The sequence below is a fragment of the Globicephala melas genome, chromosome 11 (assembly GCF_963455315.2).
Source record: "Globicephala melas chromosome 11, mGloMel1.2, whole genome shotgun sequence".
NCBI classification, from domain to species: Eukaryota; Metazoa; Chordata; class Mammalia; order Artiodactyla; family Delphinidae; genus Globicephala; species Globicephala melas.
In genome coordinates, this window is record NC_083324.2 from 46,969,508 (window position 1) to 47,249,341 (window position 279,834).

General features: G+C 42.2%; 5 protein-coding genes and 1 pseudogene across 27 annotated transcripts; 4 read left to right on the forward strand and 2 right to left on the reverse strand.

Annotated features, from left to right (window-relative positions):
* The first annotated feature begins 24,944 nt into the window (after positions 1-24,944).
* Positions 24,945-101,417, forward strand: ZNF197 (zinc finger protein 197). 16 transcript variants are annotated; one of them, XM_030830215.3, is made up of 9 exons: positions 24,945-25,265; positions 26,756-27,296; positions 31,294-31,465; positions 32,838-32,929; positions 33,332-33,461; positions 35,895-37,317; positions 55,446-56,166; positions 74,230-74,246; positions 83,184-88,692. In XM_030830215.3, exons 2-9 carry the CDS (start codon positions 26,874-26,876, stop codon positions 85,102-85,104), a joined length of 4,899 nt encoding a protein of 1,632 aa, XP_030686075.2. In that variant the 5' UTR covers positions 24,945-25,265; positions 26,756-26,873; the 3' UTR covers positions 85,105-88,692. The 16 variants fall into 16 exon arrangements, with proteins under 16 accessions (XP_030686075.2, XP_030686073.1, XP_060163467.1 ...); XM_060308792.1 differs by lacking the exons at positions 24,945-25,265; positions 26,756-27,296; positions 31,294-31,465; ... (3 more) ...; positions 55,446-56,166; positions 74,230-74,246 and adding exons at positions 66,709-66,846; positions 68,819-68,928; positions 72,641-73,119; ... (1 more) ...; positions 75,473-75,564; positions 75,865-75,991 and having other exon boundaries at positions 82,787-88,692; XM_060308788.1 differs by lacking the exons at positions 24,945-25,265; positions 26,756-27,296; positions 31,294-31,465; ... (3 more) ...; positions 55,446-56,166; positions 74,230-74,246 and adding exons at positions 66,709-66,846; positions 68,847-68,928; positions 69,356-73,119; ... (1 more) ...; positions 75,473-75,564; positions 75,865-75,991 and having other exon boundaries at positions 82,787-88,692.
* Positions 101,418-112,870: 11,453 nt separating this feature from the next.
* ZNF502 (zinc finger protein 502) lies at positions 112,871-123,344 on the forward strand. 5 transcript variants are annotated; one of them, XM_060308795.1, is made up of 4 exons: positions 112,946-112,966; positions 118,959-119,072; positions 119,176-119,241; positions 119,918-123,344. In XM_060308795.1, the coding sequence occupies exon 4, from the start codon at positions 120,046-120,048 to the stop codon at positions 121,480-121,482; it is 1,437 nt and encodes a 478-aa protein (XP_060164778.1). In that variant the 5' UTR covers positions 112,946-112,966; positions 118,959-119,072; positions 119,176-119,241; positions 119,918-120,045; the 3' UTR covers positions 121,483-123,344. The 5 variants fall into 5 exon arrangements, with proteins under 5 accessions (XP_069902773.1, XP_030686066.1, XP_060164778.1 ...); XM_060308797.1 differs by lacking the exon at positions 112,946-112,966 and adding an exon at positions 113,646-113,660; XM_030830206.2 differs by lacking the exon at positions 119,176-119,241 and having other exon boundaries at positions 112,883-112,966.
* Positions 112,885-136,022, forward strand: ZNF501 (zinc finger protein 501). Of its 2 annotated transcripts, none has more exons than XM_070046674.1 (2): positions 112,885-112,966; positions 133,282-136,022. In XM_070046674.1, the coding sequence occupies exon 2, from the start codon at positions 133,702-133,704 to the stop codon at positions 134,515-134,517; it is 816 nt and encodes a 271-aa protein (XP_069902775.1). In that variant the 5' UTR covers positions 112,885-112,966; positions 133,282-133,701; the 3' UTR covers positions 134,518-136,022. The 2 variants fall into 2 exon arrangements, with proteins under 2 accessions (XP_069902775.1, XP_069902774.1); XM_070046673.1 differs by lacking the exon at positions 112,885-112,966 and adding an exon at positions 127,344-127,424.
* Positions 127,046-224,006, forward strand: KIF15 (kinesin family member 15). The gene is made up of 35 exons (XM_060308802.1): positions 127,046-127,424; positions 156,238-156,280; positions 156,772-156,955; positions 159,734-159,810; positions 163,772-163,809; positions 173,165-173,262; positions 174,600-174,779; positions 185,393-185,602; positions 186,850-186,975; positions 187,142-187,264; positions 189,226-189,349; positions 189,887-189,963; positions 190,186-190,395; positions 191,516-191,693; positions 193,687-193,828; positions 194,642-194,783; positions 201,358-201,555; positions 202,306-202,413; positions 202,679-202,784; positions 203,683-203,848; positions 206,264-206,414; positions 206,576-206,661; positions 207,637-207,706; positions 208,099-208,185; positions 208,786-208,890; positions 209,708-209,830; positions 211,653-211,799; positions 212,710-212,811; positions 213,107-213,271; positions 214,802-214,911; positions 217,654-217,723; positions 218,753-218,790; positions 222,597-222,762; positions 223,001-223,132; positions 223,462-224,006. Exons 1-35 carry the CDS (start codon positions 127,322-127,324, stop codon positions 223,510-223,512), a joined length of 4,236 nt encoding a protein of 1,411 aa, XP_060164785.1. The 5' UTR covers positions 127,046-127,321; the 3' UTR covers positions 223,513-224,006.
* Positions 141,524-150,012, reverse strand: KIAA1143 (KIAA1143 ortholog). 3 transcript variants are annotated; one of them, XR_009566026.1, is made up of 4 exons: positions 149,599-149,980; positions 146,802-146,946; positions 145,035-145,918; positions 141,524-143,806 (listed from the first exon to the last, which is right to left on the reverse strand). XR_009566026.1 is itself a non-coding variant. In XM_030830210.2 (3 exons), exons 1-3 carry the CDS (start codon positions 149,943-149,945, stop codon positions 145,701-145,703), a joined length of 471 nt encoding a protein of 156 aa, XP_030686070.1. In that variant the 5' UTR covers positions 149,946-150,012; the 3' UTR covers positions 143,852-145,700. The 3 variants fall into 3 exon arrangements, 2 of the variants coding, with proteins under 2 accessions (XP_030686070.1, XP_030686069.1); XM_030830210.2 differs by lacking the exon at positions 141,524-143,806 and having other exon boundaries at positions 143,852-145,918; positions 149,838-150,012; XM_030830209.2 differs by lacking the exon at positions 141,524-143,806 and having other exon boundaries at positions 143,852-145,918.
* On the reverse strand, positions 199,738-200,190 carry LOC115838819 (protein LTO1 homolog pseudogene; annotated as a pseudogene).
* Positions 224,007-279,834: the final 55,828 nt, after the last annotated feature.

Sequence of the window (279,834 nt, forward strand, 5' to 3'; positions counted from 1 at the left end):
CCCCCCACCTCTTCAGAGAAGTTCATCAGAGCTACTGAGAGGCTGTCTCCTGGTCTCTAGTCCTCAGCAAGACCCTGAACAAAACGTAAACTCACAACTCTTATGTTGTGTGTTTTTCTTTAAGTCAACATGACTCAACTGGAAGCTGGTGGAAGAAGGTCAGCTTCTCAGGTCTCAGGACAGCATTGAGAAGGATTGAGAGTGAATATGGGGGAGAACTGGAAAATATCCAACACACCTAAAAAGGAAAGTGGGAACTGCTCGTCTATACAGTTTTCCTTCTGAAATAATGTTCTTAGTAACTTGTCTCCAAGGAGTGGGTGAGTGGGTAAGGGATTGAACATCGCAACCACACACAGGAAAGAGTTTTGAGTTTTGTCTCGTCAACTGAAAGAAAAACACACAACATAAGAGCTGGTAGATTGGGTTTTACTGAGGACTGTAGCCCAGAAGAGAGCTCTCTGTGAAAGAGCTGCTCCACAGAGATAGAGGAGAAGCCAGTACACATATGATTTTGTCTAGGGAATACATGCTGTCAAGCATACATCTCAGTGAAAGGTCACAAGGAACAGATATCTCAGTTAATTATTTTAGTGCTTTTTCTATGTTTGGGAAACGCAAGAATCTAGACTCATTAAAATTTTTCCTGAGATACACATCTGTCTAAGGGACCTGTTTTTCCAAAGCACAGAGTGCCTCATCCTGGTTTTCATCCTGAATTCCTCCTAGGGTGCACTGTCGGTCAGCAGCTGCATTAGCAAATGACTTAATCCTTATGAAACTGGATGGTGAGCAACATTTTTTGTTTCACAGTCTGTTTGAGAGCACAGTGTTCCCACAACAGAGGAGCTCAAGCAGATTCTGTGTTTGGGGTGTGCTTATGCAACAGGACAGCAGCTAACATGGACAGCACCCAGACTTGTGTGTTCAAACAGATCCAGCAGATCGGCCCCTCCAGCGTTTGCACCGCTGCAGAAGCAGTCTCTTTGCTCTGTTTGCTCTGCTCAGAGAGCAGCTCTGTTTTGAATTCCTGCCCAGCTCCCTGAGGCTCAGCCCACCTCGGCCACTACCTGATTTCCCTGAGAGCCACAACACAGAGCCTGTAACAAGGAGATCTCTTCCGTCCTCCGGTTGGGGGCCTATTCTTGGAGCTCTGTTTCCTGAGTGCTTTACCTCCTTCCACATTGGGCCAGTTTGCTTGGCAGGAGCCCTGAGGAGACCTTCTCCAACTTTAATGTGCATAGGAATGCAAATCACTTGAGGTTAAACAGGCTTAGCTGGTTAAACTGCAGATTCTAATTTGGGAGGCGAGGGAGGGGGCAAAGACTATGTCTGACAAACTCACAGGTGTGAGCGTGTTGTGTTCCTGTACCAGGCTTTGAGTAGCAAAGAACTGTGAATGTAAATCACTGGCTCTTAATTCTGCTGCACAGTATAATTCCCTGGGGAGCTCTTAAAGCATTTATATTGCACATCAGCTAAGCGCAAACCTTTGTGGGTGGGGCCCAAGCGTTCCTACTTCTTTAACTCCCCAGGTGATCCCAACATGTAGCCAAAGTTGACAACCCGGGAGTGCAGGATCCTTCCTTTTACCCTGATTCCCTGCAGTGTGCAAAAGCCACAGGCTGAAGGGTTTTGTTCATTTGTGTGTTTTCAAATTTAAAATACATCAGCTTTTGTCTCTAAAAAGAAGGGGAAAAGCTTCCGCTTAATTTTTCCCCTCCTATTTGAAGTTTGGGTATGGGGAGTGGGAATTTGGTCAGGACTGTGGCCAGAGAAAATAGATCAGAATGTAAGCCTGAGAATCAGCTGTGGCCAAGTGACAGAAAGTAAAATGTCCTGCTGGGATTTTCACCCTTTTTCTAGCCACAAATCTGGTCCCTGTCTTTGAAGACATAAGGCACTCAAGTACCTACTATGAAAAGAGCCAGTGGTCTAGTGTGGAAAATTGATAAGCCACTTCACTAATAACTTCACATCAAATATTTACAAATGCTAAGTTAAAAAATGTAGGGAATTCCCTGATGGTCCACTGGTTAGGACTCTGCAATTTCACTGCTGAGGTCGTGGGTTCAATCCTTGTTCGCGGAACTAAGATACTGAAAGCCGAAAAGTGTGGCCAAAAAAACGAAATAAAGTAACAGGGTTATTTGTGTTTTTCTGTTTGTTTTTTTGCGGTACGCGGGCCTCTCACTGTTGTGGCCTCTCCCATTGCAGAGCACAGGCTCCGGACATGCAGGCTCAGCGGCCATGGCTCACGGGCCCAGCCGCTCCGCGGCATGTGGGATCTTCCCGGAACCCGCGCCTCCTGCATCGGCAGGCCGACTCTCAACCACTGCGCCACCAGGGAAGCCCTTGCCTGTATATTTTCTTAATCACCTCACAATTCCTGTAGCTCCTAGCACACTGCCTGCCACAGATTGGTTTGGGTTGCCCTAGGAAGTAGGGTTAGTGGAATAGCCACCCAGGACAAATCCTTCCGTCTTTTCACTACAGCTTTCCATCATATCCTGTTCCATCTCCATCTAGAGGAAGAGCAGGGGATGGCATGGCTCTGACCTGGGATCCCAGAAGCTACAGAAAGGGGTTTGTGGGTAGGGTAGTGAGGAGGGCTAGTTAGGCTCAAGGACAAGTTTCCAATGAAAACTAAAGTCCCTGTCCAAGAATGGGCACCACCCAGAGAAGCAGGGATGATTCAAAATATTGAGGCCAAGAGTATATCAAGAACAACAGGCAAGGATGAAGGTCAAAACTCACATCAGAAGGTCAGAGCAGGCTGGTTCCTAGGCTATAACTGGAAAAGACTGTGGCATTATCAGCTGGAGAAGCAGGTACAAAGCAGTACAAATTTTAGTTTGTACATATGGTTATAGCTATTCTGGTTCCAACCATTTTTTTCTTACCATTTTTGAAAGTTCCCATGTTCCAGTTGGTAAATAGTGGCTGAACTATTTAAACACACGCTGAACCCCACAGGAGCTCCCCGCCAACCAACCCCTCACGGATCACTCATGTGAGACAATTGAAGAGTTAATGCCTATCCCATCAAGGACCCTTCAGATCTGCTTTGATCCATTTAGGCTAGTAAATTGTTAATAATTTAAATATCACCCCTAAGTGAGAAAGAGACCTAAGTAGCACTTTCAGTTCTGTCTGTGGACTGGAGTCTTTGAAGGGACCTAATATCCCTCCCTACCTGGAGCTCCTCCTCACAGGTAGAATGAGTCAACCAAAAAAATAATGTAGGAGGATAAAAAACAAAAAAGTTTATTTGGGATCTTATTGCAATTGCAATAGCTGTAGCTTGGGAGACACAGATTCAGGTAACTCTTGAAAGAGTATTCCCTGATGGGGAAGAGAAACAGGGGCTTATAAAGACAAAAAGCCACGAGGCTGGGACTTCCCTGGTGACACAGCAGTTAAGAGTCCGCCTGCCAATACAGGGGACATGGGTTCGACCCCTGATCCAGGAAGATCCCACATGCCACGGAGCAACGAAGCCCGTGCACCACAACTACTGAGCCTGCACTCTAGAGCCTGTGAGCCACAACTACTGAGCCCACGTGCCACAACTACTGAAGCCCGGGTGCCTAGAGCCCGAGCTCTGCAGCAAGAGAAGCCACCACAATGAGAAGCCTGTGCACTGCAACAAAGAGTAACCCCCACTCGCCACAACTAGAGAAAGACCGCATGCAGCAACGAAGACCCAATGCAGCCATAAATAAATAAATGTGGGTTTTTTTTAATTATTAAAAAAAAAAAAAAACAAAGGCACGAGGCTCTTAAACGTTGCCTGGCGGGGTTTCCCTAGTGGCGCAGTGGTTGAGAGTCCGCCTGCCGATGCAGGGGACACAGGTTCGTGCCCCGGTCCGGGAAGATCCCACATGCCGTGGAGCGGCTGGGCCCGTGAGCCATGGCCGCTGAGCCTGCGCGTCTGGAGCCTGTGCTCCGCAACGGGAGAGGCCGCAACAGTGAGAGGCCCGCGTACCGCAAAAAAACAAACAAAAAAAAGTTGCCTGGCAAGAATTGTGGTTGGCACTGACACGATCGGAAAAGATTTGTCCTCAGGAATCACAAGTTTTTTAAGGGTGTCAATATGCAGATATATTGTTTCTGGCAGATGTTCTGGGTGACTTCATTAGGTCAAAAGGTCAGGTTCCACAGGCTAAGATGTGCATAAGTCACGCTTCCTCAATAGCTTGTTAGCGAGCTCTCTTGGCAATACAGACTCTATTTTTATTTTCCTTCCGCAGAAGAGCATCTCCTAATTAACTCCTTAGTTGCTGGATCATATGGATGATCAGGGTTAGCACGATTGTAGAGCAATGAAAGATGGAGTAGATTAAGAACGTTGGGAGAGAGGACTTCCCTGGTGGTCCAGTGTCTAAGACTCTGCGCTCCCAATGCAGGGGGCCCGTGTTTGATCCCTAGTCAGGGAACTAGATCCCACATGCCACAATTAAGAGTTTGCGTGCCACAACTAAGACCCGGTGCAGCCAAATAAATAAATATTAAAAAAAAAAGAAAAGAAAAAGAAAAGGAAGGTAGGGAGAGCTGGTATCATAGGGCCATGGGGTTAAGGACCTCATCCGTTCTCCACAAGCCTGGATAATTATTCACTGCATGGTGGAAGATGTGGGAGTGCCTGCTAGAAGGAGAGACGGATGTGTTCCATGCTCATGGCCTGGCTCTGGTTACCTTACTTTCCAGACCAGCAGAAGTTATAGATTCCCTTGTGTGACCCAACTGCCGGGGTGTCAGAGGGGTTAGGGGTGTACGGAGCAGGGAGATGTAGAGGCCATAATTGTTCTGTTGGGGATGATGGAGTACAAGTTGGATGCCGTCTTGTAGGTGGCAAGATGAGAGAATCAGGAGAGTTATGAGGAAGATGTTCTTGAGCACACAGTTGACACTTCATGTGTGGTCCTCAGTCTGTAGAAACTGGGCAAGGAATGGGTAAATATAGAGTCAGAATGACTCAACTGTTCCTTCCAAAATCAGGAGACAGACTGGAGACAGTATTCAGAAATTAAGTGGTTAGGGAGTCCTAGGAGCAGGATACAACCTTGATGAACAGGTAGGCCAGGACTGACATGGACAGGGAACTTGGGTGAAGTGTGTCAGTACTATCTACTGCCACCCTGTGAGGGATGTAGGTCAGTGATGAGGTCTGGGGTAACCCATCTGAGGGTTTTGGGGGTCTGGAATAACTGTTACATTCCCTCGAGCCTCCCAGGCTTAGCCATGGCTAAGATGCAGGTTTCATGAATGGCAAAACATGGGTTTTAATTCCTGACATGAGGTATAGTGGGTGCTAAATCTGACACCAAGAACTTCAAAAGAAGAGAGGCTGTAAATTCAGATGGAATAACGGTCTAGTTGGAGCTGTGGAGGTAGTGTCACCTTTATAACCCATGGAGGAATGACAAAGTGTAGTGTTTCTCAAATATGTCCACAATTTTTTTGCTACTCCTACCTTCAAGGGATGGAGCGTAATTCCCCTCCCCTTGAGTGTGGGCTGGATTTAGCGACTTGCTTCTAACAAATAGAATAAGGCAGAAGTGATGGTGTGTCACTTCTAAGACTAGGTTGTAGAAAGGCCTTGAGGCTACCTCTCTGCTCTCTGTCTTTCTGAGATGACTCACATTGAGGTAAGCTAGCTTCCATAACTTGAGAAAATTTGAGCAGCATTATGGAAGGCCTGTGACTTCAACCCTAACCAATATCATGACTTCAGTCTCAGGAGAGACCCTAAACCAGAACAACCCAGCTAAGCTGCTCCTGAATGCAGAAACTGTGAGATAATAAAGTTGTTGTTTAATAATAAGTTTTGGGGTAATTTGTTATGTAGCAATAGATAATGAACACACAATGTTTTTAAGAACTCTCAGATTTCTCACATTGCCCTTGGTCTGCAGTTCCTGACTCCCTCTCTGAAATGGTACTTGGAAATTTTGAGATAGTCCGCTGCACTAGTTAGGACTTTCTTCATCACACATAAGAGACACAGATCAAAATAGTTTGAGCAAAAGGGAACATTACTGAAAAGAACTTAGATAAACACTTGAACAACAGAGGTGCAGCTGGGTCTTAACAGCCACTGGAAAAAGACCAGAAAGTCTGTCAGAACATACCAAATAGCTCTGTTCTCAGTTGCAATTTAAAAACTTAGAGGACTTACCCGGTGGTCCAGTGGTAAAGAATCCACCTTACAATGCAGGGGACGGGGGTTCGATCTCTGGTCAGGGAACTAAAATCCCACATGCTGTGGGGCAACTAAGCCCCCATGCCACAACTACTGAGCTCTCGTGCCTCAACTAGAGAAGAGAAAACCCACACACCACAACTAGAGAGAAGCCAGTGCACCGCAATGAAAGATCCCACATGCCACACCTAAGACCCGATGCAGTGAAAAATAAATAAAATAAATAAAAAATAAATCTTAAAAACAAAAAACTCATGAACATCCAGGTTGAGGCTGCACGTTCATTCCGAGATCAGTCAACAGTGCTGGGACAGGATTTCTGTTTCAAGTAATTTTGCGTATTAGATAACCTGAAAACAAGCCCTCCTGCACAGAAATGTAGAGATTTGAAAATATGAAAGTGATTGAAAATGTGAAAGAGATATTAAGAGACTTAGGGGAAGGAATTAGGTCTCATCTACATCAATTAGGAATTCAGAAAAGAATAAAAAATGTCTGGGTATGTTCAACGATAGAATAGCCGATAATTTTCCAAAATTGTTTAAAGGGCTGAATCTTTAGATTCAGAAATCGCTAGACTTAACATATCCCAAATGGGATAAATAAATACACCTACACACATTGTAATGAAATTGCAGGGCATCAAAGGCTTTAAATAGATCCTATAATCAACCAAAGATAAAAAGGACTTCCTACAAAGAAACTACAATTAAACTGACAAGAGATTTCTCAACAAGACAATAGAAGTCAGAAGATGATGTGGTATCTTCAAAAACCTTGAATATGGGGTCAGCCAACTACAGCCTGTAATAGAGTCTGCTTCATCTTTTTTTACGTTTGACAAGTGACATCTTTTAAGCCTAACTCTCCTCTTCCACTTCTCTCCTACATCTGAGCAAGCTGGTAAGAAGTCCCAGGTGTTTCCTCTGTTTACACCAGTAGGAAATTCAAATCATTCAGGTTCTGCCCCTCTGTGAGAACCCTACCTTGGCCCCAATCCTGAACCACCATAAAAACCTCAGACCAATTTCCTTTCCCTGCTCTCTCAAGCCTTTTTGTTTGTTTGTTTTGTTTTTTTGTTTGGCTGTGTTGGGTCTTTGTTGCTGCTTGCAGGCTTTTGCAGCGAGTGGGAGCTACTCTTCGTTGCCGTGCACGGGCTTCTCATTGCAGTGGCTTCTCTTGTTGCAGAGCATGGGCTGGGCTCTAGGCACGTGGGCTTCAGTAGTTGTGGCACACAGGCTCAGTTGGTGCAGCACGCAGGCTCTAGAGCGCAGGATCAGTAGTTGTGGCGCATGGGCTTAGTTGCTCCGTGGCATATTCCCAGACCAGGGACCAAACCCATGTCCCCTGCGTTGGTAGGCGGATTCTTAACCACTGCTCCACCAGGGAAGTCCCTCAAGCCATTTTGGATCTGTGTAGGAGTCACCATACTCTCCCAGAATTCCTCATTATGTGAGTAATAAACCTTTGATGAATGTGTGGTATCACTAATCTCAACATACATGCCAAATTTGGCAGAGTGGCTGCATGACAGCCCATGGGCCAAATCAAGCCTGCTGCCTGTTTTTATAAGTAAAGTGTTATTGAAATAGTCATGCCCATTGATTTATGTATTATTTGTGGCTGTGTTCCTGCTACAGTGGCAGAGTTGAGTGGTTATGACTGAGACTATATGACCCTCAAAGCTGAAAATATTTACTATCTGGCCCTTTACAGAGAAAGGTTTTTTTTTTTTTTTTTTTTTGTGGTATGCGGGCCTCTCACTGCTGTGGCCTCTCCCGTTGCGGAGCACAGGCTGCGGACTCACAGGCTCAGCGGCCATGGCTCACAGGCCCAGCCGCTCGGTGGCATGTGGGATCTTCCCAGACCGGGGCACGAACCCGTGTCCCCTGCATCGGCAGGCGTACTCTCAACCACTGTGCCACCAGAGAAGCCCTACAGAGAAAGTTTTCTGATTCCTGCATTGGAAGATGGCTACAACCTATAATTCAATACCCAGCTAAGCTATCACTCAAGAATGAGGAAAAATCCCAAGAAAATATTTGCAAAATGTATTTCTGATAAAGGATTTATACCCAGAATATACATAGAACTCTTAAAACTCAACAATAAAAAGGCAAATAATCCAGTTGAAAAAATGGGCAAAGGACCTGAATAGACATTTCTCCAAAGAAGATACATATATACAAATGGCCAATAAGCACATAAAAAGGATGCTCATTACCATTAATCATTAGGGAAATGCAAATGAAAACCATAATTAGATACCACTTCACACCCACTAGGATGACTGTTAGATAATAACAAATGTTGTCAAAAATGTGGAGATATTGGAACCCTCATACACTGCTGGTAGGAATGTAAATGTTGCAGCCACTTCAGAAAACAGTTTGGCAATTCCTTAAAATGTTAAACATAGTGTTACTATAGGAAAATATATATATTGTTCTCTGTCCCTGATCCCTGACACAGGGTTCCTAAAACCCTTGTAATTTCCTAAGTAATAAGAAGAGCACTAGGAGCATCTTCAGTTTTAATGAGGTGACTCCGAATGGGCTCCTGGAGGAGGGCTGGTCGCTGGAAAGTAAAAGCCATGATTAGCAGCTTAGAATTTTCAGCCCTGCCCCCCATCCTCCAGAGAGGGGAGAGGGGCTGGAAATGGAGTTAATAATTGATCATAGCTACGTGAGGAAGCCTCTATAAAATCCCAAGAGTATGGAGTTCAGAGAGTTTCCAAGTTGGTGAATACATCCACATACTGGGAGGGTGATGCACCACAAATCCACAGGAACAGAAGCTCCTGCCCTCTGGACCCTCCCAGGCCTCACCCTATGTTATCTCTTCATCTGACTGTTCATCTGTATCCTTTATCATATCCTTTAATAAACTGGTAAATAAATATAAGTAAGTGTTTTCTGAGTTCTGTGAGTGGCTCTAGCAAATTAATCCAACCAAGGAGGGGGTCATGAGAACCTCTGATTTGTAGACAATGCAGACAGAAGTTGTGGGTAACCTGGGGACCTACTACTTGTGATCGGCATCTGAAGTGCGGTGGGGCAGGCTTGTGGGACTGAGCCCTTAATCTGTGGGATCTGACACTATCTCTGGGTACATAGTGTCAGAATTAAGTTGTAGGACACCCAACTGGTGTTTCAGAGAATTCCTTGGTGTGGGGAGAAACCTCACGCATTTGGTGACCAAAAGTATCAGAAGTTAAGTGTTTTGTGTGAGTAGTAAAGGAGACACACAGGAAAGAAAGACACATTAGGGAAGAAATGGGTTTTTCCCTACTCAGGAGGAGAAAACTGGTGGTTCTCCTAATAGAATACCAAAGAAAAATGGAAACATGTCCACATAGAAATTGTACATGGATGTTTGTGGCAGCATTCATGTGATAGCTCCAAAGTGGAAACAACCCAAATTGGGAATCAACTGGGAATGATTAAACAAAATGTGGTATATCCATACAATGCAACATTATTTGGCAATAAAATGAAGTACTGATAGATGCTCCAACACGGATGAACCTTGAAAATATATACTAAGTGAGAGAAGCCAGTCACAAAAGACCACATATTATATGATTCCACTTATATCAAATGTGCAGAATAGGGCTATGACCCTAGGCTCTGGTATACAGTGAGCAGGGCCAGGGTCAGGACAGGCAGGAGGGCTGTGAAGCCAGTCAGAGAAGGTGGGAAGGGATGTACCAGATGAGAGAGCAGCATGCAAAGGCCCCAAGGTAGTCACGAGCTTGGTGTGTTTACAAACTGAAAGACGGCCAGCATGGTAGGAAACTGCCAGAGAAAAACCAATCCAGACTTAGTAAATAGAGACTTGTATTCAAAAGAATTAATGCAAGAGGGAAAGGGGGACTATTGCAAGACGGAGATCATGACCCTGGGGTCTGCAAGTGTCTCCAATCAAACAGAAGATGTTCTTTCTTTTATAGGGTAAAGAAGAAGCAAAGATAAGCAGAATCTTTGGGGGGAAAGCTGGACGAGCAAGGTGAAATGACTAGTGGGGTCTGACAGAAAAGTATCTCCCTGGGGTCCTACTCCCGATTCCCAGGAGAAGCTGATAAGGGGGCATGTCCCACTTTTCTGTGCTTGCTCAGTCTTGGGGAACAGCAGAGGTCAGGGGCGTGGAGGAAAGAGAAGCCTGACTGAAGTCTGGCTAGCAAGCATTTTGTTCTGATTGATCAGTGGGGACAAGCAGCTCAGCTAATGAGACAAAGAATGGGAATTTGGCCAGTCTGTATCTCGCTCCGTCTTAAGTACCATGGAGGGTGTCTGTGGGTCTTAACTGAGTCGTATATGGGAGGGTGGTTCTGTGCAGTAAGCTGTTTTCTGGAACACAAACGTGTGAGGGGATTTCTTAACCTTCACTGTTTACCAGGATCACAGGGCTCAGGCAAAATTCCACATTGCCCGAACTGAAATCAATCGTGGCTTCTCCGAGGCTAATCCAAGTCCAGGAGCTGTTCATGAGTCAGATCTTTACAGAGGATCTTTCTTGGGCATAAGAGCAGAGAAGTTAGAAAAGCTTGATTTAGTCATAAAAATGCCTTAAATTTTCATACTGAAAGCTACCTTTTTCATATTAAAGATATGTTTAGGGCAAGATTAGAATAATACACATTTATCTTTTTTCTTTTAGATAGTTCTTATGCTTTATTTTATTTATTTTAATTTCTTTATTTTAATTAAATTTTTTTTTTTTTGGCGGCATTGGATCTTCGTTGCTGTGCAAATTGACTGCTTGACCGAAAAGAGTTTTCTCCTGATGCCAGCAAGATAACTCCTTAGGAGAAAACATTCCTTTCTTAATCCTGTAATCAAAGTGAAACAGCACCAGCTTAAACTGGTTTTGCCTCTTTAAATAGGTGGTTGATTAATCAAACCTTGAGTTATTTTACAGAGACAGCACCACACGTGCGTAAGGCAGGGACCCAGGCCTCCACGATGACCCTGGAACCAAGAATCTTCAGTCTTGACACTGAAGCCCTTTAGGAAGCGAGAAGTCCTTTAATTAAAAAGAAAACATCTGGCTTCCAGCAGCACAAGTAGCTTATCTGGACTAATTCAGGACTAGCCAACCAGCTCCCAAGTTTGAAATTCCCCTACCTCTTAAAATTTTGCCCCAAACACTGGATGGGGAAGGCAGATTGAGAGCCTAAAAGCTGGTGCTATAGTACTGGCTTCCAAGCCCATTAGAAAGCAAGCCCTTTGCTCGGTAACATCCCCACAAATGGAGGAACTGATTGCTTCTTTTAGGCAGTTAAGGGGGAGGTAAAGAGCTTTTCCTGAGTCTGCTGGGTCTTGACTGACCTCTAAGCAAAATAATCCTCATGCCAAAGTGGCATCTTTTAGGGGACTTGTTCGGAACCCCTTCAAGAACAGGCACTGGGCTTCCCTGGTGGCGCAGTGGTTGAGAGTCCGCCTGCCGATGCAGGGGACACGGGTTCGTGCCCCGGTCCGGGAACATCCCACATGCCGCGGAGCGGCTGGGCCCGTGAGCCATGGCCGCTGAGCAAGCGCGTATGGAGCCTGTGCTCCGTAACGGGAGAGGCCACAGCACTGAGAGGCCCGTGTACAGCAAAAAAAAAAAAGAACAGGCACTATGACAGCTTTCCAAGGCAGACTCAATCCCCTATGAAGCTTGCTGGCCATGACATTAAATAAATAGGAATACGGATTAAGCCCTTTAAGTTCTTTTTGGAACTTGTAGTTTATTAGAAAGATCCACAAAAGGGACTTTCAGCTTGCATCCTGTGCTGTTTCTTTTGCTTTTATGATGTGGTTCTGAAACATATCTGCCTCACCTGGAGGCCCTGTTTGCTGGGCCCTACTCCAGTGTTTATGATTGAGTAGGTCTAGAGTGGGACCTGAGAATTTGCCTTTGTAGCAAGTTCCTGGGTGATGTTCATGCAGCGGTTTGGGGCACCACATTTGGAAACCCACTATCTTAATGGAAAGCCTCTAAGTTGGCAACTCAACTTTAGTTGCACATTAGAATATCAGGAGAATTTTTTTAAATTCAGCCCTCCACCCCACCTCAAACCAATTCAACCAGAATCCCATGGGCGGGGCCAAGGCATTGGATTTCTACAAAGCTCTAAAAAGGTCCTTCTGTGCATTAGAGTGGAGAAGCACTGCCCTAAATTTGTTTTGCTTCCTGGGGAAAAGTTCCACATGGATTTCTTAAGAAAAAGTGATACGAACCTCCTCTGTTTGTCGAATTGGAGGGTGGGGCTGTATAAAAATCTGCTCCACCTAAGTTGTGTTTGACCCCAAGTGTTTCAAGAGGCCCATGGTTTCAGCCTCCTGCCCTCTGTCCCTAGGTTTTAGAGTCCACAGGTGCCATTGATTAGAAGACCTTAACCTCATATGTACCCTCTGCTTCCCAACCTCTCCTCCTTGGGACTGTTGGGGCTCCTAGAGATGAAGCAGGAATTGTAAACAGAAGGCTCCACCCAGACCAGCGCTTTTCAGACTTGAAGGTACATACAAATCACCTGGGACCTCACTAAAAAGAAGACTGATTCCATGGGACTAGGCTGGGGCCTGAGATTCTGCATTTCTAACAAGCTCCCAGATAATGGGGGCACTGCTATTCCGAGGGCCACACTTAAAGGAGCAAAAGCCAAATCTCTTTTTAAAAATTAATAAACAGAAAACTCAGTTAAATAGAGCTGGGAGACCAGAATAGGGAACTCTCACGCCCTGTGACCATAGCAAAGCCCAAGAGGAAGAAGAAATACTCCTCTTATATCCTGGCAAGTACTCAGCCAATGAAAAGTCATGGGCTCTTTGTTTACCATACCCGCCCTACTTCCTTTTCCTTTATGAAAGTGTTCTCCTTCCCTTGTCGTTCAGGAACTTGCATGTGGTTTGCCATGGTTACAGACCTCAAGTTGAAAATCTCTGCTGATCCTGAATAAACCCACCTTTGCTGGAGAAATATCTGGCAGTCTATTTGTTTCAGGTAAAATTTTGGTAGCCCACACAGGGACCATTGAAGATCCTCCCATGGCTTCCGCGCTGGTGAGCAAACAGGTGTGGTAACCACAATTTAGCCTACTGAGCTTTCTAGCTCATTGCTTTCTTGCTGACCCTGGAGTTTGAAGGCACGTCTTTCTCCTGGATCTGAGCTCATGCCGTCTTTGCGTTTGAAGCTCCACAGAGTTTATTTGGGATCTACTTAAAGGTTTCATCTTTCTGGTTGAAGTCTTGTTTTGTATGTGTTTGGCACTTTGGTCTGATTTTCAAGTCAGACTGTCAACCAAAGCTGCCTGAAAAGGCCTTTGGCTGATTCCTTCAGAAACAGGGGCTGCTTCTCTGAAACTGTGCTGGTTTTTCAGTCTTTGGCCTATTCCTTTGGAAAGGGCCATTCTCTGGAAACTGGCTGAAAAAGCCTTTCCACCTGGCTTCTCCGAGACCAAGCTATCTCCTTAGGACTGGCTGGTATTCAGGCTTGCAAGCTATTCATATTGAGCTGTTTGTGCTGTAAGCTCTTGGAGCTGTTTGAAAATTGTTCTTAACTCTAGAGAAAAACCTCTGAGAAATGGGATCCCAGTTACCTAAATATTTGGAGGGTGCCTACAGGGACTCGGGCCAATTTTATGTTTTTATGTATTATGGCTTCCTCATGTGCATTTTTTAAAAATAATTTTTCTTGAAATATAGTTATTTACAATGCTGTGGGATATTTTTAAAATAAATTTATTTATTTATTTACCTTTTGGCTGTGTTGGGTCTTTCGTTGCTGCACAGGCTTTCTCTAGTTGCGGAGAGCAGGGGCTACTCTTCACTGTTGTGCACGAGCTTCTCATTGCAGTGGCTTCTCTTGTTGCGGGGCACGGAGTCTAGGCCTGCAGGCTTCAGTAGTTGTGGTGCATGGGCTCAGTAGTTGTGGCTCGCGGGCTCTAGAGCGCAGGCTCAGTAGTTGTGTGGCACAGGCTTAGTTGTTCTGTGGCATGTGGGATCTTCCTGGACCAGGGGTCGAACCCGTGTCCCCTGCATTGGCAGACTGATTCTTAACCACTGCGCCACCAGGGAAGTCCCCTCATGTGCATTTTTAACTAAGTGGACTGACCTGACTAAAGGCAACTTGTGATATCAATGGCCATTATGGGGAACTTCTGAAATCCCCAAACTTAATTTCCTTAAAACTGAAATGGACTACAAGAGCTCAAAAATTTCCAGAACTGAGTGGAATGCTTATTTCAATTGATATTTTAAGGCTTTCCAACATTATCAAGAGTCTAAATTGCCTCTCTGCAAAGTAAGATTCTGAGATCAACTGAGGCAAACAAATGATTAAAGAAAGATGAAATAGTTCCCAAAGCCTCAGGCTCTTCTCCCTTGGCCTCTTTGCCTCAGGCTCTGCCTCGGGCACCATCTTGTCTCTCTGCAATCTATGCTGCCTATGCCTCCTCTATACCCTCAGTTCCCCCTTAGTAATTCTCCCACCATACTTCCCCTTTTCTCTGAAACTCTTTCAGCCCCCTTTTCCTCTGAACTTGTCAGAAGCTGTCCCTTTAAAATTAAGCCTTCTAAGGTTCCAGAAGCTAAACCCTTAATTTCTTATAATCTCTGGAGTAAAGCTGAACTGCGAGCCATAGTCAAAGATTTTCCCAAAGTAATTGAAGTTCCTCACAGATTTGATGAGGAATTTCATATAGCCATTCTAACTTGTCAGCCTGGATTCTCTGACTTACATCATCTAGTGCATATGCTTGTTGGTGAAGGCCAGACCCAGCTTTGGATGAAAACCACCAATTAGGAAAGTCCTGAAAGGTCTCTAGAATTACAACTGGTAGACCAGCCACCTAACTTACATGATCAGGCTCCGGCAATCGCTAGGCAACTTCATCAAGCAATTCCTGGGGCCTTTCCAAGGCCTGTTAATTGGAACAAAATTCAGGCTTACACACAAATCTGTCAAACCTGTTCATGATTATTACAATCAACTTCAGACTGTTTTTAAAGGAAATTCTGGTCTTCCTTCAGATATTGATTCCATCCAAGTAGCTTTTAACTGTGTCTGTTAATGGGCTGAACTGAGACTGTTCCCTTCTAGTAAAAAGGACCAGGATGGAATGGGAAACTATGTCCACTCCAGATTTAGTTCATCTGGCAAGCCAGCTCTCTCGTACTCTAGATGAGTCACCTCCAAGGAAGACTGCCAAAATTCTTAATCTTCAACAAATGAAGGCTCAGAAATGAAACCAAAACCCTCCTAGTTTCTTCTATTATTGCAAATAGCCAGGACATTGGAAAAGAGATTGTTACAAATTTAAGCACTTTAGGCACCTTCAGCCCTCCAACCAGCCTTTCCAACATCTTCCCTATTTTCAAAGATGGGATTCCGAGGAACTACAGGGGGCTCTTTCTAATCCTCCCTCTTAATTGGTTGGAGAAACATTTCTCCAGATTGGGGATGAATCTCTTCCAGTCCTAATTGACACCAGAGCCCCACACTTGGTGCTCAACCCCACCACTATGGAACAGCCCCCAGCTTGGAGTACTAAAACAGTTCAAATAGTAGGGATCTCTAAGAGGTTCCCCTATTCCCTTTTGTTTAGGCTCTTTGAGAGATATACACCATTTTCTCCTTAGTTCCTCCAGCCCATCCATTTATTTATTATTAGAGAAGTATTATGATGGAATTTCTCCCCCCAAATTGAAATAATTCTAGAAATTGACAGTAGCCATTAAAGTAACCAACACATGAATTGAATAACTCTTTGACATTTTAATTTTTTCTGTCTCTGACTGTACTAAAGCTGATTCTGGAAATGCTGATCATTAGTTCCTATTGAATCAGCTACCACTTTCCTTTTAGGCAAAACCTCCACTTGATGTTGGCAAAATTCACAGCACACCTTCCATCAAGATTCAAATAGTCCCCTCAAAACCTCCTCCCAGAATTAGTCAATACCCTATAAATAAAAAAGCCCTTCCAGGCATAAAGCCCATAATAGATTACAAGGGTTAAACCTCATTATCCCTTGTACTAGCACCTGTAATACTCCCATTTTTATCAGTGAGAAGACCTAAGGGCCAAGGATGGGGGTTTGTCTCCGACCTCAGAGCGAATAAACAACATTGTTATCCCTCAACACACTGTTGTTCCTAACTCTCATAAGTTATTAACATCCATTCCCACTGGAAGTAAATTGTTTACTGTAACTGATTAATGCATTATTTAGTATTCTAGTTGATGAAGCTAGCCAATACCTTTTGCTTTCACTTGGAAAGAAAAACAATTCACCCGAACAATAATGTCTCAGTTTTATATTGAGAGTCCTTATTTCTCACAAATCCTGAAAGCTGATCTACATGATATAAAGCTCCCTCGAGGTTCTACTTTGTTGCAATATGTGGATGATCTGCTTCTTTGCTTTCCTTCCCGAGCCTCCTCACAGGAATACAGCATACACTTACTAAAGCTTTTTTAAAAAGTACATGAGGTTCCCAAAGAAAAATTTCAGTTTGCTGAAACCCAGGTTCAATATTTAGGGCATCTTGGACTTCCCTGGTGGAGCAGTGGTTAAGAATCCGCCTGCCAGTGCAGGAGACACAGGTTCAAGCCCTGGGCCAGGAAGATCCCACATGCCACACAGCCCATGCACCACAACTACTGAGCCTGCGCTCTACAGCCCGCGAGCCACAACTACTGAAGCCCATGCACCTAGAGCCTGTGCTTTGCAACAAGAGAAGCCACTGCAATGAGAAGCCTACGCACCACAACGAAGAGTAGCCTCCACTCGCTGCAACTAGAGAAAGCCCACACGCAACAACGAAGACCCAACAAGGCCAAAAATACATTAATTAATTAATTAATTAATTAAAAAATATTTAGGGCATCTGATATCAGAACAAGACCTATACCTAGAACCAAATAGACGTCATGGTGTTGTAAGTTTACCCAAACCAAAACCAAATGCTAACTGTGAGGTTTGCGTGGGCTAGTTGGTTATTGATGAAATTGGATTCCAAATTTCTCTTTTATGGCCAAATCTCTGTATGTTTTACTTAACAGTAACGATCCAACCCAACTTAATGGGAAGAATTGGACAATATAGCCTTCAAGGCCTTAAAGGAGAATTCTCATCATACTCAACATTTCTGTCAGCCACCTCACCTCCTACGAAGTCCTTTTGTTAACTGCTCCTCACATAACTCTTTTACCTGGTGTTAACCTTAACCCGGCTACTCTTCTCCCCTTGTCACTAATCAAGTAGCTCACAAGTGCATAACACTGACGGACCACCTCCTGTAATGATCTACAGGAAATTCCACTGGGTAACATTGACTTCTCATGGTTCACCAATGGTTCTTATTTGAAAGGTGACAATGGGGAATTCCCTGATGGTCCAGTGTTTAGGACTCCACACTTCCACTGCAGGGGGCATGGGTTTGATCCCTGGTCAGGGAAGTAAGATCTCACATGCTGTGCAGTGCAGCCAAAAAAAATCAAAAGGTGACAATGGCAAATACTGTGCTGGGTATGCTATTGCAAATCCTTTTGATGTTGTTGAGGTAGCATCTTTACCTATGGCTGCTTCAGCCCAACATACTGAATTATACACTCTTACACGGGCTTGTGCTTTAGCCAAGGACAAAACTGCCAATATTTATACTGATAGTAGATATGCTTTCAGAGTAGCTCATGACTTTGGAATGTTGTGGAAGCAACGTGGCTTCCTTACTTCCAGCAGAAATAAAATTTTAAATGGTCCTATGTTCAGGAATTACTGAATGTAACACTTTACCTGCTGCTTTAGCTATAATTAAGATTCTGGGGAATTCTAAACCTGACTCTCTGGAAGCTAAGGGAAATCACCTCTGATATTTTTGCAAGGAATGCGGCCCTTAAAGGGACGAACAGCAGCCAAACCTCTGTCATGGTCCAAAGTGATTAGTTCACCAAAGGATAATTTAGAAAAACTGGCCAACATTTGGCCTCAAAAAAAGGAAAAACAAGATTGGAAATTCAACAACTGTTGGTTTGTTCAAAAGAGAAAGCTCTGGTTTGTACCAAATAACAATCCAGTCCTACTGGAGGCTCTAAAATTCCCACTCCTCACCACTGTACATGCATTAAACCATTGATCTACTGACAAAATGATAGCCTTCATGAATCAATGTTGCTGGGGAAACATTAACAAATTTGCAAAAAGTGCTTACCTCACTTGTCCCACTTGTCAAAATACAACCCAGGGAAGCCTGTTCATACTGCTCCTGGACATTTTAAACTGCCAAATGGACCATTCGAGGTCTGGCAAATGGATTTCATACAACTTCCTTTGTCTCTTGGATATAAATATGTTTTAGTCACGGTCTGTACTTTTTCACACTGGACTGAAGCCTTCCCTTGCAGACAGCCTACTGCCTCTTATGTGACTAACTTTAAACTTCATAGTAATCAAGTAACCCATTTCACAGGCCAGGTGCTTCAAGAAGTCTGTGCTGGCCTTCCCTGGTGGCGCAGTGGTTGAGAGTCAGCCTGCCGATGCAGGGGACACGGGTTCGTGCCCTGGTCCGGGAAGATCCCACATGCCGCCAAGCGGCTGGGCCCATGAGCCATGGCTACTGAGCCTGCACGTCCAGAGCCTGTGCTCCGCAATGGGAGAGGCCACAACAGTGAGGCCCGCGTACAGAAAAAAAAGAAAGTTTAATAGATATCAAAAAAAAAGACAAATGCGGAAGCCAGCTAAAAGTTCATTTTTCAGACAGTGTTACCAGGAAATTTTAATGGTTAGTATTTGATCTGAGTTTTGAAATTGGAGGACATCACAGCAGAGTGAAACTGGAACAAATGTGTGAGATTAGGATTAACGAAATGAAACAAAATTCTGGCAATAGGGCTAGAAAAGTCCTAAAAGAAAAGATACATTAAAACTCCGGGGAGGGAAGTGCATCTTCCAAAGAAGAGTTGTAGCACTTATCACAGTCCAAGAAGCAAAGAGCAAACACAGCTAAATTCCAATACACAACTGACCTTTTCACATTGTGAAGTTTCCACTAGAGCTTTACTCTCCGAACTTTACTGTGCATCCCTTATCCGTAAACTTGATGCCAGTGACAAGCCCTTTCTACCCTAAATGGTACTTAGAGAGATATCAGACTTTTCTTCACTGTTATCCTCTTTCCAGGCTCCACCAGCTTCTGGGCAATGGAAGGAAGCCAGAAATGACAGGGATTTAGGATGACAAGGCAACAGGTTCAACGTATTTCAGGTGAGCAACCCTTGCAGACAGCCTTGTTCCAGACACTGCTAGGAAAGAGAGAAAGAGAGAACAATACTCCTGTCCACCTCCTGGGAGAACCAACCTGGCCCTCTGGAACACCTTCTCTGAGGAAGTAGGAAACATCCACTCACTTAGCAAGTTCTGCATGCTTACTCTATAGAAACATTAGTGTATGGAACACTGGTGTTATTGGGGCACAGGGTAATCTGCTAGATACTCTTAGAAAAGATTAGGCTTAGTCATGTAAGCCCTCCAAGTGCAGATGGAGACATCCTGGAGGCCTAATATGGGAAGAGAATTTACAATTTCCCTGGAGTATCAGGGCTCAGCTTCTTCTTGGCTTTCTCCCGATTGTTCAACTAGCAATAAGGAATGGAAGTACAATATCACCTGTCCTCTAAAGTGGTGGAAAAACAGGATCATCAGGGGACATTATCGTGGCTTAGGGGGCACATAGATTTTATACATCTAAACTAGAGATCTCATCACCGTTTTTAAATTCCCTACAGCTTATAATACTGGACTGAAATAACGACCCCCCCCCGAAATGTGTATCTCTCAACATTTGATCATATTGTTCCTTCTCCCTCCCAAACCTCCCTAAATCCCGCTTCAAGGCTCAACTCAGTGCTCTTCCCTCTGAGGCTGCTTCTGATCCCTTTCAAAATCAATCCCTTCCTTGGCTCTCTGAACTTCTCTTACGTTGTTATCAGATACTGCCTTTTGTAAGTCACCAGTGTCTGCCTGCCCCTTGCCCTTCATGTTTCCAATGTCCAGTCATTTCTATCTCCCTCCTTGAATCCAAAGTTTCTTGTGTAGGTGTTTTTGTTAATCTTTGAATAGTGCTTAACAAGACATGTCAAGACTCACAATTTACCTCACTCAATCCTCCCAACTCTGAGGGATAAGCAGGCATGGATTGGTTTTTTTCCATTTCACACATGAAGAAACTTAAGACTCAGTAGATATATAACTTGCCCAAATTGCAAATCCCAGATTGTAGGTTGCAAAGTTGAGTTCTGCCATACTCACAGTCTGGAAAGAAATTCCAATCTATGTTTGAGATGCTTCTGGAAGAATTTGGATTTCAAACCTAAGGCCCAACAATACACAGAAACTGAAAGATTACAGCCAATAGTATCAAGTTCATTATTTCCAAGACCAAAACTGTGCTTTAGGAGACTCAAGGTCGCAGACACTGGCTCAGAAAGAGACGAGGTCTCTGGAATGGGAGGCAGAAGGTCTCAGTTCAAATCCCTCCATGGTCCTGTTTCCCCACCCATAACAGGTAGGAAGCTGGTGGCTGGACCAGCGGCTCTAAGGATCCTTTGTGCAATCCACGAGTCCTTGCTAATAACATCCCTGGTGTCTGTGGGAGCTGTGGGTAGGACAGACTGAAAACGCTCCTTCCACTCGGCAAATCTGCAGTTTGGTGGGCCAGAGGATGAGCTGAGGGTCGGGCTGAGGGGTTTCGGGACGGGGATTAAGCTAGAACAAAGAACACGGAATACAGTGCCCCGCTTTTCCGAAGACCTCTGGGGTAAAACCCGGGAAGGAAGCACGGAGAGTCGAGCGGTATGAGGCGGGGAGACAGTCCTGCGTTCCCACCAAACCCCGTCGTGGATGCGCTGGTATCCCCGGAAGTTTCCTGCTGCCCTCTGGGCCTGTCTCATTACGTGTGTCACGGGGTAGGGTCAATACCAGCGCCAACAGCGGGCAGGAACAGCCCGGGACCACGGCTCCCACTCCTGGCAACCTGAGGAAGCTCCACGAGTAACCCGATGACCTCCCCACCACCAGCAGCTTCCAACGATTCCTGAACAAAAGATGCGCCGGAAGCGAATTCCTCTCCGATCTTCGGGCCCTTGGAGCCACTTCCGGTTCTGTCTAGGAAGCTCGGAGGCCTTCTTATCTCGTTGGTCTCCGCGCCAGGGTTTGGCTCCTCGCGGGATCACGAAGGCCAGAAGACCTAGAGAATCTCTGCCTTTCCCGAGTCTACCCCGAGGCCATGTTCTGTGACCATCGTTGACACACCACCAGCAGGAAGAAATCTGAGAGTAATTAAAGAATGAAGAATGAATGAGGGTTAGAGATAGGATCCTAAAACAGAAAAAAAAAGAGGAGGAGGAGGTGGTCTGTAGACCTGAATTCAAAGCCTTCCGTGCCCTTTTCATCCAGTAAAATTGTTACCCAGGAAGCAGGACATTTGCCGAGGCTCAGAATCCTCGACTGTAAACTAATGATTCTGTCTTACAGAGGCACTGGGGTGGCAAAGCAGATAAGCAGATACAATTGATGTCTCAATCTCTTTCCTTCCAAGCCCCTCAGTATAGCTGGCAATCAAAACCCAGACTGAACAGATTCTTTCCCTGCTTAAAAACCTTCCACAGCAGCCTGGATCAAGGACACATTTCTTAGAGGTTAGGCCAGGCTCTGTACTGGACACCAGGGAAATAAAGGTGGACTGACCTTGTCTTCCGGCCAAGACAGATATTCAAACCAGCCAGGCTTAGAGTTTGTGCCTTGGGACCCAACTGTGAACCAGAGAGACGTGGTGGCAGCCCACGTAAGGCTTACTGTGCATGGGGGAAGCTGACAAGTAAAGTGTTAACCTGGTGTGACAAATAAGGGCCGTGACAAGCACATGGCAGGCCACCACGGGAGCACAAAGGAAGGGGCACCTAATCCAGGTGGGGAGATGGGGTCCCGGGACGTCTTCCTGGAGAATGGAGTTTCTCAGCTAATTCTTGAAAGATAAGGAGAAGTTTTCAAGGTGATAGGACAGTCTCTTTGCTCTCTTGGCTGGAGCTTGGACCTCATACATTCCCATTCAAGCATAGTAGCTGGGGTCTCCTGCCCATATTACAACTATCCCCCCACAGGGGACAGTTCTAGGACCCCCATCTTATTTTCAGGGTGTGTAAGAGTGTCCTGGCTGTTGAAAAGGGGACTGTCCACACAGATGATGTCAGAAGGTATGAGCAGTTTGGGGACAAAGAATCTCCAGACCTGACCATGCTCCTCTCTTTGTGGTCTCCTTAAATCCCAAAGGTCCCTAGGAACATCCTTCTCACAGCTGCCCTCACACCAGGCAGGACTTAACACAGGGAAGTGAACAGTGGTGATGATGCAGAGCAGCATAGTAAGTGGTATAGGTATTTTCTATTGTTTTTTGTTGTCATTATTATTGTGATTACATACAAATGGGGCAAAGACTCAGCAATAATCTGGATACAGGGTATAAAGAAGTGTGAGTAAACATGATACTAGAAAACACCTATAATACCTACAATGTGCCAGGCACATTCTAAGTGCCATATATATATATATATATATATATAAAATCTCATCCAATCCTCATATCAACTCTATGATTTAGGTATCATTATTATTATTCTCCTTATTTTACAGATGAGGAAGCTGTAGCACAGAGAGGCTAAGTAGCTCTCCTATGGTCACCCAGCCCATGGTATGACATCCAGGGTTCTAGTTTGGGCTCTTGGATGAATGATAGTGCCCTTTATAGTGATGTGAATGTGAGTGGAGCTTCAGGGTTGAGGGTAGATGGTGAGTTCCACTTCAGGCACATAGAACTGGGTTACTTGTTCTATTAGCTCTCATACCAAAGCTAGTGTGATAGTTTCCCAGAGAGGTCAGGGGTGGTGTTCCCTCAGGTATTCTGGGACTGTCTTTGGCCCAAATATAGGTTTCCCAAGGTGCTATATGAGGGGCATCATGGAGCATGTCTCCTCCACTGGAACCCAATCCAGTCATGGTAGGTTAGATCCACAGTGCTGGCCACAGAGGAACCTATGAAGTGTGGACACACTTCCCAGATGAAGCTGGCTCTCATAGACAATGAAAGCCAACCACCTGGGCATGAAACAGCTCTGAGGAATGAAAAAGCTTAATCTTGTTTTCCAGATCCCTAAGTCTCCTACATACCAGGCAGCCAGGACAACGCATCATCAGGGAAACCTGAAAAAGAGATGATAGCATTTGGCCTGGCCTTAAGAGATTTCCTTCTCGATATCCCTGAGTCTCTGAGGCCTTAATGGGCCAGTGGGCCACACGCAGTGGCAATATCAGGCAGAAGCTAGGACCAGATAGCCAAGACCTCCCTGTGAGGTTTCCAAATGTAGAGAGTGACCTTGATATCAGAAGGCCACTCATCAGGCTCAGTGGGCAAAGACTGCTCTAAGAGACCTCTTTAAAGACTGTAAAAACCCTGCAGTAGGTCTTCTTATGCCTTCGTTTCTGTCCTGGCTTATGCAGAGATGTGATGGACACATGTCAGGTCCAGAGGTAGACCCAGTACATCCTTGGGATATTGCTGATGGCCTGGACAGCACAAGTTACTGTTACTTCGGACCCTGTAAAGGAACTACTTGCTGGGCTACAACAAGATATTGGGTTGGCCAAAAAGTTCATCAAGGTTTTTCCGTAAGATGTTATGGAAAAACCCAAGCGAAACTTTTGGCCAACCCAATGCATAAGATACATAGTTAACTCCATTGGAAATGTGGCTGATGTTATCCTTTGCCCTTTGTTTCTCTTTGGAACTCAAGTTTTTCTTGAATATATTTTTTTCATATGTCCTTTTACTGCCTCAAGTTGCAGAGGCTTTTCGTTAGCCCCATATATCATTCGTTTTTGGAGGTTGTGCCTTCAGAGCCTCCTCAATCCTTTTAGCAGCAGGGACCTGTTCACATGCTTCTGTATGCAAACCATTCTTCCAGGTGAAGTCCACCTGGGTAACACCTGCCTCCCAGATATTAGACTAGACAATTGCATCTAGATTATGTTGTCTCCATAACTTCCCACTTTTTATTGGCTCCTTGGCCCTCCCTAGGGGGCCTCTCCTTGGACACCAGAGTGCTTGTTCTGTTTTAGGAAAGATTAACCACACCTGCGGCCAAAATATCACAATCTCTGGGCTCATTTCTTCTTTAGTAAGACGGAGATACCTGTTGCTCATTTCATTAAGACTCACACTGGGTGAAAATGCCCTGGGCATCACATACAGTATAATAATATCTGACTGCGCGCTCAGGATATGTCAGGTCTTTTGCTGTGTAGTGTCCTTATGTTACCCCTTTCAGTTCTCACAGCCGTGTCAGGCACAGGCTGTGCTCTTCATTTTTCAGATGAAAAAACAGGCTCAGAGGTTAGGTTTTCTTTCCCAAGGCCACCAGGAGGGGAAGGGACAAAGCTGGGGTGAGGCAGGGTCGCCCAGTCCTAGAATGGTCTGAGAGCAGCACTTGTGCAGCCTGAGGCCTCAGTTGAGACCCCCTCCCCGCTGGCGCCCCTGTGCCCCAGCCAGGCCCGGAGGGGGTGGTCTCCGCGCCCAAGGTGTCACCAGCTGTGTGGCTGCGGGGTCGCGGGGTCGCGGGGTCGCGGGCGCCCACTTTCTCAACCGAGACTTCCGGGATCCTGGAGGGGCCGGAAGTGGGGCCTCTCTCGCTTCCGGCCCGGCCATTGTTTTCGCTTACGCCGGCCGCGGCGGAGTCTGGTGTTCGGGAGTCGCGGGCGCGGTGCCCCGGTGAGCGGGCCCGGGGCGGGGGGAGAAGTGTTGCTGGGGCCCGGCGCCGCTAGGCTGGAGCTGCGGCCGCCCACAGCCCAGGTCGGCTACGCCAGCCCGACCCACTCTTCGCCCCCGCGGCTGGCGGCGCGGTCCCCGTGACGCTCAGAAGCCGCCAGATGTAGAGCCGCCTCTTTGTCCCAGTTCCCTGACCAGCCGTGCCTGGCACCGAGCCCAGCACCTGCGGGTACAGCGATGAGCAGGGCAGACGTGGCCAGGTGAGCGGCGCCGCAGAAGCCTGGTCGAACGCGAAATGTAGATAGACGTTTTCCCAGCCTTGCGCTGGAAGACAGTACGAAGCGTCAGAAGTGGGTCAGACCCAGTCAGAATTTCAGACGTGAAGTATAGCTTGGAGAGCCAAAAATCCAGATGAGATGAGGGGCTGAGCATTCGGAGCAGTAAGGGAAGTAGGAAAATGGCCTGAACTTTCTATGTATTTCAGAGCAGACTCACAGATTTTTAAGTCTGTCTTTGTCTTTTTAAAGAAATTGAGCCCTGGAGAGAGTAGCTTATCCAAGGTACCAAGATGCATGGTGAATTGGAAGCATAGCACAGATGCCCTAGTTACCACTAAGGTGCTGATTTTCAGGGTTTTACAGTATGTAAACTGGATAAAAGTCGCCCCCACCCCCAACTTCAGTATCATTCGTTCGCTTCCCACATATGTACCTCTGTATGCCAAGTGCACACACACGTACAAAGATGACTGGGAACCAGCTCTGCCCTTTGAGTCCTCCCATAAAGTGGAGGAGGCAGTCGTCTAAGTCCCAAACACAGTGTGAGAAGTGCTCTAGCAGAGGTTTGAAGAAAAACGTACTGTGGGTTCACTGAGGCAGTAACCACACTTAAGCCTGGAGAGATCAGCAAGGCTTTCTAGGGGAAGTGGGTTGAGTAGAAGAGGGTCTGGCATTTCTTACTCCATTGGGTTCCTTTTCTTTTGTGGCCATCCAGCAGTTTGGAGGGTGTGAGTGTTGAGTTGTGCATAAATTAGTTAAAATACAATGTTACACTGAGAAGTACGGAGAGGGAGGTGACCAGCTCCCCTTCCTGCATGGGGCAATCAGGAATGCCTTCAAGAGAAAAATAAAATTTGTTCTGGGTCTTGACAGGTGAGTAGGTGTTTGTCAAAAGTTTCAGAAGCAGAAAAATCCAGAGAAAGTATGTGTGGCTTCTAGCTGTGTCTTTAGAGCTTTAGTCGCTAACTTTCTTTATTGTGCATCTCTATTACAAAAGAGTAGGGTAGAAGAGTTTTGATCATGCATTTCCAACATAGGTTTATTTGTGAGTTAAAGGTATGTACTGTTGTACAAATTTCAGTGCACATTATAAAACATCCACTAAATAGTTAAATAACAACTTAGTATTTCTTTATCTGCCTTTTGGATTAGCTTGCATATCTCACATTTGGAGATCATTGCAGTCTTTCTAGCCTGGTGGGTACCTGGGGAAAGTGGTAGGGGGTGTGGCTAGAATAGAGGCCTCAGGCCAGGTTGTGGATGCTAGGCATAGACATTTAGGTTTTATCCTGTAGGTGATGGGAGCCACTGAAACTTTAAGGAAGTTACTTGGAGAGATGCTTAGAGAGACTGCCCTGGTTGTGCTCCTTTTTCTTTTTTCTAGAGCTTTGCTTTTTAACTGTGGAGGGTCTGTCATCTGCCTGGGGCTGAGCACTCTGGGGACTCTGATTTCTCTCTTGATCTTTCTGTAGGTGACGTTCCCATCACCCTACATCCTCAACTCTGACAACAGTTTCTGAGGTCTGAATTACAGATCATCATTTTAATCGGACAAACCACAACTGAAACAAGCTTCTCTTTGGTGTCACGATGGCCGCCCAAGGCAGGGGAACTTCAGGCCTCATCCCCAGGGGTGCTGTTCTCCAGCGGCAGGAGGGGCGCTTGACCGTGAAACAGGAGCCAGAGAGCCAGAGCTGGGGACAGGGCTGCAGTCTCCAAAAGAATCACCCTCCTGTCTGTGAAATTTTCCGGCTGCACTTCAGGCAGTTATGTTATCATGAGATGTCTGGGCCGCAGGAGGCGCTGAGCCGGCTCCGGGAGCTCTGCCGCTGGTGGCTGATGCCGGAGGTGCACACCAAGGAGCAGATCCTGGAGCTGCTTGTCCTGGAGCAGTTCCTGAGCATCCTGCCAGGGGAACTGCGGACCTGGGTGCAGCTGCATCACCCTGAGAGTGGTGAGGAGGCTGTGGCTGTGGTGGAGGATTTCCAGAGACACGTTAGTGGACCAGGAGAGGTGAGCGGCCGAGTCTAGAATGGCATTTGGAACCATTCTATACTGCTTGGGGGTAGCCTGAGAATAGACATTCTCCATTCCCTAGGCCCTGAGCTGGTTTGCCTTTGGGATTCCTGAACCAGTGCCATGTATAAAGGGGAAAGAGTTTTGTGCTCCTAGCCTTAAACAAAAATGCAGATCCCAGCCACGCTCTGTGAATTACTTTGTGAAGTGCTGTGTCGTGAACCTAGCTGCAGCCTGGAGCTCCACAGAGTGCTCCTGACAGGCAGAGGATCCGCACACTGGTTAGAATAGGGAAGCATGTCAGGGAGAAGTAGCCCGTAGGGTATGCTGATAACATGGGCCCTCATTTGAGAAGTTCTCATTACTTCCTCGGATTTCTCCAAGTTACTGTGCTGTTTTCCTGCCTTTTAGGTTCCTCATGAGGTGTAACAGTTCTGGGCCTCATCATCATTTTGTTCTTTTCTAGCTTTCCAAACTCAACTGGGATCTTTTTGCATCTTTAATTCTATTTTTGATTTTCCCTACTTTCTGGGGTTCTCTCAAATTTTAAGCCAGGGTAACTCAAAAGGAAAAGTTGGAGAGTTAGCAGTGTCATAACAGTGGGAAATCTGGCTTCTAGGATCACAGAGCTAACTAGTTCAGTGACTATGTGTATTAGTCAGGGTTCAGCCACAGAAGCAAAACCAGTAGGAAATTATATATATATACATACATATATATATTGCTAGAAAGTGACCTGTCATTGGGGGAGTTGACAGGTCAAGTCAGAAATTTGTAAGGTAGGCCGTCAGAAAGTTCAGGCTAGAACTCTCAGGCATAGGCTGAAGCTGCTGTCCACAAAGAGAATTCCTTCTTCATGAAACTTCAGCTCTGATTTTAAGGCCTTGCAACTGATTGAATCAGGCCCATCCAGATTATCTGAGATAACCTCCCTTACTTAAACTGATTATGAATTTTAATCACTTGTACACCATACCATCACAGCAACACCTAGTTTAGAGCTAAACTGACATCAAAAGACCATCATACCATGGATGAGTCAGTTCTTCCTGATGAGTCTCCAGTTGCTCCCTTGTAACTGAGCAGGATGGATTAGGGTCCCCTCTACTTTTCCTCCTTTGTGCTTTACCAGGGAAAACCAGTACCAGTGAAATTTCCTTAGTACCCAGTACATCATTTTTATTCAGTGCTTTTTCAAAACTGATTACATATCTAGGCCTAGGGAATTAATTCCAATTGATTGGAGTTCTAGGGCTAGACTTTTTCCAGAGGTAATAGCCAGTACCCTCTGACAGTATCAGATACATTGTCAATCGTTATTTCCTTGTTTAAACAAGTAAACACAGGGATAAATCAACTATCAGTAGGGTCTAGAGAGCAACTAGGCCCAACCATAGGCAAGGACAAGTGGTTGAAGAAATGTTTAGAGTGCTATTTAGTGAGGAGGGTAGAAGGAAAATTTCCCTATCTCCTGCCTTCTTTTGCTTAAGCAGAAGAGAATATAGCCTCCATTAAAACTGTCTTTTATCCAGGGAGCCTCAGAAGAAAGGTGACTGAGTCACAAACCCAAGAGAGTGACTAACAGTTGACAGTCAGGGCAGCTGAACACTCATGGCTCTAGCCTAGAAGTGGGATCTTTGGAATCTATTTCTTACTCTGCCACTGTCATCAGCTTAAGTTTTCTGACATAAGGACATGAGAACAGGACTATCTCACCTAGCCTGGATTCAGAAAATGTTTTTACGACTAAATGAAAAAACAGGCGTTTTTGTGGGAGTTTGCCAGGAGGAGATTAAGGAATGTCATTCTGATCAGAAGTGAGCATGCACATGTGTGCACATTGGGGCTGGAGAGAGTGGTAGAGGCATCCCTACTGGGCTGCAGAATTTACAGAATGCTTTTATATCTTTTTTAATTTGAGCTCCTAGCAGGCTTACAAGGTATGCAGATAGTAATCATTATCTCCATTTGACAAGCGATGCAAACGTAGAGAAGTTAACTGGCTCATCTAAGGTGACAGAGCTAGTAAGCAGTCCCTTTGTCCATGTGTGTGGGAACCAGGATTTTCCAGCTCCCTGGATTCTAAGCCACTACCTTTTCCCTAATGTCTTGCTGTGGAATGCCATCTTGGAATGAAAATTGGAATGGGGTTTTCATGGCCTGCGAGGAGAGGACACTTACGAGTCCTAGGTAATGAATAGGAACTTTATCAGGATTTAATTGTCAGTGAATTACAAGGTTGTGTTATCACAGTGCAGTTAAGTTCTATCTTCTGCCAGTACCCACAGCTGCTGTATTTAAGAGCTCTAAGTCCCATTTATAAGAACCATCCATGGGAGAGCTGGGGAACCTCAGACTGCAGGGAGCCTCTTGGACCTACCATTCCATTGGAGAGATATACACTAAAGGAGAGAGCCCCCTAACGTCTCAGCAGATGTAACCCAGTAGGGCAAATCCATGTGTTTTGTTGAAGGAGAAGTTATTTTCACCTTATGCTCTGCTATGTACATGCCAGAGTGAATGAGCTTATAAATGTGATTTATTTAAGATAATCAACAAGGACCTACTGTATAGGACAGGGAACTCTGCTCAATATTCTTTAATAACCTATAAGGGAAAAGAATCTGGAAAAGAATGAATATATATGTATGTATAACTGAATTGCTTTGCTGTACCCCTGAAACTAACACAACATTGTAAATCAACTATATTTCAATTTTTAAAAAGTGATTTATTGGGCTTCCCTGGTGGCGCAGTGGTTGAGAGTCCGCCTGCCGATGCAGGGGACACGGGTTCGTGCCCCGGTCCGGGAAGATCCCACATACCGCGGAGCGGCTGGGCCCGTGAGCCATGGCCACTGAACCTGCGCGTCTGGAGCCTGTGCTCCGCAACGGCAGAGGCCACAACAATGAGAGGCCCGCGTACCGCAAAAAAAAAAAAAAAAAAAAAAAAAGTGATTTACTTAGATAATGTTTTAGATTTTCTGCTCCAAATGCTGGTACAAGTAGTAACCATGAGATTGTGAGGAACTGATTTGATGACAACAAGCAAGGGTTAGAAAATAAAAGGTCTGTGCTCTGAGATATTCTCGAGGTCTCTAAAGATTTGGTGTTATGTGATCCTATTTGACTTTTCTTTTTAAATTTTTTTTTTTCTGTTTGACTTTTTGTATAAATTTTTGGGGAGAGGTAGTACATATTGAAAACCAAGTTTGCAGATAACTCTTAGCAAAATATTGAGAGGAAGTCAGTCAGCAAATATTAATTGAATACCACCCTTGGACTAAGCATTGTTCTGGGAACTAGTGACCAAGACAGAGTGCTCACCCTCAAAACGCTTATACTTCATTGGCAGAGAAATAGACAATAAAGGTATAAATAAGATAATTTAAAGACTAATGTATGCTCTAGAAAACATAACCAGGTAATTTGAGAGAGTGTGACTATCCTTGCTTTGTCAGTGTGGTCAGGGATGGCTTCTCTGAAGAGGAGACACTTTTGCTGAGAGAAGTTGGAAAAGCTGAGGTTTGTCAGCTGCTGTTCTGGGGTATTGCTCCAGCTGTCGGCCTCAGTAGCATTATTTGTGCACATACAGGTACATACACCTGTCACTTTTTACTTCCTTGGTGCTTCTGATTGATCTATGCTGTAGGCTGAGGCCCTAGGGAGTGTACTGAATTACTTTCCTAACTCCTTTTTCCAGGGGGTTCTTCATAAGCAAATGTGTGTCTGAAGCACTGACACAGAGTGGAAATGGTTATATAATCTGGTCTTGAAGCTCCTACCGAAAGGGTCAACAGAGGGATAGCAAATAGGATTGTAAGCTGTAGATCCTGCTTTGGCATTTTTGCCCCAGTTGGCTTACTGGTGGGGCTAGAAGGACCCTCTGACTCTTCTCTCCCTGGCTTCCTCTCGTGGGGGTGCTTCTTAGAGGTTTTGGGTTCTGTACCTTCAAGGATGCTCTTTTGGACCCAATTTTATTTCCTTGTCTCTAGGTTTCAGCTCCAGCACAGGAACAGGAAATGCATTTGGAGGAGATGACAGCCTTGGGTGCAACAGAGGAATCTCCTCCTACCTCACTCCTCAGTGAGGGTTCGGCACCCGGAGCCCACCTGGAGCCTCCTGGTGACCCTGGGGCACACCACCACCTCCCCAGTGGGCACTCTGGTACTCACTCCACCCGCTTTGGCCTTAAGTCATTCCTCCTTTCTCTCTTTCGGAGTCTCCTTTCCTTCATCTCCCCATCTCCCACCCCATTGGAGTCCCTTATTGCCCTGCCCTGTGTCTTCCTTCCCTAGTGACTTTGTTCCTTTTGCTTATTCTCCGATCATTCGTGTATTTAGCACATTTTTGTCAAGCACGTTTCATGGCAAAGGCACTGTTGAGGACCAGAGAGATATAGTACGCCGGCACTGCTTCCAAAGAGCTTGTTATCTAGTTGGCAGAGAGTCAGTCCTAAGTGCAAGAAGAGGCAGCCTCATAAGGTACATGTGAGTGATATCTGTCCGCAGGCATTTGATGCCATCACGAATGAGCCATGTGGACATTGTAAACGGTGAGCGAGATCATGGAGGGCTGGAGCAAAGACACTCGCTAAGTGGGAGTTCCTTGGACCCCATTGAGGTCGGGTCAGGAAGGACTTATTTGGGAGCCTGGGGTCTGCTTGTGCAGGGCCTTTGGATGGAGACCAGGAAGAATTTGGGGGCAGGGGATTGAAGCGTTAGAAACAGTATTTCAGAAGGATTACTGTGGCACATGAGCACTGTGGGTTGAGTGTGGAGACCAGTGACCGGGAGCCTCACTAGGAGGCTAGTGTAGAACAGATGTGAGGCACTAATTGCGTGAGTGGGTTTGAGTGGAATGGAAAGTGATAGATGTGACACATATTTGAACGAAGAATCCATGGGACAATGGAGAGGAGGGAGAATTAGCGGGTTTTGGCTGATGTTTGGAATCACTGAGAAAACTTGGGAAGTCAGGAAAGGAAGATGGAAACATGCACTTTAGACACTGAATTTCAGGTGTTGTGGGACACCCAAGTGAAATGTCCAATAGGCAACTGGAGGCTTGTGATATGGGTTTCAGAGAGAACTGAGAGATTAAGAGCAGAGATTGGGAGTCGTGAGATCTCTGAGAGAGGGAAAGGGGAAGCTCTGAGGCCTGAACGCCTGCAGTGTCCGTGATGAGAGGGCAGGTGCAGGAAGAGAAGCCAGGGAATGAGGGGCAGAGAGGTGAGGGGGAGGCCAGGCAGGCTGCTGCTGGGGAAGCCACGGGAGACAGAAGGTGGTCAGAAGTGTAGCTTCCTTCCGAGAGTGGGAGAGAGAGGGCTGGAAGGAACCGCCAGTTCGGTTTGAACAGGGACCTTCTTGCCTTCAGGAAAAGTTCACAGCTCACAAAGGACAATGCCTTTATGGAACAGGGATGAGGGTCCGTGTGTGTGGAGCTACCTGGGTTCTCCTGAATCCACTTGCTGGGATACAGACCTCATTGGAGCCAAGAGCAGGGCTGGTCCCACTCAGAGCTTTCTTTCCTCCCTCAGCTCAGCATGCTTCCCCGGTGCCTGCCCTTCCCCAAGTGGGGAACGTAGGAGACCAAGCAGCGGCAACTGTGCTCCGGATGGTCAGGCCCCAGGTGAGCTTCCTGAGTTCCAAGTCTGTGGCCCAGGAATAGCTAGAGCTCATCTCCGGGCCTCTGGCCCATTCTGAGTCTGCTCCTGTGGCTTCCCCTGGAGCTGGTCCTGTCCTAGATTTGTCCTTTTTTTTTTTTTTGGCTGCACCCCACAGCTTGTGGGATCTTATAATAGTTCCCCAACCAGGGATTGAACCCGGGCCCATGACAGTGAAAGCACTGAGTCTTAACCACTGGACCACCAGGGAATTCCCCCTTTTAATCTGTCTTTCCCAGATTCCCTCCCTCCGCCCCCCCCCCCCACCCATTTTACCACCAGGTTCCCCGACCCTGTCCTCTTGGTGCCCCTAATGACTGCTTTCCAGGCTGGGAATGTCCCTGAGCAATAGAAGCTTGTCATTCCAGGAGGCTGCAGAGTTCGAGTTCCTGTCTGTGGACTATACTCAGAAGAAGTGGAAAGGTCCAGCTCTCAGCCAGAAAGCAGCCCTGTACCGGAACATCGTGCCAGAAAATTGCTGCAGCCTGGCTTCATTGGGTAATGACTCTGTTACCCAGTAACTTAGAGTCAGCCTTCTTTACATATTCTTTGCTATATTCTTTTTCTTTTTTTAACTTTTTATTATGAAAATATAAAGAGACAAAGTGGAGAGAATAGTATAATGAACCCCTCTACATCATCATCCACTTTAACCATTATTAACATTCTTTTTACTTTCTTATTAATTGAACTGGGCTGGTTTAGTTAGCGTTTGTAGTTGGAAGGAATAGAAAGCCACTCAGTTGTAAGCAGTGAGCTAAGTTACTTACAATAAGACTAAAGGAATGGAAACCTAGAACAAACTGACCAGCTAGACCAGACTTCGGGAAACAAAGCTTTGTAGGGACTTGGGAGCCTGGGCGCCACAGCAGCAAAAGTGAAAGGATTTTTACACCAGTGTCGTAAGACAGCTGTGCTCTGTGTATCTGTTTTCTCCTCCCTCTGATACCCATTCTCTTCACTCTGAATCTTTTGTCAGAGCTCCTTTTTAGTCATACTTTCTGTTTCCTCACACATTCTGCTTGCTTTGGCTCCCGATGGCTTGCCTTCTCTCCATGCATCATTTCAGCTTGGGCTTCTACTTGTAATTTCCTTCATCTTGTCCTACCTTCAGTTCAGAATTTATGTAGAGAGGAGCTCCAAGGGTGGTTCAGCCATTAAATAACATCTTTGTTTGAGCAGAACTTTGGTCCTTGCTGCACAGAGGCGGATGATTAATCTACAGATAAGCCACACTTGGGTCTAGTGCTTGGCCCTGTTCCAGTCACCTGTTGTCCATCATGGGCTGAGCTGGGTTGTTTGGCACAAAGCATGGTTGCCTCAGCTTCTCCTTCAGAAAGACTGGGGCAGGGCTGCTTCCTGGAAGGAGCTGTTGTCACGGCAGGTTCTGGGCTTGACCGGTCTAGGACAGTAGCCTACTCTGGGGAGGGTGGGCTTAGAAGTGAGAGATTCAGACATATACCACTTGAACACACTCAATTAGCATGAAGGTTTATAGCCCTGATGTAGATATCATTGAAAGGAACCAACATTTTTAGGTTAAGCTATAACCATAATTGCTCTGCCTTCTCCCAGTTTTTGTACTGAAAAATCCTAGAATTTAAAAGCAAATATTCAACTGCTCACTTTCCTTATGATTCCTGATTATCAAGATACCAAAAACATGTTTGATTTATATTTCAAGTTATTGATGCCATTCTTAGTTTTTTGGGGGTTTTTTTTGATGTGGACCATTTTTGAAGTCTTTATTGAATTTATTACAGTATTGCTTTTGTTTTATGATTTGGTTTTTTGTCCTAGAGGCATGTGGGATCTTAGCTCCCCAACCAGGGATCAAACACGCACCCCCTGCATTGGAAGGCGAAGTCTTAAGCACTGGACTGCCAGGGAAGTCCCCCATTAGTTTTATTTATTTATTTATTTATTTATTTATTTATTTTTGTCTGTGTTGGGTCTTAGTTGCTGCGAGTGGGCTTTCTCTAGTTGCAGCTTGTGGGGGCTACTCTTTGTTGTGGTGCACGGGCTTCTCATTGTGATGACTTCACTTGTTACGGAGCACGGGATCTAGGTGCATGGGCTTCAGTAGTTGTGGCACGTGGGCTTCAGTAGTTGTGGTGCACGGACTTAGCTGCTCCATGGCATGTGGGATCTTCCCGGACCAGGGCTCAAACCCATGTCCCCTGCATTGTCAGGCGGATTCTTAACCACTGCGCCACCAGGGAAGCCCCATTCCTAGTTTTTATAGGAGTGCAGTATTGTACTTACCAGTCAGTGCTCCAGGGACTATGGGGTGCCCAATTTTATAGCTTTGCTTTCCCCTTCAATACTTTTCCCCAGTATTTCTCTACCCATGGGTTCTCCAAATCTTGTCACTGTCCTGTTACACCAGAAGCACTCCTTTATATACACTTTTTCCTAATCATATCCTCATAATATAAATTTCCCTTCTACTCTCAGGTTTGCCCACATTGTTTCTCATATTTGATTTGAGGTATTTGCCACCACTTTCTCTCCCCAACATCTTTGCTGAGAAGTGTGGAACCATACAATGTCATGGTTGGAAAGGACCTTAGGGTTCATCATTTTACTAAGGAGACGTCACATCTAAGTGACTTCTGGAAGATCACACCATGCTTTACAGTCTGGTCTCTTGCCTTTCAACTGGCCTGTTCACCTGGCTGTGCTGGCTCAGCATCCCTCTGTCCTGATAGCTCTTCTTCTGCCTTCCTCCACTGACCAGCTTCCCCTCATTGTTTTTCTGTCCATGAAGAGAAATTTGAGCTGTTTTCTCATTTTCTCTCCTGTTCTCAATGTGTCTCCTCATTCCTGACCCATAATATGAATTTTTTTTTAGGTACATAGGCTCCTGATAGTTCATTTCCTCAGTAGGGTAAGAGTGAGTAACAGTTGTTTTCTTCTTTCTTTTGGCAGCAGGTGAGAACAGGATGGAGAGTTCAGAGTTGCCTCCAAAGCAGGAAATTTCTGAAGAAACGGAGTCATCTGATAGGACCTCAGGAGTACTCTATGGAGTGATTCCAGGAGGACCAGAAGCTGGAGATGCCTGTGAAGAGGCTTTAGAGAAGCTAGAAGTTCAACCCTCAGGCAAACAAGGGAGCAGACTGAAGAGTGATTTCTTGGAAATAACACAGGAGGTTAAAAATAAATGCACAAAAGATGAATGTGATGTATATAAGGAACTTGAGGAACATCCAGATCTGTCCTCAAGTCCTGCAGAACATCAGGAAATTCTGAAGGGACAGAAATTCTATCACTGTGATGAATGTGGCAAAGCTTTTAATCGGAGTTCTCACCTCATTGGGCATCAGAGAATCCACACTGGAGAGAAACCCTACGAGTGCAATGAGTGTGGCAAGACCTTCAGGCAGACCTCTCAGCTCATAGTCCATCTCAGAATCCACACAGGGGAAAAGCCGTATGAATGCAGTGATTGTGGAAAGACCTATCGCCACAGCTCCCATCTCATTCAACACCAGAGACTCCATAATGGGGAGAAATCATATAAATGTAACGAATGTGCAAAAGCTTTCACTCAGAGTTCTCAACTCATTGACCACCAGAGAACCCATACTGGGGAGAAACCCTATGAATGCAATGAGTGTGGGGAGGCCTTCATTCGGAGTAAAAGCCTTGTCCACCATCAGGTACTTCACAGTGGTGAGAAACCTTACAAGTGTAATGAGTGTGGGAAAGCTTTCTGTTCCAACAGAAATCTTATTGACCATCAGAGAATCCACACTGGGGAGAAGCCTTATGAGTGTAATGAATGTGGCAAGGCCTTTAGTCGAAGTAAATGTCTTATTCGACATCAGAGCCTCCACACTGGGGAAAAACCATTCAAATGCAGTGAGTGTGGGAAAGCCTTCAATCAGAACTCTCAACTTGTTGACCATGAGCGAATTCATACTGGAGAAAAACCTTTTGAATGTAATGAGTGTGGTAAGGCATTCAGTCTGAGTAAATGTCTCATTCGACATCAGAGACTTCACACAGGTGAAAAGCCCTATAAATGCAAAGAGTGTGGAAAATCCTTCAATCAAAACTCACATCTTATTATACACCAGAGAATTCACACTGGTGAGAAACCTTATGAATGTAATGAATGTGGGAAGGTCTTCAGTTATAGCTCCAGTCTTATGGTACATCAGAGAACTCATACTGGGGAGAAACCCTATAAGTGCAAAGATTGTGAGAAGGCTTTTAGTGACAGCTCACAGCTCATTGTGCATCAGAGAGTTCACACTGGAGAGAAACCCTATGAATGTATTGAATGTGGGAAAGCCTTCAGTCAGCGTTCTACTTTCAATCACCACCAGCGAACTCACACTGGAGAAAAGCAGTCAGGTCTGGCTCGGTCTGTTTTTTAAGACGTGATTCTCTAAGACAGCAAGGAACTCTGAGTTAAGGTTTCTATAGAAGAAGTATGCTCACTCTGGTCTCCTCTTGGAACCACTAATCAAAGTGGATCATTCCTTAAACGTTCTCTGGTGGTCAGGAAGGTGGGAGAGTGGGAGTAACAGTATGGTCCTTCCCCACTAAGGACTACACATTTCATGTGCTTGTAGATTTCTTTCCTTCTTTCTTTTATTTCATCTGTTTAAAAATCTATCTCATTTCTTACTTAGGTGTCCCAAAATCAGAACGTGTACTTCTCAAGGACAGACGTATTTCCTTATTGTGTTCCACTTCCTCCGTTTTACCATTTACATAAAGTCATTCTCCAAGGTACTAATTCATTCTTTCTTTCTCTTGGCTGTGGCCCTCCTTATTCTACTTTTTGAACTTCTAATATAGTTCCTCATCACTTATGTTCCCTGTCTAGAAAATCTTTTTTCTTTTCTTTTGCTAATATGTGTCCCTCAGAACCTGCCAGATCCAACTCATCTCTGAAAGACTTTCTTCTTCAAATACGTCTTCATTCATCTTAAACTGCTATTCGTTGGACCTCAGTGCTTTGACTTAGCTGGTGCTATGTGTACAACTGTTGTTAAATTGTGTTGTAAATTATTCTGTATTTAATGCATATGTGTTCATACCAACTTATAGGCTCTTTGAGGTTGGGTATAGTATCTATTTCTTTTAGTATATAGATAATAATTTTCATATGGTAGTTGTTTAATAAATACCTTTTGAAAACTCAGCTCTGTAATTGAATCATCCTTAAATTGGACACAATCTCCCCTCCCCCCATCCCCACCAGACTAGAAGCTTCTAAAGATAGAAGTGACATCTCTTCATAGGATATCTCATATAAAGCCCTCATTGATATCTTCTACGTGTACCCCTGGAAGTTTCACTATTGTTACTTCATTGTTGGTTTCTCATAAATATTCTATTGGGTTTAGGAAGTTTCCTTCTTTTCCTATTTTTTTCTTTGTTTGTTTTGGCCATTCTGCACAGCATGCAGCATCTTAGTTCCCTGACCAACGATCAAACTCACATCCCCTGCATCTGAAGTTCGGAGTCTAAACCACTGGACCACCAGGGAAGTCCCTATTCCTATTTTTAGAAGCAGCAATATAATACAGTAGTTAAGAGAATAGATTTTTGTGCCTGGTACTTGAGGTTCAAATCCTGACTCCTTACTTTCTTACATGTGTGATCCTGAGTAAGTCATTTAGTTTCCTTGTGTCTAGCTCTTCCATATATAAAATGGAGCTACCTCAGGGCTGTGAGGGTTAAATTAGTTCATAAGTGTAAGGCACTTAAAACAGTGCTTGGCACATACTATACCCTATAATTATTATTATTGTTTTGTACTTTGAGTTTTTGTTATGGTTTTTAAGTTCTACCATTTTTTTTAAAAAAATCTGTAATTTCATGGATAATGTCCTTTATTTTTGTAACTTTAGGGGGAGCAAGTTTCTAGATAATTGAAATTTCCTTGCATTCCTGGAATAGAATCCATTTGTTAATGTTTTAAGTACAGAACCAAGTTGAATTTACTAATAAGGTTTTGCCTGCCTTGCAAAGTGTATTTGTTTTTCTTTAATTACTCTGGAAGAGCTTGAATAATGTGGGAATTATTCTTTGAACAGTAAAAATAACTGGGCTTGATCCATTTTGGGGGATGAGGGAATTAAGAGGGAAAAGTCTTTTTTTTTTTGTCCTGCCCCACCCCAAGAAGCATAAATCTTTAGCAACATTTTGATTTCTTCAATTACTGCCCTCTTTAAGTTTCTACCTCTTTGTAACTTTTGGTGAGCTCTATCTGGAAATCATCCTTTCTACTGGACTGTCAGAGAGTGGCATAAAGCTGCACCTAGTATTCTGTAAAGTTTTTTTTTTTTTTTTTTTTGGCAGTGCGCAGGCCTCTCACTGTTGTAGCCTCTCCCGTTGCAGAGCACAGGCTCCGGACGCGCAGGCTCAGTGGCCATGGCTCACAGGCCCGGCTGCTCCATGGCACGTGGGATCTTCCTGGATCAGGGCACAAACCCGTGTCCCCTGCATCGGCAGGTGGACTCTCAACCACTGCGCCACCAGGGAAGCCCTGTAAAGTTCTTTTATTCTCTTTTGTATATGTAGTTAGGGGTGTGTTTCATCCATAGTTTTTTTTATATAGATTTTATTTAGTTATTTATTTTTTAGGCTGCACTGGGTCTTCCTTGCTGTGCGCGGGCTTTCTCTAGTTGCGGCAAGCAGAGGCCACTCCTTGCTGCAGTGCACAGGCCTTTCACTGCAGTGGCTTTTCTTGTTGCGGAGCATGGGCTGTAGGCCTGCAGGCTTCAGTAGTTGTGGCTCGCGGGCTCTAGAGTGCAGGCTCAGTAGTGGTGGCGCATGGGCTTAGTTGCTCAGCAGCATGTGGGATCTTCCCAGACCAGGGCTCGAACCTGTGTCCCCTGCACCGGCAGGCGGACTCCCAACTACTGCACCACCAGGGAAGCCCCATCCGTAATGTTTTACATTTTGGTTTCCTTTCAGTTTTCCTTTCATGATTGCCAAGTTTGTGGGGATTTTTTAAGGTTTTTTTTTTTTTTTTTGATGTGGACCATTTTTAAAGTCTTTATTGAATCTGTTACAATATTGCTTCAGTTTTATGATTTTTGCTTTTTGGCTGAGAGGCATGTGGGATCTTAGCTCCCCAACCAGGGATTGAACCCGCACCCCCTGCATTAGAAGACGAAGTCTTAAGCACTGGACCACCAGGGAGGTCCCTTGAATATATTTTTTTCTTATGTCCTTTCACTGCCTCAAGTTGCAGAGACTTTTTATTAGCCTCATATTTCATTTGTCTTTTTCTTCACTAATCAACAATATTTGCCCCAAGATAGGGAAAGTGGGTTTTCCTTGAATTGCTTTATATTCTATTTGCGTGCTGTTAAAATTGTCTGTTTAGACTTGGAGCTAGAAGGTGAGTTATAAATTTATATTACTAATATGCTGTGCAGCAGTAAAGAAGTAAAAGAGCAGCTCGACATTTTGCTAATCTGGTTGCAAATCTTCCACCCAGAGCCCTCTTTTCTTTTTTGCTCAGCCTTCACACTATGGGTACAGTGGAGGCTCCTTCCATGTGCTCTACCTGTTGCGAATAGCTTTGTTTTAAAAGAACTGAATGTGGAAAAACCTTCAGTCACAACTCAGACTTTATTTTACCTCGGCAACTCCAAACTGAGAAAATAAACTATTCCTGAGATAAGTGTGAGAAAACATTCAGTTGTGTGAAACATCCACCAGAGACTTTATGCTTACAAGGAAGTCTACTTATTCGTGTGTGGGAAAGCCTTGGTTATAGTTTATTTCTTGTTTGGCATAACAAAACCCACCTGGGTTATAATCTGTTTTGGATTTTAGAGGGCAAGAAATCATCCAGAGCTTCTATTATTTTGTACACATTTTTGAAAAATATTGTTCCTGGAATAAGTGTAGAAAAGCTTTTAGTTATAGCACATGGCTTCTGCTCCATTCATGAGTCCACAATGCAAGTAAAGAATTACAGTAAGCAGTGTGATAGAGCTCCCAATTTGTTTTTAAAAATCAAAGTTTGGAACTTCCCTGGTGCTCCAGTCGTTAGGACTCCATGCTTCCATTGCAGGGGGCACGGGTTCGATCCCTGATCCAGGAACTAAGATCCTGTATGACGCGCGGCACAGCCAAAAAATTAAAAAAAAAAAAACAGACAAAATTTATACCCAGGAGATAGTTCAGGTGACCAAATATGGTGGTAAACGTGTTAGGAGCTGGACACTTACCCTCTTACCTCTTAAACACAAAGAAAATATTCCACAGCTATATTCTGCATCTCAAACCCTGGTAATTCATCTAAGACCAGTAGGAAAGGTCCAGAGATTTTGGGTGCTGACAAGTTGACGAGTACTGTCCCATGCTGGAAGACATTTCTGTGAAGTTGTTGACCTCTTGGAGTGTTACAAAGGATACTCTAGGTGTTAGGGACAAATTGTGAATACCCACAGGGTGACTTTTGCTCTATAGAAAATTAAAAACAAACCCCCTATCCCCCCTAACATTAGGATGTGTTCTAGCCTGATGGGGCCTTATAAAACTCTTGCCCAAGGGGGATAATGGGAAGGTGTTATGATGTCAGCTGGCTCCAAGTACCTTGTTGTACAGGTATTTGACCCAGGATAGGACATTATAGACTGATTCCTTAGTGAACCACAACAGTCCTCCCACTAATATATGCACAGGACCAACGGCCTGTACTTTGCCCAGGTGGATGCCCTGTAGGATGAGTGCGCTTCCCTTTCAAGACCTGTGAATACCCTGCGTGAAAACACAGTTTGAGAGATATATTCGGTGTTCCACCCCCTTTTCTGATCTGTGACTCTTGGTTAGGAATTTGCAGCTGACTGAAAACATAATGTTTTTCCACCCTAGGTGGCGCAGTCCAATGACTTAAACTTTTCTAGAGATGTATGTACAGTTGGCATTTTATGATATCTAACAGGCTTCTCCCCCAAGTCCCTTCCAGTTGCAATGTCTTGTGTATGGATGATGCATTTACAAGATATTAAGTTTCCCAAGCTGGTGCCATATGGATTGTGGATGGAAAGGGACAGGGCCAACAGTCACCCAAGATTTGAGTACAATTAGATGAAAGGACAGAGTAATCACAGGACAATATATATTCCTCTAAGATTAAATGAGGAGTGGTAACAACGGCTGCATGTTCAGGGTCACGGGGTGCATAGGTACATGCTCATCCACCAGGTTGTATACATTATACTTTGGTTTCCATTTGGATGAGATTGAAAAATGCTATATCCCCTCTCTGAGACTGTCTGTGTTGCTCCCCAGGCAAGGAGGGAAAAGAATGATGCAATTACACCATACCTGTAGGGACCCTGGCAAGTCAGCATGACCTGATTTCAGAAAAAGGCCACTAGTGAAACCTCTAGTCAGGCTGCCTCAACAATGAGCAAAAATCGATGACACTCAGGCTCTCACTGGGGAGCCGCACTACTGGTGCCCTTAGGATTTGAGGTATGTGCAGCCTACTACAGGGGCCATTTATGAGGAAGGTGGTCATGGCAGCTGTTATGGTGCTAAAATTAAAGCCACTGGCAACTGTATTCTCCAGGCTAAGCTGTGCACTTACCACGCTATCCATTGTCAACATCTGTCCTAATGAGCAGCACTGAAATAACAAGATAGTGAATTATTTAAAAGACTTTCAAAAGAGAACCATTAGAAGAAGTCTAGACAATTCACCTCTTCTCAGGGGCTCCCTGAGGTTTCCATTGAGAGTGGATATGTGGGATATTTGAACTGTATAATCAGGAACAGCTGGGCAATTCCCAAAAAATCTGCAAGAACTAAGGAAGTTGCACATCTGGTTGGGGACCTCTGATTTGCCCAGAGCAATATGCTCGAATAAGAGTCAGGAATATCTTTCATTGGGGCAGAGCTAAAGCTGTGCTCTACCTGCTCTCCCCCAAACAAGAAGCTATAATGTCTTTGCCCGTAATTAATATCAAGGGTAAAGCCATCTTCTGACATGCCACCTGCTCTGCATCTCCAGGTTCTGGAACACCCCTTTTCCTCTTCTTGGGGGAATCATGAGTTGGTTGCTTCTCAAGGAACTATGTTGCTTCTCAAGGAAGTTGGGTGTATTAGTCTGTTTGGGCTGCCATAACGAAGTTCCACAGACTGGGTAGCTTAACCAACAGAAATTTATTTTCTCACAGTTTTGGAGCTGAAAGTTTGAGATCAAGGTGTCAGTGAAGTTGATTTCTTCTGAAACCTCTCTCCTAGGCTTGTATATGGGCATCTTCTCCTTCTGTCTTTACATGGTCTTCCCTCTGTTAGTTTATGTCCTAATTTCCTTTTCTTATACAGTGGTATTGAATTAGGATGTACCCTAATGATCTCATTTACCCTTTATTACCACTTTAAAGGCTCTATCCCTAAATATAGTCACATTGTGAGGTCCTGAGATTTAGGACTTCAACATACAAATTTGTGGGGGACACAATGTAGCCCATGGTATCAGTTTAACGGAAGGGCAAGTCTGGATTGACCTGCTAATGTGGGGATTGGCCTTATTCTTAAGTGAACACATTTCCCCCTAGGTTGAACACTGTGGCCGCTGCCTCCTGGGTTGTCTTCCAAATGGCTCCTCAATCTGTATTTTACTCTCTGTTGAAACCTGGACATTTCAGCACTATGGCAGGCACACGAATGGTTCTCTGAGGTGAGTTCATGACTCTTTTTTTAAACGTTTTTATTGAAATATAATTCACATACCATATACTTCATCCTTGTGAAATGTACAGTTCAATGATTTTTGGTATATTCACATGCATGTGCAACCATCCCCACAGGCAGTTTTAGAACATTTTCATCACCTGAAAAAGAGATTCCCTACCTTTTACCTATCCCTCCCCCTAATTCCCCCCTCTGCCAGGCTTAATGTTTTGTTTTTACTTTTTACTATGGAGAAATTTTAATGTACACAAAATACAAAACAGAAGAAAAAGAAAAAGAAATTAAGGATGGCATGTAATACATAAGTTCTAACACCACCAGTGAAGCAAAGATATAACTTGAATCTAATCAGGCCTCTTTTCCTACCTTCCAATTTACAGGAAATATAGGGGGATATGATGAGAAAATAAGTCAGATTCACTGATTTTTAATTTGTACAATGTGAGACACTATATAAGACAATTGACCTAGACTCTTTGAAAAGTCAGTGAAATGAATAAAGTTGGCCAACTGTTCTAGATTAAGAGAGACTCTTCAGAAACACAACCACCAAATGCAGTGCGTGAATTTTGAATTTTTTTAAAAAGCTGTAGCAGATATTTGGGGATCAATGGAGACACTAAATATGGAATGGATGTAATATTTAATAGTAGGCCCATTTATGATAATATACAATTGTTTAGATTTCTTAAATCTGACAGTTATATTTTGCTTCTGTAAAAGAATGTCCTTATTCTTAGGACATGCATGCTGCAGTGTTTAGGGTTGGAGGCTCATGATCTCTTCAACATATTTTCAAATGGCTAACAATAACAACAAATAAAATGTGTATGTGTGTGTAGAGAGAAAAAGCGAATATGGCAAAATAACAGTTGTTGAATCTACCTAGAGGGTATATGCATGTTTGAAAGTTTCAAAATAAAGTTTGAAAAAGGTAAAAAGGGATTATGGACGGCTTGTTATAACTCAACACCTTTTAGAAGAAATGCAATTTATAGTTTGAGGCAGTGTGGCAGTAGACAAAAGAACACAAGATCTACAGTCAGAAAACCCAGTCCAAGTTTCAAATTGTCCACTACTAGCTGTGCAACCATAAGCAAATCATTTGACATATCCAGGCTTTAGTTTCCTTATCTAAAAATAAGGATAGAATTGGAATTCCCTGGCGGTCCAGTGGTTAGGACTCCACACTCTCACTGCTGAGGGCCCAGGTTCAATCCCTGGTCAGGGAACCAAGATTCCACAAGCTGCGTGGCATGGCCAAAAAAACTAAAAGTAAAAATAAATAAAAATAAGGACAGCATTAAGCCATAAAATTACTCTGAGGCTTAAATTATTTAATGCCCATGGAAGCCGTGTGTGTGTGTGTGTGTGTGTGTGTGTGTGTGTGTGTGTGTGTGTGTGTATGGCAGTAATGTCCCATTCATTTTTATACTTTTGAAGTATGCTTTGATCTTTTTTAAAGAACATGTATTTATTTATTTGTTTTATTTTTGGCTGCATCAGGTCTTGGTTGCCACACGTGGGATCTTCCTTGTGGCATGTGGGATCCTCTGCAGTGGTGCACGGGCTTCTCTCTAGTTGTGGCCTGCGAGCTCAGCAGTTGTGGTGCACTGGCTTAGGTGCCCCACAGCAAGCGGGATCTTGGCTCCCTGACCAGGGATTGAACCAGAGTCACCTGCATTGGAAGGCAGATTCTTAACCGCTGGACCACCAGGGAAGTCCCTGATTTTTCTTTCTTTCTTTTTTTAAGTGAATTTATTATTTATTTATTTATGGCTGCATTGGGTCTTCGTTGCTGTGCACAGGCTTCCTCTAGTTGCAGCGAGCAGGGACTACTCTTCATTGCAGTATGCAAACTTCTCATTGTGGTGGCTTCTCTTGTTGCAGAGCATGGGCTCTAGGTGCACGGGCTTCAGCAGTTGTCGCATGCACGCTTAGTAATTGTGGCTCACGGGCTCTAGAGCGCAGGCTCAGTAGTTGTGGCACATGGGCTTAGTTGCTCTGCGGCATGTGGGATCTTCCTGGACCAGGGCTCGAACCTGTGTCGCCTGCATTGGCAGACAGATTCTTAACCAGTGCACCACCAGGAAACTCCCCCCTGATCTTTCTGTAAAGCCAGAGTCATATCCTCAAAGAGACTGTGAATTACCAGAGGGAAGCATTGTGTAATCACCATTTTGACCAATAAAGTAAGACCTGAATAACTGGATATGTATTTCATTTACCCAAAAATGAGTTGTAATTTCTTTGGTTGACAGATGTCATGATAAAGATTGAAACTGCTGAATATTTAGGCAATTATGAACCCCACAAATACTCTGATTCTGAACAGTGACATCATTCTGGACTGAATGAATAGGTTTTGTCAGAAAAAATAAATATCCTTGTGGATAAAGGCAACAAGTTGGATAGGGTGGCCTGGAATTTGTATTTTTAACATGTGTCCTCATTATGCTCTCTAAAATTAGAGACCAGCTGGAGCTGGAATATTAATGAAATATTGTTACCCCCTGGGACCAGAGGTGGAGTTAAGAGTTTTAATCAGAATTAATAACTCCTCCCCCAAATAAAAGAATAGGTGAAAAGCAAGACCAAGTTGATCATTACGGTCATAATGTACATGAATATTCTTCTTAAGTGTTTCCTGATGTAGTGGCAATAGTGTTGTGCTCCTGAGTTCTACTTCCAGCATCAACTGGGGGTATGAACTTGTGCAAGTCTTATTATTTCTCTGAATCTCTGTGCCTCAATCTTCTTTGGAAAATGTTGTGCCACCTATAAGAATTGATGGATAAGAATGCTCCTGGTATGCTTTAAGTATTCAATACACATCTATTGATTAATGAGCTTCAAAGCTCATTGCTCAGATGACTTCTTTACCTACAGTCACTCCCTAGATTGTCCCATCCTGCCCTATATAGCAACACCTAAATTTACATCTCTAGTTGTGATTTCTTCACTGAACTCCTGACTCCTATCCCAATTGCCTGTTTGACATTTACTCTTGGATGTCTAATTAGCATCTCTAACTTAACACATCCATAACAAAACTATTGATCCCTCTCCCTAAACCTGTTCCTCTTTCAGTCTACTCTATTTCCAAAAGACAGTCTTATTTTAGTTGCTCAGATCAATAACCATGGAGTCATCCTTAATCAACATCCAATTAATTAGCAAATCATGCTGGACATGCCTTCAAAATATATGTAGACCATTTCTCATCACCTAAATCACCTCTAAGCTCGTCCAAGCCACCATCATTTCTCATCTGGAATAGTGCAGTAGCTTCTTAATTTCTCTACTTCTACTCTTGCCCACCTTCAGACTGTTCTCAGCAGAGCAGCCAGAGCAAATTTTTAAAATGTTATGTCATGGAGGTTTATGTCAAAATGACTAAGGACTGAAAGCAAGAAATTAGAATTTATAGAAAAACAGGTTTCTTGGCTCCATTAATATCTGATAGCTAATAAACCTTTGAACATGTGGCAGGAAAAAAAAAAAAAAAAAGGTAAGATCATGTCACTTCTCATTCCCAAAACCCTCCAGTGTTATTTGGGACATATCCAAATCCCTCTTGGACCAAAACGTGCGCCCCCTTCCTTCTGGTTTAAGGCCTTTGCTTCCTGATGTTCCATCTATCAGGAATACTCCACCAGCTACCCACATGCTTAAGTTGCTCACTTCCCGTCTCTGCCTTCCCTGTCATCTATAAAATAACCCCACCACTACCTACCCCCTTCTCTCTCTCTCTCTACCTCCCTCTCTTCCTCTCTCCCTCTCTCTCTCCCCTTAGGCACTACTACATTCTAGGTATTTATTTATCCATTGTCTCCCTGACTTGAAGGTAAGCTTCATGGGGCAGTAAGTTCATTGTCTTCACTACTGTATCTGCAGAGCCTAGAACAATGACATAATAGGCACTCGACACGTTATTTTTATATGCTGCCGATAAATGGTAGCCGATCCTGACTTTGAGGCTGAAAGGAGAAGGATGTGTGAAAAGGATGACTTTTCCGCTCAGCAGCCAGAGCTGGGGGTGTGACTTCAGAGAGTTTCAGTTCGAGGAAGGTAGTCTGGCCGCCCAGTTGATTGGTCCCTCTTCCCGCCCTAACCAAGTCCTTTCCCCAGGCTCCACCCCGTCCAGGATCTCTCCGCCTATTGGCTGAACTCTCCACGCCCTTTCGCCCTCTCAGCCAATGGTAGGGTAAAACTGGGAGGGAGGCGGGGCCAGAGCGTCCCCTGACCTGCGGGCTCGCGAAGCGGGCACAGAGATGCAGAAACCTCCCGATGCCTAGAAGGACCGGAGGGTTAGGGTGGGAGTTAGTGGGGAGTCGGTGACGTAGTTCCTTCTTCGCATTGTTCCAAGATGTGGGTCGGGCGCTTTCGGTGCGGGGTATGTGGCAGCTTGGTGTGGGGCTTCGGGCCGGTTCTGGGAGCGGGTGGGGCACATAGGCCGGGGGCCAGGCCTCCTTCACCGCTGCCCGCTGCGGAGACGGGGGCGCGGCAGGTCAAGGGGTCGTCGTGGGCCCCGCTCCCCTTGTTCTGCGCTGCCCCTTTGTCTTGGGTCTCGTCTCCTGCTCCGCGTAGCTGCTCACTCGGACCAGCTGACAGCGGTGACAGAACTGTATCATCCTCGTTGCTAGCCACGGGGCCTCCCTGGTAAAAGCGGTCCACATCCCGCTCAGGCTCTCAAAGGGCTCCGCAACACCTAAGTATATGGCTCAGATCACTAATCCAATCCCTGCTGTGTTCTCAGTGAGGAAGCAGACCCAGAGAGGAGGGCAGAGCCTTGCCGAAGATTACTCATTCATTCATTCAAAAAATACTTAGCACCAACTTGCAGTGTATTAGATCCAGGGATTACAGTTGTGTACAAGGCAGAACTATATTCTGGTAGGGAAGAAATGGAACAAGCTTGAAGGGTTAGACGCGGGGTCTGGGAATCTGAAGGGGGAAACACAAAACCGATTTTGAGGCCTAGTGATCCTGAGAGATGGGTAATCATAAAAAAATTCTCCTTCTAGCATCCCTGTAAAGCCTTATTTCTTCCTGTCTTTAAAGACATTTGACTCAGCAGAGTTTCCCTCATCCCTTTTCTGCAAACTTTTGTTGGAAAGCTGGATTGCAGAGAACTTCTCACTTGGAATGCATTTTTCAGTTAGAGGAGAATGTGGAGACTTAGATATCAATAGAACAGGTGAAAAGGAGCGACCGTGGTGTGATGGAATGAGGATTTCCTTCCGACGCAGAAGGCTTATCTCTTACTACCCATACGACCTTCAGCAAGTCATTCCATCTCTGGGAGCTTCATTTCCTCATCTTTAAAATGGGAATGATTATCCTTATTGCTCTCAGTTCAATAGGAAGGGAAGTGACCCAGGGATGGGACATTGCCCTGAGTGTCCACTTGCAGTTGAGCTGTCAGAGAACTCAAGTCGTTTCTGTGTGTTTACAGTGATCCAAGACCCCACCGGGAACTTTTTCCTGGGCAGATCCTTTGGAGTGAGGCTACTGTGCACAGGTGTGAAAGTGAGCCATTCTCTTCTCTTTGGCAGGTGAGATCTTTATTGTGAAATTAGTCTGGGGACGGGAATCCTGCCTGCTAGAGTATGGGAACCAGGTCTGAAAGGGAGCATTTCTCGAGAGAAACAGAGAAGTGGGAGGAGGACCTCTGGACCCTGAGGAGTAGAGTTTTGGTGAGGAAGGGTGATGTAGTGGAACTCAGTTTTGGGTGTCAGGAGACTTTGGCTTGAGTCCCAGCTCTCCTCTAAGTTCCAGTTTCCCCAGCTCAAAATTTTAATATGAGACGAGGTGGTCTAGGAGTTTCCTTCCAACTCTGACATTCTGAGAATCTCTGAGCAGTTAGACTAGGTCAGTCTCTTAGGGAATTTAAGCCCTTGGATGGCCCTGTTGAGACAGAACTGCCAAGAATGTCAGTATTGTCATGGTGTTTCGACAATATGAAACACCAAAGAGATAAACAGGTGGAGAGGAGGGTTGAGGGTGGTCATGTGTGGAGGGTGCACTTCTCACCATCCCTACACCCAGATAGAATTAGATAGAATCCTGAACTTACTTAACGTTTCAAATCAAACATTTATTGAGCCCTATGTGCCAGGCACTGAGTGGGATCCACATACGAATATCATGGGCCCTTTTCTCTGGGGGCTTAGAGCTTAAAGTATACATGTGAGGAGGGACACAGACATACACAGAAGGAATTATGGTATAAGGCAACTCTATTTTATATTACAGATTTTTAATTTTTTTTTTAAGTGAAGAAATTTTTATATGGTCAAATCTATCAGCTTTTCTGTTATGGTGTCAACTTTTGTTTTATGCTTAAGGCCTAGGCCTTTCCCTGAGATCAAGATAATTTCTAATAGTTCTTTTTTTTGTCCTTTAAATTTTTACACTTTATTCATCTGTTTCTCTGGAATTTATTTTCAGGTATTGCCTCTTATTCATCACTCCACTGCAGCTAAACAGTAACCAAAGACCATGTGACCACTGCCCAGAGGAACCTGAAAGGCTGGTGATGCTGGTGAATTAAAGGAAGACAATGCCTCTAGGTAAAACCTCTGTCTCTCTCTCTCAGAATAGAACTTTGCCCTTTGTGGGTTCCTCACGGCCTGAAATGAATGGTGCTCCTGAGATCAGGACACTCATCCATCACTCTCAGGGATTTGTGGGTCAGAGACCTGTGGGGCCTCATTGGTCCTCTTCCATTTACTGATTGTCTGAGATTGTAATTTTGTGCCCAGTTGCCTGGATACTCCTAGTGACTTGCTATCCTTATAGCCTCATCTATCCCTCCTCCTACTTCTTTAGCTAAGACCCCACCTCCCTACTGCCTGGGAATTCTTCCAGAATTTCTGAGGGAATTTCCCATCCATTTGGGCAGAGGGCAAATAGTTAGGTTTCCTTGGATCAAACTCTCTTCAAACTATCCCTCCCTGCTCTCCTGATAAGTCTTGCTTCCTCCTCAGGTCCCCCAGAACCACCCTGAGCATCCTTACAGCACATCCTTGTGCATTTCTCTTTCTCTCTGCCTGCTCTTTAACCAAAATCTCTATTTCAGTAAGCTTATACATTTTCATGACTTCATCTGTCCCCTATGTCTTATTCTCAAATTAGTATTCCTGACATATTCTTCCTCCTCTTGTCTAAAGTGTTTTCCCACATCCCCATCTTTCTTAGTGATAGTACCATTCTCAATATTTAGACCTGGATCTGATGGCCTAGAATTCTTTCCTTTAGTCATCCTCTATATCCAGTCTGATATATGCATATGCTTTCCTGGAAATAGCTGGACTTGTTTTCTATCCTGTTGTTATTCTGGACTAGGGTCTCACTATCTCATACATTTGTTTATTCATTCAGCAAACATTTATTCAGCACCTAGAAAGTCGCAGGCCCTCTAATGGTCACCCATACTGCATTCCTAAACTTTTCTCCCAACTCATTTCCCTTCCTCCATTCTTTTTTTCAACTCTAATCCATCTGGGCTAATCTTCCGAAAGCATTCTTTTCCTAATTTCACTTTTGGGTAGGGGGATACAAAATTTATTATCCAAACTGGGATGCTTTTGTGAATTAAGGGGGGCACTATTAATAATGATGCTGGAAAAAAAATTTTTAATAAAAAAATAAAGAATAATGATGCTGGAATAGCAGGCATAAACCAGGACTATTCTGGGAAAACCAGGGTATATGATCACTTACTCCTAGGTGACAGCTCTTGGATTCTTTCTTTTTATTTTCCTCAGTTTACTCCTCATGGGATACCCCAGCTGCCTCTTTCCTGTTTTCCACTTCATGAAGCCCAGAGAAACATGAATGTGCTGGGGGTGGAGGGAAGTCTGGGACTAGGGGAAATGAATGGTAATGCTTGAAAAACTTTGTTCTTGACAAGTGAAAATGAGAAGGAAAGTAACAAGAAAAGAGAATAGCAAGGTAGAAAAAAGAATATGGAAAATAGAGGGAATTCCTTCGTGATCCAGTGGTTAGGGCTCCGAGCTTCCACTGCAGGGGGCACAGGTAAGATCCCTGATCAGCGAACTAGGATCCTGCAAGCTGTGCCATGGCGCAGCCAAAAAAAAAAAAAAAAGAATATAGAAAACAGAGAGGAAATTAAGGGTAGATTTCACTCTTCCATTTAGAACTTGTTTCCGTTGACCAGCAGATTATATCCATATTTTTTGCCCCGTGATTTCAGTGTTCTGGCTGGTATCACTTCACGCAATTCGATTGTTTCATTTCCTCATTTGTTCATGAAACAACAAAAAAAATTTTTTTGAGTGCTTGGTATGTGCCTGGAACTTTGCTAGGAATACAATAATGAACAATATGGACAAAAATCCCTGCCTCCATAAAGCTATGTGATAGTGTAGCCTCCCACTTATTTCTGAGTACATCAACCCTGTGCTAACATCCTTTTGAGAAAACAGTTCTTGCTTATCCTCAGGTTCAGCCAAAGTTCTACCTTTTTTTTTTTTTTTTTTAGTTCTACCTTTTTAAAGCACCTTTCCACAAGCGTCTCAAGCCCCAGCACTCACTCCCTCTCCTAGCCCTTCATCCTCTGATTGGGTACTTTGTAAATTTGTAATTTACTTTCTTAGTGTATTGTCATCACTCCATTATAAGTTCCTTAAAAGTAGGTATGATATTTCACGTTTATATTAGTCTCCTTGGGCCTCCATAACAAAATTCCACAGATTGGGTGGCTTAAACAACAGACATTTATTTTCTCACAGTTATGGAGACTAGAAGTCCAAGATCATGATGACTGGCTGATTCAGTTTCTGGTGAGGACTCTATTCCTGGCTTGTAGATAGCCACCTTCTTGCTGTGTGCTCACATGGCTTTCCTCGGTTTGTGTATGTGGTGGGAAGGGGCAGGAGTGCAAGTTGAAAGCTAACTCTCTGGTATGTCTTCCTATATGGACACATTAATCCTACTGGGTCAGGGCCCACCCTTATAACCTCATTTAGCCTTAATTACCCACTTAGAACTCACATCTCCAAATGTAGTCACATTGGGGGCTTGGGGTTCAACATATGAATTTTGGAGGGACACAGTGTGTAACAGAACTTTTTTTTTGCATTCAATAATGGTATTTATTGCTTGTGGAAGACGGAGTCATGTAAATACCTGGTTATTAATGTTTTTCTTGAACACCTCTTTTTGGAAGGCTGCAAGACTGATCTTTCCATAACAGCCTTTAAGGATATAATAGTTACTGCACTAGCTAACTGGGGAGCATTGGATCAGCCATGCCTAGAAATGAGACATCCGGGGGCTGGCTTCAGGACACTGTCTCATTCTGAATCTCTAACATACTTTGTTCTAGTAATTATGGGAATTTGTTCCTCTAAAGTCATTTCCTGAGTTTTCATAAGTAATACTGTAGAAAGAAGAAGAATTAAACAATAACATAAGTTAGCAGAGGACAATTTGCCAGCAAAATGGGAGGCTTTCATAACAGCAAGTCCATAAACTTATCCACCTAGTCATCCATCCATTCATTCATACCACAAATGGTTTCACTTTTCTGCAACAATGCTTTTTGAAAATTTCCCTGCATGAGACCCAGGACAGAGATATGTACAGGGTAGAGTGTTCAATAATTACTAGTTGAAGAAATGTATGAAGAAAAGAAAGTTTCAGAGAAGATTAAAAATGGAGAAGAAACTGAGAAAGAACCATCAACTTTCTCAGAACTCTGGAGGCGGCTTCACTTACTGTCCCACTCTGCTCTGCAGTTCCCCTGGCTTCTCACTGAGTTTCCTCCACCTGCTAACTCCTGTTTGATTAGGAGGGTAACAGCAGCTGGATGTGAGTGTGCTCAGGCTCCTGCCAAGAACCCCTCCTCCCCCACCATTTTCTCTGCCTGCCCTCCATATCTTGGGCATGAGTCTGTGTATATGTGCCTGTGTATCATATGGGTGGCACTCACCCTTCTGAGATGTGAACTCTAACCTCCACAGTTCTCTTCTTGCTGGCCTTGAGCACTCACCATTGAATATGTCCTTCCTTCAGAGATCTTGACTCAGTTTATCAGAATGCTATGGGATAATGAAAACTGGTCAAACTTTTTGAAAAGCAGTAGGTAGTACTACAAAACAACGTCATTCCTTCTGACCCAATCACTCACTTGTGGAACTTTTATCCTAGGAATATATTTCAATGAGAAGAAAACTTTATATGTATAGAGTGATCATGATAGCATTATTAATAGTGGTTAAACCTCAGGGAACAACAGAAATGTCTGACACTAGCAAAATTGTAGGTAAACTGTAAGGAGTTTAATTGGTGGTGAATTATGCAGTCAGAAGATGATCATATGAAGAGTTAATAGCAATATGGAAAAATACTTATAAAAATTAAGTAAAAGAAGTAGGATGCAAAATTATATCTACTGTATATTTACAACTATATAATTATGAATATGGACAAGTCTGAAAAGGAACATAGTAAAAGGAAAATTAGTCATGTGTTAGTATCATGGAGTCATCTTTCAGTTTTCTTTTATGACTCAACCCCCTCTAGATTGAGGTCTGCTAGGGATATCTATATGTTCAGAGCTTTACATCAAACCAGTTGGGAAACTCCTGCTCATCCCTGACATTGGTTTCATGTATTGGCCCCTCTTGGTTGTGCTGCCCACTGCTCTCACCCTATTGCCATCTTTAGATACTTTACCACTGTACCATGCAAGGTCCTATTAGAGTTTCCCCTGCCATGCTTTAATTAACCCTGTTTCCCAGTTCAGCCTCTCAGGTTCACCCAGTAGACTGCTTGGTGAAAAGCAGACAGACTGAACTAGCACATACGGCTGGATCCAGCTACAGACCAGCCGCTACAGAGTAGGCTATGATATGACTATGCTCCAATATTGGAAGAATTGTGTTACCCCTATCACAACAAAGTTTAAGAAGAGGGATGTAGTACCTCGACCAAAGCAAAAGATGAAATCTTAGTCATACCTTAAGACAAAATCCGAGTTATTATTCTATAAAACAATTTTTGAGCACCTATTTTGTTCCAGCCACTGTATCACTGGTACTAGGGGAATAGGTCAGCATGAACTAAATGCCAAACTGATCTGAAGATTAGTCACTTAAGCTACTGAACGAAGGATCTTTCAGTGCATTTTTTCTAGGGATCAGATTAGGAGTTAGATGGCTCCAATTCTGGGAGTAGAGCATGAGACAGGAAGAAACCAGGATGGGTTTTATACTACTCATCGTTCATTCTGATGCTGGACATGTTGGGCTCCTGTCAGCCCCTGGCTTTCCATAAGCCTTTCCATTGGCTTCTATGTCTATCCTCATTTTTCTCATCTTTTTGATCAGGTCCCCCTGCCTTTGAACACTTACTTTTCCATGAGGGACCTTGTGTTCTGCCACATCTTGTTATCCTTGGATAATTCTCCTTCCTCTAGTATAGAGAGCAGGTGACATGTGCAACTTTTCTTTCTTCTGTCAGATGGTGAAACGGGGATTGAGGAAGTATTGATTCAAAAACATCATTCCCGAAAAATCTGAATCTCGTACTTTCAAGAGAACTCCGCAGAGGTGTTGCCAAGGAAGTCAATGTTTAGAAAGCTCCTCTGAAGGGAAAGGGAAGACTCAAGGGGCCACTGGGATGCTTCAAGCAAGAGAAAATGAGGAGAAAGACGAGAAACTTCAAACAGAAGACAGTTAAGGATAATAAAACATTCACAGAAGTGAGTGACCAAGAATCTGAAAAAGATGACCCTACAATAAATGAGAGAAGTCAGGCTGAAAAGAGACAGTATGTGTGTACTGAGTGTGGGAAAGCCTTTAGTCAGAGTGCAAACCTCACAGTACATGAACGAATCCACACAGGAGAGAAACCCTATAAGTGTAAGGAGTGTGGAAAAGCCTTCAGTCATAGCTCCAACCTGGTTGTTCATCGGAGAATCCACACTGGACTGAAGCCCTACACGTGCAGCGAATGTGGGAAATCTTTCAGTGGTAAGTCACACCTCATTCGGCACCAGGGAATCCACAGTGGGGAGAAAACTTATGAATGTAAGGAGTGTGGGAAAGCCTTTAGTCGGAGTTCTGGTCTGATTTCACATCACAGAGTTCACACTGGCGAGAAGCCCTACACTTGTATCGAGTGCGGGAAAGCCTTTAGCCGTAGTTCAAACCTTACTCAACATCAGAGAATGCACAAAGGAAAAAAAGTTTACAAATGTAAGGAGTGTGGGAAAACGTGTGTTTCTAATACAAAGATTATGGACCATCAGAGAATTCACACTGGGGAGAAGCCTTATGAATGTGATGAGTGTGGAAAAGCTTTCATCTTAAAGAAGACCCTTAATGAACATCAGCGACTTCATCGTAGAGAGAAACCTTACAAATGTAATGAGTGTGGGAAAGCTTTTACTTCTAATCGAAATCTTATTGATCATCAGAGAGTGCACACTGGAGAGAAACCCTATAAATGCAATGAGTGTGGAAAAACCTTCAGGCAGACTTCTCAAGTTATTCTACATTTAAGAACCCACACAAAGGAGAAACCCTATAAATGTAGTGAGTGTGGGAAAGCCTATCGTTATAGCTCACAGCTTATTCAACACCAGAGAAAACATAATGAGGAGAAAGAAACGTCATAAATGCCATATATTGTTGGAAGTGGACCTAATTGCTACTTTCTGGAAAAGCAATTTTTCAGTATCATCAACCTTAATTCTCTAAGAATTCATACAGGGAAAGTAATCAGAAGTAGACAAAGATTAACAGAAGGGCTATTCATGCCAGCATCATATATACCTGGAGGAAGAAAACTAGATTTTCAACCGTACAGGGTTTAAGTGAATGATGGTCTAGCCATATGATGGTTTGGCACCCATTGTAAACATTTTTAAAGAATATTTAATGCCATGGGGGAAATGATTTAGATGAAATGGAAGATAAAGAGAAAAACAATGAAATACGATCCAAATTTTTAAAAAACATTTATGCAAAGGAAAGAAATGGGAATGAAATAATACCAAACCAAAATGTTAACAGTGATTATCTCTGGGTAATAGGATTATAGGTAATTTCTATTTTTTTCTCTGTACTTTTCTATGCTTTTTAGATTTTCTACAGTGAGAATGTACTACTTTCATATTTTTCTACAGTGAGAATGTACTACTTTTGTATTTTTTAAATACGAGTACATGTTCATTTTCACTCAACAGGGTTATGAAAGGCTCATAGAACATAGACTCTAAAGTCCTGGGATTGCACCCTAATACTGACACTTAGTAGCAGGGGAACCCTGAGCACGTCACTTCCTTTTAGAGCCTGTTTCCTGTGTATTACATCATAAATACCAGTTGTTGGCTTTTGCAGTTTTGAGATAAATTGACTTTACAGTTGTCAACAGAATATATAATCCATTTTCTTAATCACTGTTAGGTTAAAAGAAAACAGCAAAGCTTTACTACATTCTCCTCTCCCACAGTTTTAGAAGGATCCGCAGATAATAAAGAACCACCTAGGCTCCACCTTTTCGATATATGTCTACAGAAAAAATGCCATCTTATGAAATTGGAACAATTGCAGTTTCAAAGCCTTTAAAGAGACACAGCATAATTCAAACAAGGAGAAGACTCTGCCTTCACATGTTACATGGATTTTCGTAGCTGAAAGTGCAGACTTTTGGGTCAGAGACATATGAGTTCTAATTCCAAATCTGCTGTGCCCTAGCTTGTCAGTTTTGGACAAGTCCCTCAAATGCTCTGAGCCACAGATTTATCTGTAAAATGGGAATAACGACCTACCTCACAGGGTTGTTGTGAGGATTAAATGAGATAATGCATGTAAATGTGTGACAAGCCTTTCTTTTTGTCTAGCCCTCTGACAAGGCCTTAATCTGTTTACAACCAATATTTTAAACTTTTAAGACAGCTCAGAATCCGTCTGGGAACCCTTAGAATCTCCCCATTCTTAACGCAGCCATTCCTCTTTCTTTGTATACAGTGAATGCCCAAACCTAACACCATTTGTCTTATGCACGTAGTGATTTATTGTTTCAGGGATTACTGAGGATTTGATATCCCATCCAATCCTCATAACATTGGTACAAGAAAATTGAGTCTCAGTGAGGTTAGGTGACTGGCTAGTAAGTGGTTGGAGCCAGAATGTGAACTCAGATCTGACTTTCAAGTCCATGCTTTCTTTATTATACCAAAGTGCCTCTGTCCATCATGATGGTTCTATGCGAGGGGGAGACCAGTTGGGATCCCCCTGAGTAGCCACTTCTGTGAAAGGTGGTTGATTATATCTGGACAGTTATTTGATCATGGTTTCATAAGGAAGATGCTGTCAGTCTTCTCTGAGTTAGATTTATGGCCTGTCTCTGCACCTTGTAATTTAGTTTTAAGGATTATATATTTCTTCCTTGCTGTTACTTCTTAGAAAGAATTGGAAGGTGTGAAGGGTATATTTGGGTGAAAAGGGATTGTTTGGTTTCGTCCTATTTTGATAGGATAATGGCTTACATATTATTTTGTGATGTAATAGTCCCTCTTTGCATAGTTATTCAAAGCAAGGTTTGGAGGCTCTGGAACAGATCTGCTGCATTCAGGGGGTAGGACTCTGGTAACATTGGTTACCCTTGGGTAGGCACTTCCCCAAGAGTCTGGGTGGACACGAGAGTAGGGTCACCCACATGTGGCAGTGGCTAAACAGAACTGCAGCAGTAAGGGCACTTCCATCATTTTTCCCTTGTCATGTGTCCTTTTAAAATTCTACAAGGGATTTGTCATTAATATTCATGCCTTTTGTCATGGCAGCCATCCTCACCTGCTGATTACCTATGTGGAAACTCCCAGGACTAATGTCTCCTGGCCCTGCTAAAACTGCTTTAAGAAAATAGGCAAACAGCTTCCTGTGTGCCTGTCAGGTGGTATTTTTTAAGCATTTATTATTGCTAAGCAGAGTTGTTGATGCTTCCTATATTGCTGAGCAAGTGTTCTCTGACCAAAACATTTTCCTACCACTGTGTCATAGCATCTGAAATTTTTTCTTCAAATAGGCTTTCTTTTTCATCTTAAAAGATTGTGATCTTCAAGAGTAAATACCTTCTAGGAGACTGGCCAGAGATCAGAATACGTTCACTTTTCTTGCCCAGGCAAGCTAAGATAGCGGACCCTGGAGGAGGCCTTCACTAGCTTCTAGTCTGAGAGGTTGATGCCTGTCTTAAGCTGCAGGAGTAAATGTTGACAGATGGTCTCTGTACCTTTTCATATAAATATTTTGCAATATAATTTGAACTGACCATCCACCTTCCTCCAGAAGTTTTTCAATACTTCCAGCTGCCTGCTTCAGCCAGAGTTTAATTTTGCAGTTCCTTTCAAGCCCTTTCATGATACACTCTGGAATTCAGGATCTGTCTCCTTGAATGTGTTTTTTCCAACTTCCTGTTCTAATGGAAGCCTGGTTGATCCCTAACAGCAGTGCTTCCTCTGCAGTCCCTCAATTGCTAGTTTTTTCTCCCCCAACCCGTTTACCTCTTTGTACGGCCATTTCTTCTCTATTCCATCAAAACCCCAGCTCTTTTGAAATGTACATCACTAAACTACTGTGTATTGCCCATCCGTGTTCTTGTCATCTGCCAGCTTCCTGTGCACTCACATTTATTCACTTTAGTTTTTAGTACCCTGAATATTCCTGAGGAATATGAAGAGGCAAGTATTTTTTAGTCACAGATACCCTGGTTATTGAGAATTGCTTTGGTGTGGACTAGAAATATACACGTCTCTTTTTAGTTGTGAGAAAAAGTGTGAAATTAAAATCTTATGTAGCCTTGATTAAAGGGAAATATGAAAGACAAAGAATCATGCATAGAGAGGAAAGTGTCTCCCTAGACTTAGAGATATTTTTCATTGATGGTGTGTACTATGTTAGGTCTTATTAGGAACTGAGAAGAAAATTGAAACCAAAAAGAGCTTTAAATAGCTGAGTAATTCCATTGAATATGAATCCCATAAGACTATATTTCATTTCAGCTCTGTATCCTGAGAGACAGACTTGCTTTTTAATGTTTTCCCATTCAATATAAATAAAATAGTATGCTCATATTGTTAGGTTGTGTTTAGAAACTAGACTGTCTACAGTCACCTCTGATGTTATAAAACTGAAGTCATAAAACTGTTTTTGCAGAAGATAGCTATAATTCCTCCAATAAATATCTGTTGTTATTTACTTGTTATAAATATCACTGAATTTTTTTCCCTTTGCTTCCTTCCTTTATTGAGAGTGGGAAGAAAACTGTCCAGTTTGCTCTTCTTTTAAGCAGCGGTTTTTAGAAAGAATGATTCTGTTGTTTGAGATTCAAACACAACATGAAGCTTGTTATTTTCACACTCATAATAGAGTTGTCCCTCGGTAACTGCAGGGGATTGGTTCCAGGAGCCCCACCCCTATACCAAACTCAAAGGATGCTCAAGTCCCTTATATAAGATGGCAAACTATTGCATACAACCTATATACATCCTCCCGTATACTTTTAAATCATCTTTAGATTACTTATAATACCTAATATGATGTAAGTGCTATGTAAATCGTTGTAAATACAATGTAAATGATATGTAAATAGTTGCCAGTGTGGCAAATTCAAGTTTTGCTTTTTGGAACTTTTTGGAATTTTTTTTTGTTTTTAATATTTTTTATCTGTGGTTGGTTAAACACATGGATGCAGAACCCAGAGATACGGAGGGCCAACTCTACATAAACTAGAGCTCTAACCATTAGAAAGTGTCCTTCTGTTATTTCCTTAGAGAACTTGAACAGCCACTTATTGTCCCACCCCCACCCCCCACCCCCGGTCTCATCTGTGTTTCAAACCTATACTATTATGTAGACGTCATTTGGCTGAATAAAACCAGCATGTTCCCTGAAGTCCATTTCTGCTCCAGAAGGCAGTTTGGTGAGGGGTCAAAAAGGATATGGCAGATGCCTTTCTGGACAACATAGATACAGGACTTGACTAGGTCACACTCTTTCCACTGACCATTTCAAATCCACGTGGCATAATTTGACGTACAAGGTTTGTAGACACGAAAAAGCTATAACCAGTCTCTAAGCCCAGTGAAGTCCAAATCTGGGAATCACAAGAAGTAATATAAGTAATTTCCCAGGCCCAGCAAATCAGCATTTCTGGGACAGGGTGTAGGAATCTATATAAAGCAAAACTTTTGCTGTGGGGATTTAAGAAAACTCTCCATTAGGAGCCTTGACTCTTTACATGACTATTTGTGTGATGATTGTCCATTTTCCCTCAGAAAAGTCTATAAGTCACAAAATTATTGAGACATATACCAAAGTTAGTATAATCATAACAAATTAGCAACCAGTTTACTGAGTGAAAGAAAATGCGGTCACATTTGCAGTGTTGGTTTAAAAAGAGTTGAACAGAGATTCATGTTTTAAAAATTTATAATAGAACAATATGGCAAACAAAATAATCATAAAGCCCTTTGGCTATGAAACAACCTAGAAATGCTGGATAAAACTTGAACATCCTTTTACAGGGCTTTCAAGAAAGTGAAATAAATCCTCAAAGCCTAGAATGAAGAGGAAATGGAAGTCAGAAAGATAAGTGGGTGATAAAGCCTTGGGTGCCATGCAGCAGTTTGGAGATCTTGGTCGCCAAGGGACTTAGATTTTATCAGCCACAAGGGCAGGATTTGAGCCCTTGGGCTTACAAAGAGGTGGAAAATTGGAACCTAGATTAACAAGAAACCTAGATCTTTACAGGGCTACATCCTCAGTGAAAGCATACATTAGGAAAAAAAGTGAGTCAGGAGCAGAGGGAAGACATTAAGGAAGTTTGTGGGGCTTGTCCTGGGCTTTAAATGTAAAATAAAAGTCTCCCTAATAATTTATAGCCATGGATCAATCCTCATGGTATTTTAGGGTTCAAATTTGGTAAACACCAGACCAAGAAAGTAATATAAAATTAGGTATTTACATATCCAAGTACACCTGGAACAGTTATTTAAAAATTAACAATTTAAAAAGTTGAGTTATCTGATTGTTTTAAGTTGAACTTTTTGGGAAGTAAATTCTGGGACAGGATAATATGCAGCAAATTTATTGGAGAGCGCTATTGGGATTAACATCTGTAGAGAGAGTGATGAAAGCAGGATTAGCAGTGGGAGAAGATAGCTATGTTGTAGTCACAGAGTTACCTATGTTCCCTTTGCTGGCTTCAGACTCAGACTGGGATGGCCTTTCAAGATTGCCCAAACTTGAAGTGAGAGGTGTGGGCCGTTAGACCCCTTCACTGACACAAGTACTGATTGGCACAATATATGAGGAAACATATATATATAACCAAATCATTGCTGTACACCTGAAACTGACACAACATTTTAAATCAGCTATACTTGAATAAAAAAATTTTTTTAATCAAAGTGAGCAGAAGAAATGAAGTAATAAAGTCGGAGTGGAAAACTAGAAAACAGAAAACAAAAACAATAGAAAAAAATTAATGAAACCAAAAGTGGTTCTTTTAGAAAAATCAATAAAATTGATAAACCTCTAGCAAGACTGATCAGGCTAAAAGAAGAGAAGACACAAAATACCAATGTCAGGAATGAAAGAGAAGACACCAATTAGATGAGATTCTACACTACTTAAAGGGATAATAATTATGATGGTTAATTTTTTTTTTTTTTTTTTGGTACGCGGGCCTCTCACTGCTGTGGCCTCTCCCGTTGCGGAGCACAGGCTCCGGACGCGCAGGCTCAGCGGCCATGGCTCACGGGCCCAGCCGCTCCGTGGCATGCGGGATCCTCCCGGACCGGGGCACGAACCCGTGTCCCCCGCATCAGCAGGCGGACCCTCAACCACTGCGCCACCAGGGAAGCCCTATGATGGTTAATTTTATGTTGAATTTGACTGGGCTAAGGGTTGCCCAGAAAGCTGGCAAAACATTATTTCTGGGTGTGTCTGTGAGGTTGTTTTCAGAAGAGATTAGCATTTGAATCTGCAAATCTGGGAGTTAGAAAGGGCTCTGACAGTTTGGTTGACTGGCTGAAACATGGACCAAAAGATGGCCTGTTGTGAATGAATCAGAAATGCCCGCCCTCCCTTGGTTTAATGTATGGGGCGGGAATTCAAAGGTTTAGGGAGATTGGATTATTAAAGTGGATTTGTCGTTCAAGACCTACTCACCCACACTGGGAGGGCCCAGAAGACAAAACTTTCATCAATACTATGAGAAATAAATTGGCAAAGGGAGAGCTAGCATTCTTGAAGAGCTCCATGATCTCTTCTCCATATGCCTGACTCAGAATTTAGTGTCTAGAAATAATCCCTTCAACCATGTAGTACTAATTCCATTATTTTCCAATACCTGAAAGAGAAGTATTTGCATAATCTCTTGGACTGGGGAGGGCCTCAGTTACATTTTGTTCTGCCCAGACACCTAGCCACTGCTAAGGATGGAAGATTCTAGATTGACTTAAAAGTACGCTTTTGGACCTCTCCGAATTAGAGGTGTAAGAGCATCAATCAACATCATAGATAGGTATTTGAGAAGAGGCTGGAGGGAGAGGACCGATAGTCTAAGATGGGGCTAAGACGTCAGAATACTGGTCAACTAAAACAGAAATCCTAGTCTGAATGTTAAGGTCGTGTTTCTCATCTTTCTATAAAATCCTACTCTACCAGTGTTGTGGGGCTGTTTGTTTGTTTGTTTTTAAATGCAAATTGGTGTGTGACTGACCTATGACAAAGGATCTGGTATAATTCTTCCCTCCCCAAAATGAAGGATCAATTTTCCTTCCTGTTAAGGCAAGACAATGAAATTAAACAGGAGAACCACAAAGATAGGAGAATGTGTTGATCTTGCTTCTCAGAGACAAAGTGGTCCATGAGAAGGTGAGGCAGCCGTGAGTGTACGTCTGGTCCCTCTTATTTTTTTTTATTTTTATTTTTTAGCCATACCACACCACATGTGGGATCTTAGTTCCCTGACCAGGGATCGAACACATGCCTCCTGCATTGGAAACGTGGAGTTGTAACCACTGGACCGCCAGGGAAGTCCGAGGTCCCTCATTTTTTAGTGTACTTTTCTTTCTCACAAAAAGGGGGTTGTACTCACATATGAATCTGGATTTAAAATCAGAGATTTTGGCTCCAGAGTCTGGGCCCTTAAAAACTATGGGAATGGTTGAAGGGATGTTTGGAAACTGCAATATTAAGAATAGAACTCAAGTTTCCAAGCTATTAATTGGCATTAAAGTAGGGGCTTAGTTCAGAAGAATGTTTCAGAGTTGGCATGTTCTATGTTTAAATGATTTCTATGGTATCTGGACAGTTTAGGTGCATGTAACCTGTTGCAAAAGAAAGAGCAGAAAGATCTCGGTTCCATTCTTGCCTATGTCCCTAATTAACTGAATATACTGTATAGCCCTAACAAACTCATTTAATTCTTGTTTGCTTTTGAGGTGCCTGAAGTCCTAATATTAACTTAATGAACAAATATTACATTATGCCAAGTTCTAGATTTTGACCATTACTTCTTTTATCCAACTTTATTGACAACTAAATTGTCTCATAAAGTATTTTCACATGATCCTTTTACTGAATGCTCACAACAACGCTATGAAGTAGGCATTATACCAATATTTGACCGACAGAGAAACTGAGACTTAGAGGCTGACTTAATAACATCACAGAGCTAGTAAGAGAAAGAGCCAGGACCCAAACCTAGGTTTTCTGATTCCAAATCCAGTGTACTTCACCTGTGGGAATTCTATGTGCTAAGAATGTGTGAGTGTACGTAAAACAGAGGCTATGTGTTGTATTCCACCAACATCCCAGCTCTCTGGGCCACTTTAAACAGATTCCATATAGTTCCATCTTCTTCAAAGGTAGGGTGTCCCTTTTCGACTACCATCATCCCACAAGATAACCAAGCCTTTCATCTTGGGGTGAGGATGAGGAGGCTTCAAATTCCTTGACTGTCAGATGGGCACCAGGCTGAATCTCAGGGCACAAACTGAATGATAAAACTGGGGCTCTAGGCTGACCATTGGCAATTAGTGGTCCTCACCAGCAGACAACTCTGGTTACATCCTTCCAGGCCACTGCTTGGTAGGGTGTGGATGATTATAGGCTCACTGGTCAGTCATCCACAGCCCAATTAGTCATTTTGGCTCCTCTCATTCCTTTCTTCTTCCCTAGCAGAAACACTTGTTTGGCAAGCATGTCTTTCCATCTCCCAAAAGTGTCTATTGACCTGACAGTATAGTCTTTGTACCCTTTTTTTCTAGTCTCACAGTGAATAACCTCTGTCTACTTGGGCAGGCAGGGGAGGAGAAAGGGCCTCAGGTCACAAGTAAAATGATTTAGTGTAGGGGGAGCAGGGACCACGTTGATTATTATTTCAAAATCTCCCATTCGTGCTTTGAGACCTATAAAGTACTATCTCCTGGTTCTCCTTCTACTTGGTTGGCTGCTGCTTCTAAGCCTCCTTTGTTGGGTCTTTACCATCTTTCTGCTTAGCATGTATCACTCCCTGACATATTTTGTATTTGTTTTCCTGTCTACCCCCACTAGAAATGTAAGCTCCTAGGGACTTTACCTCTTCATTTATGTCCCTAGTGCCTAAAATAGTGTCTAGCACATGGTTAGTACTCAGTTAATACTTGTTGAATGAATGAAAGAGTAGAGGCTGAAATGTTTAGGCAGGTGTTCATTGAAAGCCAGGAGAGGACATATATACAGAATAATACCTTGCTCATTCAACAAACGTTCATCTAGCACCTAGTATGGCTTTGTGCTAGGTGCCAAGTATACAAGGGATCCAGACAGACATGGCCCTGGCCCTTGACACAGGAGGGAAAGGGGCAGGACACAAACTCTAGATAAATGAATATGGAGCGCAGTTGTTTGGATTCGATAAAGACCAGCTAGAACCTGCTTGGTAACCAAGGTAGCTTTGAGAAAAGTCTGGTCATTGACCTTTAGCTCATTATACCTTCATTGTAATACTAAAAATCATGCCCCTTCAGCCATGACAGTTCCCAGACAGACCAGAAAAGGCCAAAAAGTGGGCAGTGGCCCAATTCCTGGGAAATCCCCACCCTTCCGAGAAATAGCAATATTCCTTCTGGTAACAGCAATATTCCTCCCATTCCTTAGCGTATTAAATTACTTAGCCCATAAAAACTACAGCCCCATGCCCTGGGGCCGCTCTCACTTTCTGAGACAGTCCACATTTGGCCCGTGGAGTGTGTATCGCTCTAAATAAACTTGCTTTCACTTTTCTTTGGTGAGCTCTTGAATTTTTTCCTGCACAACCCAAGGACCCTCACTTGGCCATGGTCCATTCTAAGGGCTCCTGTGGGTCCCAGGACATGACATTTCCCTCTCCTGCAACACCCTCTTGGAGCATCTTTCTGGTCTGTCTTATATAGGGGTTGACGACTCCAGGAGTCCAAACTTAAAATATCTAAGTATCAAAGAGAGAATCAGAGTTCAGTTTCCTTTACACAGACCTAAATTTACCCAGGGTGATGGACAACTGCAACAACTTTCTCATTCCAGAGAGGCAGTGTCTCTCTATTGCAGTTTCAGCTTGATTAATATTTAACACCAGAGCTCCATTATCTCATCATTTGGGCAAGAGATACTCGACAGTAAGCCAGTTCACAAGGGAGTCATTTATAAGCCATGTTATTTACAGTGAGAACTGCTCGAGGTTCAAGAATAGATTGGAAAAGTCACCCACGAAGTCACTCAGACATATGAAGAATTACTCCCCATCAACCTCAGTTGAACTGCAAATTAAAACAAAAAGGTTCCGTTCCTTCAGGAGACAACAAGCGTCCTGAGGGCCTGAACCGTGTGATTCACCGCTGATCCTTGTGTTCCGGAACACAGCTACGCCTACTCTCTGGTTGGGAGGAATGAAGACCTAAGGGTCCAGGAGCTCCGCTTTTCTTCGCCTTCACCGGGAAAAACTAGGAACCATAGAGCTATGGCTTCCTAGAGAGCCGGCACTGGGAGGTGGGGTGAGCGACCGGAAATCGCGGTATCCGCGGGTCAGCCATTATTTGGGGCCTCAGGTGCCGTGGCGTCCAGTTCCCGTGTCATCTCCCGGCGTCCCGGCACCGAAGCGGCGGTCCCCAAGGCCGGAGCCGCTGCGGGAGCCCCCGGTGAGCGGGGTGGGCTCGGGTCAGGTTGGCACGCGGGGAGGGCGGCCCGGGGTGCGGCTTGAGCTCGCCAGGGCAGCGCAGCCTTCGCCGACCCCTCTCCGGCCCTTACCCCCAGGGCGGTCCCTCCGCTCCGTGTTGAGGTGGACGCCTTGGCTGCGGCTTGGGGAAGGTATTGAAGACAGAGCCCCTGAGTCTGAGTGTCTGTGGACCGGCCCTCGAGTTAGTAGAATGTGCTGCCCCTTTGAGAACACCGCCCTCAGTAGTCAGGTTCCCCAGCTCAGGCTTTTCTGCTCTTTTCCCATCTTCTCTGAGACTGATGCTGAGAAACAGCTTGAGACTTCCCTGGAGCAGGGGCTCCCAGACTAATGGGGCCTTTTTTTTTTTTCCCTCGAGGTATGGACCGGTTCTCATCTTTTAATTTTGTAATATAATGGTATTTAAGAAGCAAACTTAGACAAGCCGTACCACCATTGCTTTAGAGAATGTATTTTCACATTAAGCACTAAGATGGTAAACTCAGCGTAAAAGCCGTCTTTTGCAAGAAAGGTCATTGCCAACCTGCGAGTGACTACGTATGGTTGTTTATTTTCGTTTTACCGCTTGCCAGATTAAAGCTTTATAATGAATTGTTGTCATTATTATTCTAAACCATTGCTTTAGAATAGTTGTTTGGGTTTCATAAGTCTTTTCTTAGATGCAGTTATTTTGGACTTTTGGAGTTAGAATCCCTGAGTTCAGAATTTGCTCCCATAACTGAGTGGCCTTGAGTGAATCACTTAGTTCCTTTGAGGCTTCTTTTGTTCTTTTTAACGTGTGGCTCACAGACCTTTTGTGAGAAGCAAACAAAATGTATGTTTAAGGATTTGTTATTTGTATCTATCTGCAAAGTAAGAGTAAATAGAATTCTGATAATTTACCGTAGAAAATTATTTAGAAATCCTTCTCGCCCCGCCCCGGGTTTTATTTACTTACAGACTTTTTTTTTTTTAGAGCAGTTTTACGTTCACAGGAAAATTAAGCAGAAAATACAGAAATTTCCCATATACTCCCTGCCCCCTCTCTTGCATAGCGTCCCCCCATATCAACATCCCCCACCACTGAAGGGATGGAGTGGGAGTTTGGGATTAGCAGATGCAAGCTAGTATTTATAGACTGGATAAACAGCAAGGTCCTCCTGTGTAGCACAGGGAACTATATTCAATATCATGTGCTAAACCATAATGGGAAAGAATATAAAAAGAGTATATTTATGTATAACTGAATCACTTTGCTGTACAGCACAAATTAATACAACATTGTGTAATAACTATACTTCAATCCAAAAAAAAAAAAAATCCCCCACCAGAGTGGTACCTTTTGTTGCAGTTGGTGAACCTGTATCAGACACATTTTAATCACCCAAAGTTACATAAAGGCTCACTCTCTGTGTTTATATATTCTATGGGTTTGGACAGATTTATAATGATTTGTATAATGTATCCACCATTTTAGTATATAGCATGGTTTCACTGCCCTAAAAATCCTCTGTGTTCTGCCTGCTCATCCCTTCCTTCTCCAACCGTTGGCAACCACTGATCATTTTACTGTCTCCATAGTTTTGCCTTTTCCAGAATGTCATATAGTTGGAATTGTACAGCATATTAATTTTCAAATTAGCGTCTTTCACTGGGTAGTCCATATTTAAGCTTCCTTTGTATCTTTTCATGGCGTAATAGCTTGTTTCTTTTTAGCACTGAGTAATATTCCATTGTCTGGATGTACCACAGTTTATTCATTCACCTATTGAAGGACATCTTGGTTGATTCTAGGTGTCGACAGTTACGAATAAAGCTGCTGTAAACATCCATGTGCAGGTTTTCGTGTGGATGTATGTCTTCAGTTTCTTTGGATGAATACCAAGGAACACAATTGCTAGAATTTATGGTAGGATTATGTTTAGTTTTGTAAGATACTGCCAAACTGTCTTCCATAGTGGCTGTACCATTTTGCATTCCCACCAGCAATGAATGAGAGTTCCTGTTGCTCCACATCTTCACCAGCATTTGGTGTTGCCAGTGTTCTGGATTTTGGCCATTCTAATAGGTACGTAAGGTATCTCATTGTTTTAACTTTCATTTCCCTGATGACATATGATGTGGAGCATATTTTTGTGCAGTTATTTGAAATATGTATATCTTCTTTAGTGAGGTATTTGTTTAGGCCTTTGAGTCATTTTATCTTAATTTTTTTTTTTTCCCTTGTCACACAGCTTGTGATATCTTAGTTCCCTGACCAGGGATTGAACCCAGGCCCCTGGCAGTGCAAGCTCTGAGTCCTAACCACTGGATCACCAGGGAATTCCCCCTTGGGCCATATTTTAATTGAGTTGTTTGTTTTCTTATTAAGTTTTAAGAGTTCTTTGTATAAAATATACAAAGGAAGGATAATAGTATGTGTCTTTTGCAAGTATTTGTCTTCTCATTCTTTTTTTTTTTTTTTTTTTTTTTTGCGGTACACGCGGGCCTCTCAGTGCTGTGGCCTCTCCTGTTGCAGGGCTCCGGATGCGCAGGCTCAGTGGCCATGGCTCACGGGTCCGGCCGCTCCACGGCATATGGGATCTTCCCGGACTGGGGCACGAACCCATGTACCCTGCATCGGCAGGCGGACTCTCAACCACTGTGCCACCAGGGAAGCCCTGTCTTCTCATTCTTGACATTACCTTTTGCGGAGCAGAATTTTTTAATTTTGATGAAGTCTAGTTTATTAATTATTTCATTCAAGGATCGTGCCTTTTGTGTGTATCTAAAAAGCTATCACCATACCCAAGATCATCTAGGTTTTCTCCTAGGTTATCTTCCAGGAATTTTATAGTGTTGCATATTACATTTAGATCTTTGATCCATTTTGAGTTAGTTTTTGTGAAAGATGTAAAGTCTGTGTCTAGATTCATTTTTTGCATGTGAATGTCCAGTTGTACCGGCACCATTTGCCAAAAAGACTATATTTGCTCCATTTTATTACGTTGACTCTCTCTCAGAGATCAGTTGACTATTCATGTGGGTCTATTTCTGGACTCTCTATTCTGTCCCATTGATTTGTCTACAATTTTGCCAGTACCATGCTGACTTCATCATGGTAGCTTTTTAGAAAGTTTTGATGTGGGTAGTGTCAGTCTCTCAACTTTGTTCTTCTTCTTCTTCAATATTGTGTTAGTTATCCTGGGTCTTTTGCCTCTCCATGTGAACTTTAGAATCAGTTTGTCAATATCCACAAAATAGCTTACTGAGATTTTGATTGGAGTTGCATTGAATCTATAGATGAAGTTGAGAAGCACTGAAATGTTGACAATATTGAGTCTTCCTATCTGTGAACATGGGATAGAAATCCTTTTTTTAAATTCCTTTCCATCACCCCCAGGTCAGTTACCAAAGAACTGCTCAGTTTTTCTCAATTGTTCTATCCCTACTACTACTTAATTTAGAACTTTAATTATTTGTTTAGACTACAGGTTTCCCCTAATGTCTGAAAGTAGGGTTGTTTTTGTTTTGTTTTGTTAATTTAGGTTGCACCAGGTCTTAGTTGCGGCAGGCAGGCTCCTTAGTTGCGGCCTGTGGGCTCCTTAGTTGTGGCATGCAAACTCTTAGTAGCAGCACGCATGTGGGATCTAGTTCCCTGACCAGGGATCAAACCTGTGCCCCCTGCATTGGGAGCATGGAGTCTTATCCACTGCACCACCAGGGAAGTCCCTGAAAGTAGAGTATTCTTATGAAACCTTTCATAAGCTGAAATGATGTAAAGCAAAGAAGCAGTTCCCTTAGGACACATCTTGCTAACAGATGCACAAAGTAAAAATAGATAAAGCACAGATGCTCACAGACACAGGTTAAATCTACAGTGGCTTGGTGCTGAAATGCTGAGTGTAATTCCTGTGGAAGGAGCTTGACAGTGCCACTCTGGCTACTTGGGATGCCTCTGGCTGCCTCTCAGTAGCCTTTAGAATTGGCTTCTGTTTACCTCTTCACTCTAATTCTACAAAATTACCTCAAAGTTTACTTCCTTCTCTGATTTGCAAAGAATCTTTTTAACAGAGCTATATGTGCTGTCTCTCCCTTGCTTTTGAAATTACAGTTTCTTTATTCCTGGAATGGCTTTCCTAATACTCCAGTGGTCTTTTTTTCTTTACAGCCCAACCCAAAATTACGTTCATGAATTCTTACTGTGCTTATATGTCCTCCTATTAATTGTACTCACACATTATATTGAAATTATGTTTATATTTTGGCCTCCTCTGCTCCATTATAAGCATGAATTTTAAGGGTCCATGTGTTAAATAAAATTAATGAGGCACTCTTATATGTTACTGATAGTAATGTAACTATTACAACCTTAAAAGTTTAAACTATTTGTATCTTTCAGCCAAACAGTTTCTTTTCTGGGAAATTTTCCTGAAGAAGTAAGCAGAAATGTAACCAAAAATTCATTAACAAAGATGGTCATTGCAGCTGAATTTGTCATAGGAAAAAATATAAATCTAAATGTCTAACAACAGAGGACTAAAGTATGAATGGGCTGATATATTCTTTTTTTTAAAAAAAAATTTATTTATTTTTGGCTGCATTGGGTCCTCATTGCTGCACACGGGCTTTCTCTAGCTGCAGCGAGTGGGGGCCACTACTCCCCGCGGTGCGCAGGCCTCTCACTGCGGTGGCCTCCCTTTGTTGTGGAGCACGGGCTCTAGGCACGCAGGCTTCAGTGGTTGTGGCACACGGGCTCAGTAGTTGTGGCACATGGGCTCAGTAGTTGTGGCACACGGGCTTAGCTGCTCCGCGGCATGTGGGATCTTCCTGGACCAGGGCTCAAACCCATGTCCCCTGCATTGGCAGGCGGGTTCTTAACCACTGCACCACCAGGAAAGTCCCATGGGCTGATGTACTCTTGAAAATAATGATGAAGAATATTTGATATTGTGTTTACAACACAATGTGTGTGAAATTATGGAGCAGTACAGTTGGATCCAGTTTTGTGATCCAAATTGCCCGTTGGAGAAAGGACTGGAAGAATGTAGTCCAGAACAACAGCAGTGATTGTTCTTTGGTTTTGTATGTGTTTTCTGGTTTTACAGATTTTCCATTTTGTAATAAGAAAGAGACATATTATTTCTAAAAAACGCACTATTTCTAGAAAGCAGAAGCCTAAGAACATAGGAAAGGGTGCTAGTTGCAGAAAGATAATGATTAACATTTGAATCCATATACCAGGCACTATTCAAAAGCCTGAAATGTATTTCACATCAATTTCTTACAACAAGCCCATAAGATAGGAATTGTTGTTGCCCCTATTTTACAGGTTACCAAACTGAGACTTAGAAGTGAGGTAACTTGTTCAAGGTCACACAGGAGTAGCCAGGATGCCCATTGTTAGAATGGTGGATAAAGGATTTATTGTAATTAGGTGGAAGAGAAACTGTGAATAAAGACCAAAGGAGGGACTTCCCTGGCCGTCCAGTGGTTAAGACTCCATGCTTCTAATGCAGGGAGCACGGCTTGGATCCCTGGTCGGGGAACTAAGATCCCACATGCCACGTGGCCAAAAAAAAAAAGACCAAAGGAATTTCATGTTTTTGATATCAGCAATGGTCTGGGTAACATGCGTATTAGTGTCCCTAGAGCCTTGGGCCCGGGCTTCTCTGTTAGAGGAGGCATGGCCCAGAATCTAGAACTTTGCATTCAGGGAGGTTTCTTCATTAGTGAGAGCTAACTGGGGTCTGGAAAACCTGATTGTTTCTCTGGGTTAACTTTAACAATGATTTCTTGAGGTCTTATAGATGATGTTCTCCAAGCTCTAAGGAAGAAGGCAAGCAAGGATTGAGGGGACCTAGAGAGGAGCCTTTCTTAAATAACAACAATGACAAGAGAAAATTGGGCCCACAGTGCTCTGAGACAAGAGGGCCTTGTTAAAGGGAAGGATGATACCTGGAAGTGGGGAACCAGCTTCCAAGGGAGCAGCTCCTCTGTTTGGGAGACCTCCCACCTGCACTTTAGACAGTTACGTTACCATGAGACATCTGGACCCCAGGAGGCACTGAGCCGGCTCCGGGAGCTCTGTCGCCGGTGGCTGAGGCCAGAAGCACGCACCAAGGCACAGATCCTTGAGCTGCTGGTGTTGGAGCAGTTCCTGAGCATCCTGCCCGGAGAGATACGGACCTGGGTGCAGATCCATCGCCCCGGGAGTGGTGAGGAGGCAGTGGCCCTGGTAGAGGAGCTGCAGAAAGACCTCGATGGACCAGCACTAAAAGTGAGAAAGGGGAAGGGGGAAGAGTTTGAGGTGGAAGGAGGGAGTAGGCCCAGGACAGAGGGGATAGAGGATGATGCTGTGATTTTCATTAACAATAACACAATAGCAACACTAATGCTAATTAAAACAGGTTCATGAGCTGTTCAGACCACAGAATGTATTTTGAGAGAAATGGATTTATGATTGGGGTCTTTGGGCCAATTCAGAATCAACACAAGGCATTGACTCTACTTTGCCTCCTTGGGTGATGCTTGCTAATGCTGAGTTTGGTTCAAGAATCTGAAGAATGTAATATTTGTAAGTGTTCCTCTAAACAGAAACATATGTATTGTTTGTATAAGTATGTTTGGAGTGATGTTGTAAGCCTGAAGTATAAAAGGCAGTGGGAAAGCATGAATGAAGCTTTCTAGATCTGGCAAGACCTCCCCATGTTTTCCCCTACTGGGGATTCTGTGAGCCAAGGGATTGGGTTGAGATATTTGCCTCTGATAAGATTTTATATCCTTGGCTATTAAATTGGGATCTTGATATAGTTTCTAGTATGTGTCAGATCTCTTTCTGTCAATCTGGAGCCCACTAGAAACATTTCTATATAAGAAGTCTGGAATATAACTTGGAAGTGATACCAAGGATGGGCTTATTTGTTTAAATCATAAAAATGAAGAATTGAGAGCTACATATTTCAGTATTAATCACTAATCCATCTTTCTCATTTGAGAGATAAGAAAATGGAGGCAGGAAAAGGTTCACTGCATTGTCTTAGGTGAGACATCTAGTTAGCAAAAAAAGCAAATGTCTAGACTTCTAGTGTTCCTTCTATTGGAGCAGGAAAGGATAAGTAAAGGGGTAAATAAGTAGAAGAGTGTATTGAACCCAGGTGTAATCTAAAACGAGGTCTGAAGCTCTTAATTGCTTGTTACTTCCCATTCCCTCCTTAACCCACACCCAGGTCTGGCTTCTGTTTCCACCGTTGTGTTCAGTCTCCTCTGGGAGAGGTCACCAGTACCATGAGTGGGGCTAGAGGGCAGCTCCATTGTTCTCAAGGCAAAGCTTTACTGCTGTTTTGATGCTCCATATTTGAGGTGGGTCACTCTCATCTCACAGTTCTAGATTACGGGCAGAAAGAGGTCCATGTTAGGTGAGTCCATTTTCTGGAGGTACAAGAAAAGTCAGCTTATTTTGTTCTGCTTGTTCCCAGGTTCCAGTCCTTGTCCAGGATCAGGACAGTCTCCAGGAGGGTCTGAGCACTCCAGGAATAGCACTTCCTCATGCACCCACTGGCAGCCACATATCAGCTGAAATTCGCTCAAATCCTCTTACTGACCCAGTGGTGTTCAACTTGCTCCAAGATCCTCAACATGGTAACTTACTGGCTATGACTTTGGACTTTTCTCAGGACTCTTACTGTGGCTCATCTCCCTACTCCCAGATAGTTGCTTCCTCTCCTGCCCTTATATGAACCCCTTATGGTACCAAGCTCTTTCCTGTTCTCCCTCTTATCCTTTCCTGGGTCCCTCTGACCCTTTATCCATTCTTTTTTTTTTTTTAAATTTATTTATTTCATTTACTTATTTTTGGCTGCGTTGGGTCTTTGTTGCTGTGCGCGGGCTTTCTCTAGTTGTGGCGAGCGGGGCTATTCTTCATTACGGTGCGTGGCCTTCTCATTGTGGTGGCTTCTCTTGTTGCAGAGCACGGGCTCTAGGCACATGGGCTTCAGTAGTAGCAGCACGTGGACTCAGTAGTTGTGGCTCACAGACTCTAGAGCGCAGGCTCAGTAGTTGTGGCACACAAGCTTAGTTGCTCTGCGGCATGTGTGATCTTCTGGGACCAGGGCGCAAACCCGTGTCCCCTGCATTGGCAGGCAGATTCTGAACCACTGCACCACCAGGGAAGCCCTTTCTTTTTTTTTAATTAAAAAAATTTTTTTTAATTTGGTTACGCTGGGTCTTATTTGCGGCTCGCGGGTTCCTTAGTTGTGGCTCGTGGGGCTCCTTAGTTGAGACTCCCCAGCTCCTTAGTTGTGGCATGTGAACTCTTAATTGTGGCATGCATGTGGGATCTAGTTCCCTGACCAGGGATCGAACCCGGGCCCCCTGCATTGGGAACACGGAGTCTTATCCACTGTGCCACCAGGGAAGTCCCCCTTTATCCATTCTTATTGCTATTCTTTGTGCTATTCCAGCCCTGCACGTGGGGGTCAGAAAATATTTGTAGGTCATTTTACAGCCATTGTTGCCTAGTTCTGGGAGCTCTGTGTCTTTTTGAATTCCTTGTTTATAGAAGATAAAGATATTGGACTTGGAGTAGTGGGCAGGAACAACAGTTATCTCATATGCAGCTTTTTCTCCTTCAGATTCTCCTGCCCCTGAAGCTTCTGCCCTTTCCCAGGAAGAGAACCCAAGAAATCAATTAATGGCTCTCATGCTCCTGACAGCCCAGCCCCAGGTAAGATTTGCATCCTCTTTTCTTCCTAAGATCCTATCTGCACTATCTCATTGTGGCTGAAGTATCCTAATTGTGGTTGGAGTATCTCTCATCCTTGTGCTTGGGTGTCCAGTCAGCTCCTATCTCTAAATCAAGGTCGATGCTATTGGAAGGCAGACTTCATGTGGGGTCTCCTATGTCTCCCTGGTATCCCTTGCCCACCTCATGCCCTCACAACCTGTCTTCCTCATAAGTGAAAGGGACCTTTCAGTAGGGGAGCTTCCTGGGCATGGATAATCTCACACATACCTGTTATTTCAGGAATTGGTGATGTTTGAGGAGGTATCAGTATGCTTCACTTCAGAGGAATGGGCATGTCTGGGCCCAATTCAGAGGGCTTTGTACTGGGATGTGATGCTGGAGAATTATGGAAATGTGACTTCCTTAGGTAAGGACACTTTCTTTCCATAATTCTTACCTTTACTTCATCAGCTTTTTTTTTTTTTTAACGTTTTTATTGGAGTATAATTGCTTTACAATGGTGTGTTAGTTTCTGCTTTATAACAAAGTGAATCAGTTATACATATACATATATCCCCATATCTCTTCCCTGTTGCGTCTCCCTCCCCCACAACTTCATCAGCTTTTGTTTGTTTTTCTTTTCTTTTTTTCTTCCCCCTACAGTGGAAGTGCAGATTCTTAACCACTGGACCACCAGGAAAGTCCCAGCTTTTGTTTGTTTTTCTGATTATGAACATAGTATAGCATACTTATTTTAGAAAACACAGAATATTAGGAGAAAAAAAAATTTTTTTAACCCACTATTTGCAAACAGCTACTATCAAAATTTTGATATATTACCTTTCTGGCTTTTTTGTGTGTGTTTGAGGTTTTTTACATTGTTTTGAGAGTGTGTATTTATGAATATATACAGTTTTTTGTTTTTTTTTTTTTTGAATATATACAGTTTTATAGCTTGCCTTCTTTGCAGTCACCTCACTCTCATATTATCACAAATTCTTTGCAACAATTATCTGTATTGGCTGCGTAATTTGTGTCATAATTTAGTTAGCCATTTCTTTATTTTAAATAATTGCCATAATAATCATCTATCTCTATGCCTAAGGTTTTGTGTGTGTGTGTGTGTGGTACGCGGGCCTCTCACTGTTGTGGCCTCTCCCGTTGCGGAGCACAGGCTCCGGATGCGCAGGCTCAGCGGCCATGGCTCACAGGCCCAGCCGCTCCGCGGCATGTGGGATCCTCCCAGACCGGGGCACGAACGCGTATCCCCTGCATCGGCAGGTGGACTCTCAACCGCTGCGCCACCAGAGAAGCCCCTGTTTTTGTTTTTTTAATTTCTCATTATTTTTTAGAAGTAGAATTACTAGGCCTAAGTGTTTGAATTGTTTTAAGGCTCTTGCTTCATACTGCCAAACTGCTTTCCATAGTGATCTCAGTCCTCTCTGCTCTTACCAGCTGTATGTAAGAACCACTCCTTTGGCTCTGCCTTCATTGCTGCTGAGTAGTCCTGTTCTTTTAAATTATTGTTAATATAATTTTTTAAGTTATAATATTTTTATTTAGTGGATTTCTTTGATTAATAACAAGAGTATTTTTTTTAAAACTGTTTGCCATTTATGTTTCCAACAAACATTAAACACCTACCATATAATGGCAACTATGGAAATGACGTGATTCTGCCCTTAAGTAGCATGATTTGGGAGATGAACATAAAAAGAATAAACAAAGCAGAGTAAAATAATTGGTAATAGAGTGACGTAAGCCTCTTGAGATGGAAATGAAGAAGACAAAACAACCAGTACCAGTTTCTGGGGATTAGGAAAGGCCATGAAGGAAGTAGCTTTGTATTTCATTGTCTGAGTATCATGCTTTACATTGACAGCTTTATGATACTGAATTTCTATTCAAGAACATTACATATAGTTCCATTTGTTCATACTGCCTTTGTTTCAGGCCTGTTTTAAAATTGCATTCAGGTGGATCTTACGTATTCTGGTTACATTGATTCTTTGAAATAGGAAACTTTTCTGATGTTTTCTAATTGATCATTGTTTGCATACATAAAAATATTTAATTTTTGTATGTTAATTTTGTACCCAGCAACCTTAGTAAATTTTTTATTGTTCATAGTAATTTATACTATATATTTTTACATATATGAGAATATGTCTTTTAGTATCTCAGCTATGGTGTGGTGGTCAAAAATTTTGTAGATTTTATATTTTGATACATATTCCCAAACTGCTTTCTATCAATGATGTACCAATTTACACTTCTACAAAAAGAGTACAAGAGGGCCCATTTCCCCTGTATGTGCTTATGATTTGGTCACTGTTTTGGGTTTTTGTTTTTTTTTTTTAATTTTGTTTTGGCTGCGTTGGGTCTTTGTTGCTGCACACGGGCTTTCTCTAGTTGCGGCAAGCAGAGGCTACTCTTCATTGAGGTGCGCGGGCCTCTCATTGCAGTGGCCTTTCCCGTTGCAGAGCATGGACTCTAGGCACACGGGCTTCAGTAGCTGTGGCTCACGGGCTTTAGAGCGCAGGCTCAGTTATAGCGCATGGGCCCAGTTGCTCTGCGGCTTGTGGGATCTTCCGAGACCAGGGCTTGAACCCGTGTGCCCTGTATTGGCAGGCGGACTCTTAACCACTGCGCCACCAGGGAAGCCCTGTTCACTGTTTTAAAACTTTGCTAGCTAGGTGAAGGATACTATCTTTTGTTTATTTTTCTTTCATTTCTTTGATTATTAGTGTTATCATGTTTATTGGTCATTTTCTGCTTATTCATATTTTTTCTACTTATTTCTTTTATTTATTAGAACTGCTAACGCTTTGTCACATGTTGCACATTTTCCCATTTGTTTGCCTTTCAGTGGTATTATTATTACCATTATTTTTTAAGTCTTAGAAAATCTTTCATGAAGTCAAACAGCAATATTTTCCTTTGTGGTCTCCTTCTCCATAAAATTATTAGTTTTTAAATCACCTGTATTTTCTTCAGACATTTTCATTGTTTCATTTTTACATTTAAGCTTTAGTCCATCTAAAGTTTATCTTAATATACAGAATGACATAGGAATCCAGTTTGTATGTTTGCTTTTTTTTTTTAACCCAAGTGGCTTTCAGTAGTTCTAATGCTATTTACTCAATAATTCATCTTTTCTTTGAAGAATTTTAAAACATGCTTTATGGGTTAATTGATTAATTTTATGAAAAACACTCACCATGGATCCATACCTCACGCTGTAAGCCAAAATAAATTCCAGATGGGTCTAGGAGTTAAATTTGGAGTTAAATTTAAAAACTAAGAAGAAAATGTAATTCCTTACTTTTCCAACTCTTTAAGGGAAGAGAAGTTTGAATCAACTTTAATAAGTAAGATATGCTCTAACTGCAATGCTGTTAGGGCTTTGGGCAAGCAGATACCAAGGTGTTTATGCTCTTTGACCTAGTAATTCTGACTTGAGGCTACCTTAAGGAAATGGTTCAGAAAGAGGGAAAATAAGTAATGTGTCTAAAGAATCTAGTCCCCGCGAAGGATTTATAATGTTTAAAAGTTGGGCACGACCAAATTCCCCCAGAAAGAGAAAGTACTACACAGCCCATGGTGTTTTGACCTGGGGGTAGACTGTGACACTATCATATTTGACAGTTTTGTGCACTCAGTTTCTGTGCATTGATAAGCTGGTAGAAAAGCAGACTCCCAGATAGCTTGCACATACTTCTTCAATATGTAAAAGACTTGTATATGTTCATTTAAGAGATTGGAATAGGATTTGAAGGTTATTATTCAAGAAATATTAAGTATCTCCCACATCAAACTTAGCCCCTGCCATAAAGTACATTCAAGTTGGAGTAAAAGACATTTACACAAATAATTACAATACAGTGTGACAAATGTTATATAATAAAAGTATGCATGAGTGCAGGAGCACGTAGGAGCTTGGTTAGATGGAAGAACTGGGAGGGTGGGGGGAGGGGTGGATGGTTTAGGAAAGGATTTACAGAGGGTGAAAAAATGAAATCTCACTGCTGTTTCAATTTGGTTTCATGAGCACCCTCATTACTAGTCAGGTTGAGTATCTTTTCATATGTTATGAACTACCTAGTACTGTTCTTTGCCCATTTAACTTTTGGAATATTGGTCTCTTTTTTTTTTGGCTGCACCGTGTGGCTTGCAGGATCTTAGTTCCCAACCAGGGATTGAACCTGGGCCCTGGCAGTGAAAGCGCCAAGTCCTAACTGGACAACCAGGGAATTCCCAGATGCTATTATTTCTTAATTTCCTGTTTTTTGGTTGTTCAGTGCTAATGTACAGAAATACCACTGATTTTTGTATATTGATACTTATCCTACGACCTTGCTGAACGTACTTAGTTCTGATAGTTTTTTGGTAGATTCTTTAGGATTTTCTATATACAAATTTTGTAAATAGAGATAGTTTTATGTCTTCCTTTCCAATCTGGGTGCCTTTTATTTCTTTCTTTTGCCCCATTGACCTGGCTAGAACCTCCAGTACTGTTGCGTAGAAATGGCAGGAGCAGACATCCTTTTCTTGTTCCTGCTCCTAGAGGGAAAGCATTCAATCATTCACCATTAAGTATGATGTTAGCTTTAAATTTTTTGTAGGTGTCCTGTATCAGGTTGAGGAAGTTCCCTTCTATTCCTACTTTGTTGAGTGTTCTTATCATGAAGGAGTTTTGGATTTTGCCAAACACTTTTTCTGTATCTGTGAGATGATTATGTGAGTTTTGTCCCTTATACAGTTGATATGGTATATTACATTAATTGATTATCTGATGTTATATCAGGATTTGCATTCCTGTGAAAAATCCCACTTGGTCATAGTGTATAATTCTTTTTTATATGTTGCTGGATTCAGTTAGCTAATACTTTGTTGGGGATTCTTATGTTTGTATTCGTAAGATATGTTTGTAGTTTTCTCTTTTTTTGTCATATCTTTGCCTGGTTTTTGTATCTAGGTAATACTGGTCTCATAGAATGAGTCGGAAAGTGTTCCCACCTTTCCTATTTATTGGAAGAGTTTGTGAAGAATTGGTATTCTTTTAATGTTTGGTAGAATTCAGCAGTGATACAGTCTGGGCCTGGGGTTTTCTTTGTGGGTAGTTTTTTGGTTACTGATTTAATTTCTTTACTTATTATAGAACTATTCAGATTTTCTGTCTTGAGTCAGTTTTAGTGGTTTGTGTCTTTCTACGATTTTAGCCATTTCATCTTAAGTTGTTCAATTTATTGGCACAGAATCATTCATGGTATTCCTTTATAATCCTTTTTTTATTTCTGTAAGATCAGTGGTAATTCCGGGGGCAGGGGTGACTTTTGTACTTAGTTTTTAAGGCTGTAGGTTTGGGCAGGTAGCAGATTGGGATGAGGAAGAGCAATTTGGGAAGAGAAAGGGGCAAGGGCAGTGATAGAGAAGCAAGCAAAAACATGACATGTTTGGGCATCTCTACGTAGTTTTCCATGCCTAGAGTCTCCAGGCATAAAGGGTACCAGCAAGAAGTGAAGCCAGAAAAATAGGCAGATATAGGGTGAAGGCAACTCTTGGGCTGTCCTAGTCATTTGTGCTTTATCCTATAAGCAGTGAAGGGTTATTTGTTTTGAGCAGGTGAGTGACATGATCAAATATACTTATTGGAAAGATAATTAGCAATGGAGTGGACATGGATTAGAGGAGTGGGCAGTATTGGAGGTAGGGAACCCTGTCTTTTTCTTGCAGGCTTCACCAAAGATTGCAGAAGGTAACCAGCTTCCTCTCTCATTCTCATATTTTTCTCCCAAGTCCCTTAAAGCTCAATAGGCCCATACATAGTCTGATTTCTATACTAAAATTTCAGATCATTTAACCAGCTAATTAGCTACTGTGTATATAAAAGTTGCTCATTTCTTAACGATTTTCCATCTCAGTTTAACCACTTGCAACACTTCTATTCCTTAAAACACTTCTACTTCCTTAAAGAAAGGGAACCTTCCTTTCCACCAGCATCCTGCTTAAATTGTGAAACCAGTCTTGATACAATCACTGTGGACAAGGAAACTGGTATTGGATAGGCCTAGGACACATGCCCATCCCTACTGCCAAGTGAAGCAGTGTAGTGTGATGGGCAGTCCTACCCAAACTCCAGAGAGAGGGACAGTTGAGATGAGATATGACAGCCTGATCTAAGAATGTAGTTCACTTTAACATTTATTGGATGTTTTCCATTTTCATACTCTCATAAACTTAAAGAAGTTCATAATAGAGTAAAATAGTTACACTCCTTTCCCATGTCTTTTCTATTTAGGGAGAAGAATAGTGTTTTTATACTCAAATAGAAGATAATGTTACTATTATTTACATAATTTTACTTATTAGATAATTTGGGGAACTAGTTCATAATTTTTCTCACATTTGGATGGTGAAAATAAGTTTCCAAAACATTTAAAATATGTATAATTTCACATTTTAAAATATTTGAGAATGTTAGAGTAGAAAAGAGGTTAACTAATTTAGCCTCATTATTTTATAGATGTTTTCATGGTTTTTAATGTCTATGTTTTTTCATTTTGTTCTGTATTTCTTCTCTTTTTTATTTAATTAAGTGAGGGAGTCTAACCAAACCTGATATTTTTGTGAAATGAATTTTAAAATTGTTTCTCAATTTTGGAAGGAGAATTCTAAGCATTAAGTTGCTTTTTCATGGATTTTTTTTCCCTGTAGGTTAATTGCTTTCAAGTAATTAAAAAGTGCTTATACACTTGACTTCACAAATTACAGATTGTCTTCCAAGTTTTTAGGTATATTTTCTTTCTTTTAGAGTTCCCATCTTCCTAACAAGAAGAAAATAAAAAGACAGCTCTTTATAAGCCAAATGGTTCTTTTTGTCCCATCCAACTTCTTGAGCCTCAGGTGTGAACCACCTACGAAAGATCCCATGTTCTTTCTCTGGTTCTTCCTTGCATCTGTTTTTTCAGAATCCTGTCTATGTTTACATCTGCTCCCTGAAGGCAAAGAGCTTAGAAGTATCTCAGAATGAATTTTATGTTAATCCATTTACAACATTCTGTCATTAGCATTCTGCTTTATACCCTCATTTAACAAAAATCTTTTCCTTTTTGTATGCATATAAAAGTTTCCTTCTAGCTTGTTTTAAAGTCATTTGAAGATCTTGTTCTCACTAACACAGGGATATGATAATATTTGCATTTTTAATTCCTTTTACCAGAGTGGGAGACCATGACTGAGAATGAGGAGGTGACATCAAAGTCAAGCCTATCTCAAAGAGCAGATTCTCAGAAAGGAGCATCAAAAAGACTTCAAGGAAGTGTTCCCCAGGTTCTTGACTTTGAGGAAGAGTATGAATGGCAAGTTTTAGCAAGTCAGTGGGGAAATGAAACAAGGGAAAGAGATACACTGAAGAAAGTTTCCCTGTGTGAACGAGAAAAGAAGAAAAGGACTCCATCAGAAAAACGAGGCCAAAAATGGAAGGAATTTGGAGAAAGCTTAACTTCAGATTCAGCTTTTTCTGAAAGTTTAATAGGCACTGAAGGAAAGAAGCTTTATAAATGTGATATATGTTGTAAACATTTCAATAAAATCTCTCATCTTATAAACCATCGGAGGATCCACACTGGGGAGAAACCTCATAAATGTAAAGAGTGTGGAAAAGGCTTTATTCAGCGCTCAAGCCTTCTAATGCATTTACGGAACCATTCTGGGGAGAAACCTTATAAATGTAATGAATGTGGGAAAGCCTTCTCTCAAAGTGCTTACCTTCTAAACCATCAGAGAATCCACACTGGGGAGAAACCTTATAAATGTAAGGAGTGTGGAAAGGGCTTCTATAGGCACTCAGGCCTTATTATACATCTAAGGCGCCATTCTGGAGAGAGACCTTATAAATGTAATGAGTGTGGCAAAGTTTTCTCTCAAAATGCTTACCTCATTGATCACCAGAGGCTCCACAAAGGAGAAGAACCTTATAAATGTAACAAGTGTCAGAAAGCTTTCATTCTGAAGAAGAGCCTCATTCTGCACCAGAGAATCCACTCTGGGGAAAAACCCTATAAATGTGACGAATGTGGAAAAACCTTTGCCCAGACCACTTACCTTGTTGATCATCAGCGGCTCCACAGCACAGAGAACCCATATAAATGTAAAGAATGTGGAAAAGTTTTCATTCGAAGCAAAAGCCTCCTCTTACACCAGAGAGTTCACACAGAAAAGAAGACCTTTGGTTGTAAAAAATGTGGGAAGATTTTCACTTCTAAGTCAAGCCTCATTGACCATAAGAGGATGCATAGCAGAGAGAAGCCTTATAAATGTACTGAATGTGGGAAAGCCTTTACTCAGAGTGCTTACCTTTTTGACCATCAGAGACTCCACAATGGGGAGAAGCCCTACGAATGTAATGAATGTGGGAAAGTTTTCATTCTGAAAAAGAGCCTCATTTTACATCAAAGGTTCCACACAGGAGAGAATCTCTATGAATGTAAAGACTGTGGCAAGGTCTTTGGTTCTAACAGAAACCTCATTGACCACGAGAGACTCCACAATGGGGAAAAGCCCTATGAATGTCGAGAATGTGGAAAAACCTTCATTATGAGCAAGAGTTTCATGGTCCATCAGAAGCTCCATACACAGGAGAAAGCCTACAAATGTGAGGATTGTGGGAAGGCTTTCAGTTACAATTCAAGCCTGCTCGTACATCGGAGAATCCACACCGGGGAAAAGCCCTTTGAATGCAGTGAGTGTGGTAGAGCTTTCAGCTCTAACAGAAACCTCATTGAACATAAGAGAATCCACAGTGGTGAGAAACCCTATGAGTGTAATGAGTGTGGCAAATGCTTCATTCTGAAGAAAAGCCTCATTGGCCATCAGAGGATTCACACAAGGGAAAAGTCTTATAAATGTAATGACTGTGGGAAAGTCTTCAGTTACCGCTCAAACCTTATAGCCCATCAGAGAATCCACACTGGTGAGAAGCCCTATGCATGTAATGAGTGTGGGAAGGGCTTTACTTACAACAGAAATCTTATTGAACATCAAAGAATTCACAGTGGGGAAAAAACCTATGAATGTCATATATGTAGAAAAGTCCTTACCTCTAGTAGAAATCTTATGGTACATCAAAGAATCCATACGGGAGAGAAACCTTATAAATGTAATGAGTGTGGAAAAGACTTCAGTCAGAATAAAAACCTTGTTGTACATCAGAGAATGCACACTGGGGAAAAACCATATGAGTGTGAGAAGTGTAGAAAATCTTTTACTTCTAAGAGGAATTTAGTTGGCCACCAGAGAATCCACACAGGGGAGAAACCATATGGGTGTAATGATTGTAGTAAAGTTTTTAGGCAAAGAAAAAACCTTACTGTACATCAGAAAATTCATACAGATGAAAAAAACTGTGAATGTGATGAGTCTGAAAAAGAATTCTCTCAGAGTTCAAACCTTCATCTTCAACAAAAAGTCCATTCTGTGGAGGAATTCCCTTGGCTCCAAAATGCCAATGAGTCCAAGACAGAGATTCAGAAAATCTAGTATCGTGTCAAATGGAATAGAATCCCTGCCTACTTAAGTAACTGTTGGATAAATGGCAGCATATGGTTTTTATAAGGAAAAAAAAATCATGATCACCCCTTTATAGACAAGTATGTTGCATGAGGAAGAAAGTTAATCTAGACTTTCAAGACTACAAAAACATAAGCCAAATTCTAGTTAAATACTCTGTCCCAAACCATTTGTTATGAACCTAGGAAAGGACCTTGGAACGATCAAAGATTCTGAAGAAATTGGGTTATATTTTATAAGATGTAATGGTGTCATTGTAAATGATAGCAAAAATATCTTGGTATTAAAAAGTGTACATTTTTGAAAAGGTATATATACACTGTACATTTTAAAGATAGTATTACTGCTAGAGAAAGTCTCTACAGATGGTATGATTAAGACATATCAAACATGGAGTTGGATGGGCAAGAGTCTGCTGTTTGAGGACAACTTAAGTACACTGGATTTGGAATCAGAAAAGATAGGTTTGGGTCCTGGCTCTTTCTTTTACTAGCTCTGTGATGTTATTAAGTCAGCCTCTAAGTCTCAGTTTCTCTGTCAATCAAATATTGGTATAATGCCTACTTCATAGTGTTGTTGTGAGCATTCAGTAAAAGGATCATGTGAAAGTACTTTATGAAACAATTTAGTTGTCAATAAAGTTGGATAAAAGAACATGATCTAGAACAAAATCTAGAACATGGCATAATGTAATGTTTGTTCATTAAGTTAATATTAGGACTTAATGCACCTCAAAAGATTCATTTTTATAGTAAGAGGAAGTATGGTGGATAGCTAACTTTGGAATTTTGTACTTTAAAAAGACCTTTTTAAAACAGCTTTTTAAATGTCTAAGGGAGATAATAGATAATATATTAGTTTTAATGGAAAAAAATATTGGCTTATTAAATAGTGTGTCCAGCTATTAATATGATGCCAAGAAAAACAATTTATTTTTCAACCTTTGGATTTTAAAAACTAGCGGACGTAGAGTATCAAAATGGAAGGACAGTCCTATGTTGCTTTCCTTGTCGACAGGAAAAAATCCTTAACCCCAGCCCTTGAGCTGATTATCTGTGCTACTGTCATTCTGAATTCTAATCAGCATTTCATCATTATTGACATACAAATAGCTTGTTACTTAAGAAACAACATTCTGTCCCAGCATTCAACTTACTACATAAGTTTTTTTACACAGAGCCAAGCCCTTCAAAGCTCTGATTAAACCAATTCAGAATCCACCTCTGAGTGGTCAGGCCCATTTACTCCCAGTGAACCAATCATTCATTCAGTCTGTACCCTTTTGTACATTTGTAAATTTATTTCTTCCTATATTCTTTATTTGATAATTTTATGTTGTAATTCTCAGAACTCCAGTTCTGTCACTGGAGTATAAATACCTTACTATTAGGATTGTGTTTTCTAATACTAGCAGCATTGAAGTGGTGTGTTGATTATAATAAGTGTTATTAATTCAACCCCAAAGTTCCTTGAGGGCTGGTTCCTCAGACTGAAGGGACCAAGAGTGAAAACTGGAAGGGGTCCAGGTTAAAAGTCTGAAGACCCTATGAGTCAGATTCTGCCACTCTTCCTTGGACAAATGCCTTCATTTCTTGGAGCCTCGATTTCCTTACCTGTTAAACAGAAGGAAGAATATCTACCTCACCAAATTGTTATGAGGTAATGAATATGAAGATGCTTTATGTCCATACAGAAGAATCACCCCGGATTATGTAATAATTACACAGGGAAAGATGTAGTTTAACAATGAAGAGAGTTGGCATTTACCTCTTAATCAGTTTAACAAAATGTAACATTGCTAAGACTGAGACAACTCACATAATGTGCCTCTCCGCATGTAATGCAATAAAGCCAAAAGTATAACCTGAATTTATCAAGCTTCTTAGACCTGATTGCCAGTTTACAGGAAATACAGGAGGCAGAGGAACAAGATAAAACACACCATGAGAAACAAGTTTAAAACATGGGATATTGTGTAAGAAAACTACTGGGAGAATCCCCTGGCGGTCCAGTGGTTAGGACTCCTTGCTTTCACTGCTGAGGGCGCAGGTTTGATCTCTGGTCGGGGAACTAAGATCCCACAAGCCAAGCGGCCCGGCTATAAAAGAAAAACAAAAAGAAAACTGGATTCTTCAAAAAGATACGGTGAAAAAGGGAGGGGTGATAATTGTTGATGCTGGGTGAATATTGAGAGTTCATTGTACTGCTTTTGTATATGTATGAAATTTTCCATAATGAAGGTATAAAAAGTGGAGGAGAAGGTTGTTTTTAAAAGATACTAAAGAGCCATAAGATACTGAGCCAGGAATAGACGCACAGATGCCCAATGGATTTTTGACAGGTGCAAAAGCAATTCAGTAGAGGAGAGATAGCCTTTCAACAAATGCTGCTGCAGCAGTTGGATAGCCATAGGCAAAAAATAAAAATCACAGCAGGAACTAAGACTAAGCAAAGAATTCTTAGACATATCAAAAGCATGCTCCGTAAAAGGAAAAAAATGATAAGTTGAACCTCGTCAAAATAATTTTCTCTCCAAAAGACTCTTTAAAGAGAATGAAAAAGCATTACAGACTGGGAGAAAATATTTGCAAATCATATATGCAACACAGCACTTGTATCTAGACTAAAGAATTCTCAAAACTCAGCAGTAATAAATAGATCCAATTAGAAAATGGGCAAAAGACATGAACAGATATTTATGGCATATGAAAAGACGTTCAACATCATTAGCCATTAGGGAAATGCAAGTTAAAAATCTGCACAGCTATCAGCTTTTTAAAAAAAGTTTTAACACCAAATGCTGGCAAGGATGCAAAGGAACGGAATCTTTTACATTGCCAGGAATGAGAAATGTTACAACCACTCGGGGGAATAATTTGGCAGTTTCCTATAAAACCAAACATGCACTTGCCATATACCCAGTATTTGCACTTCTGAGCATTTATCCCAGAGAAATGAAAACTTGTGTTCACAAAAAAACCTGTACGTGACTGTTAAAAGCAGTTTTATTTGTAATAGTCAAGATCTGACTGGTGGTTAAAACAAATATCCTTCAACAGGTGGTTAAAACAAACTGCAGTATATCTATACCATGTAATACTACTCTGCAATAAAATGGAATGTCCTATTGATACCTGCAGTGACTCAAGTGTATTCCACGAGAATTATGCTGAGTGAAAAAAATCCAATCTGAAATGTATGGCCAGATTTATATAATATTCTAAAATGACAAAAGTATACAGATGAAAGTATACAGATTAGTGGTTGCCAGAGGTTGGGAATAGTGGGAGGGAGCAGGGGAAGAGGGAGGGGTAGCACTTAGGGAGGCCTTGGTGGTGTTGGAACAGTTGTGTATCTTGATTGTGATGGTGGTTACACAAATCTACACGTGATAAAATGACAAAGTGTACACACACATTGTACCAGTATCAATTTCCTGATTTTTTAAAATATTAAACTATGTAAGATGTACCCATTGGGGGAAACTAGTTGAAGGGTATTATCTTTGCAACTTTCTGTGAATCTGTAAATTCAAAATAAAAAGCAAAACTGAAAAGCCGTACCAAATAAAGTGTGTGAAACTGATTTGGAAAAACAAAATTATGAAATATATATTTTAGGACAGTTGGAAATTTGAAAATGGTTATTAGATGGTTTCACGGAATTATTGTTAATTTTCCTACCTGTAATGATGGTATTGTTAGTTTGGAGATTATTCTTATTACTGAAGGATGCATATCGAAGTATTTGGAATGAAGAGTTTTGATGATTACAACTTAAAAAAATGTCTTCAGTATATAGAGAGGTAAGGCAAACATAGCAAAGTGTTAATTGTTGAGTACAGAAGGAGGATACAGGCATTCGTTGTACCATTCTCTGTACTGTTTGATATTTCCAGAACATTTAGGGCAAAATTATCAGGGTCTTCCACATATGGATGCTTTGTAGCTTCAGGCTGTCGGGTGCGCGCCTCGGTTAAGTGGCCTTACCCGACCCAGGGATGCCCCGCGCTCTGAGGCTCAGTTCCCCAATCCACCTGCACTCTTCCTCTAAGCGCTTTTGCCCCCATCACTGGTCGGTAGCGATATTGGACACCCAACGAGAAGACAGCACCTCCGAGATTCCTAGAGAGGCTGGCCTGGCGACTTGGGGAGCCGGAAGCCCATCCCCAGGCACTTCCTGTCCGGTCATTGTTCTCGCGCCGGTAGGCGCAGGGGTCGCGGCTGCTTGCCTTCTGTTCCAGAGCTCGCGAGCTCCGGCCGGGCTGCTTCTCCGCGCATGGTGAGCGGGGTTGGCGTGGCCTGGGCGCGAACGTCGGTGGTGAGGGAGGGGCCATCCCAGGGTCCGCTAGCCCCGTCCTCCCCTCGGGTATACAGCCCTGTCTGTCCGGAGGCGGCTCCGCGCCCCGCCACCTCGGAAACTCGGCTCTCGCCTACTTATGGGGGCCTAGCCCGCGGGAGGTTGGACACGGACCGCCCAAGGGGCCAGGGTCGACCCCACAACAGGGCTGCGTGGGGCCTGGAGAAGGAGGAGATGCGTTGCCACGTTTGGAACTAGGGAAAGGACATTGAAAGGAAACCCTTGTTAGGAGACTTTGCTCTCTAGGGCTGGAGGCCGATTAGAGTTTGATCAGCAGTCTGATGACAATACTCAAAGTAGGCAATCTTGCGTATAGATAGGTGAAACGAGTGTTAAGGGCCTTCCTCCCTGGTAGAATTCAGCTAGTCATGGAAAGAATAATTCTCCAGAATTAAGATGTGTTGCAGGACTGAAAATATTGCATTATTGAAGAGATGCAGTGTATACAATAAGTTGCCAGTACGTTAATGTAGGATAAAGTATGTGATCACTTCAGTAGCAGCAAAAAGGGACTTAATGAAATGTAGCACTTTTTTCCCTAATAAGACATCTAAAGGGGAATAGGAAAATTTCAGTTTCTTCATAATCAACTAAAATGGTAAGGTTATTTTACTCACAAATCAAAAAAAAATCTGTTGGCTTGGCTATGATACAGGGGTACTGTTAAGTTGGTGGTATGATTTGGTGCAGTCCTTTTAGAAAGCAATTTGGGGAACTTCCCTGGTGGTCCAGTGGTTAAAATTCCTCGCTCCCAATGCAGGGGGCCCGGGTTGATCCCTGGTCAGGGAACTAGATCCTGCATGCTGCAACTAAAAGATGTGCATGTTGCAATGAAGACCCGGCGCAGCCAAATAAATAAATATTTTAAAAAATAAAATAGAAAAAAAAAAGCAATTTGGCAATACATGTCACTCATAAAATCCTTCAATCAGTAATCCCACTATTGTAAAGGAATAACTCAGCAGCAGAAAAAAACTATTTGCATGAAAAGAATCTTAACAATTATTAAGAAAATAAACTGGAAACAAAAGTCCTTTTACTAAAGCAGTGGCTAATAAATAGGGGCTGGGGACTTCCCTGGTGGCACAGTGGTTAGGGGGCCCGGGTTTGATCCCTGGTCAGGGAATTAGATTCCACCTGCATGCCGCAACTAAGAGTTTTCATGACACAACTAAGGAATCAGCGAGCCACAACTAAGACCTGGCACAACCAAATAAATAAATACTTTAAAATAAATAAATAGGGGCTGGTTAAGTAAATTATAATGTAGTTGTAACTTAGAGTACCATGGTAGAAGGAGGTGGTGCTGTATGTACTTATATTGAAACATCTACCTAAGACTATTGTGAAACATAGAAATTGAGTTCAAAAAGCAAACAGTTCAGGTTGTAGTCTTTTGTTCATGCTATTGTCCTTGGTGATTAAAAAAAAACAACCAAGCAAACGAAAAACTTTGCATTGTAATGTCCTTCCTTAAAAAGAAACCATAGTTAAGAACTTTAAGTCATAATTGTCAGTATGGTTGGAGGTTTTTTCCTTAAAAGAAATATCTTAAATTCTTTAATAAACAGCGATTATCTCTTTGGAGATGAACCAGGGGTAATTTTTCTTAATCATTTTCTGTATTTTTTAAGTTTTTATAATTAAAATATATTAACTTTATAATCAGAGGGAAAATCAATAAATATTATATAAAGGTGTTTGTAATGTGATTATTATGGGGATAAATTGCTTGTACACATTACAACTCCTTCCATCCTCTTGAGGAGTAGAGCAGACCCTGTAGCGGTAGTGGCTGCTGCCTAGACACTGGTGAAATTGGCTTGTGGGCTTGGTGGCATCCAGGCAAACCTCTGCTCTACTGCTAACAGTGTTTTCTGATTTCTCAGTAGACATTACTCATCCTGGCCCCGGGAAGAAACTCAAGAAGAAGCTTTTGAGACTTAAAGATTAGATGGGGCTTGACTTCTGCTGGGCAGCCCCCAGCTATAGGAGTTCCCCTCCTGAGCAGAGAGGATGACTACAGAATTGAGAGAGGCCATGACCCTGGCCCCTTGGGGCCCAGTGACAGTGAAAAAGGAAGAGGAAGAGGAGGAAACCTTCGTGGGTCAGGCATCCAGCCAACAAGTGCATTCTGAAAACATCAAAGTCTGGGCTCCTGGGGAGTGTCCTCAGACAGGCCTCGATGTATCAGAACAGGAGGAAAAGGTAAACAATGGTCTGGGAGGAGGGAGGAAGGAGACAGCTAAAGATCTCAAGTGATTTCAGAGGGGACCCTATCCCTCTGCTCCCACATCTGTAGTCTTGTTGTCTGGTGAGGGCTCTGGCCTCTAGTCTTTTGCAGTATAATTGAAACATTATATTATTCTATTGATGTGACACTTGGTACTTTCTATAAACCAGTGCTTCTCAAACTGTGCTACAGTTTGCAATTACCTGGGGAGCTTCTTATCAAATCATGATACCCATGCCATACCTTATGTCAGTTAAACCAGTATCTCTGGGGGATGGGACCCAGACCTCTGTATTTAAAAAAAAAACTCCTCAGGTGATTCCAGGCAGGATTTGATAACTCTAACCTGTACTTCTCAAACTTTAATATGCATAGGAATCACCAGGATGTGGGGGAGGGGATCTTGTTAAAATGCAGATTCTGATTCAGGAGGTCTGGGGTGTGGTCTGAGATTCTGCAGGTCTCACAAGCTCCCAGGTGATGGTGATTCTGCTGATCTGCAGACCACGATTTGAGTTTGTGAGGCTGTATGTTTTCAAACACACACCTTTCCGTCACTAGCCAAATGAGGCCTGAGGTTCCCCAAAGCCTCTCTGTAATAATATGATTAGAACCTTGCTTCTTTGATCTTTAGACCTTGGGAAAGTGTACTCTGGAGAATCTCCCCATATGCTCTCTTGTCTTGTGCTCTCACTGGCAAGTTAGGTTTGGGTGCTGAAGTGGACAATGAGATGAAATCAAAATGATCAGGAGGAAGGTAACAGGCTTGCTTCTCTGCCCACCCCACCTTGGGAATTAGGGAAGACTCTGGCTTCCTTTTCCTTTCTTTATCTTTAAATGTTTGGTATTTTTCTTTCTTTTTTAAAATTTTTTATTTTACGGTCTCCAAGAACGGGTGCTTATGTTCTCAATCTCAAAGCTATAATTGTACCATCTCCCAGTGACAGTCTCCTCATAAACCCACCTGTGCCTGCTTGTTTCTAGGGTCAGAACTTGTTCTGGGACATGGCTGTCATCCTGAAACCAACACAGGAGGCGTCTGCTGCATCAACCCCCGGCAGTTCCTCATTACCAGAGACTCTGGCCAAGAGGGAGCTACTGGAGACTCATGGGAGCATGACCTGTCTAGGTGAGGTTCAACCTCAATTCAGAATCTGACCATTGAGGTTTCTCAAAATCTTTTCAGAGACTGGTGGTCTCGTCTCCTAACCTCAGCAACAGAGAGTATTGAGGTGTTGGAAGTGTCAGGGAGAGCTGGACAGAGGAATACTGAAAGATGCCTATGCATTTGTCACAGGAAATGGCTTATTTTGCACACAGTCTCAAGACACCAGACAAACACAGGTGAACTCCAAATTTACCTTTTAATCACATTTATTGTTCAGCAAGTTTCATATTTATTCACCCGTGTAGACACGTGTCCTCTTCAGTATGCTTCGTGTTTATTGTAGCTTGGTGAGCCTGCAAGAGAAGCTGGCTAAGGTAGGAAGGGTCACCTTTTGTGGTGATATTTTGAGGAAATGCCCTGGAGGTGTTCTGTTTTCATAGATCTTTGTGCAGATTCTAGAGGATTTTGAGCACTTGCGTCAGCCATGATGAGGTTTAAAGCTAGGTCTTTATGGAGGCTACTGATGGCTGGCTTATCACCTGGTTCTCTAAGCTGGGACTCAGGATGTGTCTGGCTAGCAGTGGCAGAAGCTTGCCTGTGAAGGAGTGACATGTAACTGTGGGTCAACAGTGTGGTAGCCATGAGTCCTGTGCTGTGGAAGCAATCCCTGGATGACTGCCAAGGCCCCTCTGGTACTCATATGCTATGAGTATAGGCCTGTGCCTGAATATCCTGAGCCTATTCTCCTCCCTAGCCAATTACTCAGGCATTTGCAAACCAAGTCAGTTTCTTAAACCAGTGTTGTAGGGAAGGCTAGGATTGCCACCTTTCATTTTCTTGTCTCTTCTTTAATTCCCCAAACTCTCAGCAGCTTCTGTTTCCCGCTTTCTGCTTTGTGCTCCATTGTCTCTGGAGCGTTCCCCTCTGTATCACTTCTTTTCTGTTTCCTTGCTTTATCAGTCAGTCATTTATAGTCTTAATTCCAGCAGCTGCCCCCATCCACCAGGAATGACCACTGTTTTCTTTCTCTGCTCTTCCTAGCCAGGACTCATCTTTCTGCCAGCCATTTCTGTTGTAATAGGTAATGGCGAAGGACTTCCCTGGTGGTCCAGCAGTTAAGACTCTGAGCTCCCAATGCAGGGGGCCCGGGTTCAAACCCTGGTCAGGGAACTAGATCCCACAGGCCACAACTAAGCACCTGCATACCGCAACTAAAGACCCTGCACGCTGCAACGAAGATCCCATATGCCACAACGAAGACCCAGTGCAGCCAAATGAATAAATATTAAAAACATATATATATATATAGGTAATAGCGAGCTCACTGAGCTCTAGGAATTGAGAGGGAGTCACGAGTGTAGTTGCTGCCCTACCTCTGATAACTCTTTGACCTTGAGCAAATCCTTTCTCTTCTGGACGTCCATTTCCTATTCTATAAAGTGGGGTGCATTGATTCAGTAAATACAGGATTCGTTGGGGGCCTGCTTCCTGGGTGCCGGCAGTGTGACAGGTGCTAGGGATATAGCAGTGAGTAAGAACAGCCTTGCCCTTTTTTAGCTTCCATACAAGTGAAGGAGAACAGTTTCATCTTGATGATAAAATTGTATAATATACATGAAAGTACTTTGGAAATTTTGATGTTAATGTTTGTGAGTTTTATCTACAGTTTGGTATGTATTGATTAATATTGAATTTATTAAAGTTTATACATTTAAAGCCAAGTTTTTAAGCTTTTAAGCATAACTTATTTTTATGTCCTTTATACATCTAGAAAAATTCAGAATATTTCACAAACAAAAAATGTTTTTACATAAAAACCAGGAAAGGAAGGGTGGAGAGGCAGTAGGGGAAAGAGGTAACAGGGAGAAAGTAAGATAAGAAGGAAGAAAAGAAGATGTAATAGCAGTTTTAAACTGCAGGGAGAAAAGTGGAGTAGATTGAGAAATCAGAGCAGTAGTAATAGAAATAACCAGAAAAAGATTAGCCTTTCAGGGTTTTTTGTTGTTGTCGCATTCGGGGCTTTGCTGTATCCAGCGCTCAGGCATTCCCTTTCTCTGACATTGCCCTTCTTTCTGAATGACTGTGATGGCCTTAGCCTGGCAACCAAACTGGGCTGTCCTCCTTGCCCAGTATTGGTTTGTGCCTCACAACATCCCTGTCCCACCCACTCATCTTACTGGCTGGAGAGTTGCCCTGGCCTGTGCCAGTAGGATGTCTTTGGATATTAGATTCCCCTGTGCAGTTGCTGCATGACCTGCAGCTCACAGCTGAAGTCACACGCTTCCTGACCGTTATGACTTTACTATCCTATTCTTTTTCTAGGCCAAAAAAATATGACATTTATTTTTTCTGTCTGCTGTTTCAGGTGCTGAAACCAAGAACCCACAGTTACTCGTTCCAAAAACTGAGATATGTGATGAAGCAGAAAAACCTTTCATAATATCAGGAAGAATCCAGAAAGTTGACCCTCCAGGACCTGAATTAGGAGAAGGCTGTGAAAAAGGGAACATGTTAAAAAGGCAGAGAATAAAGACGGAAAAGAAAGATTTCAGACAAGTGACAGTGAAGGACTGTCACATACCTGAAAACTTCAAAGAAGAGGAAGACCAGAAGTGTCACAAATCTGAGGAGAGATATAGCCTTGGTTCTGGCTCTGTTAAAAATCAGAAAAGCCAGGCTGGGCAGAAACCTTTTACATGTAGCGTGTGTGGGAAAGGTTTTAGTCAGAGCGCAAACCTTGTAGTGCATCAGCGAATCCACACTGGAGAGAAACCCTTCGAATGTCATGAGTGTGGGAAGGCCTTCATTCAGAGCGCAAACCTTGTTGTGCATCAGCGAATCCACACTGGACAGAAACCGTATGTTTGTTCAAAGTGTGGGAAAGCCTTCACTCAGAGTTCAAATCTGACTGTACATCAAAAAATCCACTCCTTAGAGAAAACCTTTAAGTGCAGTGAATGCGAGAAAGCCTTCAGTTACAGCTCACAACTTGCCCGGCACCAGAAAGTCCACATTACAGAAAAATGCTATGAATGTAACGAGTGTGGGAAAACATTTACTCGAAGCTCAAACCTCATTGTCCACCAGAGGATCCACACCGGGGAGAAGCCCTTTGCCTGTAATGACTGCGGCAAAGCCTTCACACAGAGCGCAAATCTTATCGTGCATCAGCGAAGCCATACTGGTGAGAAGCCATACGAGTGCAAAGAGTGTGGAAAAGCCTTTAGTTGTTTTTCACACCTTATCGTGCACCAGCGAATCCACACCGCGGAGAAACCTTACGACTGCAGCGAGTGCGGGAAGGCCTTCAGTCAGCTCTCTTGCCTTATCGTGCACCAGAGGATTCACAGCGGGGACCTTCCGTATGTGTGTAATGAGTGCGGGAAGGCCTTCACCTGCAGCTCGTACCTGCTGATTCATCAGAGGATCCATAATGGGGAGAAGCCGTACACATGCAGCGAGTGTGGCAAGGCCTTCCGGCAGAGGTCGAGCCTCACCGTGCACCAGAGAACCCACACCGGGGAGAAGCCCTACGAGTGTGCCAAGTGCGGTGCGGCTTTCATCTCCAACTCACACCTCATGCGCCACCACAGAACCCATCTCGTTGAGAGCACATAGAGGGACGAGGGAGACCTCCAGGCGCCAGTCAGAACCTCCCGCCCCCGCCCCCCCCAAGTCAGACACCTCTTGGCTGTTTTCTCCTCCTTGGTGAAAACGAGGCCTGCTCTGTCCTTAAAAGTAATAGTTTTCAGGAGTGCAGCGCAAAACACAAGAGAGGCATTTCAGAGGCTAATTTAAAGAAAATGAAAACGAAGGCCTCAAGGCAAGGATTTTGTTTTTCACTTGGTGCCCCAAGTGTCATGGTGTCTGAAGTGGAATGTGGCTTTCTTAGAAATGGATCATACAGAGCTCAGTGATAAAGATCCCTTTGGGGGAAAGGCATTTTTCACTTAACTTTGTTTTTGAAAACTCTGGTAATTTCTTGGGCAACGGGCAGGTTACTGGTGGAGGTCTGCCTGATGGAATTCCGGAGCTTTGAACCTTGTATTCTAATATTTTGGGTTAAGCAGCGACTCATTAAGGAAACCACTTGGGGTAGCAGTTCACCAACAACTCACCTATGAACATTTATAGGTTTTCCATTCCCTAGGTAATTAAAAAAAACAAAAACACCCTACTAACCATCTATTGCTCCTAACATGGATGGAAGTAGGAAACATTCGTTTCCCTCATCATCTGTACCTCATGAACGTTGGTGTGGTAAAGCTCTGGGGACCTCTGACGAGAGTCTCTTCTGACCGTTTCCCAGCCTGCATGGCCAAGCAATTGAGGACTGATGGAGACAGCCACAGACGCTGCTGGGTTGTGTCCCTTTGCTAAGGTCAACAGCTCTTCCCATAACTTAACCCCAGTTGCCATTGCATTCCGTTTGAGTGAGACGCTGCTAGCAGCCCCCTTCCCAGATAGAGGCATCAGAGAATAAAGCTTCCCTGGAGGTATGCCCGCTTTGTCTCTGCTCTCATTCTGCTCAGGCCCAAGCAGGGGGCTCAGTTGGGTGTCATTGTCACTTTCTGGATGGTCTTTAGAAGAAATAATGGAGCCCTTCTAATTCTGAGAGGAGCCAAGAGGGAAATGAAAAGAGAGGGAGGAAGCAGAGTGGGATTCCTAAGGTCTTCATTTGTTTTTTTTAGAAGTTCAAAGGTATTGGAATATGCAAACTTTTAGAAGGATGAAGAAACTGGCTAAGGTAAGATACCTTTGTTACCATTGAGCCTTTACTCCCGAAAAACAATTTCTACAACTATGCAATAGGTAGAGTTATGTAATAATATTGCCTTGTATTTATATAGAACTTGATTCTTTGTCTGTGTACCTTCATGTGTAGAGTCATGATACCCGGCACTTACCTCATACTTTCAGATAGATCATTACCTTAATCCTTGTAACACTGAAAGAGGTGTTTGCCCCCTTTACCTGAGAGAGGTCATTTAACACAAGACCAAGTAACAAGTGACAGCCTGTATTCAGGCCCAGGTCCTAAATCCAGGTTCCCTCTGTTCTTCTATGTTTATCCCATGTCTCACCACCTGTAACCCCACCCAGATCTGTGGGAAAGCCTGAGAAAAGGGTATATAGAAAAGGTATATATATATATATATATATATAGGTGAGGAAGCTGAGGTGACAGATTTGGGGATTTGCCTTAGGCAGTGTGCCCAGCAAGCAGCAAATCTAAGGCTGGAGTTTGAGTCTCCTAATTTCTGGGTCTGTCTCCACTCCCGCTCTCAGCAAGCAAGAGTGTTTATCATAAATGCTATACCTGGTGAAAGCAATTGGGGGCACCTCTCGTGCATAAGTCCACGCATTTATTGTGTCATTTCTACAAGACTAAATATTAGTTAGCATAGCGTTTTGTAGTTTACAGAGCACTTTCACATACAGAAGGCATACACAAGAAAGCTTATTAACTTTTTTCCCCCCTTTAACCACAGTCTTTCATCAAAGCATGTGTGACAACTTCTCCCAGTTTCATTCTAAATCATATAGACACAAATACAAAAACATCAATACAGTTCAAAAGTAAGAATCAAAAATGCTCATGCGGGGCTTCCCTGGTGGTGCAGTGGTTGAGAGTCCGCCTGCTGATGCAGGGGACACGGGTTCGTGCCCTGGTCCAGGAAGATCCCACATGCCGCGGAGCAGCTGGGCCCGTGAGCCATGGCCGCTGAGCCTGCGCGTCCGGAGCCTGTGCTCCGCAACGGGAGAGGCCGCAACAGTGAGAGGCCCATGTACCGCCAAAAAAAAAAAAAAAATGCTCATGCCCTCACAGACCCTGGTAGTGACTCTTTCTGTCCCCTCTCTGGGAGTGGAAAGACCCAAAGATAACACCACATGTCTCCACTGAGATTAGGAACAAGTTAGGTTTTTCCCCCTGCATGATCAGGAGGCTTAGAGAGGGTGAGCAGGTCTGAAGATTTGAGGTAGATCCGTGACCCTGACCCACCAAGAGGCCAAAAGTGTGCTTTCCTGAAAGGTATCAGCTGGGATTTGTGACCATTAAGATGGTTAAACTGTTTGAGCCACATGCTGTATATTTATTCTTGTAAATGAATACTCAGTCATGACTGATTGTGATCTCCTGGCTAGAGATTTCTATTCATAGGGAGCTCAGAAGAGCTGTCCAGGTGATTGTGATATAAAGCCAGGTTTGGGAATCACTGACCCACCGTTTTACAGCAGTGGTTTTTAACCTTGGCTGCATGTTAGAATCATCTAGGACACGTGAAATTTTTTCCATTTTAGGCCTCAGTACTTTTTAAAACTTAGAAGGGGAATGAGCCACTACAGACAAGTAAAACCTGCAGGTCACAAATGTGTGTGATCAAAGGTGGAAGGGAACTCCAATATAAGGATCTGGATGCGCATTGTTCTGTTTCAGCAAAACAGGACAGTAACTACATTGCCTTCCGTGCCTCTGACAACCCTTGGCTGCTGGGACTCTGTGACCTAACTTCCTGTATTTGTATTTTAAGTGCATATACCAAACATTTTATTTATATGAGCAAACCAAGTTCTACCTAACATGCTTTTCTGTTCCTCATTCAACAAAATGACTTTTTACATTTTTGCTTATATTTCATCTCCAGGTCTGGGTTTCCACCAATCTGCACCCAGGTTCAGGACCCCCGATCCTACACAAATCCTGTGAGCCTAGTAGGTTACTAGACAGATCAGTTCCTTCCCCAACTCATAAAAACTTTCCCTCCCAATTAAATTCCAGCCCTCAAAATAAATTACCTCCCACTTTTTTCTACAGGGTTTCTGATAGGAGAGGAGTGACTACCCTTTGTTGTCAGACTTGGCTTAGGTTTTCCTTTTCCTTGGGGTCATCTCCCTTCTTTCTGGGCTGGTCTTGCCAGAAGTAGATGGGAACTCTGAAGCCCCATTTTCTTAAGTTGCCAAGAGCTATCAGTCTTATAGATCTCAGAGTCAGACCTAGTGATGAGCATTAAGGGTAGAGCCAAGAAGTCTGTTTTTACCCTCAAATGAGACCAACAGATGTATGTTACGTGGAGCACAGGGATGAGAAAGTGAAATCACGTATAGGTGCTTTGGAGGCTCGGTGGGGAGAGATTCTTCATCAGCATGCGTACACACACACCCCTCTCAAACATAATTGGCTGTGAATTCCTCCAGGCTCAGGAAGCTAGTCCTTTTTCTATGCTCTGGATCCCCTCCCTCCCCTAGGTGGTCATCCCTCTCCCACTTCTGTCACTTCTCCCATTGTGTGCCTAACTTTTCTGGGGTCACAGCCCCTTTGAGAATCTGATGGAGGTTGTGGACCCTCTTCAGGAGAAACTCGGATTGCACTCTCAGTTCTGTGCTTATTTGTGGAGGCATATAAATTCCCTGAGGCCAATCCGTGGAGCCTCCAGGGCCTCAAGTCACACCTGGGGATGCACTACATAATTGCCCTCACATGCTACAAAGTGGTGGCTTTTTAAAAAATGAGGTCAGATTATGGAATCTCTGAGGATGTTGCCCAGATACATAACCTTTTCAGTCTTACTTCTCCTGGCTTCCCTCCCTCAGCAAATGGCATTATCCAGCACCCAGACTGGAAACCCAGGAGGCATTTCTGGCTTCCGATGTATCATGTGTTGATTACAAAAATATTTATTATGCACTCTCTTTGTGGCAAACATGGTGCTAGGTCCTGGGTTGCCAAAGCAAACAAGGCCTACCATACCCCCTTTTCATGTCTCTCATGGGAAAGATGTCTGGATCCCTCAACATGATTTACTGAGCTCTTCCCAGCCTCATCGCTTCACTTCACACGCACCTTTACTGCAGCCTGGAGGCACGTGCTTGCTCTTCTCGTGCCTTTGCTCACACTGTCCTCGGTGCCTGTGATACCTCACCACCACACCCCACAGCCCCTGTCTGCTTTGCCTAACATTTGGTTTCTTTTAAGATTTGGCTCAGGCCCATCTCTGGGAAACCTCTGACTGCCCTATGGCCAAGAAGTATATTTAGAAGTATTGAAGAGCATGATATTTGTATCCAGAGTTTTACTTTATGCTTTAAAGTGAAAAAAGTCTGGATTCGAAATTGTGTATATAGTACAGTTCTCACATAATGTTATGTACACTGTATACTATGAGAAAGTATATAGATAAACATGAAGGAAATATAAGAAAATGTTATAAATGGTTGACTTGTTCAGAGCCATACAAATGGTAAATTGCAGAGCCTGGGCTCAAACCCAGGTCCTAGGGATAATGGAATTATGGGTGATTAGAAGTTTTTTTAAAAGTAATTTCCATATTTTTTATAAGGAACAAAAATTTTATAATCAGGAAAAATAAATTATTTATTGTAACTACAAATTTAGTTTTATTGTATTAACTGTAAACAGTATCTCAATTCTCCATTTTGTAGAATGGGGGATGCACCCTGCTTCTGTCTCCTCCCCTTGTCCACCTCTCTGCCTCTGACAATGTCAAGTCTGCTAATTCTTGAATTCTGTTCTGAAACCATAGTCTTTTATGCTTTGTTTATTGATTTGTTCTGAAAATTGAAATAAACAGCATGAATGTTATTATTACTGTGTAAATGTTGTTCACTGCAGACCTAAGTAGTTTATTGTGATTATATTTCCTTTTTGGAGCAGCATTTAATTTTACCAAAGTTTCTGGTTGTCTGTCTTTTTCCCTTGTACTGGTTGCTTTTAACATATCCTCAGTTATTTTCAAATTCTCCATCCAATTAGACACTCTTCTGAGTCCCCCTTTCTCCTGTATATATCCCTTCCAGAGACCTCCAGCCTTCTGCTCTAGTCTGTCCTTGATGTTCTTTTTTTTCTTTAACCTTTTTTTTGGCCATGCCCTGCAGCATGTGGGATGTGGAATCTTAGTTCCCCAACCAGGGATCGAACCCACACCCCGTGCAGTGGAAGCACGGAGTCTTAACCACTGGACCGCCGGGAAAGTCCCTGTCCTTCATGTTCTCTCTGCCTACTGTCCAGTTGTTACACTGGGCTCCATTGCATCCTAAAATCCACATTCTTCCTTTCTTCGTTTACATACTCATTTCACTGCAGCACGTCAAGTCAGTTGCCAAGAAAGAGTATGTGGAAGGCAAAATTGTTGGGTGCTTATATATCTAAAACAACTGTCTCTGCCCTCACAGTTGATTGGTAGTTTGGCTCTGGAATTCTAGATTGAAAAATTTCCCCCAAAGTTTGTAGGCATTGCTTCCCTGACTTATAACATCCAATGTTGCTAATGAGATGCCTGATTCCAGTCTGATTCTTATTTCTTTGACAATAAATAGAATTTACATTTTTGTGATCTGTTTCCCCACTCCTTTCAAGCTTTTAAAGTCTCCTGTTTATCCTTGATGTACTCAATTCCCTAACGTACTCTGAGATTTTTCAATCCAGCGACTCAGGTACTTCTACTCTTGGAAATTTTCTCATGTTATTTATGTGACAGTTCTCCGTTTCCATATTTTTTTTTCTATTTTCACTCTTTCTGGAATTCCTGTCAGTCAAATGTTGGACCTTCTGGATTGATCGTCAACTACTTTCTCTAGTATTTCCATTTCCTTGTGCCATTTTCTGGGAGAGTACCTTGATTATTTTTCAACCTTTCTAGTGAATTTTTTTATTTTTGGCAGTAGTTAATTTCTAAGAGTCTTGTTTTCAGTTTGTTCCTTTTTTGTAGCGTACTTTTCTCATTTTAGAGATACCTCTCAAATCTGAGTATTGTAATTAGAAGGATTTTCCGAAAAGTCTCTTCTGTCACACGAATTGTCTCACCATCTTCGTTCGCCTGCTCTGGGTCCTTTTTTCTCTTTATTTTGTTGACTGTCTTTGGAGACTTTCCTCAGATATGTTGTGATTCTTAGTGATACACACACACACAAATATGTGGATGTATCTGTGTGGTGGGAAGGTGGGTAGTGGGATTGGCTCAGTAAAAGGCTTCCCTCTAGAGTGGTTGGTAATGAGCAAGCTGTTTCCCTGGTGACCTCTAAATGCCAGAATGCAGAGATCTTTTGGCTGGGGTGCTTACATTTTCTTAGCAAAAAATCCTCTGATGTTTTTGTCTGGGGTTTGGATGATGTAAGTGCTTCTCTAGAGTGGGAGAGAAGGGGATCAAATGTTATTACATACCTTCAGTTAATGCCTTATTTTTAGCCCCACTTCTCCCTCTCACCCTTCGTTGCACCTGGGGTTTCCAAGTCCCAAGTCACCTGGGGTTTGGCAGGTACTTCAGCTGCATCCTTCCACTATATTGCTCTCAACAAGTGTTTCAAGCCATCACTCACTCCACCCAACTTTCTCAGTTACCATTTCATCCATTTTCCATTTTCTAGAAATTTGTTCCCCTTGTCCCATCATTGTTATTTATATATTTTAAACAATTTTAATACATTATTGTTTTAGGGGAAGCTGAACGATTTAAAAAAGAATGTTGATATCCTTTGATACAGTAGTACCACTTTTAGAAAGCTACCCTAACAATGAATATTTTGACAATGGTATATATACTTATCAATGTCCATATTTTACAAAAATGGAAACAACCCAAGTGACTAATAACAGTGGAATGATTAAATTACAATGTGATGGAATATTATGCAACCACTAAAAATCATAATTTAAAGAGTATTTAGTGATAAAACGTTCACAATAATATTAAATAAAAAAAGCAAAGTATAAAATTCAGTGGTGTGTACAGACAGCCCAGTTTCCTTAAATGTACATGTATAGAAAAGATTGGAAGGAAATAAGTGCATCAGGTATTAACAGCAGTTGAATTTTCCTGCATTGTCCACATTTTCTACAATGAACCTGAATTACTTTTATGATCAGAAGGGAAAAATTAATTAAAAGATCATGGCTTGTTTGGAGTGGTAAGGCATCCTTTTGGGGTATGGAATGGGTCGTGGGGAACAGCAGAATAAGGGTCTGGGGAAATAAGGTGGCCAGTTACCAAGGACCTAATGCCAGGCGAAGGGATTCAGCTGGGGCATATATGTAACCCCAATGATTGTGACATGCAGTTGTGGCTGGAGTGTGGAGCCTGGGCTGGTGAGGGGAGAAAGGATCCGGGAGACCATATAGACAGCTTTTGTCAGAGTCCGAGAGAGACCCTGGGATTCTGACCCAAGCAGCACCAGGGGCCAGAGGAGAAGGGACATAGGGGATGAGCAGGCTGCCTTTGGGGCATGGAAGATCAAGCAGCAAATTCCCAAGCCAGAAATCCAGCCCTCCACACCCTCTACGACATGACCTGTGACAGATGGGGCCTGACCCAGGCCCGAGAGGTCCTGGTTTCTTTGTGGGGCTGCCCTGTGTCGCCATGGGTAGAAGGAGGAAACCCAAGTCCTAGCAGGCTACTTGGCTACCCAGGTCCCCCTGCTGGGCCAATAGCAAGGTTGTAACTGCTCTGTTAGTTGAGGGGTTCCTGTGTGCTAGGCACTGTGCTAAATGGCAAATGTTCCTTATCTCATTCTGACCTCACCTGAGGAGGGAAGTTCTCTCACCTCCATTTTCAAAGTCAGTAGTCAGAGGATTAGAATAACTGAGGCCAAAGCCTGTTCTCCCATTTCCGAAGCTACTTTCTCAGTGCGCCTCCATGAACCCCTCTCCTCATCTAAAAGTGCTTTGTTTAATTGGAAGAACAGGGCTTGCCTGGGGTGAAAAGTTCAGTGGTACAAGAGCAGACAATGAAAAAGTCATCTCCCTCCCAGTCCAGAGTACCCTAGGTAGGAGCACCCCAGAGATAACTGTTGTCAATTTCTTGGGGATCCTTCCAGACATGCATTTAGAGTCTTTTGTATTCTCCCTTAAACACGCACACACACACACACACACACACACACACACACAAGCTTAGGATTCACTAAGCTTAGTGTGTCTTGGAGACGGTTCAGTGTTACCCCGTAAGATCTACCTCATTCTTTTTTTCACTGCCGTGTGATAGTCTGTTGTATGGATGTACCATGATTCATGAGCAAGGGTCCTATTGGTGGCCATGTAGGTTCTTTTCTATGTTTTGCTTTTGCAAACAATGCCATGCTGAATATTCCGGCACACTGTCCTTGGTATGTGCACGACTTTGTCTGCAGGATATATTGATAAAGGGTAGGTACTTTTGACATTTTGATAGAAATTGCAAATGCAGTTCCCAGTACAGTATGTGTAGGAAAATGCTCATTTCCCTGACTCCTCTATAGAACTATTGTTTGTCTTTTCTGATCTGATAAATGAAAAATGCTCTCAGGTTTTCATTTGCATTCAATTATGAGTGAAACTGAATATCATGTCTTGTGTTTAAAAGCCAGGTGTATTTCTTTTTTGTGTGAATTGCTTGTTCATGTTCTTAACAAGTTTTTCTGTTGGTTGTTGATCCTCTTAGGAATTTATTTCTACCAATTCTGTAGTAAAGAAGTTACTCTTTTCATCTGCCAGATGTGTTGCAAACATTTTCCCCAGTTTACAGTTAGTCCTTTTACTTTAGTTTTTGCTGTTCGGATATTTAGGATTTAATGTCAAATCAAAGACTTGCCCTCTTCAAGATTATACATTCTCCCGTGATGTCGCCTAGTCTTTGAGATAGGTCCGTTTGAAATCCATTTTGTAGTAAGGGCCGAGTTGGGTCCTGGCCCCGCAGCCCTCCCCTTTTCCTCGGAGTCCAGCAGGGGGAACTGAGCGGAAGCACCACGAAGAGGGAGGCACCTCCCTGCTTCCTGAAGCTGCGGTGCAGCAGCCGGCAGCCGAGTGCTCCCACCCCGGCCGTTTCCCTGGGCCGTTCTCAGGTCGCCGACGATCTGCGGGCTGGGAGAGACAGGCTCGAGCCCGGATGAGTCGGGATTGGAGGCCCAGGGGAGGGGCAGCTGCCGGAGAAAGAAGGGATAGCCGGAAGCGGCGGGGTGGGCCAGGCTTGCTGGGGATGGAGGAGAGGGCGGGTTCCGCAGTCCTGGGCGAGGGAGAGAGAGGACGCGGTTGCAGTCCGGCGCTGGGGGGTGGGGCGGGGGGTGTATTGTGAAAGCGGAGGAGGGGCTGCAGCCTGAGGTCAGCTTAAGGGGAGGAGGAAGGCTGCCACGGGGGTGGGGAGTGGGGGCAGTGGGCGTGGGGCCGGGGCCCGCACGGGGAGAATATGCGGTGGGGATGGGCAAGAGCAGAGACGTGGAGGAGAGAGTGCCGGGGCGGGGAAAGGGGTCGGACAGGGTGGGAGGGCGAGGGGCAGGGCGTTGGAAGAGGAGGGGCTCATACCAGCTCAAGGGCGGGTTCCTCCGAGACCCTGGGATACCGGTCCTGCTGAGCTTGTTTCGCTGGCCTCGGGCCGGTGGACACGAAGGAGGCGTGCCGCTGCGGACGGGATTATTTTCCCAAACCTCTTGTTGGGGAAGAGAGCATTCTAGACTGGCCCTGCCCCTCACTTACCTCCAACTCAGGACAAATCCCTAACGTCTCCGAATGTAAGTCCTCTCTTCCACTCCAGGTAGGAGGCTGGGATGAAATGAGGAGTTTGAAATGGCTCTGTAACCGTTAAAAAGCTGCCTGGTTGCAGAGACCTGCCATATTCCTGCTGGAGGACAGGGTAGGCATGGATAAAGGAAGCCAAGCTTTACCTGACTGGGAAAACATTTTTACTTTCGCAGTTCAACATGGGGTGCAGTTCCTGCTGACTGCCTCACGCATAGACATCAATGGCAGGAGCCGCTGAGCAGCTGGGGACCGCAAAGGCCTTAGCCAAGCTCAGTCCTGCCCCTGGAGCTGGGCTGGATTCCCCCATCACTGCTGCTGGAAGTTACACCAAATCTACATGAAGCTTGAGACTAAGAAGCAGAAGCCTTGCAGAGGCCTTGGCTGTTGAGAGGACAGGAAACAGGTCAGCGAGGGGAGATGCAAAGTCATAACTCAGGTCCCAAAAGGTAGAATCTGTTTAGACGAGAGTCCAAGGAACCACTGTGCTGAGGAAGGAGCCAGGTGCTTCTGTGACCCCTGAGGCCAGAAGAAGCCATGAGGGGATGTCTCAGGAAGTAAGAGTCTCTGGCAGGGTCTGGACTGAGGCAAGAGCAGGATGGATAAGCCCTGGTCCCAGACAGCTGTGGGTGCTGGAGTGGCTTCCAGTGCCCGGGGTGGCCTGGAGCACCTGTCCTTCCTTCCAGCCTGCTGGGCACCACTGGGCCTTTGGAACAATGGGTGCCCACTGTCGTGAGCTGTGTTCACAGGAGGCCTGGTCCCAAAGCTGGCCCTGCCTCCTTCAAGAGCCAGTGACCCTCCCAGGATGGGCCAGCTCTGTGTTGAACAGTGTTTACTGCCCCTTCAGGTGACACTCCCTGAGCCCGAGGAAGTCACAGTCAGGAACACATCAGGGTTTCTTCTTTGCCATCAGGGAGTTGAGTGAGAATGTGATGCACGCGAGTGAGGACAAGTCCCGTGAGCCTGACAGAGGAGGAGCCCCGGCAGTGGCTCTAGCCTTGGGAACACCACCGGCAGGGCTGAGCGGAGCTCCCATTTGGAGCCTGGTGGACCATCGCTGGCCGTGAGAGGTGGGGAGACAGGCTGGCCCTAGAAGAGGGTGAGAAAAGGACCAGGGGTTGCCGGGGCAGGGGTGGGACTCACCTTCTGGCCTTCTCATAAGCCATTCTTGGTTCCCCCGTGGGTCCTGGACCTTTAGGTGTATTAGCCCAGATGCACTGGACTCATTTCTTTCTTATTAACCCAGTGTCAAAGTGGCCAGCTCGTACTGAGTGCTGAGTGCCAGGCAGCCCTGAGGGTCCTTTGAGGACCTGCTCTTCCTCTAACTTGTTGGGTCATCTCTGGGAAGCCACAGACTCCTCACCAGCCCAGCCAGCTTCCCAGTCAATTTCCTCACCTGCCCAGCCAGCGTCACAGGGTGGTGAGCTTCAAGGAGACGGGGCCAGGACGAGGCTGTGAACTGTCAGTCATGTCGCATTGCTGTGATCATTAGTCAGGCTGAGCTCCCTGTCCAAGAAGAGAAGGTGTGCTCTTTGGGAGGGATGCTTTTGTGACTGTATGGGGCCCACATCCCCTGCTGGAGATGAATCTTCAGCATATGCCTCTTTTTTTTTTTTGGCTGTGCTGGGTCTTCATTGCTGCGCGCGGGCTATCTCTAGTTGCGGCAAGCGGGGTCTACTCTTCGTTACGGGGAGCGAGCTTCTCATTGCGATGGCTTCTCGTTGTGGAGCACGGGCTCTAGGCGCACGGGCTTCAGTAGTTGTGGCATGCAGGCCCAGTAGTTGTGGCTTGCGGGCTGTAGAGCACAGGCTCAGTAGCAGTAGTTGTGGCACACGGGCTTAGTTGCTCTGTGGTATGTGGGATCTTCCCGGACCAGGGCTCAAACCCGTGTCCCCTGCATTGGCAGGTGGATTCTTAACCACTGCGCCACCAGGGAAGTCCCTCCTCTTGGCAGATTTGAGGGCAGGAATTATGCCTAGCCAGCACTGTGTCCTCACGGAGACCTGCACCAATGCGCCAGGTTAGGAAGGCTGTAGGCATCGTAGGATTCAGCTGTGGCCCTGCAAAAACTCATAGCCTCATTGGGAAGATAAAATGGACAGATGGGAAAGAGAAAGCTAATTCACAAAAAAATATGAAGTCATTTGTCAAAGCAGTGGGGATGGATAGCCGAGGTGGTTGAGGAGACAGGAGGGGGGCAGTCACTGGGAGCTTGGGGAGGGGCAGACCAAGACTCCCTGAGGCAGGTGCGACCTGAGCCAGTCCCAGATGATGGATGGCTGGGTGGCTGGGCAGTTGTGGTGAGTAGAAGGACAAGTATTGACTGCTCCAGGCCATGAGGAAGACGAGAGAAAAGAAACAGTCAAGAAATCTTTTTTAGGGAGCATGAATATGACCAGAAAGTTCAGGGAAGCCGAGAAGGGGGTTAGGGAATGGGAGATAAGACCACAGTGAGGGCTCAGGCTGGACTGAGGTAGACCCTGGCCACCTCTACCCTCCAAACTGTTCTTTGCTCTTTGAGAATGTGTTCAAAAACACTTTGACCAGGTATCACTCTTTCCCGGTGTTGGGCTTGAGTCTTCCCTCCCTGGCTCTCCCAGTCCCAAAGGGAGGAAACTGGACTGCTCCGCTAAGGAGCTTCCTTGGCGGGTTTTTTGTTGTTGTTGTTTAAAATAAATTTATTTTATTTATTTATTTTTGGTTGCATTGGGTCTCCGTTGCTACGCAGGGGCTTTCTCTAGTTGTGGTGAGCGGGGGCTACTCTTCATTGTGGTACGCGGGCTTCTCATTGCGGTGGCTTCTCTTGTTGTGGAGCACGGGCTCTAGGCGCGCAGGCTTCAGTAGTTGTGGTGCACGGGCTTCAGTAGTTGTGGTGCATGGGCTTAGTTGCTCTGCGGCACTTGGGATCTTCCCGGACCAGGGCTCAAACCCATGTCGCCTGCATTGGCAGGTGGATTCTTAACCACTGCGCCACCAGGGAAGCCCTTCCTTGGCATTTTGATGCTCCCCTGCTTCTGCAGCCCTCCTGGAAGCAAAGGCCGAGTTCCGTCTCCTGGACCTCCTTGAGTGGGTCTTCTTTCCTTTTCTATTTCCTGTAGATGTGGGGTGAAAAGGGGCAGAGTGTGTCCATCCCCACCGATTTGGAGGGTCGGCCACTCTGTTCTCTCTTCCCACCTAGACTAAGCTTGTAGGCTGTGAGGCTGGGGATCCACACCTCTGTGCACCACCTCCCTGCCCCACTGCCAATCCCAGTGCCTGGCTTTGCCCACAGCAGGCCCTTGACCCTGCCTACCTCGTAGCTCCCTGCTCCCCTGCCCTACCTGATTGCATGGACCCCTCAGTTCCCTCTCAGGAGTTTTCATCCTGCCTCTCTCTCGCTGGCAAGGGGGATGTGCTCAAGCTCCTTGACTCCTAGGACCCCACAGTCCACATCCAAGCCCTTCTCTGACCTTCACTTGCTGCTTTGGCCAGTTCCCAAGACATCCCGTGTGTCCCCTCCTGTTTTGGCAGTCTTTACATCTGCAGGCTTGGTCCTCCCTGGGCACAACATCTCTGGTGACAGAGCCATCTCTGCCTCTTCCCCAGAATGCAAGCTTTCCTTTACTGCCTTTTCTTTCTTTCTTTCTTTCTTTCTTCCTCTGCCCATACTCTGAAACCATGGAGCGTGTATAGAAAAATTATGAATTTAAGTACTCTACTCCCTCACTCCTGATGTTTCAGGAAGCTCACTCGTGTAACACTTGTATCTTCTCTCTGACCCCACACTCACTCTTGCCCTAGGACAAAAAGGGATTGGATTTGATTGATGACTTTGGAAAAGAAGTGGACTGTGTGAAAGCCAGCCCTCCTCCTTCCTACCCTTAGGGTCCAGTTTTTCCACAGAGACCATGTGTCTGCCCTGTTCTTCTTTGCTGCAGGTGTTACAGGGGCAAACCCATGGTTGCCCAGCACTGTGTCCCTGGGTGCTTAGTGCTGTCTAATCCTGGGATTCGGTGTTAGTAACCTCACTTGCCTGCAACTATAAGGCACATTCAACAATATCAGCTTTTCAGTAATAAAGATAATATATTGGTCTTTGCATATCTTATTTGTCAACTGAGCAGAGAATTTTACTAATAGCTAACACTTACCTAGCTAACACTTTATGGACATTAAATTTTTTAATTCTAAAAACATCATGAGGACTTCCCTGGTGGCACAGTGGTTAGGAGTCTGCCTGCGGATGCAGGGGCCACGGGTTCGAGCCCTGGTCCGGGAAGATCCCACATGCCGCGGAGCAACTGAGCCCGTGCGCCACAACTATTGAGCCTGCGCTCTACAGCCCGTGAGCCACAACTACTGAGCCCACATGCCACGACTACTGAAGCCCGCGCACCTAGAGCCCATGCTCCTCAACAAGAGAGGCCACCGCAATGAGAGGCCCGCGCACCGCAACAAGGAGTGGCCCCCGCTGGCCGCAACTAGGGAAAGCCCGTGCACAGCAACCAAGACCCAACACAGCCATAAATAAATAAATTAAAAAAAAAAATCATGAAATAGGTACTAGCATTAACCTATTCTACAGATAGGAAAACTGAGGCACAGAGAGGTCAAGTAACTGCTTGTGACAGAGGCAGGATTTCACCTCAGCAGTCTGGCCCCAGTGCTATGTTGATTCTTTACTTTTATTTATTTATTTATTTTGGCCATGCCCCATGGCTTGCAGGATCTTAGTTCCCCAAACCCAGGCCCTCAACAGTGAAAGCACGGACTCCTAACCACTGGACCACCAGGGAATTCCCCCATGTTGCTTCTTTAAAGAGAGAAGTCATTTATTGGGTTTCCTCAAATCCCAATATAGTCTCTTTTACCTGTCTAGAATATAAAGCTGATTCTCCTTTTCTTTTTGCTATATATTATTTGTTTTTATCTTCTATGCCTTGCTCAGATAGTGAGACCAAAGTTGAAAGGAGGATTTGATTCTAGAGCAAACTGAAAGGAGAATTCTTTGAAAGACTCCAGGGCGAGATTCCAGAGGTCTGTGCATTGGGGAAGCCAGAGAAGAGGGGAGAAGGACAGCAGGGCATTCTGAACAGCCTGCAGACAAGTAAGTGAGGAGAGACTTGTTAATGAACTTTTTTCAATGGTAATTTTTAATTCAAAGGGAATTCAATTCAGGAATATATTGATTTAATGTACGTAGAATCTTTATATGACTGATGCTACAGATACACTTGTGGATAGATGGGTGCCTTTACTCTGCTCTTTTCACCTCTTTTCAAGTACCTCTCTTGTGAATGAGTGTGTGTTTTCATTTTATTCTGAAAAAGTAGAAGGCCCATGAAAGACCAGTTATTGATATATCTTTATCCCAGAGGGAGTGTTATTCTACTTCCTTGCATGGTGCATTTCCAATCTTGTTTCCTTTTTATCAGGGGGTATATGAAAGTTAAAAAAACAAACAAAACACTTCTTGCCCCCAGCAAAAATCTCTCCACGTGTACTGAGTGTGGCAAGCCCTTCAGCCAGAGCTCCACTCTCATGGTCCACCAGAGAATGCACACGGGAGAAGTCGTGTGGGTGCGGGGAGTGTAGGAAGGCCTTCACGTGCAGCTCCCACCTGATCTGCACCAGAGGGTGCACACTGGGGTGAAGCCCTACGTGTGCCCTGAGTGCTGCAAGGCCTTCAGCTGAAGCCCTTGCCTCCTGGTGCACCCGCAGAGCCACACAGGCAAGAAGACCTATTGCCACACCCAGTGCAGGAAGGCCTTGGGCCAGAGCTCCCATCTCGTCTGCCACCAGACCACTCACACCCAGAAGAAGCACCAGGCCGGCCTCCCTGGTCAGAGCCCAGAGTTGAGGTCAAGGTTCATAATCAGGAGCTATTTTTAGCACATGGAATGTACTACTCCCTTGCTGAGATGGACCATTCTTTTTTTTTTTTAAAATAAATTTATTTATTTATTTTATTGGCTGCCTTGGGTCTTTGTTGCTACGCACGGGCTTTTCTCTAGTTGCGGCGAGCGAGGGCTACTCTTCGTTGCGGTGCATGGGCTTCTCATTGGGTGGCTTCTGTTGTTGCAGAGCACAGGCTCTAGGCGCGTGGGCTTCAGTAGTTGTGGCACGTGGTCTCGGGAGTTGTGGCTCATGGGCTCTAGAGCACAGACTCAGTAGTTTTAGCGCACAGGCTTAGTTGCTCCGTGGCATGTGGGATCTTCTCCGACCAGGGCTCGAACCCACGTCCCCTGCATTGGCAGGCGGATTCTTAACCACTGCGCCAACAGGGAAGCCCGAGATGGCCCATTCTGACTCCCACTTAGCACTCTTTCCAACCCTAACGCCCCCATCTACAGTTTTCCCCAGACATGAGGTGGTCACTGTGTTCCGGGTGAAGGCAGTCTTTCATGGGACATCAGGCACGCCACTGGGCTTGGAGGGAAACCAGGCCCCAATCGCCTTCTATGAGGCCCCTATCGAGAGGCTCCTCCCGATTCCTAGAGAGGCAGGCGAGGGCTGCTCTTCGGGGTCGCTGATGACGCACTACCGGCCGCGCTGCTGTTCTTCCGGTCCGGGCGGGTGAGCCTGCGCCTTGGGTTTCCGTGTACCTCCGGGACCGTGGTCGCCGCCCCGCTGGGAGCCGCGGGACATCACGGTGAGCGGGCGGGGCCCAAGGGAGGGGAAGGCAGCGGCTCCGGGTGCGTCTCAGCTGTGGCGGCGGCCCAGGTTTATGTAGCAAGCCCGCCCGGGTCTCGTTCTCCCCGGGTTGCTGCCTGCACGGCGGCTCCGAACTCCCGGCGGCCCGGCCCGGCTTGCAGCTTCAACACTGCACTCACCAGGGCCTGGCACAGAGGACACGCCTAAGAAGATGGTGGAGTGAATAAATGAATGAATGAATGGTGATTGAGTGATGGATAAATGATCAAGACCTAGGACCCGTGTTCGGAAATGAAATCCTGGGGCCAGAGTTCTCGGTCTGGATACCAGCTACTTCCCCCAACCAGTCCTGCAACTCAAACTTTTTTAAGGGACCGACTTAAGAGCAGAAGGCAAATAGTGTAAAGCGCACCAGCAAAGGAGTCTCGAGACCTGGGTTATAATTACCCACGATAGAGCCGGTTTCTTGATCTTTAAAAGTTGGACTGTCACTACCTTCTTTTTTCTGTAAAGCTCAGTTGATAGCATGTACATGATAGCACGTACGGAAATGTTAACGTCTAACAGCAAAAATTTACTATCCATTACTTGCCAAATATTACACAGGGTTTAGAGACGGGGCTACAGGATGAGTGACCTCAGAGCCTGCCAAATGGTAAGACGCTTCCACTGTAGTGCTGGAAGATATATGTGTGAGCAGATTTCTGTGGTAATGTTTTAAAACACATTTATTTGGCACTTAACGTGTACCAGGCACTGTTTTAAGCAGTTGCGCTAATTTATTTAGCTTTCACAGCAACGTATTATCTAGTTTTTAGTGAGGAAATTGAGGTACGAGAGAATAGGTAACTTATCCGAGGACACATTGCTACTGAATGACCCAAGACTGCAGAAGAGATAGATTCAGTGTGCTGCTGCAGCCTAGAAGAATACGTTACTTGGGGCAAACAGGCATATCAAGAAGGGCTTCAGAGAAGAGTACATTTAAGTGTGGTCTTATTGAAGGAATTGTAGTTTCAAATTCTTGGAAAACCCCACCTGGCTTCCCCAGAATCCTTCTAGAGGGATAGGGAAGTGGCAGCAGGGAGAAAGCTTATAAGGCATGAGGAGGAAGCCAGATCCCTCTTAGTTTAGCAAGATGAGGATGGAGATATATATGTCCGTTCACCATAATACCCGTTTTCCCCAAATCTGGATTCAGATAGATCTTTTCAGCATCTTAAAATCACCAACAGATTATTCCACATTATGTATTTGTGGAAGCACCTATACATCCTATTCTGGGCAACTTAGAGGCCAGGGGGACAGCAGACTGTGGCTCATGGGCTAAATTTTGGTCTACCACCTGTTTTTGTTAAAAAAAAATTATTGAAACACAACCAAGATCACTTGTTTACATATTGTCTAGTTCTGTTTTCAAACTACAAAGGCAAGGTTTGCTAACTTTTGGCGTAGACAAACAGCTCAGATGATCCACGACTGGAGGACAGTGGTTGTTACCAACCTGTCCTTCTCAAACATAATAATGCCTAACCCCTGTTGAGTGCCTGATATGTGGCAGATATCTTTATAAATGCTTTACGTGAGTTAATTAACTCATTTAGGGAATTCTCTGGTGGTCCAGTGGTTAGGACTCTGAGCTTTCACTGCTGAGGGCCTGGGTTCGATCCCTGGGGTCAAGGGAACTAAGATCTCACAAGCTGTGCAGCACAGCAAAAAAAAAAAAAATTTAGTTAGGGGTTTCACAGAACGTTGGAGCTGGAAGGACTCGTGGATATTATCTAATTTGTCACCTTTTTCAGATAAATAGCCTGCTCACGTGGGCTGTGGCAGAGCATAGTTTCCTGAGTCCCAGCCCAGTCCACTTTGCCACTTTGATCTTATTTTGAAAGGGAAACAAATACCATATCCATTAGGTGTGGCATTAAAAAGAAAGGCTTTCTTTTGGGGGTGTGCTTAAACCCCTGAGTGAGATCTCTCATTTTTAAATGTTTTAGTGACTATAAAAGTAATTCGTGTTTATTGCAGGAAAAATGAAATATGTAGAAGGATAAAGGACAAAATAAAGTAACCCATTAAATGGCCTAGAGATCAGTTGTTGACATTTTAGTGGGTTTTCCTCTGTCCTTTTTTATGTGTGTGTTTTGTATATATCTGTGTAGCAATAATAGTTTCTGTTTATTGAATGTTTACTTTAGTACTGGTATATATGTGCATGTTTTTTGTTTCAGTGTTTTGTAGTCTCCTGTTTTAACATATTGTATTTTCTCATGAATGTTCTTTGAAAACATGACTCTTAATAGTTTCATAATCTATCATATTGATATGCCATCAATGTTTACTTGCCTGTATTTTTACAGTTATAGTAACAATGTGATCTTTGTACATAAATCTCTGTGCTTATCTCTGATTATATTTTTTTCACTTGTTTTCTGTGATTACAGAGTTATTTACTTATTTCTACAGGAAAACCTTCAAACATTGCAAAAAGAAAGACCTTAAAACAAAAGTTTACCATAATCTTATTCCTCAAGATGATCATGGCTAACAAATTGATAGATATTCTGAGAGATTTAAGTTTTTTAAAAATAAGGCAAAATATAGATAATTGAAGAAATTTGGAAAATAGAAGAGAAAATCATTGATAACTTATATCACCATAGTGGTGATTACCTTTTCTTCTTGATCTTATTCATATGTATATTTAAACATACATATATAACATTAGATTGTATTTGAAATTTTAATATCCTGTGTTTTTTTTCACATTTGCCTATAAGTATTTTTCCACATTGTCACATATTTTCATTTTCAATTATCTGATGTCTGTATAATTTCCACCAAGTGGAAGTACCATACTTTGCTAAATTGCTGAGCCTCAGTGTCCATCAACAGAAAAATTGTGTTTTCCAACAACATTTCAGGGGATTTTTTTTTTTTTTTAACAGGTAACAAAAGAATTCAGCTTGGATTTTTTTCTCCCACTCTGGGAGGTTCCTTCTCTATGAAAAAGTTCTAACAGTAGAATTACTAGGTTAAATAATATAGGCATTTTTATGACATACTGATGACTGAGGATATTCTGAGATCCATTGCAGGTGTTGTATATAGTACAGATTGAGAATTTTGTCCTGACTTTCTGTACCTACAAAATGGTGATCGTGGTGTCCCAACTGCCACTCAGCCTACAACTTTAAGACCTAATACATTGGGTTGGCCAAAAAGTTCATTCGCGTTTTTCTGTAACATCTTACGAACGAACTTTTTGGCCAACCCAGTATATTGCCAGTTAGCTGTAGAAAGATGGTACCAGTTTACATTCCCACCAGTGGTGTGTGAGAAGCTCTCGTTCCCTGTACCTTTGCCTGTTCTGAGTTTTAGCATTAAAGAGAGAGTTTCCAACTTGATATAAAAATTGATTCTTCATTCTTTCAGTTCTCATTTCTTTGATTACCAGTGAGGTGAAACTTTGTTTTGATATGTCTATTGGCCTTTTGTAATTTTTGGTGTATTTGTTGTACTTTGCATTTTTCTATCAGTTCATCTTTTTTCTTTACTCGTTAATAGGAAGTCTTTTATCTATCAGGTCTATCTACTCCTTGATGTATAAATCAAAAATACATTTTTTAACCCTTTACTGGGTTTTGGTTTATTTTGGTATGTTGTGTGAAGTAGGAATCTCACTAAGTGTTTTTTCCAGATACTTAAGCAACAGTCCCAACATAAATTGTGAGTAATCAATTTTTTTCTGATTAGAAATGCCAATTTTTATCATATATTAAATTGGTTTACTTATTTCTCTTAGGGATTAGGAATCTCTAAAATTAAAAACCAGAGTTAAACCTCCTTATAAATGTGTAAACTCCCTGTTGAGGTTTCCTAGCTACACTCTTTTGATGATTTTATCTGTTACCCCCAGAATTTCAGTTACCTTTTTTATGACAAAAACTCTAAATCCAAGTTTTCAGCCCACACCTCTGTCCTCTGTTCCATATATGTATGCCTGATATTTCAAACTGAATGTATCTTTTTCCTCCTCAAACCAGTGTTACCACTCTCACTAAAGGTCACTGTCATCTCTGAAGCCCCAAACCAGCAAATTATCATTAACTTCTTCTCCCTCACATCTCGCTCCAGTAGTCATCCTGTCCTGTTGTTTTTGTCTCTTAGTCATCCAAGTTCCCCTTATTGGATTGCTGAAACAACCTCCCAAGGGGTCCTGCAGCCTTCACCTTGCCTCCTACCTTCCACCCCTTGTACACGCTTTGCTCTATGAGCAAAAGGATAAGTTGTGTGTGTGTGTGTGTGTGTGTGTGTGTGTGTGTGTGTGTGTAATAGAAGATCTAATCATGTCACATATTTTTTTTTATGTCATTAATTATTTTTATTCCATTCTATTTATTTTTCTTACCTTTATTTCAGCATAATTATGAGTTATATTGTTCAGAGAACTTGCTTTTTTTTTTTTAACATCTTTATTGGGGTATAATTGCTTTACAATGGTGTTAGTTTCTGCTTTCATGTCACATATTTTTCAAACCTTTTCCAATACTTCTTATGACTTTTTGCTCACTTTAGGGTAAATTCCTTAAAGTGATTTGCAGGGTTGTATTTGCTTGCCCTGGGCTTCATGTCTTATTTCTAGTGCCTAATACTTTGGCCTTACTAGATCTCTTTCATCCTTCCAAAGTATGAGGCTTGGTTCCTTTTGTATATTCTGTTTCATCTCTCTAGTATCTTCTTTTCCCTCTTCACCTGTCTAATTCTTATTTATCTCTTCTTATCTTATCTATTCTTATTTATCTTCTTATCTCTATCCCAGATTAGATTAGGTCCCCTCTGCTGTGCATTCTACAGGACCCAATATTTCTCCTTTTATAATTCCCTTATTTGTGACTACTGGTGTTAGTGTCTTTGTTGAGCTGTGACATAAGCTCTGGGTAGGCGGGGGCATTTCTGACTTTTTTTCCATTGTCTAGCTCTGATTATAGCCAAACCCCACCCTACTTCATGAGTCTCTGTAGGATTCTGCAGTGGGTCCACTTTATGTCCCTGCTATGGAAGAGGATCAGGAAATCCCAGATAGGATCCTCTTAAACCTCTAAAACTCAACACCGAGGCACAGACCTTGATGAGAAGTCCACTAGGGCCAGCCTTATTATATACTTCACCAGACATCCTATTCTTCCATGCCTTCTGAGCTCTTGATTATGGTAAACCATCTCTCTACCTTCTGCTTTTCTTGAAATAATGCTTCCAGTTCTACTTCTCACTTCACGGTTATACGGAGAGACATTTTTGGATGAACAGTTATGATTTTGACTTTCCCAAACCAGAAACTCTCTATACTATTTTTGCAACTCTTTGTAAGTCAAAAATTATTTCACAGAGTGTTTTTGTTTTTTCAACTGCAGCCTACACTCTTATATTGAGCTATGCCTGAAGAAAAGATTTTGAATTGATAAGACATCTTGAAGAAAGGACAGTCAGCATATCTCTAGGTTGTATCAAATAGAAATCCCTAATTACTATCCAACTCCTTGACATATAGGGGAGGTGGGTGGATCAGACTTAATGCATTAGCCTTGCTATGAGGCCATTTCCCAACACAACATTTGACTATATTAATTGATTTTTCATATAGATTATTGTATAGTGGAAAGAGTGCACTAATTGACATGGATATTCCCATTCACTTCATAGTTATTTTTATCTTTATAAATAACATTCTGATTTATTTCTCAAGTACTTGAGTGTTTGCTAATATGTCAGTCTGTCTGGCTGCCACTTCTTGGACAGCTGACAAATGGAGTTTGTTAACCTAGAAAGCTGGAAGCCACCCCTGACTCTTGGTGATGCAGGCAAGTTGCTGTCCTGACAGGTTTTGTGTGAGTTACCAGATAGTATCCTTAGGCAACAGCTCTATCTCGTTTTTCTGTTTACTGGGACAGTGATATCCCTTCCCCCACCTTCTTTTCCTCTATGAGCAGGGCTCCCAGTTTTTCAACCTTGAAGTCTTTTACAATCAAAGCAAAGTGAAGATTTGTGGATGTTGAATATGCAAGGAGCTGAAAAGAGAGAGATTGAAAGAGAGATTTGTCCAGGTGAGTAAGCAAGGGATCACCAGTGGAAGAAACAGGAGGGCTTTGGAAATTTTACAAGAAAAACTGAATGAAGCTCAGGAGAGCAAATTACCCTCTCTTTTAGGAATGCTGGGGTGAATGTGAGTGAACATCTATTGAGTGAGCATCTCTTGAGGCCAGCTTTTCCCTGGTACTCATTTGATCTCATTTCCACTATTTTGCACTTTTACATTCTCCCATTCTCCACTCTTTGAATACAAACCATGCATGTTTCTTGTCTTGCCCGAATCTTAGTCTGTTATTGTTTGTTTTTTTCCGTTTATCTCCCTGGTCTCTGATTCTGTCACTTCCTTGGTGTCTGCAGCTACTCATTTTTCATTAATGGTGATCACCTTACCCTGATGCAGATCTCTTTCACCAGTTGTAACTCTGAATTACTTGCCCCACTTGCTCTTTTTTTTTTTTTTGGCTGCATTGGGTCTTTGTTGCTGCACGCGGCCTTTCTCTAGTTGCAGCGAGCAGGGACTACTCTTCATTGCAGTGCATGGGCTCTAAGCATGCGGGCTTCAGTAGTTGTGGCACAGGGGCTCAGTAGTTGTGGCTTTCAGGCTCAGTAATTGTGGCACACGGGCTTAGTTGCTGCGCGGCATGTGGGATCTTCCCAGACCAGGGCTTGAACCTGTGTCCCCTGCATTGGCAGGCAGATTCTTAACCACTGTGCCACCGGGGAAGTCCTACCCCCACTTGCTCTTATTGGCCATTATTAATAGGCCATTACTGAGACCTGTCAAAGTTAGGTCCCTATAAGTTCAGGGGCTTGCACTCTGCCTTGTACAAGAGATACTCACTGTGGTGGTTTTTTTCAGGTTGGGTGAACAAGCCTGCTCCAGAACAGGATGGCTCTGAAATTGATTTGCCAGGGATAGCATCAAAGAGATCCCAAGAGGATGAATACCAGGATTCTACATTTGAAGAAAAATATGTATGTGAGAGCATGAAGGAAAACCCTCCCAGAGAGGTTTCTGGACCATGCCTTTTCCAAGAAGGTTTTGGGGGAATAGCTTTCATCCACAAGGACGCACCTCCAGAAATGATGAGACAAGAATATAATTTTGAGAGAAGCCTGCTTTTGACCTCAAGCCTTGTTACACATCTCAGGGTTTCTACAGAAGAGAGCCTACATCAGTGGGAGACAAGTAGCATATACACCAATGAGATTTCAGACCAAAGTAAATGTCCGATCTTCTCTACACAGAAAAAATCTTGGAAATGTAGTGAATGTGGAAAAACTTTTAATCAGAGCTCATCCTTTACCCAGCATCAGAGAACTCATACGAGACCCTACACATGTGAGGAATGTGGGAAAACTTTTAGTCGTAGCTCATTCCTTGTTCGACATCAAAGAATTCACACCGGAGTGAAACCATATGGATGTGAGCAGTGTGGGAAAACATTTCGATGTCGATCATTTCTTACTCAGCATCAGAGAATCCACACTGGAGAGAAACCGTATAAATGTAATGACTGTGGGAATTCCTTCCGCAATCATTCACATCTCACTGAACACCAAAGAATTCACACTGGAGAGAAACCTTATAAATGTAATAGATGTGGGAAGGCATTCAGTCAGAACACACACCTCATTCATCATCAGAGAATTCACACTGGTGAGAAACCTTATTTATGCAATGAATGTGGCTCTTCGTTTCGCAAACACTCAAATCTTACACAACATCAGAGAATTCACACTGGGGAAAAGCCCTATAAATGTGATGAATGTGGGAAGACTTTCCATACAAAGGCAAACCTCTCTCAGCATCAGAGAATTCATACTGGAGAGAAACCCTATAAATGTAAGGAATGTGGGAAAGCGTTTTGTCAGAGCCCATCCCTTATTAAACACCAGCGAATTCATACTGGAGAAAAACCCTATAAGTGTAAGGAATGTGGCAAAGCTTTTGCTCAGAGCACCCCACTCACTAAACATCAGAGAATTCATACAGGAGAAAGACCGTACAAATGCAGTGAGTGTGGTAAAGCTTTCATTCAGAGCATTTGCCTTATTCGGCATCAGAGAAGCCACACTGGAGAAAAACCCTATAAATGCAATGAATGTGGGAAGGGCTTTAACCAGAATACCTGCCTCACTCAGCATATGAGAATTCATACTGGAGAGAAGCCCTATAAATGTCAAGAATGTGGGAAAGCCTTTGCTCACAACACGTCTCTTACTGAACATCATAGAACTCACACTGGTGAGAAGCTCTATAAGTGTAGTGAGTGTGAGAAAACCTTCCGCAAGTATGCACACCTTAGTGAACATTACAGGATTCACACTGGTGAGAAGCCTTATGAATGCTTTGAATGTGGAAAATTCTTCAGACATAGTTCAGTCCTTTTCAGACATCAGAAACTTCACAGTGGTGAATAAACCTGGCATTCAGGTTATGACAGTTCTCTAGAGACAGTGACTAGGAATCTGGCTGGGGAAGAGGGACAGGAAGAGTTCCTAGAGGAAAGGATAAAGGAGCCTTGGATACTGCACTCAGGAGGGTATTTTGAGAAATGGAGGTGGGAGCTTGGAGAATGCAGAGCCTACTCCAGGTGGGCATCTGGGAATACAGGGTAGGAAAGAAGTTCCTACTTTTCACAGAAATCCTTGCTCTTTGCCATTCCTTTGTCTCCATGGCATTCTCATACCTGGAGATGCCATTTAAGTTAGCACTGTGTTTCCCTTATCACACCCCTGCTTCACCCTCCCAACTTGTCACCTGTGTTCACTGGTCATAGGCTGAGGTGCTTTTCCAAATTGATTGTCGGTGTGAAAGTGGCAGCAGCTCTGAGGTAGTGCTGAGTAGCCTGCAGATGCCTGAGGCCGCTCTGACTATGCCACTGTGGGGAGGCTGCCCATCTGTGGAGGCGTTCCCATGAAGGGGAGATAGAAACAAGTGAAAACAGAATCCTTAGTCATTCATCTATTCAGCAAATAAGGGGATATATGGCAAGAGCTGGGTTGATTGCTACAGAAAAATTGGTGAAGAAGGCTTTTATCAGGGTGAGGGAGAGCTTCCTGATCCTTTCAAGCTGGAGGGTGACTTGGGGCTAAGAAGGAAATAAGAGATCAAGAGAGACTTCTCTTGAATGATGTCAGTTTGTGGGAAGGAAGCCAGATCTGCTCAGAGGAAGCAGAGAGGAAGACCTAACCTCTTTCCCAGAGGAATATTATCTTACCCAGAAAGAAAATGGTTTGTGCTAGACTGCTAGTGCTAAGAAGCCTCAGAGCAGGAAGCCTACCTGTGACTGAGCAAGCTACCCACATATCCCTGTACTAGACTAGGGCATCACCTGTCTCTTGTAAGTTTGGCTAGGACACTAGTGCACAGGGACCAGGGGAGAGGGGCCCACTAGGATTAACAAAGTGGGACTTGGTTTGTTAGCCTTTAGAGAGGAGAAAGCATTAGTGATGAAGTGGTCACCGTAATGGGGATGGCTAGGTTTTGTGTAATCATGGCATTGGTGGCTCTAACCATGGATTCATTAGATCTCAGATATTTCTGTTTTTATTGGGCCTCTTTTTCCAGGATATTTATCATTCCCTGTGGATTGGGAGTATGTAGGGAAACACTTCTCGTGGGATGAATTTGGAAAGAATTCTAGAGAGAATTACCTCTTTTTCAAATCCCTGAAAATTGAGATAACATGGTTTGCCATGACTGTGATGGTATTTTATTCTTTTGAGAGAAAGGAAGGGCATGTTTCCCCTTTATTTCCCCATTCTCTTTCATGTTTTTAACTGCTACCCAGAGATTCAGCTCTGGAAGATTAAGTGATCTTAAATTAGCCTTTGACTAGTATTTGAAATAGTTTCTATGCTCTGAAGCTTATATAGTTTTTAAAATATGACTGTTTAAAAACTAAAGTAAGTTAATTCTGGAATGGTTATTTGGAACTCAGCATCGATTTTTTTTTTTTTCCAGAGCAAGTATCTTACAAGCATTGGTTTGAGCAATTAATTACCAATAATGGGAATGTGGCAGAAATAACATATTTTCCCTCTCCAGCTGTAAAGATTATGTTCTCAAATCTGCCATAGGACAATTCATAATTGAGTAAATTAATATCTTATGGGCAAAAATAACCCTATGAAAACTTTACATTTTATGCTCATGGAAAAAAAATATAGTCTACTGAAAGCAAATGTCAATGTATTTTTTTTCTAAATGAAAAAAACCCACTAAACTCATTGCTAGCATGTAGTAAATGTTCAATAAATTTTTATTTGTTGAATTAATATATTTTAGTCAAACTTTGCCCACCAAAAACTTTAGGAACTTCCTGATATTTAGAGTAATATTTATATGCTACCATCTTTGGAGTCTTGAGTGGTGATTAGAGAGGAAAGGGAGAATTTTCTTGAGGAAGAAATGTGTTGTAGTTTATCTTATGACAGGGCCGAAAGTAAGCTCATCACACGAGATGAATTGTGCCGAAGCACAGCAGTAGAGGGCTGCCGCTCGCCCAGGCAGAACAGCGCCGTCTGTCCTGCTGCGGTAGCTTTTATTAAAGCATTATCTAGGTTTACACTTTAAGACTTGTTTTCTTAACATTTCAGAAATGCCAAAGCAGCAACCTATGTTTTTATTAATTATACAAGGAATAATAGGCTTTCTTGAAAACATGCCGTGCTTCGTCCTTGAGCGCAAAAGCAGCACGAAGTTCCCACCACTCTGATTATACTGAGGACATCTCATGGATCAGTGCCCAAAGTACTCAATGCTTCTTCGCGGGCCCCCGGTTTGCCGGGGGCGGGGGGGGGGCTCAAAGCATTCAGGACTGTTCACAGCTCTGGCTTATTCGCATGCCCCCGGTTTGCCGGGGGGGCTCAAAGCAATCAGGACTGTTTGCAGTTCTGGCTTATTCGCCAGCCCCCAGTTTGCTTGGGCGGGGGGGGCTCATGGGTCACGTCTCCTTTCCATGTCCTCAGTTATTCCACTACAGAAATGGGAAAACCTTAGGGGTGAAAGATGCCTAAGTTGATGTTAGAAAGATTTTCTAAAATGGAGTGGAGAACATGGATTAAGTGGAGTTTTTAATCCTCAGGTTAAGAGTGTCCAGTACCATTTTTACTTCCTGGAGAAGCAGGAAGGAAAGGAACGTGTCATCTTTACTCTCATCCTGTGTTCTCACCCTTGCAATATTTGTTCCTGATTTTCTCTCAGTTGCTGGCCCACCATATACCTAGCCACTCCAGCTTGGCCCCAAGTCTAGGAATTGTCCTCTTCCTCAGCCTTCCCTCGTCATATCCAATCAACAACTATATCCTGTTGACATTACGTAACTCCTAAGTCTGGAAGCCATCTCTACTGCTGCTGCTTTATTCCAGCTCCCTGGTTTATTTCCTAGGCGATTTTTATGTTTTCCCAACCAGTCTTGCAGTTTCTTGCCCCACTAGGCCATCTTTCACATTTCTTCTGGGTGGTCTTTGCAAGACACAACTGTGGCAGCTCTTGTTCTCTCTCTGAATAAAGTGCTAGCCTCAACGGGCATCTGAGGCTCCTCATCTGGCCCAGGCCCCCTTTGCCATTCTCAGAGGACATTCCTTGCATGTTCTGTTCCATACTGCAAGTTCCTGTGACTCATCATCTCTGGACTCTACTTTGGCACCTTTGCACATAATGTTTTCTATGACCTATTTGCCTTCCTTGCTTCTGCTTGCCTGGGAGGCTCCCATTTGTCACTTATGAATGTGCTCAGGCAACATCTCTTCAAAGCTGTTTCTGACCTCACATTTTTGTATTATTTCTGTGTTTTGTAACTTCATCATTTCATGTATCATGTTAGGTTGTAATGGCTAGTTTACAGATCTTTCTCTTTCCACTGAACTGTCAGCTCCATCAGGGCAGGAGCCATGTGAAATTTATTCATCTTTGTATCCTCAGTCTCTGGCATTTCGTAGGTACTCAATAAATATTTGTTGAGCTCAACTAAAATCAAGTCAGACATTTCTCCATGCCCACCTACAGGTCGTGACTTAGGTCCACAGTTATCAGCAGAAAGGAGGTATACATGAGTATACCTGAGCAGAAAGGTGAATACATGAATGTGTCATGAAGCGTTTGCCAGAAGCAAGAATTCTGCACCTTCCTCCAAGGTACAGAGTGTGTGGTCCACTCTGATACTTTTTCTTATGAGATCCTACAGAGAGGATCTCATAAGAAAAAGTAATATGTAGCAAAGAATTTTTTTGATTTTGTTACAAATTAGGCATTTAAATGTCCCATCATAGTTTAACAAAGTGCTTTCAGATATACTGATGCCAGGATCAATAGGAAGAGGAAAATCCATGCAGGTGTAGAAGCACAGCTATGTCAACTGGAATATCCATGAAATAAGAGAGACAGGAGCTGAGCAGTGATGCTGGCCTGGCAGGAGAGCAGTTGAGCTGGAAACCCCAACATGGAAGCTTATGTCTTTCCTTGGGCTCTGGAATGATAAAGAATTAGAATGTGTTGCTTATGTTCAGTGTGCCGAAATGTAATTTGTGACTTCAGAAGGACACGGGATGAGGCCACATGAGATCCTCAAAACGACGGAAGGGAAAACAGAAAGATGGTTGGACTTGCCCAAGGTCACACACCTAGTCTCAGGTAAAACTGAAACTCCAGTGTCCTTTCTTTGCCCTCAGATTTCTCTTTACTGGTTGTAATTCTGCTCCATGACGCCTCTTTACTTGTGTCTGTTAGGCCCTACTCCTGAGAATGGGAGAAGCTCACTTTAGATCAAGAAGCTTTTTGGCCCACAGAATAAGACCTTACTGCATGTAAGTGAGGGTGAGAAATAAGTTGATTTTACATTTTGACCCCATCTTTCTTTCCACATAATGCAGAAGTCTAGTCTTGACCCGAGGTAGCTCTAGTTTCACTCTCTTGCAGCTGCTATCTAGAGCAGGGCTAGGATCATTTTAGTTTTGTGGAATATTTTTGGTGTCCATTCCTCCAATCCATTTTCCACCTCTCATTGAAAAATCTCAACCCAAATTGCAGTTAAGCCCCAGATTCCTGTTTCTAACCTGCTCTGCCTAGGGTACCCCACTCCAGGGTTAGTTTCCACCCAGCGGAGCCTGCTGATTTAGAGATTCTTTGAAGCCTAAAAGTTAGGGGGGAAATGAGTAGGCCTAGGCTCTGTGGTATGTGGGATGTTAGGGCTATGGAGGAAGAACCTGCTATCTTGCTGAGACTGTGACATTGGCAAGCCCAACATTGTTCCCTGGCATGTCAGCTAACAGTTCTACAAAGGGTCCCCTTTTAGCTGAAGATGGTTAGTGATGGTTTCAGTCTGGCATCTCCACTCCTGTTTTCAGCATCCTAAATGGATTCCATTTTGGGAAAACAGTCCATCTGGAAATTCGAGCAGGTAACTGCTGCATCTCATTCATTTATTGTTTACTGAGAGCCTACTCACACTAGGGATATGATGGTAAGCAGACAGCCCTATTTTCCTGAGCTTGCAGATCAGTGGGAATGCCTGGAAGTAGGTCAGGTGCCGCATTGCCCATGCCTTCATCCCTGGGATACATTTGTCAGGATGAGCCCTTATGCGCAAATATTCCTTAATGAGGATCAGCAGGATCTAAAGTTTCCCAAAAAGGGGGCAGGGGTGCTACCTGGAAGGCTTGAAACGTCCTGGAAGCCAATTCAGTCAATGGGGGACTGGAGCTGGGTTTTGGGGAACATGATAGGACGAACATTTATTGAGCATTTTTCAAGTACCAGAAATTCTTGGTAATTTACACGAGTTAGCCTCATTTAATCCTCACAACCCTGTGAAACTTGGTATCATTAAGGAGTGCGCACAGAGGGGTAAAGTAACGCCCAAGTTCACACACTGAGAATCTGAGCTCTTGTCTTTTGGCTGATTGTTGAACAAAGATCCGGAAGGGTGTTTGCGGTTCCTCTGAGGAAGCCAATTATCCAGCAGGTGAGAATGTGTATAAGAGTGTTCTATAAGCTTTGGGAAAACCTTTAGAGACCTCCAAAGGACCGTGACCTGGAAAAGAGTTTTTAGGAAGATCAGTGTGGTCGAATTGCTGGGTGAATTAACCTGGAGTAAGAGCTCCCTGTGGCGTCCCCCAGTCTCACTTGCGGTCAGCCTCCTTATTCTGGGAGGAGGTATACTGATGGATATGCCACTGTTTCTGAGCCGGGGAGGAAGCCCCCTGCCCTCCTAGGGAGACAGCTGCGGTTGCTGGCGCGGCGCGGACTGGTGACGTCATGGCGGCCCAGAGCGCCCAGGAAGAGCTGCGCGGGCGGCCCAGGAGCGCGCAGATGATAGAGGGTGGAGAGGTGTGGCCGGCGGCGCCGCGGGGAGCGCGTGGTGAGCTGAGTAGGCCGTACCCGGCTGCGGCTGGTTCCAGGAGGAACCCAGTCGGCCGCAGCGCCTCTTCATTACGGCCGAGCAGGGCCCTTTGGAGCGGAGGCCCGGGGACCGGGACCGGCTCCCCTGAAGAGGGAGGGGCGAAGGCTGTCCCAGAGCCCTGGTCTGGGAGTTGGGAGGCCGGGGTTGCATTTGCATGTACTTGAGCCAGCGAACCCCTAAGTTCCGTTTTCTCTGTTCCGGAAGCGAATACTATTCCTCGCTTTGCCACTTCACAGAGTTGTACGGGTTGATTAAGTATATGTGCAAGTTATCTCTTTCCTTTCATTAAGTTTATATTCCTCTCTAATAGCAACAGGATAGATGCTGTACAAAGACATCAATAATAATTTAACAGCAGGTACTATTTGTTGAATGCTTATCAGTCAGTATTCTTCTAAATACGTTCCATGTGTTAACTCATTTATGCATCATCACCCTATGAAGTAGTTATTATCAGCTCCATTTAACATTTGTTAAAAATGGAGTACAGAAAGAGTAACTTACCCAATATCACTTAGTTAATAAATGGTGGAACAGGGATTCAAACCCAGAGACCACTAGCCCCGAGCCCATGCTATATTTGTTTTCAAGTTTGGTAGAGGAAAACGGGATGTAATCAGAGTATTAAACACAGAGTGGAAGGAGCTATAGTAGAGACGTGTGAAATTTTTCCAGAATGTTGAGGATATGCCTTGGAAGCGTGAAGAAAACTTTTCCTCAAGGAAGAAATGTGGTGGTTCATACTTGACCTGAATATTAAAATTGTTTAGAAGAGTAACTTAATCTAATTAGAATTTTGAAGATAATTAGTTGTTCAGTGTCAAGAGGTGCTAGTGGATTGGGATGGATTAGACTGGAAACCGGGTCACTGCATTTTGATATGGTGGTCTTTCCTTTCTATGCAGAGGGGTTCTTAAAACCTTTCCTTTTAGGAGGGGTTCTTAACATCTTCCAACAGACACCCCCTGTCTTTTGTTGAAGATTTTGCTTCACACCGAGGCAGTCTTATTTGCCTGAAATTAATAGGCCTCTGATTGTGGGAGACTAAGTGCTGGGGTGTTGCCCTGCTATTGACTCAGCCTATTCTTAACAAGAGGGCATCTCACTGCTGGACACATAGTAGCTGCTCAGTTAGTACTTTTCACAGAAATGAATAACCAGCTTCAATCAAAGAGGGACTGGAAGGGCTTGATTTGAGGTTCTTGCTCTTTTCCATCTGTTTTTAGAGTCAAAGAATCACAAAGTGTTGGTACTAGAGGAAGCTTTAGATATCATCTAGTTTTTCATTTCACAGATTTAAAAAGTCACAGTTGAAATTGAGTGACTTGCTTCAGGTCATTAAGCAAGTTAGGGGCAGAGCAGAGACTAGAACCCAGACCTCTTGACTGAGTCCACTGCTTATCTCACTGCCTTTTACTGTAGCCCCATAGTCTTTGATTTCTGAAGCCAGTGACTTCTCCATTAGGTTTGGGGGTGGGGAGGTGCCTTTGGGCTCCAATCTTATCTCTGGTGGAGGAATTTTTACCCCAGGATGCTTGGTCCTTAAGAGCACCTGCCCTCTTTCTTTGTGCATTGTCACATCTCACTGACTTTTTGTCATTGGTGATACATGCCTACGAGAACAAGGACATTCATTCAGATTTAAAGTAGTCATTTGGTTAGGGATGGGCTATTCCTGGATTCCCTTGAATCCAGAGTATGAAGGCAGTAGGCTGACAATTTATGGGTGCTCTTTCTCCTCCCTCTGTGCCTCAAATTCCTGCTTTTCCTCATGAGAAGAGTCCCCAGGAGACAAACTGTAGTCACTTGTATTCCTAACAGCTTGTCTCTGGGTAAGTGAAATCTAACTAGAGAGCCCAAGATGGGGCTGCTCAGTAGGCAGACCTAAGGTGGGACCCAGCAGTGACCACTATACCTAAACCCTGCAGACTGAAAACACAGAACCACCCAGAAATGGGACCATCTTACTTAAATCAGATTTAGAGTGGCTTATTGTGAAAGAAGGCTATGGAGTAATTGGTAATAGGATAGATCAGAGTATGAAGTAATTTTTTAAATATTTATTTATTTATGGCTGCGTTGGGTCTTTGTTGCTGCGCGCGGGCTTCTAGTTGCAGTGACTTCTCGTTGCAGAGCACCGGCTCTAGGCATGTAGGCTTCAGTAGTTGTGGCATGCGGGCTCAGTACTTGTGGCTCGTGGGCTCTAGAGCACAGGCTCAGTAGTTGTGGCGCACGGGCTTAGCTGCGGCATGTGAGATCTTCCTGGACCAGGGCTCGACTCCGTGTCCCCTGCATTGGCAGGCGGGTTTGTAACCACTGTGCACCAGGGAAGTCTCAGTAATTTCTTATCACATGAACTTAAACTGCAGTCATCTGGTGGAACACCCTGAAACCACTTGCTGAACTGCTAAGTATGATGCTCTAATGGTGTAGTGGTCAGAAACTGATAGTAAATTATTGGAAGACCCATTGCAAAGGTGATTAAGTGTTTCCTCAGAGGGTATGCAATGGGCTTCTGGCCTCGTTTGGAACAAGAGCTTAAGTAATCATAACTGCCATTGTTATTGGCCATCAGAAGGCAGTGTGGAGCCTGGGTATCTGTTAAAGTAGGTAAGAATAGTACTGGGTGAACTGGATTTTTGGGTAATGGGAACTTTTTGAATAGATATAATAGACTATTTATGTCCTGCAGAATTCAGTCTAGTCTAATATGTACACATAATACATGTACACATATGTGCCCATATGTGCATTGAGAGATCCTAGAAGAAAATTCATCAAAATACCAACTGTTTCTTTTGGGTGGTAAGATTTCAAGTAATTTCATTTTTGGACTAACTGACTGTTTTACAGAATGAGCTTCCCCCCCTCCCCCGTATGATTAAGAAAAGAAAACCTTTTTATTTTGGACAATAAAAATAAAGGAAATAAAGGTGTGGTTAGAGTTTTGGTTTTATGTTTAGCTATTTAAACCACTTAGAGTTTATTTTTGTATATATATGTCCATACTGGAAGTTTATACAGCAGATAAAGATAGATTTACACAAAATAGTCAATATATTAACAACCAGTGTGGTACAAGACTGCCCAATCAAATCAGTCTCTTGACTGTAAACCATTAAAAAAAATTTTATTGGATTATAGTTGATTTACAATGTTGTGTTAGTTTCAGGTGTACAGCAAAGTGATTCAATTATACATATACATATATTCATTCTTTTTCAGATTCTTTTCTCATACAGGTTATCACAGAATATTGAGTAGAGTTCCCTGTGCTATACAGTTGGTCCTTGTTGGTTATCTATCTTATATATATATATATATATAGTAGTGTGTGTATGTAAATCCCAACACCCTGATTTATCCCTCCTCGCCATGTTACCCCTTCAGTAACCATAAGTTTGTTTTCGATATCTGTAAGTCTGTTTCTGTTTTTTAAATAAGTTCATTTGTATCATTTTAAAAAATTATATCCACATATGAGTGGTATTATAAGATATTTGTCTTTCTCTGTCTGACTTCACTTAGTATGATCATCTCTAGGTCCATTCATGTTGCTGCAAATGACATTATTTTGTCCTCTTTTATGGCTGAGTAATATTCCATTGTATATATGTACCATATCTTCTTTACCCATTCCTCTGTTGATGGACACTTAGGTTGCTTCCTGGCTATTGTAAATAGTGCTACAATGAACACTGGGGTGCATGTATCTTTTTAAATTATGGTTTTCTCCGGATATATGCTCAGGAGTGGGATTGCTGGATCATATAGTAGTTCTATTTTTAGTTTTTTAAGGAACCTCCATACTGTTCTCCATAGTGGTTTTACCAATTTACATTCCCACCAACAGTGTAGACGGTTCCCTTTTCTCCACACCCTCTCCAGCATTTATTGTTTGCAGACTTTTTGATGATGACCATTCTGACCTGTGTGACGTTATATCTTATTGTAGTTTTTTTTTAATTTTTATTTATTTATTTATTTTTGGCTGTGTTGGGTCTTCATTTCTGTTCGAGGGCTTTCTCTCTAGTAGCGGCAAGCAGGGGCCACTCCTCATCGCGGTGCGCGGGCCTCTCACTGTCGTGGCCTCTCTTGTTGCGGAGCACAAGCTCCAGACGCGCAGGCTCAGTAGTTGTGGCTCACGGGCCCAGTTGCTCCGCGGCATGTGGGACCTTCCCAGACCAAGGCTCGAACCCATGTCCCCTGTATTGGCAGGCAGATTATCAACCACTGTGCCACCAGGAAAGCCCCTCATTGTAGTTTTGATTTGCATTTCTCTGATAACTAGTGATTTGAGCATCTTTTCATGTTCTTTTTGGCCATCTGTATTCCTTCCTTGAAGAAATGTCTGCCCATTTTTTGATTGGGTTGTTTGTTTCTTTTGACATAGAACTGCATGAGCTGTTTGTATATTTTGGAGATTCCAACTGTAAACCATTTGTGCAGATACTCCAGTGTGTACCAGTTGACTCTCAGCCCCAGTAGATCTGTATGTACCAACATGAAATGATCTCAAAGACACATTCCTTGGTGAAAAAAAATCAAATTGCATAGCAGCATCTATACAACGATTTTATTTATGTAAAAAGAATCAAATGCTATATGTGTGTTAAAAATATGGAGAAAAAAGACTGAAAGAATATACTCCAAATTATCTCTGGGAAGGGGGTGGTTTCATTTGGGTAGAGTGGGGTGGTGATGGTTATAAAATTTACTGTCTTATCCTGTATACTATCATATTATCTAAATATTTTAAGGTGAGGATACATCCATGTGTAACTTGTATAATTAGAAAACTAAAATAGAAGGAGGCCTCAGGGAATAAGAATGTGTTTGTGTCTCCAGACCATCCAGAGAAGAGGTTGCTCTGATGTGTGGTTCCTGAATATCCATTCTCTGATTCTGTGCACCTTTATTGAGAGCATCAGGTTCAAAGTTTGATGCCGTTAAGATTGTCTAAGTAGTCCACTCTTTCTCCAGTTCTGTGCTTCCTAAGGAGTGTCCTGATGACAACAGTTTGGTTCCCATACAGTTTTTCTATACTGGAGAGAATATATTAACCAGCTGGACATTAAGCATATAAAATTTTCACTGTAAACTGGTGAAGTGATTTTTTGTTTTCTACATCACTCTCCTTGTGAATTTGATTAGTACACATCAGATTTTGAAGCATTTTTTGGCTTCAAGGGTGAGGGCCAGATCCTGGATCATGATGCTATAGTGAAATTACTGTCCAATGGGGGCTTCTTCCTTAAGGACCACCTCTGTCTTATTTTTATGTAAACAAAACAGTGATATCTTATTTTCTTTCATTAAGCAGAACTCTAGTTTTCAAACCTAGATCCTTCCCAGTTGTACCTAGGGGCTGAATGTTTTGGAGAGAAAGAGAGGTCCAAAGAGACACCTATCAAGGTGAGTGAATAGGGAAGGATAGGTGAGATGGACCTAGCAAAAGTTACAGCCTGGATCACCTTTGAAATCTTGAAAGAGGAACTCTTCAATTATCACTGGTCTGCCAAGGTACTGATTATAGGCAACCTAAGGAAATATAATTACTTTTCACCCATTTTTGAGGACTAGAAACGGTAGGTGAGTGGTAATTTTCCCCCACTTAACTTACCCAAGATTAATATACTTATCCCTTTCACATTCTCCTGCTATTTATCACTCTGGATGATCCTAAATTACCTGGGTCAGTTTTTAGTATTTGAGTGTTTCAGAATCAATCACAATAGGGAAGTTTATAGATTTACCAAAACCTGTCACTACTTAATCTCTTTCTCCCAATCACCTATTCTAATCTTTTCCCCAGGTCACTGTGATCTTCTTTCTCTATTATTGAGAAGAGAATAAAAACCAGGACTTCACAGTGCAGGTCCTCTCTTCTGCACGGAGGACATTTTCCTTTGTGAATGTTTTTTTCAGGCAAGAAAATCAAGCCTGATGGCACAGTGCTAAATGACTTGAAAGGACATGGAGGGTCAGAGAGCCTGGTCATCAGGGGTTCACATTAGGAGAAGTTGAAGATGCATGCTGAATAAGGACTAGAAGGGGAAATCCTGCAGGAATGACTGGGAGGACACCATATGCACACAGACCTTTCACAGGAGAACAGTGTTACTCTAAGGATAATCATCTTTGAGAAAGTACCTTGTAAGTATTCTGAATCTGAGAGACAGTTTCTTTTAAACTGGAACCTATTAGACACCCCCTTCATCGTGTTACAAAAAGCATGAGTTCCAGCCAGATTTCACTGCAAGTGAAACATCAGAGACTTAAAAGACAGAAGAAACCTTCCAAGTGTAGTGAATGTGGAAAGTTTTTTACTCAGAGATCATCTCTTACCCAGCATCAGAAGATTCACACGGGAGAGAAACCCTATGTTTGTACTGAATGTGGAACTTGTTTCCGGAAACAGTCAAATCTTACTCAACATCTGAGGATTCATACGGGAGAGAAACCTTATAAATGTAATGAATGTGAGAAAGCCTTTCAAACAAAAGCAGTCCTTGTCCAGCATCTGAGAATTCATACTGGGGAGAAACCCTATAAATGCAATGAATGTGGCAAAGCCTTTTGTCAGAGTCCATCCCTTGTTAAACACCTGAGAATTCATACTGGAGAGAAGCCCTATAAATGTAGCGAGTGTGGCAAAGCCTTCAGTCAGAGCATATGCCTTACTCGTCATCAGAGAAGTCATTCTGGAGATAGACCTTATAAGTGTAATGACTGTGGGAAAGCCTTTAATCAGAGTGCGTGCCTCAGGCAGCATCAGAGAATCCACTCAGGAGAGAAGCCCTACATATGTACCAAATGTGGTAAAGCCTTCATTCAGAACTCTTCCCTTGTTGAACATGAGAGAACTCACACTGGAGAGAAACTTTTTAAGTGTAGTGAGTGTGAAAAAACCTTCCGCAAGCAAGCACACCTTAGTGAACATTACAGAATTCACACTGGAGAGAAAGCTTATGAATGTGCTAACTGTGGGAAATCCTTCAGGCACAGCTCAGCACTTGCTCGACATCAGAGGCTTCATGCTGGGGAATAAAACTCGGGATATAACTAGGGTGGAAAGACTTGTATCAATATGAAACACTTCTTTTTTTTTTCCTAAATTCTTAGGAGATTAGGACTCAAATCTTCGCCTGGGATGAATGTTTTGTATGTTGAGCACAAGGCAATGTGTCCTAAAAATTAAGAAAATAGACTCAGAACTAGATAGTCTTAAGTTTGATGGCTTCTCTGCCACTTAATGGGTGTCTGACCTTACCGCTCTGAGCCTCAGTTTTTCCCATCCTCCCCAAAGAATAATGAGGTTACTTACTAGGGTTGTCTTGAGAATAAAATGAATGGTATATAATAACTAACTGCCAGTAATTGGTTTTGAGTGATAGATGTTGCAAAAGTTTATAAATCTGGTTATTGAAAACAAAGGTCAATTTTTTGTTTATCATAATGTATTTTTTCTTAAGAATATCCTTGTAATTGGGCTGTGATTTCATACTTAATCTACAGGCTATTTAAAATATAACATATAGATTTAAATAGGAGAACACATTTAAGACCAGTTTCTCCTTGAAAAAATTCAGATTTAATCAGAGAAAAAAGAAATGATTGGGATTTGAGTGGACATTTTGGGTACTCTGAATAGTTTTATGTAGATTTTGATACCTTCTGTTGTTGGATCTAATTTCACTTCAAGCTCTGGACTTCTCGTTTCCATGAAAAGGGAAGCCTCACTAACACTAACTGAGTAAAAACTCGTGTTCAGGACTTTTGTGTGTGTTTTGAGGTGGAGTGGGATGAGGAGAAGACACAGGAGAATAGAGAGGGGGCATAAGACAGAGAATATAAGCCTGTTGATGACGACGTGGCTTTATTTGTTTTGAAATCTAGGAGCACAACACTAAAGGGGAGCCTCTTAAGGGAAGAGGAGGGTAGGAGACGTTGGGTTCTTAGGCGCCAGCAGGTGGGGCCTACATGAGAATAGCGTCTTGGGGATAAGTGGGTGGGGATGCCTCACAACAAAGAATGGCTTCTTAGAGCTCAAAGAAGCAAACAAATCAAAGGATACTTAAAAAAAAACATTTATTTTTGGCTGTGTTGGCTCTTTGTGACAGTGTGTGGGCTTCTCATTGTGATGGCTTCTTTTGTTGCAGAGCACGGGCTCTAGGCTCGTGGGCTTCAGTAGTTGTAGCACATGGGCTCAGTAGTTGTGGCTCACAGGCTCTAGAGCACAGGCTCAGTAGTTGTGGCACACGGGCTTAGTTGCTCCACAGCATGTGGGATCTTCCCAGACCAGGGCTCGAACCCGTGTCCTCTGCATTGGCAGGTGGATTCTTTTCTTTCTTTCTTTCATTTTTTGGCTGTATTGGGTCTTTGTTGCTGCACGCGAGCTTCCTCTAGTTGCGGAGAGCAGGGGCTGCTCTTCATTGCAGTGTGCGGACTTCTCATTGCGGTGGCTTCTCTTATTGTGGAGCATGGGCTCTAGGCGCTCTGGCTTCAGTAGTTGCAGCACACAGGGTCAGTAGTTGTGGCTCGCGGGCTCTAGAGCGCAGGCTCAGTAGTTGTGGTGCACTGGCTTAGGTAGTTGCTCCGCGGCATGTGGTATCTTCCCAGACCAGGGCTTGAACCTGTGTCCCCTGCATTGGCAGGTGGATTCTTAACCACTGCGCCACCAGGGAAGTCCCGGCAGGTGGATTTTTAACCACTGTGCCACCAGGGAAGCCCTCAAAGGATACTTTTAATGGTGCTTCATGCAATGCTAATAAGCTACTTAAGGTAAACAAGCACATCTAACACTAAAAGGTGCCCTTGTAGGAAAAGTAGGAGATATTTTCCGCATTTCCAGAGTCAGGGATAAAGAAAGAGAAACTTGACTTCCCAAAGTCAAACAGCTAATGTCAGAGTTGAATCTCAGTCTAGATCCTCGTTTTTATAGTACCAAACTCACAGGTAATTTTCCATCACTGAACCTTTCCATTGTGTGAGATGCCCAAATTGTGAAAAACAGAGGGGGAGGTATTTTTTTCAACTTAATGTGTGCTCATTGAAATACATTTATAAAATAAGAGTGGAAAAAATTAAAATTACATACTTTCACCAAGTACATATACTGAAGTACTTACTTTAGTATATTTATTCTAGCCTTTCTTCTCTGCTTAGCTTTTCTTTCTTCCATTAAAAAAAAAAAAAGTAACTATGGGGAATTCCCTAGAGGTCCAGTGTTTAGGTCTCCGCGCTTCCACTGCAGTGGGCCCAGGTTCAATCCCTGTTCAGGGAACTAGGATCCCACAAGCTGTGTGGCCAAAAAAAAAAAAAAGTAACTATGATTATTATATTACATCTTGCCATTTGATTTAACATAAGGATTTAGCCATACTATTACAGACTTCCTATAAACCTCGTTTTAATGGTTGCTTATTGACCTGCTCATAATTTACTGTTTCCCTTCTGTTTGTTGTTTAATGTCAATTTTTTCTTATAAATCAGCTAGTCCACTTAATGCAATGCCTGACACATGGTATGTGCTCACGTCTAGTAAAATTATTAACTCAGCAGTGAAACATGTTTGTATATAAAGCTTTTTCATCATTTAAAATTATTGCCTTAGGATTTTCAGAAGGTATGATCTTTAATTTTATTTTAAAAATTTCATTTTTTTTTGACTAGACAATAGAAGCTTATGGTTTAAAATTCTAAAAGCACAAAAGTTAAACAGTGAAAAGCCTTCTTGGCAGCCACCCCAGATAAAAAATATTATCAGTTTTTTATTTTCCTTCCAGAGATAGATGATTATAAACAAGGAAACGTATTTCCTTCCTTTTTCTAAAATAGACTTTTTAAGAGTAGTTTTAGGGGACTTCCCTGGTGGTGCAGTGGTTAAGAATCCACCTGCCAATGCAGGGGACACGGGTTCGAGCCCTGGTCTGGGAAGATCCCACATGCCGCAGAGCAACTAAGCCCGTGCACCACAACTACTGAGCCTGCGCTCTAGAGCACGCGAGCCACAACTACTGAGCCCACGCACCACGACTACTGAAGCCCGTGCGCCTAGAGCCCGTGCTCCACAACAAGAAAAGCCACCGCAACGAGAAGCCCGTGCACTGCACGAAGAGTAGCCCCTGCTCGCCGCAACTAGAGAAAGCCCGCACACAGCAACTGAGATCCAGCTGCAGGCAAAAATTTAAAAAATAAAAAAAGAACAGTTTTAGGTTCACAGCAAGATTGAATGGAAAGTACATGGAGTTCCCACATATGTACAATCTCCCCATTATCAATGTCCTGCACCAGGGTGATACATTTGTTACAGTCCATGAACCTACACACTATGAACTGAAAGTTCATAGTTCAAGTTAGGGTTAACTCTTTTTTTTTTTTTAATTGAAGTATAGTTGATTTACAATGTTGTGTTAGTTTCTGGTGTACAGCAAGGTAATTCAGATATGTATGTATATATATGTATGTGCATATATATATATGTGTATATATATACATATATATATTCTTTTCCATTATGGCTTATCACAGGATATTGAATATAGTTCCCTGTGCTATACAGTAGGACCTTGTCATTTATGCATTCTATATATAATAGTTTGCATCTGCTAGTCCCAAACTCCCAATCCATCCCTCTGCTGCACACCCCCCTGGCAACCACAAGTCTGTTCTCTATGTCTATGAGTGTTTCTGTTTCATAGATAAGTTCATTTGTGTCATATTTTAGATATCACGTATAAGTGATATCATATGGTATTTGTCTTTCTCTTTCTAACTTACTTCACTTACTGTGATAATCTCTAGGTCCATCCATGTAGCTGCAAATGGCATTATTTCTTTTTTAATGGCTGAGTAATATTCCACTGTGTGTAAATACCATATCTTTTTATTTATTTATTTATTTTTTATACAGCAGGTTCTTATTAATGTTTTATACATATTAGTGTATATATGTCAATCCCAATCTCCCAATTCATCCCACCAACACCACCTCCTCCCGCCACTTTCCCCACTTGGTGTCCATATGTTTGTTCTCTACATCTGTGTTAAATATCACATCTTCTTTATTCATTCATCTGTCATTGGACATTTAGGTTTTTTCCATGTCCTGGCTATTATAAACAGTTTTTCTATAAACACAGGGGTGCATGTATCTTTTTGAATTATCGTTTTCTCTGGAATGGGATTGCTGTATCACATGGCAACTCTATTTTTAGTTTTTTGAGAAACTGCCATACTATTCTCCATCGTGGCTGCACTAATTTACATTCCCACCAACAGTGTAGGAGGGTTCCCTTTTCTCCAACACATTAGGGTTCTCTTAAGAGTCATGCATCCTATGGGTTTGGATAAATGTATAATGACATGTTTCCATCATTATAGTATCATGCAGAATAGTTTCACTGCCCTAAAAACCCTCTGTGCTCCACCTCTTCATCCCCACCTCTTCCCAACCCCTGACAACTACTTATCTTTTTGTCTCCAAAGTTTTGCGTTTTCCAGAATGTCATGTAGTTGGAATTGTACAGTATGCAGCCTTTTTTAAAAAAAATTTCTTTAGTTTTTGGCTGTGTTGGGTCTTCGTTGCTGCACACAGGCTTCCTCTAGTTGCAGCGAGCGGGGGGCTACTCTTCGTTGCGGTGCATGGGCTTCTCATTGCAGTGGCTTCTCTTGTTGTGGAGAATGGACTGTAGGCGCGTGGGCTTCAGTAGTTATGGCTTACGGGCTCTAGACCACATGCTCAGTAGTTGTGGCACATGGGCTTGGTTGCTCCGCGGCATGTGGGGTCTTCCCGGACTAGGGATCAAACCCGTGTCCCCTGCATCGGCAGGCAGACTCTCAACCACAGCGCCACCAGGGAAGCCCTATGCAGCCTTTTTGAATTGTTTTTTTTTTCACATAGTAATATGCATTTAATTTTCTCCATGTCTTTTCATGGCTTGATAGCTCATTTCTTTTTTTTTTTAATATTTTTAATTAATTAATGTATGGCTGCGTTGGGTTTTCGTTGCTGCATGCGGGCTTTCATTGCGGGCTTCTTTCTTAGCGGAGCACGGGCGCCAGGTGCATGGGCTTCAGTAGTTGTGACTCGCAGGCTCGGTAGTTGTGGCTCGCGGGCTCTAGAACGCAGGCTCGGTAGTCGTGGCACACGGGCTCAGCCGCTCCGTGGCATGTGGGATCTTCCCCGACCAGGGCTTGAACCCGTGTCCTCTGCATTAGCAGGCAGATTCTTAACCACTTCACGACCAGGGAAGCCCGATAGCTCATTTCTTTTTAGCGCTAAATAACATTCCATTGTCTTGTTGTATTGCAGTTTATTTATCCATTCACTTACTGAAGGATACTTTGGTTGTTTCCAGACTTTGGCAATTATGGATATAGCTGCAATAAACATCTGTGTTCAGGTTTTTGTGTGGACCTAAGTTTACAAGTTCTTTGGGTACATACCAAGGGGCGCAATTGCTGGATCACGTTTAGTTTTTTAAGGAAGCGCCAAACTGTCTTCCAAAGTGGTGACCATTTTGCACTCCCACCAGCAATGAATGAGAGTTCCTGTTGCTCCACATTCTTGTTAACATTTGCTGTTGTCAGTGCTCTGGATTTTAGCCATTTTAATACGTGTGTAGTGGTAGCTTATTGTTGTTTTAATTTGTGTTTCCCTGATGACATATGAGGTGGGGCATCTTTTCTATGCATATTTGCCATTTGTATATTTCTTTGGTGAGGTATCTGTTCAGGATGTTTCCCCATCTTTAATTGGGTGTCCAGCTTCCATTGCCCACAAGTTTACAGAGAACCTTCTCTGGGAGGTAGACAATACTGCCGCAGTTGTACCAGAGACCCAGCTTGACTTGTTGGCTCAGGGAGAGGCAAGGGCAATGGGAAAACTGACTCTGTGCTACCATCTCCTCAGGCGCCCAGGGCAGGAGGGGAAAAGTGTAGTGGTGCACAGCTGGATTGGCGTAGGGAGGAGAAGGCTGGGAAGGACTGCGAGTGTCAAGGCAGGACAGATGGTTTGTGTTCTAGGACCCCACACTGCAGATTCAGAGGATCCAGACTTTGGAGAGAATGGAGGCTGTGATGGGCTGAGGAGCAAGAGAAGTTATGGCTAGACTTGGGAGAATTTGGGGAAACAGCTACACGAATACAAAGTTCGGGGTCCCATCCTACAGCTGAGGAACTTGGTCAGCTCTCCCCCAGCAGCTCCTGGGACCAGTACTGTGTTAGCTGTTGCCAGTATCTAAGGAAACGTTCAGATCAATGATGATAACTCAATGGTCCCTTCTGTCCCAGCTTCTGGGACCACATATGCCTAAATCACGTTAAACTTGGGGCTGCCATTAGCCTAGAATGATTGTGGGGCAATGGAGGATTCCTAACCTCAGGCCTGGACAGACGCCTTCCGTCTAGCCTTTCTCCTGTCTGAAAGACTTCATGCATAACTTGGGAGAAGCAGTAGGTTGGTGAGAGTAGATGTCAGTCAAAACTGTTTCCATAGCAATGTGAGGCTCAGAAAGCAAGAACCTCTGGAGAGACAGGGCCCAGGACTGGGAAAAGAGCCACAGAAGTGGAAGCTTGAAAACTCAGAAGACATGTGTCTTGCTTCCTGATTTGACTGCATTGCCCTGGTTATCTTGAGCCATGCAATCAGATATGATTGCATTTTGCACTGTTTTGTGTCAAATGTGAAAATACCTTTGACCCTTACAAAGTGCCAGAGACTTCCTCAGGAGTTGCAGGACTCCTAATGAGTGAAAGAAAAAATCCTGTTTACTCCAATAATACCTAAAACTACACTGTCCAATGGAGTGGCCACTAATTACATGTGGCTATTTTGTTCTCTTTTTTTCTTTTAGCTGCACCATGTGGCTTGTGGGATCTTAGTTCCCTGACCAGGGATTGAACCTGGCCCTCGGCAGTGAAAGCGCTGAGTCCTAACCACTGGACCGCCAGGGAATTTCCTACATGTGGCTATTTAAGCTAGTTAAAATTAACAGAAGGAAAAGTTCAGTTTCTCACTCACTCTAGCCACATTTCCAGTGCTCAATGACCACATGTGGCTAGGGGCAGCAAAGCTGTAAAACATTTCCATTATTGTGGAATATTCTTTTCTTTTTAACATCCTTATTGGAGTATAATTGCTTTACATTGTTGTGTTAGTTTCTGCTGTATAACAAAGTGAATCATATTGTGGAATATTCTATCAGACAGTGCTGGCCTTGATATTTGGCTTTCCTAAGCAATAAACTTCAAAATATTTTTTGGACGCTGATATAGATTTGATGACCTTTTATTTTGACAAGTAAGCACATTAGATTAACCTGCTATTTGTTATAACCATTATTTCATAAAATAAAAACCAGAGGTAAGAAACCTATAATCTCAAGGATAAAGGATTTCTTCAGAAGAAAGTATAAATGGGCATCTTTGCAGTGACACTGACAGAGAAGCCCTGGAGCCTGTATTGACATTCCTGTGCCATTGTCAGCTTGTAGGACTTGGGCCTCTTTAGTACTGCACTTGAGCCCTATCCTTGAAAAGGGCATCAGGAAGGCCCTTTTGGAAAGTGACGTGCCCATCTCAGTGCGTCATGTAAGGAGGTCATGATGTCAGTATGACTTATTACTGGTAATGTTACTTTGATCATTTAGATAAGGTGGCATCTGCCTGGTTTTCCACTGTAAATGACTTGTTTTCCTTTTGTAATCTCTGGTGGAGATATACTTTGAGACTATGCAAATAGTGATTTTTTCAGCGTATTTCTGGCCACTAATTTTGACATCTTTTGATGAATCTTTCCAACACCACTTAGGTATTTGTTTACTATGGCCTCTGTAACAAACTATCACAAACTTGGTGGCTTAAAAGAACAGAAATGTATGCTCTCAGAGTTCTAGAAGCCAGAAGTTTGAAATCAGTTTCATTAGGCTGAAGTCAGGGTGTTGGCAGGTCTGCCCTCCCTCTGAAGACTTTTGGGGAGAATCTTGTTTCTTCCAGCTTCTGGTGGCTGTGAGCATTCTCTGCCTCTCTTCACATTGTCTTGTCTGTGTCTAATCTCTGTCTGCTTTTCTCTTACAAGGAAATGTGTGATGGCTTTTAGAGCCTCCCCAGATTATCCAGGATTCTCTGAGAGCCTTAATTTAATCACACCTGCAAACTTTACCACGTAAGGTAACATTCACAGGTTCCAGGGATTAGGACCTCTCTCTTAGGAGGCTGCCATTCAGACCACTGCAACTTATTATTGTGGAATTTTCCAAATGGTGATTTTCTTTTTCTTTTTTAAAAAAATTTATTTTATTTTTATTTTTGGCTGCGTTGGGTCTTTGTTCCTGCGCACGGGCTTCTCATTGCAGTGACTTCTCTTGTTGCGGAGCACGGGCTCTAGGTGTGCGGGCTTCAGTAGTTGTGGCTCGAGGGCTCTAGAGCGCAGGCTCAGTAGTTGTGGCACACTGGCTTAGTTGCTCCGCGGCATGTGGGATCCTCCCGGACCAGGGCTCGAACCCGTGTCCCCTGAATTGGCAGGCGGATTCTTAACCACTGCGCCACCAGGGAAGTCCCCCAAATGGTGATTTTTCTATTTCCATCATTCCTCCTACGTTTATTAATTGGGATTCTACTGCAAGGAAGACCTAGCCCTTCTCCTCCAGGTGTGTCCTTTTGACATGCCCCCATTATTCTTTGAGGACCGCCTTACTTTTGGGCACAAGATGTTCCAGGCTTGTCCTTTTACTATTCCTGCCTCAGCCCTGGGATTACATTACTGGCCTATTTGTCTAGCCCTGCTCCTATGGTCCACTTCTGAGAAGCAAGGGGATAGTTCGTGAGGGAAAAGGACTAGCCTCTCTTCTCTGGCCCCAAACTCATTCACCTTTCTCTGCAATTAACAGGACCCACTGTTCTTAGAAAGCAGTTTACAGAGGTGAAGCAATTTTCTTAAGGCTGCTTAGCAGATGTCACCTGACACCCTACCTTGGTCTTGGGCTTTCATCATGAGATATGCTTCCTGGCTGGTAACACTTACACTTAACATTGTTAGAAATATCACCTACAGTAAAGACTTCATCAATATGATAAGTTTCAAGATTTAAGATCTTTTAAATAGTCTTTCATGTTACTTGTTTAAATTTTTTGTTTTATCTCCCTTATAATAGGCTTTATCAGTATTTCTCAAATTCGAGTGAGCATCAGAACAACCTGGCAGACTTGTTACAGAGAATGCTGGGCCCTACACCTGAAATTTCTGATTCTCAGGCAAGGCCTGCAAATTTGCATCTTTAGGTTTCCAGGGGTGCTGATGCTGCTTGTCAAGGATCCACACTTTGAGAACCACCAGCCTGTTAAAAAAAAATAAATAAACACTCATTTATTCTAACTATATTTATTCTGCTCTTAATATGTTAGGTACTGTTCTGGGTACAGAGGATACAGAGGTAAGACAAAGTCCCTGCCCTCAAGACTCCCACCTGTAAATGATAAGACATACTAACATTTACAGTAATTAAAGCAGTGGGGTGTTGGTACAAGAATAGATAGAGCAATGATACAGATTAGAAAAAACCCTGGCTTGTTACGTGAGTATACATTAAAGATAGTACTAGGAATGGCTTCGGGACTAGTTTGTATAATTTAGAGAGCCTATTTCAGGACTCACTAGCCCACTCACATGAATCACTTTTGAGGATTCTTTACACTAGGTCTTAAAATGGCTGAAAGATAGATGTGGCGCCAAATTCATAACATGGAATCTGCAATTCCTAATTTCTGGCTGGTGAAGAATGGGATCTTGACAAGTCTCCAGTTTTGGTTGACTTGCAGTAATGAGGAAAATTATTAGGTAACATGAAAAACAGTTTAGCTTCCCTGGTCAATCAAAAAAAAATGCCAGTTAACTATAACTATTAAACACCATTTTCAAAGCATCAAATTGAATGCATCATGGATGAGGTGATGTGGGCTATTGTAGATGGTATGAATAAAATGGTAAAAACCACCTAGAAAGCAATTTGAAAGAAAGCATGAAAAGCTTTAGAAATATTCAAATACTTTGATCTAGTAATTCTGCTTCCAGCAACTCATTCTAAGGAAATCATCAGAAATACACTTGGAGGTTTCTGTGCACACACATTCTACCACTGTATCATTAGGCTGCATGTAACAGAAACCTGACAGAGGCTTAACTAAGATGGTGTTTATCCTCATGTATCAGGAAGTCCAAGGCTAGTACAGCAGCTCCTCCAGGCATGCCATCACGATCCAAGCTCCTCGAGTCTTTCCACTGTACCACCCAGAACAAGTGGCTGTCTTCTTCATGCCCCAAAATGGCTCTGGTACTTCTTGGTTTCATGTTTGTGCTCCAAGCAGGATGGAGAGAGGACAAAGGTTCATGCTTGCCAAATCTGTCCTTTTGTATCAAAAAACCTAGTAAGCAGACTTCCACTTTTATCTTTTTTTTTTAAACCATGTAATCAATAATAGTCACCATGTGATTCAGTAGATCCTAACTTGTATCATGGTCACCTGTATTATTACTTGTTCAAGATCCACTTGTATCTCTTAACTTACCAGAGCTGTCACATGGCTACCCTTAGCAGAAGCTGGGGAAGTATTGGTAACTAGGCACATGATCATCTCCCTCATCCAAAGTGAGGTTCTGTTGAAGAGGAAGATAAAATACAGGATCTGTTTAATTACAACATTCTCTGTAGCTATTGTCAGGATTTTGAATTGTATTGACCTAGAAAAATGCTCATGATACAACGTCAAGTGAGAAGCAGGACTGAGAACATACAGAATACAATCACAATTTTGTTTAGAAAAATATAATTTACATACACACACATCCCACACACAGGAAATAACAAAATGTTAGTGGTAGTTAATGTCTAGAGAGTTAGCAGTTCAGGTCAAAAGGGTATTGATGGATAGATATGTTTTATCTTACTGAATGTTTTCTGTATTTTCTAAATTTTCTCCAGTGAATGTGTATTATCTTTTTTTTTCCTTTTAATGTTTTATTTTTATTTTTTGGCCATACCGTGCAACATATGGAATCTTAGTTCCCCAACCAGGGATCGAACCTGTGCCCCCTGCAGTGGAAGCATGAGGTCTTAACCACTGGACAACCAGGGAAGTCCCTAAACTTGTATTATAATAGGAAAAAAAGATGTTATTTAAAAAAATACTCCGTATGTTCTTAAAGAAGACTAAGTCCAAAATATTTATTTACACTTATTCATTTTCATCTTCATTGTCAAAAGAAAGGAGGCTACTATTTTTGATTTGCTTTTGTGAGTTTTTTTTAACTGAATCCTGCTTATTTATTTCATCTTCTTCATTTGTCTTCTTCTTTTTTGAGCTTGCTCTTAAACCGGAATATTTTTCATCTGAGGAACGCTTGACTGGTTTTCGATACATAATTCTTCCATCAGCTGAAGCTGGTTCTTCATCTGCAGCAAAAAACAAAGTTAAAAAACTTTCTTTCTCTCGTTATTTTGACTTTATCGGAGAGTCAAACGGCAAGAAAATCTCATACAGTATTTATGGATGTCCTTGAGTCAATTCAGTCTGGTCTTTTCCACTGCCTCTAGCTATATAGCCACAAGACATGCAGTGACTTAAGAAAAACTCATGTACAGGGCGCAGTGGTTAAGAGTCCGCCTGCCAATGCAAGGGACACGGGTTCGTGCCCCGGTCCGGGAAGATCCCACATGCTGCGGAGCGGCTGGGCCCGTGAGCCATGGCCGCTGAGCCTGTGTGTCTGGAGCCTGTGCTCTGCAACAGGAGAGGCCACAACAGTGAGAGGCCCGCGTACCACAAAAAACAAAAAACAAAAACTCATGTACCGAACGAAGTATAGTGTAATATTGCCAGTCCCCAATTCATTACAATCAGGCTATATTTTTTAAGTATCTCGAAAAGCGATTGTTTGGAACTCCAGCATTTCCTCCTAAATCAATGTAATAAATACTACAAATAATGAAAAAAATACTATATAGCATACCACACACCAGGCACTAATTAAATACACCTCTGTTGACTAGTTTGTAAACCTAACCAGGTATTTTTTTAAAAAACAGGATGTTTTTACTTAAATTTGCACTTAATCCTTATAACAGCCCAATAAAGTGGGCACAACTTGTCCCCATTTTACTGATGAGGTAACTGAGGCTGAGAGGTGAAATAACTTGTTCAAGGTAACACATCTGGTAAGTGTTAAACCCAAAGTTTGAACCTAGGACTGTCTCTTCAAACATACCATACCACTGTATAAAATGATTTCATACCTAACTCATTAAGTTGGTAGAAAAACCAGCTTACTTTCAGACATACCTGCTTTGGCAGCCTTTATTTCTGTTTTAATTTTCATGACTTCTTCAACTGATAGGTCTCCCTTTTTTAAAACCACCACTTGGGGCTGTTCATCTTCTTTGTCACTGTGATCACCATCTTCACCTGGGAGCTGAAGCTGGATTCTCTAGGAAAAAACACAAACATAACATTTAAGTTGCTGACCTTGAACTAAATACAACCACTGTCTCTGTGAGAAACTGTAATTACTAGAGTGAGAAGGGTAACATTATTGACTAAATGTGTTTGGCAATGAATTTTCAAGTAACTCTTAAAAATCTAACCTCACCAGAGTAGGGAAGAGGTCCACCTGCCAGTTATCCTGGGGTGCCTGTCCAAGGGAGCTGGTTTCCATTTCAGCAGGACCCCAGCTTGCAGTTCCTGATGTCAGGGGCCCTCTGCTTCATGTTCTGCCAGCATTCAGCCTACTCAGGGTAGTGCTGACTACAGCTGTTCTCTCTGCTCTTCATCAACCCTTTTCATGTACACCTCTTCTCAAAGTGTGACAAAAAATAAACACCACCAAAGTACAGAAAACGGCAAGTAAAAGGTCCTCCTTCACCTACTTCTGCTTATCTTTACCCCCTTCCAGTAGCTTGTTTGGTGGGTATCCTAAGTGTTATTCTAAGTGTATAAAAATACGGAGGTACAGAAAACATTTTGTATACAAACAAGACACGGAACATACTACTATATGACTCGCTTCCTTTTTTCTTTTTAAATTATGAAATTTACCAAACATAAAAAAGTACAGAAAATAACAGAAACCATGCACTGACTCTACAGGTGCAACAAATGGTAATATTTGGCTAGTTGACTGAGATTTTTAAAAATGTCAGACATCATATAAGCCCCACTCACCCAAGTTTTTTACTCAAAAACATCTTTGCACAATGCCTTGAGATACATATGGCATCATCTATTTTTAAAAATCACGGCCCAGTATTTATACATATGGTTATCTCATGGTTTATTTGACCAATTCTTTTTAAGTAAAAATTTTGGTTGTTTCTAGTTTTTTTCTACTATAATAAAATTTTTGCACATGTTTTTGTTCACTTTTGCAAACTTACATATAGATAAATTCCTCGAATGGAAATGCTAGGTTGAAAGGCGTGCACACCCACCACACATTATTCAAATAGATGTCAGTCCACCTCTCACAGAGCCTTCATTGTCTCCCAAACAGGGCAACAAAGCCCTGCAGCTGTCCGACCACAGCTGTAATCTTAAACTATAAACTATAATTATATAGTGATTTCCCATGAAACTCTTTTCTTTTTGTTAACAGATTCCTAGAATGATTATACTGCCAAAATGATTAAGAATGAAGTTGGTTTCGCAAACACAGGAACCTGGGACATCTGTCTACGGAAAAGTCTGTTGATCAAATGTGTTAGCCCGAATGACTGATATTAATTGGAAAGTTCCCCCCCCCCGCCGCCCCGAGTTCTCCTAAGATAGCATTCTAAGCTGCAATCTTCAAGGTGTTAACTAGGCACACACATGATCATCACTAGGGCCTGAAGCAAACTATAAAATTAGGTCCATATTCTCCTCATTGCTGAAACCATGTCCCTTTTCTCAAACTTCATCCTCTTTGCCATAGTCACTGTTTTTGGTCCTGGGGACCAGTCACTCCCTGATCATGTTATCTCTATCCAAACATGCTCCTTGTTGCCTACTGAATAGTCCATATGGCCTCACCTCTATCAGTCCCTCAATCACTTCTAAACACAGTCCGTGACTCACTGTCTCTACACCTTTACCCATGCTGTTCCTTCCATCTCTACCTGCTGACTTACCCATGCTCAAGATTCAATCTAAATGTCCCTTCCTCCATGAAGCCTTGCCTGACGATAAACCACAGTCATCTAACCAATGTAACTTGTCACCCACTACTTGGTGCCACAGGCACTGTACTAGGAAAATATAGAGGGATTAAGATACTTAGAGTGTTCGATTTAGTGGTGGAGATACCCAAGAGAGTAAGTAGTTGCCATGCATAATGATGAGTATTGCAGATAAGATGCGGATAGAGTGAAGAGGAGAACAGAGGAGGAGTTACTGTCTGGGGGAGGTTCAAAAGGCTTCACTGAGGTGGTGACCTGTGAAGGCTGAGATGAGGCAGGCAGGAAGGTGTTAAAGAACAGGGCATTTTGGAGATCCATCTCTTTCTCCTTTCAGAGCCTGGCCCAGGGCCTGGATTTAGCACATACTCACTGGATTAACTGCACTTAAGTCAATCTTGTGACCTTCTACTAAGTGACTTGAGGGGTGGGTCTTTGTGCAAGTGCTAGACACAAAGTGCTAAATAAATTCTCTATTTCTCCACACATGCCCTAAGCATAATAGTCTCTTTCTACTAAAAAAGGTAGGGCAGATTTTGATGTGAATCAGTTCGGGTAGGAGCCTGGGGGAGCTTAGAAGTTGCCTCCCACCGATCCCCATTTCTAAACTATCCAGGTGTGGCTCCTTCCTGAAGCTCCTCTTCTTCTATTGAAAGCCAAGATATAAAAGGTTTTTGCTTTCCGTTTTTTTTTTTTTTTTTTTTTGGTGACAAGCACAGAAGTAGATCTAGGGCATTCGTTAAGGATGTTCCAGACTCAAGGCTTAGGATATCAGGTCATTTGATCGAGTGGCCTTAGTTTCTTTACCTGGAAAATGGGACGACGCTACCACCCACACTGCTAACTACAGGTTATGCGATAAGCAAGTAAAAACGAAGAGAGACGAAAATGATCTTTCTTAACTGTCCACCAAGGACGAGGCGCTTTACCTGCGTGAAGTCATTTTCAAAAACACAGCAGCACTGTGAAAACGACAAATAGCTTCCTGGGCGAAAGAGGCAGTAGTTTGTTTGAAGATGACCAGCCTGGGGTCTGAGGACACTCGGACTAGGGGCCGGGCGCGGGTGCGAGGAGGGACCCATCAGTATCTGGCCTCCAAGTCAAGCCAGAAGCTGGAATTGGCGGAGCGGGCCGCATTTCTGCGGTAACGGGACTGGCCCGGGCTCACCTTGGTTTCTACCGTGGGCCCTTCCTCGTAGCCGATCCGTTCCTTGAAGCGGGCCAGGAACGCCGGCTCGGCTGGCCGCACGTACGACACCTGGTTCCGCTTGCTCATAGCCGCGCTAGGGAAAAACAGGACCCCAAAGCCGCCTGAAAACTGTACAGAGGCGACAGCGCTTACTCGTGACGTCACGTCGGCCCCGCCCCTGACACAGGGCCTGGCAACATGGCAGCCTCCGTGCTGGCGTCAACGTCCGACCTGAGCGCCAAATTTAAATTCGCGGCCATCTTGAGTGGGCGGAATCTCCGTGCGCGGCTGGGCTGGAAGTGAGGGCGGTTGCTCTGTCGGTCTCGGGATCGAGGGGTGAGGGCACCATGGCGTCCGGCTGCAAAAGTAAGTGAGAAGCCCAAGCTTCGTGACCCCGTCTCCGCCCCCAAATACGAGCTTTCCTGCTGGGCGGGAAGGGCAGGAGCGGACTGAGCGGCGGGGGATGTTTGAAATCTCCCTCTGTCTCTCCAAGATAATACACTAATGGAACAGCTCTCTTCCCTTCCGTCTATGTGCTGGGCGCACGCTACGAGCCTGGCGCAATTCTAAGCTCTGGGGCTGAGCAGAGAACCGGAACCGAGCCCTCATCCAGGCGCTTGGCTCCTAAGTGACCTGCTGGTTCTTCCCTCCTGTTCTCGGTCCTGCCGTTTCGTCGCTGGCCTCTTCCCGAGTCCGGACCCGGGCTGCCTCTCTAGGTATCTTCGCCTGAGGGTCGGCCCCAGCTCTCAACTACCTTCTGCGTATTTCCACAATACTGACTTTCCTGAAGGGAAGAACTTATTCTTGTTCCAAGCCTGTCGTTCTCTTTTGGAGGGTCCGCTGTGGACTCTCCTTAGGTAAGGGACTTTTAAAGCACAGAATTCAGTAGTGTCTTTATATTCTCACAGTCCCTTTTTTCTTCTCCAGGAGACCCCTTCAGTTTCTTCCTTTTTCTCATGGAAGGGAGCCTGTCATTTTTGCTTTTGATAAACCGTTCAACTTTACTAATTTCTTGGTCCTTTGCTGCACCTGTATACGTGCCTCTTACATCGCCTGACCCTTTACGGAGTCTTGGTTTTTTAAAGCTGATTTTGAGCTGATTAGATGGATCTTTGTGAATGGTATGAACGGTAACGAGGCGATGCCTATGTTAGAAGATTGAACAAATGGTGAATTTTTGGTGTTTGAACCTTTCGATAACGTTAATGCTTTTAGCTGTCAATTGCAATTCTTTCCTGATACGTTTGTTGTTTTACTTACCTTTTAGGTCCATTATACCATTAACACCTCATTATGCTCTCTTTTTCCATCTAAAATGTTCCTTTTCCTCCCCCATTTTCAGTATTCAGGGAATATTAGCACACAAATTGGTATGTTATTGGAGCAAAATGTTGATCGCGCTTTCTGCACAATCACAGTGTTCAGTAAATCTGGACTCAAGCAAGAGAATTGATGTTTGTGATATTAGAGCATCTGTTTATTTAATGGAAAGTGACATACGTATGTGACTGTGTTAAAGGACTCTGTCCTGTCTGTACACATCAAGAAGTCATGGGAGAGCTTCCCTGGTGGCACAGTGGTTAAGAATCCGCCTGCCAGCGCAGGGGACACGGGTTCGATCCCTGGTCCGGAAAGATCCCACATGCTGCAGAGCAACTAAGCCCGTGCACCACAACTACTGAGCCTGCTCTCTGGAGCCAGCGAACCACAACTACTGAGCCCATGTGCCGCAACTACTGAAGCCCTCATGCCTAGAGCCATGCTCCGCAACAAGAGAAGCCACCGCAATGAGAAGCCCGCACACTGGAACGAAGACCCAACACAGCCCTAAATAAATAAATAAATAATTTTTTTAAAAAAGTGATGGGAGCAAGGGTATTCACAGCTCCCCTTTATGATGGTGGTGATTTCCATGGGGAACTCTCCTGCTAACTCTCCTAACTTTGTTAGCAAAGTTGAGGTTGATGACATCCCAGGTAAGTGCATTCCCAGCAGGCTTAGAGACCGGGAACACGAAGTGGGAACACAGGGAAGGAGAGAGCCCATGCAGTGCTCCCTGCAGCTCTTACTTTTGTGCTCATGAAGGTTATTTCTTGTGACAACACTGGCACCATGGGTTGCTGACTGAAATCAGAGAAATGAGAATGTGAAATAACCCTCATGAAATTGACTGAGTTTAAGAGTCCCTTTCTGAACTTAATCATATTTGGCTAGATGATCCATAGCTATCTGGACTGCAGAGTAAGCATCTAAGGTTTGTTTGTTTGTTTGTTTTTATTGAAGTATAGTTGACTTACAATGTTTCAGGTGTACAGCAAAGTGATTCAGTTACATATATATATATTTATTTTCTGATTGTGTCATCTGCCCGCTCTAAATTCTTTTTTTTTTTTAGCTTTTAATTTTATATTGGAGTATAGCCAATTAACAATGTTGTGATAGTTTCAGGTGCAGGGCAAAGCGACTCAGCCATATATATACATGTATCCGTTCTCACCCAAACTTCCCTCCCATCCAGGCTGCCACATAACATTGAACAGGGTTCCCTGTGCTATACAGTAGGTCCTTGTTGGTTATCCATTTAAAATATAGCAGTGTGTACATGTCAATCCCAAACTCCCTAACTATCCCTTTGCCCCACCCTTCCCTCCTGGTAACCATAAATTCATTCTCTAAGTTTGTGAGTCTGTTTCTATTTTGTAAATGAGTTCATTTGTATCATTTCTTTTTAGATTCTGCTTATAAGTGATATCATTCTCCTTCTCTGTCTGACTTAACTTCACTCAGTATGACAATCTCTAGGTCCGTCCATGTTGCTGCAAATGGCATTATTTCATTCTTTTTAATGGCTAATATTCCATTGTATATATGTACCACATCTTCTTTATCCATCTTGTTGCTTCCATGTCTTTGCTATTGTAAGCAGTACTGCAATGAACACTGGGGTGCATGTATCCTTTCGGACCATGTTTTTCTCTGGATATGTGCCCAGGAGTGGGATTGCAGGGTCATATGCTAGCTCTTATTGTTGAATTGTCTATTTCTCCCTTCATTTCTTGTCATGTATTTTGGTGCTTTGTTACTAGGTGAATATATATATATATATTTTTTTTTTTTCTGTACGCGGGCCTCTCACCGTTGTGGCCTCTCCTGTTGCGGAGCACAGGCTCCGGACGCGCAGCCCCAGCGGCCACGGCTCACAGGCCCAGCCGCTCCGCGGCACGTGGGATCCTCACGGACCGGGGCACGAACCCGTGTCCCCCGCATCGGCAGGCGGACTCCCAACCACTGCGCCACCAGGGAAGCCCTGTTATTTTTTTTTAAGTAATTTTATTTTTGGCTGCGTTGGGTCTTCGTTGCTGCATGTGGGCTTTCTCTAGTTGAGGTGAGCGGGGCCTACTCTTCATTGCAGTGCGCGGGCTTCTCATTGCGGTGGCTTCTCTTGTTGTGGACAATGGGCTCTAGGTGCGTGGGCTTCAGTAGTTGTGGCTCACGGGCTCTAGAGCGCAGGCTCAGTATTTGTGGCGCACGGGCTTAGTTGCTCTGCAGCATGTGGGATCTTCCCGGACCAGGGCTCAAACCTGTGTCCCCTGCATTGGCAGGTGGATTCTTAACACTGCACCACGAGGGAAGTCCCTAAGTATATGTTTATATCTGTGTTATCTTCCTAGTCGTTTGACCCTTTTATCATTATAAAAAATGTTCTTCTTTATCTCTGGTAACTTTGTTTTAAAGTCTGTCTGAAACCTGTATAGCCACTCCTGCTTTCTTGTGATTGCTGTTTGCATGAGATAATCTTTTTTCATCATTTTACTTTCCATATGTTTATATGTTTGAATCTAAAGTGTGTTTCCTTTAGATAGTATATAGTTGGAGCATGTTTTTTCATCTTAGTCTGACAATCTCTGCCCCTTGATTGGGTTGTTTAATCCATTCACATGTTATTGATTTGGTTGTATTCACATCTGCCATTTTACTTTTCATTTTCTATGTGTCACATGTTTTTTATGTTTCTCTGTTCCACCTTTACTGCTTTTTAAAAAAAAAATTTATTGGATTATAGTTGATTTACAATGTTGTGTTAGTTTCAGGTGTACAGCAAAGTGAATCAGTTATACATATATATAATGCATATATCCGCTCTTTTTAAAATTCTTTTCCCATGTAGGCCATTACAGAGTATTGAGTAGAGTTCCCTGTGCTATATAGTAGGTCCTTATTAGTTATTTATTTTATATGTAGTAGTGTGTGTATGTCAATCCTAATCTCCCAATTTATCCCTCCGCACTTGTTATGCCCTGGTAGCCATAAATAATTTGTTTTCTACATCTGTGACTCTATTTCCATTTTGTTACTGCTCTTTTTTTTTTTGGAGGGGGGCCACACCACATGCAGGATATTAGTTCCCCGACCAGGGATCGAACTCGTGCTCCCAGCAGTGGAAGTGTGGAGTCCTAACCACTGGACCACCAGGGAACTCCCTGCTTTCTTTTTTTGAAGTTTTTTTTTTTAATGATTGCTCTAGGGTTTAACATATACATCTTAACAGTGTCAGCTTTTATTTTTGGCTGCGTTGGGTCTTCGTTGCTGTGCGCTGGCTTTCTCTAGTTGCAGCGAGCAGGGGCTATGTAGCTTTATTCCCTTTCACCCCCTTCTTTGGTATTATTATTAAACAAGTTACATCTATTGTTAAAAACCCAACAATACATTACTTTACCATCTTTAGTCATTTCCTTAGGCTGTTACAGCTTTGTTCCTACCCACCTTCCTTGTGCTATTATTGGCAAATATACATATGTTTCTATATGTTGTAGGCCCAACAATACATTATATACATATTATTTTATACAATTGTTTTGTAATTCAAGTAAGGGGAGGAGAAAACAGGCATTTCTATTGTTTTTTATAATTACATAATCACTGTTACCTGGTGCTCTTTGATGTTTTTCATGTAGATTTGAATTTTACTGTCTGTGGTCACTACTTTCAGGCTGAAGAACTTCCTTTATTATTTCTTGTAAGGTGGGCCTTCTAACAACAAACTCTCTAATTCCTCTGGCCTCTGTTGTTTCTGCTGAGAGTCAGCTGTTAATCTGATTGGGGTTCTCTCATAAGTAATGACTCTCAGCATTTTTACTGTGATATATCTGTGGATCTGCGTGTGTTTATCCTTTTTGGAATTTGTTGAACTTCCTGGATGTGTAGATTACTTTTTAATGAATTTGGGAAGTTTTTGGCCATTATTTCTTTGAATTTTTTCTGTTCTTTCTCTTTCTTTCTCTTCTGTTCCTTCTCCTGATACTCCCCATTTATGTATGTTGGTATGCTTAATGACGTCCCACATTTCTCTGAGTCTCACTTCACTTTTCTTCATCCTTTTTTCTCTCTGTTCTTTGACTTTTATAATCTCTATTGATCTATCTTAGAGCTTGCTTGTTCTTTTTTCTGCCAGTTCAAGTCTACTTTGAGCCATTCAAGCGAACTTTTATTTCACTTGATACACTTTTCAACTCCAGAGTTTCCATTTGTTTCTTTTTTATAATTTTTCTTTATTGCTATTCTCTATTTGGTGTGGACATTGTCCTCATACCTTCCTTTAATTCTTAATTTTGATTTCCTTTAGTTCTGTACATGTTTATAATGGCTACTTTGAAGTCTTTTCCTGACAAACCCAGCATGTAGGCACTGTCACAGGCAGTTTCTGATGCCTGCTGTTTTTCTGGTTTATGGATCATACTTTCTTGTTTCTTTGAATTCCTTGTAATTTTTTTGTTAGAAACTTGACATCTTACATAATATGTTGTAGCAACTCTGGGTACTGGTGTCCCCATCCTCTAGGATTTATTACTTACAGCAAGAGGAGAATGAATACCTGGATCTTTCCCAAAGCAGTCTCTCCCTGAACAGCAAAATTGGGGAAGTCTTAAGCTAAGCCTACATACATATTCATGGAGGGACTTGATTGAACTGAGGAAATTTATTATGTATATCCCTTGAGGAACCTGGACGCTGCCCCAAGGCTGCACTGTGGTTTCTCGACTGCTCCTCCTTGTTTCTACATTTCCTCCCTTAAGGTCATTAATTATTGAGACCTGTTTGAGGGCAAGCATTGCGCCAGGCTTAGACCACAAAATGGCTTAGACCAAAATGGGTTCTCTTATGTCAAGAAAGCCATTCCTGGTTCTCTTTCTCCGGGGACCCCCTAACCTATCTGCTTACAGTTAGAATGGAGTGGAAGATCTAGGCTTGTCCCCTGTCACGCCCAGGCCAGGGAGCCGGGAGACTGAGGAGTGTCAGCAACTGAAGAATAGGCTAGAAGAATGGGGTTTTCATGTTGTACTTTTAAAAACCTTTAATGACTTCTTATCTTTTTTTCTAGCTGAGTTACGCAGTGTGACAAATTGTCAGTCTAACCAACCAAGGTAAGGAAAAAATCTTATTGATGAGACCAAAAGAATTAGGGATGTAGTATTCCTAAAACAACCATTTAGCATAGTAAGTAAGGGTTCCTTGTTTCAGCATTAAGCTTTGTCCTCGGCTACCTGGAAATATGGAAAAATCACATCTCCTCCCCAGCCCCTGTCCCCTCACCTTACAGGCTAAAAGATGGAATCAGTAACATAATTCTCCCTTGGGATGACTTACTTTATTATTGCTATTAAAAAGGAAGTCAGAGACAAGCAGAGCTTAAAGCTGCCTTTCAGATGATTTCAAGTAAAGGCTTTTGAAGTTGGCTGATGTGAAGCGAATCAGTAAAGGGTGTGGGTTATGGGAGACTCTTGATAAAAGGTAAACATAAATGGGTAGATCTCGTACTTTACTGGGGAAACTCAGACTAGAAACACTAGAGGCAATATGAGGCTTAGATCCTTTTTCTCCAGTAAACTTAGCTGCTATATTTTTTTGTCTTTAGTAATGAAGGCGATGCTATCAAAGTTTTTGTGCGAGTTCGCCCACCTACAGAGGGTTCTGGATCAGCTGATGGAGAGCAAAACTTATGCCTATCTGTGCTGTCCTCTACGACTGTCCGGCTGCACTCCAACCCTGAGCCCAAAACCTTCATATTTGATCATGTGGCAGAAATGGACACCACTCAGGTAATGATGATTTTGGGAACTAAACTTTTCATTTGGAACATATAAGATTCTGTTATTTGGGAGGATTTCACTTCTGGTCTCTTTAGTTTGACAGATCTCAGATAAGGAAGCTCAAACATTCCATAAATATTTAAAATTTAATATTATTAAATATTTTTCTTCCTTCATCAGACTTTGTACTAGAATGACAAGCCTGCTTTATTTTCCCTCTCCAACCTGTGATGGAGGTTGGTGAAGGTGTACTTTTCAGAGCCACTTGGATGATTGATAAGTAAAGTTGAACTGCCTAGTTTAAGAAGAATGTCTTTTTTTTTTTTTTTTTGCGGTATGCGGGCCTCTCACTGTTGTGGCCTCTCACTGTTGTGGCCTCTCCCGTTGCGGAGCACAGGTTCTGACGCGCAGGCTCAGTGGCCATGGCTCACGGGCCCAGCCGCTCTGCGGCATTTGGGATCTTCCCGGACCCGGGCACGAACCCGTGTCCCCTGCATCAGCAGGTGGACTCTCAACCACTGCACCACCAGGGAAGCCCAAGAAGAGTGTCTTAGTTCTGGCTGCCATTACACAAATATCATAGACTGGGTGGTTTAAACAACAAGCATATATTTCTCACAGTTCTGGAGGTTGGGAATCCAAGATCAAGTGCAAGAGATCCAGCGTCTGGTGAGGACTCACTTCCTGGCTTGTAGACAGCTGTCTTCCACTGTGTCCTCACACGGTGGAGAGAGAGAATTCTCTGTGTCTCTTCTTATAAGGGCACTACAGGCGTACCTCACTTTATTGCACTTTTTAGATACTGTGTTTATTTACAATTGAAGGATTGTGGCAGCTCTGCGTCGAACAACTCCATTACCATCATTTTTCCAACAGCACTGTTCACTTCATGTCTCTGAGTCACATTTTGGTCAATATTTCTTGAAATATTTTGTTCTTTTTTGTTATTATTATGGTGATCTGTGATCAGTAATCTTTGATGTTACTGTTGTAATTGTTTTGGCATTTTTTAGCAATAAAGTATTTTTAAATTAAGACATGTACATTGTTTTCTTAGAAATAATGCTATTGCACACTTACTAGACTACAGTATAGTACAAATATAACTTTTATATGCACTGAGAAACCAAAAAATTCATGTGACTTGCTTTATTGCTATATTCACTTTATTGAGCTCATCTGGAAACGAACACACAGTATCTCCGAGGTGTGCCTGTACTGCTATCCTGAGGGCTCCACTCTCATGACTAATTACCTCCCAAAGGCCCCATCTCCAAATACCATCACATTGGGGATTAGTGTTTCAACATATGAATTTTGGGGAGACATTCAATCCATAGCAGAGAGTGATTGATTTAAGATTACTATGGTGTTGGGACTCCCTTGGTGGTCCAGCGGTTAAGACTCCGCGCTTCCAATGCAGGGGGGCACGGGTTTGATCCCTGCTTGGGGAACTAAGATTCCACATGCCACAAGGCATGGCCAAAAAAAACAAGATTGCTGTGGTGTCAATAACTTTTTCTAATTAAGGACAATTTAGTTAAAATCTAGCTAGCACTATTCAATAGAACTTTCTGCAGTGATGGAAATGTTCTGGAAATGTGCTGTCCATTACATTAGCCTCTAGATACACATGGCTATTTAAGTTTAAATTAATTAAGATTAATTAAAATTTCAAATTCACCTTTTCAGATTAATTTCTCAGATGCCCTAGCCACATGTGGCTGTTGAGCACTTGAAATATGACTAGTGCATCTGAGGACCTGACTTTTAATTTTTATTTAATTTTAATTAATGTAAGTAATAGCCACATATGGCTAATGGCTGCTGCATTGGACATCACACATCTTGATTATTCCCTCATACACATGGATGTTTTTGGTGAGACATGTAGGTCTTTAGATCTTTTTTCATCTAGGGCATGGCTGGACAATGGAAATAGAAAGTGAGGCATATACATAATTTAACATTTTCTAGTAGCCACATCTTTGGTCGTGCTGTGCTGCTTGCAGGATCTTAGTTCCTCAACCAGGGATTGACCCCGGGCCCTCAGCAGGGAGAGCGCAGAGTCCTAACCACTGGACCACTAGGGATTTCCCTAGTAGCCACATTTTTAAAAAGTAAAAAAGAAACAGGTAAAATTAGTTTTAATTCTGTATCTTATTTAACCCAGTATATCTAAAATACCATTTTAACATGTAAGGAACATAAAGCAAGTTATTAATGAGATATTTTTCCATTCTTTTTTTTTTCGTGTTCAGTCTTCCAAAACTGGTGTATGTTTTATACTTAAAACACATCTCAAGTTGGACTAGCCACATTTCAGATGCTCTGTAGCCATATGTGGCTCATGGCTTCTATACTAGACAATGCAGATCTACGAATTCTTGCATTGTTGATAAGGCTGCATCTATTTATATATAAAAATGAAAATAAAAATCAGATATTGATTATTTAGTATAAGCTTGTGGGAAAAGTACTGAAGAACATATAGGGCTATGTATTTTATGCTAATACCAGTATAATATTGCGTGCAGTATGCAAAATTCTATATAAACTCTAGATGTGAGGTTTAAATCTATAATTGCATAGGAGATTAATGGACATTATTTTGTTTACAGTTTTATCATCTTAGCTATTTTAGCCTTTTTCCTATAGTAGATATAATTTTCATGTTATTGCAAATGAAAATTTGCACACAAATTTTATTATATTTTAGAATGTAGTTTAGGAAAAATGTTTTCATTTTTGTGAAATGTTAACATATTTGGTGCTTAACATTTATAGGAGTCTGTGTTCTCAACTGTGGCCAAAGGCATTGTGGAGTCTTGCATGAGTGGCTATAATGGTACCATCTTTGCATAGTAAGTTGTTCACTGTTTCCTTATACAAGGGTACAATAGTAAGTGCTTCTGTTTGTTTCCTATGGCTTCTGTAACAAATGACCACATACTTAGTGGCTTGAAACAACACAAATTTATTGTCTTACAGTTCTGTAAGTCAGGAGTTTGACGCCAGTCTCTGAGCTAAAATAAAGGTGTCAGCAGGACTGTGTTCCCTTCTGAAAGCTCTAGAGGAGAATCTGTTTTCCGACTTCTAGAGGCCATCGACATTATTTGGCTTACAGCCCCCTTTCTCCATCTTCCAAGCCAATGACACGCAACTCTTGCTCTTCCTTAGTCATGTTGCTCTCTGACTGAGGTGGGCACGTTCTTTAATTTTAAGGGCTCATGTAATCTGATTGGCCCCACCTGTGTAAGCAAGGTGGAAGGGATTAAACTTTACCTCCTGGAGAGGATCTACATGTTATCTGGGATTCTTCTGTAAGGAAGATTTGTCTTTTTGCCCCCATTAATTAATTAATTCATTTGTATGGTAGGGACTTACATATATTTATATCATACTTTGGGTTATAATCTAATGCTACATTATGTTTATCTTGTTGCTTACATTGTTCTAGCTTGGCCATTGGGAGCTTTTAGGGGTTGGTTTCTGTGTCCCTTTGACATGTCACATCCTTTTTTTTTTGAGCACTTCCTTTATAATGCTACAGTACGCTCCTGGCTCATCATATATTTTCCCTGTCTGAGACCTAGAATCAGCCATTTTGGCAAGGAGCCCTGGTTCCTTTTGTTGGAGAATGGTGTTTAGAAACTAAGGCACTCGGTGTGTTTGTTGCTACTGGAGTGTCATTGCTTCTAGGCCTTTTCAGCAGACAGAGCTAGGTAATATATGTATGTATACTAAGTCATATATACAGACATATCTATAATTGTTTCTGTTTCTATCCATTTCTATATACAGTAGGGTAAACTTGAGTTCCTACTGATGTCTCTGACTCTAATCCAAGGGTTTAGAATCCACATGGGTTCATTCTAGCCTTCCTTTCTTGTTTATCTGTAACTTCCCTTGCTGACAGTGAGAAACCCGGGCTCCCACTGCTACCATCCGTTTATTTATTTGTTCATCCCCAGTACACATGTAAAGCAGTTTCAGAATTGTTAGCCTGTATCCCTGTGAAGAACAGATTTACTGCATGCAGTGTTTATGTACAGATCCTTTTTTTTTTTTTCCTTAAGTCCTACAATTTCTAGTCAGAACCTCATTTTGTAAACTTACTTGGGCCAGCCCCTTTTCCACCTACACCTTTCAGTGCAGTATGTCATGAACTTGTAATTCAATTAGATACATTCCGTCCTGGGGTCTCTGACATCCTAGTTGATGTGTTTTGTTTGTTTATTTAGTTTGCATGCTTTAAAGTTCACCCTTTGTGATGTACAGTTGCATAGTGTTTTGACAAATGCAGAGACCCAAGCATTTAGCACACCTATTGAAGAGAACAGTTTCTCCACCTTCAAAGTTCCTCCTGTTTGTCCCATTCATAGTCAGCCACTCCCCCCCCGCCCCCCCCCCCAACCTCTGGATACACTAATAAATTTTCCATTCCTATAGCTTTGCCTTTCCCAGAGTGTCATATGATTGGAATCATACAATATGTAGCCTTTTGGTTCTGGCTTTTTTCATTTAGGATTTGTCTATGTTGTTGCATGCATCAGTAGCTTTTGCTTTTTCTTTCTTTCCTTTTTTTTTTGCCGAGTAGTATTTTACTGTGTGGATTTACCACCGTTTTTTAATTCACTCCCCTGTTAAAGGATATCTTGGTTGCTTCCAGTTTTTAGCAATTATGAATAAAGTTGCTACAAACATTCAAATATTGGGTTTTGTGTGAACATAAGTTTTCAAATCACTTGAGTAAATATGTAGGAATACATTGCTGGGTCATATAGTATAAGAAACTGTCAATCTGTCTTCCAAATATATATTGAAAGTGCATGATGATGGGAATTCCCTCGTGGTCCAGTGGTTAGGACTTGGTGCTTTCACTGCCGAGGGCCTGGGTTCAATCCCTGGTCGGGGAACTGAGATTCTGCAAGGCTCACAGCGCAGCCAAAAAAAAAAAAAAAAAAGTGCATGATGATTCTGAATTTCTAAATGCTGGCAGCCTTAAAATACTGCTCTAGGTTTAATGTTGGAATGTAAGCTGACAACCTTGGCAGTTCTAGAAGGTCAGTTTTTTTTACAAGGTGAATCATTTCAGATTTATTTCATAAATAGGAATATAATTTGTAGTACAATTATTTTTTCCTTTTCTTCTAGCAATAGACTTCCTAATTTTATTTAGGACCAGAGGTTTTTAATAGGATGTAGTGAATTATGTAATTAATTTTGAGCAGCTGATGCTTTTTTTGTGTGTTCGCCCTTGGTTCATCTGTAATTGGCTCAAAATACAAGAAAATAAAAAATAAGAAGTTTAAAGCTTGGATTCATCTTGTGCACAAATTCTTCCTTGAAAATTTGCCTTTGCCTTTCATGCTTACTTTTCAGTTGTGTTCAGCAGAACTAAATATTCTCTCTTGACCCATGAAGCAGATAACCATTTTCTCATGTCTTCTCAAGAAAAAAAAAGATTTTTTTTTCCACAGAATATTTTGAGTGGTAGAGCTCAAAAATCAATTTGAAATAAGAGCCACAATTACCAGAGATTATATATCTTCAGAACTGTTTTCTTTGAAGATCCTTAAGCATACTAATTATAATATTTAATTTGAAAATTGCTTTTGGTAGTCAAGGGCAGAAATGAGAAACATATGGAGAGAAGTGAGCATTGGTTTATTGGTTGGTTGAGCATACCTTCTGGTTTACCTTAGACAGTCTCAATTCTAGAGTTATTGTTAATAGTGTCCCCTTCACCTTCAAGTAGGACGCTCAACAGTATCCATTTCTTATTCTGAGTTAACTGAAGAACTTTTTTCCCCCTACTTCCGAAAGAAAGAGGTAACCAACTAGATTATACTGTTTTCTAGCTCTTGGGGCATTGAACCAAAAAGTAAACTCAAAATTTTATATTTGTGCCATGAGTCCAATGTAACCACATTTAACATCCTAACTGACATCTATCTTCAACATAAATTTTTATTTTGTTTTTATTCTTTTAATATTTATTTATATTTATTTTGGCTGCACCAGGTCTTAGTTGCAGCACGTGGGATCTTTAGTTGCGGCATGTGGACTTTTAGTTGTGGAATGCATGCAGGATCTAGTTCCCTGACCAGGGATCAAACCTGGGCCCCCTGCATTGGGAGCATGGAGTTTTACCCACTGGACCACCAGGGAAGTCCCTAAATTTTAACTTTAGTTTTTTGTTTCTCCTGTTTCTTGGTGTACCTGAGGAGATATGACACTATACAAAAAAAAAAAAAAAAAAAATCAAGCCTATAGCATAAGGATGTTTTTAATTGCTTTATTTTTAAATGAAGACATCTTAGTATCTTTTAAAGGCAGAATTTAGGAAGAGAATTGCTGCATTATTTAGAATAGCAAAAATTGGAAAAAAATTTCTAGTTGGTTCTGATTAAATAAATTATGATACATTCATGGAATACTATGTAGCCATTAAAAATAAAGAGGCAGATCTCTATTTACCAGCATAGAAAGATGTGTGAGATAAAAATTAAGGGAAAAAAACAGGTTGCAGAGAAGTATGAATAGCATCATTCCAATTTTGTAAATAAAAATTAAATGAAAACTCTGATGGCCATGTCTGTATAATCCAGAAGCATTTATTAGACAGTTAAGAGTGGTTAAGTCTTAGTGGTAGAATAGGAGAGAAAGAACATGTATCATTCACTTTTTACCTGATATAATTTTAAAAACGAAAGACAGTTCTTTGTGGGGAAAATTTATATACTAGTAGACCATATTAAAATAGGGTAGTCTTCTAAATTTCATGTGTGAAAATAATATATGAAACATTCTTTTTTACAGTGGACAGACTGGTTCAGGGAAAACATTTACTATGATGGGTAAGTAAATTAGAGATTAACATTTACTGGCTTAGTCTACTCTTTTTGTGATGACAGAACTTAGTATATTTTTTGGAAAGGAATACTTTCTGGTATATGACGTTGACCTCATAAAATTAAGGTTATTTCCCAAGCTTCTGTCAGATTGCGACTTCCATTATAGCAAAGTCTGTGTTTTTAGCTATGTTCCCAGCTCAATGCTTAGCACAGAGTATGTGCTCAATGAACAATTTTTGAAGTGGGTTTAATGAGTTTTTATATATTATGTACCTGTATAACCACTACCCAGACCAAGATTCCTAGTCAGTAACTACTCCCACTGCTGTCCCCTGACATATGTATTACTCTGACTTCTGTCATCACTAGTTTCACTTGTTTTTGCACTTCTACAAAGGAAATTTTACTGTATTTACTCTTTTATGTATGGCTTCTTTCTCTCAGCCTGAGGTTTGTCAGATTCACTAATGTTATGGCATGTAGTAGTAGTTTATTTCCATTACTGTATAATAGATTATTGTATGAATATAACACATTTTCTATTATTTTTTTAATAGATCTTTATTGGAGATAATTGCTTCACAATACTGTGTTAGCTTCTGTTGCACGGCAAAGCGAATCAGCCATATGCATACATATATCCCCATATCTCCTCCCTCTTGAACCTCCCTCCCATTGTCCCTATCCCACCCCTCTAGGTCATTGCAAAGCACCGAGCCGATCTCCCTGTGCTATGCTGCTGCTTCCCACCAGCCAACTATTTTACATTCGGTAGTGTATATATGTTGACGCTACTGTCACTTTGCCCAACTTCACCCTCCCACCACATGTCATCAAGTCCATTCTCTATGTCTATCTCTTTATTTCTGCCCTGCAACTAGGTTCATCAGTACCATTTTTTTTTTAGATTCCATATATATGTGTTAGCATATGGTATTTGTTTTTCTCTTTCTGACTTACATCACTCTGTGTGACAGACTCTAGGTCCATCCACCTCACTACAAATAACTCAGTTTTGTTTGTTTTTATGGCTGAGTAATATTGCATTGTATATATGTGCCACATCTTCTTTATCCATTCATCTGTCGATGGACATTTAGGTTGGTTCCATGTCCTGGCTATTGTAAATAGTGCTGCAATGAGCATTGGGGTGCATGTGTCTTTTTGAATTATGGTTTTCTCAGGGTGTATGCCCAGTAGTAGGATTGTTGGGTCATATGGTAATTCTATTCTTAGTTTTTTGAGGAACCTCCATACTGTTTTCCATAGTGGTTGTATCACTTTACGTTCCCACCAACAGTGCAGGAGGGTTCCCTTTTCTCCACACCCTTTCCAGCAATTATTGTTTCCAGCTTTTTTGATAATGGCCATTCTGACCGGCATGGAGTGATACCTCATTGTAGTTTTGATTTACATTTTTCTAATAATTAGTGATGTTGAGCATCTTTTCATGTGCCTCTTGACCATCTGTATGTCTTCCTTGGTGAAATGTCTATTTATGTCTTCTGCCCATTTTTTAACTGGATTGTTTGTTTTTTTCGTATTGAGTTCCATAAGCTGTTTGTATATTTTGGAGATTAATCCTTTGTCTGTTGTTTCATTTGCAAATATTATCTCCCATTCTGAGCATTGTCTTTTTGTCTTGTTTATAGTTTCCTTTGCTGTGCAAAAGCTTTTAAGTTTAATTAAGTCCCATTTGTTTATTTTTGTTTTTATTTCTGTTACTCTTGGAGGTGGATCAAAAAAGACCTTGCTGTGGTTTATGTCAAAGTGTGTTTTTCCTATGTTTTCCTCTAAAAGTTTTATAGTGTCTGGTCTTACGTTTAAGTTTTTAATCCATTTGGAATTTATTTTTGTATATGATGTTAGGTAGTGTTCTAATTTCATTCTTTTACATGTAGCTGTCCAGTTTTCCCAGCATCACTTGTTGAAGAGACCGTCTTTTCTCCATTGTATGTTCTTGCCTCCTTTGTCGTAAATTAGGTGCCCATATGTGTGTGAGTTTATCTCTGGGCATTCTGTCCTGTACCACTGAGCTATATTTCTGTTTTTGTGCCAGTACCATACTCTCTTGATTACTGTAGCTTTGTGGTATAGTTTGAAGTCAGGGAGCCTGATTCCTCCAACTCCATTTTTCTTTCTCAAGATTGCTTTGGCTATTCGGTGTCTTTTGTGTTTCCATACGAATTGTAAGATTTTTTTGTTCTAATTCTGTGAAAAATGCCATTGGTAATTTGATAGGGATTGCATTGAATCTGTAGATTGCTTTCGATAGTATAGTCATTTTCACAATATTGATTCTTCCAATCCAAGAACATGGTATATTTCTCCATCTGTTTATGTCATCTTTGATTTCTTTCATCAGTGTTTTATAGTTTTCTGAGTACAAGTCTTTCACCTCCTTAGGCAGGTTTATTCCTAGGTATTTTATTTTTGTTGCAGTGATAAATGGGAGTGTTTCCTTAATTTCTCTTTCTGATTTTTCGTTGTTGGTGTATAGGAATGCCAGAGATTTCTGTGCATTAATTTTGTATCTTGCAACCTTACCAAATTCATTGATTAGTTCTAGTAGTTTTCTGGTGGCATCTTTAGGATTTTCTATGTATAGTATCATGTCTTCTGCAAACAGTGACAGTTTTACTTCTTCTTTTCCAATTTGTATTCCTTTTATTTCTTTTTCTTCTCTCATTGCTGTGGCTAGGACTTCCAAAACTGTGTCGAATATGAGTGGTGAGAGTGGACATCCTTGTCTTGTTCCTGATCTTAGTGCACATGCTTCCAGTTTTTCACCACTGAGCATGATGCTTGCTGTGGGTTTGTCATATATGGCCTTTATTATGATGAGGTGAGTTCCCTCTATGCCCATTTTCTGGAGAATTTTTGTCATAAATGGGTGTTGAATTTTGTCAAAAGCTTTTTCTGCATCTATTGAGATGATCATATGGTTTTTATTCTTCAGTTTGTTAATATGGTGTATCACATTGATTGATTTGCGTATATTGAAGAATCCTTGCATCACTGGGATAAACCCCACTTGATCATGGTGTATGATCCTTTTAATGTGCTGTTGGATTCTGTTTGCTAGGATTTTGTTGAGGATTTTTGCATCTATGTTCATCAGTGATACTGGTCTATAATTTTCTTTTTTTGTGGTATCTTTTTCTGGTTTTGGTATCAGGGTGATGGTGGCTTCGTAGAATGAATTTGGGAGTGTTCCTTCCTCTGCAATTTTTTGGAAGAATTTGAGAAGGATTGGTGTTAGGTCTTCTCTAAATGTTTGATAGAATTTGCTTGTGAAGCCATCTGGTCCTGGACTTTTGTTTGTTGGAAGATTTTAAATTCTGGTTTCAATTTCATTACTTGTGATAGGACTGCTTATATTTTCTAATTCTTCCTGGTTCAGTCTTAGAAAATTGTACCTTTCCAAGAATTTGTCCATTTCTTCGTGGTTGTCCGTTTTTTTGGCATATGGTTGTTGCAGTAGTCTCTTATCATCCTTTATATTTCTGCAGTGTCAGTTGTGATTTCTCCCTTTTCATTTCCAATTTTATTGATTTGCATCCTCACCCTTTTTCTCTTTCTTTTTTTTTTTGCGGTACGCAGGCCTCTCACTGTTGTGGCCTCTCCTGCTGCGGAGCACAGGCTCCGGACGTACAGGCTCAGCGGCCATGGCTCACAGGCCCAGCCACTTTGCAGCATGTGGGATCTTCCCAGACTGGGGCACAAACCCGTGTCCCCTGCATCGGCAAGCAGACTTTCAACCACTGCGCCACCAGGGAAGCCCTCCCTTTTTTTCTTGATGAGTCTGACTAAGGATTTATCAATTTTGTTTATCTTCTCGAAGAACCAGCTTTTAGTTTTATTGATTTTTGCTATTGTTTTCTTCGTTTCTATTTCATTTATTTCTGCTCTGATCTTTATGATTTCTTTCCTTCTACTGACTTCGGGTTTTCTTTGTTCTTCTTTCTCTAGTTGTTTTAAGTGTAGGGTTATATTGTTTATTTGAGATTTTTCTTGTTTCTTGAGGTGAGATTGAATTGCTGTAAACTTCCCTCTTAGAACTGCTTTTGCTGCAACCCATAGGTTTTGGGTCATCGTGTTTTCATTGTCATTTGTTTCTATGTATTTTTTAATTTCTTCTTTGATTTCTTCAGTGATCTCTTGGTTATTTAGTAGCACAGTGTTTAGCCTCCAGTGTTTTTTACACTTTTTTTCCTATAATTGATTTCCAGTCTCAGAGCGTTGTGGTCAGAAAAGATGCTTGATATGATTTCAATTTTCTTAAATTTTTCGAGGCTTGATTTGTGACCCAACATGTGATCTGTCCTGGAGAATGTTTCATGTATACCTGAGAAGAAAGTGTATTCTGCCAGTTTTGGGTGGAATGTTCTATAAATATCAATTAGATCTATCTAGTCTGTTGTGTCATTTAAAGCTTGTGTTTCCTTATTTATTTTCTGTTTGGATGATCTGTCCATTGGTGTAAGTGAGGTGTTAGAAAGTCTCCTACTATTATTGTGTTACTGTCAATTTCTCCTTTCATGGTTGTTAGCATTTGCCTTATGTATTGAGGTGCTCCTCTGCTGGGTGCATAAACATTTTTAATTGTTATATCTTCTTCTTGGATTGATCCTTTGATCTTTATGTAGTGTCCCTCCTTATCTCTTGTAACAGTCTTTATTTTAAACTATTTTATCTGATACGAGTATTGCACTCCAACTTTCTTATGATTTCCATTTGCATGGAATATCTTTTTCCATCCCTTCACTTTCAGTCTGTATGTGTCCCTAGGTCTGAAGTGGGTCTCTTGTAGACAGCATATATATGGGTCTTGTTTTTGTATCCATTCAGCCAGTCTGTGTCTTTTGGTTGGGGCATTTAATCCATTTACATTCAAGGTTATTATCGATAGGTATGTTTCTATTACCATTTTCTTAATTGTTTTGGGTTTGTTTGTTTTTAACATCTTTACTGGAGTATAATTGCTTTACAATGGTGTGTTAGTTGGGTTCGTTTTTGTGTGTCTTTTTCTTCTCTTGTGTTTCCCACTTAGAGAAGTTTCTTTAGCATTTGTTGTAAAGCTGGTTTGGTGGTACTGAATTCTCTTAGTTTTTGTTTGTCTGAAATGCTTTTGACTTCTCCATCGAATCTGAATGAGATCCTTGCTGGGTAGAGTAATCTTGGTTGTAGGTTTTTCTCTTTCATCACTTTAAGTATATCCTGCCACTCGCTTCTGGCCTGCAGAGTTTCTGCTGAAAAATCAGCTGATAACCTTATGGGGATTCCTTTGCATGTTATTTTTTGTTTTTCCCTTGCTGCTTTTAATATTTTTTCTTCGAACTTAGTTTTTGTTAGTTTGATTAATATGTGTTTTGGTGTGTTTTTCCTAGGGTTTATCCTGTATGGACTTTCTGTGCTTCCTGGACTTGGGTGACTATTTCCTTTCCCATGTTAGGGAAGTTTTCCATTATCTCTTCAAGTATTTTCTCAGACCCTTTCTTTTTCTCTTCTTCTTCTGGGACCCCTATAATTCAAATGTTGGTGCATTTGGTGTTGTCCCAGAGGTCTCTGAGATTGTCTGCAGTTCTTTTCATTCTTTTTTCTGTATTCTGCTCCTCGGCAGTTATTTCCACCATTTTGTCTTCCAGCTCACTTATTACTTCTTTTGCCTCAGTTATTCTGTTACTGATTCCTTCTAGTGTATTTTTCATTTCATTTATTGTGTTGTTCGTCTCTGTTTGTTTGTTCTTTAGTTCTCCTAGATCTTTGTTAAACATTTCTTGTATTTTCTCAATCCATGCTTCCATTCTATATCTGAGATTCTGGATCATCTTTACTATCATTACTCTGAATTCTTTTTTAGATAGATTGCCTATTTCCTCTTCATTTATTTGGTCTTGTAGGTTTTTCTACCTTCCTCCTTCATCTGTGACATATTTTTTTGCTGTCTCTTTTTTTTTTTTTTTTAATGAGTGGGATTGTGTTCCAGTTTTACTGGTTGTTTGGCCTGAGGCTTCCAACATTGGAGTTTGTAGGCTCCTGGGTAGAGCTGGGTCTTGGTGCTGAGATGAGGAACTCTGTGAGACCTCACTCTGATGAATATTCCCTGGGGTCTGAGGTTCTCTATTAGTCCAGTGGTTCAGATTCGGAGCTCCCACCACAGGAGCTTCCGCCCAACCCTGTGCTCACAAATCAAGATCCCACAAGCTGTGTGGGGTGGCAAAGAAAAGAGAACAATAATGAAGTAAAAAATAAAATTAGACTAGGAAACTAATAGATATATTAGAAAGAATGTAAAAATAAAAATATAGATGAATCAACAACTGGAAGGTACGTCAGTACCACAATAGTAAAAAAGAGGAGGAGGGAGAAGAAAAAAGAAAAAAAAAAAGGAGCGAGGGGAAGGCCTTGGCTGTGGAGAGCAGGGCCTAAGCAAGGGTGAGGTTTGGGCGGTGGGTGGGGCCAATGCTCAGCACCCACAGGGCTGGAAAAGGCCCTGGGGGCTGTGGGGGGGTGGGGCTTAGGCTCAAGGACCAGAAGGGGCCCAGGCATGCCCCCCACCCCTGGTCTCAGAGGGCAGGGGACCTCACTTGGGAGCCCAGCAGGCTTCCTGGGCTTGAGTGGGTGGGGCAAACGCCCTCCTCTCCTCTGCTGCTCCTCCGGTCTGGGGTCTGGGAGGGCCCCTCCTACCTGCCAATCCTGATCTCCTTGGAGGGCAGGAAACTGGTCTGGGAGCTCAGTAGGCTCCCTGGGCCCGAGTGGGCGGGGAAAACACCCTCTGCTTCTCTCCCCCTCCTCCTCGGTGACCCCTCTCACCTGCCACTCCTGATCTCCCCAGCAGCCCTCCTGTGCCCCCAGAACCCATGTGGCCTGGATGGGGCTTTGTTGGGGGGAACTGGCTTGGGAGCTCAGGAGCCTCCCCGACACCAGTGGGCCAGGCGATCACCCTCTGCTCCTCTCCCACTCTTCCTGGAGAGTCCCTCCCACCTCCCTCTCCTGATCTCCCCAGCCTCAGGGGAACCGATCCTGTCTGGCCTCCATTTCTCCTCCCTCCTTGGTCCCCCTACATCCTACCGGTTCACTCTGGGATTCCTCCCATCTCTTTGGGGTCAGAGCCCCCCACCAGCGGCTGGCAGGTGCCCTAGTTGTGGGGAGACGCTAACTCTGTGTCTTCCCACACTGCCATCTTAAAGGAGTTCCACATTTTCTATTCTGCTGTTGCTAGAGAGTTTTAGAGCACATGAATAGTACTGTTATGGACATTTTTTTCTCGTGTGGGTCTTTTATAGTACATATCTATTGAACTTTAAACTTCTGGGCATGGACTTGCTGGGTTATAGTATATGTATGTTCAGCTTTAGTAAAAAGGTCACGATGGAGATGCATAGATGTGGAATTTCCCAGTGCTCCACATCCATGTCCACACTTGGTATTGTCCGTTTTAAAAATTTTAGTTCTTCTGGAGTATGTATAGTACTATCTCGTGTTTTTATTTGCACTTGTTTGATGTCCATTGACTACTAAGCACCTTTTATACATTTATGGGACATTTGAATAGCCTCTCTGTAAAATGCCCATTCAAGCTTTTATCTCTTTTTTTAAAATAAATTTATTTATTTATTTATTTATATTTGGCTGCATTGGGTCTTCTTTGCTGTGGGCAAGCTTTCTCTAGTTGCAGTGAGCGGGGGCTGCTCTTCGTTGTGGTGCGCGGGCCTCTCATTGCTGTGGCTTTTCTTGCTGTGGAGCACGGGCTGTAGGTGCACGGACTTCAGTAGTTGTGGCATGTGGGCTCAATAGCTGTGGCTCGCGGGCTCTAGAACACAGGCTCAGTAGTTGGGGCGCATGGGCTTAGTTGCTCTGCGTTATATGGAATCCTCCCAGACCAGGGCTTGAACCCGTGTCCCCTGCATTGGCAGGTGGATTCTTAACCACTGCAACACCAGGGAAGTCCCTCAAGCTTTTTTCTTATTTAAAAATTATCTTGGGCTTCCCTGGTGGCGCAGTGGTTGAGAGTCCGCCTGCCGATGCAGGGGACACGGGTTCGTGCCCTGATCCAGGAAGATCCCACATGCCACGGAGTTTTCTGTCTGTAGATAATATTCTAATATTATCTGTCCTCTGTGTTCATTTACTTGCATTTCTCTGCCCTGTTCTATATATTTTTTATTCTTTTTTTTTAAGGTATAGCACCCCAAGATGACAATAATATTTTTAAATTTATTTTCTGTAACTTTCTAGCATACGCCAGCATTTGTTAATTCCTTTGGTCTCTAAGGCATATATATATTTTTAAAATAAATTTACTTATTGATTGATTGATTTTTGGCTGTGTTGGGTCTTCATTGCTGTGTGTGGGCTTTCTCTAGTTGTGGCGAGCGGGGTGCAACTCTTCGTTGCAGTGCACTGGCTTCTCATTTCGGTGGCTTCTCTTGTTGTAGAGCATGGGCTCTATGCACATGGGCTTTAGTAGTTGTGGCACACGGGCTTAGTTGCTTCTTGGCATGTGGGATCTTCCCAGACCAGGGCTTGAGCCCGTGTCCCCTGCATTGGCATGTGGATTCTTAACCACTGCACCACCAGGGAAGTCCCTCTAAGGCATGTTTAACTAATACATATAGTAACTTTTGGATCTTTTCTAACTTTATAGTTTTTTTCTGACAGATATAACTATAGCTTGAATTAGTATCCAAAAAATCCTGCTGTTTACATATCCACTCACATCTCCCCTTTTCCCCAACGTTAACAAAATAGAGATTGGATTGCTCTTCAGTTTTCTGTCTGTACAGATATCTTGTGAAGAATTCCTATAGTATCTTTCTTACCAGCTTGGCTTTTATTGCCCAATTAACAAAATACTAGCTAATGCTAATTTTTATACTCTGTGAGATAGTTATTACCATTATTCTTTCCATATTATAGTTGAAAACTCCAAGAGATTTAAGTAATTAGCCTGTGGCCCCACAGCCAGTGTATAAAGATCAGCCTAGGAGACAGAATGTCTTATGCAACAGTAAAGTACAATTGTTTGTTATTTCTGCTAATTTTGGTACCTGCAGAAGGAAAAATTTCAAGCTTGGGACTGAAATGGATTTTTTAATTTATCAAACAACAACTACTTTTAAAAATTGCTTAGTGGCTATTGTGGGCCCTTCTCTTCAGTCCCATTGATAGGCAGGTTCTATTATGCCATCTGTTACAGACCATGATTTATCTTGTTTGGGGCCTGAAAGAAACTGATTATACAGTTTGTCTTTTCTATATGAATTGCCTTTCAGTGTTGCTGTTTTGAAAGACTCCTGTTAACAGAATAAAAATGAACAGCTATATATATATATTTTTTTACATTTTTCTTTAGGACCATCTGAATCTGATAATTTTTCTCATAACCTGAGAGGAGTAATTCCACGAAGTTTTGAATATTTGTTTTCCTTAATTGAACGTGAAAAAGAGAAGGTAAAACTTATTGTAAAAATAAAGCGATTCAATGAACTACCTAGTTTTGAGTAGCTAACTACCAATAATTAGCTCATGATACATGGAGGGGCATCACTGGGAGTCTACAGTGTGGTTAGGCTAGAGTCATAAAAAAAAAATCTTTCAATTCTTAAGATTAAATTAAGGATTCTGAGTTTATTATTTTCTAAAAGTTTTTAGTCTATAAAACATGCATCATCCATGAACCCACATGGAAAGAGAGAAGAATGTAGTGCTTCTTAGGCTCTCCGATTTTACAAGAGAGAAAGTGTAAAGAAAATCTTAACTGAGGAAAACAAACTCATTAAGTTCCATCACCTACCTGCGCCTAGGCTCACAGTTGACTGCAGCTGTCCCTACATCTTCATGACAGCCACTAGTAATGGGCCCATCTGTACCTCCTTTGCAGCACCTGCTACCACCTGACTATGCTCCCCTTGCTTCACACGTGGTGTGGCTCCATCATCCTAGCGATGTGGCCTTCCATTTTCCATTGGCTCCCAGATTGGGTCATTCTGTTGGTTGTGCGTCTTTAGCTTAGGGAATTCCAGGCTTAAGAGCCATTAGTGTTTTATGTTCTATTACCTATGTGCCAAGGAGTCTGATATATAGCATTGGTTTACCCCTTACTCCTTTGCAGAAACTATGCCTGACCATTGCAGTTAGACACACATATTATGTGCCAGTGAAGTAAGTTTAGTGATGTGCATTTCTGTGGTTAAAAATCCTATAGCGAGGCTTTTTAAAGAAAACTTTTATTTGTTTATTTTTTTAAAGAGAGACTTTTAAAATACATTGTTTTCAGTCATTTGAGGAATATAACACTTGATTCGTATATAAGACAGGTGAAAATGGAATTGCTATTTTCATCACAAGGGAAAAAAATTATGTAACTATGTATGGCGATGGATGTTAACTAGACTTATTGTGATCATTTTGCAATATATACAAATATCAAATCATTATGTTATATGCCTGAAACTAGTATAATGCTGTATATCAATTATACCTCAATTAAACAAAAAATGGAATTGCCTATTTGGAATGCTCAAGTGCCACCTCCCTGTCTTTGCTCTGAGGCACTGGTGGGAACTTTAGGGCTCCTGGGACCACAGTTCGATGCCGCTTTAAAGTGTACTGATGTGCTGAAACTAGTAGTCTGTATTTTAAACCTGACTTTTAAGTGTCCTGTATTGTGTAAAGGATAATGTTGTAGGAATTTTATATGTTGTGAAGTGAGTGAAAGATGAATGCTTATGAAAGGTAAGGATGAACTCATGAAAAGAACATAGCTACACCAGGCTTCTCTTTTACAGGCTGGAGCTGGAAAGAGTTTTCTTTGTAAGTGTTCCTTTATTGAAATCTACAACGAGCAGATCTATGACCTCCTGGACTCTGCATCGGCTGGACTGTACTTAAGGGAGCATATTAAGAAGGGAGTCTTCGTTGTTGGTGCTGTGGAGCAGGTGGTGACTTCAGCTGCTGAAGCCTATCAGGTACCCTGCCTTGAGCAATTTGATTCGTAGGCAACATAGCATGCTGTGACGAGCACCTTGATCTCAAAAAAAGAGAAAGAGTTGAGTTACTAAAAATGTTTTGTGAAGCCATAACCAGAATGTTCATGAGAAGAAATGAAAGAAGGATATGACACTGTTTTATAAATTTCCCCTTAGTTAAAATAGAAGTTTGACCCCTGATTTTGTGTTATTTTGGTGTTGTTCATTCCGGTCATAGACTCCTAAAAACCACCTTACATGTCAATGGGGGACAGTTTGTTAGTGACCATATCCCTTTAGTTGTTCCTCCTGGGAGCTGCCCTTTTTTTGGGGTTTTTTTTTTAAAGGATATAGAGTTACAGTTTTATTTTATTATTTATTTATTTATTTATTTAATTTTGGCTGGGTCTTCGTTGCTGCGCACGGGCTTTCTCTAGTTGTGGCGAGTGGGGCTACTCTTTGTTGCGGTGTGCGGGCTTCTCATTGCGGTGGCTTCTCGTTGCGGAGCATGGGCTCTAGGCACACGGGCTTCAGTAGTTGTGGCATGCTGGCTCAGTAGTTGTGGCACACGGGCTCAGTAGCTGTGGCACACGGGCTCAGTAGCTGTGGCGCATGGGCTTAGCTGCTCCGCGGCATGTGGAATCTTCCCGGACCAGGGCTCGAACCTGTGTCCCCTGCATTGGCAGGCAGATTCTTAACCACTGCGCCACCAGGGAAGCCTGGAGTTGCCCTTTTGAAGAGCTCCTAGGATCTCTGCCCTTCAAACCAGCTGGCTCTGCTCTCTATTTTCCACCTTTGTTTATTATTTGTTAGGTGTCAAAAGGCAACCTCTTTTGGCCATTCAGCTCAGGACAAAGAAACCTTTTGACAGGAATTTGAAAAATATTCTATTCACGTTTTTTTTTTTGAATTTTTTTAAATTTATTTTTTTATACAGCAGGTTCTTATTAGTTATCCATTTTATACATATTAGTGTATATATGTCAATCCCAATCTCCCAATTTGTCACACCACCACACACACACACATACCCCGCCACTTCCCCCACCTTGGTGTCCATACGTTTGTTCTCTACATTTGTGTCTCTATTTCTGCCTTGCAAACTGGTTCATCTGTACCATTTTTCTAGGTTCCACGTATATGCGTTAATATATAATATTTGTTTTTCTCTTTCTGACTTCACTCTGTATGACAGTCTCTAGATCGATCCACGTCTCTACAAATGGCCCAATTTCATTCCTTTTTATGACTGAGTAATATTCCATTGTATATACGTGCCACATCTTTTTTATCTATTGTCTGTCAATGGGCATTTAGGTTGCTTCCATGACCTGGCTATTGTAGATAGTGCTGCAATGAACATTGGGGTGCATGTGTCTTTTTGAATTATGGTTTTCTCTGGGTATATGCCCAGTAGTGGGATTGCTGGGTCATATGGTAATTCTATTTTTAGTTTTTTAAGGAACCTCCATATTGTTCTCCATAGTAGCTGTATCAATTTACATTCCCACCAACAGTGCAATAGGGTTCCCTTTTCTCCACACCCTCTCCAGCATTTGTTGTTTGTAGATTTTCTGATGATGCCCATTCTAACTGGTATGAGGTGATAACTCATTGTAGTTTTGTTTTGCATTTCTCTAATAATTAGTGATGTTGAGCAGCTTCTCATGTACTTCTTGGCCATCTGTATGTCTTCTTTGGAGAAATGCCTATTTAGGTCTTCTGCTCATTTTTGGATTGAGTTGTTTGTTTTTTTAATAATGAGCTGCATGAGCTGTTTATATATTTTGGAGATTAATACTTTGTCCATTGATTCGTTTGCAAATATTTTCTCCCTTTCTGAGGGTTCTCTTTTCGTCTTACTTGTAGTTTCCTTTGCTTTGCAAAAGCTTTTAAGTTTCATTAGGTCCTATTTGTTTATTTTTGTTTTTATTTCCATTACTCTAGGAGGTGGATCAAAAAAGATCTTGCTGTAATTTATGTCAAAGAGCGTTCTTCCTATATTTTCCTCTAAGAGTTTTATAGTGTCCAGTCTTACATTTAGGCCTCTAATCCATTTTGAGTTTATTTTTATGTATGGTATTAGGGAGTGTTCTAATTTCATTCTTTTACATGTGGCTGTCCAGTTTTCCCAGCACCACTTATTGAAGAGACTGTCTTTTCTCCATTGTATATCCTTGCCTCTTTTGTCATAGATTAGTTGACCATAGGTGTGTGGGTTTATCTCTGGGCTTTCTGTCTTGTTCCATTTATCTATATTTCTGTTTTTGTGCCAATACCATATTGTCTTGATTAGCTTTGTAGTATAATCTGAAGTCAGGGAGTCTGATTCCTCCAGCTCCAATTTTTTCCCTCAAGACTGCTTTGGCTCTTCGGGGTCTTTTGTGTCTCCATACAGATTTTAAGAATTTTTGTTCTAGTTCTGTAAAAAATACCATTGGTAATTTGGTAGGGATTTCATTCAATCTGTAGATTGCTTTGGGCAGTATAGTCATTTTCACAGTATTGATTCTTCCAATCCAAGAACATGGTATATCTCTCCATCTGTTTGTATCATCTTTAATTTCTTTCATCAGTGTGTTATAGTTTTCTGCATACAGGTCTTTTGTCTCCCTAGGTAGGTTTATTCCTAGGTATTTTATTCTTTTTGTTGCAATGGTAAATGGAAGTGTTTCCTTAATTTCTCTTTCAGATTTTTCACCATTAGTGTATAGGAATGCAAGAGATTTCTGTGCATTAATTTTGTATCCTGCAACTTTACCAAATTCATTGATTGGCTCTAGTAGTTTTCTGGTGGCATCTTTAGGATTCTCTATGTATAGTATCATGTCATCTGCAAGCAGTGACAGTTTCACTTCTTTTCCAATTTGTATTCCTTTTATTTCTTTTTCTTCTCTGATTGCCGTGGCTAGGACTTCCAAAACTATGTTGAATAATAGTGGTGAGAGTGGACATCCTTGTCGTGTTCCTGATCTTAGAGGAAATGCTTTCAGTTTTTCACCATTGAGAATGATGTTTGCTGTGGGTTTTTCATATATGGCCTTTATTATGTTGAGGTAGGTTCCCTCTATGCCTACTTTCTGGAGGGTTTTTATCATAAATCGGTGCTGAATTTTGTTGAAAGCTTTTTCTGCATCTATTGAGATGATCATATGGTTTTTATTCTTCAATTTGTTAATACGGTGTATCACATTGATTGATTTGCATATATTGAAGAATCCTTGCATCTCTGGGATGAATCCCACTTGATCATGGTGTATGATTCTTTTAATGTGTTGTTGGATTCTCTTTGCTAGTATTTTGTTGAGGATTTTTGCATCTATATTCATCAGTGATATTGGTCTATAATTTTCTTTTTTTGTAGTATCTTTGTCTGCTTTTGGTATCAGGGTGATGGTGGCCTCATAGAATGAGTTTGGGAGTGTTCCTTCCTCTGCAGTTTTTTGGAAGAGTTTGAGAAGGATTGGTGTTAGCTCTTCTCTAAATGTTTGACAGAATTCGCCTGTGAAGCCATCTGGTCCTGGACTTTTGTTTTTTGGAAGATTTTTAATCACAGTTTCAATTTCATTGCTTGTGATTGGGTCTGTTCATATTTTCTCTTTCTTCCTCTATTTACATTGTATGGATTCTAACCTGGCCAGTTGATTTTAAACAATTTTTTTGTATGTAATATTTGATGCATATACAGTATTGCCACATGCATATAACTTACTAAGCATAATGTTAAAATGAACTTGCAGGACCCCATTAGACAATTTAAAGTTAAATATCACCAATATTATCATTCTACCTGTGTGCTTCTTTCTATCTCATATCCCTGGTTCCTCCCTAAACATAAGCACTGTGCTGAATGTCATTATCATTTTCTTCTACTTTTAAATCACATATGTATGTATTTCTTAAAATGTTAGTATTGCCTGTTTTTGAGTTTTAAAAAGAGTTATGTGTATTGCTTTCTATAACTTTTTAAAAGTCAACACAGTGTATGAAATTCATCTATGTTGCCTTTTTTTCACTGCTGTATAATCCATTATATGAATATTTATAAATAAATAAATATATATATATATATCAGGGTTCATTAATTTATTCTTCCATCTTCAGCAAATCTTTTTCAAACATCTTAAACTGTGACTCTCATAGTAAGAGATAGGTTTTACTTGTGATCCGGGGTATGTATATATGCATATTCAAAACATAATGTTGAGATTTTGATTAGAATTGCATTGCAGTTAGAGACCAGTTTGATTAGAATTGCATTGCAGTTAGAGACCAGTTACAATAGAGTTCATACATGAACATGGTATGTCTCTTCATTTAATTGGGTCTTTAATGTCTTACATTACAATAATTTTCACCATAAAAATCTTACCTTTTTTTTGTTACCTTTGTTCTAATATACCTTATATTTTTTATTGCTCTGGTGGGGGATAACTTCTTTTTAAAATTACATGTTGTCGGGCTTCCCTGGTGGCCCAGTGGTTGAGAGTCCGCCTGCCGATGCAAGAGACGCGGGTTTGTGCCCCGGTCCGGGAGGATCCCACATGCCGTGGAGCAGCTGGGCCCGTGGGCCATGGCTGCTGGGCCTGTGCGTCCGGAGCCTGTGCTCCGCGGCGGAAGAGGCCGCAGCGGTACTGAAAAAAAAAAAAAAAAATACATGTTGTCTGTTATGTATATAAATGCAGGTTTTTTAATAGAATGCTTTTATAATCAGCCACCCTGTTAACTATCTTATAAAATCAAGGATGTGTGTTAAATTTTGTCAGATGCTCTTTCTACCTCTACTGAGATGATCATGTGGTTTTTCTCATTAACATGTTAACATGATAAAATATTAGATTAGGTTTGTCAGTATTCTGTTTATCATTTTTCATCAGGGCTTAAGATTGAGATAAACTTGTATTTTTCCTTTTTCCTACTTTCCTTGTCTTGCTTTATTACCACCTTTATGTGTTTTCTGGAAATATGTGTGATTAGAATGACCTGTTCTTAAAAAGCATGTAGCACTCATCCCCAAAACATCTGGGCCTTGTGTTTAGTTACATTGATTATTTGTTTATTTATTTATTTATTTGGTAAGAAGATTTTTAACAACAAATAAAAATTCTTTAATAGACCTATGCAGGCATTTTGGGTCAGAAGTCTTGATAGGTTGCGTGTTCCTAGAAAAATTTTAGTTTCCTCTGAGTTTTCAAATATATTGGCATAAAGCTGTTCCTAGTATTCTCATTTTAAAAATCTTTGCTGTAACTACAATTCTGTTCTCTTTTTGAATAGTTGTGATGGTTTATATGGCCTTACTCTTTAATGTTTTATTTTTACTTTCTTTGGGTTTATCCTACTTTCCTTCCGACTTCTTAAGCTCGATGCTTAGCTCATTTTGGCCTTTCTTTTGTATTTAATGCTATAAATTTACTTAATATTACTTAAAGTTTATACAAGTTTTAATATCTTAACTGTCATATAGATCTAAGTATTATTCCATTATAATTTCTTTTTTGACCCATGATTTACTTAGAAATGTGATTTTAAATTCCCCAATTTATGGGAAATTTAAATTTATTTTTCATGTTGACTGTTAATTGCATTAGGATCAGAGAATGTGGTCTTGTGTGATTCCTAGTCTTTGAGATTTATTGAGAAATTATTTATAGATTAATACAATGGCCAACTTTTATAAGGGTGTGCTTGAGAAGAATGTACATCCTTGGATATAGGGTTTTATATTTTTACAAATATTTTTTTGTCTGTATAATCTATCAATACTTGAGATATATTAATCTCCAACTAAAGTGTTGGTTTTGTCTTGACTTTTGTCTATATACGTAAATATATATGTATACAAATAGAGATAGACTTTTATTAGGGGCATATGCAAGTAGTAGAATTAATATATCTTCCTTTGATTTGAATTCGTAGTTTTGTATTTATATTAACACAGTTTTCTATTTTTTTTTAATTTTTATTTTTGGCAGCGTTGGGTCTTTATTGCTTTATGCGGGCTTTCTCTAGTTGTGGAGAACGGAAGCTACTCTTCGTTGCGGTGCGCAGGCTTCTCATTGCAGTGGCTTCGCTTGTTGTGGAGCATGGGCTCAAGGTGCACAGGCTCAGTAGTTGTGGCATGGAGGCTCTAGAGCGCAGGCTCAGTAGTTGTGGCACATGGGCTTAGTTGTTCCGTGGCATGTGGGATCTTCCCGGACCAGGGCTTGAACCCGTGTCCCCTGCATTGGCAGGCAGATTCTTTTTATCTTTTTTTTCTTTTTTTTTTTTTTTTACGGTACGCGGACCTCTCACTGCTGTGGCCTCTCCTGCTGCGGAGCACAGGCTCTGGACGCGCAGGCCCAGCGGCCATGGCTCACGGGCCCAGACACTCCGCAGCATGTGGGACCATCCCGGACCGGGGCACGAACCTGCGCCCCCCGCATCGGCAGGCGGACCCCCAACCACTGCGCCACCAGGGAAGCCAGCAGGCGGATTCTTTTCCACTGCGCCACCAGAGAAGTCCCTAGTTTTCTATTATTAGCACAGTTTTCTATTAACATATTTTGCCTTAAAAATTTATTTTGTCTGATATTGACATACCATTCAGCATTCTTTTGATTAGTTATTTGCCCGGTATATGTTTTCCCATCAGTCCTCTGTGTTTTAATGTTTTAAGTTTTTCTACAAGAAAAACCACGTAGTTATATCTTGCTTTAAAAAAAAAAATTTTTTTTTGACAGCATCTTACCTATCTTTACGTAAGTATGATTGTTGATATTGTGGGACTGGTTTCTACTATCTTTCTTAGTGTTTTGTGTTCTGTTTTATTCAATGCTCTTTCCCCTTTCTTCCTTTCTTTTTAAAAAATATTTATTTATTTATTTGGCTGCGTCGGGTCTTAGTTGCAATATTCAGGATCTTTAGTTGCGGCATGTGAACCCTTAGTTGCAGCATGTGGGATCTAGTTCCCCAACCAGGGATCGAACCTGGGCCCCATGCATTGGGAGTGTGGAGTCTTCACCACTGGACCACCAGGGAAGTCCCTCTTGCTTCTTTTTAAGATGAGCAATTTTAGGTTAACAGCAAAAGTGAGGGGAATGTACAGTGATTTCTCATATATCCCGTGCTCCCCCAAATGGGTAGCCTTCCCCGTTTTAAACATTCCCCACTAAACTGGTTCAATTGATGAACTTACATTGATATCGTAATCACCCAAAGCCCATAGTTGACATCAGAGTTCACTCTTGGGTTGCCTTTTTGGTTTTGATCCCGTATGCAGCACCATTTGTTTAAAAAAATTTTTCTCATTTGGTTGCCTTTGCACCTTTAAAGAAAATCAATTGACCGTACGTGTATGGGTTTATATCTGACTGTATTCTGTTTCATTGATCTATGTGTCTGAATCAGTTACCAATACACAACTGTCTTGATATTGATATTGTTGCTCGATATTAGGCAAACCTGAGGATATCATAGGTTTGGTCTCCCCCCCACAATAAAGCAAATATTGCAATAAAGTGAGTCACATGAATGTTTTGGTTTCTCAGTGCATATAAAAGCGCTCTTCTGTAGCTTATTAAGTGTGCAATAGCATTATGTCTAAAAAAACAATGTATATACCTTAATTTAAAAATATTTTATTGTTAAAAAATGCTAACCATCCTCTGAGCCTTTAGTGAATCATAATCTTTTTGCTGCTGGAAGGTCTTTCCTCAGTGGTGATGGCTGCTGACGGATAGGGATGGTGGTTGCTGAAGGTTGGAATGGATGTTGCAATTTCTTAAGACAACAATGAAGTTTGCTGCATCAGGGGACTCTTACTGTCATGAATGATTTCTCTACAGCTGTTTGGTACCGTTTTACCCATAGTGGAACTTCTTTCAGAATTGGAGTCAGTCCTCTCAAACCTTGCCCCGCTTTATCAACTACGTTTATATAATATTCTAAATCCTCTGTTGTCTTTTCAACAATCTTCACAGCATCTTCGCCAGGAGTAGATTCCATTTCAAGTAACCACTCTCTTTGCTCATCCATAAGAAGCAACCTCTCATCTGTTTTATCAGGAGATTGCAGCAGTTCAGTCACATCTTCAGGCTCCACTTCTAATTCTACTTCTCTTGCTATTCCTACCACATCTGTGTTATTTCCTCCACTGAAGTCTTGGACCCCTCAAAATCACCCGTGAGGGTTGGAATCAGCTTCTTCCAAAGTCCTGTTAATGTTGATATTTTGTCCTCTTGCCACGAGTCGTGAATGTTCTTTATGGCATCTAGAGTGGTGAATCCTTTCTAGGAAGTTTTAGTTGACTTTCCTCAGATCCATGAGAGGAATCACTATCCATGGCAGCTTTAGTCTTGTGAAGTATATTTCTTCGATAATAAGATTTGAAAGTCAAAATGACTCCTTGATCCATGGGCTGCAGAATGGATGTTGTATTAGCAGCCATGAAAACAACATTAACCTTGTTGTACATCTCCACCAGAGCCCTTGGGTGACCAGGTGTATTGTCAATGAGCAATACTATTTTCAAAGGAATTTTTTTTTCTGAGCAATAGGTCTCAACAGTGACCTTAAAATATTCAGTAAACCATGTTGTAAACAAATGTGCTGTCATCCAGGCTTTGTTGTTCCAGTTATAGAGCATAGGCAGAGTAGATTTAGCATAATTCTTAAGGCTCTAGGAATTTTAGAATGGTAAATGAGCATTGGCTTCAACTTAGTCACCAGCTACATTAGCCTCTAACAAGAGAGTCAGCCTTGCTTGACACAGGGTTGCCACAAACCTTCAATTTGTAAAAAACATAATATCTGCAAAGCACAGTAAAATGAGTTAGGCCTGTATTGTTATTGCTGAGAAGTACATCTTGAGATCAGGTAGAGTAAGTTCTCTAATTTCTTAACAATTAGTTTGGTTATTCTTTAGTCCTTTGCATTTTCATATACTCAGATTTAGTTTGTTAGTTTCTACAGAAAAGACTGCTGGGATTTTTGAGTGGGATTGGGTTGAATCTGTCGATCAATTTGGGGAGAATTAATATCTTAACAATATTGAGTCTGCCAATCCATGAATATTCACCAAATAGTTTTGTGTTTTGTTTTTGATTTTTGTTTGTATTTGGCCTTTGCATAAGTATTTAAATAAGCAGACTTGTATTTGCTTTTTCACCTTATATTGCACAAATGATAGCATATTTTACACTTTTACACTTGCTTTTTTAAAATTTTTATTTTTATAAATTTATTTATTTATTTTTGGCTGTGTTGGGTCTTCGTTGCTGTGCATGGGCTTTCTCTAATTGAGGCGAGTAGGGGCTACTCTTTGTTGAGGTGCACAGCCTCCTCATTGCAGTGGCTTCTCTTGTTGCGGATCACGGGCTCTAGGCACGTGGGCTTCAGTATTGTTGCACATGGGCTGAGTAGTTGTGGCTCGCGGGCTCTAGAGCGCAGGCTCAGTAGTTGTGGCGCACATGCTTAGTTGCTCCGCGGCATGTGGGATCTTCCCGGACCAGGCTTCGAATCCGTGTCCCCGTCATTGGCAGGCGGATTCTTAACCACGGCACCACCAGGGAAGCCCTGCACTTGCTTTTTTAAGCTAATAGTATTTTGAAATTTGTCCCATGTTTGAGGATCTCTCTCTCTTTCTCTTTGCAGCTGTATGAATGTATCATTATCTACTATTTAATATACAGTATTTAGTGTTGTGAAAAGGAAGCATGAACTACTAACCAAAAAAATAAAGATATAAACAATTTCATTTTTATGCTATGGCTGGTTAATAGAGAGGGTTATAACAGCTCCATTTATTGAGTGTGTGTGCTAAGCCCTGTGCTAACTTCTTTTGTATACGTTATTTCATTTAATTTTTTATCTACTTTTTGAGATAAGCTACTAATTTCTTCATTTTATCCAATACATATTATGACCATGCCACTCAAGAATGTAGTTCTCAGACTATGGGTGTCACATAGGAGGTTGTTAGAAATGCAGGATCTCAGTCTCTACCTCACGTCTGCTGAGTCAGAATCTGACATTTAACCAGATCCTAGCTGATTAGCATTCATATTACAGTTTGAGATGTTCTGCCCTGTGAGGTAGGTACCCATATTCCCATTATACAAATATAGGACTGAGCCTTGAAAAGGTCAACTGGCCCCCAGACCACACAACTGGTAGATAGTGGAGCCAAGAGTTGAACTCATGTTCATCCTGTTCTAGAGTCTGCAGTCTGAACCTTCATGTATCTGCTTGCCACAGGGAATAGGGAGGGAAAACAAATACTTTGTAGACCAAAAGAGCTAATAAAACTTTGGGCTTGAAGGTAATTTTAAGATTTATTTTATCTAACTTTCTCATAGTCTCGGTAAAGAAGAGGGTTCAGAGAGATTTTGCGATTTGCATTGAGTTAATACAAATAGAGAAATGGCAAAACCCATTCTAGATCCTATGCCTTCTGATTTCCTGCTTGTTTTCTTTCATGACATGGAGAAGAATCAAAAAAGGAAAGGGAAAGGAAAATAATTTGAGTGTATTCCTCATTAGATAGTCTCTCACCACTCTTTGCAAATCCTACTGATGTTCGTGGCTGTTGTGACCACTTGGAAGTCGTGATAACGTATTTTCCTTTTGCCTAGGTGTTGTCTGGAGGGTGGAGAAACAGACGTGTGGCATCAACATCAATGAATAGAGAATCCTCTAGGTCTCATGCAGTCTTTACAATTACAATAGAGTCGATGGAGAAAAGCCATGAAACTGTGAACATACGGACCTCCCTTCTCAATCTGGTGGATTTAGCAGGATCTGAAAGGCAAAAAGATACCCATGCAGAAGGGATGAGATTGAAGGTAAGAATGGAATTATGGTCTTCAATTCTTGACTGAATTATTACTAGAAGTCAATACCAAGCTAAGTGTTTTGAGGGCTACAAAGGCTTAAGAAATTGCTTTCATCCAAAAGGTTATAGAAATTTTTGTTGTGGGGTAGGGACAGTAAACATACATGGGATATGACAAGTGTCAGTAGCAAGAGTATTTGAATTCATGCCAAAAGGGGTGATATTATGAGTGGTAGCAGGGGTCAGAGGAAGAAGGGTGTGACATGGCCTGCTTGGGGGAAGCATGGCAAAGTAGTTCTTGAGTTAAGGGTTAAGGACCTCGTTCTAGGCTAAGGTATTACCAGAAGTTCTTGCTAATATGTATTGCTAATGTTTATATGTATATGTATGGTAATATGTACTGTCAATAAAATGTGTGTGGCGGTCCAGTGGTTAGGATTTCGCTCTTCCAATGCAAGGGACACAGGTTCAATCCTTGGTCAGGGAACTAAGATCCCACATGCCCTGCGGACAAAAAAAATAAATAAATAAAATGTGTGTGGATTCTACAGTTTAGAATATATAAGGGCGGGGCGGGGAGAAGAGTCAGAAATGGTAGAGGAGAGGGTCTTGTTTGCCTTAAAAGTGAGGGTTTGAGCCGCTTGAGCTCTCAGGCAGTTTCAGTCTGTCTCACATTTGTGTTTCTATGGGGACATGAAGCAAAGAAAAATAGCATAAGTTCAAAATAGGACATACGCTGGGCCCATTCTAAATGCTTTATATATATTAGCTATTTAACCGTCCCAACAACTCTGGGAAGTGATCCTATTATCCTTTCTATTTTGAAGAAACTGGAGGAAATTTTCCAGGGGCACATGGCTAAGAGTCGCTGAGATTCAAATGGTAATCCAGCTCCACAGACAGGGCTGTCAACTGTGACCCTAAACCACCTTTCCGAATGGTAACAGATAGTGGCAACTCCGAACTCATCACATCTTGCTTCATAATTTCTATTCCTCCTCTCTTTTTTCTATTCTCCCACTTCTGCAGACCCAGTTATCGAAATATGCTCCCTACGGTAAAAATCCAGTGTAACACGTTTAACCCAAACATTTTTCTTTTCTCCTGAAACCAGTCTTTTAAAGGGGTTTTATTATACATTACATTGTAGAATTAGACTGAATGTTCTCTTGTAATATGCTAGGTATATTTTAATTCAAAATACTAAAAAGACACCAGTGCACCTCAATTTTTTGTTCTTTTTCCCAAACGCCCTAGGAAGCAGGTAACATAAACCGATCGTTGAGCTGCCTGGGCCAGGTGATTACTGCGCTTGTCGATGTGGGTAATGGAAAACAGAGACACGTTTGCTACAGAGACTCCAAACTTACCTTCTTACTCCGGGTAAAGTAGATCATTGGGTTCCTGGGCCCCTGTTTTGGTTATGCTCACTATGGTTGGTAGTCGGATAATCTCTCAGCCTTGGTGCTAATAGTATACATTTTCTTTGCTTAAAAAACATCTTGTGGTTTCTCCCCTGAAAATTTGTACCATTCATATCATTAAACAGGATTCCCTTGGAGGTAATGCCAAAACAGCCATAATTGCAAATGTTCATCCTGGATCTAGGTGTTTTGGGGAAACCCTATCAACGCTTAATTTTGCCCAAAGAGCCAAGCTGATTAAAAATAAGGTAAAATATTGAGTATGCTTAAGTAAATTATAAGAATATTTAAGCTTGCAGTATCTCACTTTTGTGATTGCCCTCATATTAACATTAGCTTTTAGTTATTGTATTTCTCTGTTGCGAAAGCCTAACTCTAAGCAGGGTTTCTATTTTATCTTTCCGAGCCTTCTATATCGCTCATGTAATTTGAGACTAGAATAGGTCTTGTGGTCATTATTGTTTGGCTAGTTTTTTCTGAAGGGAAGGCAAAGTTTTTCTTTTGTAATTGGGCTGGAGACTAAATTTATTTACCTAAACCACGCTATCGGAGCTGGGTGCTGGGAGCAGGAGGATCCGCTATGAATGTAATTTGATGCTGTTGACCAACTTTGTCTTTCAAGTTGTCTGTAACTCTAAGGATTCCTCATTTTTCTTTATATACAAGAAGTTTCCTTGATACTTGTGTACACCAGTGGTCAGAAAACTTCCTGTAAAGGGCCCAAGAGGTAAATAATTTCGGCTTCTTGGACCATATGGTCTCTGTCCCAACCATTCAGCTCTGCCTTTGTAGTGAGAAAGCAGCTGTAGATGATACGTAAACATATGGGCATGGCTGTGTTCAAGCAGCGCTTCGCCAACCCCTGGTGCAGACTGTCAAAAGACCAAGGAGTCCCCCACTTGCTTTGGAGAGGTTGGAGGGCTCTTTGGTTCTAGACAAAAGAATCAAAGGGCATAAATTGGCAAATTAATTTCCTTTCTCTTTCAAAGGAGAAAGTGGTCATTGTTACCTCCCAAAATAGACTCCCTGGTGATCTTATCATGGTAAAAGCAAAGAGGTCCATGTTGCCTCTTCCCTTGGGTAAGGCAGAAGAGTATAGGTCTGGTTATTCATTCATTTTATTGGAGTATGAACCCCCTGTGGGACATTTGTAATATGAGGAGGAAAATCATTAGAGCTTCCTGACCCTATCTCTTGGGACTTACTAGAAGATTTTGGAGAGTGGAGAACTGCAGGGATAATTAGAATTATGTCACTGATGTGACAGTGATGTCACAGTGTATAGGAATGCCTTTTAATGAGGCTGTCCATAAGAATCAAAAATAACTAGAAATGGCTTCTTAACACATGAAATAACAAAACCAGGAGCCTTATACTAGTCCCTGCCAATGGTGAGTCCTCTGCTGCAGCCTACCAAGGGAAAGTGGCTCGGATGTCTGGAATTTGTTTAAGGGTGAACAGTCCTTCCCAGTGGGCAGACCCAGCTACAGACAGGAACATGGGGACCTTGGGGCTGTCAGAGGTTTCTCCCTCACTCTGGAGTATTGGGTGTTTGATTTGGTTGGGTCTCAGCTCTTGACTCTTGTTATCACCCTCTAGGTTTTGTGAGACTTTATGAACTTCTTAGAAGTCATCTCAAATAAGACATTTCTTTAAAACAGCCTTTAGTTTGATAATAAAACAGAAATGGAGTTGTCGAACCAACTCTCCCTTCCAGGCGACTGTTAGGAAATACAGGGTTGGATTTTTCTGGAGACGGTGGTTTCTTCCAAGCCGGTGGAGCTCAGGTCACCTCTGCAGTTCCTTACACCTCTTTAGGGAGTGAAGACAGGGGGAGGTGACACTCATGGAGGTATTTGCTCTTCATGGGGTGGGGTTATCTCAGGAAGAAGCCAGTGTTGGATGAATATACGTTGATCCCAGAGGTGACCCAGCCCAGCAGGGCCCAGGGCTAGTCAACAGAGCAGAGACCTAAGTGGGGGCTTGGGGAGGGGAGGGGAAAGAGTCTCTGGCTCTTGGTGTGAAGGCAGAGGGGAAGGAAGCTCCCTCCGCACTGCAGCACACTGATTTTGGAGGCCTTTGGACTGTTTGTGAGATGCAAGTGCAGTTTTGTTTGGTCTTCGTCAGTCCAAATCATACAAACAAATATAAACACGAGACTGTATGACTCAGCATTCTTCTAATGCTTTTTAAAAAAATTCTTGAACAGGCAGTGGTAAATGAAGACACGCAAGGAAATGTGACCCAGCTCCAAGCTGAAGTGAAGAGGCTCAAAGAGCAGCTGGCCCAGCTTACTGCAGGGCAGATACTACCAGAAAGCTTTCGGACCGGAGGTACGACGAGCGCGGTGTCCTCTAACCTGAGGAAATCCAGGTGTGGGTATTAGTATGAGAGCCCTCCAGTGACAGACACAACGCAGTAAGGCTACCCAGATTTCCCACAAGTGTCTGTTCCTGTTTATTTCACCTACATAGGAACATGGTACTTTGTAACCAGACACAGTTACCACAGGTACTGATTTCTGTGAGATGTGGGAAGGGGGAGTAGAAATAATTTTGAATAATTTATCCCTAATAAGTGCTAAAAAGAGATACTAGTAAATTTCATTTAGATCCACTTCCAAGATTCTGTCATATGTAATCTTTATATGTTTACTAAATTGGATATGAGAGACTTACTTTTCTTCAAAGAATAGGTAATTTGTAGACTGGGTTAATTTGAAATTCATGATCTGGTGTTGAGAGTCTGATTCTTTAAGACGAATTGAGAGCAGTCCATCAAAGGCTATTTTAGCTCATTTCTTGTTCTTAAAATTTGGGAGATAAAACATTTTTCCTCTTTCCTTTTCTTTCTTACTGGACCCGTTACAGGCAAAGACGAGACTGACTACATGAAGTATTTCCGAGAGGCAATGTTATTTTTTAAGAAATCTGAACAGGAAAAGAAGGTAGGAAACTGAATTAGTAAAAGGGGATTCAAGATATTTTAGGCTTTCACTATGAGGAGCTTTTCCGAGTGAAATAAATGGCACAAGTAAATACAACGAGGACTGAAAAACCTAATTTTGCCTTTGAGATTAAATGTGAAGTTAGTGTTTATTGCTTGTTTTGTGAAAATTTAGGGAAGCCCAGTTATTTTTTATGTTTAACCAAATTATGAATTTCTTAAGTCTTTGGTAGAAAAAGTTAGCCAATTGGAAGACCTCACCCTCAAAAAAGAAAAATTTATTCAATCTAATAAAATGATCGTGAAATTCCGAGAGGATCAAATAATGCGCCTAGAGAAGCTCCACAAGGAATCCCGGGGAAGTTTTCTGCCCGAGGAGCAGGATCTTTTGCTGTCGGAATTGAGGGATGAGATTCAAACTCTGCGAGAACAAGTGAGTACATGACATTCTCAGTAACTGTAAAACTAAAAGAAGTTCAAGGCAAGTATGAATCAGTCACCAAGTTGGTCAGTAAATTTTTCTAATTTAATACAAGAGAAAGTGTTTTTTTTTTTGGTTTTGTTTTGTTTTCTTGCGGTATGCGGGCCTCTCACTGCTGTGGCCTCTCCCACTGTGGAGCACAGGCTCCAGACGCGCAGGCTCAGCGGCCATGGCTCACGGGCCCAGCCGCTCCGCGGCATGTGGGACCTTCCCGGACCGGGGCACGAACCCACGTCCCCTGCATCGGCAGGTGGACTCTCAACCACTGCGCCACCAGGGAAGCCCGAGAAAGTGTTTTAAATGAATTCAACTGACAGTATGATTGCGTAATGTGCCCCCCCCACACACAATTTTCTAAACTAGTAAAACCTGAAGGGAGAAGGGAGGATGTGGTGGTGGTGTCACTGCCCTGGCAGTTAGCCCCAGCAGGCCAAGCACACTTCCTCCCAGTGGGCACCTGGGGTTATCGGAGCCGGTAGTCTCTTCACAGCTGAGCCCTTTGAAGTGTTGTTGTTTTTCCTTTTCCCTGAGAATCTGGATAGTTGACACAGGTGCGTAATTAAAAAACAGGCTAATCTCTCACCAGAGGGGATATCTTTTGAGAGTTTTTCTGCATTTTCCAACTAATATTGATAGATGTTTTTACTTTTATCCCTTTTGTGCACAGAAGACAGCATACGCACTTTTCTGTACCTTGCCCTTTTCATTTAATGTGTCTTTGGGGGGCATTCCACCCTGGTCAGTAGAGAGTTTCCTAATTCTTTTCAGTGTGTTAATTCAAGCCGTCTACTTTGCAGGAAGAGCCTGCCACAATGTGCACCCTGTGCTTATCACCGCAGGTGCCTGGGTGAACGTTTCAGGGGTAGACGGGGAAGTTTCGAGTTTCCAGACCCGAATGTAGAGTTCAGAGTTGTAGGATATGCACGTATTCGGTCTGATGGTAAAAGCTGAAGTGCTCCCCACCCCCGCAGTGCCTGCGGCGTCCACAGTGTTTGCTGTTGGCTTTCAGAAAGACTTGTTCACTGAGGTCATGTTTGTAAATACGTAGGTCTCTAATTCTTCCATGTGACAGGTAGAGCACCACCCCAGAGTTGCAAAATATGCTATGGAAAATCATTCCCTCAGGGAGGAGAACAGAAGACTGAGATTGTCACAGCCTGTGAAAAGAGCCCACGAAATGGATGCCCAGACCATCGCAATCCTGGAAAAAGCTTTCTTTGAAGTATCTGGCACAGAGAAAAATGACAAAAGTAAGACGTGATAGTTGTAAACATGCCTTCTAGGGGCGAGGGGACTGTTTAAAAGGGCATCGATATTGCCTTGCATTGAGGGTTTTCATTTTAGCCTCTAGACCTGGTGTACAAACTTCTTATATACATACTTATTCTTTATGAAGGCTAATAGATACCCATTAGCAAAGGAATACTCAGAATATCTCTGTCTTACAGATAAAAGATGGATTCAGATATTACTTTACACTTTTATTAAATGGAATTTTCCTATTTTAAGTATTTGAAATGAAAAGTACTTAACTAATGACAACATGAATGAGTGTAGAGTTGAGATATTTATTCACCTGACGAACATCTGTACAGTGTGAGAGATGTCAGAGTGATCAGACTCACGGTCCAGCCAGCACAGTGATTGGTCCTGATGTCATGGTTGCGGGTCATGCTTGCCAGTGTACGTTCTGCTCTACATTAGTTCTGTAAGTTTACTGTTACTCTCTGAAAAGTGGTTTAGTTACTGATGTGATTTACACGCGTGGCAGCTATTGGTGTTAATGCTCTGGGATTTGGTAACAAAGTCTATGTTTGCTCCATTCTTAGAGTGAATATCTTCATGGTCTTTTATCACACTCTGTTTCAGCCTTTGTTTCTCTTTAGGTTGAAATTGAGATCGTTCTAATCTTTTTATACTGCAATGATAAAGGAAAAAAATACTTTTTAAATTTCCTTTTCCAAGCCTTCTTCCATTCTGTTATGAATTAACAAAAGAATAAAATTCACAGAATATGGGTTGTAGAGAGACCACAATTTTAGATGCAAAGTTAAAATCAGGTTTTCTATATTAACTATTTTTTCCTACAATGCTCTGTATTTTGTTGGCCATTTTGCCCTCAGTAGTACCTTAACTTACTATCTTTGAAAGATACTAATGGTAATTTCTGGACCTCACCATCTTCTAAACATACATCATTCTCTAAACAATTTCTTTTTTAATAAGCAGTTTGGGTATTTACTTCAATCTTTCTTTTTTTTTTTAAACATTTATTTTATTAATTTATTTTCCTTATTTTTTTTTGGCTGCGTCGGGTCTTACTTGCGGCACATGGGTTCTTTGTTGAGGCATCTCTGTTGAAGCATGCAGAATCTTTTCATTACAGTGTGCAGTCTGCTCGGGTTTCTGTCTAGCTGTGGCACATGGTCTTCTCTCTAGTTGTGGCATGCAGGTTTTCTCTCTCTAGTTGTGGTGCACAGACTCCAGGGCTCATGGGTCCTGTAGTTGTGGCACGTGGGCTCCAGAGCACGTGGGCTTCTCTGTAGTTTGCGGCAGGCGGGCTCTCATTGAGGTGCACGAGCTCAATAGTTGTGGTGCATGGGCTTAGTTGCTCCACGGCATGTGAGATCTTAGTTGCCTGGACAGGGATCGAGCCCACGTCCCCTGCATTGGAAAGCTGATTCTTTACCACTGGACCACCAGGGAAGTCCCTCTCTAAACATTTTTACATGTTATTTCCCATACTGAAACTCAGTGGCACTCTTTTCAACAAAATCAGCCTTTTAAGCAATCCCTGAAAATTAATATATTCTACCTGGTAGATGATACCAAGTTCTTTCAGTTGGCTGCCATTGCTATTTGTTTCTTTTGCTAAAAATTCATTGACCGTTGGCACTAATTCCTGCAAGATTCAATTGGTGATGTTTCTCTGTCCAGCAGTGTGGGTGTTATACTTCAGTCATTGTTTGCTCTTTTCACTTAATGGAAAAGGTGTTGGCTTAAATATGCCCCATCATCCTGTGGCTTCACAGCTTCTCAGAAACAACTTCTGATACTCTTTGATGCACTGGGTTGTGTCTTACGTCTCCTCTTGAGTTACAGGCTCTTGTATTTTAGGGTCCACTTTCCAGTGATTTCTCTTTTTTCCTCCTTGTGCTTCAAAATTGATACCTGGCAAAGAACTTAGAATATGTATTCTGTTATTTTTCTCTTTCAAAGACCAGGTTGTTTCCTTATTATCAGGTCAGCAAAGATTCTCTCCTAAAGCTCCGAAAGAGCCATGTTCGTTAGCAAACACTGAGAAGTTAAAAGCACAACTCCTGCAAGTTCAGACAGAGCTGAATAATTCAAAGCAAGAATATGAAGAATTCAAAGAACTAACTAGGTAAAGTATAAATACACATTCATGCTTACTATTTCTGATCTTTTAGTGTTGGTTTGTTTTGGTGTTTAGCATTGATGATTTAATTGAGCATTTACCTTAAATATTCTAATATAGCAGCTAACTTGTTTTGACATGAAGGAAAAGGGCTTGCATCTAGCTCTTTTTCTTTACTCATTTTTAAAAATTGAGGTACAGTTGACATGAACTTCTAGTCTTTAATAATATATTCAATGAACTAGATGATACAGATGTTTTAAGGGATATACCTATTGAGATGAGTATCTGTTAAAGTTACTTGTAAATTCTTTATCTGGCCAGCAAATTTAAATCACCACTGTTATGAATTAGATCAGGATTTTTAGAAATTACAAGTTTGTTAATATCCTTTTTTTTTGACATTCAAGTTCTATGCAGTTATTTATTTTTTATTAAATTTTTCCTGTTAATATTCTCACTTGATATTCTTTGTAAAAGAAAACAAAGATAAACCACATTCATATTATAACTAAGATTAATCCTATTCTAAAATATATAGAAATGTTTGTTTTAAAAATAACATATTACATATGGAATCATTGTGGATTGTTTGGGCTTTTGAATTGGAGTGCTACCATTTGCTAGTTGAATACCTTGAACAGTCATCAATCTCTGAGCTGTATTTTACCCAATTGGAAAATCCCAGTAATAATCTGAAAATATCTCTGATTTAAAGAGATAACTATAAAGTTTTGTGAGAATATAAACTGTAAAGTACTCTACAAATGTATGACATTACTTATTACCTGAAACACTCAATATTATAATATGTATTAGGAAAAGGCAGCTGGAATTAGAATCAGAGCTTCAGTCTTTGCAAAAAGCGAACCTTAATCTTGAAAACCTTTTGGAAGCAACAAAAGCCTGCAAGCGGCAAGAAGTTTCTCAGCTGAATAAAATTCATGCTGAAACACTTAAGGTAGGTAATCTGAAGCAATACTTCAACCTTAAGTCAGTGGTGTCTCATTTTGTTAATAATGGAGAGTCTGCACAGATTATCTCCAGATACAGATAGAATCCCTTGCCAACAGTTAACCCCAGGATAATACTAGTCCTAGGGTTCTGATGTATACCCCCAGTGGCAGGGTCGTGTAGGGAAGATTACAGCATTTGGAATCAGACCTGGGTTCAAATTCTAATCTGTCAGTAACCTTAGGCAGGGTTTCCTAACTTCTGAGCCTCATTTATTGCCTCTGAATTGGAGACGAGGCCAACTTAATAACAGGGTTTTTCGAGCATTAAATGAGGTAATAAAGTTCCTGGCACCTGATGGCTCTCAGTATATGGCAATTGTTGCTATAATGTGTTGTGTGCTCAAAGCTTGCAGTGGAAGAATAGAAATACTGAAGATAAAGACCACTAAAGGATCAAGGGTAACATGGGGGATAATAGAAGGGATGGTTCCCCTAAATAACCATAGCCCTCATGAAAGAAGAAAACTGTGAGCATCTGAGAATGAGGAGAGGGAAGGGGAATACATAAGGAAGGCAAAGGTTAAGAAGCTGATGCTGCTCATCCTGGTTATTTTAACTTTTGGACCAAATTCTCTGAAGGCTTGAAAAAACCCTTTCCTTATACATCTTAAAAATAATAGGTGTTTATCTCTAATGGTTATCTTTATCAGTGATGCTTTTTGTATCACTTAATAGGATACTGCTTTTCAAAGTAATTTTATTTGTTTGAATAGGTAATCACATGACTGGAATTTTTTTTTTTTTTTCTTTGCGGTACGCGGGCCTCTCACTATTGTGGCCTCTCCCGTTGCGGAGCACAGGCTCTGGACGCACAGGCTCAGAAGCCATGGCTCACGGGCCTAGCTGTTCCACGGCATGTGGGATCTTCCCGGACCGGAGCATGAACCCGTGTCCCTTGCATCGGCAGGCAGACTCTCAACCACTGTGCCACCAGGGAAGCCCGGAAAATTTTTCTTTCATATTATTTATTTGGTTGCACTGGGTCTTAGTTGCAGCAGGCAAGCTCCTTAGTTGCGGCTTGCCGGCTCCTTAGATGCAGTACCTGGGCTCCTTAATTGTGGCATGCAAAGTTTTAGTTGCGGCATGGATGTGGGATCTAATTCCCTGGCCAGGGATCGAACCCAGGCCCCCTGCATTGGGAGCGTAGAGTCTTAACCGCTGCACCACCAGGGAAGTCCCATGACTGGAATTTTTAAAGGTACAAAGTGACAAGTCTCATTCTGTCTGCTGTCCTTTCAGCCAACCAAGACCCTCCTTGGAGGCAGACAATGTCACGAAGTTTTTTTGTTTTTTCTTTCTTTTTCATATATTTTTTTTATTTTTCACAAACAGTAGCATACACATACACATCATTCTACACCTCAATTTTTTGTTTAAACATAATGATATTTTAGAGTTTGTCCCATGTCTAAAGGGAGAAAAACAAACTTTATTCTCATTTATTTATTTTTTGGCTGCGTTGGGTCTTTGTTGCTGTGCACAGGCTTTCTCTAGTTGCGGTGAGCGGGGGCTACTCTTCGTTGCAGTGCGCGGGCTTCTCATTGTGGTGGCTTCTCTTGTTGTGGAGCATGGGCTCTAGGTGCGTGGCCTTCAGTAGTTGCAGCACGCAGGCTCAATAGTTCTGACACACAGACTTAGTTGCTCCACGGCATGTGGAATCTTCCCGGACCAGGGCTTGAACTCGTGTCCCCTGCATTGGCAGCCAGATTCTTAACCACTGCGCCACCAGGGAAGTCCCTCTCTCCTTTTTGTTTTGTTTGTTTTGGCAGCTGCACAAGAATATACTGTATGGATATATCATGATTTAACTTGATATATATCAAGTTAAATACTATTATTTAACTTGAAAATACTATTTTCAAGTAAATACAAGAAAAATACTATTTTTTCTTATAAAGGTAGAATTTTTAAGGTTGCTCTTTTAAAAAGGCAGCCTTTAAAATCTGTGCAGGAAATTATTTTAAAATACTTGCAGAATATCACCAAATGTTTCATAATTTGAGTTTGTAGCCCCTTAGCAATAGAATTATAGAGCTTGAAGCACTGTGGCATACTAGTCTACTTATTTTTATAGCTGAGCAAACAGGATGAAGGGGATTAAAAGGTTTGCCAAGACTAGCATAGCAATTCAGGTCTTGTTGTTGTTGTTCATTTTTAATTATGTGAGAACTTTATGGATACATTATCCATGTTTAAAGGAAGTATACATATGTATACAAGTTTTGGTTAAAGTTCCTTTTGAGTACCACTGCCAATCTGGGTCTAATCTGGTCCTTCATCCCCCATCCCCATCCCCAGGGGTAATTTATCATCAATTTGGGAATCCTTTTTCTTAGCAATTTTGTACAGTAAATATACATAGTCTGAGAAGATATGTGGAGTTATTTCATAGAGTTTTTTTTTTCTTTTGTCGTACTTTGTTTTTAAAAATAAATGGAATCATCCTACATATGTTATTCTGCAATGGGCTTTTGTTAACTCAGGAATATGCCTTGGGTCTTTCCACATGAACTAGTACTTAGAACTCTACCTCATTTTAAACCCAGGCTTCTGTGCTTTGGAATAATTCCGTGGCTTATTTAGGTGGTTTCCAGTGCAAGCATTCTCCGGGGCGGGTTTTATGAAGGAGAAGTGGTAGTTTTAGGATGTTTCAGCATCCTGCTGAAGTGCCCTCCAAGTGGCTGCACCACATTCCTTCCCAGGAAGCCTGGGAGCACTCCTTCCACAGCACCGGCCCCAGAACTGGCATTGTTCGACAGTCTGATGGGTGAAAATGGTTTTAATTCTACTTCCCCTCATTTCTAGTGAGGTCAGACCACATCTTTTCCTATGTTCATAGCCATTGGTTGGAACACAGGAAAAGATGTTTGACCTATGAAAAAGTGCCTACTTTCCTCCTAGTTATTTATCTTGTGATTTGTAGGCATTTTACGTGTTAATCTTTTGTTTGTTATGTATACTGCCAGTATATTCTGCCATCATGTTCCTTGTCTTTCATCTTTGTATGTGATACTTTTGTTATGCAGAAGTTTGAAAATTTTGATATAGCCAGGTTTATTGATCTTTTATCTTTGCGACTTTCTTTTTTTGGCCGTGCCAAGTGGCTTGCTGGATCTTAGTTCCCTGACCAGAGATCGAACCCGAGCCCCAGCCGTGAAAGTGCCAAGTCCTGACCACTGGCCTGCCAGGGAATTCCCCCTTTGTGACTTTTTAAATACATTTTTAAAGGCCTAGACAATCTCAAGAGCATCAGTATATTCTACTTTCTTTTACTACTTTTATTTTATTATCTTATTTTTTTGCTTTAAAATACGCTGTTTATTTTTTTCTCTAATTATAAAAATAATATATTATGCAAACAGATAGTTTAGGAAACACAAAAATCCACCCAGGAAAACGACAACAAAATCCCCTCCATTCCATTAGCCAGAGATAAGCGCTGCTGGTGTCTGTGACTACGGCACATCTGAGGCCGTGCACCCAGCCCCGGCCTCTGCAGAACTGAGGTGGGGCTGCAGGCCAGGAACAAACAGCGAGACACATGTAAGACAGCTGAGCAGGATAAAGCCGGAGTCTTGTCTTCCAACATCTAGAAGCTGTTTCTCCCTTCTTGGCACACGGTGAGGGCCAGCGTCCCAGGCCCCGCAGGGACCCCCCCCCCACACACACAGCAGCTTCCAGGGGAGCACAGTTTACCCAGATGCTCTGGAATGATTTTAAAATCTGGAGCGGATTCACGGCTACCCCTGTGCTAATCTCACTCATGGCTTCCAGATCTGCTCCCTGGGCCAGAAGCGGGTGGGGAGAGGCCTCAGGCCGGGGTGCCCGAGGGGCCTGGACATGGGCCGTCATGTGCAGAGAAATGCCCGAGAGCCATGCATCTCAGGGGGGACTGGCCTGCCTGGACCTCACCACATACAGACGATGCCTTTTAAGTCTGGGCAGAAGACAGAAGAACTCACAATAAAAGGAAGGCTGCAGTAAGGCTCCAAAGTTTCTGCACGTAGAACGGTGACCATTTTTGATGCTGCAGAGCCCCACCCACCAGGGGACACAGGAAGAGCATGTCCTGGCTCCCTGAGGACAGGGCTGGCCTCTCCTCTCTCAGCCAGACACCCATGTCCATGGCCACAGGGGATGCCCCAGGGCTCCCCAGGGCACAGCGGGGACCTGCGGGCAAGGACCCTGAGCCTGTGGGTGCGACCGCATGGTCCAGAGCAGGCACCAGGAGACGGGGGAGAGAGCCGGGTGCCGGGGTTGGAGTCCCAGCTTTACCGCCCGCTGCCCTTGGACCAGGCAGTCTGTTGGGCCTTGGTTTCCTCATCTATAAAATGGGAATAATGCCCACCTCATGGGCTCCTGAAGGGACTAAATAAAACAGGAGAAGCAGGTCACAGCACTGGCACATCTCAAGGGTAAATAAATGTCACAGTACCCATCACTCCTTCCCATTAACCTGCTTCGTGTCAACCCTGTGGCTCTCACTTTCTTTAAAACTGTCCCTCTGAGCGCTGACCAAAGCCTGGGGGGTAAAGGGGAGGTTTATCCTATCCAGAGCCAACCGGAATCTAGATCCAGCCAGGCCTGCCGGGTGGCGAGAACCCGTGAGCCAGCGGCCTGGACCCTGGACCAGAGAAGAGCAGCCCCGCGAGGGCTCTGCCAGGGCCATGTTCAGACTGCAGAGCAGACAGGGCCCAACAAAGGACGGGCTTGTGTGGAGGGGCCCCGTGGGGGGCACTGAGGCGATGCAGGCAGACCTCAGGGGAAGGCACCGGCCAAGCTGGAACTCTCCCTGCAACACTGAATCCCTCATCATTGTTTTGCCTTTAATCACATTTTTAAACACTTAACATACAAACATCTGTTCCTTGATGTTTTGTCTTTGTTACTCTGTCATCCTCAAAATGAAAGTCCAGAACTTTCTGCACTAATTTTAAAGTCAGGCTGAACGTTTAGTAATGAACAAGGCTGCTTAAATTTCCCTCTAATTTTGTCTAAGTCTTCGTGAAGTTTATCATAAGTAGGGTCATCATAAGGGAGTTTCTGAATCATTCCAATCAACGATTCTAAGACCTTCATCTTTTTGCTGTCTTTCTCAATGGCGGAACCGTGCAGGAGACATCTCCAAGCAAAAGCAAAACCTTGGTAGCACTTGATCTCAGATCTGATTTTAGTTCCGTGTAACGTGTTATACTGTCTTCCTTCAGTCATACCCAAACTACTTCCTTATTCATAGCCTTCCTGATACCCTTCCCTGTGAAACCTCTCATCCGCCATCACGATGGCATCGAACATGTCCTGACTCCCAGCCGTGGCGGCAGCCGCCCCGCCCCTCAGACCCGGCCGCCCCATTCTGCGGCCACAGACCCGCAGAGCCTCGGGCACGGATGCCTCTTTTACTACTTTTATAATTTTCTTTTTACATTGAGATTTTTAATGTGTCTGCTATTTTATTTTTAAATGGCATGACATACAGGTTTACCTTTTTAAAAAAATAGACCATGTTTTATATATGGAATCTAAAAAAAAAATGGTTCTGAAGAACCTAGGGAGGGGCAGGACAGGAATAAAGACGCAGGCATAGAGAATGGACTTGAGGACACGGGGAGGGGGAAGGGTAAGCTGGGACGAAATGAGAGAGTGGCGTGTACTTACATACGCTACCAAATGTAAAATAGATAGCTAGTGGGAAGCAGCCGCATAGCACAGGGAGATCAGCTTGGTGCTTTGTGACCACCTAGAGGGGTGGGATAGGGAGGGTGGGAGGGAGGGAGACGCAAGAGGAGGAGATATGGGGACATATGTATACGTACAGCTGATTCACTTTGTTATAAAGCAGAAACTAACACACCATTGTAAAGCAATTATACTCCAATAAAGATATTTTTAAAAATAATAAAATAGACCATGTTTTTCTCATTAATTTGAACTTTCCACATATAAATTATTCTAATTCTGGACTTTTTATTTTCCAGTGTTCTGTTTGATTATACATATGCTAATAATGCATTGTTTTAGTGACCATACACTTCCTAATTTGTTGTCTTTTTGTCTCGCACTTTTTTTTTTTGTATACAGTTTAGAGTCGACTTATCAAGTTTCATTTTTAAAAATCTTACAGCAATTTTTGCTTGAGACTGCTTTGAACTGATAGGTTTGTTTCCACAAGGGCATTTCTATGCAGCCTCTCAAGGATACATTTTCTTTTCTTTTTTTCCTTAAATATTTGCTTATTTGGCTGCTCCAGGTCTTAGCTGCAGCATGTGGGATCTTTAGTTGCGGCATGTGAACTCTTAGTTGTGGCATGTGGGATCTAGTTCTCTGACCAGGGATTGAACCTGGGCCCCATGCATTGGGAGCATGGAGTCTTAGCCACTGGACCACCAGGGAAGTCCCAAGGATACCTTTTCTTTTCTCTTGATGAACAGAATTTTAATTTTATCCTCTCTGTTCACACAATTATAAATATGCTATTTTCATGTGTGCTAATGTTGTTTTCCTAATAATTTTTTGCTGCAGATCATAACGACACCAACCAAGGCTTATCAACTTTGGTCTCGATCAGTACCAAAATTAAGCCCTGAACTGGAGAGCTTTGGCTCTGCACACACTCAGAATTCTAGCAGATTGGATAAGGATATCTTAAATGAGCCATTGCCACCTGAGATTAGTGAACAAGCTTTTGAAGCCATTTCTGAAGAGCACAGAATGGTGCAGGTACCTGTTTAGTATTAAAATCGTATATTTTTAAGGATGAGTGTGTAAAAATCCCTGGGTTAGAAATCAGCCTGCTCTTGTTCTTTTAATCTGCTTTGCAGTATTTAGCAAGTCACTTTCCACTTTCCTTGAGCTTTGGTTCTCTCGTGTGTAAAAAGACCAGTTTGCTACTAGCGTCTAGTTCCAGAACTGGTTTACACGGCACAGTGTTGTATCTGCTAAAGAAGATTAAATAGTTGAAAGAATCTTGTGATCAAATTTTAGACAGCTTTTGGTATATTTGAAATAACATGTGAAGTTTGTTTATCTCAGAATTCAGTGATTTATTTTTTCTTTTAAGAAGTTTATCTACTGTCTAGTAAAACTTACAGGGAGCCACGTCACCCCAAATTCCAAAATTTTGCCCTTCCACGGGTATGGAGACCTTTCTGGTGAAAGTCACTTCATATAGGCCTGAGAAAGTTTCTTAGAAGTCTCAAGATGGCTCTACGATTTAATCTATGATTTTAATTTTTATTACTTCTTTCCTTTGTGTTTGAAATTATCCACTTTGATGGGCCACAAGTATAATTCTGAAACATGAGAAATCATTAGTGTAGCCTTTGAAGTGGTGTTCTGGCTCCAAACTGGCCTTTGATACCTTTGTCCATATGAGGTTTTGAGTTTTGTATTTTTAATGCAGAAGAAATTATGGAATGTTTAAGATGTCCATTAAAAGAATTTTTGGCCACTGAAGTTCTTGTGTTGCAGGAACAAATGTGTGCCCTTCAAGTCAAGTTGGATGAAGAAGAGCATAAAAACCTAAAGCTTCAGCGGCACATTGACAAACTGGAACATCATTCTACTCAAATGCAGGAGGTGAGACCGTGAGCATTGCCTCAGAAAAGACATGAAACAGATCCTCAAAGTAAGAGCATCCCAGGAAGGAAATGACTTTATGAAGCCTTGGTCAAGGTTTATTTGAGTTGTATTCTCTATTTTGTTACTTCACCTACTATAATGAGACACACATCCCTAGTCTGAATTTAAGACTAGATTGTAAAAACAGAAACAAGGTGATGATTTGAAGTGTGTCTTAACATGCTAGTATTTTTTTTCCAGTAAATTTATCTCTTTCCCAAAGCTTTTCTCATCGGAAAGAACTGATTGGACCAAACAGCAGCAAGGGTATCTCTCTCAGTTGAATGTCCTTGAAAAGCAGCTTCAAGACACTCAGACCAAGAATGACTGTGAGTCTGAACACTGGAAGCTTCCTAATCTGAATACTGTAACTCAGTATCTTTTTACTCATATGGATAAAATGTTGTCCCTGTGTTTTTGGTTGGTTGTTTCTGTTTGTTTGTTTTAAATTAGACCAGATGAGTAATAGCAATGTATTATAAAGGGTCATTTTTTCCAGGACTGCTCTCAAACAAATGATACAAATGTTTGCTTAAAGTTTTAATACTGCTTTGAAAACGAAGTGTCTTGAATTCATAAGATGAATGTTTTACTAGTGACAAAAAAGCATAAAATATATTTGTATATATTCATAGATGTGGGAATATCATTTAATTCCCAGTTCTTTCAGTTTCTTCTTTCATCAGAGTATTTGCAATAGCTTATGATAAAGCTAAGGCAAAAAAGACAGCCGTTTCCTTTTCTTTGATCTAAAAAGTAACCTAATTTTAATTCCAGTTGGAGTTTCCTTAGAAGACCAGAGTGTTTAACCTATTTTGGAAAGTTCTGGTGCATCTCCAAGGGTTTTCAATAAGTAAGATTAGGTCACTTAAAATACGTTAAATCTCTTGTCTTTTTTTCTTATTTGAAGAGTTTTGATGTACATTCTGCAGGAGAAATGTAGAAAAATCAAATGACCTAAATGTGAGGGACAGGTGTTAACTTTTTTTTTTTTGGTAGAAATATACCAAAAACCTTGAGCAAGGGAGAGGAAGAAAATAGCAATCTCAGTGCTCCTAGATACCTCCCATTTAGTTGTTCAAAATTTTTACACTTAAAATGGTCTCTTCAACTTGTTTTTGCTGATTGTGTGAAGGGTACCTATCAAATTTATTTGCCTTCTTTGTAAAACATACATGTAAAGAAAAGTCTGTTAAGAGTTATTATGTGTTTGTTTGTTTGTTTCAGTTTTGAAAAGTGAGGTACATGACCTGCGAGTAGTTCTTCATTCTGCAGACAAGGAGCTGTCTTCGGTGAAACTGGAATATATTTCATTCAGAGAGAGTCAGGAGAAAGAACTCAACAGCCTTTCTGAAAGACACATGCATGTACAGCTTCAACTAGATAATGTCAGGTAGAGTTGTTCTGTTATTGTTTCAAGTTGCCTGATTGGCCTGTAACCCAGGACTACTTGAAGTACAAGTGCTATAAACCCAACTCAAACTAGTTTAAAAAACTAAGAGGTAATTTATTGGAAATTCCCTGGCTGTCCAGTGGTTAGGACTCTGTGCTTTCACTGCCGAGGGCCTGGGTTTGATCCCTGGTCAGGGAACTAAAATCCTGCAAGCCGCATTGTGCCCCCGTTTAAAAAAAAAAAAAAGGTAGTTTATTGACTCACGACATTGGGAAGCCCCAGAGGTGGTTTTGGTTTCATGGACAAACTAGATTGAATCTCAAACAATATTGTCAGTGTGCATCCCCATCCCCCCACCCCCCCCAGCTTCTCTCCCTCACTTCCTCTTTCACTCCCTCCCTCCCTTTCTCTCTGCTCTTCTTCCCTCTGTGTATTGCCCTTATTCTCTTCTACTGTTGAGGACCTTGCTCTATGTGATGGGGAACAGATTGCCTCAGACAGCTCCATCTTCTGTCTCCTGGCATAACAATCCCTGCGAAGAAATTCTCTCTCCCCATTGCCGTATATCAATCCCAGAGAAAACTGGTATTGTTCTTGCTTGAGTCATCTGCTTACTTTTGGATCAGTCACTTGCCAAGTGTTGGCCCAACAGAGGTGATGTGTCTGTTTCCTCTCCAGCGGGAAAGGTGTGCTCTTACTAGAAGGGACAGTACAAGGTAGACCAAATATGTAGTTGCCACCCTTGTCCACAGTAACTCCAGAGGCTGGCGAGTTAGTCAAGTGCTGGCAATCTTGAAACAAAGTAATCTAAGATGTAAATTGTTTGGTTTTTTTTCCTCACTAATTTCAACCTTTTGTAAAACGTAACGTAAAACCATCTTGTGGTTTTGATGCTATTTCCCAAGTCTATGGCAATAATTTAATAATGGACATTTTGATTGTGATACTGTGAGTGTGATATGAGTGTGACTGCTTACTCTAGAAAAGCTGCTAATAGACAACCTTGAATTTAGTTTTTGTAGACATTGCAAAGACTAAAACCTGTAAGCCTTGAGTGTTTTTTGAATATGCAACAAGGAATTAAAAATAGAGGAAGAAAACTTGAGGTCTGCATGTCTCCATAGACATGTTTTTGTTGGGCCTGCCCAGTATGGTTTTTGAAAACAATTTAGCATAAAATTTTTTAAATTGAGAACTTCCTAATAAAGATCCATATTTCAGCATCCTGTTAAAAATCCGACAAGTTGGTGGCACTGGGCCCACATTCTTGTATGGCAGCCATCCTTTAGAGAGGGGCCTGTGCTCAGTCAGCACAGCCTGCACTCCCCGGCACCGTTTCCCCAGCACCAAGACTGCTGGTCAATGGCTATTTGTCATCACAGGTGCACTGTTGTTTTTTCTTACACCTGGTATTAGTTTTTAACATCCGAATCACTAAATCTTATCTTGGCTCTGTCGTAAACTAATTTTGTGTGATTTTTTTTGCACTCAACGTGACGTACATTGAGTATATCACTTACTGGGTTGCTTAAACTGTCATGGCTCTCAAAGGTTAAGGCCTCTAAGTGAGACCACCCAACCGCCGTGTATTTCTTGAATTATTTTACCTGCTTTATATATACAGTTTGTATCGTAAATCATATGTTCTCCCTCCCTACCATGTATTGTCTGTATATCTATCTTTAGCAACTGATTTATCTTACTTCGTAATTTGCCACTTCTGCTCTGCATGGTTAGTGAAGCCAGATAGATCCAGGTCTCATAGGCCTCTGTGTACAAGCTGGGACATCTGTTTTGGGTGGTCCAGAGGTCATGTTTACTAGTTTTTGGATGAACTCTGTTTGGGCATGTCACAGTATGTTGCTAAGTAGAATAAGAGGGTGAAAACCTAAAAAGCAATAAGTAATAATCATGTGACTTAAAAGATAGTTCTATCCTAAAGGAGTTTATTCTCTTGCTCAGATCAAAGCCATATTTGCCATCTTGAAAAACCTTCCTAGAGTCGGGAGAATAGGTGTTGAGTCTATAGAGTTCAGCTATCAGCAAAATTAAATCAATGGGCAGTCTTTAGTTTACATGAGGGTTAGGTCTGGAACCCCCTAAATGAGTCTCATCACCCAAAATTGCCAATCAATTAAGCATGTCTGGTTGAAATCATGGGAGAAAGAATGAAGAAGTAAATGGCTGCAGGCTAACATGCCCAACCTGTCTTTTCCATCCCCATCACACTAATATTCATGCATCACATCATAATGACCATTTCACAGAAGTCCGTGAGGAGCTTTACATCAGTCAAGCCTTCTGTAAGTTGGAAATGGCCTGTAGATGGGATAAAGTGAACTGCAGATAAATCTGACTAGCAGAACTACATTTAATGTCTATATTTACATTTGTAAAAATGTTTTCCTGTTAAAGATTAGAAAATGAAAAGCTTCTTGAGAGCAAAACCTGCCTACAGGATTCCTATGACAACTTACAAGAAGTAATGAAGTTTGAAATTGACCAACTTTCAAAAAACCTCCAAAACTGCAAAAAAGAAAATGAGACTCTGAAATCTGATCTGAGTGTAAGTTAAGAAGGATATTGGTTATTGATGAACTTGTTCTGGATGTGTGACTGTTTGACCTCTTCCTAACTTCTGTACTGGCCCATTGTGCCTGCCACGTAGAAGGTACTCCATGTGTTTGTTGACTGCACCTTAAAATCTAATATAACATTGTCTTTTAGAATTTGATGGAGCTTTTTGAGGCAGAGAAAGAACGCAATAACAAATTATTATTACAATTTGAAGAAGATAAAGAAAACAGTTCTAAGTGAGTGCTATTTACCTTTTCCGTAGTTGACTAGAATATCATTTACTACCACATTCTTTATCTTGCGGGTTTTCTTTTTTTTTTTAATTGGTAATAGCTTGTTAAGTTTTTTTTTTAAAGCATTCCAAAAGGAATATCAGATTTTTTTGTATAAATGGCTATGAAGAGAAACTTAATTTTTCAAAACATTTAATAATTAGCTACAGTACTTTTTAAATGAATAGCAGTTGGTGGTGATCAGAACTCAGGACCTTCTGTAAATAAATCACAGTATTTATTATTGAAAGGTGGGGACTGATTTATTTCTATCTCTACTATTTGATTTCTCTGCTCTTTTTTTCTTCTGGTCCCTTATATGAACACCATTGTCTTTCTTTCCTCTCTCCAAATTCTTTTCCTTGGTGATCTCTCTCAGTCTCTTCATTCCAGCCAACAGGAGGATTATGACTCTAATAAGAAGAATTTGTATTAGTGTATTCAGCAGATACTTGTAGAGTTCTTACCATGAGACAGATTCTCTTCTAGTCCCTGCTATATACTGGTGACTCCATCTAATTGGGAAAGACAGTTAACATTTAGTCGCTCATTCAAACGCTTAGTGATATCCAGCAAGCCAGGCACTGTTCTGGTAAATGCCAGGACATTTAGAGGTAAGACAGTGAACAAAATAGCCCTGTCCTTTTGAGGTTCACATTGTAGCACAGAGAGATGGGTAATAAGTAAATAGTATAAATGTTAGAGAGTCCTAAGTACTCTGGAGAAAAATAAACTGTCCTGGCACAAAACTGGGTTTTTGTTAAATAACTGTTGAAGAAACTGGTTCAAATTTCTGATCCTACTGGAATACAATTCCTAACACCAAGTATGTGTCTAATAAAGTTCAGTTGCATTGCATCGAATCTCTTCTGTACGAATGGACTCAGTTCCTGTTTCCATTGAATGAGTCATGAGTAAAAGATAGTTCTTCTTTTCCAGAGAAATCTTAGAAGTTCTTGAAGCTGTACGTCAGGAGAAACAGAAGGAGATGGCCAAGTGTGAGCAGCAGGTAAAAATGTGCTATACTCTCACTCTGAAATTTGAGGTTTATAACTTTTATTCCTGATGTCCAAAGAGATTTGTTATAAAAACTGTTTCAGCTTTCAGATGTTGAAAATTTATAATAAAAAGATGGAATTTTTGGTTGGTTGTATTATTTTCAACTCTTGTTTTTCTAACTCCCAGATGGCTATAATCATAATTTGTTGGTGGTTTCCTGATAGAGACCACAAAATCATTCTCGTTTAACCCAACTTTTTATTTTCAAATATTACTCCTTAGTATACACTGTTTAATATGAAAAGCAGATTTCAACTCCTTTTATGCTTTTTAAAATACATGTGTGTGGTTAACTTTGTGATTTAATTCTTTTTCTAAAAACATTGATTTTTTTCCCCATAGATGGCAAAAGTACAGAAACTAGAAGAGAGTTTGTGTGCTACCGAAAAAGTAATCAGTTCTCTGGAGAAGTCTAGAGATGCTGACAAGGTAGGTAGAGGTTGAGGCTATAGCCCCCTGCATTTTCCTTATAAACGCTGCCTTCACATTCCAGTCTCCTGCTCCCAGGGTTAGCTAGCATTTCTGTACGCACTTAGGCCTTGCTCATCTTCCAAGGTTGCTAGAGAATGAAGTCTTTAAGTTAATTTTCCTCATAACTTCAACCCAAACTGTTCTATCACTCTTGATGGCAGTGTTTCTAAAACACATCCCTGCCCCCTTTAACTAGGATGCCGTCAGTGCGACCTTTTCTCATTGATTGTGAGTGCCACGATACAAATTCTCAAATCCCTGGTGTTGGCTTTAACTAGAATAATAAACATTAATATGTATGTCTGAACATAAAATTAGGTGTACATTCCTTATATGTCTAGCTCTTATTCATTCATGAAACCAAAGCAAATGATTAACTAAAATATTAGAAAACCAATAAAATATAAATTGGTAATATTAATAATGTAATGTGACACATGGTATTTTGCTAAAATAAAATTGACTTCTATTGTCATTTGGAAAGATAAATGATTTATCATTAAAAAAAGATCTCCTTGCTGTCATTGGGTATGAAGATATTGTTTCTGTCCTTGTCAGGAAGTTGTAGCTGACCTCATGAGCCAGATCCAGGAGCTAAGAACCTCAGTCTCTGAGAAAACAGAAACCATAGACACCCTGAGGCAAGAACTGAAGGACATCAATGTAAGTTCTGTCGCCAACAAGATATGAAATTTGAGCAGGAGGCACAGTTCACAGACTCAAGTGGTTAACCAGTGCCCCACAGAAAAAAGGGTTCTGTGGTCACCCACGTTTGAAAATATGTAGTAGTGAAAGCTCAGCAGGCTTGGGTATCTGCAGAACCCGCAGGGCCTTTAGTATGCTGACGTGTGTGCTGTGTGCATCTCGGGAAGACAGAGTTGGCTGCAGCATTTCTCAGATCTCACTGACCTGGGAACAGTGCTCTCTGTGCACATTTGGGAATTGCTGATCCAAATCAGATCAGAAACAGACTGGCTGTTGCCTCTGATGGTTAAGGGTATGTGGTGTTCCTTAATTGCTTCAAGAAAAAAAATAGCACATTTTAGTTAAGTTCAGAGACATCAGTGATTTAGAAAGTGAGTTTGTTTCCCCATTATTGGACTTTATCATTTCCTAAAGTAACTACTTACTCTTCCTGCATATAAATGGTGAATGCTTCCTCCGTCCCTTGGGTCAAGGTAGTTTTTTGTTAATGTTCGTCACTCCTGTGCTCCAAAGGGAGCTTGCTGCACTCCACTGATTTCTGATAAAGATGACAAAACCAGATGTTTTTTCACTGATACCTGTGGGACTTTTCCACTTCTTCTTGCCGTTCATCCATTAACTCTTCCACTCCTTCATTCAACAAGTGGTTATTGAATTTATTTGTGTTGATTTGGTCATCACCTTGGAACTCAGATTCATTCTTCAGTTATTATAATCTAAAAATAAACTGATAATAAAGCAGACAGATCTTGTATCATCATTTTCTTTTCTGTAGGGCAAATATAATTCTGCTTTGGTTGACAAAGAAGAGAGCAAAGCATTGATTAAGAGACAGGAAGTGGACATTCTGGATCTGAAAGAATCCCTTAGACTGAGAATACTCTCCGAGGACATAGAGGTAGATGTTAACACATCATCACCCTTTTTGGTTTAATACTTGTCAGTATGTTTCTGTGTGTTATTAATGAATAAATAGAAGACTTTTAAAAAGGAGTAAGTCATAATTTGAGCCACTTTCCCTAAGGTAGTTAGGCAACTGATAGATAATACTAAGATTGTTATATTTTGTTTAGTTGATTTATTTTCGTTCATTTGTGCTAACACCATGCTAAGTTCCTGTAACTCACCCTCTTCTGAAAAGGAAGCAGAGTGGAAACTGCATTTACTTGGATGCAGTGGTAGCAGCAGGGAGCAAAGAAAGGGCTGGTTAACCACAAAATTGCTTCTTGTGTTTTAGCTAAAATAAGTTTTAATTATCTTGTTGTTGATGTAAATGTATCTTTTAAAAAATTAAGCAGTACTGTCGTGTGGTTCAAAATTCAAAATATATAAAGCAATATACATTCCCTCTTGTATATCCTTCCAGAGATATTTTTGGCTAATCCTATATACCTTGAGTTTTCCTTTTTTCACACAGATGGTAACCCACTGTGTATACTGCTCTGAACCTGCTTTAGAAATAGTTTTCTTGCTATCCATGAAACAAATTCAACAAATATTTATTGAACCCACCTGCCATACAACCTGTACCTGTTTGTCATTTGGGAATGGAAGAATGATTGAAACACAGTTACTTACCTTGAGGCATGCAATCTAGCTTAAGAGGTAGATGTATTATGATGTGACAAATGACTTGGGAGCACAGAAAAGGGAGGGAGAGGAGCAGTTATGCCTGGAGAATTCCAAAGAGCTTCCCGGAGAAGATAGTACTAGTATAAGACTTTGCTAGGGAGGGAAGCCTGCCACCTGTGAATGTTTGTGGAGCATCCTCATAAAGGGGAACAGTTGGGTGTGACTGACTTGAGGCGGTTGGCTTTTTGGACAACCCAACAATAATCTAGATATGAGAATTAGATGCATATAATAGTGAAAAATTCAAATCAACTGAAATATTTAGTGAAGGGTTAAATGGTGGTGCATCCATAAGATGGAATAGAGCCCACTCGATGAAAATGATATAATAAAAGAGTAAGTGTATGTGGAGATGTTTGTGATCTATCAGGTACATGTGTGCAATACACATATTGTATCTATGACATATATAATACTGTATGTTTAATGTATATGTAATGTACACTATTATATATATCTGTGCACATATACATGCACGTTTGGAAAGTTAGGGGGAATAGATTCTGCTCTAATTTGGTAGAGATTACATACACTGTGTACATAGGAATTATGTATGCAACCTATAGGACTTCTAATTCTCTCTGCCACTTTCCATCAAGCTACTCCCCTGAAAATTTGATGGCCTATGACACTGTATCACAGCCTGGTGAACTGGCCAGCCCCTCCCCAATTAGCTGAGGGGTACTCATCTTTACAACTGTTTACCTTCCCGTGTATAATGGACTAGAATCTATTGGTGAGACAACAGGTAAACTAGAGACCCATGCCTGGAGTCCTCCCAAGGAAGGAGAGATCAGCTGTAAGAGATTACCTGGGGTTGAGGGGAGAGGGCAGCAGAGGGCAGTTAGACCTCAACTGGGATACTTATATGAATTTACTGTAGTATTTGTCTCTGGACCTCATGACTTAAGTATTAACTGCTTGGTTTGTCTTGGAATGGATTAGCATACAAGCAAAAAAAAAAAAAAAAATTCTCACTTAAAACTTTCTTAACGTTTTAAAAATCATACATGGTAATGATTTTTAAATCGATATTGGAGCACCACAATTAAAGAGAGTCTTCCCCTGTGGGGATTGTCCCCTAACAGAGGGACATGCTCTGTGAGGACCTGGCTCACGCCACTGAGCAGCTGAACATGCTCACCGAGGCCTCGAAAAAGCACTCGGGGCTTCTGCAGTCGGCCCAGGAGGAGCTGACCAGGAAGGACGCCCTCATCCAGGAGCTCCAGCATGAGGTGAGATGCAGGGTGATCGTCGCTCAGGATGGGCTTTGGGGGTTGGGGGAGCAGGACTGTGTGGCGGTTGAGCTCATGAGTTCCCTGCCTCGGCTAATTCTCTGCATTCAGAAAGGTGGGCTAGCAGGGCGAGTAGGTAGTGGGGCAGCAGCGCTGTCGACTCTTAACAACCTGGTTGCTTCTGTGTGTTCAGACTTGGTGGCTGTCCTCCTGCCCACCCTCTGCCCTTGACACGTGCCAGCAAGTTCTAACCACTGTGGCAAAGGTTATGCCTGACTTTGTTTTTTTTTAAATTTTAATTTTTGTCTTTGGCTGCGTTGGGTCTTTGTTGCTGCTCATGGGCTTCTCTAGTTGCGGCGAGTGGGGGCTACTCTTCGTTGCGGAGCACAGGCTCTAAGCGCTTGGGCTTCAGTAGTTGAAGCACATGGGCAGAGTAGTTGCGGCACGTGGGCTCTAGGGCATGCGGGCTCAATAGTTGTGGCTTGCAGGCTCTAGAGCACAACCTCAGTAGTTGTGGTGCACAGGCTTAGTTGCTCCGTGGCACGTGGGATCTTCCTGGACCAGGGCTCGAACCCGTGTCCCCTGCATTGGCAGGAGGATTCTTAACCACTGCGCCACGAGGGAAGTCCCATAGCTGACTTTTGTCCTCTTTTTTGGCTAGTGTAGTTTTATAATATATTTTGTAACTTTCCTCAAATGACCCTTTGATTACTTGTGAAACTTAAAAAAGAAGTTTCTTTTAAAGTGTAAATAAATTTGTGAGAGAAATGTCAAATTATCAATCAAGCCCTGAAAAAATAATGGAAGAAGTCCATTTCTGCATGCCTTGGGAGGATTGTCTGTTCTAATCGGACCATGTACGTGTATTATTTTCTAACTTGTAATCTTATAATCTGTTCAATTTTCCCAGCTAAACCAAAAGAAAGAGGAAGTAGAACAGAAGAAGAATGAATATAACTTCAAAATGAGGCAGCTAGAGCATGTGATGGATTCTGCTGCCAAGTATCCCCAGGTACTTCTCATAAGAAAGAGTGCATTTCAGGAAGAATAAGCAATTTTGTGAGCGATGGAAGTTGGAAATTGCTAAGACCAGCTTTGTCTTTAGAGAAAAAGATTTTCACTAACAGCTTTTCTGCTTTTTTTGATAAAAAGGTACCAGTGTTTTATTTGTTTTACTTGGACAAGAATTAGAATAGCGAGCTATATATGTAGCCTGTGTATTTTCTACGTGCTTGGCAAGTATATTTACAATGAAATCTTTATAACCACTCAATCAGGTATCTGGGTGAAATTTGATTTTATTTTAGAGCCCTAAAACACCACCACACTTTCAAACACATTTGGCGAAACTCCTGGAAACGCAGGAACAAGAGATAGAAGATGGGAGAGCCTCCAAGATTTCTTTGCAACACCTTATAACAAAGCTAAATGAAGACAGAGAAGTCAAAAATGCTGAAATCCTCAGAATAAAGGTAACTGGGTAATTTTTTTCAATGAATTTAATGTTTCAAAATAAGCAGTATCTTTCATGGTGACTGAGGATCCAAAATTCAAAAGGGACAGAACTCCAGGGTAGATGGAGAAAAGTCTTCCTCTCACCCCTGACTCCAAGCTGCCTAGTTTGCTGTCCCTGTAGGCTTCAGGTGTAGCTAGTTTCTTAGTTATCTTCTGAGAACTTTTCAGCAGCACCTATAACCAGGCGCATAAGCATTGTCTCCCTGCCCCATTTGTTTTTCATGCTATGGTGTCATATCATACAGGCTGCACTAACTACTCTCATGACAGTGCTGTCCAACTTTTAGATTTTTGCCAGTTTAATAGCTGAAGCACGTTATCTCATTGTATTTTTAAATTTGTATTTTTCTTATTAGGAGTCAGATTGAGCATCTTTTGGTTTTTTGTGTCTATGAACTATATCCTTCACCCATTTTTCTGTTGTTGGACTTTTTCTTAATGAGGTACAAGCATTCTTTATATGTTAGAGAGATTTGCTTTTGTCTGTTTCTCTTGTTTGCCATTTCTTTCAACTTCCTTCTAGTGTTTTTCGCCCCGTACTTGGGGGGTATGGTTTTTGTGTGTGGGAGAGTATATTTAGGGCGGTGTTGGGGTGGGAAGTGCGTGGAGAAGCGCCTGGGTAGGTGTAGTGTGGGCGCAGAAGGGAGTGTAGGGAGGATGCGATGCCCCATAGCAGATAGTCTGTGACCTCATGGCTCTGCAGTGAGTTTTTGTTTAGGAACAAAATTAGCCTTCTGTGTAGGAAGACAGTATCACTCTTAAGCTTTGTTTCTCATAGAGGGGATCATTCCTGGCTTCTTTATTCGGGGCAGCTCTCAGTATGCTGCTATCTCAGGAATGTGGCATGATCTTGGTACTTAGAAGAAATTGGATCAGGTTAAAAGAAATCAAACAATAGATAAGCAGAAGTAAATCAAAAAGTTCACTCCTTGCAGACGAGTATTTATTTCCTCTGGGTGGTTATGCTCATGATTTTCAAGTCAGAATCCAATTAAGTATTTTGAGGCTGTGGCACATCAATTTTTAAAAATTAGAATCTAATAAATAGAATCAAATAGAACATTTACCAAAGTAGTAGATGCTTTTGTTCATCTTTTCTCATAAAGGAATTTTAATGAATTAAGGTTTGTTTGGGGGTTTTTTTGGCCGTGCCGCCTGGCATATGGGATCCTAGTTCCCCAACCAGGGATCGAACCCGCGCCCCCTGTAGTGGAAGTGCAGAGTCTTAACCGCTGGACTGCCAGGGAAGTCCAAATTATGTGATATTGATAAGAGACTATGTTTAAGACAATGGGGGTATGAAAATTAATCACATTCGGAGCCCCTGAGAGCTTCTCATAGTCTACTTTTTCTCCAGTGATACCCAGAGCAGTGTTCAGTGTGTGGAGGGAGCTTAAAAGAGGAATACTTGTCTCATCACGGCCTGGGGAGCAAAATAATGCCTACTATAAGGTGTTTTCTGAAAAGACCTGATTTGATGTTATTAGGAGCAGTTGTGTGAAATGGAAAACCTACGCCTGGAAGCCGAGCAGTTAAGAGAGAAAAACTGGCTCCTGCAAGGTCAGCTGGATGATATTAAAAGACAAAAGGACAACAGGTGAGAAAGAGCCACGAGCAGTCTGTGAGCTAAATCTTGGCCTGCCTGGGGATAGTTGAGTGAATGAGGTCAGCATAGGTTTCACAGTGTGTGTGATGTTTCTTGCTGATCCAGGAGCCGCTCCAGGGGTTGCTTCTCAATCAGGTCTGATGAGGGGGTTGTTTTACCAGAGAGGGAAAATAAGGTCATCACCATCTTGCCCACTCTGTTAACTTTTGTATTGCTATAGAGCTATTGAAATGAATTTCAAACACGTGAAATACTTGAACCAATCTGTCTACTTGTATTTGAAAGGGGTGAGGCGGGAGCAAATATGTCAACAAGACAAGGCTCAAGGTTCTGCCAGCAGAAAAAGGGAGAATTTTCTTGGTTTTGCTTCTTGGCTTCTGGTGAAGGGCACGTTCCTAGGAGAAACTGTACAGGGGGGCGTTCTGTTAGGTCTCTGTGTGTGTGTGTGAGGGGGGTGTGTGGGTGTGGATGTGGATGTTTGTGTGTGTGTGTGTGTGTGTGTGTGTGTGTGTGTGTGGTGTGTGTTTTGGCCTCAACTCAGTCTTCTAGTTGTATCTGATAACAGCACAGCGTCTTGTCAAGGGCAACCGCACCCAGGTTATATCGTGTCTCTGACACTTGAAAGTTGTGTGACTTTGGACACATCTTTAAACCTCTTAGTGCCTCAGTTTCCTTAGCAATAAAGTGAGGGAGATGACACCTCTTATACAAGGTGTTTTAAAGACCAAAGATAACGTGTGTAAAGTGCTCGTTACAGTGCTTCGGAGAGGGGAGCCACTCGATAGATGGTGGCTGTTAAGTAGACACGGTAGATTTATGATCCCACCCCTGAGTGAGGGATGGAGATGAGGGTGGTCTATGAGACTACGCAGGAAGTTGAGGTTTGTCAAAGGGGGTCTGTATTGGGGATGGAAGCCCTTTGTGAATTCAGCATCCCAGGTTAGGGGTGTCTGCTTCTGCTGCTGTTGTCAGAAGATCTTAACAGGCGCTTCCTACTCCCGCTGCTCCCCATCCCTGTCCAGAAGCAGCCCTGACGTGCACTGTCCAAACCTAAGTGAGACAATGGATATTTGAGGTTGGTGATGGTGGCTGTGCTAACAACCTATTCCTAAATGTTTCTTTGCTGGGTGGCAGGGTGCAGGGGGATCTTAGTTCCCTGACCAAGGACTGAACTCGAGCGCTCGGCAGTGAAAGCTCAGAGTCCTAACAACTGGACTGCCAGGGAATTCCCCTAAACGGTTCTTTTCAAGTTTTAGTGAGCATAGGAGGTGCTCATTTTATTAAGCATCCTCTTGTAGGGATTTCACTTCCCCTTCTGGGTGATTTTGATGCAGGTAGTCCACAGTCTGCTCACCTAGTTTCCATATGCTCCACCCCCATGTCCAGGCATATTAAAGAAAAGCTTTGTACCTTTTATCAAGAGTTAGTTTGAGCATGGAACTTAGAACGTTACCAGATCATGTATAAAACCACAATTTAAAATACTTTATTTCATAGCCTTATGTCCCATTTGTGAGGAGCCATACAGAACCTTCTTCATGAAAGATTAGAAGAAAATTATAGCCCAGGGGTCAGCCTGTTTGGTTAATGAAGTTTCGTTGGAGCAGTCCGGTTCTTTCGTATAAATATCACAGTGGCTGCCTTTGCATTACAGCAGCCCAGTTGCATAGCTGTGCCGGAGACCTTATGGCTCCCAAAACCTATGTCTGGTTCTTGACAGAAAAAGTTACCCACCCCCCCAGATTAGACAACAGAAAACACATCTGCCCTAATGTTTTGGGGTGTTTTCCTCACTACCATTTTTATCTAGGCTGTCAGGTTCATTAAGTGGAAGAAACTAATGTAGCTTCTGTTTTCCTTCAAGGAATGATCCTTTACTCACCAGTGAGAGAGAGATTTCTAGAGAAGCCAGAGGCCTTCAGGCAGGTTCTCCTAGGGGGGGTGTCTCCTGATCCAGGGGCTGCCCACAGAAACTCAATTTATTATCCAACCTGGTCAGGCTCACAGAGATGGCCTCACATTAATCAAATTCACATGATACTGATGTATAGTCCAGAATGTAATTTTCTTTGTACAGAGGAGTGTTTCTTTTGCATGACGGGATTTATGTCTGGTGCTCAGAGAATCCCCTTCTTGGTGTCAGCATGTATGGGAAGCCCGAGTGGCATCAGAAAATCTCCAGCTGACTATGATATCCAATATCCAAGATTCCGCACACCACGTATCGTGGCCAAAAATAATAAATAAAAAGGGCTACAGCAGTCCCAGACCTGAAATCCAAAGCAGAGAGGGGGCATCAGAGGCTCCACAGGACGGGACAGTGTGAGGGGCCCTCCCCGCCCCCATGTGTGTCCTGTGTTTCCCCCACCATCCCGACCCAGCCAACCACATTCATGCCAGGCACCTGGACTGTCCTTTCAGCCCCATTTTGTTCACATGTGATCTTCAGATGGTACCGCTCTAAGTTAATACTTTATTCTCAACCAAACCCTGTAATTAGATTTCCCAGCTTTGCTCATCTCACTTTTGTATGGAAGGAATCCCGAATGCTGGGGAGGTACCTTATTTCATCTTCATGTGTTGATCACGCTTATTGACTGTGCTAACTTGACCTAATCACCATAGAATTAGCTCTTCTTTGCACATTTTGGCATTGCTGCATGTAATAGATACAAAATCGATACTTGAATATGTTTGACACTTTTCCCATCCTGCCTTCCTAATCTAACGCAGTGAACAGAATCATTCAGACACGCAGCAGCTGAAGAATGAACAAGAAGAAATCAAAGAAAGACTTGCTAAAGTATGATTTTTTTTTACATAATAGTTGTTTTTTTCTTGTGTGAAAAATGCTTTTATAGTTAGCATTTATGGTTATATATTTTAGAAACCATTTTATTATTGAAATTTTGTCTTTTTGTCTTCCTGTTAAGTTTGATATTTACCATCAGTATTTAGCTATAGCTGAGAATTAAGAGTGAATTAGTCTTCATGCCTAGACAGTAAGCCTACTGCTCACACAGAATTCTCCATTTAGAAGCAAGTATCGAGTGCCTGTTTGAGGCCTTAAAGGGCACAATACATGAACGGTTGTAAATAGGTACCCCCTTTATGTGTGTGTAGCTGGGATTGTGGAAAAGGATGTCCCTTCTTTTTTTTAATTGAGGTATAGTTGATTTACAATATTGTGTTAGTTTCTGATGTACAGCAAAGTGATTGTTATACCTATATGTGTATTCTTTTCCATTATGTTTTATTAGAGGATATTGAATATAGTTCCCTGTACTATACAGTAGGACCTTGTTGTTTATCTGTTTTACGTATAGTAGTTTGTATCCGCTAATCCCAAACTCCAAATTTATCCCTCTCCCCCTTTCCCCTTTGGTAACTGTAAGTTTGTTTTCTATGTCTGTGAGTCTGTTTCTGTTTCGTAAATAAGCTCATTTGTATCTATTTTTAGATTCTGCCTATAAGTGATACCATATGATATTTCTCTGACTTACTTCACTTAACATGATAATCTCTAGGTCCATCCATGTTACTGCAAATGGCATTATTTCATTCTTTTTTATGGCTGAGTAATACTCCATTGTCCATATGTACCACATCTTCTTTATCCATTCATCTGTTCATAGACATTTAGGTTGCTTCCATGTCTTGGCTGTTGTAAATAGTGCCATTGTGAACATTGAGATGCATGTATTGTAAAGGAATTTGCTTTAATTGGTTTTATTACCATTAGGGAGAGTGGACTGATTACTTTCAGTCTTTTGTTTAGCAATGTTAAGAACTTAAGTCATTTGTTCTTTCTCTTTCTTCAATCTTCTTATAGAATAAATTGGTTGAAGAAATGCTAAAAATGAAAGCAGAGTAAGTACACTCTTTTGTAATTCAAGTTCTTGTTGATCGTTTCTTTATTAACACCAACCAGTATTCCTCTAAAGGAAGAAATGCTTATAATATCCACAAGGTAAGTAAATTCTTTCCTTTCTGCAGTAGTATGTGAACATAATAGATATTTACAAAATTCTTTTCTTAAATACCACTTGCTAAAGGGGTTCCTCACATGAAACCATTCCAAAAACAAACTTAAAGAAATAAGTGCCAGGAAAACCTTAGCTTCCCTGGGGGAATTGATGGGTTTTCTCCTCATGGACAATGAGAACTATATAACCGACCAGGTTTCTTTCTCACTTCTGGTTTCCTCTGATTTAAAAGCTTGAGGCCCTCTCAGACCCATGGATCAATACTATGAATTCTTCTGGTCTTGACCTTATGTCTCTTTATATGTTTTCTATGGACATGATTTTATTTTAATCATATAGTTCTTATATTTTAATTTATGTAATCTTATAAACTGCCTCATTCTGTGATAAACAAGATACACTGTATTTTCTGTCAAGTTCAAAATAAGTAAACTGGTTGGTATTAACAAAGTGATAAAATGTTAGAAAGATATTTTACTCTCTGAATAGAATAGATCTGATCAGGAACAGCGATTCTCAAACATTTTCACTTGTTTTACCTCCTAAAAGAATTTTGAAACACCATATACCCTCTTGCACATTTTTGGAGTTGACTGTGTCTAAAATTTTTCATTGTAAGTTTAAATTATTGCAAAGGATAGAAGTTTTGACCTACTGAAAATAGTGACATTTAGAAATAAAGCTTTTGTGGTGTTCTTTTAAAAGTTATCCAACTGATTTGGTACTTTCTACCCATTTAAAAAAATACTTGAAGAAATTCGTAAGTCTAAAATTTAACATTTTTCCTTTTTCCTTTGAAATTAAGTTTCCATTCTATACCCATGCAGAATTATATCCTAATTTAATATATTGTTTGGAAAATTTTTTGTTGACTCCCCTATCATAACTCAGCAATGAAAATATGTATGCAAATTACAAGTAATTTGTAAAAATTTATTATATTCATATGGCTCTAAGTGTTATATTTTTTCTGGATTGAGTTTTCATGACAATTATTAAACTATCCTGAATTTATTGTAAATTTTTATGAATAATTATTATACAAGTAAAATTTTATTGGAAATGCATCTCTCAATGCATTTTATCTTAATGCTTTTTCTTTAATTAGCTCATTCTGTTGCACTTAATTCTGGAATCAGACAGTATTCACTATCAATTCTGTTCTTACTTTTTTGTTTTTATAGATATAAAGGCTGAGAAATCTTATTCACATACTAAGTAAATAACAGTGGAAGTTTTGTTAGAATATTGTCCTTCAATTATTTGAACTCTATCCAAGTTAATATGCCAGAAGTTACATAGTGATATGTCATCAAAAATTCTTTTTAGGGACTTCCCTGGTGGTCCAGTGGTTAAGACTCTGTGCTTCCACTGCAGGGGACATGGGTTCGATCCCTGGTCAGGGAACTAAGATCTCACATGCCGCATGGTGTGGCCAAAAAAAAAAAAAAATCTTTTTAATGATCAGCTGACAAAGACCACCCAACTTGTGAAAGATTTGTTACTCTGTTATTGAGTCATTTGCACCATAGAATCATATACTTAATAGAATATAGGTGTGGAACAGAACTTTGTTCAACACTTTCATCTGCATTTGAGCAGTTTGGGGACTGGTTCCTTGCCAGTTAGCTCTAGGGCTAGGACAGAAATCTGGATCACTTAAGGATCTATGAGAATCCACCTGTATAGTTTGTAGAAGTATAGATAATACCCATTTGAGACCTTCTAGCAAAAAGAATAAAAGCTATCTAAGCTGATACGTAATTTATTTCATGATCTAGTAACCAGTGCTACAGTGTCCCTGGGACTACAGGAGCCCACACTGTTGCAAGTGAAGCAACCTCCAGAAAAGGGCACACACGGTTTTATCAGTCCCAGCCTACAGTAGCAATTTTAAACATTGCGTTAGCCACACGTGTATGTGGCAGTGCTTTTAAAAAGCTACAAAGAACTGAATACCAAGCCAACAGTGGTGTAGGCAGATGTTTAATTTCACATAACAAGAGGTCTGGAGGTGCATTGACTCAGTGATGCCATCACTGACCCAGACCCTTCCCATTCTTCTGCTTTTGCTACTCTTGCTTGTGGCCTATTGACTACAAGATGGCTGCTGCAGCTCCAAACAACATAAACAGGATCACAGCTTGCAGTGTTGTCGGTTCAAAAGGACTTTCTTTTTTCAGGGAAAAAACCTCCCAGAAACCCTCAAGATTCATTGTGTCTCCTTATCCAGAATTAGCATGCCTGCAGGGCAACCTGAGAAAACCAGTATCTGGCAGTGGGGTAGAGATAACCATGGTTTTAGCTCAGACCAGTTATTATTTACTAATCTTTGGGAACTGGGTGTGCTTCTCCTCTCCCTTTCTTGTCCTCTGAATAAACTGAGTTTTTATAAAAAGCAAGGGATTGGCTGTTGGGTAGGCAGCTGCAGTGTCTGCCATGCCACAAAGCCTTTTCATGAAATGAAAGCAAAACACATAAGACAAAAGCAGAACAGCTCCAGATGAATTGGGAGAACATCAGTGCCCTCACTCCCACACTGTCCTCCTGAGGTTCCACAGAATGTAGTCTGAAAACACCGCCCAAGAAATTGTTGGCCTTAAGTGGTATTTTTAATTCTGTGTATTACATCACTTAAATCATCAGCTTTCTATTCCATATGCATTGTAAAATAAATAAAAAACATTTGTTTCTTTGGGGAGCTTATAGGATTCAGTTAGTTTTGTGAAATTCTATATAATTGTTTGGTAACCCTTTTTTTTTTTCCCCTTTTGAACACTATTCTTTTTTTTAACATTTTATATTGGAGTATAGCTGATTAACAATGTTGTCTTAGTTTCAGGTGTACAGCAGAGTGATTAAGTTATACATATACATGTATCTATTCTTTTTCAAATTCTTTTCCCATTTAGGTTGTTACATAGTATTGAGCAGAGTTCCCTGTGCTATACAGTAGGTCCTTGTTGGTTATCCAACACTGTTTTAAATATAGCAGTGTATACATGTCAATCCCAAACTCCCTAACTATCCCTTCCCACCTCCCTTTCCCCCTGGTAACCATAAATTCATAAGCTAAGTCTGAGTATGTTTCTGTTTTGTAAATAAGTTCATTTGTATCATTTTTTTTTAGATTCTGCATGTAAGTGATACCATATGATATTTGTCTTTCTCTGTCTGACTTAACTTTACTCAGTATGACAATTTCTAGGTCCATCCATGGGTAACCCTTCTTTTTAATGTTTATTTTCAATTGATAGTTGCATAAAGTGTATACATTCTAAATAGCACATCCTTGAAGAAATGACTAGTGTCCCACCATCTGAGAACCAGTTTTTGAAACCAGAAATGATTACTCTAAGATATGGGGCACTGAATAAACCATGCAGACTGTAATAATGCTTAAGTAACAGTTTGCTCTGAGGGCTAGATCTAAAAGTTTCCATTCTAAATTTTTGTTGTGTAAAAAACGGTTTGTGGAGCTTTCCAAAATGAAAGTTTTGGGTAAAACAACCATAAAAAAAGTGTATCTGCAGCTCTTGCCGTCTTCCTGTGCTGTCAGAAAGGGGAGGGCTGAATATTAGTGATACTTTCAAATAAAAATTCTGGGCTTGGGTGGCAAGTGTCTGATTTGAGTACTGTTTTATAATTACGTGCCTTTGGGAGACCATAACGCTATAGTTACTGTTACAGCCTAGAACAGCTCCAGAGTGCCCTTCAGAACAAAGAGACGGACTACGTTACAATGACTGAGGAAGTTGAACGAGTTAGAATGTTGGAGTCTAAAGCGTTCCAAGAAAAGGAACAACTAAGATCAAAGCTGGAAGAATTGTATGAAGAAAAGGAGAGAACGTGCCAGGTGCGCTTGTGTGTTGGTTTTTATTAACAGAGCCGATCAGCATAAGTCTCCTGGCTGTGATTGGGCATCCCGTGGTTCACAGTTGCTCCGGTGCACACAAAGATGTGTGGTCACGAAAGCTGGGAACCTGGGCTCTGTCTCTCCCTCCCTGTGCTCTTGGAAGGCACGAAATAATGTTATTTTACAATAAAAATTAAAAGCAGCTCATTTACCCTTCCCTGGATTGATTTACCTGCAGGAGATGGAAATGTTAAGGAAGCAGGTGGAGTGTCTCGCCGAGGAAAATGGGAAGTTGGTAGGTCACCGAAACCTACATCAGAAGATCCAGTACGTTGTGCGGCTAAAGAAGGAAAACATCAGGCTTGCTGAGGTAAACTGAAAATTGTGCCGAATAAACTCATTCTGGTTTTTAAATGATGATTTAGTTAAAATTTAATTTAACTATTGAATCACTTAACTGCTTTCTTCAGGGAACCTCCTGAATTAAAAAAAAAAAAAAATTCAGCCATTGCTATTGTAAGCATAATTCAGTCAGTTATCATACACATGAGATTCTTGTTTACTGTTAAAGTAGTTTACAAACGGGAAATTATAGTCGTAGTTTGAAATTTAAAGTTAATGAATGCCAAGAATAACTCTTCCTGCAAGCATTAGAGCCTTAATTTTTTTCTTTTCCTTTTCTTAAAAATTACTGACCAGGAGTCAGAAAAGTTGCGTGCTGAAAATTTATTTTTAAAAGAAAAGAAATGAATGAATCATAAGGATCCCGATCAACTACCTACCTTGTTTGGAGACTTCTTTCCCTCTTATAGAAGTAAGACCTCTCCTTGTGCACTTAGCAGAGCTGAATTAAGAGCCACGACTATTACCTGTGTATGTGGGGGTTGGGGGGCTGACCCTCAAGTTTCTTATGAACTCTCTGCACCTGTGCACACCTGTGGCAGCCCGCAGCCTGCAGTTAGAGGTTACCGTTTCAAAGCTGTAAATATTGAGAAAACCTTTTGTCTTTTTAAAATAAAAGCCCGTAGCTGCAGTTTTACAGTGGATGTCGGCCAGATTATTTTTTTCCTTCAGTACTGCCATAATCTCCTTTGAGTCTTGCATCAGAAGCTCCAACAATATGCAGGTTCCAAAACTTACAGTGAGGTTAGTGATGGTGCAGTGTGCATGAATAGCAAACTTGTTAATATAGATTATTTTTGTATTCCTACTTGAAGTGTTCTCATGGGCCTTTTTTATGACTGTTAATATGGCCATTTTTCGAAATGTAATAAAATCTTTTAAAAATAAATTGTTTAATAAGGTGATTTATATTGTTCATTCACCATATGCTTATTGAGCAACTATTATATGCCAGGCACTGGTCATCAGTGAACAAGGCAAACAGAAACCCTATCCTCAAGGAACTTCTGTGTATCAGCACTTCATTCTTCCTTATTGAGAGTAATATTCCATTGTATGGACATGCCACATTTTATTTACTTACCATTCGATGGGCATTGTGTTACCAAACCAAACTTGGGTCCATTCACCCTCGTGCAGCCAATCTACTGACACCGTGTTTGTGGGGTTTTTTTGTTTTTTGTTTTTTTTGGCCGTGCCGTGTGTCTTCTGGGATCTTAGTTCCCCGACCCAGGCCACCACAGTGAACGAGCCAAGTCCTAACTACTGGACCGCCAGTGAAGTCCTTCAGCAAAGCATTTTTTTAATTAATTAATTAATTTACGTATTTATTTATTTTTGGCTGTGTTGGGTCTTCGTTGCTGCGTGCAGGCTTTCTCTAGTTGTGGTGAGCGGGGGCTACTCTTCATCGTGGTGCGTGGGCTTCTCATCACGGTGGCTTCTCTTGTTGCGGAGCACAGGCTCTAGGTGCGCGGGCTTCAGTAGTTGTGGCTCATGGGCTCAGTAGTTGTGGCTTGTGGGCTCTAGAGCGCAGGCTCAGTAGTTGTGGCACACGGGCTTAGTTGCTCCGCAGCATGTGGTATCTTCCCAGACCAGGGCTCGAACCCATGTCCCCTGCATTTTCAGGCAGATTCTTAACCACTGTACCACCAGAGAAGTCCAGCAAAGCGTTTTTAAAGGCAAGATGGTACTTCCCTGGTGGTCCAGTGGTAAAGAATCTGCCTTACAATGCAGGGGACATGGGTTCGATCCCTGGTCAGGGAACTAAGATCCCACATGCCATGGGGCAAATAAGCCCGTGCACCACAACTACTGAGCACCTCAACTAGAGCCTGCATGCTGAAAACTACAGAGCCCATGTGCTCTGGAGCCTACATGCCACAAGTACAGAGAGAAAAACTGGCACGCCACAACTAGAGAGAAGCCCACGCGCCACAACAAAAGATCCCGCATGCTGCAACTAGGACCCGGTGCAGCCAAAAATAAATAATAAATAAATCCTTAAAAAAAAAAAAAAAAAAAAGCAAGTTGTGGGAGAGGCATCTCAGGGTTTGTGATAAGTTCGTGCCCAGTTCTCTGACTGGTTGATGGTGAGGTAACAGGGCAGTGTCACAGGGGTTAACACTATCAGTCCTTAGGTCTGGGGGCTATGCACTCAGGGTTATCCAGTAATTAACTTCTTCCATTCGGTGGGGGTTTTAGCATCTATAAAACAACTCAGAGAATGTGCCATCAGATACTATTATCTAGGTGCTTAGAGAGGAGCTAAAGCAGAGGAAGTGGAGGAAGGGTCTGTCCCAGGAAGGCCCTGTAGGGTCCTGCTCGGTTACAATTTGAACTGTTGGCAATTTTGGGCTACTATGGATAACTGTGCTCTAAATACTCCTTGCTATGAAAATGTTTCACATCTCTTGAGTAGATACCTAGGGGTGAAGTTGATCTCAGGTGGCCTCGGCCTGCAGCGGCTTGAAGCAGGATTTCAGTTCCCCAGCCAGAGGTTGAAGTCAGGCTGCAGCAGTGAGAGTGCTGAATTCTAGCCACTAGACCACCAGGGACCAGTGACCAGTCACAAGGCCCTGGCCTGTCAGCAGTGTAGAAATGAATTTCTACATAGAGTCAGAAAGTAGTGAAACAAGTAAAGCATTTATTAGGAAAAAGAGTACATGTGGATAGACACATGGGCGGGCTCAGAGAGAGAGTCGTGCTCTCATGGTAGTTTGAATCACTTTTATGGGGCATTTCTTCTGGTTTTCCTTGGCCAGTCATCTTGCTTTGCCTGGTTCTGAGTCCATATTTGGTATATCTCAGTGTCTTCGCCATCTTGGAGAGGCAGCAGCGGGCAGTGGCTTGAAGCAAGATCTTAGTTCTCTGCCCAGGAATTGGACCTGGGTAGCCTGGATGAAAACCAGGAATCCTAGCCATTAGTCTACCAGGGGCTAGAGGCTGGAAGCTAAATTCCCCTGGCCCTTGCCTCCATTGAAAAATGCATTTCTCAAGGAGGCAAAAACTGCAAAAACAGGTACAAAGTTTATTATTAGAGACACAGCACAACAAGTGGGAGAGCACACAGAGAAACAGTTTGTTTAGTTAAGACAAGCAAGGCACAGATGCACACCCGGAGAGAAAGGGTGTGGGCGTCCCCCCTAATGAGGAGGAGTACAGTAAAGAGGCAGTTAAGTCATTTATATAGGGCAGTTCTTCCGGGTCTTTGTTTGCCTTTGGCCAATTATCTGGTTTCTTTTTCCACACCTGACCTGCCCTAGGACCCTCCCTGACGTGCGTGCACAACATTTTTCCAAGATAGATTCCAGCCCAGAGACCTTGGCATCACCTATTATGGGGTGGCGCCCCCTCCTTTTTAACCCCCAAGGAGCCTTTCTGCGCATGTGCAGTGTCTCCCTTGCCCCAAGGATGGGGAACATGTGACCTCTCGATCCTTTACTCAGTGTTTAGCCTCTTTCTTTCTCCGCTGTGACTGTTATCTTAAAGTGTCCTCATGAGACAAAGTCCCGTTATTTACCCTGTTGCTGTTGTTATTGCTATCTCGTAGTGCAAAGAGGAGGCTGGTTGTAAATACCTAGCCTAGAGCCCACCTGCCTCCTTCCTCAGGAAATGTAAACAGGAGGCCAGTTGTAAATGCCCAGCCTGGAGCCCAGCTATCTCCTGCCTCACTCCCATGTGTGCACATGCATCTCTTAGCCAAGGTGGATTCTAGTGAAGAGGCCATTGGGTAGCTTGACATCACCTACTATAGGGTGGTGCCCCCACCCTTTTTGACCTTCAAGGAGCCTTTCTCTGCACGTGCGCACGTGTGTGTGTGTGTGTGTGTGTGTAGTTGGGATGGTCTCCTTGACTTCGAGAATGGTCTCTTATCTGGGAAGGGCTTAGCTTCTCCTCTCTCCTGCTGTTTTGGAGTATCTGTCCACAGGGGACACACTCCAGCTGCTCACCCTGGGGCCCATCTATCTCCTGCCTCAAAATCGCTGGATCCTTTCAGCCTCTCCCAAGTTCTCCCCATTACTTTTCGGCAGCAGCACCATGTTCCTTATCGGGAAGGGACCTTGTGTTGTGAGACAACTCATGCAAGCGGTTTGCATCGTGCCTGGCCAAGGAGGGCAGTTTTGGTCAACAGTTCCCTCACACAACCGTTCTTTCTCCTGAGAAATGGACTCGGCTTCAGAGAATGCACATCAGAGATGAACCTAAAACCAGGGTCCCCAGCTATCTGCATAGAATGAGGCCTGGGCTTCGTGAATATATATATTTTTTCCTTTTTCTTTTTGTGAGTGTGTATGTGTATACTTCCTTGTGTGATTTTGTCTATGTAGCTTTGCTTTTACCATTTGTCCTAGGGTTCTGTCTGTCTGGTTTCTTTTTTTTAGTATGGTTTTTAGTGCGTGTTATCACTGGTGGATTTGTTTTTTGGTTTGGTTGCTCTCTTCTTTCTTCCTTTCCTTTTTTTAAAATTTTTATTTTAATAACTTTATTTTCTATTATCTTATTTTTTCTTTCTTTCTTTTTTTCTCCCTTTTCTTCTGAGCTGTGTAGCTGACAGGGTCTTGGTGCTCTGGCCGGGTGTCAGGCCTATGCTTCTGAGGTGGGAGAGCCGAGTTCAGGACTTTAGTCCACAAGAGACCTCCCGGCTCCACACGATATCAAATGGCAAAAGCTCTCCCAGAGATCTCCATCTCAACGCTAAGACCCAGCTCCACTCAATGACCAGCAAGCTACAGTGCTGGACACTCTGTGCCAAACAACTAGCAAGACAGGAACACAACCCCACCCATTAGCAGAGAGGCTGCCTAAAATCATAATAAGGTCACAGACACCCTGAAACACACCGCCGGAGGCGGTTCTGCCCACCAGAAAGACAAGATCCAGCCTCATCCACCAGAACACAAGCACCAGTACCTTCCACCAGAAGCCTACACAAGCCACTGAACCAACTTTAGCCAATGGGGACAGACACCAAAAACAACGGGAACTACGAACCCGCAGCCTGTGAAAAGGAGACCCCAAACACAGTAAGTTAAGCAAAATAAGACAGAGAAACACAGCAGATGAAAGAGCAAGGCAAAAACCCACCAGACCAAACAAATGAAGAGGAAATAGGCAGTCTACCTGAAAAAGAATTCAGAGTAATGATAGTAAAGATGATCCAAAATCTTAGAATGGAGAAAATACAAGAAATGTTTAATAAAGACCTAGAAGAACTAAAGAGCAAACAATGATGAACAACACAATAAATGAAATTAAAAATTCTCTGGAAGGAATCAATAGCAGAATAACTGAGGCAGAAGAACGAATGAGTGACCTGGAAGATGAAATAGTGGAAATAACTACCACAGAGCAGAATAAAGAGAAAAGAACGAAAAGAATTGAGGCCAGTCTCAGAGACCTCTGGGACAACATTACACACACCAACATTCGAATTGTAGGGGTCCCAGGAGAAGAAGAGAAAAAGAAAGGGACTGAGAAACTATTTGAAGAGATTATAGTTGAAAACTTCCCTAATATGGGAAAGGAAATAGTCAATCAAGTCCAAGAAGGGCAGAGAGTCCCATACAGGATAAATCCAAGGAGAAACACCAAGACACATATTAATCAAACTATCAAAAATTAAAAACAAAAAATATTAAAAGCAACAAAGGAAAAACAACAAATAACATACAAGGGAATCCCCATAAAGTTAACAGCTGATCTTTCAGCAGAAACTCTGCAAGCCAGAAGGGAGTGGCAGGACATATTGAAAGTGATGAAACGGAAAAACCTACAACCAAGATTAGTCTACCCAGCAAGGATCTCATTCAGATTCGACAGAAAAATTAAAACCTTTACAGACAAGCAAAAGCTAAGAGAATTCAGCACCAGCAAACCAGCTTTAAAACAAATGCTAAAGGAACTTCTCTAGGCAGGAAACACAAGAGAAGGGAAAGACCTACAATAACACCCAAAACAATTAAGAAAATGGTAATAGGAACATCCGTATCGATAACTACCTTAAATGCAAATGGATTAAATGATCGAACCAAAACACATACACTGGCTGAATGGATACAAAAACGACCTGTGTGTACGTTGTCTACAAGAGACACACTTCAGACCTAGGGATACATACAAACTGAAAGAGAGGGGATGATAAAAGATATTCTATGCAAGCGGAAATCAAAAGAAAGCTGGAGTAGCAATTCTTATATCAGACAAAATAGACTTTAAAGATTATTACAAGAGACAAAGAGGGACACTACATAATGATCAAGGGATCAATCCAAGAAGAAGATACAACAATTATAAATATATATGCACCCAACATAGGAGCACCTCAATACATAAGGCAAATGCTAACAGCCATAAAAGGAGAAACCGACAGTAACACAATCATAGTAGGGAACTTTAACACCCCACTTTCACCAATGGACAGATCATCCAAAATGAAAATAAATAAGGAAACACAAGCTTTAAATGATACATTAAACAAGATGGACTTAACTGATATTTATAGGACATTCCATCCAAAAATATAGAATACACTTTCTTCTCAAGTGCTCGTGGAACATTCTCCAGGAAAGATCATGTCTTGGGTCACAAATCAAGCCTTGGTAAATTTGAGAAAATTGAAATCGTATCAAGTGTCTTTTCCGACCACAACGCTATGAGACTAGATATCAATTACAGGAAAAGATCTGTAAAAAATACAAACACATGGAGGCTAAACAATACACTACTTAATAACGAAGTGATCACTGAAGAAATCAGAGGAAATCAAAAAATACCTAGAAACCAATGCCAGTGGAGACACGACGACCCAAAACCTATGGGATGCAGCAAAAGCAGTTCTAATAGGGAAGTTTATAGCAATGCAATCCTACCTTAAGAAACAGGAAACATCTCGAATAAGCAACCTAACCTTGCACCTAAAGCAATTAGAGAAAGAAGAACCAAAAAGCCCCAAAGTTAGCAGAAGGAAAGAAATCATAAAGATCAGATCAGAAATAAATGAAAAAGAAATGAAGGAAACAATAGCAAAGATCAATAAAACTAAAAGCTGGTTCTTTGAGAAGATAAACAAAATTGATAAACCATTAGCCAGACTTATCAAGAAAAAAAGGGAGGAAACTCAAGTCTAGAATCAGAAATGAAAAAGCAGTAACAACTGACACTGCAGAAATACAAAGGGTCATGAGAGATTACTACAAGCAACTCTATGCCAATAAAATGGACAACCTGGAAGAAATGGAAAAATTCTGAGAAAAGCGCAACCTTCCGAGAATGAACCAGGAAGAAATAGAAAATATAAACAGACCAATCACAAGCACTGAAATACAGACTGTGATTAAAAATCTTCCAACAGACAAAAGCCCAGGACCAGACGGCTTCACAGGCGAATTCTATCAAACATTCAGAGAAGAGATAACACCTATCCTTCTCAAACTCTTACAAAATGTAGCAGAGGGAGGAACACGCCCAAACACATTCTACAAGGCCAACATCACCCTGATACCAAAACCAGACAAAGATGTCACAAAGAAAATTACAGGCCAATATCACTGATGAACATAGATGCAAAAATCCTCAACAAAATCCTAGCAAACAGAATCCAACAGCACATTAAAAGGATCATACACCATGAGCAAGTGGGGTTTATCCCAGGAACGCAATGATTCTTCAGCATACGCAAATCAATCAATGTGATAAACCATGTTAACAAATTGAAAGAGCAAAACCATATGATCATCTCAATAGACGCAGAAAAAGCTTTCAACACCCATTTATGATAAAAAAAAATCCTCCAGGAAGTAGGCATAGAGGGAACTTACCTCAACATAATAGAGGCCATATATGAAAAACCCACAGCAAACATCATTCTCAGTGGTGAAAAACTGAAACCATTTCCTCTAAGATCAGGAAAAAGACAAGGTTGTCCACTCTCACCACTATTATTCAACATAGTTTTGGAAGTTTTAGCCACAGCAATCAGACAAGAAAAAGGAATACAAAGAATCCAAATTGGAAAAGAAGTAAAGCTGTCACTGTTTGCAGATGACATGATACTATACATAGAGAATCCTAAAGATGCCACCAGAAAACTACTAGAACTAATCAATGAATTTGGTAAAGTAGCAGGATACAAAATTAATGCACAGAAATCTCTTGGATTCCTATACACTAATAGTAAAAAAAATCTGAAAGAAATTAAGGAAACACTCCCATTTACTATTGCAACAAAAATAAAATACCTAAGAATAAACCTACCTAAGGAGATAAAAGACCTCTATGCAGAAAATTATAGGACACTGAAGAAAGAAATTAAAGATGATACAAATAGATGGAGAGATATACCATGTTCTTGGATTGGAAGAATCAACATTGTGAAAATGACTATAGTACCCAAAGCAATCTACAGATTCAGTGAAATCCCTATCAAACTACCAATGGCATTTTTCACAGAACTAGAACAAAAAATTTCACAATTTATATGGAAACACAAAAGACCCCAAGTAGCCAAAGCAATCTTGAGGAAAAAAACAGAGCTGGAGGAATCAGGCTCCCAGACTTCAGACTATACTACAAAGCTACAGTAATCAAGGCAGTATGGTACTGGCATGGAAACAGAAATATAGATCAATGCAACAGCATAGAAAGCCCAGAGGTAAGCCCACGCACATATGGTCACCTCATTTTTGATTAAGAAGGCAAGAATAGGGCCTTCCCTGGTGGCGCAGTGGTTGGGAGTCCACCTGCCCATGCAGGGGACATGGGTTCGTGCCCTGGTCCGGGAGGATCCACATGCCGTGGAGCGGCTGGGCCCATGAGCCATGGCCACTGAGCCTGCACGTCCAGAGCCTGTGCTCAGCAACAGGAGGGACCACAACAGTGAGAGACCCGCGTACCACAAAAAAAAAAAAAAAAAAAAAAGGCAAGAATATACGATGGAGAAAAGACAGTCTCTTCAGTAAGTGGTGCTGGGGAAACTGGACAGCTACATGCAAAAGAATGAAATTAGAACACTCCCTAACACTATACACAAAAATAAACTCAGAATGTATTCAAGACCTAAATGTAAGGCCAGACACTGTAAAACTCTTAGAGGAAAACATAGGTAGAACACTCTATGAAATACATCACAGCATGGCCCTTTTTGACCCACCTCCTAGAGAAATGGAAATAAAAACAAAAATAAAAAAATGGGACCTAATGAAACTTAAAAGCTTTTGCATAGCAAAGGAAACCATAAACAAGACCAAAAGACAACCCTCAGAATGGGAGAAAATATATGCAAATGAAGCAACTGACAAAGGATTAATCTCCAAAATTTACAAGCAGCTTGTGCAGCTCAATATCAAAAAAACAAACAACCCAATCCAAAAATGGGCAGAAGACCTAAATAGACATTTATCCAAAGATGATATACAGATTGCCAACAAACACATGAAAGGATGCTCAACATCACTAACCGTTAGAGAAATGCAAATCAAAACTACCGTGAGGTATCACCTCACACCAGTCAGAATGGCTGTCATCAAAAAAAAAAAATGGCCATCGTCAAAAAATCTACAAACAGTAAATGCTGGAGAGGGTGTGGAGGCAAGGGAACCCTCTTGCACTACTGGTGGGAATGTAAATTGATACAGCCACTATGGAGAACAGTATGGAAGTTCCTTAAAAAACTAAAAATAGAACTACCATATGACCCAGCAATCCCACTACTGGGCATATACCCTGAGAAAACCATAATTCAAAAAGAGTCATGTACCACAATGTTCATTGCAGCTCTATTTACAGTAGCCAGGATGTGAAAGCAACCTAAGTGTCCATCAACAGATGAATGGATAAAGAAGATGTGGTACATATATACAATAGAATATTAGCCATAAAACGAAAGGAAACTGAGTTATTTGTAGTGAGGTGGATGGACCTAGGGTCTGTCATACAGAGTGAAGTAAGAAAGAAAAACAAATACTGTATGCTAATACATATATATGGAATCTTAAAAAAAAAAAAAGGTTCTGAAGAACCTAGGGGCAGGACAGGAATAAAGACACAGATGAAGAGAATGGACTTGAGGACATCGGGAGGGGGCAGGGTAAGCTGGAACAAAGTGAGGGAGTGGCATGGACATATATACACTACCAAATGTAAAATAGATAGCTAGTAGGAAGCAGCTGCATAGCACAGAGAGATCAGCTGGGTGCTTTGTGACCACCTAGATGGGTGGGGGTGGGTGGGAGGGAGGGAGATGCAAGAGGGAGGAGATATGGGGATATATGTATATGTATAGCTGATTCACTTTGTTATAAAGCAGAAACTAACACACACACACATTATAAAGCAATTATAATCCAATAAAGATGTTAAAAAGAATTGCTGGGTCATCTGGTGAATATGTGTTCGTCTTCTTTTTAACATATTGTCTAACTTTTCCAAACAGACCATTTGGCTGCACTATTTTATGTTCGCAACAGCAGTGTGTTCCAGTTTTTCCATATCTTCACCAACACTTGTTACCGTCAGGTTTTCCTGTAGTCATCTTGGAGGGTATGAAGTGGCATATCACTTATATTTTCCTAATGACTAATGACATTGAATACTTTTTACATATAGTAGTCAGCAATAAAAAAAGAGACAAACTGATACATGTTCCTACAACATGCAGGAACCGTGGGGGTGTGGGGGGAGAAAAAAGCATGCTAAGTGAAAGAAGCCAGACCCAAAAGACCACATATTGTATGATTCCATTTATGTGAAATTTTCAGAAAAGGCCAGGTGATAGAAAGCAAATCACTGATTGCTTGGGGATGGGCACAAGGGAAACTTCTTTTTTTGCTGTGCTACACGGCTTGTGGGATCTTAGTTCCCCGACCAGGGATTGAACCCGGGCCCTCAGCAGTGAAAGCGTGGAGTCCTATCCACTGGACCTCCAGGGAATTCCCACAAGAGAACTTTCTGATGTCGCAGAAATGTGGTTTTCTTTTGCAGAAATGTTTTAAAAGTGTTTTGTGGTGATGGTCGCACAACTCTATAAATTTATAAAAATTAAACTACATTCAAAATGGGTTAATTTTGGGACTTCCCTGGTGGTCCAGTGGTTAAGAATCTGTCTTCCAGTGCAGGGGACATGGGTTCAATCCCTGGTTGGGGAACTATAGATCCCACATGGCGAGGGGCAACTAAGCCAACGTGCTGCAACTACTGAGCCCACATGCTCTGGACCCCAAGAGCCACAACTGGAGAGAAGCCTGCCTGCCACAACGAAGAGCCCAAGCACCACAATGAAAGATCCCACGTGCCGCAATGAAGGTCCCGTGTGCCGCAACTAAGACCCGATGGAGCCAAATTAAAAATTTTTAAAAAAAGGCAAATTCTTAATGAACTGATTCAGGAAATGAAAAAAAATTTTTTAAGTTACTTTTATGGTTTGTAAATTATACCTCAATAATACTGAAGAAAAACTATTTTAGAAAATTAATGCATAGTTGAACTTTCAAGGAATAGTAATAGTAAATCCCTAAGAGCCAGAAATGAACAAACTGAAATTCAGTGTAAGGTAAAGAATAGACACTGACTGCCTTGGAGGTAGGAGAAGGTGGCGCAGTGAAGCTGGTAATAAAGAGGCTTGGATCTTATCACCTCGTGAAATAAAATTCATATTTTATGGCAAGACAAGGAAAAACAGCACTTCCTGGTGGCACAGTGGTTAAGAATCCACCTGCCAATGCAGGGAACACAGGTTTGACCCCTGGTCTGGGAAGATCCCACGTGCCGCGGAGCAACTAAGCCCACGCGCCACAACTACTGAGCCTGCATTCGAGTCCATGAGCCACAACTATGAGCCTGTGTGCCACAACTACTGAAGCCTGTCTGCCTAGAGGCTGGGCTCTCAACAAAGAGAAGCCACCACAACAAAGAGTAGCCGCTGCTCGCCACAACTAGAGAAAGCCCATGTGCAGCAATGAAGACCCAACACAGCCAAAAATAAATAATAAATTTTTAAAAATATATACATAAACAAAAAAATCTTCTGTGCCCTTTGGCCTCCTCTCTCCCCTGACTCTGCATTTTTTTTTTTTTTTTTTTGCGGTACGCGAGCCTCTCACTGTTGTGGCCTCTCCCGTTGTGGAGCACAGGCTCCGGACGCGCAGGCTCAGCGGCCATGGCTCATGGGCCCAGCCGCTCCGCAGCATGTGGGATCTTACCAGACCAGGGCACGAACCTGTGTCCCCTGCATCGGCAGGCGGACTCTCAACCACTGCGCCACCAGGGAAGCCCTCCTTGGTTTTTAGATGCATCACTCCAATCTCTGTTTCCATGGTCACATGGCATTCTCCCGTCTGCCTTTTCTAAGAACACTAGTCAGGTTAGGGCCCACCCTAATGATCTCATCTTAATTTGACTACATTTGCAATGACTCCGTTTCCATATAAGGTCACATTCACAAGTGCTGGGGATTAGGACTTCAATATTTTTTAGGGGGCACAATTCAACCCATAACGTCACTCACAGCAAGGAAAAGGAGATAAAGCTTTAGGCCAGCTAAGGACAGGGAGCTAGAACTGAAAGTTTTACAAAAAGCCAGAACCCAAGGAGTGCAGGGGTCTTAGTCATCCTGGCAATTCTGCTGCCTGGAACAGTCCTGATCCTGAGTACGTATGTGCTCATTTGTTTAACTGGGCAAAGAACAGACACAAGTTGGAAGCGTAAAGAAGCCCCTGTGTCCTTGTCTTGTTGAAGTGAGGTTTTTATTTTCTGACAAACAAGGAAAATAAAGGAACAATGAACAGGCTAGAGAAGCAGCATAAATTGGCCTGAAAGAGTTAATCAATCCTAGTTTTATTTTAACTGTTACTGATCTGTAGTGTCTGTAATTAGCTTTGTCCTTCACAAAGCTAACCTCTAAGACTCTCTGACTCTGTGAATTACATCCTGCCCCTGGTATATACACCCCCTACACTCCCTTGTAACAAATAACCCCTTGGAGTGTTCTGCATTTCAGCAAGAAGCTCCTGGGCCAATAACCCAGAGATGAACAGACCCAATTACCCGGCTGCCTGACGCCAGCTGTGACCATTTTGAAATAAAGCAGAGAGAAGAAGAATGCAAGACCTTCACTACTTTGATCCTTATCACCTACCCCAGACTGCAAGCCCCACCTATAAGACATTTCCTGATTCCCCAGGGAGGAGGGCACAGTTCTTGAGGCGCCAGCCTGCTATGTTCTCTCTTTGCTTGGCAAAGAACAAAGCTACTCTTTCTTTTTCCTCCAAAACTCTGCCTCTGTATTTCTATTGAGTGTCTGTGCAGAGAGCTAATATTTTGCCATCAAAGTGAGGGGAGGAAGAGACTGAGGTAAGGTTGGAGAGAGGGCATAAAAGAGACAAGACAGACTCCCAGATGGTGCTAGGTCATCACAGGCCACACCCATCCCTCCTGTCTCATGGGGAGGGGGGTGGGGAACTTCACACATTTAAATTCCCTCCTTGGCCCCTAAGGCCTCTTAAATTTGTGACTTTAGGCCCTAAATTTGAGGCAGAGTCTGAATGGGTCTCCCAGAACTCGATAGGTCATCTTTTGTCCACAAGCCATCTTTGATGTCTGTTTTCATTGCTTTTTAAATAAATGTGGGGACTTCCCTGGTGGCGCAGTGGTTAAGAATCCGCCTGCCAATGCAGGGGACACGGGTTCGAGCCCTGGTCCAGGAAGATCCCACATATTGCAGAGCAACCAAGCCCGTGCACCACAACTACTGAGCCTGCGCTCTAGAGCCTGTGAGCCGCAACTACTGAAGCCGGGGCGCCTAGAGCCCATGCTCCGCAACAAGAGAAGCCACCACAACGAGAAGCCTGTGCACCACAACGAAGAGTAGCCCCCACTTGCCACAACTAGAGAAAGCCTGTGTGCAGCAACAAAGACCCAATACAGCCAAAAATAAAATTAATTTTAAAAATACCATTAAATAAATGTGGGATGAGGTATTCCTTCCCCTTCACACTCCCAGTTAAGGGTGCTCTAGTTAACACCATGGTGCTGTTAGTAAGTTTTTTAATTTTATCTTTTATAATCAAATCATAGTCTGTTCACTCAAACTTTCGTAGCAGGACAGGAGCCGGTCACAATATTGGGCACTGTGGCAGAACAAAGAGAAAACATGCAAAACATCTGCCTGATGGAGCCCAGTTAAGGAGGCAAGCATGTTGCAAGGCGTGTGAGTGTGCTGAGGGCAACGATTAATCACAGACTTGCTACTCAGTGTGGTGTGTCCCCCGTCCCCCGTCCCCCCCCTACTCCCCCTACCACCTGCAGCGTTAGCACCATCTGGGAGCCTGTTAGAAATGCAGAATCTTAATCCAGCTCCAGACCTGAGTCAGGATCTTCATTTTAACAAGATTGCTAGCAGGTGATACGTGTGCACATGGGAGCTTTTGTCCAGGAGGCAGAAATTACTTCCTAGCTGGGTGTCCAAGGATGGTATCAATTCAGCCATCATCACCAGGACAAGGCCCTGTGCTGGGCACTGGGGACCTAGAGAAGAAAGAAACATGTCCCTGCCCTCAAGGAGCTCACAGGCTAGCAGGGAGGCAGACAGACAACCACATGAGTGGTGTAAAGGTAGGGGAGTAGCAGAGTCTGCTTTACAGAGGAGGTGGCTCTGAGATGCTCAACCTCTAATGCTAGTAGAGGCATCATTTGTTCTAAGAAAACTTATAAAGCAGGCACAGTTGATCCAGCACAGCACCACTGAATTTCCTGTCGGTTCCAAGTAAGGTAAGAGCTTTCTGATGGGATCATCTTTGCGCTGGGGTTCACACAGCTCTTTGCAAAGTGGCACAGTGCCTCTCAGAGCCTCGCTTTTCACAACTACAAAAATTGGCCAGTTTGAAATTTTAATAGGAGTTATCAGGGTTATCCATGCTTTCACTGGAGCCACAAAGCCACGTTGTGAGAGGATGGCACGTAAGTACTAACATGAAAACTTACTGAATGGAAAAAAACAATGCTGCTGGACAGTATGTGCACTATGAGATCATGTTTAGAAAAATAGTCCCATACATGGTATATGCACTATTTTTTAACGTGTGCTATATATAAAACTATACATGTAGAAAAAGTACTGTAATAACTGACTTTCCTGAAGAGTGTAATTGGCCTTTATACACTTGAACAGCACTTCATTTTCAAAGAAACGTACTACTTAAACGAAAACATTTTAAAAGTAAGTACATTGGAAATTGGAAGTAATGTTAATCCCAATTATCTGAGTGGAGTGATTATGGATGAAATTTTCTAATATACTTTCTAAATTTCTTTCAATGAGCATATATCCATCAGGGCCTTTTGAATTGTCAGAAGCCCTAACCCTAGCCCACTTTCTTGCTGAGTCTGCAGGTCTCTGGCGCCCTCTGCCGAAGTATCTCTAAGGTGCATGTCGCTCTCCTGGGGGTCTTGTTAAAAAGTAGATTCTGTTTCAACGGGTGTGGGGCGGGAACTGGGAGTTAAACAGATTCCCAGGGGACCCGATGTTGGACCACACCTAATGACAAGGATTGAAACTGCTAGGCCACGAAGAGTTAGTCTACATCAGCAACCACAGTACCACCGGCACTGTCAGCCTTGGACATCGGTCCAGGACTGAGCCAGGGAAAGCCTAAACCTAACGCGCAAAGAAGCCAACGCCGGGAGAAGGAGGCCTAGGACTCTGCCGGCGGCCCCGCCCCTCTAGGCCCTCGGGGAGCCTCTATTGGCCACCGCACCCACGTGAGCGTCGCGTCACGTGAGGCCGCAGTCCAACGCTGAGTGTGCTGCTCCGGGGGTCCGTGGCTGGCGCAGCGGGCTTCAAGGTGGGATGTCACAGGCCGAGAGGGGCAGTGTGTGCGCAGCCGCCTGCACCGACGTCTCCGCCAGCTTCCATCCGCCTCCCCAGGCCAACTCGCTGCGGCGCCGCGTTTGGGGACACCTAAAATCTGTTCTCCGATTGGGTTAGTTCGCTTTTGGGGAAGATGCACACCTCCTACATCCACTCTCTACCTTTTTTAAAAAATATGTATTTATTTATTTGGCCATGCCGGGACTTAGTTGGGGCACGTGGGATCTTTTTAGTTGGGGCACGTGGGAGCTAGTTCCCGGGGCCAGGGATTGAACCCAGGCCCCCTGCATTGGGAGAGTTTTAGCCACTGGACCACCAGGGAAGTCTTCTCTATCTCTCATTTTGACTGAGAGAAATGTTCTGGACATTCCTCCCAATGCTGAGAACTCCTGAACTACCTCCCCATGTCTGCTAAGGTGTACGTCTTTGCCGCTTCCATCCCGAGTCACAGGCCAGCTTCTGCTTGTTAAAGAGGTTTCATTGCATCTGCAACCCAGGGTTAGGCCCTGACCTAAGAATCAGTAGACAGGCTGATTCTTTAGGTGTAAGCCTATTTAGGGCTAACCCAGTGGGAGCTGCCATGCTTGCGGTTGGTATCCTGCTGGCTGTAATTGTTGGAGTAAGTGGTCCAACGTAAGATGAGTGACTGTGAGCCATGAGGTTTTTCTTGTCTTCTCAGTTGTGCAGCGGACCTTCATAAGCCTTTACATAAGCAGGCTGGCACTGGCATATACAGTGCTTCTGTGTAAATCACGCAGAGGCACTCTTTCCTCAAGACACTATATATTCAGTTGCTGGGAAACTGTTAACGAGAAATGAGCGTATTAGGTTTAGATGGAAACCATCCCCGGAGGAAGCAGCTCTGTCTGCAGGCAGGTTTAAAACTCAAAACCAAGGAAGGGGTCTGCCTGTCCTTTGTGTAGGAGGCTTCTGAAGGTCCTCTCTTCTCTCAAGGCTCTCCTTTAAAAAAGAAAGAAATCTGCAAGTTCTCCACGTGATGCTTGGGGTCGCCCTTCAAATAGTCCCAGGTGTGGTTTCCCCAGGAATGGCTGTGTCCTGGTTCAGAGCAAGGAGCCACACTGCCTGGGCTTGAATCCTGGCGGCTCCCCCCAGCTGTAGCACTTTAGGCAAGTTACTTAATGCCTCAGGATTTTTATCTGTAAAATGAAGTTAAGGAATAAATGCAAATGTACTTAAAACAATTAGCAGAGGGCCTGGCTCAGAGTAGAAGCTCAAGAATGCCCGATGGGACCGGCCCGAGTGGGATGCAGCCTTCACAGCATGGCGGGGAGACGGGACTTACACATGCTTTACCTGCTCCCGGGAAGGGAGGACTCTGCCCCCGATTTACTCATCCCTCCTATCGAGTAATAAGTACTTGGCCCTCCGGGATTGAACTTCAAGCCTTGGTCACTGGGGGCAGTAAGAGACTGGTGTTCAATAGAAAATAACTGGATAGGAATTCGCATTTGACCTCGGCCCAAGGTCACATGGCTGGCAAGATGGCCAAATATGGGTCTTCTCTGAGGTTGTTTCAGGTGTAAAGTGGGTGTGCGCCCTGCTGAGGGTTAAGTGAAGCCCTGTGCAGGAAAGCTCTGAGGACCCCCAGGCTGTGGTGGCCCGGCTGCCAGCAGTAACCATGACCCTGGCTGCTGTGAGGGGTCTGCCGGTCATGCTGCCCAGGGCTGGCCGTGGCTGCAGTGACACTTTCTCCTGCAGGTGAACGTGGGCTTCTGCGTCTTAGGCATTATTGTGATGGCCGCCACCAATTCTCTGATGTGGACGTTCTTTAGCCGGGGCCTCAGTGTTTCCATGTCTTCAGCCATTGCATCTGTCACAGTGACTTTTTCAAATATCCTCAGCTCGGTGAGTAGCCTGAGCGTACAGTTTCTCTGTCCCAAACCTGGGCTCTGGGAGGGTTCTGGGTGGGTTGTCCTTGGGCAACCCCTGCTTCTACATAGGAGAAGGGCCAGGAACTGAAGCAGAGGTTGGGCTGTGTCTTGACTCCTGGTGGCTGCCCCTCTAATCTCTAACTTGGAGGAATTCTCAAGTTAGATGGGGATGAAGTCCAACTGTCAAAAGCCTACTTGCTTGCTGCTCCTCAGGGGTCTGTGAACTCAGGCAGGAGCTGTGGAGGGTCGAGGTTCTTCTCTCCCAGGTGGGGCTGAGCCACTCAGCCCTGCAGTCCAGGCAGGGAGGAGTTGGTGGACCAGTTGTGTGCTGGGCCTGGCTGCCGGCCTCTGCTGGGCTTTCTTGTGCACTTTGCTCGGTCCGATGCTGTGAGGAGGTACCCTCCCCACTTCTCCAGGTGAGATACGCTGAAGGTAACAGATGGGTTTCAGGCCCAAGACTTCCAGCGCCAGACCTTCCCTCCCGCCCTAGGAGGGCACTCAGCCACAGGGGAGTCATGTGGTGCCCACCCACTGTGGTCGCATCCTGTGGGCATGTGCCTGCCCAGCCTCACAGCTGTCTCTGTCCTGCAGGCCTTCCTGGGTTTTGTGTTGTATGGAGAGTGCCAGGAGGTCTCGTGGTGGGGAGGAGTCTTCCTCATCCTCTGCAGACTCACCCTGATCCACAGGGAGCTCCCACCACCCAGGAAGGCTCTCCCACACAAGCAGCAGTAGCGCCAGCGGGCTGGGCGGACCCGCTGGAAAGAGCGATGGCGGCTCAGGCTCGGGTTGGCGTGTGGGGACTGCTTCTCAGGGCGATCTGGGTGTGCAGCCTTCTGACCCTCGGCCAAAGAGAGATGCTTCCCAGGGAACCAGGCCTGTGACCGAGCAGCCTTGCGGGTGGACAGCTCCGGCTTCGCAGCAGTGTTCTGCCCGAAGCCTTCTCGGTCCGTCTGCTCGGTGCTGTTGATTCTCACGCTCCACAACCCACCCAGTGAGCCATGGCAGGTGTGGGAGACCCTGGGGTTGGTGGGCTTCCTGTATGGACTTGAAACCATGCTGTAACTGCAGTCCTGTTGCCTAACAAAGGCCAGTCATGGGATTTTGGAATCAGTGACTGGTGGGGCTTTCAACAACTTCACACTGATATGTCAGGCCGTCAGCGTCATGCTTCTGGATTATGGCAAGAGAAGGAAAATTAGATTAATAAATACCTTTTTTGTAAGTTAAAACTGCCAGGTGTGGAATCTTAATTCTTTCCTACTTTTTTCCTTTCCTAAGTTTTTGGAGTAAGAGCAGCCAGGGTGAGCTGCAATTCCCGGAGGGGGAGTTGAAACTCCTCCGCTTCCAGACCTGCGGCCTGACTGCTCTCTGCCTGCGTGGTTCCTTCCTGACTTCACGCAGGCTGTCGCTCTTCAAATTCAGGAGCATGTGTCCATTCTCTTGGTCCCAAGGAGAAAAGCTTGACCTCACTTTGGGGGCCTAGTTTTATTTTACTTATTAGGAAAGGAAACTGGCCCAGAGGTTGCTCCCACCCCCTCATGTTACCTCTTCTGCCTTTTGGTCCCATGACATTTTTGTATCTTATGCCACGTGAATCTAATTCCTAGTTCAAAACAGTCTGTTTGCTGCCTGCACCCTCTCCCCGTGCATAGCTTCAAGTGCGATGCTCACCTGCCCCAGTTCCCCGGGGCTCCCCTGGCTATCGGAGAGCCCTCTCAGCTCTCCTGAGCCTGACTGCCGGCCTCAGGAGGTCTCCTTTCACATCCCCTGCAGGAGAGAGGGCCTTCTTAGCCGCGAGGCTGGGGGAGAGAAGGGTCGTGTCCAGCTGGCCCCTCCTCCCCATGCACATAGCACCTTCATTGCTCTCCTCCATTACTCGTGGCAGTGGCCGGGTGCTCTCCAGAGCTGTTCTGTGACTCCCAGTGACTTTGCTGTGGCCCAGCCCCCTCTCCAGCTGCTCCCTTGCTGCCTCCTTCCCTCCCCCACTCACCGTGCCTGAGTCACCCACACGTCTGCATCTCAGCAGTTCTCGAGGCCAGCACGGCCAGTCGTGCCTCCCTGCTTTTGTGCCTGCTTTTCCCTTTGCCTTGGATTCCCTCCCCCTTCCCCTGTCCCTGGAAAACTCCTTCATATCCAACAGGGCACAATTTGCTGTGCTTTCTGAGCTCCCACAAGGGCCAAGGCCAAGCTGTGAGTCACAGAATGATAATTGACTAGCCCCACTTTGACACATTGAAGCCTCCCAGCCTCACTGGGAAGGGAGGTACTCTTGTTACTCTCATTTTAGAGGTGAGCAAACTAAGGCTCAGAGAGGTTGGGTCATTTGCCCAAGGTCACACAGCTAATGAATGCCCGAATCACTGTGTGACTCCAGGGTTCGGCTCTTAATCCATATAAGCATCCTGCCTCCCCCTTCAGCACGTTAAAGCCCCGGAAAGGTCCTGTGGACGAGGAGCCTGTTTTCCAGTGTCTAATAGCACTCCCCAAGTCTCACCTCCTACCCCTCTGAAGGTGATGCTCCCTGGAACACTCTTCACAACTCCATGATCAAATCTGACCCCATTATTCTACCTGTGAGGAAGATGAAGACCATTCAAGGCTCTGCAGGGTGTGTTCACATATGTGAGTCAGGCACCCTGCCAAGGCCAGACGTGAAGACTGCTGAGAGCTGGTGGCCGGGCCTCCCTGAGCAGTTCACGAATAGGGCAAGAAGAGGTCCATCTCAAAGCAGACGTTGTCCTGAGGGGACCCAGCCTCCCATCCAGACGCCTGCTGGATACATAAAGATGCTTGGTGCTGACCCAACCCTCTCACTCTCAACAGATGTGCCTGCAGGAGACCACGGGACACAACGAGATGTTTGTCTAAGAGGAAGGTTTGTCATTTTTCAAAAAGCAGAGAGACACGTGTCTACACCTAAGAAGATGAGGAAGTGTTCACTGTGTCTCTTTACTCATTTCAGAGGTATCGTATCTTTTTTTTTTTTTTTTTTTTTTTTTTTGCAGTACGCGGGCCTCTCACTGCTGTGGCCTCTCCCGTTGCGGAGCACAGGCTCCGGACACGCAGGCTCAGCGGCCATGGGTCACGGGCCCAGCTACTCTGCGGCACGTGGGATCTTCCCAGACCGGGGCACAAACCCGTGTCCCCTGCATCGGCAGGCGGACTCTCAAGCACTGCGCCACCAGGGAAGCCCCAGAGGTATCGTACCTTGATACGAGAATGAACTGTGTATCTGTATTTGTCTTTCTGGTGTGCACCCTGGATGATGGGTTGGAGTTTGTTTGCTCTGGAGCTGACAGTTTGACGTCCAGGTTCAACAGCCAATAACCTGATTAGTGTTACTAATTTTTTTTCTGGTTTTAAAATTTTACTTATTTTTTTAATGTGTATAATTCAGTATTTTGTTACTATATTCACAAAGTTTTCAACCATCACCACTGTCTAATTCCAGAACATCTTACCACCACAAAAAGAAACTCCCACACCCATTAGCAGTCACTCTCCATGCCACGGTACCCCAGCCCCCTGGCAATCACATCTGTTTTCTGTCTCTATGAATTTGCCTGTTCCGGACACTTCATAGGCGTAGAATCATACAGTATATGGCCTTTTGCGTCTGGCTTCTTTCATTTAGCATAATATTTTAAAGGCGCATCCAGGTTGTAACATGTATCAGTACTTTATTTCTTTTTATGACTGAATGCTATTCCATTGTGCGCAGGTACCACATTTTGTTTAGCCATTCACCTTGTGATGGACATATGGGTTGTGTCCACTTCGTGGCTATTGTGAGTAATGCTGATAAGAATATTTGTGTACACGATTTTGCGTGGACTTGTCGGATTAGAAATGAGCTTATAGCTTCTGATACAAGAAGACAAGATTTTGCTCCTGCAGATCTGTGGATGTGGATTTACTAACTCCTCCTCGTCTCCACAAGAAAGGGAGGAAAATGTATCAGGATGCAACGTCTTTATGATTTAGACAGGGCCTCGCCTCCCTTCTTCCTCAGAACCGGGAGATGCTCACAGAGCTTGGTCGGGGGCAGGTTTGAATCCCCAAAGCAATGCTGATGAGGCTGTCCTTCCAAAAGAGACTACCAGCTTCCTTTGGAAGAAGAGGACATAGTTTTCCCCCACCTCTGGGAGGCGCACCCGTGCCATCAGCACACAGCGACTTAGGCCCTACGGTGTGCCAGGCGCTGGCGGCACTGAGATTCGCGGTGCAGAGCCTTTCCTCACACATTATCCCAGTTAAACAACAGGTCTCTGAGCTGCTCACCCGTTCGTTGACGCGTGCATTCATTCCTCTGTTGAGCACTGACTGTGTGCCAGGCCATGGGCTGGGGACACAGAAATGAGAAGATTCCATTCCTGGCTATAAAATCCGTCCCCTGTGAGTTTCATTTTGAAATGTATACCCATCTCTCACCCCTCCTGTTGTTTTCAGGCCCTTCTTCCCTGCCTTTCTCTCTTCTCCCTTCTACTCATCCCATCATCTCTGGGTTAATGTGAAATTCGGTCCATGCCTATCTTTCTAGGAGAGTTTGCATTTTGAACTTCCTGTCCCATGGTAGGGCCTGAAGCCTGTCCTCTCTGTGAGTAGAGAGCAGAGGGTCTTAAGTGGGATGTCCCTGACCCCAATATCCCAGGAGTTGGCTGGGATCCATCACTTGGGAAGGCCAGACTGTGGCGTGGTTTGGGAGCTGCAATACTGGGGCCTCAGAGTCCCAGTGGCCTGTGACCAGACCCTGGTGTCACCTGTGCCAGGCAGGGAACGTGAAAATAGACGACTCTTTGGGACCAGCTGATGGATAAAATGCCATCACACAAGGAACTGAGTTAGAGCCACATCTCCTGAGGCCCAGAAGTTCTGGGCAGGAAGAGAGAAGGAAGGCGTGCTGGGTTCCTCGGCTGACAGCCAATATATCCCACCCTCTCTGCACTGCCACTTTGCATCTGTAAACTGAGGATGTCAGAATGGACACTCTCTCTAAGGTTCCCCGTAGAGCTCATTTTCTGTAGAGTATTTGGAATTGCCCTCACCTGATTACAGCACCCTTTACTGAGCCTGGCACCATAGAACCTGCTTTAGACACATGACCTCCTACTCCCCCCAACAGACCTGTGACATGGGTGTTCTTATCTCCATCTTCCAGATGAGGTGATGGAGGCACAGAGAGGTTGAGTAACTTGCCCAAGGTCACACAGCAGGTCTGTTGAGGGAACCAGGACTCAGGCCCAGTTCTGTCTGACCCCAAAGTCTGTTCCCCTTGGATGCTTTTACACTCACTCTGGCTTGGAACCAGAGAAAGTTCATCTTGTTCAAGCCCCTCACTGGTCAAAGGAGATGAAGGAGGCCCAGAGAAGTGAAACAGCTAAAACCCAGACCTCCTCCCTCCCAGGCCAGGATGCTTTCCAGAAGGCTTCTCTTTGTTTCTGTTCTAAATAGTGAATTTAACTTTTGAATAGGTAATTCATGCACATGGTGCTAAATTCTGATGATGGAAAAGGAAATACAGAGAAAAGTAAGCATCCCCTTCCCATCCCTGAGCCCCCAGAGCAGGACCAGGGCCTCCCTGCAGACAGAGCCCAGCCCCAGGTTTTTGTAAGTGCTGTGTGCACTAGGCCTTGGTTTCTTTTATTCGGAGGACTGCAGAAAGCTGCTGACCCGGTTCTCATTATTCCAAGTGACCGGGGTACCTCTCCCTCTCCTTATGGCAGCAAAGGTGACTGTCGGGTCCTGGGCACCTTACTCATTTTTTTTTCATCTGCGCCACAGGGCATGTGGGATCTTAGTTCCCCAACCAGGGATCGAACCCACGCCCCCTGCATTGGAAGCACAGAGTCTTAACCACTGGACCGCCAGGGAAGTCCCTGGGCACCTTACTCAGTCCCTTCACTTCTCAGACGAGGAATCAAACAAAGCCGGCTTTCCCAGGGACATGCAACGCGTTACTGCAGTGTTTGGGCTCCGTCTCAGATCCCCTCTCCCCTGGTCTGGGACTTCTGCTGCCACACCAGGCTGGCTCCTTTCAGTAGAATTAACATCACTTAAGAAAATGACAAGTGCCCCTGTGGAGAGCAGAGCATTAATGTCTATCAATATTACACATGTTTAAGCTCTTTGGCCCAACGTTTCCACTTCAAGGCATTAAATCCTTCCTATAGATAATACACACAAACAGGTAAAATGATCTCTGTACAAGCTTATTCTTTGCAGTGCTGATTGTACTAGTGAGATGTTGAAAGCCACCTAAATGCCTATGGATAGGGTGCTAGTTAAATAAATGATGAGCCAGCCATACAGTGGAACACTATGCAGCCGTGAAAAAGAATGGGCCAGGTCTCCACATGCTGATGGAAAGATCTCCAGTGTTTCCAAGATACAGTTTCCATGGAAAGACTCAAAGCGCAGAACACATTGCTCCCCTTTGTATGAATTAGAAGGGAAATTATGCATAAACATATTTGCTTCTCAGTGCATATAACATCTCTGGAAAGCTCGAAAAGAAACTAGCAACTAGGATGCATTAAAGTGGCTAGGGGTACTTTTAAAATTTTGAACCATATGGAGGCATTATTTGTTCAAAATATAGAACAAAATTTTAAAAATCACAAGCATCTCTAACTTTTCAACTTGAAATGAAAAAAAACAAAGAAAACTAGAAAGTTAGTCAAGGTTAGTCCAGCTCTTCTAGAGTTGATCTTGACAGTAGCTGGAATGGCTAGCCACACACAGGTGAGGTCATGGGGCCTGGCCCTATTTTGGGGTGACATATGAGACAAACGGGTGTCATTCTCCATTTTCTTTCCCTTTTAAATTGGCTCATCTTGGCTCCTGGTTCCTAGGTCTGACATGTAAGGTTCCAAGGTTTTATTATTCGTAATCAATGCCCCTTTCCCAAAACCCACCCATGGCAGCCAGGGCAGGATCACGACTAACCCAGGACCGCATATTTAGGGCTCGTTTCCTCCCCGGAGGACGGACTCCGAGGAAGCCCCAGACATCAGGGCTGGAGTCTCGCCCAGAGAATGCAGGAAAGAAGCTGAAGGGCTTGTGGGCACACCCAGCAGTAAGTGGGTGAAATTTTGCCTTGGCCAACCACCTCCAAACCCTTGTCTTTCATCTGGAGGGTATGCAGGGCCTCCACCCTCTCACCCCAACTTGTGGCTGTGTGGCCCTGCGCTGCTCCCTGTTTTATCCCTCTAAAAAATCTTTATTTCAGCATAATTTCAGATGCACAGAAATCTAGTCAGCATAGTAGAAGATTTCCCATATAACCGTCACCCGGATTCCCCAAATGATTCCACGCTTGTGACTCCCCCGACTCCAAGCCCCTGTGACCTCCTGGCAGGCTGTGCTCTGCAGACTCCACTCTTGTTTGAGAAGCATCTCCAAAGGCAAGGAAGGCTGCTCTGAAAAGCTGCAGAGAGACAAACTCAGACCCTCCGGGCTTCCAGCTGCTTCTTTCTTGGAGTGACATTGAAGAAGGAGATGAAGGCAATATGAAAAATTATCTTAGAGTGAAGGTGTTTCACAGGAAAGAGGAAACCTAGGAACAGAAAGAAAAAGGTAAATAAAATTGACTTCATAGAAGTTAAAATATACGTGTGGCAAAGCCTACAAGGTCAGAAGGTAATGGTGCTGTGAAAAGTACTTCCAATACACCTAATAAGCAAAAGCTATCCTGTAGTATAAAAAGAGCTCTTGTAGATCTATTTAAAAAATGACCAACATTCCCAAAGTTAAATGGACTAAGAATAGTACTAGGTACTTCAAAGTATCATAATATATGAAAAGGTCTTCAATCTGAGTAGTAATGAGGGTGATCATGAAGCCAAATTGCAACAGCTATGAGATTTCATTTTTTCACCCATCAGATTGGCCAAGATTAAAAGTTTATAGTAAGCGGTGTTTTCATTTTTGTTTTTAAGGCATCTTCCCATCTTTTTATGGGAGTGTCACAATGAAGTCTCTGGAAGGCTCTTTGGCAACATTTCCTGAAGGTAAAGATGCACATATCATGTGACACGGCTGTTCCACTTTGGAAGATTTGTTACAAATAAGTGCAAAGACACATGTCCAAGAAAGTTATAGATGCAATAGTAGCTTCCAGAAACTACGGGACCTACTAGGGTGGTTAGGAAATAAATTCCATGGTATGTTGAGAAAGCTCCCACTTGAATAAATAAATATTTGTCTATGGCAGAGAAAACTGGAAAGATACTTAGATACTTCATATTGATTGCCTCGAGAGAGGATCACTGAGGTGGAAGAGAGATTTAATTTTTGCAGTGGACATTTCTCACTTTCTGTCTGACCTGCTTGGGATTCTTTGTGATTCCTTTCTTCTTCTTCTTCTTTTTAAAAATATTTCTTTTATTATTTATTTAGTTATTTGGCTGCACTGGGTCTTAGTTGCGGCATGCAGGATCTTTTGTTGAGGCATGCGGGATCTAGTTCCCTGACCAGGGATCGAACCTGGGCCCCCTGCGTTGGGAGCGCGGAGTCTTAGCCACTGGACCACCGGGGAAGTCCCTTTTTCTTCTTAATTAGAGAGGAACGGTAAGACAACTTTTCTTCAGTTATTGTTTCTTCCAATTCTTATAAGTGACATTATCAAAGTTATCCACTTTACTGTGACAATTTGACCAGGTGAAAACCTGCAGAATTCCTAAGTCATGAGGTTGTTTAGGCATTTACATGGAGTGAACAAACACACATGACGGTGATGGGTGTATAGTAGATACTGTATAGTTAGGAGAAAAATATTCCAATTGAGTAATGCTGCAGCATGACGTAAGAGACAGAAAATGTATTAAATGTACAATTGCATAAACTCTGCAAGTGGAGAGAGGATAGCTGTTCTCTGGTCGCACAACTGACACTCTGAATTTAGGAGAAAAATCGACTCGTTTCACTTCCTAATTATTTCCAGTTCTTCTGTGTAACCTCATTGTCATCCTTGCTACATATGAATGCCAGTCATTGTCCTTCTTTGCCTTTTGTTAAGGACACAGAGTTCTCACTGCTCTCCTCACCCCCAGTCATCCACGCAGGCCCTGGTAGTTTCTGATGTGTGCTTTCAATATTTTTCTAAAACAATGAGAAATTTAAGTGACGAATTAAGGTTCACGTGCAACACTGTGATCACTTAATTGTGGTAAGAGTGGAGCAGCTTCAATGGACCAGAATCTTAACTCAGGCAGTTAGCGCTAGGAGATGTGTGAAGACTGATAAGATAGGATAATGGTGTTTTTCTTAGAGAGACGCATAAGACTTGTTGAAAGTAACTATGGAGAGTTCTTTGGAAATGGAGGGAGGAAACTGCAAGGAAGCTCCCGTTAGTCACTCCAAGGTCTTAGGCCCCTAGTGGTGGTGTGTTCTGATGTACAAATGATGGAGATGGAGACTTGGCAAATGTGCTGGGTTTCTGAGAATCTGGGAAATCAGATTCTGTCCTTGTGATTTAAACAAATTTCTAGGCAGAAAGACTGAAGACTAGATGCTGTTGGTATACAGAGATTATTACGTTTTCCCAGGCTTAGATTGGTGGCAGTTTGACGGAGAGGGGGTGTTGAATGAAACAAACTTTGTGAATATAGCTTTAAAATATCACGCGGCAACCTAGATGTTGGAGATGAGGAAGCCTCCGGACACTGTAATAGGCAGGTCAGCAAGGCGTGTGCTGTGCTTCATAGAAAATGAGGTGCCAGGAACATAACTGCAACATAAATTATGTCCACTTTAAATAAGTGACCTTCCGCCCACACGTGGCAGGGACCTTTCTCTTAACAGAGTGATAGTCTTGTCAAGAGTTCTGGGTTCTGGGGACTTCCCTCCTGGCGCAGTGGTTAAGAATCCACCTACCAATGCAGGGGACACGGGTTCGAGCCCTGGTCCTGGAAGATCCCACATACCGCAGAGCAGCTAAGCCCATGCACCACAACTACTGAGCCTGCGCTCTAGAGCCCACGAGCCACAACTACTGAGACCACGTGCCACAACTACTGAAGCCCACATGCCTATAGCCCGTGCTCTGCAACAAGAGAAGACACCGCAATGAGAAGCCCACACACCGCAACCCGCTCGCTGCAACTAGAGAAAAGCCACACAGAGCAACGAAGACCCAACGCAGCCAGAAATAAATAAATAAATAAAAAGAGTTCTGGGTTCTGCATGAGGCGTCACTTAGTTGTGTGAGAAGTTCACCAGTCAGAGGCAGTGAGCCTTTCTTTTTTTTTTTTTTCGCTCTACGCGGGCCTCTCACTGTTGTGGCCTCTCCCGTTGCGGAGCACAGGCTCCGGACGCGCAGGCTCAGCGGCCATGGCTCACGGGCCCAGCCGCTCCGTGGCATGTTGGATCTTCCCGGACCGGGGCACGAACCCGCGTCGCCTGCATTGGCAGGCGGACTCTCAACCACTGCACCACCAGGGAAGCCCGAGCCTTTCTTTTTTAAACAGTTTATTTCGTTTCTAGACTAGAAGTTCCCAAGTTTTTCACAACCCACGTTGTCTTTGTACTTATCTTGACTGGAGTGGAAGGAGGATTTTTTTCAGTTGTGGTAATTGATACAGTGGAGTTGGGTAGCAGGTTATGCTCACATTTAACGTTGGTATAAATGAAATATAATAATGTGTCATTTTCTGTAGCTGGTAGTTTGTTTTCAGCTATACCAAGAAGGGACTAATGCATATGTATAAGAAAGAAGATGTACGTTTGGTGCTACATACACAGGGAATAGGTAGGTGCTCATAGCTGATAAAATGGCTGTGAAAACTTATAAGGTGCCTTTTCATTTTTCACTTCTCTCTGGCATTGTCTACATGCAGGCATTGTGTGCATTTTTGTTCTCTCATAATTCCAGTGTGGTTGCCCCACTATCAAGCATCGAACCATGTTCCATGCAGCAAGAAGGAGCATGTGTGAATCTCATAGGACATAATAGAGGTTTTGATTTGAAGCCACTCCTTTTCGACTTGGGAGACATAATGCTCCCCTGATCTTCTCTTTCCATATCATTGGTCAGAATTCTATCGCATGGCCACTCTAAGAAATACATGTTCTGTAGCACATGTGAGGAGATATTTGTGAATGGCTGACGTTACCTGAACTCTTTCACAGAGCCTGACCCAAAGGATATTACAAATGGTTAAATGTTTGAATTCAGGATTGTGTGGCTGGTACCCAAAGGAGTGCTTTGTAGGGGACTTTGGCTTCATTTGGGCCAGTTCCCTTCCTCTGTTGTGTGTGAGTCCTGATGTCACCCCTTGAAGGGGCCGTCACCTGACAGGAGAGGTGATGATGTTATTGTTGATGATGATGATGATGACTTGCATTTCTTTGAACTTGTTAAGAATAAAATAGCTTCTAGTATAATTGTCCCAGAAAATTGTGTTTCTGTTAAAGTGCTTTTTATCTTATTTTTTAAAACAGGCAGGGAAGGGACTAAATGGGTTAAAAGAATATGAACTCTGAAGGTTAAGTTTGTGTTGGGCAGGTTTAGGAAAGACAGTGAGGGGAAATGCCCCAGAGACAGGGAGAGCAGTGCACACAGGGGGCTCCTTCCCCAGCCCCGCCCAGATCTATGCCCTCAGGAGGCTGTGTCCAGGTCTGTCCTACCCTGGGCCCTCCCCTCCCTGCACAGGTTACAGGAGATCAGTGTTGGGCTGGCTGCTCCTCCCACACCTCAGCGGCAGATGGTCACATTTTGCTGAAACCCAAAAGCAGATGTGCGGGAGCAAAGACCTCTATGTTTTGGAGTCTTTTTTTTTTTTTTTTTAATTTTGGCTGTGCTGGGTCTTAGTTGCGGCATGTGGGCTCATAGTTGCGACATGTGGACTCTTAGTTGCAGCATGCGTGTGAGATCTAGTTCCCCGAGCGGGGATCAAACCCGGGCCACCTGCACTGGGAGTACAGAGTCTTACCCACTGGACCTCCAGGGAAGTCCCCGAGTCTTTTTTTTTTTTTTTAATAGAAGTGTAGTTGATTTACAATGTTGTGTTAATTTCTGCTTGGAGTCTTAATTTCTCATTAAATCCTGCACTTCATAAGCCATGCCATCTGGCACCCTGCTTTCCATTTCTGCAGATCCAGTATTTGTACAAGTTCAAAAATGTAAATAAACATGTATGTTGTGAAATGATTACCACATTCAAGCTAATTAACATACCTGTCATCTCACTTACTTCCATTTTTTGCTGGTGAGAACACTTGAATACACTCTCCTAGCAAACCTCAAGTATAATGTACCCTATAATTGTTTCACCAGGCTGTACTTAGATTTCCAGAATTCATCCATCCTGCATAACTGAATTTTGGTACCATTTGAGCAGCATCTCCTGTCTCCCCCATAGCAAGTTCCAGACAGTCAAGATTCTGCTGTTTCATGAGTTGGTCTTCAGTATAATTCCACATATAATTGAGATAATACAGTATTTTCCTTTCTGTGTTGGCTTATTCCACTTAGCATAATGTCTTTCAGGTTCATTCATGTTGTCTCAAATGGAAGGATGTCCTTTTTTTTTCCAGGCTGAATAATATTCATTCTCTATATCACATTTTTCATCTATTTCTGCTAGACACCAGGGAAACAATAATAGGATGGCGCGTCAAAGTTCTAGATGCCTAAATTAAATACAAAAATAAAACAAAAATTGATAACATCAAATTTTACTGAGACCGGGGAGGAATTTTTTTAAAATTTTTATTGGAATGTAGTTGCTTTACAATGTTGTGTTTCTACTGTAAAGCAAAGTGAATCAGCTATACGTAGACATATACCTGAGAATGGGGAGGAGTTAAAATTACCATGTATTGCTGATGGAAGTATAAAAATACAGCCAGTTAGGAAAACTGATTGGCTTTTACTTATAAACTTAAAACCTTACCATATTAGGAAGGAAATAAAAGTGTACATAAAACAATGAAAACTCTCTGAACTTCTAAGACACCTTCCTTTCTGTATTCCTCCAGCCACCTATAGGTAGCTTCTTTTTTTAAAAAAATATTTATTTATTTATTTAATTTATTTATTTTGACTGCGTTGGGTCTTCGTTGCTGTGCACGGGGTTTTCTCTAGTTGCGGCGAGTGGGGACTACTCTTTGTTGTGGTGTGAGGGCTTCTCACTGTTATGTAGCATGGACTCTAGGCACGTGGGCTTCAGTCGTTGTGGCATGTGGGCTCAGTAGTTGTGGCTCACAGGCTGTAAAGCACAGCCTCAGTAGTTGTGGCGCACGGGCTTAGTTGCTCCACGGCATGTGGGATCTTCCTGGACCAGGGCTCAAAGCCGTGCCCCCTGCACTGGCAGGTGGATTCTTACCACTGCACCACCAGGGAAGTCCTATAGGTAGCTTCTATTGTATGCAAACAGTTTTTAAAAAATCAATGATAGGGAAACAGAAGAAGAGACAAAAAGGTGAGTCCCAGTATCTACACCCTCATGGTTATTATGAGCCTCCTAGTGCCAAATTCCCAGGGTATTATGAAGATGAACTCCCATAAGAGCGGTGAGGTTTCCAAAACAGTGCACCATAAACTACTTGTAAACACAGAGTAGATGCTCAGTAGTCATTGCACTAATGACTATATACATGTTGTTTTCCAAATAGAGACTTTTTCAGATGTTATAGCCTTTATTAGCCTTCTGTAAACCTTAAAGTGCCAGCCAAACATGGGATCCTTTAAGACCATGATGGTGGTTTTTAGTGAAACCAACAGTAGCTGTCTTGAGATAAGGTGGTTGGTGGAAGGGGCTGAGGTGTGGTGTGCCTGCTTTCTCTAGTGCTACTAAAAATGGGTCTGGTGGGCAGCACCAGCACGAGGAAGAAGCTTGTTAGAGCTGCCAATTCACGGGCCCCACTTCAAGCCTGCAGAATCTCAGTTTCTTCCGTGGGTGCTAGAATGCTTTGTATGCATATTAAAGTTTGAGAGGCAAGAGTTACATAAGTGCTTATCACTCTAGACTTACAATAAAGATGACGTGGCGAGTTTCAGTTACTACTATTACCTGTGACCTCCTTCACAGATTCTGCCTGAGAGCACATGTTTAAGAATATGAAATGTACATGACCTACAATATTATATTTGATTCAGGTGTACAACATAGTTTCAGGGGAACAACATAATTTATATAGATTACAAATAAATCTGTTTTAATTACATGTTCCAGGCAATTCCAGGGTGAAACCAAGGTTATGCAAGAGGGCTCTCAGATATTTTTGTGGTGTGAGAGTTGAGGTCAGCCTTCAGTTCAAGGAAAGGTAATAGAGTCTGTGTGGTGTGTCAGGTGTCTGCAGTCCACGTTCCCCATTGCTGCTGCAGAATTAGTGGCTGACTGTGGAAACAGGACAGGAGAAAATCATGTTTTGGTCTCCACGTAGGAACTCATTTTTTTCTGAATCTCTCAGGTGACAAAGGATAGGAGAGTGTGGCCTTTTCTGCATTTCGAGGTCATCCTGCCTCTGAGAGTGGGGATAGCAGATGAAGGGGCTGTGTTGATGTCCTCAAAGAGGTACAGGTGGGCTTCCCTGGTGGCGCAGTGGTTGAGAGTCCACCTGCCGATGCAGGGGACACGGGTTCGTGCCCTGGTCCGGAAGGATCCCACAGCGGAGTGGCTGGGCCCGTGAGCCATGGCCACTGAGCCTGCGTGTCTGGAGCCTGTGCTCTGCAATGGGAGAGGCCACAACAGTGAGAGGCCCGCGTACCACACACACAAAAAAAGAGGTACAGGTGTGATTTCTCTACATAATATCGCCTGAGAAAAATCTAGAAATGGAGGAGGAAGAGGAAGGTTCTCAGGTAAATATTGTGACCCAGGTCAGTGGCTGTGTCCCCTTTTCTTGCTGGAATCCCATGTGTTTAGAACTTGTAAACATTTATTTCTCTAACTCTGATGGTCCTGCCTAACAAACTTGTGTTTCAGCTACTTTATTTTCCTAATGATAGCCAAGGTTAGATCTTTAGAATATTCCTCTCTTATAGCCTAGATCCTTCTTTCATTCTCTCTGTCCAGGCTCCCTTTACAGCATGAAGAATTCCTACCATGAATTACTGATGTGCAAATGTTGAAAATGTTCCCTTTTTGTCAAATTAACGTGGGGATGTCTTTATACACAAGATTCCCACTGAATATGGGGTTGGGTCCTGGGATATCAGTGAAGACGGAAAATATGTAAGGTCTAGGTCCTGTCTGGATGCAGCATCAGTCTGTGTAGCCAAAGATTATGAATATGCACCAATAAAGCAGATGGTTTTATGGTTCAGAATAACCCAAAGTTCTGAAAAACAGAGCTCTCGATTACCTCAAGGGAAGACTTACCATTTAAAATACACAAGAGTACAGAATATGAGAGTTGTATGTGGCTTTAAATTTGCTTAACACTTTTCTCATGATTAGATTTTTATTTTATTCTATTTTATTTTATTCATTTTATTTTATAAAGTATCACGGCAATGATGATGAGTCCTGTATGCGTGGGGCAGCTGATATAAATTTGTCCCAGTATAGCTGATGTTAATTTTGTTCACTTGGTTTAGGGGCTGTCTGCCAGATTCAACTGGAAAGCTAATAATTTTCCAATTATCATTAATAGGGTCTTGGAGGGATTTACTGAGAGATGTGTATAAACCATTGCATTTCATGCGAATACTCCCCCTGTCTACTTCATTTCCCTTTACTTGTAGATTGCTTTGGAAAAGGATGACTCTCACCTTTGTTCAGTGGAGATATAGGCTTTTGTTAGTAACTGTTCTGTAAATTTCCATTTTATTCCACAGTCATGTCACAGTTTTTCTCTTCTTTATTACTTTCTGTATCTTCAGGAAAAGAAAACGAGTCCTACAGTATATGTTCAAGTATCCTAAAATGCTATTATAGGGCTTCCCTGGTGGCGCAGTGGTTGAGAGTCCACCTGCCGATGCAGGGGACGCGGGTTCGTGCCCTGGTCCGGGGAGATCCCACATGCCGCGGAGCGGCTGAGCCCGTGAGCCATGGCCGCTGAGCCTGCGCGTCCGGAGCCTGTGCTCTGCAATGGGAGAGGCCACAACAGTGAGAGGCCCGTGTACCGGAAAAAAAAAAAAAAGCTATTATATAGTCAGCACAAATGAGAAATGAAATCATTTCAAGGAAATAGGGATTTGTTGATGCAAAGAAAATCTTCACGATGTTTCATCTTGTTCTCATTTCTTGAGTTGATCTGCATCTTTCACTCTAGATCAGTGATCATTCTAGATGTTTATAAAATGAAATAAGATATTGTTGCCCACATCGTAAAATCGGCTATCCATTCCTTATTTTTGATTGAGTACTACTTGGAAGTAGAGTTAAGGATCTGCAAATTAGAAATGCTTCCTAAGTGTTTTAAAGGGGCTGTCAGGAAATGCTATTTGGTGAAGTAATTTTCTATAACTTATAGTGTCCTCTCTTCTCTACTGAACACAGTCCTGTATTGGAAAGTGTAGAATTCCTGGGATGAGTCATGTTCCTTTTTTTTTAATAAACAGTTCTTGCTGTCTCTAAGCTGAACCTGGTCACCTTTTTTGAGCAAAGGAAAGAGCCCTGGGATGTGAAGGAAAGGAGACAACAGTTCCTACACCCAGGTAGGTGGGAATGAATAAAGCAGATAGCACAGGTATGATGTCCAAAGATGAAGGAGGAAGCTAGGCTTTAAAATGTTATTTAGGAAGCTTTGCTTCAATGGAAATTATTTTGAGAAGCCTAGGTTTATGTGTCTTGCTGTCATAAATGGTAGACCTTTGAAATATCATGCTTATTGAGATAGATTAACTTACTGAAATCTTTTCAGTAAACAGTGGAAAAATGAGCGTAGGGTCACTACAAAGAACACAAGATGTTTCAACTGAATTTCAAGAAAACAGCACATGGGAGGCCACAATTCATTAGAGATTTGGTGTACGGGAAAATGGCCTTTTATAATTTGTAGAAGGAAGATTTTCCTGTGTTATCCCCTTTGTTGACAAGAAAGAGGTTTCAAGATGGACTCCTGAACTGGAAAATACATTTCTTTTATTTTAATATTTATTTATTTATTTGGTTGCCTGGGTCTTAGTTACGGCTTGTGGGCTCCTTAGTTGTGGCATGCGAACTCTTGGTTGTGGCATGCATGTGGGATCTAGTTCCCTGACCAGGGATTGAACCTGGGCCCCCTGCATTGGGAGCGTGGAGTCTTACCCACTGCACCACCAGGGAAGTCCCTGGAAAATACAGTTATAGAGGAGCTTTTCATTAAATTTGGAACAACATAGAAGGCAGAATAGATGAATCTATTTTGTTTAATAAAGAGTCTGTTTATTTTTGAAAATCAAGAAAATGGTCAAGTGCCTTCCAGATAAAGTAAAAAAGGAAATAAATAAACTCAAACAGGTAATCAGTTAATATAACTATTTGTAATTAAATTATAAACTTTTACAGAATTTTAAGTAAATATTTTATTTTGAAATAATTTTAGAATTGTAGAAAAGCTGCATAGATAACAGAGAGGTCTCAAATATGTTTTCATTCCGTTTTCTCTATAGTTACCCTTGTATATTACCATGCTGCATTTGTGAAAACTAGGAAACTAGTTACTTTACTATTACTGTACTCCAGATTTTATTTGCATCTCACCAGGGTTTTTTTATATCTTTATTGGAGTATAATTGCTTTACAATGTTGTGTTAGTTTCTGCTGTTTAACAAAGTGAATCAGCTGTATGTATACATATATCCCCATATCCCCTCTGTCTTGAGCCTTCCTCCCACCCTCCCGATCCCACCCCTCTAGGTCGTCACAAAGCACCGAGCTGATCTCCCTGTGCTATGCAGCAGCTTCCCACTAGCTATCTATTTTACATTTGGTAGTGTATATATGTCAGTGCTACTCTCTCACTTGTCCCAGCTTCCCCTTCTCCCGCCCCGCCCCCCCCGCCTGTGTCCTCAAGTCCATTCTCTACGTCTGCGTTTTTATTCCTGCCCTGCCACTAGGTTGATCAGTACTGTTTTTTTTAATATATATAAATTTATTTATTTATTTTTGGCTGCGTTGGGTCTTCGTTGCGGTGCACGGGCTTCCTATTGTGGTGGCTTCTCTTGTTGCGGAGCATGGGCTCTAGGCGCATGGGCTTCAGCAGCTGTGGGACGTGGGCTCAATAGTTGTGACTCTCAGGCTCAGTAGTTGTGGCACACGGGCTTAGTTGCTCCGCGGCATGTGGGGTCTTCCCAGACCAGGGATCGAACCTGCGTCCCCTGCCTTGGCAGGCGGATTCTTAACCACTGTGCCACCAGGGAAGCCCCAGTACCATTTTTATAGATTCCATATATGATCTCACCAGTTTTGACCCTGTGTCATTCTTCTCTTCCAGGACCCAGTCCAGAACACTACAGTACATATAGTCATCACATGTTCTCTGTCTCTTCTGCTGTGTTAACACTCTTTCAGTCTTTCCTTGTTTTTCATGACCTTGGCAAGTGTGAGGAATACTGATGAGGCCCTGCTTAGAATATCCCTAAAGTTGAGATTGTGATATGTTTTCCTCATGATTAGAATAAGTGAGATGTGGAACCTTTCTCCAGAATAGCTCATCATGTCATATCATTTGATAATTGACTTAATTTATCATTAAGGTGGTGAATCACTTGTGTAAAGTATTTGCCAAGTTTCTCCAATGTGGAGTGACTGTGGTTTTCTTTTCCATATTCGCTTCTTTGCCAGGAAATTACTAAGTGTTTTTCATACTCAACGTGGGGCTGGGGCGAGGGGAGTGAAATAAGCTTCCCTATTAGAAAAGAGGAAAAACTCCATATATTAGTCATCATTTTTAGGTAAGGAATATATTTCTCTTCTCCATTCATTTCTATAGTTATTTTTCTAACGTTGATATGGAATCCTATGTATTTATTGAATATTTTATATTACCATTCGGTACATTTATTACCATTTATTTTGTTGTTCAAGTTGATCTACATTTGGCCATTTGGGAGCTCTTTCAGTTTAGCTCTCCTTCCCCTTGATGTGCCACCTTTTGATTTGAGCCTTATTTATTGCCTGTATAAGATCTTCCAGGCTCCTGTGTATTTCCGGTTTCCACAGTCAACTCAGTAATTCCTGCTTCCCTCACATGAGACTCTGACTTTTACTTTTGGGATAAAGTAAAAAAAAAAAAAAAAGGAGTCTCTCAAAACTCTTCAATAATCTCCTTGGAAATAACTAGACTAGTAGGTTGTAGTTTTTGGTAATTAACGACGAGGGTAAAGTTTTTCACAAATACCCTCCGTTCCCCAGAACTGTTCTCTCATTGCATACTTGCCGTACTGCAGGGAGATGAGGTCCCACAATCACAAAACCGCACCTAGGCTTATGACTGCCGCCTTCCAACATAAGTACTGGCTGTCTTGACCACACTGAGCCCACCATTCTGGCACAGAAAGGAGTCCGGTGACAATTTTTTCTTTCAGTCTGAAAGGATGACTGTCCATGGAAGGAAGCTTATCAGGAATTTAGGTACGTGCTCATGTCAGAAAAAGTGATTCTTCAGAATTTCATTCCGGTCCAGTGCCAAAGCCACACAGGAAGATGAAATAATTCTGAAGCTTGAGCTGAACTAGCAAAGAGAGATTGAGATTATAGTTCCTACATCAATCCATTATGCTTCAAATGTAATTAAGTGTAATTCGCAATGACACTCGCCGTAAATCACAGGGGATTCTTGGTGTTGAATCCAAGTAACACTTCAACCGGACATTTAATATAATCTTTTAATATACTTTTTAACGTACTCTTTAATATACTTTTAATTGGTTTCAACAGATTGAAACCAATCTATTGTTCATATTAATTACTGGAATCAGAGACTAAATTTTCAGGATTACTGCAGGTATATGCCTGTAACACCACGTGCTTATAATAAAGAGTAAGATGAATGTACGTAAACCATTATGTCCTGTGCAGAAATGATGTATCCAAATGGTGGTTGCTGGAACAGAAATGTGTTCTCTAACTCAGGGTGTATGAAGTGCTTTAATGGAGACAGTGAATTTTTTCTACTGCAAATGTCAATGGTCTGTTCATTTTGATGAGATGGTCTTCCCTCTTGAAGAAAAGGAGTCAAGCCTTAAGGAAATATAAATATATAATAATGAGTTTCAGAGAACAGAAGTCAGGCTCAAATGTATCTTGTGATATTTGCTCTGTTTTAAAAAGTCTACCAACAAAAATATATGACTCCAGTTTAATAAAATGCACCCGACTTTACACGAGAGGTTCCATTTTTGCATAACTATCATGTATGTTAAAATAAAATAAAAGGCAAATCTCTCCTCATTGCTAATAGTTTTACTTCACTCATGCATTAATAAATTGATAAGCATATGATGTAAAATTAGTGATATTTTTCTACCCTACACAATTTTATTAATATTAGTGATTCATAACAACTACTTTAAGGCACACTGTGACATTCAACAATTCCTGTTAGGTGGAATTACATTTTGTTCAGGCACAGAAGCAAAGAAGTCTTTCTGTAACAGCCCTCATATTAAGCCCGTCTTGCGTGCACTAAGTCCAACTTGGTCATGTGGCAGGCTTCTGTAGTATTGCAATGAGAGCATCTACATTAAGCTAATCTCTAAGTCTTTTGCATAATTGATATTGGGCTATGAAATAAATCTTTATACCTAAATGGAAACTCATCAGTACTCAATAAAATAAATTACCACCAACTTAAACTATGATGACAAGTTAGGATACCAGATAAATATATACATAAGCTATTGGAAGAACACAGCTAACTAGATTTGTAAGTACATCATAGTGGTTAACTATGCTAGGTTTGTTACCAGAAAAAGGATTTGGGATTCTTTTATGCTTTATTTCATAACAGAATCACCATCTTATTGGCTGTAGGACTGTTATTATTCCCTGATGTTTCCCGTTAGGTGCTCATGATCTGATCCATGTCTCTATGGTTTTCATCTTGAATAGCACAGGCAGCAGATTCAACACATCCAGAGGACTAACGTCTCCCTTAGATTCCTCCCTGCCCTGAATCTAGAGCCACCCAAAGCATTCCAGCCTTGATGAGCTCTTTTGTGTCTTTGCAACCCTCTCTTCCCTATTTCACATTTCTCTGGCTCCTTGTAATAATCCCAGCTGGGGGATGGTGAAATCTGCTGCGTTGATTACTGTCTGTTTCTTAACTCTAATCCCCTTCATTCTCTTGATTCATAATTGCAGAGAATCCAGACTTATTTTTTTTTTTGGCCATGGCACACAGCTTGCAGGATCTTAGTTCCCTGATGACCAGGGGTTGAATCTGGGCCATGGCAGTGAAAGCGCCAAATCCTAACCACTAGCCCACGAGGGAACTCCCTTTATTTTTTTTTTATAATAATTAGAGAATTTCTTAATCTTGTGAGATATATATAAATTGATTGTTTTTGCACATTGGTCAGTTTTTAATTTATTCATTCCTCTGTAATTCCTAAGTATAATTATTAAACCGTCATTTACAAGAGAGTGGCATATAAAGCAATTTTATGCTCCAAAAGAAGGAATAAATCATAATACAATTGTAAATGCATTATCGTGTGATTAACATATAAATACCTATGTAAATATCACTTTATTAATGCTTGTAGTGGAACTTCAGAATCTAGTCAGTGTTAAGCAGAAGTCTCTTAAATAATCTGGGGATTAGAGAGGAGTTTTGACTGTGCAATTATCTATCTGAAATAATACATTTTCCTAGAAATAAACTCGCCCCGAATTGTAGGAAAAGCTGCATGAAATGAAACAGCATGTGAGATGGCCATTCAAAATATACAGGGATTGGGCTTCCCTGGTGGTGCAGTGGTTAAGAATTCGCCTGCCAATGCAGGGGACACCGGTTTGAGCCCTGGTCCGGGAAGATCCCACATGCCGTGGAGCAACTAAGCCCGTGCGCCACAACTACTGAACCTGCACTCTAGAGCCTGCGAGCCACAACTACTGAGCCCACGAGCCACAACTACTGAAGCCCGCGCGCCTAGAGCCTGAGCTCCGCAACAAGAGAAGCCACCACAGTGAGAAGCCCGTGCACTGCAACGAAGAGTGGGCCCTGCTCACCACAACTAGAGAAAGCCCGTGTGTAGCAACAAAGACCCAATGCAGCCAAGAATAAAAATAAATATATAAATATATATATATATAGGGATTATATATATATTCAGTATATAACTGAATTCCCATTAGGATCACATGATCAGTATTAAGAACTAGCATCACGTGTGTGCTCCCCAGAGAATCTGTCTATTGGTCCTGTGGGAGCTTCAGTGTTGCTTTAATTAAGTGCTCCAGGTGATTCCAAAGAGAGATCAGGGTTAAGCACATGGTCTTCTGGGTACACTTGTGAGAGCTGAGGCAAGGCTTTAGTCTAAGGAGAAGCAACAGTCTGCTCTACAGGGGTTTGGAAGGGGAACGTTAGTGCAGCCCACACACCCTGTGTTAGCAGTATTTTGGGACATTTATGAGGAGACAACATGTGTTGACAACAAAGAACAAATTCACAGCTGGTCTCCATGTAGGAGCTGTTTGTTCCTGACTCTCTCCTTAGACAAAGGACAGGAGAGACTGGCCTTTTCAGGATTTCAAAGTCGGCTTTGAAAGTTTGGCCTGTGGATATGGTGGGAACAGATGAAGGAGCTGTGCTGATGCCACAGAAGGCATATTCTCAAGGTGCTGACCTAATTCCTCAACATAATATTGATGAGAAAACGACCCAGAGCAGGCGGAAGAAGAGGAGAAAATGGCAGCTTCTCAGGTAAACGTCCTGTCCTGGGTCAGAGGCTGCGTCCTCTTTTCCTCCTGAAATGCCGTGGATTGAGAACATACAAATCATTAAGTCTCTACTGACTTCTTGCCTAGTGAGGTGGTTTTCAACTACTTATGTTTTTTATTCTGATAGTCACGATCAGCTCTTTAAAATACTCTCTTCTGTCCCAGAGCCTTTTCTCCTCTGTCTGCATCCAGTCTCCCTATAGAGCATGAAGAATTATCACCATGAATTAATAACTTTCAAGTATTGAAAATATTCCCTTAGTGAGACATCAACAAGGGAAAGTATTGGTATCCAAGATTCCCACTGGGATGGAGTTAGGTGTTGGGATTTTAGGGAAGTAGGTGAAAATGTGGTGATTACTTTAATCTGGATACAATATTCTATTTGAAACAGGATTGAGAAATTGCACATATAAACAGGATGACCGTAGTAATCTTGAATCCCTCATAAAGTTTTGAAAAAAAAGTAGGAGAGGCAATTTATATGTTGTTAAGAAAGGCTTGCTATTTACATGAACTTTTAGGAATAGAGCATATGGGAGGTTTATATGGATTGAAATTTGCATAAAACTGACATTTTTCATGATCGATTCAGGTTATGATTTTCTTATTTTTGCCAAAAATGCCCAAGCAGTGATATTGTGTCCTTTGTGCTTCAGTCATCTGCTATCCGTGTATCCTATAACATCTGACCTTTACTGGTTCAGGTGCTTTCTTTGAGATTCCATCGCTGAGAAGTTCATGTTTTTTCCATTTATCTTTAATAAAGGTCTTAGAAATAGTGAAGGATGAGCATAATCCACTTCAGTTAATGTGGTAATGCCATTTCTTTTTAGTTTCCCTTTGCTTGTCGTTGGTTTTGAAATATGAACTCTCAACTGTGTTGAGTAGAGATACTGAGAGTTGAGTCCAGCCTGTGGTTCAAGGAAATGTAATGGAGTCTGTGTGGGTGCGTCAGGGCCGTGCATCCCACATACCCCATTGCTGTAGCAGCATTCCTGGCTGACTGTGAGACAGAAGGGCGTATGAAAACAGGGAAGGAGAATATCCTTGGTCTCCATGTAGGAGCACATTTCTTCCTGAATCTGTCACGTATTAAGGGAGAGGGGAACGTGGTCTTTCTGCATTTCAGGGGCCTCCTGCCTCTGAGAGTGGAGGTAGCAGGTGAAGGCGCTGTGCTGATGCCCTCAAAGATGTACAGGTGCCATATATCTACATAATATTGCCTGAGAAAGGAACCTAGAAGTGGAGGAGGAAGAGGAAGAAATGGCAGGTTCTCAGGTAAAATCTGTGACCCAGGTCAGCGGCTGTGTCCCCTTGTTCTTGCTGAAATCCCATGTATTTAGAACTTGCAAACATTTACTTCTCTACCTCTGGTGGTCCTGCCTAACAAATTTGTTTTCAATACTTTTCTTTTCTTCCTAATGATAGCCAAGGTTAGATTTTTAGGATATTCCTCTCTTACATCCTATCGCCTTCTCTCCTTTTCTCCATCCAGGCTCCCTTTAGAGCATAAAGAATTCCTACCACGTATTACTGATGTGCAAATGTTGAAAATGTTCCCTTTTTGTCCTATCAACTTGGGGATGTGTTGATACACAAGATGCCCGCTGAATATGAGGTTGGGTCCGGGGATATGAGTGAAGAAGGAGAATATGTGATGTATACGTCCTGTCTGGTTGCAGCATCAGACTATGCAGACAAGGATAATGAAAAAGCACCAATAAAGCTGATTGCTATATGGCCCAGAATAACCCAAAGTTCTGAAAAAGAGAGCTCCCAATTGCCTCAAGGAAAGACTTGCTATTTAAAATACACAAGGGTACAGGACATGAGAGTTATATGTGGTTTTAAATGTGCTTAAACCTGTTCGTATGATTCATGTTTTTCCGTTTGCTTTTTTGCAAAACTATCCCAGCAATGATGATGAATCCCATGTGCATTGGTCAGCTGATAGCAATTTGTCCCATTAAAACGGATGTTAATTTTGTTCACTTGATTCAGGGGCTGTCTGCCAGATTCAACTGGAAAGCTAATAATTTTCCAATTATCATTAATAGGGTCTTGGAGGGATTTACTGAGAGATGTGTATAAACCATTGCATTTCATGCGAATACTCCCCCTGTCTACTTCATTTCCCTTTACTTGTAGATTGCTTTGGAAAATGAAGCCTCTCATTTTTGTTCAGGCTTTTGGTAGTAAATGTTCTGTAAATTTCCTTTTTATTCCACTGTCATTTCACAGTAATTCTCTTATTTATGACTTATTGTATCTTCAGGAAAAGAACACAAGGGTCCTATAGTATATGTTCAAGTATCCTAAAATGCTATAATATAATCAGCACAAATAAATGAAATCGTTTCAAGGAAATAGGGATTTGTTGATGCAAAGAAAGTCTTCACGATGTTTCATCTGTCATTCTCATCTCTTGAGTTGATCTGCATCTTTCACTCTAGATCAGTGATCATTCTAGATGTTTATAAAATGAAACAAGATATTGTTGCCCACATCGTAAAATCGGCTATCCATTCCTTATTTTTGATTGAGTAGTACTTGGAAGTAGAGTTAAGGATCTGCAAATTAGAAATGCTTCCTAAGTGTTTTAAAGGGGCTGTCAGGAAATACCATTTGGTGAAGTACTTTTCTATAACCTACAGTGTCCTCTCTTCTCTATTGAACACAATACTGGACTGGAAAGTGTAGAATTCCGGGGATGAGTCATGTTCCTTTTTTTAATAAACAGGTCTTGCTGTCTCTAAGCTGAACCTGGTCACCTTTTTTGAGCAAAGGAAAGAGCCCTGGGATGTGAAGAAAAGGAGACAACAGTCATACACCCAGGTAGGTGGGAATGAATAAAGCAGAGAGCACAGGGGTGATGTCCAAAGATGAAGGAGGAAGCTCTGCTTCAGTGGAAATTATTTTGAGAAGCCCAGGTGTATGTCTCTTGCTGTCACAGAGGTACTTATCCTGCTCCACTCGTATCCTGCTCCTGAATCCTCGAAGGGTTTTCCTTTTTCTTCAGTGACCTTCCATGGCAGTCAGAGTGAGAGCCAATCAGAGCCATGGCCTCTGAGGGTCTGCATGTTCTGACTAAAAATTCCATTGCTTTTGGGGACCTGGGAAAATTTGTGCACATGACAAGGTTCTTTTATGGAGTTTATGTGAGTTTCTCCTCCCTTGTCTTTGGAGGTACTCGTCTCCTAGAGACACGTACACATTCCACTATAACCCTGGGAACATGAGATAGACTGACCGTCCCCCATTCAAGTCTACGTAGAGAAGGCTTCCCCATGGACCAGACCCTGTACTAGGTCATCAGAAATGAACCTGGGAGCCTCACAGTGTTTACCCAGTCTCGCGGTCTAACCTGGGCCACTTCATTAAGATCCTGGGCCCTGCCAAAGACTAATTGACAGAAGCTATGGGGGTAGGACACAGGGGGTGGTAGTTCTAAAAAAATACACAAATGATCCCAGTGGGGAGTCAGGCTGAAAATGACTTTGGGGAACATGCTCATCGGAATTTCACGTCTATACGAATCACTTACGGATCCCATTAAAAACAGATACTGGGGCCCACACTCAGAGGTTATGACTTTCCAAGTCTGGGATGGAGGTCATTAATTTGCACTTTGAGCGACCACTGAAGTTGCTTCTCCCAGACCTCATTTCCCCCAGCATTAATCTAGAGAAATCAAGGAAGCACCTGAGTGCCTTACACCCAACCACCCTATCTGAACACAAATACGGCTTGTTCCCAGTGAAGACCACTCACAACTTCTGAAAAGATGACATTCTCTGCTCACCACTTCCAAATTGAGTGGGGACTAGAGAAAGCAGTGGGGTCTGAGCAACACTGTTACGGGGAAACAACATTTATTCATTCACGAAAGGAATGTTTCATGAGGACCTACTATATGCTCACAGGTATGTGGGGATGCGCTGTGTTCAAGACACTGTGCTAACATCCTCACATTATGAGAGTTGACTGTCGTAATCTGCTGGGAAGTGGGGATTCTATGTTCATCTTTCCCAGGAGGATTTAGATGTCGGGCTTGCCTTTCTGGGAGTAGAGATGATCTTTTTCTCTTTTCGTTCATTATCACTGATGATAAAGATAAAATCTACCCACCAAATTTTAAGTCTTTTGCTCTCCTTTATCTGAGTCTGAGTATCAAAAATTGTGAATGCCAGGTCCATTCACAAAGGTGGCAGAGTTTTCAGGAACTCTGGTCTCTGAGCTGCTCTAAAAAGCATGACCAAAGGCAGAGCCATGGCAGGACTTTTTTTTTTGGTTGCTTAAGTGGACATTTAATTAATTTATTTATTTTTGTTTTGGGTGGGGGTTTGGCCGCATGGCTTGTGGGATCTTAGTTCCCCAACCAGGGATTGAACCTGGGCCCTGGCAGTGAGAGCTCGGAGTCCTAACCACTGCACTGCTAGGGAATTCCCTAAGTGGTCATTTTAAACAGAATGAACTGACATTCACTATTATGCTCTGCAAGTCTGATTTTGAAAGAGGGACTATATTTTGGGTGGGAATTCTGAAGCAGCAGAGCTGTTCCCACAATGTTAAGCCTGAAGTATGAAACAGGAATCTGTGGCGTCCGATGGGCTGTTCTAGAGGTGGGACTGACCGGCGCCTTATGCGTTTGTATTACTCAGGGTGATTCTGGGTGGCCAGTCCCTGATTCCAGCCTGCTCTTGGGTCGTATGCATTGTTAGAGGTACTAGATTCAAGTCCTTATGAGTTTCACCTGCATTCCCTGTGTGTGCCTGTGTGAAGGTTTGGGCTAAAGAAGAGGCCAGAAAAGGGAAGGCTGTCAAAACCCAAGGGGTGACAACACGGGTCAGAGGGAGAACTGGTCTGTGGTGCAGATTGTGGTACCAGCTTGCCTGAACTGCGAACTCAGGTGTGTGGGCACCATTAAAATGGAATTCAAGGCTGGCGATCTTGAGCCCCGGGCTGGTGAAGGATGTTTTGGCCCTGGGAGGGGCTGGTGTGTGCCAGAAGTCCTCTGTGCACTGCTCAGCACGTGGTGGGAGACTGGCGGCACAGGCAGTGTGGTGTTACTATCAAGGGTGGAGTCTGGTCAAGTGAGGGCACAGCTGTGCTGGTGTGTTGTTGGCGTGAGTGAGTGGGGGCAGGGAGAAGCGGGGAGACACTTCACCCTGAGTCCTCAGGCCACGCTGCACCTGAGCGAGGTGTTTAGGGACTAGACGAGGAAAGTGCTCAAAATGAAATGTGGCCCTGTGTGTTAAAATGTCAATTTATGAGCATTCCAGTTTTTAAGTGTTCATTTGAGCCGACCTCTGTTCAGTTCCAGCAGCCTCAAATCAAAGGTGGTTAGGAGCACTTTATCTGCAGGAACTCGGAGAGGGGTTTTTCTAAAGAAGACACCACATCAAAGCAAGGATAATAATTGATTGTATCTTAACCAGTCACCTTGGTTTGGGAAAGCCTTGCTGGTAGTGTGTGACTGGTTGTTCTTAATTTATTTTCTCAGATTAATGAGCCTTGACTCTGAATTAAGTTTTGTTTGCTTAAATAGACTACCAAAGTATGAGAGTCACCTCAGCCTAATGGCCTCCTTGTTTAATTACTTTAACACTGGAAACGCAGTAGGTGGGATATTACACTTTTCATCCATTTGCAAGGTGATTTAGCAATTGTCCACCTAACGTAGCAATGCACAGTCACGTTGGTGCAACGGTTTCATGTCCCAGAACCACCCACACAAGCCACATGTGTAGAAATCGGAGATCCACATTCTGTGATAGCAGGACAAAAACAGATGCGTCTATGTAAATGCATAACTAAGGAGGGTTTCAGTAAAGACTTTCTATTCATAATTACCATGGAATATGATGCTGTGTGTTTGGGAATGTAGGAGATCCATTTCTACTGGTGAGAAAATAACACCTTCATATATCATTAGTTAAGGAAAGCAGTTTGACTGACAGAAAGTTTGATTTGACAATATGTATGTCAGTATTGAACCATGTACATAATATTTTAGTGTTTGTGTGTATATGGATGTATATTATACACATTCAAATGTAGTTTTTTACACATGGAAATTGCATAGGAAGGAGGATATATTTGGAACTGATGATGTTACATGGAGATAAAATTTTATTGCTTCTGGGGGTGGTTAATTAATGTGCATTTTTACTTGATTTTGTTTAAATATTTTATAATTTCATATTTTGTAATGTTTATTATTTTATAATTAAATTTGTCCTTATGTGTAATAGTTCTCTATCACTGCTGTAACGTATGACCACACACTTAGCAGTTTAGAAAACATTCTACAGTTCATAAGTTAGAAATCCAGTGGTCTTGGCTGGGCTTTCTGTTTACGGTCTTACAAGGTCAAAAATCAGGGTCTCCTGAGGCATAGGTTCTTATCTGCAGCTTCCATGGGAGATTCCACTTCCAGGACCATTCAGGTGCTAGGCAGAACCCATTTCATTCTGGTGGTTTCCATGTGAGCCCTCCATGGTCACACCTTGCATCCGGTGTCCCTAAAGGAGAGGAGAAACACTGTGTCATTGTTCACTCAATTTTTTTTCTCTAATCCTTTAGTGTGTATTCATTTGAAGGGATTATCACAAGTATTTTATGTAAGCAAGGTTATTACCTCAAGGTCTCAAACTAGAAACTATTCACAATTAGGTTATGATTTGAATGCAAATCATGGAATTAGTGAATAGGAGAAAAAGTTAGTGACCCTTAATCCACCTGCTGCAACTACCATCACCCTCCTCCACCCCTCAAGTCCACCATCCTCTATTCCTCATTGTGACCTCAGTCTCTCTGCCTCTGTGACCTTTAGATATCTCTAGAATGAATTCTTCCCCTTCTAGGCTTCTTTATTGCTCTCCCATGTCCATCCTGTGCATTTTAGACCTCCATCCCCATGAAACCTCTATCCCCCGGACTCCAGAGCTCTCAGCCCAACCTCCTCCCCTTCTACTGCTCCCAAGCCTTTTATCCTTCGTACCCTCCTTCTCTCTTGCCCTTTATCCTCCTCTCCTTCCAGTGACTTCAGCCCATGTCTCATGTCCTGTATGTCTAATGCCCTCAAATGTTCTAGTCGTCAGTTATCTAGTGTCCTTAGTTTCCTCACGACCCTGCACCCATTTCCCCCAACCCTATAATTCCTGACTCTGCAATTTCCTCTGCCATTTTTTTGAATAGTTGGAGAACAGGTGTTAACTGTTCTCTAAATGTTTGGTAGAATTCACTTGTGAAGCCATCTGTCTGGACCTTCATTTGTTGGAAGGTCTTTTTGTTTTTTAATAACTGATTCAATTTCGTTACTGGTAATTTGATTATATTTTCTATTTCTTCCTCATTCAGTCTTGGTAGATTGTACGTTTCTAGGAATTTCTCCATTTTTTCTAGGTTGTCCATTTTATTAGCATATAATTGTTCATGGTAGTCTCATGCTCATTGGTGTTTCTTTTTCTTTTTGAGTCTTTTCTTTTCTCTTTTCTTTTCTTTTTCTTGATGAGTCTTGCTAAATTTTGTTTATCTTTTCAAAGAACCAGCTCTTAGTTTCATTGATCTTTTCTATCGATTTTTAATCTCTATTTTATTTATTTCTGCTCTAATCTTTATGGTTTTTTAAATTTTATTTTACAAACTTGGAGCTTTGTTCCTTTTCTCACTCCTTTGGGTGTAAGGTTAGGTGGTACATTTGAGATTTTTCTTGTTTCCTGGTAACTTGTGTCACTGTAAACTTGCCTTTTAGAACTGCTTTTGCTGTGTCCCATGGAGTTGGATTGTTGTGCTTTCATTTTCATTTGTTTCTAGGTATTTTTTAATCTCCTGTTTGATTTCTTCAGTGATCAAAATCTCACAGCATTTGTAGTCTCACAGCATTGTGTTTGGAAAAGATACTTGATATGACTTCAATTTTCTTAAATTTACTGGGGGTTGTTTTGAGGTCTCGCATGTGATCTATCCTGGAGAAAGTTCCATGTGCAGTTGAAAAGGAAGTGTATTCTGTCGCTTTGGGATGGAATGTGCTATACATATCCATCTAGTCTAATGTGTCATTTAAGGCCAGTGTTTCCTAATTGATTTTCTGTCTGGATGATGTGTCCATTGTTATAAGTGGGGTTTTAAAGTTCCCTACTTTTATTGTGTTACTGTCAATTTCTCCCTTTATGTCAGTTAATATTTGCTTTATGTATTTAGGTGCTCCTATGTTGGGTGCATAAATACTTACAATTGTTATATCTTCTTGGATTGATCCCTTGATCATTATGTAGTGTCCTCCTTTGTCTCTTTTAACAGTCCTTATTTTAAAGTCTAATTTATTTGGGAGTTCCCGGGTGGTCCAGTGGTTAGGACTTGGTGCTTTCACTGCTGTGACCTGGGTTCAATCCCTGGCTGGGGAACTAATATACCACAAGCCGCATGGCCAAAGGAAAAAAAAAGCCTCTTTTAAAAATCACTTAAAAGTTCAAATACACTGGTATGTGGAGCATGAAACACTTATTGGGATATACTGAAAGATGCAAAAAACTAAAAATAGAACTACCATGTGACCCAGCGATTCTATTCCTGGGTGTATATACAAAAGAAAAACACCCAAAAACACTATTTCAAAAAGTTAAATGCACCCTAGTGTTCATAGCAGCACTATTTACAATTGCCAAGATTGTAACCTAAGTGTCCATCAACAGATGGTTAAAGAAGATGTGGTATATATGTACAACACAATACTACTCAACCATGAAAAAATGTGATTTGCAGCAACATGGATGGACTTGGAGGGCATTATGCTAGGTGAAATAAGTCACAGAGAAAGGAAAATACTGTATGATATCACTTACGTGGAATCTAAAAAATACAACAGATGAGTGAATACAACAAAGAAGAAACAAACTCACAGATACAGAGAACAAACTAGTGGTGACCAGTGTTGAGGTGGGAGGTACAAACTATTGGGTGTAAGATAGGCTCAGAGATGTATTGTACAACCCGGGGGAATAGCCAATATTTTATAATAACTGTAAATGGACAGTAACCTTTAAAAATTGTATAAAAAATTTAAAATTTTTAAATAAATAAGTTAAAAGCTTCAATATTCTCAAAGAATATTTGAAAAGAGGGATATGCTTTTCTCTAATTTTTACCTTAATCAGTGCACTTTAAAGATGTGAGAAAGTATAAATATGTAAGGGGGATGGGTGGGAGAGAACAGACTCTGGCATCACAATTTATAACACGCACCCATTGACACACAGTAAACAAAAAATTCTGATCTGTTGATTCAGTTATAATGTGCTTTATTAACATAGATCACGACTTCCTTTGTGAATCATCAAATATGCATTCATGGCATCATTTTCAAAGGCTTCTGTCCATTCTCAACACAAAATGTTAATCCACCCTCCGTTGCTGCCTTTGGTTTATTTTCAAACAAATCTGTGATGCAAACAACTTCATGCTCTGGATCTTTGGGGGTAGGGAGTCTCAGCTCACCTGAGGACAGGTGGTCATGCCCTGCTCTCAGGTAGTCCTGTGGGTCAAGTGGGCCCTGAGAGGAGAGGGGGCTAAAGGACCTGAGGACTAAGGGTACCTTTGGGTGGATTTCTACGGGCCACCCCTCACACAACCCTAAACCCACCATGTGATTTCCACCAACCCAGCAGCCTCTCCCGTAGGCAACAGCAAGGCCACATCTATTCCAGGAGGGGCTCAGCCCCTAGGAATCAGGCCCAGGGAACCTGCACTTCTGGAAGTTCTTAACCCAAACTTTCACGCTACTCAGTGGTCTCAGGTGCGCTCTGCCTGATAGCTCTAGCTCAGTGCTACTGGATACGGGTCTGAGGAGTAACATCTGCACCAACAACAAACTTGTTAAAGATGCCATTTCATAAGCCTCACAGGAGAATCATAATCTAGAGTGGGGCCCTGATTCCCCCCAAATTTGTAAGCACTTTAAATCTTTGGAAGAAATGTTTGCTACGTGGCTCCCATGCAGTTTCCCACTAGTATTACATGATGAGTATTTAGCAATAACATCACCTGTGCCCTCCCCACAGAGTCTATCAATCTGCGTGGGAGCATCTGCATTGTTTTAACTCCAGGTGATTCTAAGGTTAGGCCCTGTTTAAGCGCGAGGGCTGCTGGGTTCATTGGTGGGCGTTTCTTCCAGTCTTTCGTCCTTTTGCCTTTGAGGAGGCATCAGTGTCTCTTCTACATGGGATTGGAAGGGGTAGGGCCGTGTAGCCCACTTACGCTCTGCTGTAGCAGAGTTTTGGGGCCTGTGTGTAGGGGAGAGCACACGTAGACAGGAAAGAGAAACCGCACAGTTTGGCCTCCATGAAGGAGCTCATTGTTCCTGAATCTCTCTTTTTCAAAAGGTTGGCATATCAGCGTTTCAAGGTCCTTTTGCCTGTGGGCGTGGTGGGAACAGGTGAAGGAGCTGTGCTGACGCCACAGAAGGTATATTCTCAAGATGCTGACCTGATTCCTCAACATAATACCGATGAGAAAACAACCCAGAGCAGGAGGAAGAAGAGGAGAAGATGGCAGCTCAGGTAAACGTCCTGTCCTGGGTCAGAGGCCGTGTCTGCTTTTTCTCCTGAAATGTCATGGATTGAGAACCTGCAAACGTTTCATTTTCTACTTCTGATGTTCCTGCCTAGCAAGGTTGTTTTCAGCTACTTGTTTTTTCCTTCTTATGATAGTCAGCTCTTTACAATACTTCTCCCCTGTGTTCCAGAGCCTTTTCCCCATTGTCTGCATCCAGGCTCCCTACAGAGCATGGAGAATTCTCACCATGAATTAACGACCTTCAACTTTTGAAATTATTCCTTTCTCACCATGAATTAACGACCTTCAACTGTTCAAATTATTCCTTTTATGAAAGATCAACATGGGAAGGCATTAATATCCCAAACTCCCTCTGGGATAATTTCAGATGTTGAGATATTAGTAAAGAAGGGGGAAGTGGAATGATTAATGTACGTCTGAATGCAACATCAACTTAGCACCACAGGATTAACGCACTTTTTTTTTTTTTTTTCGGTACGCGGGCCTCTCACTGTTGTGGCCTCTCCCGTTGCGGAGCACAGGCTCCGGACGCGCAGGCTCAGCGGCCATGGCTCACGGGCCCAGCCGCTCCGCGGCATGTGGGATCTTCCCGGACCGGGGCACGAACCCGTGTCCCCTGCATCGGCAGGTGGACTCTCAACCACTGCGCCACCAGGGAAGCCCTTAACACACTTTTAAGTGGGATGGCATTAGTGGTCCAGATAACTCAAAGTCGTAGGGGAAAAAAAAAGTAGGAGAGATTTGCTCTCAAATCTCAATATACAGGCTTCCCTGGTGGCGCGGTGGTTGAGAGTCTGCCTGCCGATGCAGGGGACACGGGTTCATGCCCTGGTCCGGGAAGATCCCACATGCCGCGGAGCGGCTGGGCCCGTGAGCCATGGCCGCTGAGCCTGCGCGTCCAGAGCCTGTGCTCCGCAACGGGAGAGGCCACAACAGTGAGAGGCCCGCGTACCGAAAAAAAAAATAATAATAAAATCTCAATATACAGTATTGATAAGAAAGACTATTTAATTACACTATTAGAGTCAGAGAACATGGGAGGTATATGTGGACTGAAATTTGCATAAAACTGACATTTTTTCATGATAGTTTCAGATTATGGTTTTCTTATGTATTTTCGCCCAGAATACCACACAGTAGGGATAATGTGTCTTGTGTGCTTCAGTCACCTGGTAATGATTTGTCCCATTACACCTGACGTTCATTGGTTCAGGTGCTTTCTGCAAGATCCCTCTGCTATGAAGTTTCTATACTTCTTTTATCTTTAGTAAGGGTTTGGTGTGATTCACTGAGAAGTGTGCATAAACCGTCATGGTAAATGTGGAAACTCCAATTTTTTCTTAGTTCTCCTTTGCTTGTAGTTTGCTTTGGAAAATGAACATTGTCCCCTTTGTTTATTAAAGATATTGGCTTTTTAAGTGGAGGTTGTAATCAGTCAAGGCTTGTTCTTGTAAATTTCCATTATACTCTGTGCTCATGTAACAGACATACTCTTTTTTTATCACTTCTCTGTATTTTCCAAAATGTTTACCAGAATCATATATTAACGTATGCTCAATTGTGTTAAATTTCTGAAATATAGCTCATCTCAAATGATATTTTCCAAGGCATCAAAGACTCAGAACCAATAGCTCTAACTTATTTTATATCATTGTGTGTATGTCTCCCCTAGTGTATTTGTAAAATACAAAGTGCATCATCCACAAATAGATTTATAAGATTTACCCAATTAAAAATAATTATTTCTTCTTTAAAAGTTTGATAGAGAAAAAGTTTGATAGAATTCACCAGTGAAGCCATCTAGTCCTGGTAGTTTTTTGCTGGGAGGTTTTTGAGAACTGATTCAGTCTCCTTGGTCTTGTCAGATTGTTTTATTTCTTCATGATTCAGTCCTTTTATTTTTTAATTTTTTCTTTGGCCTGTTGATTTTTTAGGATTGTGTTATTTTTATTTATTTATTTATTTATTGGCTGCATTGGGTCTTCATTGCTGCGTGCAGGCTTTCTCTAGTTGTGGCGAGCAGGGGCTACTCTTCCTTGCAGTGCGCAGGCTTCTCATTGCGGTGGCTTCTCTTGTTGCAGAGCACAGGCTCTAGACATATGGGCTTCAGTAGTTGTGGCCTGCGGGCTCAGTAGTTGTGTGTGGGCTTCAGTAGTTTTTGCACACGGGCTCAGTAGTTGTGGCTCGCGGGCTCTAGAGCGCAGGCACGCTAGTTGTGGTGCATGGGCTTAGTTGCTCCGCGGCACTTGGGATCTTCCCAGACCAGGGATTGAACCCGTGTCCCCTGCATGAGCAGGCAGATTCTTAACCACTGCACCACGAGGGTAGTCCCTGGATCGTGTTGTTTAATTTCCACATATTTGTAAACTTTCCAGACTCTGTCCTGTTGTTCATTTCTGCTTTCTTACCATTGAGGTTAAAAGAATACTTAGTATGTAAGTCAAGTAAGTCAGAAAGAGGAAGACAAATACTATATGATATCATTTATATGCGGAATCTAAAGTATGACACAAATGATCCTACCTATGAAACAGAAACAGAATCACGGACATAGAGGACTGACCGGTGGTTGCCAAGGGGGAGGGGTTGGGGGAGGGATGGAGTGGGAGGTTGGGTTTAGCAGATGTAAGCTTTTATATATAGAATGGATAAACAATAAGATTGAACTGTATAGCACGGAGAACTATATTCAGTATCCTATGATGAACCATGATGGAAAAGAATATTAAAAAGAATGTGTGTGTGTGTATAAATGTATATATATATATATATATATATGTATGTATGTGTGTATGTGTGTGTATATATATATATATAAAACTGAATCACTAAAAAAAATACTTAGTGATATTGGTCTTCTTAAATTTGCTAAGACTTGTTTAGTGACACATCACATGATCTGTCCTGGAGAATGTTCAATGTGAAGTTGAGAAGAATAGGTTTAAAGTGTATTTTGTATGGTATAACTAGCTACCACTGCTTTCTTTTGGTTTCCACTTGTATGGAATATCTTGTTCAAAAGCTTCACTTTGAGCTTAATTTGTGTTTTTAACACTGAAATGAATCGCTGATGGGCAGCATATAGTTTGATCTTATATTTTTTTCCTAATTTTTATTGGAGTATTGTTGATTTCAAATGTTGTGTTAGCTTCAGATGTAGAGCAAAGTGAATCAGTTATACATGTATCAACTTTTTTTTAAGATTCTTTTCCTACATAAGCTGATCTTGTATTTTTATCTGTCTAGCCACTGTATGACTTTTGACTAGAGAATTTAATATATTTATGTTTACAGTAATTATTGATAGGTAAGGACTTACCAATGCCATCTTATTGTTTCCTGGATGTTTTGTTGTTTCTTGTTCCCTTTTTCCTCTTTTGTTGCCTTTCTTTGTGAATTAGTGATATTCTATAGTGGTATGTTATGATTTCCTTCTCTTTATATTTTCTGAATCTAATATAGGTTTTTGCTTTGTGGTTCCATGAGGCTCACAGAAAGCATCTTATAGATATAACAGTCTATTTTGTGTTGATAAGAATTTAACTTCCATCACATACAAAAAAATTTACTCTTTTACTCCCCTCCATGAATTTTTGTATATGGTATTACAATTTACCTCTTTGTATATTGTTTATACATTAAAATTATTATAGCTGCCGTTATTTTAATAATCTCATCCTTTACCCTTTATACTAAAGTTAACTGGTTAACACACCACCATATCACACTACTGAAGTATTCTTAACTATATACTTACAAGTCTACTGTGTATTCTCGTGTTTTCATGGTACTATTTAGTTTCCTTTTATTTTAGCTTGAGGAACTCTTGGAATTTGTTCTAAGACAGATCTAGTGATGATGAACTCCCTCAGCTTTTGTATTTTGAAAAGACTTTTTAATCTCTTCTTTTAAGAAGGATAATTACAGTGGATAGGATATGCCTGGTTGGCAGGGTTTTTTGTTTGTTTAGGGTTTTGTTTTTTTGGTTTTTTTTGAGCAATTTGAAAATATCATCCCATTCTCTCCTGGCCTGTGAGGTTTCTGCTGAGAAATCAACTTTTAATCTTATGAGGATTCTCTTGTAACTTATGACCTTATCTCCTCTTGATGCTTTTAAGATTCTTTGTTTTTGATAGTTGACAGTTTTATTATAATGTGTTGGAGAAGAATTTTTTTTGAGTTAAGTTTGTCTGGTGCCCTATGGGCTTCATGAACTTGGATATCTAAATCTCTCCCAAAACTTGGAAAGTTCTTGGCCACTATTTATTTATTTATTTATTTATTTTTAACATCTTTATTGGGGTATAATTGCTTTACAATGGTGTGTTAGTTTCTGCTTTATAACAAAGTGAATCAGTTATACATATACATATGTTCCCATATCTCTTCCCTCTTGCGTCTCCCTCCCTCCCACCCTCCCTATCCCACCCCTCCAGGCTGTCACAAAGCACCAATTGGCCACTATTTATTTAAATAAGCCTTCCGTCTGTATCTTTTCCTTCGAAGACTCCATAATTCACAGAATGTTCCTTTTGATGGTATCTATACATCACATAGTCATTCTTCACTCTTTTTATCTTTGTTCTCCTCTGAATGGATATTTTCAACTTACTGTCTTCTAACTCACAGAAAATTTTTTCTGCTTGATCTGTTTTGACATTGATGATGCTTATTGCATTCTTTTTTTTCTTGTAATATATTTAACATATAATATTATTTGAATTTAAGGTGTACAGCATGGTGACTTGATACATTTACATATTATAGTATGATTGCCATTGTAGCGGTAGTTATCACCTCTATCATGTCACATAATCATTATTTCTTTATTGTGGTTGGAAAAATTAAGATCTAGTCTCTAAGCAAGTTTGACTATAATACAGCACCATTGTCTGTATTCACTATAATGTGCATCAGATCTTTAGGAACTGTTTACTATTAGTTAAAAGTCTGTACCCTTAAACAACATCTCTCCTGTTTCCCACACCACAGCCCCCCGTAACCAACATTCTGTGAGTTTTGGCATTTTTTGTTTGGATTTTACATATAAATGATATCACATAGTATTTGTCTTTCTCTTTTTGACTTAGCATAATTTACCCAAGGTACATCAGTGTTGAAAATGGTAGAATTTCCTTCTTTCTAATGGCTGAATAATATTCATTGTGTGTATGTATATATAGATATAGATATCACATCTTTCTTATCCATTCATCTGTTGGTGGGAACTTAGGTTGTGTCCATATCTTGGCTATTGTGGATAATGCTGCTGTAAATATGGGGGTACATATATCTTTTCAAGTTAGCGCCTTTATTTTCTTTGGATAAATACCCCAAAGTGGAATTGCTGAATCATATAATAGATCTATTTTTACTTTTTTGAGAAACCTTCATATTGTTTTCCACAGTAGCTGCAAAAATTATATCCCCACTAACAGTTCACATGTTCCCTTTTGTCCACATCTTCAGCAACGCTTTTCTCTTGTCTTTTTGATGATAGCCATTCTAACAGTTGTGAGATGATACT

Bases quoted from the DNA above. Each gene is read 5' to 3' on its own strand.
- KIAA1143 (XM_030830209.2), bottom strand. From the start codon at position 149,751: ATGGGTCCCTCCTCGCACCCGCGCCCGGCCCCTAGTCCGAGTGTCCTC. The intron at 146,947-149,598 runs GTAAAGCGCCTC...GTTTTTTCCTAG, and splicing joins TTGAAAATGACTTCACGCAG to AGAATCCAGCTTCAGCTCCC. The intron at 145,919-146,801 runs GTATGTCTGAAA...TTTTTGCTGCAG, and splicing joins AATAAAGGCTGCCAAAGCAG to ATGAAGAACCAGCTTCAGCT.
- ZNF501 (XM_070046674.1), top strand. From the start codon at position 133,702: ATGAGTTCCAGCCAGATTTCACTGCAAGTGAAACATCAGAGACTTAAA.
- KIF15 (XM_060308802.1), top strand. From the start codon at position 127,322: ATGGCGGCCCAGAGCGCCCAGGAAGAGCTGCGCGGGCGGCCCAGGAGC. The intron at 208,891-209,707 runs GTAAGTTCTGTC...TCTTTTCTGTAG, and splicing joins AAGAACTGAAGGACATCAAT to GGCAAATATAATTCTGCTTT. The intron at 214,912-217,653 runs GTGAGAAAGAGC...AATCTAACGCAG, and splicing joins AAAAGACAAAAGGACAACAG to TGAACAGAATCATTCAGACA.
- ZNF197 (XM_030830215.3), top strand. From the start codon at position 26,874: ATGGCCGCCCAAGGCAGGGGAACTTCAGGCCTCATCCCCAGGGGTGCT. The intron at 27,297-31,293 runs GTGAGCGGCCGA...CCTTGTCTCTAG, and splicing joins ACGTTAGTGGACCAGGAGAG to GTTTCAGCTCCAGCACAGGA. The intron at 31,466-32,837 runs GTACTCACTCCA...TTCCTCCCTCAG, and splicing joins CCTCCCCAGTGGGCACTCTG to CTCAGCATGCTTCCCCGGTG.
- ZNF502 (XM_030830206.2), top strand. From the start codon at position 119,018: ATGTTGAATATGCAAGGAGCTGAAAAGAGAGAGATTGAAAGAGAGATT. The intron at 119,073-119,917 runs GTGAGTAAGCAA...GGTTTTTTTCAG, and splicing joins TGAAAGAGAGATTTGTCCAG to GTTGGGTGAACAAGCCTGCT.